At 43.6% G+C, this 288,358-nt stretch overlaps 1 protein-coding gene across 1 annotated transcript; it reads left to right on the top strand.

Annotated features, from left to right (window-relative positions):
* Positions 1-164,711: 164,711 nt before the first annotated feature.
* Positions 164,712-283,305, top strand: LOC124776486 (sodium-coupled monocarboxylate transporter 1-like). The gene is made up of 15 exons (XM_047251502.1): positions 164,712-165,144; positions 191,893-192,066; positions 197,648-197,982; positions 202,626-202,785; positions 208,211-208,328; positions 217,068-217,135; positions 220,829-220,983; positions 222,617-222,757; positions 231,911-232,019; positions 233,851-233,960; positions 237,766-237,952; positions 240,208-240,294; positions 248,581-248,801; positions 269,211-269,409; positions 281,358-283,305. The coding sequence occupies exons 2-15, from the start codon at positions 192,007-192,009 to the stop codon at positions 281,622-281,624; spliced, it is 2,217 nt and encodes a 738-aa protein (XP_047107458.1). The 5' UTR covers positions 164,712-165,144; positions 191,893-192,006; the 3' UTR covers positions 281,625-283,305.
* The last annotated feature ends 5,053 nt before the right edge of the window (positions 283,306-288,358 follow it).

Below are 288,358 nucleotides of genomic sequence, written 5' to 3'. Positions count from 1 at the left end.
ACATTTGACACTGTGGGTCTCAAAATAACGAATTCCCAAAAGATTTCCGAAATGGAATGTCCAACGCATATAGCTCGAACCACCAATCGCCATCAAAGTTTTTTAATTCCCACCGTGTGGTCATAACCACATCAGGTATCTTTTCACATCAATCGTCCGAGTACAAATGACGGCGCCGCCAATGCACTGCCCTTTTACACCGTGTGCAAACAATACCATCGTCTGTATATGTCCATATTGCAATCCCAAACTTTTGTCACCTCCGTCTACTTGGTAACTGCACGAACGGCTTAAGGCTCCATAAAAAATATATCCCCCCCATGAACCATGGACCTTGCCATTGGTGGGGAGGCTTGCGTGCCTCAACGATACAAATAGCCGTACCGTAGGTGCAACCACAACAGAGGGGTGTCTGTTGAGAGGCCAGACAAACGTGTGGTTCCTGAAGAGGGGCAGCAGGCTTTTCAGTAGTTGCAGGGGCAACAGTCTGGATGATTGACTGATCTGGCCTTGTAACACTAACCAAAATGGCTTTGCTGTTCTGGTACTGTGAACGGCTGAAAGCAAGGGGAAACTACAGCCGTAATTTTTCCCAGAGGGCATGCAGCTTTACTGTATGATTAAATGATGATGGCGTCCTCTTGGGTAAAATATTCCGGAGGTAAAATAGTCCCCCATTCGGATCTCCGGGCGGGGACTATTCAAGAGGACGTCGTTATCAGGAGAAAGAAAACTGGCGTTCTACGGATCGGAGCATGGAATGTCAGATCCCTTAATCGGGCAGGTAGGTTAGAAAATATGAAAAGGGAAATAGATAGGTTAAAGTTAGATATAGTGGGAATTAGTGAAGTTCGGCGGCAGGAGGTACAAGACTTTTGGTCAGGTGAATACAGGGTAATAGATACAAAATCAAATAGGGGTAATGCAGGAGCATGTTTAATAATGAATAAAAAAATAGGAGTATGGGTAAGCTACTACAAACAGAATTGTGAACGCATTATTGTGGCCAAGATAGACACGAAGCCCATGCCTACTACAGTAGTCCAAGTTTATATGCCAACTAGCTCTGCAGATGACGAAGAAATTGATGAAATGTATGATGAGATAAAAGAAATTTTTCAGGTAGTGAAGGGAGACGAAAATTTAATAGTCATGGGTGACTGGAATTCGAGAGTAGGAAAAGGAAGAGAAGGAAACGTAGTAGGTGAATATGGACTGCGGCTAAGAAATGAAAGAGGAAGCTGCCTGGTAGAATTTTGCGCAGAGCATAACTTAATCATAGCTAACACTTGGTTCAAGAATCATGGAAGAAGGTTGTATACGTGGAGGAACCCTGGAGATACTAAAAGATATCAGATAGATTATATAATGGTAAGACAGAGATTTAGGAACCAGGTTTTAAATTGTAAGACATTTCCGGGGGCAGATGTGGACTCTGACCACAATCTATTGGTTATGAACTGTAGATTAAAACTGAATAAACTGCAAAAAGGTGGGAACTTAAGGAGATGGGACCTGCATAAACTGAAAGAACCAGAGTTTGGACAGAGTTTCAGGGAGAGCATAAGGGAACAATTGACGGGAAAGGGGGAAAGAATTACAATAGAAGAAGAATGGGTAGCTTTGAGGAATGAAATAGTGAAGGCAGCAGAGGATCAAATAGGTAAAAAGACGAGGGCTAGTAGAAACCCTTGGGTAATAGAAGAAATATTGAATTTAATTGATGAAAGGAGAAAATATACAAATGCAGTAAATGAAGCAGGCAAAAAGGAATACAAACGTCTCAAAAATGATATCGACAGGAAATGCAAAATGGCTAAGCAGGGATGGCTGAGGACAAAAGTAAGGATGTAGAGGCTAGGGGTAAGATAGATATTGCCTACAGGAAAATTAAAGAGACCTTTGGAGAAAGGAGAACCACTTGCATGAATATTAAGAGCTTTAATGGAAACCCAGTTCTAAGCAAAGAAGGAAAAGCAGAAAGGTGGAAGGAGTATATAAACGGTCTATACAAGGGCGATGTACTTGAGGACAATATTATGGAAATGGAGGAGGATGTAGATGAAGATGAAATGGGAGATATGATACTGCGTGAACAGTTTGACAGAGCACTGAAAGACCTGAGTCGAAACATGGCCCCCAGAGTAGACAACATTCCATTAGAACTACTGACAGCCGTGGGAGAGCCAGTCCTGACAAAACTCTACCATCTGGTGAGCAGGATGTATGACACAGGCGAAATACCCTCAGACTTCAAGAAGAATATAATAATTCCAATCCCAAAGAAAGCAGGTGTTGACAGACGTGAAAATTACCGAACTATCAGTTTAATAAGTCACAGCTGCAAAATACTAACGCGAATTCTTTACAGACGAATGGAGAAACTGGTAGAAGCTGACCCCGGGGACGATCAGTTTGGATTCCACGGAAATGTTGGAACACGTGAGGCAATACTGACCCTACGACTTATCTTAGAAGAAAGATTAAGGAAAGGCAAACCTACGTTTCTAGCATTTGTAGACTTAGAGAAAGCTTTTGACAATGTTGATTGGAATACTCTCTTTCAAATTCTGAAGGTGGCAGGGGTAAAATACAGGGAGCGAAAGGCTATTTACAATTTGTACAGAAAGCAGATGGCAGTTATAAGAGTCGAAGGGTATGACAGGGAAGCAGTGGTTGGGAAGGGAGTGAGACCGGGTTGTAGCCTATCCCCGATATTATTCAATCTGTATATCGAGCAAGCAGTAAAGGAAACAAAAGAAAAGTTCGGAGTAGGTATTAACATCCATGGAGAAGAAATAAAAACTTCGAGGTTTGCCGATGACATCGTAATCCTGTCAGAGATAGCAAAGGACCTTGAAGAGCAGTTGAATGGAATGGACAGTGTCTTGAAAGGGGGGTATAAGATGAACATCAACAAAAGCAAAACGAGGACAATGGAATGTAGTCGAATTAAGTCGGGTGATGCTGAGGGAATTAGATTAGGAAATGATACACTTAAAGTAGTAAATGAGTTTAGCTATTTGGGGAGCAAAATAACTGATGGTGGTCGAAGTAGAGAGGATATAAAATGTAGACTTCCAATGGCAAGGAAAGCGTTTCTGAAGAAGAAAAATTTGTTAACATCGAGTATAGATTTAAATGTCAGGAAGTCGTTTCTGAAAGTATTTGTATGGAGTGTAGCCATGTATGGAAGTGAAACGTGGACAATAAATAGTTTAGACAAGAAGAGAATAGAAGCTTTCGAAATGTGGTGCTATAGAAGAATGCTGAAGATTAGATGGGTAGATCACATAACTAATGAGGAGGTATTGAATTGAATTGGGGAGAACAGGAGCTTGTGGCACAACTTGACTAGAAGAAGGGATCGGTTGGTAGGACATGTACTGAGACATCGAGAGATCAGCAATTTAGTATTGGAGGGCAGCGTGGAGGGTAAACATCGTAGAGGGAGACCAAGAGATGAATACACTAAGCAGATTCCGAAGGATGTAGGCTGCAGTAGGTACTGGCAGATGAAGAAGCTTGCACAGGATAGAGAAGCATGGAGAGCTGCATCAAACCAGTCCCAGGACTGAAGACCACAACAACAACAAGAAATATATTTCACGGCGAAGCCTAAAGTAATTTGAAGTTTTAAGGAGCAACAGTACAAGCAGTTGACAAAGACTCTCACATCAAGATCAATCAAAAAATTATTTTTAGTGTCTGCATAAATGTCTTAAGGCCCAACGGTAAGTGTCTTCTAGCAAGAAGCCAAAATAGTTTGAAGTTTTAAGCAGCTGCTGCACTACTGGTTAACAAGTGGTTACAGGTCAAGACTGTTATGATCTGACGAAATTACAATCGTCAGGTCATAACTGTGAGTTCCTTGATTGTTTTGGGAGATGGCTCATCGGAAGTCCAACATATGAAACGTTATTTCACTGTATTACAAGAATGATTAAATGATTTGCTGAACGTTTTACATCCCATTGCTACAGGAATGAGTCGTTGTTTACAGCTGTGTTTGAACAGAAAATCATTTCTTGCTGCACACAATTACAAAATCTTCTCTTGAAGTACAAGTCTGACAAAAAAATGCTCAAATGTGTGAGAATTCCTAAGGGACCAAACTGCTGAGGTCATCGGTCCCTAGACTTACACACTACTTAGCCCAACTTAAACTAACTTATGCTAAGAACAACACACACGCACCTACGCCCGAGGGAGGACTCGAACTTCCGGCGGGAGGGGCCGCGCAATCTGTGATATGGCGCCTCAAACCGCGCGACCGCTCCGAGTAGCAAAAGTTCAACATTTACAAAAGTACAGTCCTATATGCGACTTGAGTAGCATTGGTGCCATAACTAGATGATGTTGACTGCATCATTGGAGGTCTCCAGCTGGGGCTGAGCGAGACCACGCTTGGCTCAACCTCGACCTCCGTGTGATGGTGCTGCTGCGGTGCTGGAAGAGAGTGTGTGGCTTTAGGAGTGCCTCCAATTCGTCATTGTGGACTGCAGCGATACAACGCTAATATCTGTGACAGTGATGCACGTTTTCGACTTTGGCGTGGCACCACCATCTTTGGACGATACCAATCAAATAATTATTCTTACCAAATGTACAAATGGCTTAAGCACTCCGTCTTCAGGCCACAAGTGGCCCATCGGGACAATCCGACCGCCGGGTCATCCTCAGTTGGAGATAGGAGGGGCGTGTGGTCAGCACACCGCTCTCCCGGTCGTTATGATGGTTTTCTTTGACCGGAGCTGCTACTATTCGGTCGAGTAGCTCCTCACTTGGCATCACGAGGCTGAGTGCACCCCAAAAAATGGCAACAGGGCATGGGGGCTGGACGGTCACCCATCCAAGTGCCGGCCACGCCCGACAGCGCTTAACTTCGGTGATCTCACGGGAACCGGTTTATCCACTGCGACAAGGCCGTTGCCACAGATGGTTTGAGGCCCAGTGATAAATATCTACCACAGGAAAACCATTCCAAGTAATACAATTTTGCGTAAAATTTTCATTAAGGGATATGATGCCTTGGCCATAAAGTCCAGTTTGCCAGCAACTCCGACCAAACTTACGTGGACACAATTACACTACAAGAAACTTTAAGTTGTACCTCCAGACTATTACACATTAGAAACGACAGAATACGAAAAATTATACGAGAAAGGACACTATTCTCGCTGCGATAGATAGCAAAATACAAACTTGGTATGACCATCTCCAAGGAATGGGCGATAACCACCGTTTAAAAAGAGTCTATGAACGGACACTATCTGAGCGAAGAAATGTGAAAGACCGCCTAGAAGAGGGATGAAAGGGGTTTACGATACACTGAACTGTCGGGGTGAGGTGGCCGAGAGGTTCTAGGCGCTACAGTCTGGAACCACGCGACCGCTACGGCCGCAGGTTCGAATCCTGCCTCGGGCATGGATGTGTGCGATGTCCTTAGGTTAGTTAGGTTTAAGTAGTTCTATGTTCTAGGGGACTGATGACCTCAGATGTTGACTCCCATAGTGCTCAGAGCCATTTGAACCATTTGAACTGACGGGGCTTTCAGGAGAAAGATTGGGCAGATATTAAACTATGAAAGTTCAGAAGCGGGATACAACGACCGTCGTAAAAAATCCACTCATAAACATACTTCAAACAACATAAACGTTACCAGTGAATTGGTTTAAATAGGCAGTAGGAGTAAGCTCAAGAAACCAACTGCAACATTCGCTATGATGGTCCGTCTACATTCGTAAGCGGAAGAATGACAAGGGTGTCTTACTGGGTGAAAACACAGACCTACCTTCTGGTTCTGGGCACTCATAGTTCATTTGCCGTCCTCCAGTTGTCATTACCTGACTGCCCTTACCTGTCCTACAGTCGTTCTCACACTGCACTCCAACTAGTGTACGGAGTTACTCTTTATCATAATACAACCCAGGAAGTGGTCCATACAACATCAAATAAATAACATGCTACTCTGGTAAAACACAATTTATTGTTGAGGCCCTATGTCTTACAAGTATTTTAGTGTACAGTAGTAACAAAATAAACCAAATAAACCAGAGCCTACACGGTAGCCTTTACTTTTCCAGTTTTTTCCCTTTATTGTTTTTTTGACACCTTAGACAAGAGTAGGCCGGCAGCGGCAATATTACGCCGCTCTTCTGCCACAGATAATACATTTATTTCAAGCTGAGACATCGAAAAACGAAACAACGCGGTAGATAGACAACAGTAGACACACAAACTTAAAATACATGAAGTCGTTCACAGGTGTAGCGTCCACAGAAATACGTGCAGCACTCGGACACTAAGAGAGACGACAGAAACGGCACACGTTAACGAAGGAGCACAAATGACGAAACACGGAATCACTAACACGATGGCACACACTGGCGACGATCTCCAGCACGCGAATGTTCACTTTATGCGTACGAGTCCGGGGACCTGCCAAAAGGTGAAAGGTGGGGGAGGAGGGAGAGGGGAGGGTTCAAATGGTTCAAATGGCTCTGAGCATTATGGGACTTAACATCTATGGTCATCAGTCCCCTAGAACTTAGAACTACTTAAACCTAACTGACCTAAGGACATCACACAACACCCAGTCATCACGAGGCAGAGAAAATCCCTGACCCCACCGGGAATCGAACCCGGGAACCCGGGCGCGGGAAGCGAAAACGCTACCGCACGACCACGAGCTGCGGACAGAGAGGAGGGTGTAGATGCAGAGGAGATGGGAGGGGGAGGAAAGAAGGTAGGGTGGCAGGGGAAGCCCAGGGGAGAGGAGGAAGGGAGGAGGGAGAGAAGGGAGAGAGGGTGCCCTCGGGAAATAACACAGGGCGTGGATGGGGAGGATCGAAGTTGGTAGGAGGGGTAGATGGAGGGGAGGAGGGCATCATCAGCGAAGGGGAGTTGGTGGGAGCCACCTTGGGCGAGGGTATGGAGAGTGGAGAGATGGAGAGCAGGTGGGATGTGGGAATGCGGGCGTGGCAGCAGACCGAGGTGGGAGAGGATGGGAGAGACAAACAAGTGAGGGGGATCAAGTTTGCGGGAGGTGTAGAGGATCCATATCTGCTTTCCAGTTGAGAAGAGACACTTTTAAATTTAACATCCTAGCGACTTCTGTCTGAGATCACAATAATACTGCTGCCGCACAGGACTTGGTTAATGAAACACCAGGACAGTTCGGATTGTTCTTGGCAACAAGGCATATGACATTCTCCAAGCTGAATAAAACTGCCCCACACAGTCGTGACCAAAGAGTGAACAGCGACGATTTAATACGAGGGCTATTCAGAAAGTAGGGAACGTTTCCGTCTGACGCCACTAGGCGCGCGCCGATCGCGTATATTCTGATATGTGCGTGCTCGGCAGCTCAGTCGGCATCCATCCGTGACAGCGGGAACGTCTCTGTGCGTTTGGATTTTTCGATATTCGAATCTGAAATGTGCGCTGCAATCGAAAATCCCGCCAGTTGTGAGGTGCCGTCTGTGATACGGTTTTTGTTCGCAAAAAACCTAAAACCTATAGAAATTTATCGTGAATTGTGCGAGGTGTACGGAAACAACGTAATGAGTGAATATTCCGTCCGGAAATGGTGCATTCAGTTTCAAAATGGCCGAACCAACGTTCATGATGAAGGGAAGAGTGGACACCCGAGCATTGTCACTGACGATCTTGTCGCTAAAGTCGATGAAACGACTCGTGAAAACCGTCGCTTCACAATAACGGAGCTTTCGCTTTCGTTTCACAAGTTTTCTCGGACTTTGTTCTTTGAAATTGTCACTCAAAAGCTAGGCTACCACAAATATTGTGCACGATGGGTGCCCAAAATTCTTACAGAGCACCATAAAGAACAGCGAATGGGGCAACTTTGACATTTCTGGAGGCCTACCACAAACATAGTGATTCATTACTGCATCGAATCGTAACCGGTGACGAGACTTGGGTGAAAAACGTCAATTGCGAGACAAAATTACAGCCCATGGAGTGGGGGTACACAATGGCCCCTCAAAAAAACACGAAAACTTTTGCAAACCTTGTCAGCAAGGAAGTTGATGGTGACACGTTTTGGGATGGGCAAGGTGTGCTTCTTATTGATTTTCTTGAACCTGGAGCAACCATAAATTCTGCCTGGTACTACCATAGCCTTAGAAGTGCAGTTCAAAACAAACGCCGACGTCCAAAATTTTGTTTTTGCACGACAGTCCCCGACCTCACACGGCAAATCGCACTAAAGAAGTCCTTAATTCATTCAAATGGCAAATTTTCCCTCATCCGCCCTACAGCCCCGATCTTTTACCAAGCGACTTCCATTTGTTTCCTAAGATGAAGAACTGGCTTGCAACGCAGCGCTTTGATGACGACGCGGAACTCCAGGCGGGCGTGACTCATTGGCTGAAGTCTCAGGCGATAGAATTTTACGACGAAGGTCTTTCAGAGCTTGTCCACCGCTATGATAAGTGCGTCAATGTGTTTGGTGAATATGTGGAAAAGTAGTATGTCAGTTGCTCTTTCAGATGTATATAATAAAATGTATTTCTTGTACTTAGTTTTTTTTTTTTTATGCCGAAACGTTCCCTCCTTTCTGAATAGCCTTCATACAACACTTAGAAACTTAACAACAAAACAATAAGCAACCTCCTATCTCCGGCAGGAAAACGAGAGATGACACAAAATACAACATAAGCTTTGTTTACCTACATAGCCGACGTCTAAATCGGTAGGTAATTTTACAGTCAAAATTATAATTTTAAAACACCAATTAACGTCACTACCTAGGCGACTGTACATATTTTGACATCCCTAGTAGGAGATGAACGACCAAAAAGCTTATTGCGCCACTTCGTTAGAACTCCACAAAAGAGTTACAGGTACGTCCTCAGTCAACACCCGACACATTAAGCTTCGAACAGTGCCCTACCAGGGCACACAGGGTGAACACCTAAACCTTGCACCGCAGATATTACGGAAATGGAAAGTGCTATTGATGTGCGGTTTTCACAGAATGGATTGGCAGTCAGGGGCTCGTATTGTTCGCCAATAACGGATTGTTATAATACTTATAAAGTGTATTTTTTGTGAAAACCTATAATTTTTTGAATGGGACAATACCTGTCGACATTAAGAGAATAAAAGTAGAGTAAATTAGAATGTCTGTTTTGTTCGTTGCAGGAGTCTGGTACAAGCCGTTTACGAGACATCGTATTTTTAAAAGTTCTCAAATCGATACTTGGTACGGCACCTGTGGTAGAACACACTAAAGAACAATGCAACTGTATACACTAGTTATGTGGGTCCTGACCAGTAACGAGACAACTGACCATCACAAGTTGTGTTCCAAAAGACCACCGACAGCGGCAATACACGCTCCCAGTGCGGTACGGAACGACTGCTGCACGCGTGCTAGCATTTCAGATGAGATATCCGAGCAGGCTGCATTAATACGTCGTTCCATATCATCGGGTGTAGTTGGTGTGTCCTTGCAGACATCGTCTTCCCACAGAAAAAAGTTCTACGGGCGTCAGATTCGGGGAACGGACCGGCCAAGGTACGGGATCTCTGCGTCCAATCTAACGATTTGGAAACATTTCGTGAAGACACGCTGTAGTACTTCGTGCATTATGATCTGGACAGCCATTACGTTGGTACCACAGGTTCCTCCTAGTCTACAGAGGAACGTCTTCTAGCATCCGTGGAAGATGGTGTGTTAGGAGCTGCGACACTTGCGCGCCTTCAGTGTCCCGTCAATGAAAAACCGGCCTTTGAGCTGATGGTTCACTGTCCCACACCACACGTTTACACTCCATGGACGCTGACGTTCCAGCTGACGAAGCCAACTGAGATTGTCAACATATCAACAGTTCATGTTTCGGCGGCTTACCTGGCCGCGATTGGTAAATGTGGCTTCATCACTAAACAAAATGTATCATATACCTGGAGTCTCCTGTCTTAATGCCCACGTAAAGAAGTAAACACGATGCCCATAATCGTATCCATGCACCTCTTGATGCAGAGAGATTTGATAGGAATGAAACCTATGTCGATAGAGAATGCGTAGGACACTTTCCTGACTCATTCCACTTCCTCATGCGATTACACGGGAGCTCAAGTGCGGATCAATTGCAATAGCAGCAAGAAAATTAATTTCCCCCTCTTCTGTCGTCACTTTTTTCCTTCTGTTACCTCGTCTAGGCGTTACACTTCCACTTTCACCTTGATAAATCACTTCCGAAATGGTTGACGTTTATTGGGATATCTTGCCGCATACACAGTACAACAACCAACTGCGTTCTTCCAACACTCTCCATACACTGTGATCACGTCGGTCTTTTCTGCTTTTTTAAATCTCATAGTACACTCACCACTTGGAATGTCAGACACTAACAGGCTAGCATGTATGCAGAGCACCCAAGGAACACACACGCACTCTGTCAGCAAACATAACAAAATCGACCCTAGCAACTACGCAGGTTGAATGGCAACGAACAAGTGCTGGTGTGGAAACTTTTCAGAATACGATACCTCGTAAACGACTCGCACTAGTATCCTGCAACAAACACCACTGACATTCTAATTTACCCTAGTTTTAGTTTGTTAATATTGAAACCTTCCCGTCTCCTTTATATCTCTTTTGTTACGTAACCTTCCCTTCTACAATAACCTATGAAACCTTCCCTTAGGATTACTTTGAAAGTAATTCTCTTTCTCAAAAACAATAAGTGCAATCTTCGCATACAAATTTAAATGCTTCTTATTAAAAGTGATTTGCTGATTATTTCGACGAAACATAGAATGTGTCGTCGTCGTGGCCCTCAGTCGTTACCTGCAATAATCCAAAAGTGTTCCTTACCTTTTTTACTGTTACTGTATCGTCGTCTGACTGCTACATCGAACTTCGACATGAATATACTTACTTTGTTTTACTATACTCTATTAGCTGCTGGTGGGCTGTCATAATAAGTGACTGTATTTATTACCAAAGCTGACGTTATTCTTTAACAGCAAAGCTGACGTTATTCTTTAATTAATTTGACTGAAGTTACGTAATTCATAGTTAAACTTTTTCTTGACAACAATAAAATTTTGCAAAGTTTTACGTTGATGGTTTTGGGGATGGATTATAATCAGTAATGCAATATTGGTGGCAAAAATTAGTGTATTACTGTTGGTAATGAAATGATTTTACAAACGTTCAAATGGGACTTACTTTTTACAATAACCTTACAACTACCATTGCGCAAACATACCTTCAGTAGTCTTGAGTTTCTCAAAAAAAAATAATTCAATAATATTAGTTCGTCTTGTGATAATAGTTAGCTGATGTCTCTGTACATCCGTTTATATCCTCTTGTAAATCATAGCTGGTGGCTGGCAGGCACACCGCTCCTCTCAACCTCTCGCTTCAGACCTGCTACCGACTCGCTTCACATCTCGCTTACTGCTGACTTCGTACGAACGCTGAAGTGCGGTCTCTCCCGCCAACAATGCTTTCTGGTGCAGACAATCTCTGCTACCATTACAAAATGTATCAATGCGCGGTCTTTCCCGCTCTTTTCTTAAAATGTATCTATACGCGGTCTCTCCCGCCCTTTTTAAAATTATATCAATGTGCGGTCTCTTCCGCCAACAATACTTGGGTGCAGACATTCCCTGCTACCACAGTTATTTCCAAAATGACAAATACGAATTATTCCTACTTAATCCTATTAATAAAATATAAACATCTTTCATAAATTGTGGTTTGACAATTGACAATAGAAATATACACGTCTTACAGTATCACTAGGGTTTGTTACGTTTAAAGAAGTGTATTTTTTCACAAAATACACAGTTTCTAAGCATTATAGCATTAACATAATCTGCTTATTGGCTAACAATACGAGCCCCTGACTACCAGTCCACTCTGTGGAAACAGCACGTCAATGACACTTTCCATTTCCACAATATTTGTAGTGTAAGTTTTAGGTGAATCTTTCTAGCCGACTGTGCAATCAGACATGTTTTTCCTAAAATTACGATTTTGATATTACGCGTTCCAATCCATCTCCTATGTTCAACGTTAGCGAGCAATAACCACTCACAGACGACAGGTGGCACCGATAGTAGTGGAGGGTGTATAAAGCACGTCGGAGGTACGCGTAAAACAGTGCAGTCATTGTCATAATGCGGAAACGGAGCGTTTTATTTGACGTCCAAAGCTGCACGATCAGTGGCTTTCGGGCAAAGGGTGGAAGCATTTCCGAAACGGCAAAGTTCTTAAACTGTCTGGATGCCTCCGTGGTTAAAGTATATGGTGCGTGGCAAAGTGGCGCTATCCAAAACCGGCGCCGAGGAAGCTGTGGTGCAGCAAGGACCATAGGTGACAGGGATGGACGATGGCTGTGGCGATGTGTACGGGCGAATAGATGTACAACTGTTCAGCAACTACCGCCCAGATGAACCAAGTGGGTACCGACAGTGTCTCCTCAACGGCCGACCAGCGAACATTGCTCTGCATGGGCCCCCGCAACAGGCACCTGATTCGTGCACCCATACTGACTGCTGTTCATCAACGACGAATGCTGGAATTTGCACACCAATACCGCAACTGGACGTCCACTGAGTGCCGACTGGTTGCCTTTTCAGATGAATCACTTTTTATGGTCCATCGGACAGATAGGACACACCATGCAACAAACGTGGGAAGGGCCTAGGCCGGAGAAGGGAGTATTCTGTGCTGAGGAATGTTTTCGTCGCGCTTCCTGGGTGATCTCCCTCTTTCCTACAGCATTGTCAAAAATCTTCGAGAAAATAATGTACTCAAGAGTGGTTAGCTATCTCAACAGTAATGGGATACTTCTTAAATCACAGTTCGGATTTCAAAAATGCTGTTCCACTGAGACAGCAATGCACAATTTCACTGTCTTTAAATAGTAAAATGTCACCGCTATCACCACTAGGAATTTTCTATGACTTGTCCAAAGCATTTGATTTTGTGAACCATGACATTATGTGACAGAAATTACAATTATATGGTGTAAATGGAATTCCAAATGAGTGTCATACCTACAGAACAGGAAACAAAAAGTCTCTTTATATGGATTAAGTGTTTTAAATAAGTTTGCCACTTCATGTAACTGGGGTGATATTACATTAGGGGTACCACAGGGTTCAGTCATAGGTCCCCTTCTGTTCTTGATATATGTGAACGACCTCCCTTCTTATATGAAACAAGAAGCCGAACTGACACTGTTTGCTGATGATACAAGCATTATTATAAACCCCGTAAAAGAAACTCCAATTGAAAATTGGATACAAATAAGGTCTTTGGAAAAGTGATTAATCGGTTTTCTGCAAATGGGCTTCCTGTAAACTTTGAAAAAAACACAGTACATGCAATTTTGTGCTGCAAAATGTACAGTTCCTTCAATAAATATAACACATTTACAGAAGTCAGTAGACAGGGTAGAGCATACTAAGTTTTTGGGTGTACATATAGATGAGAATCTTAATTGGAAAATTCATATTTTGGATCTACTAAAGCGACTAGGTTCAGAATAATTGCCAATTTTGATGATACAGAAATTAGTAAGCTAACATACTTCGCATACTTTCACGCTCTGATGCATACGGAATAATATTTTGGGACAACTCAACACTTAGACAAAAAGTATTCACTGCTCAAAAGAAAGTGGTTAGAATACTGCGTGGGGTACATAGTCGCACGTCTTGTAGGCATCTTTTTAAAAGATTGGGAATTCTTATAACGGCCTCAGAGTACATTTACTCACTAATGAAATTAGTTCTCAATAACATGGATCAGTTTGAAAACAACAGTGACATTCGTGATTATAATACCAGAAAAAAGAAAGACTTATACTATCCCTTACTCTACCTATCTTTGGCACAGAAAGGGGTAAAATATGCTGCTATGAAAATTTTTGACAAATTTCTAGATGAAATAAAATGTCTGACAGACAGCAGTAGTAGCTTCAAAAACAAATTGAAATCATATCTCCATGACAATTCCTTCTGTACCATAGACGAATTCTTGAATAGGAATAAATAATCAAAATATTAATACAGCATATGCATGTTGTGCCATTTAAGGTAATGGGGTAAATAATAGAAATATTAATCTTTACAATTATACTGTAATATGTATATATATTTAGAAAATCTTGTATCATGCATTTCTTGTGCACTTGACACGTTCCACATAATAACGGCTTCCATACCGTGCGATTGATCAAAGGAACACGCAACCAACTAACTCTCGTCATCCTCGAAGGCACAATAGATCAACACAAGTGTGCATCTCTCTTTGGGGGCCATGTCCACCCCTACATGCACTGCGTTTTTCTTCGGCACGATGGCATCTACCATCAGGGCAATGCAACGTGTCACACAGCTCGCAGTGTACGTCCGTGTTTCGAAGAGCACCAGGATGAATTCACCGCAACCCGCAAGCCACCAGACTCCCTGGATTTAAACCCAGTCGACAGTCTGTGGGATCACTTCGATCGGGCTGTTGACGCCATGGATCGTCAATGGAGAAACTTAGGGCAGCTGGCCAGGGCACTGGAGTCGACATGGCTCCATATCACTGTCGGTGCCTTCAAGAGCCTCAATGACTCTCCTATTGCACATCTGCAGTCGTCCGTGTTGCAAAAGGTGGTTCTTAAGGCTTTTGACATGTCAATGTGACTGGACGGTGCATTAGACACCACACTGGTTCCTGCGGTGTAATCCCTCTGGTAAAACTGCTTGAAATAATTTTTCGATCGCGCTATATCTTCAAAAACGTATTTTTCCGTATGCACTATTTTTACTTCCCCCATCCTTCAGGGTTCTATGCGAATCCAACACGCTGTTGCTAAGGAGTTTCTACCCCCGCAGACAGCGTCTAATGTTTAGTTTTTTCCGTCAGTATCCCCGCGCAAAGACACCAGACCCCTCTGAATACTTCACTGCGCCCCCGCCGTGGGTGACTTGCATTTTCATTGGCCGCTCGGTAGCCCTCAGAGCTACAAAGGTCGGATGCAGCCGTCGTGCATGCCGGCGAATTCTGATACACTCGCTCAATTAAAATTAAAATAACTGACAAACCAAAACGCCGGATTAAGATGCGGTTTGCACCAATCAATATAAAATTAAACAGAATACGCGTTAAATATACGTCCACTGTCATTTCTTCCCTTATTCTGCTGATTTGATTACGTAACTTTAGTATGTAGAAGTGAATACGGTCAGTGACATAGGAAATCGCTGCCAGGCGTCATACCACCTCCAATGGTTCTAAAACTTCAAGTGTTGTGAAAATCTATAACTGTAACACAATTCTCTGTCACAAAATATTCCTTAAATTCACTCCGTTATTTCCAACTCCACATTTTTTTTCTCTGCAGTCCCTAATGACTTTATATTTATCTAATTTCTCGCTGATCGCTTATGTCAGACCATTCTCTCCACATCAACTTATTTTAGTCATATTGTTCTGCAACAGACTTAACTACTAAACACAAGCAAAATGCAAAGACAGTTGACAACTTTTTAGTACTAGCACATCTTTATGACTACTGATTCATTTTCTTTCCTTTAACTGGAATCACACTGTTTGCTACTCTCACTTTCTCTGATCACACATTCATGACACTCGTTCTCACTGCTGTGGCTACAGTCTTTGTTTTTAAGGACTGTTGTGGAGGGACAATGGTTGTTGGGGCCACTGTATGCAGTCTACCTCGCTTGCCGCATTGCCATCAAACCCTGTCGAGTCTACTCTCCTGAGTCGTGAAAAACGTAGAAGCCTTTCTCGACACTGTCACCGTATCTAACACAAACGACAGTAAATATAACCCCTTTAGTCCTTAATAAAATAGTCCTGTCTAACCTTTCAAACTTTTGGATTGAAAATGTTTGAATTAATATGTACCACAGTTCCTAGGTTCCTGCTTTCATCTGCCGTTTGTCATAAAATATATGTACATTAACAATTCACTCTTCTGCCCTTGGCCGCTGAGTCCATTTAATTTCACAACAACACGCCAAACTTATTATAGTCCACATTACCGCTCTTGGCTGCTTAATCTGTCTTCGAGATATACAGCACTTCTATTTCTCTGACTGTTACATCATTATTTGTCGATTGTGAAACACTTCATCCACCCTGCATCCAATAATGTCCGAGCGTCAGCAAGAAAGCAATCTATTAACAAAACGTGAAGCATTGTAAGATGTTATACTAAGAAATGAAAATGTTATATACAATGAATATGTACAGGGAAGGGGGGGAGGGCGGAAATGGGTATGTCTTTAGACGTCGAGAAGCATCGAAATGGGAAGATGACACTGAAACATTAGCGCCTTGCTATGTCGCAGTACTTCCTGTTCTTCACATTTTAATATCCCTCTTAGTACATACTGATTATACAAATATCGAATGACCATATAAAATTCCATTTTAAAATCAGTTTGTTTGTAATGGGACAGAAAACGATGCTTTCTATCACATTAAAGACGTAATGAGCATTATTTGTGTTCGGTCCACTCTAGTAAGAAGTTGTGAATATATACCAAAACACAATATTACTATTTTAAGAGGGTCGCCCTGTATCTATGTTCGCTAAGACAATGGTAGGTGCCTGAATGATGAGTTTTAGTGTATATTACAGCCAACATATAGATGTTTACTGTACAGGGAAAAAAAATTGGAAATTTGTGGTAAGGACTATGGGACCAAACTGCTGAGGTCGTCGTTCCCTGGCTTTCACACTACTTAAACTAACCTAAACTAACTTACGCTGAGTGCAACACACACACCCATGCCCGAGGGAGGACTCGAACCTCCGACGGGGGGAGCCGTACGGACAGTGACAAGGCGCCTCATACAGCACGGCTACCCCGCGCGGCTACTGTACAGCAGAACTTCTCTAGCATTAGTAGTATGTCAGGGTGATTGAATGTTAATAACGGTTCATATCATCGGGAATTAGAGAGACATGTATAGCCTATACGGTACCCAAGCTATGCTCAAGTTACATGCGGAAATCACATGAAAATTCTTCTAGTAGTTTTCGACATTAGCTTGTTCAAAGACAGATAGACAAGACAGTTTTACAGATTTAAAAATTAGTATAGATTTGTGTAGACTGTAGCTCCGTGCGGACGTGAAAAGTGGAAGATAAAACATTCAGACAAGAGAAGAGCAGTATTATTTGAATGCTGCAGTAGTATTCTGAAGATTAGACGTGTCCATCGGATTACTAATGAGGAATTACTGAATTGCATCTGCGAGATAAAAATTGTGACACAACTAGGGTAAGAGAAGGACTCAATTGAGAGGGTATGTCTTGAGACATCGAGGAATCATCGTTTTGGTACTGGAAGGAAAGTAAGGCGGTAAAAACTACAGGCAGAGACCTAGTCTCCAGTACAGTCATGGAGTATAAATATCCATGGAGTCAGCATTCGGATGTTCAGAACGAGACATCTGTCCGCAACATCTCCTGATGCTTAAGTCACGTGGTATTGGGACGGTACATGTTAGTCCGTATAGCGCTTAGCGTATTTTGAGTGTTATTATTTCGCTAGAACTGATAGATCACCTTCAGAAGTATCCTTTGCATATGCGTCTTATAGACATCTTAAAGCTGTGAAGAGCAAGGGTATTGTGCTTTTTCGCCACAGTATCATACCTCAGTTCCACGTTACTTACGTTTTTTCGGGTGCGGGAAAAGAAGCGACAGCCAATAATATCTTTTTCTGTTTTCTATTGCACTTATTCATGTTGTCGAATCTCCGTTCTAATTAATTACGTTACAATGACTCTATATTGGGGGCCAATGCATCGCAGGAAGGGAGGGGGACGCATTTTTAGCAATGAAATTGTTACTGTAAATAAGCAATTTTTATATTTTGACTCTCTGTTCATCTTTCGGGAAACTAGAATACAAAAATTATGTAATGTAGGAAACTCTCTCATGCAGACGTACTTAGGTACACACAAGAGTTTGAGGACCTGAATAAACTGGAGGAAATATAAAGTTTATCTCCAAATGAACATAGCACGAATAAGTAAACACTGCCTGGCAGCTTAAACGCACTTGCAAATTTATCTAGCATTTCCCTTGAAAACACATGGACAAACAAACAAACAAATTGCAGAAATTTGCTCTACAGTACAAGACATGATAATAGTGCATCTCTATATTTTTAAACATATAAAGCGCCTCACATTAATATGATATTTACTATTAGAGATTTGTTGTACGTACCTATGAAAAGTATCTGGTCCTCCTTTCACGTACTCCTCTTTACATCAGTAGCAACAACAATACTGACCAATGGCTGTTATTACCACTAAAACGAGTAGAAACGTATGTAAAAACAGGTGAATACGTGTAATATTAATGTTTCGCTGTTATCACAAATTGCAGACAAGCAGCGACGTCCCATTGCCATGTGACTAGACCGGCTTCATGTTCAGAACATGCGCAGTACACTATGCTCACTCCATAGATATTTATACTCTATGAGTACAGTAAGCAGTTTCAAATGCAGGTACTGCAGGTTGCAGTAGCCACAGAGAGACGGAGAGTCTCGCAGAAGTACGATTATCGTTCAGAGCTATATCTAGCAAGTCTTAGGACTGAAGACCATAAGAGCATAAAACACTGAGATACATAATCTGACTAGTCTAATCTCCGTTCTAATTAATTACGTCACAATGACACTGTATTGGGCGCCGATGCATCACAGGGAGGGGGAGGAGGGGAACGCATTTGTAGCAATGACATTGTTACTGTAAATAAGCAATTTTTATATTTTGACTCTCTGTTTAACAGGATGTTGGTCCACCATAGGAGCGAAATGCAGGAGCGATTCTGCGTAGCGTAAATTCGACCAGTTCTCCTTGACAGATTTATGGAGGTATGTGGCGCCAGAAATTTCGCACAGGTAATGCAATTCACGTAAGCTACGGGCCGGTGGTTTGTGCGCGTGAAGCTGGCGCCCGTTGGACTCCTATAGGTATTCACCAGGCGAATCTAGTGCGAAAGGGACCAACGTGTGCTCGTTATCGTGGCCTCCAAACCAGTGTAGACGATTCTGCCCCTGTGACACGGACAAATATCCTGCTGACGGCGCACCAGCGAACATCGGACGCAAACATTTCAGGACCGCTGGATTGATTGGGAGGTCCCCACACCTTCGGCTGCTCGTTCCCCAGACCTAAATCCCCTAGACTTTTGGTTACGGGGGCACTTGAAGGAATTGGTCTACGACACGCCAATCAGTGATGTGCGGACACTACAGGGTTGTGTCTTCAATGCGTCCCAGCAGGTACAACAACAACCTGGTATATTTCAAATCATGCGTGAACCACATTTGTATTCATTGCTGGAATGGCACGGCTTCCAGAAAGGTGTCTCATTGTCCTGCTGGAATTGCCAACGTCCGTCGGAATGCACAATGGACACGAATGGATACAGGTGATCAGACAGGATACTTACGTACGTGTTACCTGTCAAGATTCGTATCTAGACGTATCAGTTTCCCATATCACTCCAACTACGCACGCCTCACATCATTACAGAGGGTCCACCAGCTTGAACAGTCCCCTGTTGACACGCAGGATTCATGGATTCATGAAGTTATCCCCATACCCCATACCCATACAAGTCCATCCGCTCGATACAATTTGAAACGAGACTGTTCCCACCAGGTGACATGTTTTCAGTCATCAACAGGGGCCTAGGCGAGGCGTAAGGCTTTATGTCGTGCAGTCATCGAGGTCACACGAGTGGGCCTTCGGCTCCGAATGACCATATCTATCATGTTTCGTTGAATGGTTCTGACACTGACACTTTTTGATGGCGCAGCATTGAAATCTGCAGCAATTTGCGGAAGTGTTGCACTTCTGCCACGTTCAACGATTTTCTTCAGTTGTCGTTGGTCTCGTCCTTGCAGGATCTTTTTCCGGCCGCAGTGATGTCGGAAATGTAATGTTTTACCGAATTCTACTATCAGTAAATGAAATTTACGCAAAACCTAACTGCCCTAGAAATTGACTCCAAATGCCTCTTAATGTTATAGAAGAAAATCAAACTACATTTTCGTAGTATATGCTTGCTAGCCGACAAAATGTGGAAGACAGGAACAGATGAAGGTCTACATTTGTCATCCAAATGTGTTAAACATTGAGAGTAGCAAAACACTCACAGCAACAGTTCTCTCGAGTCAATGGAACCGACGTCACAGTCACAACTCAAGATCACAAAAAAAACATTGCGCAACGAAGATTCGACTAGCTCTAGAAATTTGAGAGCTCTCATAAACGCTAAATGACCCGCTAGAAACGGACTGGTCACTTGCTGTCAAAAAATTTGTATGATGAGACGTTTCGGGGGCTGCCCATCTTCAGAACGTCTGCCAAACAAAATTATAAAGTCATAAGTAGGAGCGTCATTTACAAAAGTCATTAGGAGTACAGTTACGGAAGCCATTACAAAAAAGTTCAAAAGATAAAGTAATCGTGCCAAATACAGCAGCCTTCATACAAAGAATCACATCGCATGCGTCCGCCCTCAACAACTCATTTCTACGGACCCATTTAGCATTGAAATACGCTGAAGAGCCAAAGAAACTGGTACACCTGCCTAATATCGTGTAGGGATCCCGCGAGCACGCAAAGGCGCCGCAACACGACGTCGCATGGAATGAACTAATGTCTGAAGTACTGCTGGAGGGAAATGACACCACGAATCCTGCAGGGTTGTCCAAAAATCGGTGAGAGTAGGATGGGATGGAGATTCTTCTGAACAGCACATTGCAAGGCACCCCAGACATGCTCAGTAATGTTCATGTCTGCGGAGTTTGGTAGCCAGCCGAAGTGTTTAAAGTCAGAAGATGTTCTTGGAGCCACTATGTAGCAATCCTGGACGTGTAGGGTGTCCCATTGTCCTGCTGGAATTGCCAAAGTCCGTCGGAATGCACAATGGACATGAATGGGTGTAGCTCATCAGACAGGATGCTTACGTTCGTGTCACATGTTAGAATCCTATCTACACGTATCAGGGGGCCCTTTTCGCTACAAGTGCACACGCCCCACACCATTACACTGCATCCACTAGCTTGAACAGTCCCCTGCCGAGATGCAGGGTCCACATTAACAGTCCAGTGTCGGTGTTGATGGGACCAGGCGAGGCGTAAAGCTTTGTGTCGTGCAGTCATCAAGGGTTCACGAATGGGCCTTTTGCTCCGAAAGCCCATATCGATGATATTTCGTTGAATGCTTCGCACACTGACACTAGTTGAAGGCCCAACACTGAAATCTGCAGCAATTTTCGGAAGGGTTGCGTTTCTGTCGTCGTTGGCCCTGTCCCATTTTCCGACCGCAGTGAGTCGGAGATTTGACGTTTTACCGGATTCCTGATATTCGCCGTACACTCGTGAAATACTCGTACGGGAAAATACCCACTACATCGCTACCTCGGAGATGCTGTGTCCCATCGCTCGTGCGCCGACTATAACAACACGTTCCATCACTGCTGCCGAAGCAGAATTACTAAACACAGCCTTCCGAAATTCCTTCACCAGATAAGACGAAGTAAATATTCCAGAATTCGAATCAAGAACAGCTGCCAACATGAATAACATAGAAGTAAATATCCTCGGAGTAGTGAAGCAACTTAAATCACTTAATAAAAGCAAGTCTTTTGATCGAGACTGTATACGAATTAGGTTCCTTTCAGAGTGTGCTGGTGCATTAACACCATACTTAATAATCATATTCAACCCTTCGCTCGACGAAAGTTGCGCAGGTCACACCAATATTCAGAAAAGGTAGTATGAGTAATCCACTTAATTATAGTCCTACATCATTAACGTCGATATGCAGCAGGATTTTAGAACATATATATTGTGTTCGAACATTATGTATTACCTCGAAGAAAACGGTCTATTGACACACAGGCAACGTAGATTTAGAAAACATCGTTCTTGTGTAACACAACTAGCTCTTTATTCGCATGAAGTGTTGCGTGCTATTGACAAGGGATTTCAGATGGATTCCGTATTTCTGGATTTCCGGAAGGCTTTTGACACTGTAACACACAAGCGGCTTGTAGTGAAATTGCTTGCTTATGGAATATCGTCTCAGTTATGTCATTGGATTTGTGATTTCCTGTCAGAGAGGCCACAGTTCGTAGTAATCGGCGGAAAGTCATCGAGTAAAACAGAAGTGATTTCTGGCGTTCCCCAAGGTAGTGTTACAGGCCCTTTGCTGTTCCTTATCTATATAAACGATTTGGGAGACCATCTGAGCAACCTTCTTAGGTTGTTTGCAGATGACGGTGTCGTTTATCGACTAATAAAGTCATCATAAGCTCAAAACAAATTGCAAAGCGATTTAGAAAAGATATCTGAATGGTGTGAAAATTGGCAGTTGACCCTAAATAACTAAAAATGTGAAATCATCCACACGAATGCTAAAGGGAATCCGTTAAACTTCGGTTACACGATAAATCAGTCAAATCTATAGGCCATAAATTCAACTACATACCTAGGAATTACAATTACGAACAGCTTAAATTGGAAGGAACACATAGAAAATTTTGTGGAGAAGGCTAACCAAAGACTGCGATTTATTGGCAGGACACTTAGAAAATGTAACAGATCTACGAAGGAGACTGCCTACACTAGGCTCGTCCGTCCTCTTTTAGAAAACTGCTGCGCGGTGTGGGATCCTTACCAGAGAGGACTGACGAAGTACATCGAAAAAGTTCAAAGAAGGGCAGCCCTTTTTGTATTATCGCGAAATATGAGAGAGAGTGTCACTGAAATGATGTAGGATTTGGGCTGGACATCATTAAAAGAAAGGTATTTTTCGTTGCGACGGAATTCTCTTACGAAATTCCGATCACCAACTTTCTCCTCCGAATGCGAAAATATTTTTTTGACACCGACCTACAAAGGGAGAAACGATCACTAAGTTTATTGTAATAGAGCTCGTACGGAAAGACATAGGCGTTCGTTCTGTTCGCGCGCTGTACGAGACTGGAATAATTGAGAATTGTGAAGGTGGTTCGATGAATCCTCTGCCAGGCACTTAAATGTGATTTGTAGAGCATCCATGTAGACGCAGATGTAGAAACTCACTTAAATTTAGATAACTTGCCATTGCAGCAGCAGTAACCGATCTAACAACTGCGCTAGACACTTGTTGTCTTATGTAGGCCTTGTCGACCGCAACGCCGTGTTCTGCCTGTTTACGTAACTCTGTATTTGAATACGCATGCCTATAGCAGTTTCTTTGGCGCTTCGGTGTACTTGCTAACACTTTTGTGTCTACTTTTATTGTAACACGCAAAGTGGCAGCAAGTAATTTCGTTTTCGACTGCGAAATATCTTGGTTTATTTTGCATTGTGCCGGCCGGAGTGGCCGTGCGTTTCTAGGCGCTACAGTCTGGAGCCGAGCGACCGCTACGGTCGCAGGTTCGAATCCTGCCTTGGGAATGGATGTGTGTGATGTCCTTAGGTTAGTTAGGTTTAATTAGTTCTAAGTTCTAGGCGACTGATGACCTAGAAGTTAAGTCGCATAGTGCTCAGAGCCATTATTTTGCATTGCAACGAATTTCAGCTCAGCGCTCGGTGTTCCCAAGACACAAGTAGCGGGTTGCGAATCGTCGCGGAATCGCAATTTCTTCCCGGCGTTGTCACCCGATCCGGCAGAACGGAGGGGGCCGTATCTCGCTGGTGTGGCGACCGTCATCTGAGACTCGGGTCTGTCTCAGGTAGGCCTACCTGTTCGATCCTGTGTGGAGTACTGCTACAGTAGCCCTTCCTTCAGCCAGTTCTGTGTATCGATTGAAAGTTCTGCACCCTGGATGGAGATTAGTCTACATTCACTCAACAGAGGTATCGGACGTTCCTCAGGAAACTGCAGATCACCAGCACCGCCCGTGTTACATATTATTTTACTGAGTATAGGATCCACCGAACACTTCTCGGGAGAAAGAAAAAAAATGACAGTCGTATGGTATTGTTGGCTAGGAAATCGCGATGGCTTTTATGGTCGCCTAACTGGAAAACTCTTCCTTGCTCCGTCCAATAGCCCTTTTCCTTGCGTTGAGTGGGACTTTGAAATGGATCGCCATCGGTCAAAAAGGTAGTCACCCAAGTGTGCACGAGCAGATGATTCGTTCTTCACAGCTGGCGCAGCAATCGAGTCACGTGTTCAGTCGCCAACACACTGCCTATACGTAAGCATAAGGCAGTAGCGATCGGTGAGACTTTCCTGCCGGCCGGTGTGGCCGAGCGGTTCTAGGCGCTTCAGTCTGGAACCACGCGACCGCTACGGTCGCAGGTTCGAATCCTGCCTCGGCCATGGATATGTGTGATGTCCTTAGTTTAGTTAGGTTTACTAAGTTCTAAGGGACTGATGACCTCAGATGTTAAGTCCCATAGTGCTCAGAGCCATTTGAACCATTTAGACTTATGTTTCACAGGAACACTGTACGTAAACACGGGTGAATATATGCACGCGACAGTGCGGCAAAAAGGTAACGATTCATAGCATGTAACACTATCAGAATATGAGTCATTTCTTCTTCTTTCGCTGCATCACGTGTGACTGGTTCGAACTTTTACCGAACCCTCGAACCTGATACAGCTGACTATGACTTTTAAATCAGCTCCCAATCGCCACTATTACCTTAAGTTCGGAAACACATTATAACGTAACTAATCACTACATTAAATTAGTATTATCACTGTCAAGGCAACACATTTTTAACAGACGTAACTATACACTCAGAAGGTAAAGGGAAGAACTGTCACATCTTAGCTAAGTCAAATTTCCATCTCTTGTTTCTTCCATTAAATACACTTTTCAACTTAAATTAAAGTACATTCACAACCTATTATGTATGTCATTACTGTCATTACCTAAGTTAGCAACAAGTTTAGACACAATTGCTTATGTGTGTGTATATATTATTTGGTTTTTTTTTTTTTTGTAAAATTTTCAACAAAAAAGTATTTGTACGACGGAACATGTAAAATCACACAATGTATGATCTGCTATGTAATAACAGGCAGCAGGTCTTTACTTAAGAAATAAATAAGTGCATAAATAATAGGCGTGTTTGACCCTGTCCACGGCCATAGGGCGAGTCAAGTTGCTGGATGCGTTGGTGTTTCGCGGCGGACTGTTCAACGGTCTACCAGCCAGCAGTGGTGTAACACATGTTGCCACGAAACATGACGTCAGAACTGTGGTTGGACGACGATCCTGACTGAAAGGAACCGGATGTACGTTTCACGGCTCGTAATTGAAAATCGCATCCAAACTCCACAGGAATTGCTCCAGTCAGTGACTTCATATCCATCCCAACCTGTTAGGGTGGAAAAATGCATGCAGTGAACATTTGGAGTCGGTCACCTCACAGGAAGCCATTGTTCACACTGGCAAAGTTTATCGGACAGCGAAGTTCAACGCACTGGAGGAATATGAAATTGGTTTTCTGAACACTCTTCCCACCTACTGCATCTCGATTGGCCTCTAAAATCACTTGACTTGAGACCCATCGAAAATCTATGGGACATGTAGGAACTGCGGGTAAAACGCCTCATCACCATGCGCACAATACGTTGGAATTGCGCGACCAAATCCTCAGCGAGTGGCTTAACCTGTTTGCGACGTACCCGTACTGCCTTGAGGACTGACTTCGTAACCGAATCTAGACGGCTGTCAAGTGCAGGGTCTGAATTACACGGTATTACACAATGCTTGCAATTATTTTTCCAGAGATGACAAATTTTTTGTCCGCTGAGGTCACTTAATGACTGTAGGTGACTGTACCGGCTATGGTACAGTGTCAACGTCACGCCTGTGCCGCTTGATGGGAGACAAGCGAGGAGGTAAAACCCGGAGCCCGCACACAGCCTACTGCTCTCGAACAACACCGAGGGGGTCGCCGAGCTTCACGTCCCCATTCTACGGACAGACCACCACCATCAGTGTCACGTGACCTCACTTCATAAGACAGAGCCAGAGATTTGGAATTTTGAACAAAATGTTAGCTCAAAATCTTATCCCACCATTCCTCCTGCCCTTGCCGGTTAAATACCAGCGGGTACAGTTTCACCACCATTAGGATTCGAACTGCCTTACCTCCGACTCGAACGCCATGGCACAGGAGTGCATTATTGACCTCAGCGACGGTGGCCAGTATGTAGGAAAGAGTGCTATGAGCTCAAAGAAAGTTACTGGTATCTATTAGATCTCGGCAAAATATCTGCATGGTGATAGTACTTACTACTATTCCTTCTCTTACTGGAATCTTCCATTGCTTGGTGGCAGAACAACTGCATATCTAAGGAAAAAATGCACGGAAAAAAATGCGATTGCTCTACAAATATTGGATTATTATGAACCTTATGAAACTATTTTCAGACTGTCAGGTATCTAATAATAAAATGTCGTGTGGCTAGGGCCTCCCGTCGGGTAGACCGTTCGCCTAGTGCAGGTCTTTCGAGTTGACGCCACTTCGGCGACCTGCGCGTCGATGGGGATGAGGTGATGATGATTAGGACAACACAACACCCAGTCCCTGAGCGGAGAAAATCTCCAACACAGCCGGGAATCGAACCCGGGCCCTTAGGATTGACAGTCTGTCACGCTGACCACTCAGCTACCGGGGCGGACAGGTATCTAGTGATGACCTAATTAGCAGAAAGCAACTAAAAACCGCTATTTTGTTGGTTTTCGCCCTGTAACTTGCCAGGTATGTAATAAAATATAATGTTGTGCACTACATGTAACTAAAAATTTAATATTCTTTGACTTTATGATTACGAGTAATTAGTTTCATGGGAGCAGCAATTTGTGGATATAAGACGTGGAAAATTCACCTTCACTGGGTTGCGGTTAGAAAGAATCGCAGGAACGATTTAGTGCTGGGATGACTGGATACTTCACTTTATGTACGAAATAGATTACTTGCCATGGCCCATATGTGAGTAATGCTCGAGAGTATGAAAGTCATGTTAAGTCGAATTAGCATGGTACGGTGCGAATCTTACAAATTTGAGTGGCGGGAGAGCTATGCAGACGTCCTCATAAACCCCAAATGTCTGATATTTAACAATTCGCGAAAGACTGTTTAGAAAGTCGGAAGAGGGGGTTATCAGGGAGGAACGTGTTAGACGTATTTGGTCCCCTAAGTGTTGGTTTGATAAAGATCCTAAAAACAGAATAAGACAAATCCCATCTCGAATAAAAGCTTCCCGTTCCACTCATGAATGGAATGTGAGCAAGCACGAAAATTAAAAAGTACCGTCCCGAACACGCTTCGTACTAATTCTCAGAGATTAAATATAGATCTTTTCAGTTTTTAAATTAATTTTATCACGTTCCGTTCGACCATCTGTGCTAATGCTGTTTAGTTACTATGCACATGAAATCTGATAGGAAAACAAAAACGAATGCGAAGCTTTTAAAGTACTGTGTAGGTAAGAGTATTGTATTACAAGGAGAGCCTCCAATTACTGCGAAGATATTTTTGCGCAAAGTGGAAGAAGTGTGGGACAAGGAAGCCTTAAAGTTTGAATTTTACAGGTCACACGGTTTTCACTCACAGTTTTCAGTTCTCCTGGAGATCGCCTGGAAATGGAACTTGTGAAATACTACACGCCTTCCAGCAAATGGTCAGCGAAGCGTTACGTGAGTCGAATTGTATTCCTATCTAGCGTTCAATGAACGAATACTTTTAAAGCGGCCAGTATTCTGAATCTGACTTACGGGACGGCTTCAGCAGCGGCCTACACGACGTTCCCGAGCTGACACTGCAGAACCTTCTGCTAGACCTTTTCTGGGCTGAGAATATCCTTTGACATTGCTCTAAGTCTCCCTGAAATGCAGAAACAACTACAGGTATACATCAGTGCGACGCGTGCAGTGTGACACTCCGAAGAGAATGATGTGCGACGGCGGCAGGAAATTCGAATGTCTACCGCTGCACCTACACATATAGCGCGGGTAGACACGAGCTCTTATATAACACACAGCCCCAAAATGCGAGGCGAAATGCGGTCTGTCCGGGCCGTCTCTTGCATCGACCCGTGGTGGTTGTGCAGCTGTGCCGAAGGATAACACCGAGATTCCGTCCCCGGACCCAGAGGAGATGTGGACCCTGGCCGCCCGGGCAGGTAGCTTGTGGTGAGCTGGCAATGAAGCGGTGGGCTGTGAGGAGAGAAGTTGCGGGTAGAGATTTCTTGCTCAGTGCCACATTTACACATCCACATCCAATCGCCTTACAGTCCAGCTCAACAGCACAACAAGCTGCAGTGGCTACAAGTGCTAGAGATAGGATGAGCGTCACTTGGGCAGCAACTGACACTGGCAAGGGGATAACCCAGTCCTACTCTGATATTCCTCAGTTAGGAAGAAGAATACACCGAAATAAATGCACTGCCATAATTTTACCTACTAAGGCGAACTGTAACTATTTTTTTCAAAATCCACAGTAAGAACCGCTTATAAGAGGGGTTTGCACAGCCCTTCCTGTCTAGCGCACTAATCAGGAATTAAGCGGAGGCAGCCGTGACAGGATGACGTAGCGCCGCCAAGTCCAAAGTGCACACACACCACACACACACACACACACACACACACACACACACACACACACACTAATTTTTGGCACCTAAACCATACCACAAAGTCTCAAATCGTGAATTTTTTTAGTAGCTTCCACTTCACATAGACAGCTAAACTCTTGGCGCCGGCCGCTGTGACCGAGCCGTTCTAGGCGCCACAGTCTGGAACCGAGCGACCGCTACGGTCGCAAGTTCGAATCCTGCCTCGGGGATGGATACGTGTGATGTCCTTAGGTTAGTTAGGTTTAAGTAGTTCTAAGTTTAAGGGGATTGATGACTTCAGAAGTTAAGTCCCATAGTGATCAGAGCCATTTGAACCATTTTTTGAGCTAAACTCTTGGAGCTGTGATTGTTACACAAGTGACTAGCAGAGGAAAGAAAATCGAGGCAGCGTAAGATGTTCCTTTAAGGAGGACTTCCATCAATCGGGACTTTAATTTGTTGAGATTAAATTTTTTATAACAATTCCTGCAGCCCAGTTCTTACAATATTTGAATAATGTATATTTTGCTAACAATGAAACAGTTCCTTGCTTATTCCCCGCAGTCATCACAAAAACGCGAAGTGACTAGCGGATGACGAAAACAAACATTTTTCATACACCAGGCACCCCTAATAAAAGAATTATTGCAATCAGGCTCTTCATTGTAACTGCAAGTTTTATTTAGACGTGGCTGGAATGTTGTATAAAATGGTCGCATTCGCTGTTCAGCTTACTGTGCTGCGTATCAGGCATAGTTGACCAAATTCGTAAAATGTGATGGTACAAACTGACAATACAGAAATGACTGAAGTTTAAGAATACTGTACCGACCAGGCCAACAAAAGCGATGAATTATTTTCTGCAAGAAGACCTTACTGGTGTAACAATGAACATTATTCTCTATAGATTTTCCATATTTCATTTTCTTTAATTTTTGGTCCTAATATGGTTGGTTGGTTGGTTTGGGAAAGACTAGACAGCGTGGTCATCGGTCTCATCGGATTAGGGAAGGATGGGGAAGAAAGTCGGCCGTGCCCTTTCAGAGGAACCATCCCGGCATTTGCCTGGAGTGATTTTAGGGAAATCACGGAAAACCTAAATAAGGGTGGCCGGACGCGGGATTGAACCGTCGTCCTTCCGAACGCGAGTCCAGTGTCTAACCACTGCGCCACCTCGCTCGGTCCCTAATATGCCTTGACGTTCTTGAACACAGATATAAATCTGCGGAAACAGTAATCCACTGGTATATGCCATGGTACAAGTGACTCTGCCTTCTTTTCGCTCGAAATTCGGTTGCACGACACCAACTGCCTGGCTTCATACGCGACATTTTAGGGGATAACATGAACTTTCGTCGTCATATCAGCTACGATTTTGTCAACAGGATGATTCAAAATTCATATCACCCGCTGCTAGGGGTTGTAGAGTGGACTTAGTAGATGACGTTTTGATGAGGAGCCGGCTGGCCGAGCGATTCTAGGCGCTACAGTCTGGAAACGCGCGACCGCTACGGTCGCAGGTTCAAATTCTGCCTCGGGCATGGATGTGTGTGATGTCCTTAGGTTAGTTAGGTTTAAGTAGTTCTAAGTTCTATGGGACTGATGACCTCAGCAGTTAAGTCCCATCGTGCTCAGAGCCATTGGAATCATTTTTTGATGGGGAACCCATGCCCGGAAACTTTGCGTTCGGATATGAAATAAGTTTGAAGATGGGTCACTTTCAACTCTTCCACTTGGCGGTAGGCACACGAGCAGAGAAGAGGACGGCATCGTCAGTTTCGGTGGTAGTTTTGATGTCACGCGACACCTTCATCCGACTACAGCATTGGCTGCGAGAAACTGGCGTGTCCGAAACTAGGAGGTTGGCTGTGGTGGCCCGTGCACACGCTCCACTTTCGATTGTGGACGCCCCTCGTCTCGCAGAACAGAATCCAAAGTCGAGTACTCAAAACATTGTCCGTGCCACGTGCTCCTACAGCACGCAGGTCAGAGTGCATTGTCTCCGCTGTGTGCGTATCGTGAAGCGGAGGATTTGAACACGATCCGATCCTCAAACTGATTTTACAATCAAATGATGCATTTCTGGACATAGGTTCCTCACCAAAACCGCATCTGCTAAGCCCCCTCCACAACTTAGAGGACTTTAATTAGGTTCTGAACCACCCTGTATAGCATTACCTCTTAATGGCATCTCCTCCACACATTTACTTGAAGTGCAATGCGTAATTTTGCGACTTCCTTCCTCCGTATAATTTCCTGAATCTGTTTAACCAGGCCGAAGAAGATCGGGAATCAGTGATGCTCATCTCACTTGCAATTCACAGCTCCAGCCTGGCAGATTCGCCTCGGTATCAGTGTATTGACTCTCGCGAGCAGTTCCGAATCTTTCAAATAGTTTTTTTTCACATTTCGGCGAGTTTCATTTTGATACTTATTTCGCGTGTCGTACAAATTTTCCTTCCGCTTATACAATTCATGTTGAGATTTTGCGAAACGAAACCGGGTTTGCCCACAACTAAAATTTAATTTTTTCCTCTTTCCTTCGTTTAACCAGGTCTGCACTCTTACTTTGTCACTGAAAGCTCTTACTGTACTTGTTTTCTTTGGGCTTGGGAGGTACCACATTTTTGTTCTGGACTTCAATGAGCTCAACAGTCATCTTTCGAACCACAATCCATTGAATCGTCACAGTTATTTCCCGTTTATTCTAACGTTTCCACAGTTCCTAATGGAATGTCAACATCATACAAATGAATTTCCGATACATTGATATATAACACACATGTGGGTATTCAGGAGAAGTAGGTGATTTCGACTGCATAGGACGATCTTCATATTTCATTTTGCAAAGCTGAAAACATTAACTGGATTTTACATTACTGTTAAACTCTGAAAACTGTACAAAGACATATGCTATTAGTAAGTAAATGTGAAGAAAATCACAAAGGAAGTTAAATGAATTTTATCACCATTGTTAATACTCAGGCATAACACAAAAACAACTGCTAACTATTATGGATATTAAAGGAGTTACTAAATCGAGTGAGTAGCAAGTGTCAACAATCATAGTAAATATCAAAGAAAACTGGAATTCTCTTGACAAACAACGATCGCATTGTGCCGTGCTGTCTGTTTATCCATGTGCCGTCAACCAAGGACACGTGCCCGCCGCCGGCTGGAGTGGCCGTGCGGTTCTAGGAGCTACAGTCTGGAGCCGAGCGACCGCTACGGTCGCAGGTTCGAATCCTGCCTCGGTCATGGATGTGTGTGATATCCTTGGGTTAGTTAGGTTTAATTAGTTCTAAGTTCTAGGCGACTGATGACCTCAGAAGTTAAGTCGCATAATGCTCAGAGCCATTTGAACCATTTGAACATGCCCGCCGAATTGGACACGCGCTCTCTGCTACAGCTACAGGACACGTGTACATTACTCCAGCTCCCTGGCGAGCTACGAAATTGTCAATTTTCAACATTTTTTTAAAAAAAAGGTACTTGCAGTCTGCCTTAGCAGCTAAAATTCTGTATTGTGTTTCTTTCGGTATATTCTTCTTGTATGAAAAAGTTTAGGATAGGTTTCAACATTTGTAATTGGACTATTCACTTATGAGCGCCAGGTATTGAAACATATACCTCTTCAGACCCGTCATGTGTGGGAGACATGGTCTTATAAATGGAGTGAATGCATATAACAATGCTAGATGGTGAATATTACAGAATTATTAAACGTGATTTCTGACGTTCCCCAAGGTAGTGATCATTATCTGTTCCTACTGTTCCTTATCTATGTAAACGATTTAGGAGACAATCCGAGCAGCCGTCTTAGGTTGTTTACAGATGAGCATATCGTCTAGTAAAGTCATCAGAAGATCAAAATAAATTGGAAAACAAGATAGAAAAAATATCTGTATGGAGCAAAAATTGGCAATTGACCCTAAATAACGAAAAGTGTGAGGTCATCCACATGAGTGCTAAAAGGAATCTGTTAAGCTAATGTTACGCGACAAATCAGTCAAATCTAAAGGCCGTAAATTAAACTAAATATCTACGAATTACAATTACGAACAACTTAAACTGGAAAGAACACATAGAAAATATTGTGGGGAAGGCGTACCAAAGATTGCGTTCTGTTGCGAGGACTCTTAGAAAGTGTAACGGATCTATTAAAGCAACGGCCTACACTTCGCTCGACCGTCGTCTGTTGGTATACGGCTGCGCGGTATGGCATCCTTATCAGATAGGACTAACGGAATATATCGAGAAAGTTCAAAGAAGGGTGGCACGTTTTGTATCATCGCGAAATAGGGGAGACAGTGTCACTGACATGATACAGAATTTGGGATGGACATCATTAAAACAAAGGCGTTTTTCGCTGCGGCGGAATCTCTTCACCAAATTTCAATCACCAACTTCCTCCTCCGAATGCGAAAATATTTTGTTGCCGCTGACCTACATAGGGAGAAACGATCGTCGTAATAAAGTAAGGTAAAACAAAGCTCGCAGGGAAAAACATAGGTGTTCCCGCGCGCTGTTCGACATTGAAATAACAGAATTATTGTGAAGGTGATTCGATGAAGCATCTATCAAACACTTAAGTGTGCTTTACAGAGTATCCATGCATATCTTGATGTAGATGTACCTATGCAATAGAGAATAGACCAGCACCACAAAAACACTAGTCACCCCCAGGATTCATCATGCTACCACCGTGTAATACTGCGTCTAGCATCGGTAATGGCTTCACTTCAGCAATGAAGAGAGTCCCCAAGTTCCTGCAGGTGTTTCACATCCAGCTAAATCCACCCATTAATGACACATGCTATTCCTAAATAATAGTTCCAGATACACAGAAGAGCCAAAGAAACTGGTATAGGCACCTGTATTCAAAGACAGAGATATGTAAACAGGCAGAATACGGCGCTGCGGTCGGCAACGCCTCTATAAGACAATAAGTGCCTGGCGCAGTTGTTAGATCGGTCACTGCTACTACAATGGCAGCTTATAAAGATGTAAGTGAGTTTGAACGTGGTGTTATAGTCGGCGCACGAGCGATGGGACGCAGTATCTCCGAGGTAGCAATAAAGTGGGCATATTCCCGTTCGACCATCTAGACGAGCCACAAATACATATAATAGTTTAAAAGTTATTGTTGTCTTAAAAATTGTAATTTTAAGAAATTTCAAAAGCTAATATCTCGGCACTGCTTTGGCTGATTAATATGAACAAAGCGCGTACACATGTGGCTAGTAGAGCTGCATCAAGCAATCATAGCCGATTTAGCACAGTGTGTACCATTTTTGAATGAGAGGTCGGAATATGGGATTCGACAGAGAGAAACTGTGTTCTTTTGTAATAAATAAATTTAAAGAGACGAAACTAGCGGCAGTATTCTAAAGTTTAAAGAGATAGATGAGTAATTAAGTATGTATTTTTATTTGTTTATTTATGTTTAGTATCAAACATCTGCGAAAAGCAAAATCACCCCACAAGAACATTGTTGTTGTTGTTGTGGTCTTCAGTCCTGAGACTGGTTTGATGCAGCTCTCCATGCTACTCTATCCTGTGCAAGCTTCTTCATCTCCCAGTACCTACTGCAACCTACATCCTTCTGAATCTGCTTAGTGTATTCACCTCTTGGTCTCCCCCTATGATTTTTACCCTCCACGCTGCCCTCCAAGACTAAATTGGTGATCCCTTGATGCCTCAGAACATGTCCTACCAACCGATCCCTTCTTCTGGTCAAGTTGTGCCACAAACTTCTCTTCTCCCCAATCCTATTCAATACTTCATCATTAGTTATGTGATCTACCCATCTAATCTTCAGCATTCTTCTGTAGCACCACATTTCAAAAGCTTCTATTCTCTTCTGGTCCAAACTATTTACCGTCCATGTTTCACTTCCACACATGGCTACACTCCATACAAATACTTTCAGAAATAACTTCCTGACACTTAAATCTATACTCGATGTTAACAAATTTCTCTTCTTCAGAAATGCTTTCCTTGCCATTGCCAGTCTACATTTTATATCCTCTCTACTTCGTCCATCATCAGTTATTTCGCTCCCCAAATAGCAAAACTCCTTTACTAGTTTAAGTGTCTCATTTCCTAATCTAATACCCTCAGCATCACCCGACTTAACTCGACTTCATTCCATTATCCTCGTTTTGCTTTTGTTGATGTTCATCTTATATCCTCCCTTCAACACACCATCCATTCCGTTCAACTGCTCTTCCAAGTCCTTTTCTGTCTCTGACAGAATTACAATGTCATCGGCGAACCTCAAAGTTTTTATTTCTTCTCCATGGATTTTAATACCTACTCCAAATTTTTCTTTTGTTTCCTTTACTGTTTGCTCAATATAGAGGTTGAATAACATCGGGGAGAGGCTACAACCCTGTCTTACTCCCTTCCCAACCACTGCTTCCCTTTCATGTCCCTCAACTCTTATAACTGCCATCTGGTTTCTGTACAAGTTGTAAATAGCCTTTCGCTCCCTGTATTTTACCCCTGCCACCTTTAGAATTCGAAAGAGAGTATTCCAGTCAACATTGTCAAAAGCTTTCTCTAAGTCTACAAATGCTAGAAACGTAGGTTTGCCTTTCCTTAATCTTTCTTCTAAGATAAGTCGTAAGGTCAGTATTGCCTCACGTGTTCCAGTATTTCTACGGAATCCAAACTGATCTTCCCCGAGGTCGGCTTCTACTAGTTTTTCCATTCGTCTGTAAAGAATTCGTGTTAGTGCTTTGCAGCTGTGGCTTATTAAACTGATGGTTCGGTAATTTTCACATCTGTCAACACCTGCTTTCTTTGGGATTGGAATTATTATATTCTTCTTGAAGTCTGAAGGTATTTCGCCTGTTTCGTACATCTTGCTCACCAGATGGTAGAGTTTTGTCAGGACTGGCTCTCCCAAGGCCGTCAGTAGTTCCAATGGAATTTTGTCTACTCCGGGGGCCTTGTTTCGACTCAGGTCCTTCAGTGCTCTGTCAAACTCTTCACGCAGTATCGTATCTCCCATTTCATCTTCATCTACATCCTCCTCCATTTCCATAATATTGTCCTCAAGTGCATCGCCCTTGTATAGACCCTCTATATACTCCTTCCACCTTTCTGCTTTCCCTTCTTTGCTTAGAACTGGGTTTCCATCTGAGCTCTTGATGTTCATACATGTGGTTCTCTTATCTCCAAAGGTCTCTTTAATTTTCCTGTACGCAGTATCTATCTTACCCCTAGTGAGATAAGCCTCTACATCCTTACATTTGTCCTCTAGCCATCCCTGCTTAGCCATTTTGCACTTCCTGTCGATCTCATTTTTGAGACGTTTGTGTTCCTTTTTGCCTGCTTCATTTACTGCATTTTTATATTTTCTCCTTTCATCAAATAAATTCAATATTTCTTCTGTTACCCAAGGATTTCTACTAACCCTCTTCTTTTTACCTACTTGATCGTCTGCTGCCTTCACTACTTCATCCCTCAGAGCTACCCATTCTTCTTCTACTGTATTTTTTCCCCCATTCCTTTCAATTGTTCCCTTATGCTCTCCCTGAAACTCTGTACAACCTCTGGTTCTTTCAGTTTATCCAGGTCCCATCTCCTTAAATTCCCACCTTTTTGCAGTTTCTTCAGTTTTAATCTACAGGTCATAACCAACAGATTGTGGTCAGAGTCCACATCTGCCCCTGGAAATGTCTTACAATTTAAAACCTGGTTCCTAAATCTCTGTCTTACCATTATATAATCTATCTGATACCTTTTAGTATCTCCAGGGTTCTTCCATGTATACAACCTTCTATCATGATTCTTAAATCAAGTGTTAGCTATGATTAAGTTGTGCTCTGTGCAAAATTCTATCAGTCGGCTTCCTCTTTCATTTCTTAGCCCCAATCCATATTCACCTACTACGTTTCCTTCTCTCCCTTTTCCTACACTCGAATTCCAGTCACCCATGACTATTAAATTTTCGTCTCCCTTCACTATCTGAATAATTTCTTTTATTTCATCATACATTTCTTCAATTTCTTCGTCATCTGCAGAGCTAGTTGGCATATAAACTTGTACTACTGTAGTAGGTGTGGGCTTCGTATCTATCTTGGCCACAATAATGCGTTCACTATGCTGTTTGTAGTAGCTTACCCGCACTCCTATTTTCCTATTCATTATTAAACCTACTCCTGCATTACCCCTATTTGACTTTGTGTTTATAACCCTGTAGTCACCTGACCAGAAGTCTTGTTCCTCCTGCCACCGAACTTCACTAATTCCCACTATATCTAACTTTAACCTATACATTTCCCTTTTTAAATTTTCTAACCTACCTGCCCGATTAAGGGATCTGACATTCCACGCTCCGATCCGTAGAACGCCAGTTTTCTTTCTCCTGATAACGACATCCTCTTGAGTAGTCCCCGCCCGGAGATCCGAATGGGGGACTATTTTACCTCCGGAATATTTTACCCAAGAGAACGCCATCATCATTTAATCATACAGTAAAGCTGCATGCCCTCGGGAAAAATTACGGCCGTAGTTTCCCCTTGCTTTCAGCCGTTCGCAGTACCAGCACAGCAAGGCCGTTTTGGTTATTGTTACAAGGCCAGATCAGTCAATCATCCAGACTGTTGCCCTTGCAACTACTGAAAAGGCTGCTGCCCCTCTTCAGGAACCACACGTTTGTCTGGCCTCTCAACAGATACCCCTCCGTTGTGGTTGTACCTACGGTACGGCTATCTGTATCGCTGAGGCACGCAAGCCTCCCCACCAACGGCAAGGTCCATGGTTCATGGGGGGGGGACAAGAACATTATTTGTGAAAAAACTGTGGCAGATACAAAAAATTGGACTTTAAATTGTTATCGCCTGGAAAATTTCCATATTTTTCAATATGTCATAAATGTTTTTGTGTTTAGTTTTAGAATGTTCACAATCTTAGTCAAACAATGTTTTGTGTTCGGCAGTCGTTTCGAGGGTGCATAGAGCGGACGTCTTTGTGGACAGTTGGTTCTGAACAACGCTAAGAGCAGGACGTGCCCCGAATCTGGTGGGGGTGGTAGTGGGTTGGTAGCCACGTTAGAAAGCAATCAAGTTGAGCGCAATGTAGTGGCTTAGGACAGCAGACAAGAGTGTATTTTGTGAATTGTGAACAGACTGTCGAGTGCCGTGATCGCGACATATGAATTTTATAGTGAAGTGTTGTAGCATCAGTTGTTAAAGGCCGCCCTTACGTAAAAGCCCCTCAGACTGCATTTTAAGTGTTTAGTGAGTATACTGAAGAAAAATAAACTACTTGTTCAAATTATAAATCAACCTGAGTGACTCAATATTTTAAATTTCACCGCAATACCTGCTGCATTGCTTTTTTATATATGTATTTTACTTCAGCTTAAAAATTGAGTTTACGACAGGTGTGGGCTGGCACCCTATGACGAAAAACGTAGCCAAACATTGAGACCAGCCACATCTCTGGGCCACTCAATTAAGCTGAGTGTAACAAATATGTATATTTTCGTGCCATAGCACTTAGGGGGCCAAGCAAAACTATTCAAACTGCAATGTTAGTGCCCCGTAACGTCGTAACCGTTAATTAGTTTTCTAGCCGCTGCAGACCTATCATCAGTTGCAGCTGTTACAGGAACATGATTACAAAACGAAAACATCGTTACGTTTTATGTTACTTACACGACATTACCTCGTAGTATCCAGGACAAACAGTCTGACGGTGCACATTTTGCCGGCGCGTTGCCAGCGGTGGGACTTCGGCGGCATTCACCTTGCCCGCTGGAGCAGCAAGGACGTTTCTCCAGCTCACGTGGCTCAGCTGATCTCATGGCCGCAGCTCGCCTCACACACCTGCGGCTGCGGCCAGACGCTGGCTAACGGCAACTCCAGCGCCGAAGTCCTGCGATGAAAAAGAGTACCCTCGAAACCGGCGGCAGCTACTTAGACAACGAAGACAATGCAAGCTGGAATCCCACAAGGATATGTAGCAACTGCGACTATGTACAACATTTACATCACTGATATCCCTATGCACCAAGGCGTGGAGTTTGCACAGAATGCAGAGGACGATGCATTATTCGTGCATTTATGGTATCGCGTAACAGCATCACTCCTTTTGCGCAGATTTGGTGAAGTTTATTCCGTGTCCCACAAATAATAACATACCACGAATGTGGCCCAGTTACAGAAACAAGTAAATATTATCACCACAAGGCATAGAAAAAAAGGTAACACTGAACAGTGAAATCACTGAACCTTCGTGACAATATAAAAAGTAACAATCGAAATATTCCGTCGTCACTTAATATCAAATATCTCGCTATCATGCTAAATCGTCTAATCTTCTTGAAACACAATATTAACTGACAAAGGGCAAATGGCTCCAAATAGCAAAAGCACTTCTTCATTAGCACAGAACTGGAAATTTAAACAAAACTACGGCTGTTACGGTGCCACGCCTTTTTTATATTACTATTTAACCACACAGCATCAGTAAACATTGTACTTAACACCTGGTTGACGAAGACTTTCAATCAGGTACGTACATCAGTTCGGCTTGACCGTTTCAGTGTTCCTTTCCAGAGCTGTGCGACTCTACGAATTTGAATTGCGTTAAAAAAGCAGTTACATTAACTTTCTGCACTCACGGAAGTAGAGAAAGACAAAATTTCAATCGTTTTACCTATTACCAGTTCCAAAAAAGTTCCTTGCTTTCTCAACAATTGACAACTGGTGTATTATCTCTGCCCGTGCTTTTAACTATCGATCGGCTATTCATTTTATAGCGATCCTGCTTAGTCTTATTCCACATACAGACGAAATAACAGGCTTCAGAAGACAATAATTATTTATTTTTCTGATCGCAAGTACAAGACTGAAGGTAAAACGTCAAAGTCAATAAACAAAACAATAATCGAACTTTCAAAGAATAATGTAACTGTCACAGCAGAAGCTCCGAGGAATAAACTGCCGACGTTCACTGTGTGCTTTTAACTTGCGTGACAGCTACTCCCACAACTTCAAACTTCAATGACTGCAAAATTCTCAAAAATATTTATAAATTTATAAATTACAGAGCGCAGCAACCAGTCGTCCTTCTTTTGCAGGTTTTGTTTGGCAAATACAGAACTCGACTAGTGCCTAGCCATTATCAATGCACTATTTCCTAGCCTCGATGCATGACAGAACCCTGTTGTTTGGGCGTCAGTCACAGTTCTTTGAACAATACTTGATCATTAAAAAAAATCAATCTTCTCATTATGAAATCAGATTCAGATTCAAATTACTGTTTCAGATATGCGTTAACTTTAGAAAATCTTGATGGATAAACAAATAACTTCTCACTTCCACCGATGCATTTTCAGACAGCGTAATTTTTACATGAACGTCGATGTTAGTTTATGAGGCCAAACGAGAACTAATAAGTCATCATTACATTTTCCATTTACAACACTGAACGTCCATTATTATGTTTATCACAGACAATTCATTCCATTTAATTTTATGTAAAGCAGAGGGTGAGAACAAGCCCACATAGGTCTCTTCCGCGCATTGGCCTTCACTTTGTGAACAACAGCCATCAGCTTGTTATTTAGCGGCAGCACCGAAGATGCTGCCAACGTCTGATACGGTGTCTCTCTCGACGTGAAACAGACAAAAAAGACATTTAAATACACAGTTCAGACTTTGTAGCCACACAAATAACATTGACAATAATGTTAGTAGATATTCGACGTCATAAACGTATAATACAGTGACAATTATTGAGCTGTATGAAATAAAGTCGTCATAACATCTGTACGGTTTGCATTAGGACGTCCAAACTGCACGGTTGGCCGGCGGGCATGATGGGAATTAGTACGTGCATGCATTGTTTACTTTAGCGACGATCCCCAGTTTCATTTGTATGGGTTCGCCAGTAAACAAAATTGGCTCATTCGGAGTACTGAGAATCCCCATTTCGCAATCGAGAAGTCTCTTCGCCCTCAGTGGGTGATTGTGTGGCATGCAACGTCCAGTCACGGAATAATCGGTGCGATATTTCTTGATGGCACGGTGACTGCTGAATGGTACGTGAAAGTTTTGGAAGATGATTTCATTCCCATTATTCAAAATGACCCTGGTGTCAACAAGATGTGATTTATGCAAGACACAGCTCGACCCCATCTAAGAATTAGAGTGTCTGATGTTCTGGGGACCGTATTCTGGCTCTGGGGTACCCAGACGCCATACTCTCCGGACCTGAACACATGCGACTCCCATTTGTGGGGCTATATGAAAGACAAGGTGTGCAGCAATAACCAAAAAACCATTGCTGAGCTGAATACAGCCATTCAGGAGGTCATCGGCAGCATCGATGTTCCGACGATCAGCGAGCGGGTCATGCAGAATTTCGCTATCCCTCTGCGCCACATCGGCAATGACGGCAGGCATATCGAACATGTCATAAGCTAAATCCGAATATCTGTAGTGGCGAATACATGTTGAATAAAGTGTGTGCACGCCGTAGTTTGTAATTAATTTGCGTTTTTTCATGTAGTTCAATAACTGTCACCCTGCATATGACTCCTCAGTGAGAGGCATTTCCTCGACAGCTCAACTAAATAAACAGTCTGACGAAAGAAGTGAAAAACCCAAAAGACACGGTTGGGTGTCAATGTAGCTTACACACCACTGGCAGGTAATAAAATGATTAGATTTATAATTTATTTAAAAACAGCTACCAGCCACATGTATGGTTTAAAAAGGTTTATTATCTTCAGACCATCTTTTGGTGATGTTAGTGGCGAAATTTAGAAGAATTTGTACTTACAGATAAATAACCTCTGTACAAAAGCATATCATAATCTGTGGAAGACCTATAATGTTATCTCTGTGGACTACCTGTAAGAAGATCTTTGTAACTGTTTTGTTTATATAAGATATTTTCGATGTGTAAAGTGTACAACAAGTTGTGTGTGATGTTTAGTGTGTGTGAGACTCTGCACAAATGGACTGTAAGTACAAATTCTTCTAAATTTCGCCACTAACTTCACCAAAAGAATCGATAGCCAATTAAAAAATCGCGTTACCTCTACAAAATTTTCGCTATCATAACGACGCGATTTTTGCGGTCATAGAGGGTTATGGCGAAACATAAAATGAGGCTGGTGGCAGAGAAGCTGTGTGTGCGGTGCGGCAGCAGTGCGCAGGTCTGCTCCACTGCTAGGTTGCATCTGCACGACACCAGTCGACGACTCGCAGGCAGTGTTTGGAGTGCTGCCTCTCGATCCGCTCCAAGTGTCACCGAAAGAGCCGCCATCTCGTGAGTAAAGGGAAAAAGCATGTCACGTAAAGTGCAAGACACACTCTGCTCGACAAAAAAAAGTGAAGCACCTAGAAAATGTGGAAGAAACTAAATGAATCTTTAAGGGTTCAGAGCGTGTGTGATTTCCTTCGGTAGTTACAAAATCGAGTCCATTTTAAAAAGAACTTGGCAACTGAGGCCGCTTCTCACTGCGACGTTTCAGCCCCTCTGGCCTGGACGCACGCACTGATTCGATTGGGAAGGCTGTCATGAAGCTGTTTCATACTCTGGTGACAGCTCGGCCACAGCTGCTGTAGCAGCTCGGAATTCTGTGCTTGTTACCAGCAAGCGCAGTAAGCCCGTTTCTTTCACGTGGCGGACTGGGGTTTCTGCAGTGTGGAGACCGTTTCTAAAAGCTGGCGTCTGATTTGTTTCTACTTGTCACCGGCAGGTGAATACAGGCCTAAGTGGAATGACAAGTCTTTCGGCAGTTCCTTAACAGAAAGCGCTATTTCGGATTGTCTAGCACGCAAGCAACACGCCGGACACTATGAGAAACCATTATATAAAACACAAAGAATAAGAAGACGTTCCTAATTCATACAAAATAAAAGTGAATTTGTCATTGGACGTTGTTGCAAGATGATAGGAAATAGCCTTGGTATTTTCATTGTTCCTTAGATGAAAATTTAGTAGTCTTGCTATTGCAAACGTTACTACTTCTGTAGCATGTCTGTAGGTTTTCAGATCAAGAGCTCTAGTCGTCCTTATAGTGAAAATTGGAACATGAATTTTGTAGTTAAAATGTAGTAGGTAGTGGCTGTGATTAATTGATTTCTGAAGTATATTTCGGTGTGCCCTGAGATGTCATCGTCAATTTGCCTTGTCATTGTGTTGTCGAAAGGAAAACTGTAAGTTTCTAATATTTAAATATTTATCTTGCAGCAGGCCGCAGTGGCGCTACAGTCTGGATCCGGGCGACCGCTACGGTCGCAGGTTCGAATCCTGCCTCGGGCATGGATGTGTGTGATGTCCTTAGGTTAGTTAGGTTTAATTAGTTCTAACTTCTAGGGTACTGATGACCTCAGAAGTTAAGTCGCATAGTGCTCAGAGCCATTTGAACCAGCCTTTATCTTGCAAAACATGGCATTGCTGACTACCTAAAACTGTCACACACGCGTTTATTTCATCACAAGATCCACAGAATTTTTTAACTGAAAACACTTCATTCGTCTCTCTTCTTCCTTTGGAAGATAAATCCCTGGTGAAAGAACGAAAGCCGACACTCAGTCTGTTCTAACATTCTGCGTGGTGTCTGTTGTTCTATGTCGTGTCTCCCTACCACTTTCGCGCAACGACGCTCTGAGCGTGTTTTTTAGGGAATTGACTAGTTTGAACCTGGGACCTGTTGCTGGTAAGGAGACGCCAGACCACACATGACATGTAGAGTTCAGAAGAGTTCTTGAGACTATCGATGATATAACCAAATACTTAATGATTTCAGCGTCAGCTCCACTGCACTCCCTGTAAAAGAATCTTAATACTAACTAAATTTAGTGGAAGGGGTTCAAGGCTTTCCTATTTTTAGTTAGCTGGTAAAATAACGTCGAAAAAGCAGTTAAGTTTACCACTGGAAATTTTATTCTACTCGCAAAACATTGTTTATAAATTGCACTATTGATAAAAGGAAATGTTTTAATACAGGATGATAAAAACCAACTGCGTTCAACAAAAATGTGAACGAATATTCCCTGAATGGGTTTCCAAGTTCTACAATGGATCGAAGGATGACCTATGCCATATCACATCGATAATCTAGGTTTAAATTAAGTTTCACAAAAGAGAAAACTATCAAAATGGTCTACAGTGACCCTCAATTATCTTTAATTACTTATCTAACTTGTCGTAAATTACAGTGGCTGATGTGGCTTCTCAATAATTATATAACAGAAAAATCATCGCGTTTCAGATTTTAACTTACGTAGCAAATGTGAATACCATGAGCTTTAATTGACGATCGACACTAGTATTACGCAAAACGGGGGTGTAACAGATGAGACTTCTGCAGTTCTGAGTGAAGCTTTATGCGCTGTTATGCGGCATCGCGTGCGTTCATTACCCTGTCGTTGGTTAGGCAATGTCAGGGGGCGTCGGTCGGCACAGCTCCACGCACCTCGCCGACTCGGAAGCAACTCTCTCCTAACTTCTCCTTACTACAATTTACCGAAGTGGGTTTAAAAAAAACTATCTGGCTGTGTTTTCATGTGGCCAATCAGGGTCTCAATGTTAACCTTAAGCTCCGCCTACAAAAATTCTGTCTATCCAATGAGAAACGTTATACTTTTCGTGGTGGGGCAATGTTTTTAAAGTTTGCAACGTAACAGAGACGCGAAAAAGTCTCACGCTAAAACTTGCAGCTGGTGTGGCCCTTTTAGTGTTATCGTAAGATATATACTGTTCTTCTGGAGGGCTCTATCTTTTAACATGGGCTGGGGGGTGGTCCTGGCGGTTACTTTTCGTGGTGGGGCAATATTTTTAACGTTTGCAACGTAATAGAGACGCGAAAAAGTCTCACGCTAAAACTTGCGGCTGGTGTGGCCCTTTTTGTGTTATCATAAGATCTATACTGTTCTTCTGGAGGGCTCTAGCTTTTAACAATGGCTGGGGGGTGGTCCTGGTGGTTAGCTAGCGACGTGGGTGTCCGTCCCTTATCGTAGGGCCTTCTAGCTTAATACGGTTCTGCTCTCGGCTTCTGTTCTCGTTTCTCCTCTCGGAACTGCGTCTGTCTCACGGTGGGAAGGTATGACATGCATTTAGGCATTCTTGTGTTAGTCTGGGGTATTCCATTTGCTCACTCGTTACTCGTATTACTTTGTTAATTTAATGTCACGATTTATTCGGAGCTATGTGGCATACTACTGGATTTGCTTATCATGTCAGGGTTTTCATGGAAGGTGTTGGATTTGCCTGACACCTTACACCGTCTCTTAAAAAAATCTCATGGAAACATTGCAAGACGTTTCCAAACACAATGGCACAATTGAAAACCGTGGATAAGCGGCAGCGTTGTGAGGAACAAACATTTTTTTGGTTTTACTCTGTACTACACTGAAGAGCTAAAGAAACTGATACACTTGCATAACATCGGGTCGGGCCCCAGTGAGCACGCAGAAGTACCGCAACAAGACGTGGCATGGACTCGGCTAATGTCTGAAGTAGTCGGGATTTGATGTTTTACCGGATTCTTGATATTCACGGTACACTCGTGAAATAGTCGTACGAAAAAATCTCCACTTCATCACCACCTCTAGATGCTGTGTCCCATCGCTCTTGCGCCGACTATAACACCACATTCAAACTCACTTCAATCTTGATAACCTGCCATTGTAGCAGCAGTGATCGATGTAACAACTGCGCCAGACAGTTGTTGTCTTATATAGGTGTTGCCGACTGCAGCGCCGTATTCTACTTATCTACATGTCCCTGCATTTGAACATTGCAGTTTCTTTGGCGCTTCAGTGTGTCTGGAATGGGTGATTACAGTTTTATATGGCGTAACTGGGGAGTAAGCTAAGAGGATCTTCAAAATTTCCTCTGGACAGCTAAAAGGCATGTTTGTATCATTGTACACCATCAGTTAGGTACAGTAAGAATTGACCATGCTCTTTCAGAAGCAACACGTAGCTTTGAGACATAACGAGAAGGTTGATCGAAACAGAAGTATACTGAAGAGACCTACTTCGACTATCTGCGTTTTAGCAATGCAATAGTAACCTCTTCGTGGTAATGACGAATCTGAGGTGTCAGTAAATAAAGGAAATTATATAGAACTTTTGGATTTCTTGGTAGAAGAAGAACCATACGTTAAAAATCATTTAGCATCCGATGGAGTATTTAAAGGCAATTCCTCTTGCACACAGAATGAATTAATAGACTGTATTACCGATGTCATTAAAGAACAAATTTGAGGTAAAGAGGTCTCAACTGCAACTCAAATGAGTGTAATTCTTCGGTTTGCAGCAAACCAATCAGAAGAAATACAAGAGAGATTCGTAGGGTTTTATGATGTATCCGAAGACCAGAGTGCACGCGGTATAGCCACCGTTTTCTTGGAAGTGCTAAGCAGTTGGAATATTGATAAAAACAAATTAGTGTCGCAAACATACAATGGCTGCAGTGCAATACGAGGTGCATTCAAGTTCTAAGGCCTACGATTTTTTTTCTCTGGACTGGAAAGAGATAGAAACATGCGCATTGTTTTAAAATGAGGCCGCGTTCATTGTCAATACGTCCCAGAGATGGCAGCACCGTATGGCAGATGGAATTTTACCGCCAGCGGCGAGAATGAGAACTGTTTTAAATACTTAAAATGGCAACGTTTTCCTTTCTTGAGCAGCGTGAGTTTGCGTGGTGTGAAACCAAATGAAATTCATCGACAGCTGAAGGAGACATGTGGTGATGGAGTTATGGATGTGTCGAAAGTGCGTTCGTGGGTGCGACAGTTTAATGAAGGGAGAACATCATGTGACAACAATCCGAAGCAACCTCAGGCTCACACATGCCGGTCTGACGACATGACCGAGAAAGTGGAGAGAATTGTTTTGAGGGATCGCCGAATGACTGTTGAACAGATCGCCTCCAGAGTTGGCATTTCTGTGGGTTCTGTGCACACAATCCTGCATGATGACCTGAAATTGCAAAAAGTGTCATCCAGGTGGGTGCCACGAATGCTGACGTACGACCACATGGCTGCCCGTGTGGCATGTTGCCAAGCAATGTTGACGCGCAACGACAGCATGAATAGGACTTTCTCTTCGTCGGTTGTGACAATGGATGAGACGTGGATGCCATTTTTCAATCCAGAAACAAAGCGCCAGTTAGCTCAATGGAAGCACACAGATTCACCGCCAACAAAAAACTTTTGGATAACCACCAGTGCTTAAAAAATGATGGTGTCCATGTTCTGGGACAGCGAGGGAGTAATCCTTACCCATTGCGTTCCAAAGGGCACTACGGTAACAGGTGCATCCTACGAAAATGTCTTGAAGAACAAATTCCTTCCTGCACTGCAACAAAAACGTCCGGGAAGGGCTGCACGTGTGCTGTTTCACCAAGACAACGCACCCGCACATCGAGCTAACGTTACGCAACAGTTTCTTCGTGATAACAACTTTGAAGTGATTCGTCATGCTCCCTACTCACCTGACCTGGCTCCTAGTGACTTTTGGCTTTTTCCAACAATGAAAGACACTCTCCGTGGCCGCACATTCACCAGCCGTGCTGCTATTGCCTCAGCGATTTTCCAGTGGTCAAAAGAGACTCCTAAAGGAGCCTTCGCCGCTGCCATGGAATCATGGCATCAGCGTTGTGAAAAATGTGTACGTCTGCAGGGCGATTACGTCGAGAAGTAACGCCAGTTTAATCGATTTCGGGTGAGTAGTTAATTAGAAAAAAAATCGGAGGCCTTAGAACTTGAATGCACCTCGTACCAAGGGAAAAAAAATTACACAAGTAAAAATTTTTGTGACAAATCTGTCAGGAATTCAGGTGTTTTCTAGCCGTTCCAGTAAAAGAAATGAACTTCTGAGGGAAAGAGTATTGAAACAACCAAGTCCTTGTGAAATGAGGTGGAATTTGCATTCCCGCGCATACAAATCATTATTCTTCACTACACACACTGGAGGGCAGCATTTAATGATATGATAAACAATGAATGGTGGGATGATAATTTTTTACGTCAAGCAATTGGATACTGGATGATCAAACTTTATTTTTTCTACTGCAGCTGTACAGTTCGATTTTCCAGCATATAAGTTTCTTGTTTGACATCTTGCAAAGTAAAGCTATGGACATAAGTCCCGTAACTTCGGAATTGGAAACAGCATTAAGGCTCTGAAAGATTAAGATGTGAGTACATTATTGTGAAACGCATAGTGGAAGCTAAGAGCCTTACAAATGCAGCGGGAGTATCTGAAATTAATTTTAACGGAACTCAAGGAAGTCAAGGAAGTGCTCAGAAATTGAGAATGCTAGTATTCGATATAATTGACACAACAGAAGTAAACGTGGAAACTAGAGTTCAGGATTTTCATGAAACAGATTTTACGGAAGTTGTAAATGAGAGAAATTTCTCAGGTTATAGTAAGCCAAACAATTTTCCTATACGTGAAGTTGAAAAACTACTTAGAATGTATCTTTTTTTTAACAGTGATAAACTGGAACAAGAACTTACGTTTGCTTACAGCAGCGAGGATAAACAGCCTCAGGACGTCATTAGCTCCACTATAAACCATGGATTAAAAAACGTGTTCTCTCTATGTGTGAAATTACTCTCGTTGATTTTTGCAATTCCAGCAACCACCGCGTCTTGCGAAAGAAACATGTGTATATTAAAACGCATTAAAACCAACTTTCTCAACATAATGACAGACTGTCCAATTTGGCGATTTTGGCTATAGAGGGGGGACTGTGAAAATCTTCAACCAAACGGCTGGTGTTGATATCTCGTGTTATCAATGTTACGCCTAGAAAAAGGACAAGAGGATATAAATAATTTTTAAAACGATGTAACAGTGAGTTACTATTTGTTAGTTATTAACATGTAGCTGTATAATATTTTTATGCATTTTTTATAAGTGAACGAGGTGGCGCACTGGTTAAGACACTAGATTCGCATTCGGGAGGGCGACGGTTCAAACCCGCGTCTGGCCATCCTGATATAGGTTTTCCGTGATTTCCCTAAATCGCTTCAGGCAAATGCCGGACTGGTTGCTTTGAAAGGACACGCCTAACTTTCTTCCCCATCCTTCCCTAATCCGAGGAGACCGATTATCTCGCTGTTAGGCACCCTTCCCGAATCAACCAACCAACCATATTTATAACAATTTCTGTAGTAGTTTTAGTTTTAATAGAAATATGTAACCAAGTTACTTTTGCAGCGTTTCTATTTTACAAGTTTTTGTTTTGAGACTTTTTTCTTTCTTCGAAATTCGTAATTCTCAGCGTACCCTACAAAAATGTCGAGCTTCGCTTCTGGTGGCAAGAGAGATGGGACTCCGACACAGATACATTGCTTCTCCCCATATTTCAGGGAAAGACTGTAAATGGGTCACGTTCAACCGAGCGCTGACCCAGTGCACTCTCTGACAGGACGTTGTCCATACCCATATTAACTGTAAAACATCCAGTAAAAACAGCAACCCAGTTGTGGTTGCGGAGCTAGTAGGTAAGCACTGTTCAACGAAAGCGGCGCTGTTGTAGCGACCAGAGCATCTGGCTGGGGAGGAGAATAACTGTCTTCGATTCCTAAATGCGTTTTCGTTTGTTTTGTTATAATTATTATTTCGTATTTTTCCATACCGAAATTGGTAGGAATGGAGTGGGGCGGCGGGTAATATTCAAACGGCCTGAATTTTTCGTTATGTCGTTATGAAAAGACTCTTAACTGTCTGTGCATGCTATACACCTACCTTTGTCGTCGGCCAGCGAGGAAGCGATAGAGAGCATACCGACCATAATTTACAGTCTGCAAGTCCACATTACTCTTTCTGCCCACTCGAAGAAAATGTTCGGTTCTAGGTGCTTTAGTCTGGAACCGCGCTGCCGCTACGGTCGCAGGTTCGAATCCTGCCTCGGGCATGTATGGTGTGATGTCATTAGGTTAGTTAGGTTTAAGTAGTTCTAAGTTCTAGGGGACTGATGACCTCAGAAGTTGAGTCCCATAGTGCTCAGAGGCATTTGATCCATTTGAAGAAAATGTTCCTACTTGTTATTCACACAGCGGGCTCAGGAACTATGACTATAAATGAAAGTTTTGAGTTTTAACTGGTTGAGATATTCTGTGAAAGTTCACGTGTACAAAATATGAGTCTTAGTATTGAAACTAATATGCCTACCGGAAACTGCGCTATTAACAGTTCAAAGCCGATCTCTATGGGAAGTTCCACGTAAAATGGTCTATCGCCCTGAATTCGAGTCACCAAAAGTTAATTGCTCGCCTTAAAACTGGAAAATAATCTAGCCACTTGTCACTCTTTTTAAGTGTGAACTACAACTGCTCACATCATTGCAGGTTAGTCGGACTAGCTGGCTGGACAGTGCTGTCCACGTTTAACGCGCCGATAAAGCAGTTGTACCGCATTATCGCTGAACCTGTGTGCGTGTAGCGCAGCATAAAAAGTATCTTTATGACCGTACTTGACCGTACTGGACACAGCTTGACTTCCGCTCCACGTGAAACGAAATCCAATGAGATTCAAGAAAACGCGGAAGTATACATGGCTTAGTGTTCACATCAGGTTTATTCTTACGATGAACACAGTACAGTATGGAACACCATAGCCCTCGCTCTTCTTCGATGCAAGGCAGTTGTATCGTCAACGGTGCGTCAGCAGCCGGAGAGCACAGGACGTTAGGGGAGCTTCCGCAAGGCCAGCTGCTGCTATTAGGCCAGGGGTTGCGAGGAGGCCGAACGTCAGCGCCTGGAGACGCAGCTGCGCCGGGCGAGCTGCTTGTACGCCCCGCGCGCTGCACAGCGGAGGACAGTTAGCTATCAGCTGTTACTCCGGCGCCCGTGTTTACGCATCGGCCGCCGTGTTGTGTCTGTGTGGCACGCCTGCAGCAGGAATGCCAGGCACGCGCACGTCACGTGTCACGCACCCGGGTGCGCCCTGCTCCGGACAGCACCAGTCTGCTGCGGCTGCGGCTACGGCTGTGACGTCACAGCGCCCACCTGCTGAATGAGCCAAGCGCGACGGTTATTCGGCCTGTAGTGCTACAACGATGAAAATTAATGTTACGACGATGTCGAGGCTTATTTTCTTGATTTAAAGAAGTATTCATGATATTAAAAATGTAATTATAATTTTATTATTTTCATTTTTGTGCTCAGTGTATCAAAGACTTTCTAGTGCACGGAATAAATTAGCATTGTTTGTACTACGAAACTATATATGGTTGTTGGGGGTTGAGCATGTAATAATTCGATGTAAGACATTTTGTTGAGTCTGAATTTTGTTCTCGTACTGGTCGGTAGAGAAGGAAACGTTCCTTAATCGATGTGAAGGTATAAAGGCTGTAAAAAGGAGAGAGAGAGAAGGTAAATACAAGTTATTCAAAACAAATATCTCTAAAGCGTAACGTCTTGTGATTTCCTATAACTAAAAATTGCAAGGCCTAATCTGAGCCTGTCCTGAATAACAGCGAAGAACATTTATGTTATCATATATTTTCTTCGTTTGATCACGGTTGTGATTCGCATGTTTCTGTTTGTTACGCGACGTCTTATGAATATTATCATTATACGCGCAAAAGTGCACACAGCTTTAATCGAACCTGCGTCTTTCGGAAACGATAACTTTTAATCAGCACAATTACGCGAATACCGTCTAAATCGCAACCGTGATCGCAAAAGTGTTTCCTGGACCAAATAATTCTTATAAAATGTGTATTCTCCAAAGCGAGCAGCATTGCACTATCGCTGACTCGCAACAATCCAAAGAGTAAAAACATTGCTTAAATAAAATTGCCACCTTTTAATAATTATTATTATCCCATTAAATAAATAAATAGCAATTCAGTGGCTATCCAATCAATAAACAGAGAGGGCCATTCAAGCTCAACAAGTGCGCTGCTTTCTTCCACACGTACGGAGCTATAAGGCGAAAAAGTCTCCAAAATTAATGTCGACGAAACTGTGTGTTGCTGTTGTTACTACATATTGTACCGCTATTTTTTTTATTTCGTCTACTATAAGTCGTTACTTGTATTTTTCTTGAATGCAACCCACTATTTCTTCATCTTTTCTCTGAATGGTCGCCGCGTGGAGTGACCGCACGGTTTGAGGCGCCATGTCACGGATTGCGCGGCCCCTCCTGCCGGAGGTTCGAGTCCTCCCTCTGGGGCATGGGTGTGTGTTGTTCTTAGCATAAGTTAATTTAAGTAGTGTGTAAGTCTAGGGACCAATGACCTCAGCAGTTTTATCCCTTAGGAATTCACACACATATCTGAGTGGTCTTTGTGACCGGGTAGTTCCCGTTCTCCATATTTTTTATTTTTATTTTTTATTTTATTTGAAACAAAGCACGTTGAGAAGACATTTCCTCAGAATAGCTGAGACTGTGGGAGAACGAACCACTTCCATGACAAAGCTATTCTGCTGATGTGCAACATATCTGAGCCAGACGAAATGACCTCCGACTTCAAGAAGACTGCAATAATGGCAATCCCAAAAAACACACGTGCTGACTGTGCAAATATCACCGCGCCGTGAGTTTAATACCTGTACGTCTTGACTGCGACATACTACATAGAATTACCTGGACAAGACAGGCAGCAGCCGACCCGGAGTAAGATCAATTTGTTTCCCGAATAAATGTAGGAACACGCACCGCTTTTCGCAATGATCACCAGAGAAAAACCTTTGATATTCTGAAAGTAGCGCTGATAAAATAGTGGGAGCGACATACTATTTACAAGTACTATGGAAATCGGACTACACTTCTAGGAGTCGAGGGACATGGAAGAAAAGCAGGAGCTAATAATGGAGTGAGACGGAACTGTAACCTACCCCCAAATTATTCAATCTATATTTGTATCGTGTCATGAAACCAAAAAATTTGCAAAAGTAATTAAAGTTTATGTAGAAGAAATAAAGAGTTTGAGATTTGCCAGTGACAACCTAATCCTGTCGGAAAACGCAAAGCATTTGCAAGATCAGATGAACGGAATGGATTCCTGAAAAGAAGTTGTAATATGAACGTCAACAACAGAAGAGCAAGATTAATTGAATGTAGTTGAAGAGTCGAAGTGATTCAGATGATGCTAGAGGAGTTAGATTAGGAAATGAGACACTAAAATAAGTAGACGAGTTTTGCTATTTCAGCAGCAAAATAAGCGTCGATTGTCGAAGCAGAGAGGAGTGCACGGTCCAGTCACATTAATGTGAGCACCGTCTATGTTAGACATCAAAGTGCAATAATCACTCATAGACCTCGAAAAATGGTTCAAATGGCTCTAAGCACTGTGGGACTTAACATCTGAGGTCATCAGACACCTAGAACTACTTAAACCTAACTAACCTAAGGATATCACACACATCCAGGCCCGAGGCGGGATTCGAACCTGCGACAGTAGCAGCAGCAGCGCGGTTCCTGACGGAGAGGTCTAGAACCGCTCGGCCACAGCGGCCGGCATGGATCTCGGGCGGTACCTCTAGCAGTGGGGTGCATATAAAACGTGTCTGGGGGACGCGGAAAACAATGTAGTCGTTGTCGCAAAGTGGAGTGATTTATCTGTCCTCCAAAAGGGGATGATCATTGGCTTTCGGGCTTAGTGTGGAAACATTATTGAAACGGCTAAGTCTGTAAACATTTGGCGTGCCGCCGTGGTTAAACAACACCGTGCTTGGCAAAATGGAACGATCCAAAACCGGCACTGAAGCAACTGTTGTGCACCATGGGCCAAAGATGACAGGGGTGAAAGAAGGCTGCGCAGGAGTGTATGGGCGAATAGGCGTGCAACTGTGGAGCAAGTGAGCCACCAGATGAACCAAGGGGCCACCAACAGTGTCTCCTCAACGACCGGTCAGATGATGTTGCTGTGTATGGGCCTCCACAGCAGGGCCTGGTTCATGAAGCCACGCTGATCACTGTTCATCTACGACGAAGGCTGGAATTTGCACTCCAGTACCACAGATGGAAGGCCAATAAGTCGCGACAGGTGGCATTTTAAGATGAATCACGCTTCTTTGTTCGTACGAACAGATGCTCGTTAACGGGTACAGCATGAAACACATGAAAGCAATCATCCTGTAACACACGTGGGATGGGTCCAGGCCGGGATCATTGGTCTGGGGAATGATTTCGTGGCATTCCCTGCGTGATCTCGTCATTCTGCGAGGTACAATGGATCAACACAAGTATGCATCTAGCGTCGAGGATCATTTCCACGCCTACGTGCAGTTTGTTTTTCCTCGTCAAAATAAAATCTACCAGGAGGACATTGCAACGTTTCACTCAGGTCGCAGCGTACGTGCGTAGTTCGAAGAGCAGCAGAATGAGTTTATCGTACTCCTCTGGTCACCAGACTCCCCGGTTATAAACCCAGTCGAGAGTCTCTGAGATAACCTCGATCTTGCTGTTCGCGCCACGGATGCTCAATCAAGAAATCTGGCGCAGCTGGCCACGGCAGGGGAGTCGGCGTCGTTTCACATCCCTGTCGGTACGTGCCAGAACCTCACTGAATTTCGTCCTGCACGTCTCTAACCGGTCCTCCCTGAAAAATGTGGTTTTCACGCTATGACAGGTGGTCACGTTAATATGGCTGAACAGTGTACTTTGCAGGCTGACAACAAGAAGAAAAGCTTTTCATCAAAAAGAGGGATTTGTTAACATCGAATATAAGTTTCAAGTGTTAGGAAATCTTCCCTGAAGTACTTGTGTGGGTTGTAGCGTTGTACGGAAGTGATGCTTTGACAATAGATAGTTCAGAAAAGAAAAGGTTAGACGCTTTTGGAATGTGGTGCTCTAGAAGAATACTAAAGATTAGATGGGTAGGTCGTTTAAGTAATGAGAAGGCACTGTATAGAATTGGGGAGAAAACATTGTTGCACAGCCTGAATAAACAATGTATCGGTTGATCCGACACCACCTGACATAACAAGGAAATGTCAGTTTGGAAAATGTGGAGGGTGTAGGGAAGTAAGGATTGGAGAGCGAAACTAAGGCTTGCCCATAACAAGCAGGTTCGAGCGAATGAAAGTTACAGGAGATATACAGAGATGAACAGACTCGCACAAGGATACATTACCATGTGTAGCTGCAACAAACCAATCTTCGGACTCAAGGTCGCGGCAACATTTGGCATTTGACTGTTACAACGTGAGACAACCATTCTTCCTGTACAAGACACCACCAAACGTATTATTTACAACATAAATGTGGGATGTCTATACCACATATGCAACTTACATCGAAACTACAACAACATTGTAAAATACAGTTCACATTTTAACTGCACACGTTTTTAATTTCTGATGATATTTGAACTATACGGAGTAGCATATTGAGGTTACAAATACAGTGCGACACCAAGCTCATTCGCTAAAACAACCCTGTATAATGTCTTGAATATGACCTTTCCTTTCCGAATAAGAAGCAGGCAACGCCGTATGCAAACTCGGATACTGATTTCTCTCATTTGACGAATTTATTCTTTCCCATGGTCTTCATGTTTGAAACATGCAGGGAATATACTGTCTTTCTGTCCTATGGATTCATCATTGTAGTCACACGAGTCACAACACCGATCATGGACAGACGAACTGGGAAACTGTCGTAACTGAATGCAATTTTTGTAGGAATTTTCAACATGTTGCAGCCTTGTCAGCAGCTGTAATAAATTAATATGTCAAAAACACGCCTCAGTTGCGAAATGTTACTGGTCTTTACCCAGGTTTGAGCTAGACTAATCTAGCCTTCTTCAGAAGCATGAAATAAACTAATACATACCAGAATAAGGCACGGTCAAACATTAAAAGCTAAGTTCCAACGTAGCGTTCGCGGCTAACCGATCGCTTTCCTCTAAGTGCGGCCGGGGCTGTTGCTCAGCTAAGTAACGTAGCTTGACATAGTACCACGGTACTTTAGCTTTTTATGTTTGACCGTGCCTTATTCTGGCATGTATTAGTTAATTTTATGCTTCTGAAGAAGGCTAGTTTACTCTAGCTGCAACCTGGGTAAAGACAAGTAACATTTCGCAACTGAGGCGTATTTTTGACGTATTAATTTTTGTAGATTTATTGCAAGTCGTCTCGTAATCTTGTGATCAGTGGACCAAGATTTTAGACGAGTTCTCAGCCGGGTAGTTTACCATTGACGGTAGTAGGCTTCTTATAGGTTTCTTTGCAACGTTCTCGAGCGTTAGTTTCACCCATGGTGGAAGATTGGGGTGTGGAATGTTTGTATTGCCGAGAACTGTCCGCTCTCGGTAGCTGAGTGGTCAGCGCGAAAGAATGTCAATCCTAAGGGCCCAGGTTCGATTCCCGGCTGGCTCGGAGATTTTCTCCGCTCAGGGACTTGGTGTTGTGTTGTCCTAATCGGCATCATTTCATCCCCATCAACGTGCAAGTCATCGAAGTGACGGCAAATCGAAAGACTTGCACCTGGTGAACTATCTACCCGACGGGAGGCCCTAGTCACACGACATTTACGTTTCCGAGAACTAATTTCTCTGCTATATGGAGTGATCAAAACGGTTCCATTCGAAAGTAGTACATTCCAGAGTCGGTATGCTAATTAGGCTAATCCACCGTGAGCATTGAGGTAATCATCCCTCTGACGCACCAGATTGAAGATACGCATTTGGTATAACAACTTGTCCTTCTGCGTGAAGAACATCGTAACGGCTTGCAGCACATCCTCGTCCGACGGGAATTGTCGACCCTTCAAGGCATTTTTTAAGGAACCGAAGGGGTGGTGATCGCATGGGGAGAGATAAGGATTATAGGACGAGTGCTTGAGTTGGATGAGGCTGAAATTCCAGATCGACCGGCGTCTTGAACAGCCACAACAGTTGTCTTCGGCGGACATGCTTCCCACACAAATTCCTCATTCTTCGATGAATGTCTGCCGGTATTTGTCCTTCAGCAACCAAGAAAACAATAACAGCATGTTTGTCCTGTCTGGACGCATTCTGTAAAAATGTCGCCATAGTTCACGTTTCCGCATTTACAGCACGCACGTCGGTAAGACACGAATGACACAGTGATCATTTCCTTACATGTCGGTGCTTGTAGACCAGCATCTGAGTCTTGCATCGTTGCATATACACTGCAGAAACGCCCTCAAACGGAAACTTTTGCATAGCCCCTTACATGATTTTTCCACTGTCTAGTGCAGAGTGTCCTTTATAAAAAAAAAAGTTCATTTTAATACTATTTTTTTATTTTTTACTGACTGTCCAGTATGCTCTTGGAATATTTTATGATTAATAAATTGAGATACACTATATGTCTCCAAAAATGAAAGCTTTTTCAGGGCGGTAGACTCTGGCATAAAGTAGGAAATTATTGGGAATTAAAAGTTGGCGATTCTGTTTTAATTTTGGACAAACAGCTGTACAACCATTTATGTCTGCAGATATGCTTTTAGACACATCTGCATAAATTTCAAGGCAGTATAGAGCTACCTGTCTGATCCAGATCATTCCTTGATATTTCCACTGTCAAATAATCCCAAATTTGAGTTGCAATAAAGTACTATTGTGTTGTTTAATTTCTGTTTAATCCACTAGAGATGGTAATTTGGATTACAAAAGGTAGAGAAATTTCGACTTGCATCACCTCAGTTCTGAGAGTTCCGGAACCTGTACAGAAAATTGGAACAGAGGTCAACATAAACATCATTTCCACCCTTTTGATTGCTCATGAAAACCACACATTGCATATTGTACCAGCATGAGACAGGACATGTTACCCTCTCACCTATTTTTCGTATATGGAAAATTATTAAAGATTTTATTACAACCAGATCCACCTTGATGAGACTCTAGAAAGTTAATGGCCTGAGCAGGCGTTGATGGAAGCATGCTGAAAGCATGAGGTATTTTTATTGTTCCTGGCTCGTGGAAACGGCATGTTGGGAGTTGGAAGCAATTGACAGTGAGCCCATCCCTCAGTAAAGATTGCCAGACAGGCCCACAGCCATACAGGGCAGCACCTCGTTGAGACAGGTCTCCAGCAGAACAATGCCACGATACCTGAATTGGCGCCAGCCAAAGACTGGGCTGGGCACGGCGTAGTAGAGGAACACATCTACACAGTGGAGTCATAAACTGGGCATTGTGTGTAGAGCTGTAATAAACATTCACAAGTTTTCGTGTTTGCCGATACTGCAAATAGGGCTGTGACCCACTTCCATCAGCCACCTGAGTTGTATAAGAAACTCCAGCGTCTGAGAAACGTTTAGAGATAGAATCTTTATTACACCTCATACCTAGGACTAACAAGCTCCAAGGAACAGGTGATTTAGATAAAGATCTTTAAGATTATATCTGTTCTCTTGATGTCATGGGAAGCGACATGATTTTAGAGAAAATAATCTTCCCCCTCCGTGGAAACTTAAAAAAAAGCCAGTAATTGGTGGTTCCTTTTTTTCCTGAGGCACAGGTTTCGTAACTCTTGCTGGGGGTTCGACATGAGTTTGTATTGTCGTTGTGTGAGGGGAGATTTAGCGCCTCTGGAGCCCTGTGATTGGCTCAAAATGGCGTGACGGTGGTCTCGTTTGTGCACATTGCGGGAAAATGGATTTCTTTTTCAGGAGAGGTGCGAGGCACTCAGGTGCTGGACATTGGTCTGGTAAGAAGACGACTTCTGGTCGATGAACTGGCATGTGTGGTTGGTGCTTGGGACCTGTCCTGAGACTGACTTCTCTTGTGAGTAGTTTAAACTGGGAAGCCTGTGGTGAAGTTCTTACTGTACCGACAGTATGACTTCAAACGTCTGGGACTACTTGTTTGCCGAGGGCACACTTATTCGTTTTTGGTTTACCAGTCTTGACATTTGATATCCTTGTGCTCTCTGTCGTATAAATGAGCTAAATTGGTCCTTGGTATGATCAACAAATGGGTATGTCACACACTAAAATGTACCATGATTTCAGGGCTCTGGTAGAGAGTAAATTGCGATCCATCTGCCTGATCACTAGACCGTGTCAGTTTTGCATTTCTTTCGTGGCTGCGATCGATTCACAGGTGCCGCCTCACGTCTCGCATCTGCCGCACACATCTCGCCAGCTGCAAGTTACATCGTCACACAAAGCAAACAGGGTAACATACTACCACTCCGGCCTTGTCAGGGCGTACAGATCTCAATCGTCACTTGCTCTCAGCTGCACCTATATAGAGAAACTTCCGTAGATTTGAACAATCAAAGTCTGCTCAGTGTCAGATCAATTCAGATAGCGTTATCCACATTTTTGGGGCCAGGGTAATTCACTCCCATCTGCCACCCAGAGTCCTTGTCCATTGTGGTCTTAAACCACCTGTTAGTTGTTTACGGTATTCAGTCAGTAACTTGTTGAGCATAATTTATGTCTGTTTTTTTTTCTTTTGAAAAATAAATGTTGTTAGGGCTCTACAACTTCTGCCAACATTCTCAGTTGTTTATAACAGCCCAACACGGTTAACTTTCAACCATTGAGGGAGACGTTCATAGGTAGTGGCCCAGTTTGCTGTAAACACCGGTACCTTTAATACCCAGTAGCACGTCCTCTTGAATTGATGCATGCCTGTATTTGTTGTGGCATACTATCCACAAGTTCATTAAGGGACTGTTGGTCCAGATCGTCCCACACCTCAATAGCGATTCGATGTAGATCCCTCAGAGTGGTTGGGGGGGGGGGGGGGGGAGGGGATCATGTCGTCCATAAACAGCCCTTTTCAGTCTATCCCAGGCACGTTTGATAGGGTTCATGTCTGGAGAACATACTGGCCACTCTAGTTGAGCGATGTCATTATCCTGAAGGAAGACATTCTAAGATGTGCACGATGGTAGCGCGAATAGTCGTCCATGAACACGAATGCCTCGCCAATATGCTGCCGATATGGTTGCACTATTGGTTGGAGAATGGTATTCATGTATTGTACAGCCGTTACGGCGCCTTCCATGACCAGCAGCAGTGTACGTCGGCCCCACATAATGCCACCCCAAAACAGCGGGGAACCTCCACCTTGCTGCGCTACTGGACAATGTGTATAAGGCGTTCAGCCTGACCGGGTTGCCTCCAAACACGTCTCCGACGATTGTCTGGTTGAAGGCATATGCGACACTCATCGCGGAAGAGAACGTGATGCCAATCCTGAGCAGTCCGTTCGTCATGTTGTTTGGCCCATCTGTACCGCGCTGCATGGTGTCGTGGTTGCAAAGATGGACCTCGCCATGGACGTCGGGAGTGAAGTTGCGCATTATGCAGCCTACTGCGCACATTTTGAGTCGTAACACGACGTCCTGTGGCTGCACGAAAAGCATTATTCAACATGGTGGCGTTGCTGCCAGGGTTCCTCAGTGCCGTAATCCGTAGGTAGCGGTCATCCACTACAGTAGTAGCCCTTGGGCGGCCTGAGCGAGGCATGTCATCGACAGTTCCTGTATCTCTGTATCTCCCCCATTTCCGAGTAACAACGCTTCGGTTCATTCCGAGACGCCTGGACACTTTCCTTGTTGAGAGCCCTTCCTGGCACAAAGTAACAATACGGACGCGATCGAACCGCGGTATCGACCGTCTAAGCATGGTCGAACTACAGACAACACGAGCCATGTACGTCCTTCCTGGTGGAATGACTGGAACTGATCGACTTTCGGACCCTCTCCATCTAATATGCGCTGTTCGTGCACAGTCGTTTACATCTTTAGGCGGCTTTAGATGATGATGTTGTTTGGTTTGTGGGGCTATCAACTGCGCAGTTATCAGCGCCCGTACAAATTTCCAACCTTTGCTCAGTCCAATCTCGCCACTTTCATGAGTGATGATGAAATGATGAGGACAACACAAAGACCCAATCATCTCGAGGCAGGTGAAAATCCCTGATCTCTGACCCTGCCGGGAATCGAACCCGGAACCTCCTGCTCAGGAAGCGAGCACGCGACCGCAAGACAACGAGCTGCGAGTTTAGTGACATCTCTGAACAGTCAAAGAGACTGTGTCTGTGATACAATATCCACAGTCAACGTCTATCTTCAGGAGTTCTGGGAAACGGGGTGATGCAAAAGTTTTTTTGATGTGTGTATATTGCATACAAAATGGATTATAGATATTACAATTCAGGAATAGTATTTTTGGCTGGGGATGATATTTTCAGATTCACGTCCACTTTCACTTAAGTTGTTAATGCGACATGTCTCGTTGGGTACAGGGATCAATTACAAATATTTTGTATTAATCTTGAAGGGAATTAAATCCTCTGGAAAGGAGACCGGGGGAACCGTTGCTTCGTTGAGCACTCCACATTGGGGTTTCAGCGGCCTCAGCTCACCGAGTGAAACCTCACAGAGTAACAGCAGTGCACTGACTCACCATTTCAGGTATTATTACTCGATATTAGTACTACAACTATCTATTGCAATTATACAAAAAAATGTTGATCCTGAAATGTTCTTTTCTACTAATGAACTATGGGTTTATTTTTTGAAGCCATATTGACTGTTTCAAAAATATGAAAAGTTTTTACAAATATCGCCAAAAATCAAAAAATGTCTTGACTACTTAAAATATTTAACTAGCAATGTGTTTCCAGGTTAGACTTGATCATCAGGCTATAGTACCAGTAGAAAAACACTCAACACAAGTCTACATAGATGTTAAAGTATCTTTGTATAGTCTTGGTATATGCTATGGCCATCCTGTGGTGAATCAGAAGGATAACCTAATACTGATATTACTTCGTATGTTCGTCTGCTGTCCACATCAACAGTTTCTAAATTTAGTAATCACTCACTTTGTTCTTGTTATACATTTATGTAAGGCAGAGTATATGTATACATGTGTATCCAGGACCTCCTCCCAAACCCAAGGACTAACTTCAACCAAATGTGTCACAGAAACAGCAGGTCTTGTAAGTATCAGCACTGTGCAGTTTGTAGTCTCCTAGTTCCAATAGGAGTGGAGATACAGGCAGAAACATATTTTCCACACCCCTGTCATATAGGCTGCCCTGCATAATGAGCATTATCTGTGAGAATAGTATCAGCCTACCACATCAACCTGCTTTGCAGTGCAGCACACATGTCAGGGGCAAGGAACAGTTTTCAAGGCCCTAATATGTAGGCTGCCCCACATGATGGGCTTGTTGTTTTGGTGTAGTTCCAGCCTACTGTGTGTTGTACAGGCTATGTGCGGTGATGAGCCTGGCTGGGGACAGGTTGAGATGGCTACAGTAGGGGATGGGCAGAGTGAGAGAGAGGAGGAAATGGAAAGAGAGAGGGGTGGAGGAGAGATGCAAGAGGCAGGTGGAAGGTGTAGAGCGGAAGTGAACAGGTGTAAAAGGAAGAGGGGAAGGTGGAGATGGAAAGAGAGAGGGGAGGAGGATGTAATGAAGGGGAGAGGGGAAAGAAGATATGGTCAGAAAGAGGAGATATAGGAAATGGAGAAAGAGAAGTGGAGAAGGAAATGAAGAGACAGAGAGGAAGGTAGAGGTGAGAGGTTGAGATGGACAGGAAGAGGTGAAAACAGAGAAAGAAGAAGTATGTGTGTTCATTTCATGTGTCTAATGCATACATGTGTGAAATGATGGGGAAAAGACCAGCGAATTCATACTAAGGAAAGTGAGACCGATTGTGAGGTGCTGCAAGAGCCATTGGCTGAACACAAAATGAGTTCTGAAGTCAGCAGAAGTCAAATCATGTACATTGTGTAGATGCTCGGGTTGTAGTTGCATTTGCGTAATATTAACGACACAGTACTCTGCAAAACATTCATTTTGCGTTCAACTGATGGAGCGCTGGTTGCAGGTGCCTCATCCTCTCTTACAAGCACTGTATCTCGCAAGTCGTCAGTGCGTGTAGTTCGGCCTCCCCCTTGGTTATTGTTCTGTAGTACCAATTACCCTGTTTCAAAAAAATGCGTGTGAATTCCTAAGGGACCATACTGCTGAGGTCATCGGTCCCTCGACTTACATACTACTTAAACTAAGTTATGCTAAGAACAACACACACACTCATGCCTGAGGGAGGACTCCAGCCTCCGGCGGGAGGGGCCGTGCATTCGGTGACATGGCGCCTCAAACCGCGTGACCACTCCGCCGGCCTACCCTGTTGGAGCAGTCTTATAAACACGCAGTGAGCCGGATGTCTTCTACGCTGAGCTGATATATGGACCTGTACAACCTTCCTGCTTCTCTGCTGTTTCCATTTGCTTGCCCATACAAGAAAATCATGTCAGCAGGTTCCGTCGCAGGATACGACTCGACTTTGCTAGGGCTGATCGACATTAGTACATCAGCTTGTAAACACAATGTGTGGTCTACCACAATACGAGCACTGCACACCAATATTTCAATACACAGCACACCATCTGCACTGGATTAGTTATTATACCAGTCTCCAGGCACGGATCTAGCGGAAAGGAGGGGCGGGGCAAACCAGGGCGCAAAGACTCCCCCAAACCATAAAAGCGCCTTTTTGGGGTACAAAACCTGGTTTATCAGTACTCCGTGGCTATTCATTCGGAGAGAGCTACTGGCTTTTGCGTTTAGAGTTAGAGGACACATTTTCATCTCCAGTGATCAAGCGGTCATAAAAGGTTTCTGCATTGTGGCACTGATCAATAAGTTGCATGTGGTGGATCGATTAGCTTTGCTTGTCTTTAAGAATCTGCAGTGAATGTTCTTGGATAGTCGACCAACGTTAGTTAAGAGTGTTTCAGAGTGGTTTGATCGTCCGACACGGGTATTCTTCCACATCTGCCCTTAACAGTTCATTGACAAAAGTTGTTGGTCTTCCTGATCGACACACGAGTCAAAAAGATCAAAGTTATCGGATTTGAGCTTAGAAAACCACTTTTGGCATTTACGAATATCTGATGCTCTTCGATAAACATCGCACATGTCGTTTCTAGCAACTGTTGCGTTACTACCCGTGCGAAACTCAAAAAGTATAAAATGCCACATACGAACTTCTGGTATTTGACTGGCCGTTTCATCATAAATTACAAAAAAATTATTAAGATTTAATTATTTACTAGTAAATATTCCACTCTAACCTTAAAGTGTCTTTGGTGCGACTTTGAAGTACACAATGAGCGGATAAATGACGAACGAATATCGACATGCGCAGCAACGACATTAATGTCCGGTCCCCTTAACGAATGAAATACAGTCATATTCATTCCTGATAGGTTGTCACTATTGGGATACACTCTAGGATAGAATCAACACTCCAGAACGCCAACGTAAGTATTAAACACAGTTTAACGTTCACTTTGTACCAAATTAGCATGAACAGAAATAACTGTACGATACGTATGTGGAGCTTGTTTCCAAAAGGTATCAAATCCACAAAATTTAAAAATGACTCCGATGTGGCAGCTCGTCCCTGATAGCTTGCTGAATCTACCTAGTAAATATTTTCTACCAATAAGTACCAGATCTCTTATATAGAGGTAGTAAAATCCAGCATTTTACACTAAAACATAGCATATCCCTTTGAACTTTCATAGCAAGTAGTACCAAATCGTCTTGCACTGATATGGCTGAGTGCTGTGCGTAACCAAAGAGCTAGGCCAATTTCAGTTTATTATTGTGTTATTTCATATGATATAATTGTGTTTTCTGTTGTGTTTGCTTATGGTTAACACGTAAAATGAATTCTTATGTGTCCGATGAATATGCCGATGTGCTTGAACTTACAGAAAATCCAACTAAACGTAAAAAAATCTGTAAATATGTGGAAGCATAGTGTTTTGAAACACGGGAAAACTAAATGTAAAAAAATCTGTAAATATGTGGAAGCATAGTGTTTTGAAACACGGGAAACATAATGGTTCAGCAAGTGCAAAACCTCATATCAACTGTCAACGTAAAGACAGTTTTTGTAAAGCATTACGAATATCAGAAAATGAAATGATACATGAAAAAAACGGATATTGGAACATTATAAATACTGTGAGTCAGAGAAACTTTTTAAGAGGGGATATTGACGTGAACTATCCTAAAAGAAAAAGACCTAATGGAGGTAAGAAAGAACGTTCAAGCCAAAGAAAACTATAAGCTGCAGGATACGAACTGCTCTTTAGGGGTAGGTCCCTGTTTGTAGATTTAATGTTGGGCGAAGAAAGGCTGAGCAAGCAACTAATGAGAAAATTAATAGTGGGGCTGCAGTTTCTGGAACAAGAGGTGGTGCAAGGCGTGATGATGATACGAGAAACTTACAGGCTCAAACTATAGCTCACATAAATGGAAATGAAGTCCCATTCTTCTTCATAGAGCGTAGGGGAACGATGCGGAGGCCCGCATTGCCGTACTAGGCAAGGTCCTAGTGGAGGTGGTTTGCCGGTCCCTTCCTTCGACCGTAACGGGGATGAATGAAGATGATGAAGACGACACAACAACACCCAGTGATCTCGGGGCGGTTGAAAATCCCTGATCCTGTCGGGAGTCGAACCTGGGACCCTATGCTCGGGAAGCGAGAACGCTACCGCGAGACTTTAAGTAGCGAACATAGCTCGCATAACAAGTTTTAAATGCAGAGAACAGCGCTTGTGGGGAGGGGGGTATAAAAAGGGCACAATCAAGAAAATACTTGCATCTAGAATTAACCATACGTCAGACGTAGAATTTATTTTGCGAGAAGAATGTTATTTGTTCATGAAGTATAATTTGTACAGTTTTAAAATAATTTTTATGAGAAAAAATACCAAATCCAAAATAACGTCCCTATTAACTGTAGAATAATAAATACCTGAGAGAGTGAGGATTACCTCAGATTTTTCTAAAAGACCTATCAGTGAGTCGCAGACAAACTGCGTATCAACTATGGTTTGCATAAGACAACTATCGGGGTTACAGGGAATTTTTCTGCTCTACTAAAAAATATGGCCAGTTGTATTTGGTATCTTTTGGAACCAAGCTCCACGTATACTTTTAGCTGCGATTCTGCACTTGTTCACTGTCGTAGTTTCTCATTTCGGAGAACAATCAGAAATAAGGGGCATATTGACAGCTAGGCCTCTTGCGTCTTCCAGTATTATTTCCAGGCTATTTCTTAAATGCCTCAGTATTTTGCTGCATCTACGTATAGCGAGGGCATCGTAAGTCTCCTCGCCTCATTTGTCCACAACGTAGCCTCCTAAGATACTTATATATGGTCTCGCCTGTTCTTAGTCAACTATTAGGTATGTCTGCCATCTATGCTACTATATAAGGACAAAATAGTGTTTAACGTTGTTACCAAAAACTTCGGATAGTTTTTAACCGACTTACTTCAGATCTTCCATGATGCTCTGATAAATACTCAGATGGACGTGGGTTACACACACACACACACACACACACACACACACACACACATTATATATACAGGGTGGTCCATTGTTAGTGAGCGGGCCAAATATGTAACGAAATAAGCATCAAACGAAAAAACTACAAAGAACTAAACTCGTCTAGCTTGAAGGGGGAAACCAGATGGCGCTATGGTTGGCCCGCTAGATGGCGCTGCCATAGGTCAAACGGATATCAACTGCGTTTTTTAAAATAGGAACCCCCATTTTTATTACATATTCGTGTAGTACGTAAAGAAATATGAATGTTTTACTTAGAACATTTTTTCGCTTTGTGATAGATGGTGCTGTAATAATCACAAACGTATAAGTACGTGGTATCACATAACATTCCGCCAGTGCGGACATTATTTGCTTCCTGATACATTACCTGTGTTAAAATGGACCGTTTACCAATTGTGGAAAAGGTCGATGTCGTGTTCATGTATGGCTATTGTGGTCAAAATGCGCAAAAGGCGTGTGCTATGTATGCTGCTCGGTATCCTGGACGACATCATCCAAGTGTCCGGACTGCTCGCAGGATAGTTACGTTGTTTAAGAGAACAGGAAGTGTTCAGCCACATGTGAAACGTCAGCCACGACCTGCAACAAATTATCATGCCCAAGTAGATGTTTTAGCTGCTGTCGCGGCTAATCCGCCCATCAGTAGCACACAAATTGCGCGAGAATCGGGAATCTCAAAAACGTCTGTGTTGAGAATGCTACATCAACATCGATTGCACCCGTACCATATTTCTATGCACCAGGAATTGCATGGCGACGACTTTGAACGTCGTCTACAGTTCTGCCACTGAGCACAAGAGAAATTACGGAACGATGACAGATTTTTGCACGCGTTCTATTTGGCGACGAAGCGTCATTCATCAACAGCGGTAACATAAACCGGCATAGTATGCACTATTGGGCAACGGGAAATCCACGATGGCTGTCAAATGGAACATCAGCGACCTTGGCGGGTTAATGTATGGTGCGGCATTATGGGAGGAAGGATAATTGGCCCCCATTTTATCGATGGCAATCTAAATGGTGCAATGTATGCTGATTTCCTAGGTAATGTTCTACCGATGTTACTACAACATGTTTCACTGCATGACAGATGGCTATGTACTTCCAACATGATGGATGTCCGGCACATAGCTCGCTTGCTGTTGAAGCGGTACTGAATAGCATATTTCAGGACAGGTGGATTGGTCGTCGAAGCACCATACCATGGCCCGCACGTTCACTGGATCTGACGTCCCCAGATTTCTCTCCGTGGGGAAGGTGGAAGGATGTTTGCTATTGTTATCCACCGACCACGCCTGACAACATGCGTCAGCGCATTGTCAATGCATGTGCGAACATTACGAAAGGCGAACTACTCGCTGTTGAGAGAAATGTCGTTACACGTATTGCCAAATGCATTGAGGTTGACGGACGTCATTTTGAGCATTTATTGCATTAATGTGGTATTTAACAGGTAATCACGCTGTGACAGCATGCGTTCTCAGAAATGATAAGTTCACAAAGGTACATGGCACAACCGTTCTGTATTTTAATTTAAAAAACCTACCTGTTACTAACTGTTCGTCTAAAATTGTGAGCCATATGTTTGACTATTACAGCGCCATCTACCACAAAGCGAAAAAAGTGGTCCAACTAAAACATTCATATTTCTTTACGTACTACACGAATATGTAATAAAAAATGGGGGTTCCTATTTAAAAAACGCAGTTGTTATCCGTTTGACCTATGGCAGCGCCATCTAGCGGGCCAACCATAGCGCCACCTGGTTTCCCCCTTCAAGCCAGACAAGTTTCGTTCTTTGTAGTTTTTTCCATTGACGCTTATTTCGTGAGATATTTGGCCAGGTCACGATCAATGGACCACCCTATATACGGTGTTACAAAAAGGTACGGCCAAACTTTCAGGAAACATTCCTCACACACAAATAAAAAAAAGATGTTACGTGGACATGTGTCCGGAAACGCTTGATTTCCATGTTAGAGCTCATTTTAGTTTCGTCAGTATGTACTGTGCATCCTGGATTCACCGCCATGATTTCATACGGGATACTCTACCTGTGCTGCTAGAACATGTGCCTTTACAAGTACGACACAACATTTTAGTCGAAGTGTTCGAACGCTTCTCAACAACAGATTCGATGACCGATGGATTGGTAGAGGCGGACCAATTACATGGCCTCCACGCTCTCCTGACCTTAACCCTCTTGACTTTCATTTATGGGGGCATTTGAAAGCTCTTGTCTACGCAACCCTGGTACCAAATGTAGAGACTCTTCGTGCTCGTATTGTGGACGGCTGTGATAACAATACGCCATTCTCCAGGGCTGCATCAGTGCATCAGGGATTCCATGCGACGGAGGGTGGATGCATGTATCCTCGCTAACGGAGGACATTTTGAACATTTCCTGTAACAAAGTGTTTGAAGTCACGCTGGTAGGTTCTGTTGCTGTGTGTTTCCATTCCATGATTAGTGTGATTTGAAGAGAAGTAATAAAACGAGCTCTAACATGGAAAGTAAGCGTTACCGGACACATGTCCACATACATATTTTCTTTCTTTGTGTGTGAGGAATGTTTCCTGAAAGTTTGACCGTAACTTTTTGTAACACCCTGTCTTTCTTACAGTCAGTTTTAGCTTCTATAGCAGGACATTTAAAGCGTTACACAAACTGTTTCTCCCACATTTCTTCTTTCTTCGCATACCTATTTTAAATAATAACTTATACATACCAGTGCGCTGATTTGTTTTCTTCCTCGCAGTCGGTCTTAACAGAAAATAGAGAGTTGTATTTATGGCTTGTCAGCGTATGATTAGAGTACTGTTGTGGAATCATTGTCTGAAATTTGCTAACCCTACGCATTCGCAGATTAAAATCATGCGAAATATTGTCACTGAAGCAACTATCCTCAGAGATTCAGCAGCTGGACGGGTCTCCCTCATACCCCGTATACCAATGATCCCAGTAGCTTCGCCTACTCATTTTAAGCGACGTCAGTTCCCAATCAAGGATTTATTTGCAATGACAATGAACGAGGCTCAACGACAGAGACAAGGGGGAAGAGGAGATGGACAGAAAGAGGGGAAGAAACGGACATAGAGAGGAGGGAGGACGAGATGGGCAGAGAGAGGGGCTGGAGGAGAACAGGAATGAAAGGGAGAGGAGGAGATGAACAGACAGACGGGATGGAGGAGATAGGAGTGAGAAGGAGAGGAGAAGACGAACAGGGGGAGGAAGAGAGGGAGAAGGAGAGTATGAAGTGTACCCAGTTCCAGCACGAAATCAACAATTTCTATGCATTGCCGGATTCGCTAGTACATCATACAGATAAATACTTCTAAACGCAGTTCTGTCATAGTAATTTTACATGCATTTGTTCTTTCAATCAATACTGCACATTCAACAGTGTACTTCATAACAAATTGCAATTAAAACATGGCTGTACGTAGCATCAAATTCTAATGAAAATAGAACACAATCTTTTCAAAGAACATAATTTATGAAATTTCCTGGCAGATTAAAACTGTGTGCCCGACTGAGACTCGAAAACGGGACGTTTGCCTTTCGCGGGCAAGTGCTCTACCATCTGAGCTACCGAAGCACGACTCGCGCCCGGTCCTCACAGCTTTACTTCTGCCAGTATCTCGTCTCCTACCTTCCAAATTTTGCAGAAGCTCTCCTGCGGAACTTGCACTCCTGAAAGAAAGGATATTGCGGAGACATGGCTTATTCACAGCCTGGGGGATGTTTCCAGAATGATATTTTCACTCTGCAGCGGAGTGTGCGATGATACGAATCTTCCTGGCAGATTAAAACTGTGTGCCCGACCGAGACTCGAACTCGGGACCTTTGCCTTTCGCGGGCAAGTGCACTACCATCTGAGCTACCGAAGCACGACTCACGCCCTGTCGTTACAGCTTCTGCCAGTATCTCGTCTGCTACCTTCCAAGCTAGATACTGGCATAAGTAAAGCTCGGTCGGGCAAACAGCTTTAATCTGCTAGGAAGTTTCATATCAGCGCACACTCTGCTGCAGAGTGAAAATCTCATTCTGGAAACATCTCCCAGGCTGTAGCTAAGCCATGTCTTGCGCAATATCCTTTCTTTCAGTAGTGCTAGTTCTGCAAGTTTCGCAGGAGAGCTTGTGTAAAGTTTGGAAGGTAGGAGACGAGATACTGGCAGAAGTAAAGCTGTGAGGACCGGGAGTGAGTCGTGCTTCGGTAGCTCAGATAGTAGAGCACTTGCCCGCGAAAGGCAAAGGTCCCGAGTTCGAGTCTCGGTCGGACACACAGTTTTAATCTGCCAGTAAGTTTCATATCAGCGCACACTCCGCTGCAGAGTGAAAATCTCATTCTGGAAACATCCCCCAGGCTGTGGCTAAGCCATGTCTCCGCAATATCCTTTCTTTCAGGAGTGCTAGTTCTGCAAGTTTCGCAGGAGAACTTCTGTAAAGTTTGGAAGATAGGAGACGAGATACTGGCAGAAGTATAGCTGTGAGGACCGCGCGTGAGTCGTGCTTCGGTAGCTCAGATGGTAGAGCACTTGCCCGCGAAAGGCGAAGGTCCCGAGTTCGAGTCTCGGTCGGGCACACATTTTTAATCTGCTAGGAAGTTTCATATCAGCGCACACTCCGCTGCAGAGTGAAAATCTCATTCTGGAAACATCCCCCAGGCTGTGGCTAAGCCATGTCTCCGCAATATCCTTTCTTTCAGGAGTGCTAGTTCTGCAAGTTTCGCAGGAGAGCTTCTGTAAAGTTTGGAAGGTAGGAGACGAGATACTGGCAGAAGTAAAGCTGTGAGGACCGGGCGTGAGTCCTGCTTCGGTAGCTCAGATGGTAGAGCACTTGCCGGCGAAAGGCAAAGGTCCCGAGTTCGAGTCTCGGTCGGGCACACAGTTTTAATCTGCGAGGAAGTTTCATATCAGCGCACACTCCGCTGCAGAGCGAAAATCTCATGCTGGAAACATAATTTATGAGTTAAAATACAAGTAGTTATACTAGCTGTGCTCAGATGGCATCTGCTTGGTGATGCTACTGCATTTATTCTATTTGCGTTTTAATGAAGCAGGAAAAATGAGAAACAAGTGATCAGTATAATCAATGTGTCGTTACTACGTTTGTAACACTTTATTCCTTATTACGCAATAAGTTCGTGCTCTTGGATGGTGATGACACCAGCATCCAGGAGGAGGCAGGGAGGGGAAACTTTGTCCGACCTCGAGATGAAGGGTCGCTCTTTCCGTAATCCATTTAAAATGGCTTGTGGTCCGATTCCTTGCTTAAAGATTTGTCACTTTTCCCCTAACTTAGGTGGTTCCTACAGCGTGTTGTAAAGGAACTTTTAAAATACCCTGGCACTAAACAGCAGGACACGGAGGAGCAGTTAGCGGGAGTAGCGATTGGAATATCTGAATTCTGCTCCTCAAGCTAACTGGCTCAAAGGTCTGAAAGCAGTTTTGAGGAGGTGCTTGGAGCTCGCAGGACTGTGAGTTGTTCCGTAGCCATTTACTGTGTAGGAGCCAACTGAAGCGGCAAAACTGGCTAGGTCTAACTGAAGCCAATAATTTGACAGGGTGCTGAAAAGTAATGCCTCCAAATTTTTTATGTGAAGACTCATTAAAAAAAGCTTTTTAAATAAAGTAAACTTCATTACATCTTTATTCTTCATGTTTATGTATTTACTTCTCACAATACTAATCCTGAAGACGAACACGTTTCTACCAATGAGAGACCAGTTTGTTGATACCGTCACTGTAGGATCTTCGCTTCATTGACCGAGCTACAACTCACCTCTGCTCCCACCGCTTCATCATTATCAAAGCGAAGCTCCCGAATTTGTTCTTTAAGTTTGGAAACAGCTGAAAATCGGCTGGGGCCAAGTCGGTACTGTACGGAGGATGATCGATGGTAGTGAACCCAAGGCGTCGGATTGTTGCTGATGCCGCAGCATTCATGCATGGTCTGGCATTGTTGTGCTCAAGGAGAGGGTGCGCCATGTGCGACGAACGTTTTCTGCGGTTAGATACTCTTTTATAACTCGCCGATTCTCAGGCACCGTCTTATTTATGTGACACACCGCCATGTTACGCGCTACAATTCGAATCCCTCTAGCGACAGAGGGCTGTAACTCGCGTCAACGAAGCGGAAAGTCGATCGAGTAATACGCACGACATGTAATACCTCAACGGACATTGAGAACAGAACAACAAGCTCTGAGACAAGCCCTCGTACACTTCTTTTCGTGCACATAAAAACTGGCCTGTTTTTTCTGTGTCTTTGGCTTACTGACTTGAACCGCAATCCTATTTTCTTTTTATGAAGATTATTCAGCATAAGTCTCTCTGTAGCAACCGACTAGAGGTGCTGTACTAATTTTCGTGGTGTGCGTTTATCAGTCCATTGTTCAGATCTTGCCGGCCGGGTTGGCCAAGCGGTTCTACGCGTTACAGTCTGGAACCGCGCGACCGCTACAGTCGCAGGTTCGAATCCTGCCTCGGGGATTGATGTGTGTGATGTCCTTAGGTTAGTTAGGTTTAAGTAGTTCTAAGTTCTAGGGGACGGATGACCTCAGAAGTTAAGTCCCATAGTGCTCATAGCCATTTGAACCATTTCTTGTTCAGATCTTGGAATGTTTCTGAATGCACTTGGGGCATTAATCTTTGTTATTGTGGCACTGGTAAATTTAACTCTGTCTCGCCGATGAAAACTGACCATCCTTAGTACTACAGTGTCAAGAATTAATTTAATTGACGCGACGGCGCAGCTTGGCCATGGGGCGATACGCTTATAAGCGACTTCTTCCGCTGATGAACTAAATTTCTACAGGATGCTGTCAATGAATCTTTCCCTGGAAAATTACTTCTGAATAGACTGGCTTACATTATCTAACAGTTGTGACCAGTTGCTTCTTCATGTTTTCGCGTCCGCATAATATCCGTTTCATCTTCTAATATTCATATTTGTCGACGACACGTTAGTAGTGTCGCCTCATGGTGAAGATGGTAACCCATCTGAATACAGCCCGTGGACATCGAAAAGGAGGGATGCCTTCCATTTATGGATGTTTTCGTTCGGCACAAAGATGATGGCACTTTGAGACATGTATGTAGTATATCGGAAACAGACACATACAGATCTATATTTACGTAGAAATAGCTGCCACCTTCCTTCCCATTTGATGAGTGTTCTCAGAACTTTGGTTCACAGAGTATACGTCATTGCTGACTACAGCATTCTGCAGGACGAGCTCCAACACTTAAAAAGAGTTTCTGAAACAAACAGGTATTCTCCACAGCACATAGGTAAGGAGCCACAAAGAAACCAAAGTTGAATATAAAAAATGCAGAAGAAGACACAGAAATATTTAAATCCATGGTTTTCTTGCCATATGTGGGAAGCCTAACCTCAAAAATAGGATGAATTCTCAGCAAGCACCGAAGACAGCAGCACTCTTAGGTTCCTTTAAAGATGATTTGATACTCCGGAAGATTGGAATTTACAACAACCCCCACAAGCGAGGCCTTTCATGCATCGTACAGTCGACTCTTACCGTCTATGAAAGACGCACCGAAAACCATAGGTATTCCCGGCTCCTGCAGCCCAATAAGAAGGAGGTGGCAGAGCACTGTACTGATACTGATCACTGTATGTTGTCCGACAATGTCAGATTTCTAGCGTCGACTTTGTAAGACGTCGTGGTCTCCTGACCTCCATTGCTTACATATTCCGCCCTCACAATCATATTCCGCACATCAAGACACTTCATTCGAACCCAAACTCGATAAGATAAAGTCAATGTTCTATGAATTCATGTAAACGATATGCAGATAACTAATAAATCGCAAGTGCGCACCGTGATTGAAATACTCGAGACTGATGTACACACATACATTCCAGACACGATGATCACAGGAGCTTTTAGTTCGAAAGAGGCAACCGCACGCCAGGAGGCCGGTCCCAACCCATCTACATCGGCCGGTGACCGCCCGTAGAGCAGACAGCTTTTGCCCGAGTGAAAGGACGACCCCGTGTTCAGCTTAAAAGCAAATTCCGCTACACTGTGTGGGAGCGGCCAGCCTACGCATTCTTTACACATAGCATGCAGTTTCAGAGATTTTCACAGGGAGACAGCAAACACCAAACGCCGATACTACAGATCTCGGGATTGGTCGCCTTAAACGAAACGTCATTCTCCCGTTTTAGAAGAGCAATGCTGATTGGCAAACAATATTTCTGACGCCTTGAGCTGAAGGAGTATTGGAAGAGACCGAAAAATATACCCTTTCACGTCTGGCGTGGAGAGGGGCCGTTCCGTTGTCGCTCTTGGAGCGAGAACACGTAACGAGAGCGTGCATGCTCGTACGTGTACTCAAAGAGCGAGGAACAAGTCTCTCCTCAGTACTTCACTGGTAGGGCACCTCTGTCGAGAGTGAATCGAAGTGCAACTCTATATTGAGTCCTTGCGATTAAGCGTTGTTCACTGTGTTGGCCGCCACGCTTATTGTGCGGTGTGAATGGACAGAGTTATTGTTAAACGCCGGCGAGCGAATTTTTGAGTGGCATCGCGGTGAACTGGTTATCTCACCGGTGTACCACGCCAATAGTTAGACTAGGGGCGAATAGGAGTTCTTGACTTCATCAAGGTGTAGGGAGAGTTTGATTGGCAAAGGTCAATCCAGGTAGAACAAGAGTTATCTTATTTGTCAGCAGCGAGCGGCGCAAACAGCAATCATCGCAGCTTACGGTATTGTACGCTACAGCTCTTGTGAGTCCCATATTTTCTCCGCAACAGTACACTTCACTGCATTTCACGCGCGACAGCCTCGACCGTACCTAGCAAGATTCTAACGGATAATTATTCAAGTTGAGTAGGCGCGCCTCTCAGCCATTCTGCCAAGTCAACAACAATCTTAAACTCTGTATAGAAATTTCATTAGCGAATCCTATCCTTGAGAGGTACTTCACATTCCGAAAAGAACCAGGAAATAACGTGTTCAGTTCATAACTGAAAGTGCCATTGTGATTTCTCAGAATTTTGCAAAATAAATAATAATTTTCTTTAGTTTCATGTTTATGTTTTTCTTACACTAACTAGCACTACTCCAGTACCCAAGTATCCCACTAGTTACGTAAGAAATTTTGTGAATTTTTGTGTCATTTCCTTACAGCGGACGACTCCAGAAGATATTTATTGCTGAAAGTTTGTCAGGCATTTCTCTTTAGAACGTTAGGAGCGCCTGTCTGACTTCTGTAGTAGTGTGGAGGTGGAAATTGCATCTTGCAGGAGCCACAGGGTAAAGGGTACATCTCAGATTAATCCCACGCTCATAACTTCATTGCTCTGGGACTCGGTGGTGAAAGATGCAGCTGAAATTCATTTGGCGACGAATTTAATTAATTGAGAAAGATTTCAGCATTGATAAATCATGGAATCCGGCGCTTCCTTTAATAAAGTTGCAACGACGTCGCATAGTGCAGCTCATGGTCATGCATCGTCTTCCCAGCGTGTATCGACCGCGTCGCCATGGATCTAATTTCATGCTTATGTGTACTTCATTCCCGCCGATGAATGTCTATGGCGCTTGTGTATCTGTGCCCGCTTGTGCAGTGGCACGGTCCTCGAGTTTAAAAGAACGGAACGATTACTGGCACGTCAGTCATTCAGCTCACTCTGAAGATGGTTGAACGATATACGTCCGACATATTAGAAGAAGAAGCGGTGCAATTTATGCATCTGCACGCCCGAAATTCAAAGCAACATTACTTGCGCTTGATTGCCCATGGCGTTGTCAATGAAGGTTGTCAATCTAGATTGTTTCGTTGTATGTGTTCGAGGTTAACATTGCTTCCACCGAAGTCTCCGCATTTAGAAAAACCTTGTGATAACAATCAAAACAGGTACAACCTAGCTTTCGTAAAACAAGCTACAATGGTCAGTCAAAATATAGGATGTATCAAAAATAATCATCCGATTTGGCACGTCTATAAACATATACAATGAATTTTATCTTTTGATGAAAGTGAAACTCAAAAAGTTTTTTTAGTACCTTTTCATAGGTGTTGAATATGCCCCCCTCGAGATGCACGGCATATGTCAATGCGGAATTCAAATTGTTCCCACACTGCAGCTAGGCTTCACTAACAGCTTCCACAGCTGCTGCTATGTGATATCTCACTACATTCATTGTTGTTGGTAATGGAGGCACGTAAACAGAGTCTTTTGTAAACCCCCACAAGAAATAATCACCTACGGTCAGGTCCAGTGACCTTGGAGGCCAGTAATGTAAGGTTGAATCATTTGGTCCAGTCTGACCGATCCATCGTTCAGTAATCCTTTGACGTAAAAATTCCCACACTTCCAGATGCCAATGTGGCAGTGCTCCATCCTGTTGGTAAATGAAGTCGTTCGAATCAGTCTCCAACTGGGGGAAAAGAGGTATGTGCTTCCTGTAACAGTGATCTCACCAAAGAAAATGGACATACACCTTTTCCCATGAAACTGCACAAAACACATTAAATTTTGGAAAGTCTCTCTCAATTTGTACAACTTCATGTGGTTGTTCCGTACACCATACTCTCACATTATGACTGTTCACCTTTCCATTTAAAAGGGTGTTGCTTCGTCACTAAGCACTAAACGTGGAAGAATACTATTGTCCTCCATCTTGACAAGAACGAAATTACAGAACTCCACACGCTGTTGTTTGTCACCTTCAAGAAGAGCTTGCAGTAGCTGAATTTTGTATGGTTTCACGAGTAAACGACGACACACACGCAAGAAGGACGTCGGGGGCATGTTGAGCTGACGAGCTGCACGGTGAACGGATTTCTGCGGACACCTTGTGAAACTATGGGGGACGCGTTCGACGTCTGTGTCAAACACTCGGGGACGATCCGGCGATTTGTCTTTACACAAACAACCTGTTTCTCGTAATTGTTCATGCCATCGTATATTGCACTGTGCTGTAAGAGAATCCACACCATACCTAGTACTGCACAAAACGTAGAACACAAAACACTTTCTGTTGTCCCGACACCATTTTTACTCGAACTGAAGATGCCGCGCACTACTGCTACCTAGCGGGAAGCATGGAAAACTCGAGAGTTTATTCTTTCCAACAGCACGTTGTTCAGGAACATATCTCAAACAACGTAATAGTTACGATTTTTTTAAAGTCTGATGATTCTTTTTGATACACCATGTATTACGACATCCTGATTCACACTGTGGTGGTCCATGTTTAGAACGCAGTAAAGCAGCAGTTCTGCGTGGCATGGATTCGACAAGTCCTTGACAGTTTGTAGAGGTATGTGGCACCAAATGACCATGCGCAGTCATACAATTCCCTTAAATTACCGTCCGAAGGTTTGTGGACGAGGTGCCTCATACCATAGCAGGTGTGTTCCATTGAGTTCAGGTCAGTCGAACTTTAAGCCCAATGTAAGTTCACTATCATGCTCCTCAAACCAATATAGCATCACTCTTGCCTTCTGACATGGACAACCACTCTGCTGGAAGATGTCATCATTACTGGGAAAGGCGTCAAGCATCAAGGGCTGGAGGTGGTCCGCGGTAATGTTAATTCAGCCAATGCCTGTCACGGTGCTTACGACTACTACCACAGGTCCGTTGGAACCCCAGGTGAACGTATCCCGAAGCATAATATTGCCTGCATCCGTGGGGCGGTACATTTTTCGAGGAACCTTTTGGATGAAGGCGTATCCGCACCTGACATGGTGTAACAAGAAACACGATGAATACGAAGAGGTGACACGTTTCTGTCCATCCATTGTACAATCACGATGATCCAGTGTCTACTGTAGTCGTAACTGACAATGTCGTTGGGCCAACAACGGAATACATGTGGGTCGTTTGCTGTGAGAACCAGTGTTGAGCAATATTCTCTGCGCGGTGTGCTGTGAAACGGTTGTGCACGCGCTAACACTGAACTTTGTCGGGAGATCAACCACAGATCGTCGTCTATCCTGCTTTACAGAGCGTTCGAGCCCCCGACATCCGCGTTCCATGATGATCCATAGGCACCCACCACCTGGTCACCTGTTCGTGCTTTCACCGTCCTCCAATCACTTTACCTAGATGTTCGCGACTGCGGCACGCAACAATCTGCACTTCGTCAAAGTCGGTCGTGCCATTATATTTCCTCATCGTCGAGCTGTTGTCAGTGAATTTCGCCATTTGCAGCCCATATCGTCTCTAGACTGATTCCACACTCGTCTCTACTCCGCTCACACGCTTTCCTTGCCTAGTCAAGTTCCCGCAACAGCAGCAGGTGGCATTCAGTCTCGAGGTGGACAGTCGTCATAATGCATACCGGCTCACGTGGATCTACGTAAATACACATATACATATCGAACGATCACAGGCCCTGCATACGATGCGCTGCTTCCACGAACTGCCTCTATATCTTTCGGTTTTGTGCTCGGTTCCTCCAGGCGTCTTCAACCCTCAGGGTTGCCAGGTCCTTCGCCAGGTCATCCATTCAGCGCTGTATTGGTCATCCTATGGGGGCTCGGTTGTTTGGTTTCCCGTCAAGTGCTTTCTTCACCTGTCTGCCTTTTGGAATACCGGCTACATGGCCCACCCATTGGATTCTTTTGTGCTACAGTTTCTGTAGGGTTGTTGGTTGTTGCCGCAAGAGGCGATTTCCTCATTCTTCCTCCTCCGTTCTTCCTTATCTAAAACTGGTCCCTATACGTTCCTCATTACTCTTCTTTCAAATGTTAATAGCGAAGTGAACTTTGAAACGTCTGCCAACGGACGATACCGGTATAGAGGAGGTAAAAAGTAGGGTGGGCAGTGCAAGATAGAAAGGATCGTTAGGATTTGACGTCCCTTCGACATCAAGAACATTAGAGACGGAGCATAAGCTCTGAATCGTTAAAGGATGGGGAATGAAACCGGCAGTGTTCTTTCAAAGCAACCATCCTGGCATTTGCCTGGGGCGATTTATGGAAATAACTGAAAGCCTAATTTTGATGGCCGGACGCGGGTCTGAACCGGCGTCGTCCCGAAGGCGAGTCCAGTGTGCTGCCCACTGCCCTAGCTGGCCACATCGCTCGGTGTGGGGCGTTCAGTGGTGAGGGCGACGAAGGATTGGATGGTGACAAGGGGGGGGGGGGGGGGGGGGGGAGTCCGTGATTGCTGTTACTCGATCTGTCAGCGCCTATCGATTGTCCGTGGTCGACCACAACGTGACCTCACGATTGGTGTCAAGGGCCTTTTCAGTTCGCCTCGCGGAAGAGTCGTCTGCTGACGAGCCTTCAGTTGTCTCTTTAGTACAGGAAATGCAGTTTCCCACCAACTTTTTCACGAAATTTACTACTGATCACTTTACAAATGATTGTGTATAGTGATATTACAACAAAAATTAAAATTTAGAAATAACATTTATGAATATTGCATTGTGATGTATCTAGGGTTTCTTCCAACATGTGAATGAAAGCTCATAACGTCCAAACATTTCAGTCGTAACGGACCACTGTTGTAACCCCTTTTCTTTCGTTCTTATTCTTCCTCTTTTTCCTTCTTATTCTTACCTACGGTGGTCTTATCATGTTTTCAGTCAACTGCCAAACAGTTATACATGCAGATATTTATTATGGAATCTTACTGTCTGACGTTCTAATTACATGTGTCAGTAATACCAACTGAAAACGTCAGAGCGGCTATGAATTATTTAAGTAGCCGTGTGTCTGATCGTCCAGTTGCTGCGTTGTTCCTGGGTCGTAGTGATCGCAGCTATCGCGGCCTTATCATTTCCATTATGTCAGTCCAGTTTGGAGTAGTGCGATCAATGATAGCAAGTTTCCGGATTTAAGACCAGACCTGTGGGTTAGAGTAACAATCGGACCAAATTATTTGCATATGAAAGTTGTGGTGAGGTGGATGTTGCATTACTTTTCGTTGACTGCTATTCTTTCTTTGACGATCATTTCCTTTACCTATGTTTCAGTTCCACTCCATTTCTTTATGCGTTATTCCCATAAATTACTTTTACCACTGTGGCCTCAGTTGTAATTCACTGATGCTGTACGCAATAGCTACTACGTTTTTACGTTGTGTGAAATGTCCAGCCTTGCATTATTTTGCATAAAGACTTAATTAACAATCTCCGAACCAGGTGGATAATTTCTTTCGATATAACTGTTGTTGTTGCCATGTTCAGCCCGAAGACTGCAACTCCATCCTGCGGAAGCTTCTTCATCTCTGAATAACTACTGCAACCTACATCCTTCCTAATCTGCTTACTATATTTTTCTCTTGGTCTCCCTCTACGATTTTTACTCCCCACACTTCTCTCCAATATTAACCTGGTTATTTCTGGATGTCTCAGAACGTGTACTATCCCTTCTTTTAGTTAAGTTGTGCCACATATTTCTTGTTCAAAAATGGTTCAAATGGCTCTGAGCACTATGGGACTTAACTTCTGAGGTCATCAGTCCCCTAGAACTTAGGTCTACTTAAACCTAACTAAGCTAAGGACATCACACACATCCATGCCCGAGGCACGATTCGAACCTGCGTCTGTAGCGCATATTTCTTGTCTCCCCAATTCTGTTCAGTAACTCCTCATTACTTAAGTGATCTACACAACTAATCTTCAGAATTCTTCTGTAGCGTCACATTTCAAAAGTTTCTATCCTCTTCTTGTCTAAATTATTTGTCGTCTATGTTTCACTTCCATACATGGCTACATTCCTTCGGAAAGAGCTTTCTAGCACTTAAGTCTATATTCGATGTTAACAAATTTATCTTCTTCAGAAATGCTTTTCTTGCCATTACCAGTCTACATTTTATATCCTCACTACTTCGGCCATCATTTATTTTAGTGGCCAAATAGCAAAACTCATCTACTGCTCTAAGTGTCTCGTTTCTTAATCTAATTGCCTCAGCATCACCTGATTTAATTCGATTACATTCCGTTATCCTTGTTTTGCTTTTGGTGATGTTAATCTTTATACCCTTCTTTCAGGACGCTGTCAAATCCGTTCATCTGCTCTTCCGAGACCTTGGCTGTACCTTAAAAAATTACAATGTCGTCGGCAAATCTCTTACTGTACATGCAATAACATTTGCTCGTATTTAACAGCTTTAGCTTAGAAAAATCTCATTGGTTATAAGACAATTACTCCAGGGAGTTGTTAATATCCTACCGAGCGCGTCCACAGGTGGCGGATAGGGGGATGCTCACCAGATATGGTGGGTACATGGGAAGAAAAGTACCTGTGGTGGACCAGAACTAGTACCAAGGACATGACAGTTCCATATGTCAGTGGTGGCTGATTAATTTGCTCTGTGGCTAACAACTACAGTTGTAACACGGAGCTTGGTTCACTCGAGATTGATAACGTCTGACTTTCACACATGAAAAGTTCTTTTAGAAAAAAAAATTCCATCGTCCAACCCAGTAGAAAAAATTCCACCCTCTAACCCAGTAGCCGGCCGCGGTGGTCTCGCGGTTGAGGCGCTCAGTCCAGAACCGCGCGACTGCTACGGTCGCAGGTTCGAATCCTGCCTCCGGCATGGATGCGTGTGATGTCCTTAGGTTAGTTAGGTTTAAGTAGTTCTAAGTTCTAGGGGACTGATGACCACAGATGTTAAGTCCCATAGTGCTCAGAGCCATTTGAACCATTTGAACCTAACCCAGTAGAGAAGGAGAAGGCCACATCGGATTCAGTAGGTAGCCAATTAGAAGACTCAAATGAATCGGAGCATTTGAAATCACTCAACTCTCATCAATGCATATGCCAAAATAAAACATAAACACGTTAACTACATTGCAACACATAACATAAAGTCTTTACTGAAAACTGCAAAGCTCAGTAACTTCACTCATGAATTGGACAGACAAAACGTCTTAATAGCAGGAGTCCAAGAAATGAGAAATACAACAGAAGATCCATTTGAATCTCAAGGTTATAGAATTTATAATGGAAAACCAAGACAAAGAGCTGTGAAACAGTGCCCACAATACAGGACAGAATTTATAGTAAACTTGAAAATCGTAGGCTCAATAACTTATTTTAAAGCTATTTCTCCGCGAATCTCAACTGTAACTCTGAAAACCACAAACAAGATCTGTACTATCATAAACGCCTATATCCCTAACAGTGAGAAAAATTTGCTAACAAGAACTACGGTAGAAGTAGGAAAATTCTGGGATCTTTTGGATCAGACAATAAATCAAGTCAATAAAAGTAACGTAAAGATCTTAATACAGGATTTTAATGCCCAACTGGAAAAGGAAAAGAATTACAGTTGGAAAATGGGTTCCACATAAACAAACTAATAGAAACGGACAAAGGCTTATTGAAATTTGCAGAACAAGTGCGCTCATCTATAAATCTAGATATTTTAAAAGAAAACCAAGCAAACTTATGACGTGGAAACATCCGGACTGGACAAGAGAAGAGTGGCAGCTGGACCATGTCTGCAAGGACAAATTCTTTCATAAGGAAATTCGAAATGTTAAAGTAATGAGAGGAACAGACACAAGTTCAGATCGTTATCCGGTCAAAATCAAATTCACCCCATCAAGGAAAAAACGACAGAGAACAGTTGGAGAGAAAAGAAAGTATGACCGACATAAGTTAATAAAAAATGACAAGAATCAGCAAAACACACAAAATATAATAGTAACAGATAAGCTTGAGGAACTAATACCAGTTTTAAAACAACATGCTGAAAAATCGTCCCCAGTAAATCAACGTAAAAGACACATGCATGGTGGACTACGGAATGTGACGAAATTCGTGATGAAACACATCAAGCTTGGACAAAATCAAAGTTACAAAATAAAAGAGAATGAAACTAACCTCAAAACCAATGGAAAATAATTGCCTCGAATTATCAGGAAAACAAAGCGATAATATCAAAAAGATTTATTGAATTCCATTGAAGAAAACTACTACAAACCAAGTACAGAGATTATTTTAAAGCCTCTAATCATTTTAAAGCCTCTAATCATTTTAAAGCCTCTAATAAACAGTTACGTAATTACAACCCTCCCACACTACTGCAGAGAAATAAAGATGGAAAAATAGCCCATAATAACAAGCATAACGCAGAAATCATGGCAGAAGCAATCAACAAGCTCTTGAACTGTGATGAACCTGGAAATCTTTTAACAATGGACACAGACACCCCCGTAAAAACCAAATTAGAAAATATAAACCTACCTACAGTATAAGAAATAGAAACTGCACTTAAATAAATGAGAATCTACAAAGCTTGTGGTGAAAATCAAGTATTTGCGGAAATTTGGAAATTTGCTGGTAAAAGAAATCAGACTTCTTTACATATTATTTTACAAAACATTTAGGCAACAGAAAAATTCCCAGAAGAATGAACCACAGCTATAATTAACCCACCTCATAAGAAAGGAGACAAAAGAGATCCAGACAACTACAGGGGAATCTCGCTCTTGGACTGAACCTACAAGATTTTTTTCCAAGATTTTACACAACAGGATCAAAGAACAACTGGATAAGGAACTGGGGAATACCAAGGAGGCTTCAGACCTTGGAGAAGCTGTACCAAACAAATAATTACTCTGAAATTAGTGAAGGGTTATTACCACAAACGAAATAAGCCTCTCTCAATTACATTTATAGATTTTAAGAAAGTATATGATTCTATCCATAGACCCTCACTGTTCAAAATTTTGAGAGGTTTCAGACTCCAGCCAAAATTAATTAAACTGATAGAACTTACCTTAATAAATACAAATTCGAAAATTAAGTTCACAGGGGAACTTTCTGGATCATTCTGGGTTTAAGGCAGGGAGACGGCCTGTCACCACTTCATTTTAATTGTGCCCTTGAGTACATAGTGATAGAATGGTACAAGGACAATCTGAAGAAAATTAAGTTTGGAACACAAAAATATGGCATAAAGTTGAACTGGCTCTTCTCGCCAACAACATTCAAAGAACCAAACAACAAATACAATCACTACAGAAAATAGCCAAGAGTATTGGCCTTAAAATATCATTAGAAGAAACAGAAATAATGCTAACGGAACTGCCACCGGCAAACAAAATTAGAATTGGAGAACACGACATAAAAATTGATGAAAAATTTAAATACTTGGGCAAAATAATAAGGCACAACCTGAATGAGAAACCATCATGACAGAGTAGAATAAACAAATTGATTAAAACATATCATGTTACCGAGAGCACATATAACAAAAGGTGTCTCTGAATAGCCACAAAACTGAAACACCACAGAACAGTCATTCAGCCGCAAATAGCATATGCTAGTGGAACTATATTTAAAACAACCAACACGATCTCAAAGAATGAAAAACTATTGGGCCAACGAAAGAAACAGAAACACCTTAATCATAATATTGACTGAAGTGATCCAGTGTTGGCGATAAAATAAAAAAAATAACGCTAATAACTAAACATTAACATTCTACCAGCTGGGGCACCTTTTTACTAGATTTTAGTTCTTTTTCATATTTTTATTCGTGTTTCCTTTCTTACGAATGATAAACTGTAACTAACAAAAAGGCAAGGCGCCTTAGATAATAAAAAACCACAGCAAAGACCTGTATGTTAACCAGAGACATGACGCAGAAAACGCCATAACGTCCTTAAATTGTTTCTTTTGTAGGAACATAAATGTGACGAAACAGTGTAAAATCATTCACTTCTCCTCTAGCGGTTCCTATAAAAATTGCCGTCTTTATTATTCGGATTCATGAAAGCGTATTCTAGCTGAAAATGTAATTTCAAAGGCAAGTAATACTTAGATTCGTATGCGTTTTTAGTTAAATAGCATCATCGTGAGGTCTGCGCCAAGTTAGAAGCCTAGCATCAGCTCTTACAAACTGAAATCGGGACTTATTCGACCAGATCACTATTTTTCAGTAGTCTATAGTCCAATTGATATGGTCTCGAACCCAGGAGGAGCGCTGCAGGCAATGTTGAGGTGTCAGCAAAGACACAGTTGTTTTCTTACGAGTAGAGCAGTAATTCATTTTCAGATTCCAACTCTAGCATTGCATTCCATATCACATAACATTAGTAGGGTACTTCGCTACTGAGTTTTAGTTATATGCTTTTCATGAAGCACACAGTCAGTTTCATTTGGCATTTAATGGATTCATTTTCTTTATTTCAAATTTTGCATTCCGTGAAGTTTTAAGTTTTACATCGCGACATTCTTCACGTGCACAAAACAGGGCCAACCGACACCCGGTTTCACTCAGCAATTGAATACGTTGCCTAAAGTAAACGTTACATGAGAAGAAACTTTTTGAAAACAGTATATACAGTTCTTTCTCATACAGATAATATTTTATAGAAAGCTTAATACACAATGAAATTCCAAAGAAACTGGTATAGGCATGCGTATTCAAATACAGAGATATGTTAACTGGTAGAATACGGCGCTGCGGTCGGCAACGCCTATATAAGACAACAAGTGTTTGGCGCAATTGTTAGATCGGTTGCTGTTCCTGCAATGGCAGGTCATCAAGATTTAAGCAAGTTTGAACGTGGTGTTATAGTCGGTGCACGAGGCATGGGACACAGCATCTCCGAGGTAACGATGAAGTGGGGATTTTCCCTTACGAACATTTCAAGAGTGTATCGTATCAGGAATCCGGTAAAACATCAAAACCCCAACATCGCTCCGACCGGAAAAATATCCTGCAAGAACGGGACCAAAGACGACTGAAGAGAATCGTTCAACGCTTCCGCAGATTGCTGCAGATTTCAATACTGGGCCATCGACAAGTCTCAGCGTGCGAACCATTCAACGAAGCGTAATCGATATCGGGTTTCGGAGCCGAAGACCCACTCGTGTACACTTGATGACTGCACTACACAAAGCTTTACGCCACGCCTGGGCCCTTCAACATCGACATTGGATTTTTGAGGACTGGAAACATGCTGACTGGTCGGACGAGTCTCATTTTAAATTTTATCGAGCGGATGGACATTTACGGGTGTGGAGACAACCTCATGAATCCACGGACCCTGCTTGTCAGCAGGAGACTGTTCAAGCTTGTGGAGCCTCTGTAACGGTGTGGTTCAAATGTTCAGATGTCTCTGAACATTATGGGACTTAACATCTGAGGTCATCAGTCCCCTAGAACTTAGAACTACTTAAACCTAACTAACCAAAGGACATCACACACATTCATGCCCGAGGCAGGATTCGAACCTGCGACCGTAGCGGTCGCGCGGTTCCAGACTGAAGCGCCTAGAACCGCGTAATGGTGTGGGGCGTGTGCAGTTGGAGTGGTAGGGGTCCCCTAATACGTCTATATACGACTGACAGGTGACACATACGTAAGCATCCTGTCTGAATACCTGCGTCCATTAATTTTCATTGTGCATTCCGACTGGCAATTCAAGCAGAACAATACGACACCCCACACGACCAGAATTCCTACAGAGTGGCCCGAGAAAGAAGCACCAAAGAAACTGTATAGGCATGTGTATTCAATTACAGAGACGTGTAAACAGGCAGAATATGGCGCTACGGTCGGCAAAGCTTATATAAGACAACAAGTGTCTGGCGCAGTTGTTAGATTGGTTACTGCTGCTATAATGGCAAGTTATCAGGTGTTAAGTGAGTTTGAACGTGATGCTATAATCGGTGCACAAGCTATGGGACACATCATCTCCGAGGTACACAAAGCCTTACGCCTCGCCTGGGCCCGTCAACACCGACACTGAACCGTTGATGACTGGAAACCTGTTGTCTGGTCGGACGAGTCTCGTTTCAAATTGTATCGAGCTGTTGGACGTGTATCGATAAGGAGACGATCTCGTGAATCCATGGACCCTGCATGTCAGCAGGGGACTGTATCTGACAGGTGTCACGTACGTAAGCATCCTGTCTGATCACTTGCATCCATTCATGTCCATTGTGCCTTGCGACGGACTTCGGCAATTACAGCAGGACAATGCGACACCCTACACGTCCAGAATTGCTACGGAGTGGCTCCAGGAACATTCTTCTGAGTTTAACCACTTCCGATGCCCACCAAACTCCCCAGACATGAACATTATTGAGCATATCTTGGATGCCTTGCTCCACTCCCTCGTATTCTTACGGATTTATGGACAGCCATGCAGGATTCATGGTGTCGATTCCCTCTAGTACTACTTCAGATCTTAGTTGAGTCCATGCCATATCGTGCTCGCGCTGCCCCTACACGATATTATGAAGAGCCAAAGAAACTGGTACACTTGCCTAATATAGTGTAGGGGTCCCGCGAGCACGATAAGGCATGGACTCGACTAAGGTCTGAAGTAGATACACGTAACAGCGTAAAAAAGTTGTCCTGTCGGGTAATGCTGTTAGCAGTAGTCTGCTACTGGCTGAATTCGTTTCAAGCCCTCGCCTGCTGGCAGATGCCACTCAGAAACGCTGCGCCTCCGTCCATTGGCCGGCTGTTTGACGGGGTCAAGACTGGGCGCTGCGCCGAGGCATGCGCGTCCAGGAGGCCGGCAGAAGGATGCGTGACGTCGGCTCGTTAACGGTCGCCGCATCAGGGAACAAGTGTTTCCGGACCTATCTGGATCGTTCCTCTTACGAGAGATGCGCGCCTTCCGTCCAGCGCCGCCGCAGGCGTTCCAGTTGCTGCCATTGTCCCTGTTCTGGAGGCTAAAGTAGACCGGCGTCGCTGCAGCCTCTTGTGCAGCGCCGAATCGTCAGGGGTTAAGAAGCCTCGCTTCCCACAATGAACTTAACTGTCTCTGAACATGCGTGCAATCTCGTTAACTTCGCAATCTTTGACTTCAATATATACAGTACCGTCATAATTTGGAGCACCTCCCTGTACACTCTTAGCTCTAAAAAGAGTAATCGGAACGACGAACAGTGTCAGTTCGCGAACCTCGTGCTTGCTGTTGTCCAAGAGACTCGGAATTGTGACTGATACCCCTGCACACACCGACCGTCCAAGTCTTGCGTGCACGCATTCAAATCGGGCTGCCACATTCACTCTGTCAACACTGGACAACAAATTTACTAACACCTGGAAAACACTTCTGTAAGCAATGTACTGAGTTATACAGGGTGGGCTATTGATCGTGACCGGGCCAAACATCTCACGAAATAAGCATCAAACGAAAAACTACAAAGAACGAAACTTGTCTAGCTTGAAGGGGGAAACCAGATGGCGCTATGGTTGGCCCGCTAGATGGCGATGCCATAGGTCAAACAGATATCAACTGTGTTTTTTTTAAATAGCAACCCCCATTTTTATTACGTATTCGTGTAGTACGTTAAGAAATATGAATGTTTCAGTTGGACCACTTTTTTCGCTTTGTGATAGATAACGCTGTAATAGTCAAAACGTATAAGTACGTGGTATCACATAACATTCCGCCAGTGCGGACGGATTTGCTTCGTGTTATACTACCCGTGTTAAAATGGACCGTTTACCAATTGCAGAAAAGTTCGATATCGTGTTGATGGATGGCTATTGTGATCAAAATGCCCAACGGGCGTGTGCAATGTATGCTGCTCGGTATCCTGGACGACATCATCCAAATGTCCTGACGGATCGCCGGATATTTAAGTAATTTAAGGAAACAGGAAGTGTTAAAGCCACATGTGAAACAATAACCACGACCTGCAAGAAATGATGATGCCCAAGTAGATGTTTTAGCTGCTGTCGCGGCTAATCCGCACATCAGTAGCACACAAATTGCGCGAGAATCAGGACTCTCAAAACGTCGGTGTTGAGAATGCTACATCAACATCGATTGCACCCGTACCATATTTCTATGCACCAGGAATTGCATGGAGACGACTTTGAACGTCATGTACAGTTCTGCCACTGGGCACAAGAGAAATTACGGGACGATGACAAATTTTTTGCACGCGTTCTATTTAGCGACGAAGCGTCATTCACCAAGAGCGGTAACGTAAACCGGCATAATATGCACTATTTGGAAACGGGAAATCCACGATGGCTGCGACAAGTGGAACATCAGCGACCTTGGCGGGTTAATGTATGGTGCGGCATTATAGGAGGAAGGATGATTGGCCCCCATTTTATCGATGGCAATCTAAATGGTGCAGTGTATGCTGATTTGCTACTTAATGTTCAATCGATGCTACTGCAAGATGTTTCACTGCACAGAATGGCTATGTACTTCCAACGTGATGGATGTCCGGCACATAGCTCGCGTGCGGTTGAAGCGGTATTGAATAGCATATTTCATGACAGGTGGATTGGTCTTCGAAGCTCCATACCATGGCCCGCACGTTCACCTGTTCTGACGTCCCCAGATTCCTTTCCGTGGGGAAAGTTGAAGGATATTTGCTATCGTGATCCACCGACAACGCCTGACAACATGCGTCAGCGCATTGTCAATGCATTTGCGAACATTACGGAAGGCGAACTACTGGCTGTTGAGAAGAATGTCGTTACACTTATTGCCAAATGCAGTGAGGTTGACAGACGTCATTTTGAGCATTTATTGCATTAATTTGGTATTTACAGGTAATCACGCTGTAACAGCATACGTTCTCAGAAATGATAAGTTCACAAAGGTACATGTATCACATTGGAACAACCGAAATAAAATGTTCAAACGTACCTACGTTCTGTATTTCAATTTGAAAAACCTACCTGTTACCAACTGTTCGTCTAAAATTGTGAGCCATATGTTTGTGACTATTACAGAACCATCTATCACAAAGCGAAAAAAATGTTCTAAGTAAAACATGCATATTTCTTTACGCACTACACGATTATGTAATAAAAAATGGGGGTTCCTATTTAAAAAACGCAGTTGATATCCGTTTGACCTATGGCAGCGCCATCTAGCGGGCCAGCCATAGCGCCATCTGGTTTCCCCCTTCAAGCTAGACAAGTTTCGTTCTTTGTAGTTTTTTCGTTTGACGCTTATTTCGTGAGATATTTGGCCCGGTGACGATCATTGGACCACCCCGTATACGCTGTTGTGTAAGCTCGTCCCCGCTCTGACGTGTATGTCATCTTCATTAGCGGTTGCAAGTTCCATTAAGGGAACCGAAATCTAACAACTGTACCGTCTGCCTAGAACACTTGCAATGGCCACTTTTCGATCTGAAGCTTGATTTCAATTTTGTTAGACAACAATAATGCGCACGCTTTATAGAGGTTGCTTGGAAATTCCTGTCACAAACTTATTGGACTTGTAGAGGGGGGGAGTACATAACATTTTGATTAGGAACCCAGGTCGGGAAATGTACCGTTTCCGTGATATAGCCGTTTCAAAATATGGTTTTTAGGTGGGTTCGCAACAGGGTAGTCATGGTGGTGGTGCTGTTCGCTCTGAATATCATGATGTTCGTAAATTCCCGTTACAAAATTGTAGCACTTGTAGAGGGGAGTGGGTACATAACATTTTGAATAGAAATCCATGTCCTGAAACGTAACGTTTATGTGCAACAACCGTTTGGAAACATGTTTGTTAGATAGGTTTGCACCAGGGTAATTATGGCGGGGGGAGGGGAGATGCTTACGTCGGGTTGGCCGAGTTCATCTGACGTCCCTCCTACCTCTCTCACTTGGTTTGAGCCTCATGCACATGTCTGTAACCGTTAGAGGTGTTCTGTAATGTTGGAGGTGGCATGGGTATAGTTGTTGCACATCCATAACATACCAGACGGTGCTGGGTGTGATACCCAATGCAAGTGCAATTGCTAGTGTGCACATTGACTTGTTCCCTTCAACATGATGGAGTGCGGTGTCTTCCAATTCGGATATGTGGCATCTTATTGGAGCGCCACAAAAGCTTTTCATAACGATCTTGATAAAGGCGACGAGCAGCTATACCATTGACCGTGAACTTTGCCGTTCAGAAAGATCGTGCCAGTGTGATCTGCAAACGTGTACTGAACCATGCTGCTCTAACACTCACAATGACGTGAATGAGGCTCGAGCCAGATGAGAGAGTTAGGATAGAGGTCAAATGGCATCAGCCAGGCCGACGTAAGCACCCCCCCCCCCCCCCCATAATTACCCTGTCGCAAACCTACCTAGCAAACAGGTTTTCAAACGAGTGTTGCACATAAAGGTTACGTTCCGGACATGGATTTCTATCCAAAATGTTATGTAATCACTCCTCTCTACAAGTCCTATAATTTTTAACGGTAATTTACGAACACCATGTATTCAGTCAATCAGAGCGAACAATATACGTAAATAATATTTGCTGTTTGTTCGACAAGCATTTTACCGCCAACAGTTCCAATTAGAACTCGCATTTGTCACTATTGTTACAACACCATTTTCACTATCGTCAATGTCATTTTGCATTTTCTCCCATTCAACCCACAAAAATTTAGATGAAACGTTGTGGGGGGGGGGGGGGGGGGGACAATTATTGAACTATATGAAATGAAATCGTCATGACTCCTGAACGGTTGGCGTTAGGACGTTTAAACTGCACAGTTGACCGCGGGGCGTGATGGGAATTAGTAATGTGAATATAGTTTGGTTTAGCGACGAACCCCACTTTAATTTGAATGGGTTCGTCAATAAACAAAATTGACAATGGTATGTAAAGATTTTGGTAGATGATTTCATTCCCTTTATCCAAAGCGACCCTGATTTCGACAAGATGTGATTCACGCAAGACGGAGTTCACCCACATCGAAGCAGGAGAGTGTTTGATGTCCTGGAGGACCACTTTGGGAACCGCGTTCTGTGGCTCCGGGGGAAACCAGAGGCCACTAGCAAGGGCCTGGATTGGCAACCATATTCTCCGGATCTGAACGCATGCCACTCGTTTTTGTGGGCCTATGTTAAAGACAAGGTGTACAGCAATAAGCCAATAACCATTGCTGAGCTAAAAACAGCCATTCAGGAGGTCATCAACGGCATTGATATTCATACACTTTAGCAGGTCATGAGGAATTCCGCTATTCGTCTGCGCCACATCATCGCCAATAATGGGAGGCACATCGAACATGTGATAACCTAAATTCGAATGTATGTAATGACGTTTACATGTCGAATAAAGTGTGTGCAGGCCGTAGTTTGTAACTAAATTACGTTTTCGTTCATATAGTTCAATATTCTCACCCTGTTTATGACAGCCACTATTTCACACTACTCACACGCGTTTGTTAACTTTAACCACATAAGTCGCTTTAAATCAGAACTCTACTTTTCATCTGTACTACCAGTGAATATTCCTCCTTTCATAACATTCAAAATGGTTCAAATGGCTCTGAGCACCATGGGACTTAACATCTGAGGTCAACAGTCCCCTAGAACTTAAAACTACTTAAACCTAACTAACCTAAGGACATCACGCACATCCATGCCCGAGGCAGGATTCGAACCTGCGACCGTAGGAGTCGCACGGTTCTGGACTGAAGGACGTAGAACCGCTCGGCCACCGGGGCCAGCTCATCACGTTCCCCCTGATTTACTTACCGTCTAAGTCAATTGCATACTCTGCTTTCATTAATATCTCGTGTAAACTCGTTCGTGAAGGTTCTGACCACCTCCGCGAGTTTCCAGCGACAGATTGACAATATGAAAACTCATAAGCGCTCCAATCAAAAACAAGAACGTGCAGTTCGCGTCGCCCTACCAAATTACTTGACGCCATAGATATAGTGCACTCACAAGGTTCCATTTGCAGAAGACTTGCAACATGAACCCCAGATTTTCAAATGTAAGTTGAAATTCAAGCTTGTGGCGCACTACTTCTATTCTGTATTTTCGCACAGTTCTTTACAGCCTTGCACTGTAACGTATTATTTAATCTTTTACATACCCGCATCCAGGATTCTGTGTGGTGTGCCGGCCCCGGATCCAATCAGCCCGATGGATTAACGACGAGGGTCGCTGTGCCGGCCAGCCAGTTCAAATGGCTCTGAGCACTATGGGACTTAACATCTGAGGTCATCAGTCCCCTAGAACTTAGAACTACGTAAACCTAACTAACCTAAGGACATCACACACATTCATGCCCGAGGCAGGATTCGAACCTGCGACCGTAGAGGTCACGCGGTCCCAGACTGAAGCGCCTAGAACCGCACGGCCACACCGGCCGGCTTCGGCCAGCCAGCCTGGATGTGGTTTTTAGGCGGTTTTCCACATCCCATTATGGGAATAACAGACTGATCCCCACGTCCCGCCTCTATTGCACGATTCACAAACATTTCGAATACATTCTCACACTTTCCCAAGGGATACCACTAGACGGAAATGGATAGGTTGAAGTTAGATATAGTGGGAATTAGTGAAGTTCGGTGGCAGGAGGAACAAGACTTCTGGTCAGGTGACTACAGGGTTATAAACACAAAATCAAATAGGGGTAATGCAGGAGTAGGTTTAATAATGAATAGGAAAATAGGAATGCGGGTAAGCTACTACAAACAGCATAGTGAACGCATTATTGTGGCCAAGATAGATACGAAGCCCACACCTACTACAGTAGTACAAGTTTATATGTCAACTAGCTCTGCAGATGACGAAGAAATTGAAGAAGATGCTGAGGGAATTAGATTAGGAAATGAGGCACTTAAAGTAGTAAAGGAGTTTTGCTATTTGGGGAGCAAAATAACTGATGATGGTCGAAGTAGAGAGGATATAAAATGTAGGCTGGCAATGGCAAGGAAAGCGTTTCTGAAGAAGAGAAATTTGTTAACATCCAGTATTGATTTAAGTGTCAGGAAGTCATTTCTGAAAGTATTCGTATGGAGTGTAGCCATGTATGGAAGTGAAACATGGACGATAAATAGTTTGGACAAGAAGAGAATAGAAGCTTTCGAAATGTGGTGCTACAGAAGAATGCTGAAGATTAGATGGGTAGATCACATAACTAATGAGGAAGTATTGAATAGGATTGGGGAGAAGAGAAGTTTGTGGCACAACTTGACCAGAAGAAGGGATCGGTTGGTAGGACATGTTCTGAGGCATCAAGGGATCACCAATTTGGTATTGGAGGGCAGCGTGGAGGGTAAAAATCGTAGGGGGAGACCAAGAGATGAATACACTAAGCAGATTCAGAAGGATGTAGGTTGCAGTAGGTACTGGGAGATGAAAAAGCTTGCACAGGATAGAGTAGCATGGAGAGCTGCATCAAACCAGTCTCAGGACTGAAGACCACAACAACAACAACCACTAGACGCAGACAGATGGGACACGCTCTCCATCCCAGGGGGGTGGGGTGAGAAACGAAGTGTATCCGACCATGCTGTGTCAAAACAAACATTGGCGAATCCAGAAAATAACATGCTGACCCCGTGAAGATACGGAGTAAGTCCAGGAAAAAAGGAAAAAGGAGTCTCTTGTATACTACTGTAAACCTATTCAGTGTTCTTAATTTCTATAGCCTTCTTGTTTCGGTTTTTAAATTTTTTATCTGGCATCTATGAATTACACTGCTATATAATAGTACAAACTGTCAACGGCTGTCGTTACGATCGTGTTCTGCACTGAAAATGGCATTCCGATCAACGGACAACCACGCCAGCAATATCAGGGCACTTATCAAGCGGGATGGTGTTCGCAGGTTAGTCCCACATCCACAGTCGCTGTGTACACAATCACAGGCGGTGCAGTATGGCACAGAGAAGACGCTTGCAGACTCTCTGCTGTGGAGGGTCATGGGAAGAACAGATCAAGAGAGTCGCAAAGTGATGTAACCCGATAGCTTAATGTGCATGGTTCTGTTGTTTCTCGGATGAGGCGACAGTTTATAAAGACCGAAACTGTATCTCAGAGACCAGGACAGGGCCAACCACGTTTGACATCAGAAAGAGAGGACCGCTTTTGGCTGTACGGGCGCGGCAGTGCCGCCTTAGTACTGTAGTGCAACTTGCATCTGACCTCGCAGCATCACCTGGACGTGTTCTGACGAGGCAAACGGTATGCAGAAGCCTTCAGCAGACTGGACTTTAATGTTGGAGATCTGCTGTCTGTTTACCTCTGGCGTGTCTTCACAGAAGGGAACGTCTAAAGTGAAGACGTCAACATACCACCTGGACGGTTGAACGATGGGCCAATGTTCTTATCAAGGATGGGTACCGATTTGGTCTCAAGAGAGGTTCTCGACGGAATAGCATCTGAAGGGAACGTGGAACACGATTCCGGGACCCAAGCATTGTGGAAAGAGATCGATATCGAGGAGGATCCCTAATGGTGTGAACAAGTATTATGTTGACCAGACGAACACTTCTTCATGAAATTGTGCGGGTGAATCAACAGGATTTAACTGCTGTCAGGTATCTTGAGCGGATCTTGGAATCTCAAGCGCGATTGTTCCGAGTTGCTGTAGGCCCAGACTTCGTATTGATGGACGATACAGCTCGACCTCAAACAGCAGAACATGTCTTAGATGCACTAGGGAGATAGGTTACATCACGTCAGCATCCACCAACCACTCTCCAAGACTTTTGAGCTGCTCTGCAGGAAGAATGAGCGTTATTGCCTCAACATGAGATTGGTGACATCATTTGCAGCATGTCCCGTCATTGTCAGGCCTGTATCGTTGCCAGGGATGGTTACTCCCCATGCTGAGAGCATTAACCACTTGTCGAAATGCGTTTAAATCCGTTAAGTCGGAAAAAATGAAGAACATTTTTGCCCACCATTATGCATGTTACAGTTCATAACGTTCTGTATTCTTTACGTTGTTTCCACTTTAGTACCGCCTGTTTATACTGTTCTGAGGCAAAATAAATTTCCGTTTGATGCTTTAATTTTGGACACCACTGTATGTACTGATTCGTCTCATGATTAAGTAGCTTTGGCTAACATGAACTATACTTGAGTATTGCTCATCAGTGTGGGGGTTTGGGATCCGTACCAGGTCGGGTTGACGGAGGAGATAGAGAAGATCCAAAGAAGACAGGGTTATTTGGTAAGCGTGATAGTGTTACGGAGATTTTTAGCAAAATCAAGTGGCAAAGTCTGCAAGAAAGGCGCTCTGCATCGCGTTGTAGCTTGCTGTCCAGGTTTCGAGAGGGTGCTTTTCTGGATGAGGTATCGAATATATTGCTTCCACCTACTTATACCTCCCGAGGAGATCACCAATGTAAAATTAGAGAGATTCGAGCGCGCACGGAGGCTTTCCGGCAGTCGTACTTCCCGCGAACCATACGCGACTGGAACAGGAAAGGAAGGTAATGACAGTGCACGTAAAGTGCCCTCCGCCACACACCGTTGACTGGATTGCGGAGTATAAATGTAGATGTAGATGTGGGGTACTTGACGCTCAATGAATTAAACTGAGCAGAAGAGACCCGGCAGATCTGGGCAAAGTCGTTACGTGCAGTGGTTTGTAAGCAGTTTAGGGTCTCAGTACGAAGTTCCCAGCAAATGGCCAAGTATTTGGCCATAGTTAATATAAGTAAAATTTCTGTCTGTCACGAAATAGAAGCAACTGTGGTTACTTTGAAAGGCATGATAAACGCCCTTGGGATACGCCAAATGGCACTATCTACAGTTAATGCGGTGCATGCCTTTCTATCTACATTACTATGTAAATAACGATTAACAGGGCAATAACTGTACCATTAAAACACACACACCGTTGGATTTTGTGCTAGACAACGAAAAATGGTGATGTCTGTGCACAGTGCTTCAGAAGTCTGTAAACACATGATTATTCCAAGCGATGGGATTAAAACCACCACTTCTGTTGACAGCATTGACATGTACTATAGACGGCACATTGATTAACATATCAGAAATAGTTATAGATGAGCTAATTTTTTCCCAGCGGAAGTGTTTAAACTCAGAAGAGTGTTCCTGAGCCACTCTGTACAATTCTGAAGGTGTGGGGTGTCGCATTGTCGTTATGGAATTGCCCAAGTTCGTCTGAATGCACAATGGACATCAATGGATGCATGTGATCAGACAGAATGCTTACGTACTTGTCATCTGTCAGAGTCATATCTAGGTGTATCAGTGGTCCCATGTCACTCCAACTGCACACGCCCCACGTCATTACAGAGCCTCTGCCAGCTTGAACAGTCCCCTGAAGACATGCAGGGTCCATGGTTTCACGAGGTCGTCTCCTTATCCGTACACGTCCATCCGCTCGATACAATTTGAAACGATACTCGTCCGACCAAGCAACAGGTTTCCAGTCATCAACGGTCCAGTGTCGGTGTTAACGGACCCAGGCGAGGCGTAAAGCTTTGTGTCATACAGTCATCAAAAGTACACGAGTGGGTCTTCGGCTCCGAAAGCCCAAATTCATGACGTTTCGTTGAATGGTTCGCAAGCAGCATTGAAATCTGCAGCAATTTGCGGAAGGGCTGCACTTCTGTCACGTTGAACGGTTCTCTTCAGTCGTCTTTGGTCCCGTTCTTGCGGGATTTTTTCCGGCCGCAGCGATGTCAGAGGTTTTGCTGTTTTATCGCATTCCTGATATTCACGGTACACTCGTGAAATGGTCGTACGGGAAAATCCCTACTTCATCGCTACCTCGGAGATGCTGTGTCCCATCGCTCGTGCGGCGACTATAACACCACGTTCAAACTCACCTAAATCTTGATAACCCGCCAATGCAGCAGTAGTAACCGATCTAACAATTGCGCCAGACACTCGTTCTCTTATACAGACGTAGCCGACCACGGCTCCTTATTCTACCAATTTACATATCTCTGTATTTGAATAGGTATACCTATGGCAGTTTCTATGGAGCTTCAGCGTGTATCTGGCCAACGAGATTTCTGTAGACATTGCGCTTCCGACTTACACCACTTACACGAACTGGTCAAAAATTAGTGGACATTACTATGGAGTGCGTCCAGTCTTCGCCTTTATGATTGCCTGATCCCTGCTGGAGACACTTTCAGTGGGGAGTCTGAATGTCTGGAGTGGCAGCCCATTCTTCCTCACGAACCGAATCCAGAGCAGGTAGTGATGATCTTCGATGCTGGGGTGAGTGGCGAAGTTATCGTTCTGACTCCTCCCAAAGGTGTTCCGTTGGGTTCAGGTCGGGGCTCGGGGCAGGTCAGTCCGTATTAGGCATGTTATTGTTCACAAACCATTGTCTCATGGTTGCTGCTTAATGAAAGGTGCATTGTCATCCTGATACAATCATCTTCCACCGCACACAGTACACGATGCTGGTAAATGTGTTCATATCTTTCCGACTTTATCCTTTTCTTAAGCTCAGTAAGTGGGCCACATCCTGACCACGAAACATACCCCCAATACTGTAACACCACCTCCAGCGTGTCCGCCCCCGGTAGCTGAGTGGTCAGCGCGACAGAATGTAGATCCTAGTTCGAATCTCGATGAACTCTACAATTTTTTTCGGTTTGAATACCTAGATGAGTTAAATATGAAATTCATCAAATATATGTTATTAACTGCTGCTTAACCACCATTTTTCAAGAAAACCGCACGTCTTCCAATTTCCGATTACATATCGAAGGCAAAATTTTGGTTTTCATTGCAAATATGAATTCTTAAGTATCGACATTTTATAAAAGACTGTCAAAGTTTGCTTTTGGAGAAAAGTGAAAAATCAAATGCTCGTTATTTGAATATGCCCGTTGTTTTGTAGGATGGATGTGGTCTCACACGGGCCAACCATCGTAGAAAGATAGAAAACAATTTTTATGGCTTCGAACACACTTTACAAATGCAGCATTTTTACAGTTGTCATCATACCACTGCAATCTGAACCCAATAGAAATGATCTAGAGCCAAGTTAAGGGAATTTCCGTGACAAATAATAAGATATTTAAGCTGCCAGACGTACTGGAACTAATGCACGAAGATTTGCGACACGTGACTGCTGAACGATGGCGAAATGCAGAACAGCCTACCATAAAGGAGGAGGAGGAAATGTGGATTTTTTGGTGGCTTGGGATTCTGTTGCTGATGGCCTCGTTATCAACGTAGCAGAACTGAAATATATTGCTCTGAGTCCGACATGGAAGGAGTTCAGTAGTTAACTACATGGGAAATCAGCAATATGTTTTTACGCCACACAAGCTCATGCAGAAGAATTACCCTTGCTAAAGTTAGAAATTTTCATCACTCTTGTTTTTCATTACAACAGTATGTTAGTAAAGATCGAGGACAATTTATATTTTCCGTCAGGTCACCTAAGAAGCGTATCGCCTGGTTTTTCCCACATATAATTTCCTTCTGTTTAAAAATTCACAGGTATATTATCCTCTGCTTGCACCTTTTTACGTCTTTACTGCAGCTGACCACAATACTGCATGTTAGTTGGATCACTTGCCTGGCCGGTGCTGTCCAAGTTAAATGTGCCGTAAAGCTAATGCCCCATATCTTCGTTGAGTCGATAACCGTGTAACACACAGGATAAAACGTATACTCATTATCGTACTTGAATTTACTCCAGATAGATTTGCTTCCGCTCCACGTGAAACGAAATCCAACGATGTTCTAGCAAACGCAGAAGAATACGTAGTGTTATGTTTACATGAGGTTCATTCTTATGATGAACAGAGTATAGTGTATGCGTCATCTGACAAATTTCGCTGGGGTTTCCGTTGTGTGAAACAATTTTTTCGTCAATGAAGTAGAGACGTTGTTCAGACAAGAGTAAGCACGTCGAAGCATGCTTCATCCTCGTCTTTACGTGATGAAGACATTAAAACATTGTTAAATGAAAGTGGAAATGAATGGTCTAGCGATAGCTTTCAATCAGTGGGAAAGAGAACGGTGGTGACGACTTTAATGACAGCGATACAGAAGCGTCAAATGGCGAAGCCGACGTCGAAGAAGTGCTGACTGCTGGCACTGGTTGTACTAGAGTGTGGTCTGTTAGTTGCAATGCAGGCAGGAGTACATTTGCCTTTACAGGGACACCAGATGTCGAATGAACTAGATATTTTAACATTATTTTTTGATAAACAAGTATGTTCTTAACCATGATACTAAATTATAGGAACAAATAAGCTGAACAATGAAACTGAAACATTGTTATTCCCACACGGCGTAGCTGAGAAGCCCGATTCTGAGATGTATTACTCAACGAAAGAAATTCTTGAAACACCTATTTTCTGGAAAATAATGTCAGAAAGTATACTTAGTTTGCTGTTGAAATTATTATTCGAAAGACTGTTATTCCTGCTAAATTACACAAAGTGAAACCAAAGATTGATCATCTGCAGAAAAAAATGTGAAGAGATATATATTCGCGAAATATCTGTTGACGATTTCGTTTTAATGTGGAAAGGGCAGCTTTCCATAAATCAGTATATACCTCTGAAATTTGGTCGTTTTGGGATCAAATCATTCCATTCGTGCCAAGCAAATAGTGATTACTTCTGTCGCTTTATAGTATACAAAGGAACATAGATTGCTTTTGTGCGACAATATAGTGAATATCCTGTTTCATCTAAAATTGTTTTGTCTTTGTTTAAGGATATTTTTGAAAAAGTACCGTTTTAACCGACAGACTTTTTACAAGTCCCTAATTACTTGATTGTGTTGTCTAAAAACACTGACTGCATTGGCCTCTGATTCTGAAACTACTATAGCTCTTTTCGGTTAATTGTAAATTAATTTTTCCGGCTGTTGGACTTCAGTATTCCTATAAGTAGGAACAGCTTTGTAACTGTTTTGTTTATGTAAGATATTTTCTATGTTTAAAGTCTACAGCAAGTTGTGTGTGATGTTTAGTGTGTGTGAGACTCTGCACAAATGGACCATAAGAAAACTTAAAGTGAACGAAATGAAGCAGACTCTCACACATCGACAACATCACATAGAAACGGCATAATACGCAAAAAAATGCACTTGAAAATGGAAATCATTTCCCGAAATGCGTCGTGTGAAAAGTAAATAAAGAAAATCGTGACTGGCAGCAGAAGAATTATTTACAAACAAATTGATTCACAGTTGCAGACTTTCAAAAACCATTTATAATGGATCAAATCTACATCTACATCTACATCCATACTCCGCGAGCCACCTTACGGTGTGTGGCGGAGGGTACTTATTGTACCACTATCTGATCCCCCCTTCCCTGTTCCATTCACGAATTGTGCGTGGGAAGAACGACTGCTTGTAAGTCTCCGTATTTGCTCTAATTTCTCGGATCTTTTCGTTGTGATCATTACGCGAGATATATGTGGGCGGTAGTAATATGTTGCCCATCTCTTCCCGGAATGTGCTCTCTCGTAATTTCGATAATAAACCTCTCCGTATTACGTAACGCCTTTCTTGAAGTGTCCGCCACTGGAGCTTGTTCAGCATCTCCGTAACGCTCTCGCGCTGACTAAATGTCCCCATGACGAATCGCGCTGCTTTTCGCTGGATCATGTCTATCTCTTCTATTAATCCAACCTGGTAAGGGTCCCATACTGATGAGCAATACTCAAGAATCGGACGAACAAGCGTTTTGTAAGCTACTTCTTTCGTCGATGAGTCACATTTTCTTAGAATTCTTCCTATGAATCTCAACCTGGCGCCTGCTTTTCCCACTATTTGTTTTATGTGATCATTCCACTTCAGATCGCTCCGGATAGTAACTCCTAAGTATTTTACGGTCGTTACCGCTTCCAATGATTTACCACCTATGGCATAATCGTACTGGAATGGATTTCTGCCCCTATGTATGCGCATTATATTACATTTATCTACGTTTAGGGAAAGCTGCCAGCTGTCGCACCATGCATTAATCCTCTGCAGGTCCTCCTGGAGTACGTACGAGTCTTCTGATGTTGCTACTTTCTTGTAGATAACCGTGTCATCTGCAAATAGCCTCACGGAGCTACCGATGTTGTCAACTAAGTCATTTATGTATATTGTAAACAATAAAGGTCCTATCACGCTTCCCTGCGGTACTCCCGAAATTACCTCTACATCTGCAGATTTTGAACCGTTAAGAATGACATGTTGTGTTCTTTCTTCTAGGAAATCCTGAATCCAATCACAAACCTGGTCCGATATTCCGTAAGCTCGTATTTTTTTCACTAAACGTAAGTGCGGAACCGTATCAAATGCCTTCCTGAAGTCCAGGAATACGGCATCAATCTGCTCGCCAGTGTCTACGGCACTGTGAATTTCTTGGGCAAATAGGGCAAGCTGAGTTTCACATGATCTCTGTTTGCGGAATCCATGTTGGTTATGATGAAGGAGATTTGTATTATCTAAGAACGTCATAATACGAGAACACAAAACATGTTCCATTATTCTACAACAGATTGACGTAAGCGAAATAGGCTTATAATTATTCGCATCTGATTTATGACCCTTCTTGAAAATGGGAACGACCTGCGCTTTCTTCCAGTCGCTAGGTACTTTACGTTCTTCCAGCGATCTACGATAAATTGCTGATAGAAAGGGGGCAAGTTCTTTAACATAATCACTGTAGAATCTTAAGGGTATCTCGTCTGGTCCGGATGCTTTTCCGCTACTAAGTGATAGCAGTTGTTTTTCAATTCCGATATCGTTTATTTCAATATTTTCCATTTTGGCGTCCGTGCGACGGCTGAAGTCAGGGACCGTGTTACGATTTTCCGCAGTGAAACAGTTTCGGAACACTGAATTCAGTATTTCTGCCTTTCTTCGGTCGTCCTCTGTTTCGGTGCCATCGTGGTCAACGAGTGACTGAATAGGGGATTTAGATCCGCTTACCGATTTTACATATGACCAAAACTTTTTAGGGTTCTTGTTTAGATTGTTTGCCAATGTTTTATGTTCGAATTCGTTGAATGCTTCTCTCATTGCTCTCTTTACGCTCTTTTTCGCTTCGTTCAGCTTTTCCTTATCAGCTATGATTCGACTACTCTTAAACCTATGATGAAGCTTTCTTTGTTTCCGTAGTACCTTTCGTACATGATTGTTATACCACGGTGGATCTTTCCCCTCGCTTTGGACCTTAGTCGGTACGAACTTATCTAAGGCGTACTGGACGATGTTTCTGAATTTTTTCCATTTTTGTTTCACATCCTCTTCCTCAGAAATGAACGTTTGATGGTGGTCACTCAGATATTCTGCGATTTGTGCCCTATCACTCTTGTTAAGCAAATATATTTTCCTTCCTTTCTTGGCATTTCTTATTACACTTGTAGTCATTGATGCAACCACTGACTTATGATCACTGATACCCTCTTCTACATTCACGGAGTCGAAAAGTTCCGGTCTATTTGTTGCTATGAGGTCTAAAACGTTAGCTTCACGAGTTGGTTCTCTAACTATCTGCTCGAAGTAATTCTCGGACAAGGCAGTCAGGATAATGTCACAAGAGTCTCTGTCCCTGGCTCCAGTTCTGATTGTGTGACTATCCCATTCTATACCTGGTAGATTGAAGTCTCCCCCTATTACAATAGTATGATCACGAAACTTCTTCACGACGTTCTGCAGGTTCTCTCTGAGGCGCTCAACTACTACGGTTGCTGATGCAGGTGGTCTATAGAAGCATCCGACTATCATATCTGACCCACCTTTGATACTTAACTTAACCCAGATTATTTCACATTCGCATTCGCTAATAACTTCACTGGATATTATTGAATTCTTTACTGCTATAAATACTCCTCCACCATTGGCGTTTATCCTATCCTTGCGGTATATATTCCATTCTGTGTCTAGGATTTCGTTACTGTTCACTTCCGGTTTTAACCAACTTTCCGTTCCTAATACTATATGCGCACTATTTCCTTCAATAAGAGATACTAATTCAGGAACCTTGCCCTGGATACTCCTGCAGTTTACCAATATTACGTTAACTTTTCCTGTTTTTGGTCTCTGAGGACGGACGTTCTTTATCAACGATGATAATGTCCTCTCTGGTAAGCCGTCAGGTATTTTATCGTTTCGCTTTCGCCCAAGGGGGGGTCCCTCTAACCTAAAAAACCCCCGTGTGGCGGTGTGTAGTGCACGCCTGACCTGTCTAGGGGGGCCCTACAGTTCTCCACCCAATAACGGAGGTCGATGAATTTGCAACCATTATAGTCGCAGAGTCGTCTGAGCCTCTGGTTTAGACCCTCCACACGGCTCCAAACCAGAGGACCGCGATCGACTCTGGGCACTATGCTGCAGATATTAAGCTCAGCTTGCACTCCGCGTGCGATGCTGGTTGTCTTCACCAAATCAGCCAGCCGCCGGAAGGAACCAAGGATGGCCTCAGAACCCAAGCGGCAGGCGTCATTCGTTCCGACATGTGCTACTATCTGCAGCCGGTCACACCCAGTGCGTTCAATAGCTGCCGGAAGGGCCTCCTCCACATTACGGACGAGACCCCCCGGCAAGCACACCGAGTGCACACTGGCATTCTTCCCCGACCTACCCGCTATTTTCCTGAGGGGCTCCATAACCCGCCTAACGTTGGAGCTCCCTATAACTAATAGGCCCGCCCTCTGTGACTGTCGGGACCTTGCCGGAGAATCGGCCACTGGCCCAACAGGCGAGGCATCCTGTGGTGGCTCGGAAACGATGTCATCACCACTAGGAAGCACCCCGTACCTGTTGGAAAGGGGTAAGGCAGCTGCCACGCGGCCAGATCCCACCTTTGCCTTTCGGCCAGGCACGCGCGAGCCCACCACTGTCCGCCATTCACCCTGGAGTGATGGCTGACCGGTAAGATGCTCACTGCCGGAAGATGCAGCGACATCAGGGGTTCCATGTGATTCCAAGGCCACCGAAGTAGGCATAGGTCTCACCACAGTTGCCCCAACGCCACTACGAGCCGACGCCTGCGCCTCGAGCTCGATGAGCCCAACAGACAAAGCCTCCACCTGCCCCCGAAGAGTGGCCAATTCTCCTTGCGTCCGCTCACAACAACCACAGTCCCTACACATGACTATGTTTACCCTACTGTATACGGTGACAAATTCCCAAGATAATCTTCTGATGAGCTACTCTGATAATCAAGAAACACTCACTGAAATACGAGACGCGAAAACTACGCTAGGTTTTCCCAGAAAAACTATTTAAAAGCTAAGCGCAGCAAATAAGTACAAAAACGCTTTATACAAACAGTACTCGCTGCTGCTGGTGCTCTCGCTCTGGCTGTCACAAGACAACTGCTGATTCAAGTGACTAGTGGCTAACGGCCGCGAAACAAACAAAAGACGGTTTTAGGGCGCTTTCTGTTCTAAACGATCAAGAAAACACTAAGAAATCTAACACGAAAACTACGTAAAGTTTTATCAAGAACTGTTAGTTACTATGCAGAGCAGATAAACACAAATAGAATCCCTTCCTTAGTGGAAGGTCGTAAACAAAATGCAAAATAAACGCTTTATACAAACAGTACTCGCTGCTGCTGGTGCTCTCGCTCTAGCTGTCACAAGACGTAAATTGTAAGTGATAAAATTGTTTTATACGATGTAAGGATGAAAACACAGTTGTAAACAAACAAATGTAGCTTGTACCACATATCGACCGCTGCCTAGCTGTTTAGCCCACTTGGCTTGCAATTTGTCCCTTACTAGCAGTTTGCACTTGTCTCGTGATTGAGACTGTTGACGACATACAGTGTATGTAATGAAGAGTTTTATATGATTGACATAACACTAGCAAGCTAGACAGCCATATTCTGCTCATTAGACTATGTGTCTAATGAATGACAAAATGTAGCTTTTTTCACGTCATCTGACAACAGTTTTGCGTTGTATTTTATGGCCTTTTGAAAAGGACGGAAGATCGTAACTCGTAAGGTGATTTTGGAAGTAATAAAAAGTGTGGTCAAGATATCAGAAAAGTTATTAGAGTACAATACCACTACGTCATGACCTCAAAGACAGCAGTACTCCTTACAGGTTACGAGTAACAGGAAGTAAATAACATTTGCCTTGAGATAGACAACACTAGAGAGGAAAAGTGATGGCGATGCGACGGCGAGGCAAGAAATCCGTTTGCTCTCTTTCTAGTATATTACCATGAGAGGAAGAAAAACAGTGTAAACGAAGTCAGAAAGTATCCTCAAATATGATGACAGAATGGGGGGCGGGGCGTTATCTTATAGCTAGATGACCAGCACATGACAGATTGCACAGCAGCAAGAAAATGTCTCACATAAAGCGATTTCGGTGGCCGATGTATGTTGCAGCTCTAAATTCATTCATGTTGTACAAGAAAATTTGGAAGAGTTTATTTTCAGATTCAGCTTACTGAAAGTCTACTTGAAAAATACGGTGCGTCTGTTAATTCATTCCCAGCAAAGAGAAGCGGGTCGACCTCGTCAAGTGTCAGCCCCGACACGATTGGTGCGACGACACCTGCTTAAAATATATTCCTTCTCTGGAGGAAAATCATCCACCGATGAGATACTGCCAAGTGTGCTGCAGCCAAAAAGACGTCACTGGGGACAAAATAAGGAAAGAAACCCGTGTGTACTGTGAAGAGTGCGATGTTGGGCTACATGCAGTATCTTGCCTTTATCTGAACCCTACTAAAAGTAATTTCTAAACAAATATTGTACAAGAAAGCTATGTGTGCATTAGTGTCTCCGATAAAATACTTCCTGAGATTATCAAAAGAAATCAAATGTAATGTACTTATTTTCATAGCACACATTGTTGCTGCCAAAAGCTTTGGTTTGTTGGAATATTGTAATCGCAACAAGCACGTTATCTGAGAAAAGCGCGTCGAAACGTGTCGGACTACGCCGCGCTGCAGGAAAGGGGGAATATGACTACACTGGCGGGAGCAGAACAGGCAGCTGGCGCGCGCAAATCCCCACAGCGTTGGCGCCACAGCGGCACCCGGTACATGCAGTACCGCGACCATGATGGCCGACACTCTCTCAGTGTGTCCACACATCGCTGGAATGATGGGATATTAAGGGAGTCGTCCGAACAGCAGCAATAGCGCCGCGATGTCTTGGTATTACATTTTAAAAACAACAACTATAAAGTAATTTACAGACACGCACATTTACACTCACAGGTCTAGAATAACAAGGGCAGGATAGGTGGGCGCCCGAGGCCTTAAAGCAGGAACCATTCCGGCATTTGGCTGAAATAATTTAGGGAAACTACGGAAACCTAAATCAGGATGGCTGGATGAAGTCTGGAGTCTCCACCCACCCGAATACAATGCCACTTTGTTGATAACAGTGTTACCTCATTCGGTTTACTCCTAGTGTACAATAATGTTTCACGGATAAATTATTTAATAATGACAAAAGTCTAGGGCTGTTCTGTTCATTCTTTACTCACTCCCAGTCAGTGCACACACTACACACATATTGTTTCATAACACTACCCACACCACATCGGCTGCTGCCAGGACCATATTGTGCACTGCAGGCTCCCACATGCTAGCCTCAGAAATTGAGTTAGCATCCCTCTATAAGAAGTGAGATGTTCAGAACAAAAGGAAGATAAGGTGTTATGTAAGATGTTATTACCGTTATCATTATTTCTGTTACTTTTTCGCCAATTTCCTACTCTGTGTTACCTAAGTAATCCATTAGTGTATAGAATGTTTGGGTTAACAGATGCATTACAACATATAGGTTGACTCTCACACAGAAGACTACAGCAACCAGTCACTCTTTTCAATGCTATTTATTTATTTAAACAGCGCCGTTACCGGTTTCGAATCGATAGTTTCATCTTCAGACGGTTAGTTCACGTTTTAGATTACATTTCATGTTTTGTTTCTGCACCTCACGAAACTTTCTGGGGGTGGCGATGCCCTACAACCAAAACAAGATGTGAGGCAACGTCTTTTTAATTGTAATTGTGCCTCACGACGATTTTAAGTGATGTAAACTAATTAAAAATATTGTTAAATGGAAGATGTTTCGGTTACTTACAACGAAGAATCCGGCCCATCACTTTCCAGTGCAGGTCGCTTATCATCTTGTAACATCCAAAAATTGTATAATTTCTCTCTTTTGTGTATATATATATGCTCATAATGTAACACACACTACTCACACACTTAGGAGTTTCGTCACATGGAGGTATGCGTACAAAGATGGCGATCGCATTTACAGCCGTAACAATTCCAAAGGCTTCCACTCTCAGAGATATTTCATTATGTACATGCATGTGACAGTAGAAATCTACAAGTTGCTCATGTTACGTTACTTACTATTTACACTGAGAGAACTGATTAAAATTAAGACAAACATATGAAGCAGTTAGTTAAAACGTGTGACTGTAGTAATATTACGTAAATATTATGGTATACATTGGTACAAAAGTAAATGATAAAGGCCAGATGTACAAAATAAATGTTACAACTATGGACATATTATAGCATACATTGAAAGCACAGTAAAGGGGTTGGGATGGATGTGCATATATATAAATATTACAAATATTACAAAAATGGAATTTTTATTTTTTTATTTTTTTACTTTAAATTGGAAAGCAGGTGAATGAAATTTTGGAGAAAAGCTGTATTTGCTAACTCGGTTTGTTCATTGAAGAGATTTTGTGGTGATTTGCTTTTATGCACATGTACTTCTATCTCCTCGAGGAAATTCATAAGGCTATCTTGAGACACGGTTCAAAGAACATATAGATACCATACGTTTGAACAACATTTCAAAATCCACATTTGCCATGCAAACAACTACCAACAGTAATGGAATAAAGAACATTGAAGACAATGTACAAGTATTGCACCATGCTGAGAAACGTAGCCTTATGAATTTGCTTGAGGAGACTGAAATATATGCGCATAAAAGCAAATCACCACAAAATCTCCTCAGTGAACAAATCGAGTTAGGCAATACAGCTTTTCTTCAAAATTTCATTTACCTGCTTTCCAATTTAAAGTAAAAAATAAAAAATTAAGAAAGTCCATTTTTGTAATATTTGTAATATTTATATGTATGCACATCCATCCCAACCCATTTACTGTATGCCATAATATGTCCATAGTTGCAACATTTATTTATGTACGTCTGGCCCTTATCATTTACTTTTGTTCCAATGTATACCATAATATTTATGTAATATTACTACAGTAACATTATTTAACTGACTGCTTCATTTGTTTGCCTTAATTTTAATCAGTTCTCTTTCAATGTAAATAGTAAGTAACGTAACATTAGCAATTTGTAAATTTCTACTGTCACATGCATGTACATAATGAAATATCTCTGAGGGTGGAAGTCTTTGGCAGTGTTATGGTTGTAATATCGCACTTCTAAGTGCGTGAGTGGTGTGTTTTATATATATATATATATATATATATATATATATATATATATATATATATATAAGTGCATTATACAGATTTGGATGTTGCAAGATGATAAGCAACCCGCATTGGAAAGTGATGGCGCGGATTCTTCATTATAAGTACCCGAAACATCTTCCATTTAATAATAATTTTAATTTGTTTACATCACTTAAAATCGTCGTGAGGCACAATTACAATTACAAAGACGTTGTCTCACATCTTGTTTTGGTTGTAGGGCATTGTCACCTAAAGGAATTTTCACCAGGTGGGGAAACAAAACACTAAATGTAATGTAAAACGTGAAACAGCCGTCTGTAGATGAACCTATCAGTTCGAAACCGGTAACAGCGCTCTTTAAATAATAAGTAGGATTGAAAAAATGGGTTAGTTGCTGTAATCTTCTGTGTAAGAGTCAACCTATATTTTCTACACAGCCACAGAGTCAGTATGCCAGTTTTTGACAAAATGCATTACAACTGCCTTTTTAAATAAATTTAATTCAGCAGTTACTTTAATCTCCTTTGGTACCCAATTGTACAATTTTATTTCTTAGTAGAAACCGCTGCTTTGAGTTTTATGTTTATTCTTTCTTGATAAATGTAAATTCAGTCTAGATCTTACCCCACTGTCGTGAATAGACCTGTTTGGGCAGTAATTATCAGTGTTATTATTTATGTGTGCAATTGTCTGGTAAATGTACTCACATGATGCAGTTAAAAATCCGCAGTGAGATTGACTACTGCTTTTGGTTATTATTCTAATGGCCTTTCTGCAGTTTGATAATTGTATTCATATTTTGTTCATTTGATCCCCAGAATAGATTCCGAGCTAAAAATAGAGTGTACTTATGAACAGTACGTAATAAAACGCACTGGATGTTACACATTGATGACAGGACTCTAAGGCCATAACATGCTAATGCCGTTCTGTTAGCAAGTATATTCGTGTGTTCACACGACTTCATGTGAGAATCAGTATTCATTCCTACATTTGTTACGGTCTCTACAGAGGTTTCATCCACATTTAGTTTGATAGTGTCATTTTCCCTCTTCAAACTGAAATCACAGCATTTGTCTTCTTTAGGTTCTGTGTCATTTTATTGCTCATTGACCAACTGTAAGCTTCCTTGAAGGATTTATTGGCTTTCTCTAAGAGAAGTTTTCTTGTTCTCTCAGTGACTATGATGTTACTGTCATCAGTAAAGAGAAGTTTTGGCAACGACTAACACTACCGGGAAACTCATTGACGTTTATCAGGAACCGTATTGGTCCTCTAATGCTATCGTGTGTACCTCTTATATTAATATATTTTGGCTCTGATAAGTGTTAGCAAAAATTTAGAGTTACTTGAGGTATGTGTCACCTCTACTCTCTATACCATATCTGCTAGCTATGATCGAAACCGCTATCAGTTGCCCTCTTATTCCTAATGCTTTTATCTTAGTAGAATCTGATGGTCAACATTATCCAAAGCCTTAGAAAGATCTAAAAATGTGTCTGTTACATACTCATCTGTGTCAAGATTTCTACTACAGCTGATTGCGTACTTCCACCACTTCGGAAACCAAACTGTGATTCACATAAAAGGTTGTATTTATTCAGTCAACTCATTAATCTTTATCTCATAATAGATTCAGTTATTTTTTAGAACGGTGAGAGCAGAGAAATAGGGCGGTAATTTTCTGCGTCTTCTGCATCACCTTTTTTAGCACCGGTACAGAGCTTCCTGTTTTAAATACTCTGAAAATTACTCTGATGTGAGGTTTCGTTTATTATGTTTGTATACTCAATAGTCACTGTTTCAGTAGACATAAAGGTACTTCATCTAAGTCTACAGCATTTTTATTTTTTAGTTTTTGTACAGTTTTACTGCCTTCAAGCTCTGTGGTTGGCAGCAACATCATCGTACTGCCTACATAATTATTTACAGGTGTTATGTTTGTTTTTCGGGCCTCTTCCTCTTCCCTTTTTTATGACAGCCGAGACTGCTTTGCTTTTATTCGATACATCTTATATTGAACCATTCAACGAAACGTCATGAATTTGGGCTTTCAGAGCCGAAGACCCACTCGGGTACCCTTGATGACTGCATGACACAAAGCTTTACGCCTCGCCTTGGCCCGTCAACACCGACTCTGGACCGTTGATGACTGGGAACCTGTTGCCTGGAAGGACGAGTCTCGTTTCAAATTGTATCGAGCGGATGGATAAGGAGACGATTTCGTGAATCCATGGACCCTACATGTAAGCAGAGGACTGTTAAAGCTGGCGGATGCTCTGTAATGGTGTAGGAAGTGTGCAGTTGGAATGGGACCCATGACACGTCTAGATACGACTCTGACAGGTGACAAGTACGTAAGCATCCTGTCTGATCACCTGCATCCATTCATGTGCAGTGTGCATCCCGAAGGACTTGGTCAATTTCAGCAGGACAATGCGACACCCTACAGGTCCACAATTGCTACTGAGTGGCTCCAGAAACACTCTTCTGAGTTTAAACACTTCCGATGGCCACCAAACTCCCCAGACATGAACATTATTAAGCATATCTGGGGTGCCTTACAACGTGCTGTTCAGAAGAGATCCCCACTTCCTCATACTCTTACGGATTTATAGACAGCCCTGCAGAATTCATGGTGTCAGTTCCCTCCAGCACTACCGCAGACATTATTGGAGTCTATGCCACATCGTGTTGCGGTACTTCAGCGTGCTCGCGGGGGGCCCGACACGATATTAGGCAGGTGTACCAGTTTCTTTGGTTCTTCAGTGTATATGAGAAATTCAGGACCTCATCTGGATCGAGAGAGGATAACTGTCTTATCATTCAGTATGTTCTTGACATATAGTCGTGGTCATTGTGTAGCAATACAGGTAAACGGTGGCTCAGAGGTCTGGAAACAGATACCCGGTCGGTAGTATTTATGTCTCTTACCAGTTCTGTTGTCTCTGTCTATGTCTGTTAATGTGAGAAATAGCGAGTTGCACAGTGTTTCGGAGCCGAAGTTAAACTGTAGGTCTCCCTCCTACTGGCTGGGTAAATCAGGCCACAAGTCGGAAGAAGGCACGGGTCATCACCTCCAAGACGACAAGTACTGTGGCGTCAAACCAGTCTTCGGATTCAGGAGAGCTGTACCTTAAACATAGGAGGCGTAGACGTTATTTCACTAGACAAAGTGAGTTTCCTTAGAAACGTCACCGCTGCCTTTCCAGTAAGCACACCCACGTCCATTTCCGGTGTAGACGATATTTGCGTTTCCGTCATTGCAGAGGACTCCCTGTTAATTGACTGCGTCACTTTTGCCGCTGCTCAGCTCCCGGAACTGCCCGGCAGGTTCGGTCCAGTTCGCGGCAGACGGTCGTCGTGCACAGTGGCTGCACTGACGCAGACGGGCGCTGGCTGCTGGGCAGAAGGGCCCAATAAACACAGACAGCCGGGGCGCCGCGCGTTGCCTCACCTCTGCTGCCTGCTGCCGGGGCGGAAGCGACAGCAGTCAGTCGTCCTGAAGCACTTAGCAAAGTGTGGCTATTTGTGGGGATACGAGACGCAATATTCGCATAGGTTCAGTCGTGGGTGACGCAGGTAACAGACTTCCTGTAATTTGTAGGATACTGGGAAAATACAAACACTCTACAAAGGAGACAGGCTACCAAAAAGCGGATAAAAATTCACTTGACGCCTTCCTGAGAGACAATCTCCACTCATTCCAAATTAACAATGTAAATTAGACCAGATGTGGCTTCAATACAAAGAAGTAGTATCGACATCAGTTCCGAAATTTATACCAAATAAATTAACAAATGGCGGAGTGTCAGAACACTGTTACAGAAACAACGAAAAAATCATGCCAAATTTAAACGTTCAAAAAAATTGTTCAAATGGCTCTGAGCACTATGGGACTTAACAGCTATGGTCATCAGTCCCCTAGAACTTAGAACTACTTAAACCTAACTAACCTAAGGCCATCACACACATCGATGCCCGAGGCAGGATTCGAATCTGCGACCGTAGCAGTCGCGCGGTTCCGGACTGAGCGCCTAGAACCGCGAGACCACCGCGGCCGGCAATTTAAACGTACCAAAAATCCCCAAGATTGGCGATCTTTTACAGAAGCTCGAAATGTAGCACGGACATCAATGCAAGATGCTTATAATAGTTTCCACAACGAAACTATCTTGAAATGTGGCAGAAAATCCAAAGTGATTCTGGTAGTATGTAAAGTATGCTAGCAGCAAGACACAATCGATGCCTTCTCTGCGCGATAAAATGTAAATGCTATCGACGACAGTGCTGTTACTAAACACAGTTTTTCGAAAATCCTTCACCAAAGCAGACGAAGTAAATATTCCAGAATTCTAACCAAGAACAGTTGCCAACATGAGTAACTTAGAGAGAGATTTCCATGGAGTAGTGAAGCAACTTAAATCACTTAGTAGAAACAAGTCTTCTGGTACAGAGTGGATACCAGTTAGGTTCCTTTCAGAGTACGATGATGCAATATCTTCGTACATAATAATCCTATAAAACCGCTCGCTCGATGAAAGATCCGCACCCAAAGACTGGAAAGTTGCACAGGTCACACCAATATTCGAGAAAGGTAGTAGGATTAATCCACCAAACTACAGGCCCATATCATTAACGTCCATATGCAGCAGGATTTTAGGACATTTATTGTGTTCGAATATTATGAATCACCTCGAAGAGAATGGTCCGTTGACACACAGTCAACACGGATTTAGAAAACGTAGTTATTGTGAAACACAACTAGCACTTTACTCACTCGAAGTGTTGAGTGCTATTGACAAGGGATTTCAAATTGATTCCGTATTTCCAGATTTCCAGAAGGCTTTTGACACTCTACCACACAAACGGCTTGTAGTGAAATTGCTTGCTCATGGAATATCGTCTCAGCTATGTGACTGGATTCGTGATTTTCTGTCAGAGAAAAAAAAATGGGTCAAGTGGCTCTGACCATTATTTATTATGGGACTTCACATCTGAGGTCATCAGTCCCCTAGAACTTAGAAATACTTAAACCTAACTAACCTAAGGACATCACACACATTCATGCCCGAGGCAGGATTCGAACCTGCGACCGGAGCAGCCACGTGGTTCCGGACTGAAGCACCTAGAACCGCTCGGCCACACCAATGACATAAAAACACACAATAAACTAATTATTCATTCTCAGGACATACATAGCTACTAACACTGAGAGAGGAGGGAACATATATCTACATAATGTAATTATGATATGAAATTTCAACTTGACCATTGGGTAAAGTTCACAAACGACAATCTATATTGGCGTCAAACATGTACAGTCTCATCTATTGCGTCCTGCTCAGCCTCCTCGAGGGAGTGCGAGAAACATTCAGTGAAATAAGACATGGAAGGTGTCCGTGACACATCGTCACAGGCAATAGCTTTATGGAGCGAGTCCATTGAGTCGTTTCAAGGTTCCAGCAAACGCGGATGAAAATATATTGTAAATGTTAAACGAGGTTCATTCTTATGATGAACGGAGTATAGTGAATGCTAGTCTATCCGTTTTATTACGTCTACGTTGTTCTCGACACTGCGCGGTCCCCTAGTTGTCGAGATCGCTTATCTTGTGTGCCGATGGCGATTGTCCTCGCACTTGTTTCGTCACGCAAAGGCGCCGCCGCCGCCGCAGGAGCCAGATAGCCATCAGCAGGAGATTATCCGGAGTAGAACAGCCATCGGCAGACGAGCGCGTGCCAGACCAGCCGTGAGAAAGGAGCGGTCGCCTTTCTTTGCGTCACTGCGCGTTAACCTCCGGAAATTGTTTCGACCTAGGCTCGCAGGCGTGGCGTGCGCTCTATTGCAGGACCGCGGGGAAACAAGACGCCCTGTGAGTCGTAAGCCTGTTGAAGTGGAGACGCCGAAGCTCCGGGAATCAGAGTTGACAAATATGGTGGTGTTCTCTCGCGAAACAGAACTTCCCCAGTACAAAATACAACAGGGATCGTAAGATGGCCCTAGTTTTAACTAAAGTGTTCGCAGAATATAGGTTGGAAACGTATCTAAAACTCAAGCAAGCTTAGTCCCTCACAAAAACTTATTACTCTTCGTTGCAAAAACTCTCCTTTACCCTTAATTGTAAAGGAACCCACTGATAATTCTGCTCCAACGCTTGCACACTACCGCCAGAGCCACTTCATTGAAAACAGAAATACACTACTGGCCATTAAAATTACTACACCACGAAGGTGACGTGCTACACATGCGAAATTTAGCCGACAGGAAGAAGATGCTGTGATACGCAAATGATTAGCTTTTCAGAGCATTCACACAAGGTTGGCGCCGGTGGCAAAACCTACAACGTGCTGACATGAGGAAAGTTTACAACCGATTTCTCATACACAAACAGCAGTTGACCGGCGTTGCCTGGTGAAACGTTGTTGTGATGCCTCGTGTAAGGAGGAGAAATGCGTACCATCACGTTTCCGACTTTGATAAAGGTCGGATTGTAGCCTATCGCGATTGCGGTTTATCGTATCGCGACACTGCTGTTCGCGTTGGTCGAAATCCAATGACTGTTAGCAGAATATGGACTCGGTGGGTTCAGGAGGGTAATACGGAACTCCGTGCTGGATCCCAACGGCCTCGTATCACTAGCAGTCGGCAGGCATCTTATCCGCATGGCTGTAACGGATTGTGCAGCCACGTCTCGATCCCTGACTCAACAGATGGGGACGTTTGCAAGACAACAACCATCTGTACGAACAGTTCGACGACGTTTGCAGCAGCATGGACTATCAGCTCGGAGACCATGGCTGCGGTTACCCTTGACGCTGCATCACAGACAGGAGCGCCTGCGATGGTGTACTCAACGACGAACCTGGGTCCACGAATCGCAAAACATCATTTTTTCGGATGAATCCATGTTCTGTTTACAGCATCGTGATGGTCGCATTCGTGTTTGACGACATCGCGGTGAACGCACATTGGAAGCGTGTATTCGTCATCGCCATACTGGCGGATCACCCGGCGTGATGGTATGGAGTGCCATTGGTTGCACGTCTCGGTCACCTCTTGTTCGCATTGACGGCACTTCGAACAGTGGACGTTACATTTCAGGTGTGTTATGACCCATGACTCTACCCTTCATTCGTTCCCTGCGAAACCCTACATTTCAGCAGGATAATACACGACCGCATGTTGCAGGTCCCGTACGGGCCTTTCTGGATACAGAAAATGTCCGACTGCTGCCTTGGCCAGCACATTTTCCAGATGTCTCACCTATTGAAAACGTCTGGTTCGTCACAGTACGCCAGTCACTACTCTTGATGAACTGTGGTATCGCGTTGAAGCCGCATGGGCAGGTGTACCTGTACACGCCATCCAAGCTCTGTTTGACTCAATGCCCAGGCGTATCAAGGCCGTTATTACGGCCAGAGGTGGTTGTTCTGGGTACTGATTTCTCAGGATCTATGCACACAAATTGCGTAAAAATGCAATCACGTGTCAGTTCTAGTATAATATATTTGTCCAATGAATACCCGTTTATCATCTACATTTCCTCTTGGTGTAGCAATTTTAATGGCCAGTAGTGTATAAAAACATATTTCGTCTCTAACTTAAAATAAGCTCGTAGAGGCATTAATACTCCCCATCCTTGACTGTAGGGACCTTGTAATCAAGACCTCACGACGGCTGCAACTAGGGATGAATGCTTGTTTGCGGTACATTGCTGATGTTCGCTATTTCGACCACACACTGAGGTCACAAAAGCCACTGGATACCTCCTAATATCATGTCGGACCTCGTTTTTCCTCAGCGTAGTACAGCAACTCCACGTCGCTTGGAATCAACAAGTCGTTCGAAGTCCTCTCCATAAATATTGAGCCATACCGTCCTTGTAGCCGTCCATAACTGCAAAAGTGTTGTCTGTGCAAGATTTTGTGCACAAACTGACCTCTCCGTTACATCCCATAAAAGTCGCGCGATCTGGGTGGCCAAATCATTCGCTCGCATTGTCCAAAATATTCTGACACGACGCATTGTCATCCACAAAAGTTCCATCGTCGTTTGGGAAGACGAAGTAAATTAATGGCTGCAGATGGTCTCCAAGTAGCTGAACGTAACAATATCCAGTCAACGATCGATTAGTTGGGCCAGTGGGATCCAGTCCGTTCCATGTAGACACAGCCCACATCATTATGGAGCCACCACCAGGTTGCACAGCGCCTTGTTGACAACTTGGCTCTGTGGCCTCGTGGGGTCCGCACCACACTCGAATCCCGACATCAGCTCTTACCAACTGAAATCGGGACTCACCTGACCAGGCCACGGTTTTCCAGTCGTCTGCGGTCCAACTGATATGGTCACGGTCCCAGGGGAGGCGCTTGCATACTTTGCCTACTTTCATTCCATAATGTCATATAGTATAATATTTTGGGGTAACTCTTCAAGTCAAACAAAAGTTTTCAGAGTCCAAAAGCGTGTAATACGTATTATTTGTGGAGTAAATTCACGGACGTCCTGTAGAAACCTCTTCAAAGAGCTGGGTATACTAACTATTGCCTCTCAGTATATTTACTCCTTAATGAAATTTGTCCTAAATAATATATCTATTTTTCCAACAAACACCTCAGTTCATACATACGATACCAGGAACAAAAATGATCTGCACAAGGACTTAAAAGCACTTACTTTAGTTCAAAAAGGGATCCACTACTCAGGAACACTCATCTTCAATAATTCGCCAGCAAACATAAAAAAATTTAGTTACAAACAAATATCAGTTTAAAAGGTGCCTGAAAGACTTATTAGTGGCCAACTCCTTCTACTCCATTGACGAATTTTTTAATAGAAACAAATGATGTATTGTATATACTCATACTATTAGTATTCTTGTTTCAGCTGTTTGTATATACTCATACCATTAGTATTGTTATTTCAGCTTTAAAAAAAAATTGACATGTTCCACATCCACGAGGATCTCCTCTCCACGAATCTATGGAACGAAAAACTAATCTAATCTAATCTAATCTAATATCGTGCAGTTAGCAAAGGTACTCGCACCTCTCGTCTGGTGCCATAGCCCATGAACGCCAAATTTCGCCGCACTGTCCTAACGGACGCGCTCGTTCTACAACCCACATTGATTTCTTGATTGGCGACTCCATGGAGTGTCCTGTGCACCACGACCATATAATGGGTATACTTGGAAGGAGAGACAGCATTGGTCGTATTTTTTTGTTTTATTAAACGCAAAATCGATTTTCGGTCACTTAGTGACCATCTTCAGTGCTGTAATATATAATTTAAATTGGTAGGCACTGGTGTCTTGACAAAATCGATTTTGCGTTTAATAAAACAAAAAAATACGACCAATGCTGTCTCTCCTTCCAAGTATACACATTGATTTCTGTTATTTCATTCAGTCTTGCTTCTCTGTTACAACTGACAACTCTACTCATAGACTGCTTGTCTCGCTCGCTTAAGTGAAGCTTGTCGGCCAATGTGTTGTCCGTGGTGAGAGGTAATACCTGAAATTTGGTATTCTCGGCAAGCTCTTGACACTGTAGATCTTGGATTATTCAATTCGCTATTTCCGGAATAGAAGGTCCCATGCGTCTAGACCCAACTACCATACCGCGTTCAAAGTCTGTTAACTGCGGCCATAATTATGTCGGAAACCTTTTCACATGACTCATTTGAATACAAATGACAGCTTCGCCAATGCACTGCTCTTCTATACCTTGTGTACCGGCTACTACAGCCATCCAGTGACTTTTATAACCTCAGTGTACTTAACTATAGAGAACCTACTCCACTTTCGTACGAGAGCTTACGACAGCTGTAACGTTCGCTGTTTGGACTATATCACTTCTACCGACGAACAATTATCACGAGTGCGTGTCACTATGCGCAGAGATTATCATAACATGGTTTTGCTCTATCGTCGACTCAGTCACTAGACTCTCTCTCATTTATCTTCAACTCTTACACTGCTACCTGAAGAGCACAGCAGAATGTTCTCAGAAAAGTAGGATTCTCTCTGTACCACTACACAATACAGTCATCTTCTCAAAATAACTTTCTGTATCAGGAATCCGACTTTGGAAGGACCTGCCTAAAAATGTAAGACAAATTAAAATATTTCCTATCTTCAAAAGACAGCGAAATGCCCACTTTACATCACAAGAGCTAGTTCTTCCATATACTTGTCTGCGGCTCACTCTCGTTAACCCTCCTTCCCACTCCCCCACCCCCCTCTACTTCCCGTGTTATCTACAGAGTTCTCTAATGAAACTCTGTTGCTTATTAACCGCTGTCGTCACTGTCATTTCAGCCTTCTCCTTTTTAATTATCCTTCTGTTTCTGATAATACTTAAGACGGCTTTAAATGTAGTAAACTAACCAATAAAGTGGGCAACTTTGTTACTTGAGTATCATTTCCTGATAACAGCTTGTTGTGGCTCGCTACTCCTAAATACTGTCAGGTCAACGTTGAAGACATGGTTCTGTTGCAGTTTGTTTTGGCATGATGCTGACATTAATGGTGGTAGCTGCAAGTGCATGTATCACACTTGAGCTGGCCACAGAGCCATTTTTCTCGCACGTGGAAAAACCTGTTTGTAGATTAATTGGAAACCTTCTGCTACTGCTGAACAAATTTGAAGAGCTAACGGAAGGTAAGTTGATAAAAATAAGTTATATGCGCAGACAAGTCTACATACGAGTTAAACTTAAAAAAAATTTCTTCAACCATTGGGAAGCAAAAAAATCATTTCCGTATATTATTAGGATAACTCTGTTACAGCACACATAACTGCAGAAGCAAGAGTAGCAATTCAAACTGTATAAAAAAGTCTCATTAATAAAATTAGGAACATCTGTGAATACTTTGGTAAAAACAACTAAGTTTTATTTCGTTTTATAAGTTTGTTTTCGAATGTAACGTACAGTTTCTCACAATACTGTATTAAATGTGTTATGACTTCGGTTTTCTCTTACGACTGAACTTACAAGTTACCTTCCCCACAGGATATTGTGTTAAACGTAAGTGTTGTGACCTGTTTTTCTGACGCGGTTCCGCTCAACAGGTGCGTAAATATGTCTATAAAAGTTTTATTTAACTACCTTGCTTAATGCAGTTTAGTTTTTCTCATTCTCATTTTGTTTCAGTGAAGACAGGTCTGTAATTACTTCCGTTTTAAGAAAAGTACAAAAATAAATCTCAACAAATTGGTTAAGTTTGTGACAAATGTTTTTCTGTTTATTGATAAAGCAAAACTCAGAAAACTGCCAAATGTTTAACGAAGCTATAACTCTGTGTCATAAGGGAACACTAGGTGACCCCATGGCTTTGAAGATGACCCCACTTTCAGTGTCTTGGAAGTCATGACACAATGTTGTCTTGCGCTGGGGGTAACTTTTTGACAGTCCGTATTCCATATTCCGAACACGTCACGCCTAATAATTTTATGCCATAAAAATTAAAGCATGAAGGTTATAAAATTCCGTGTCGTTGAAAGTTAAATACTGCAGTAAATATCTTATAACGTTACGTTGCAAAGAGCGCTAAAAGTATCACAATATTGAAGCTTTAAACGTGGCTGCGTTGTCAGCGACCGTAACAAGGTCAAATTAAAACAATTGCAGCCCTCGGTCGCGAAAATAAAGTCTTTTTTACTTCGGTTTCGGCTACTTCTAAGAGTGTCTTCATCAGAAACAAAACATTTAAAACTGGCATGTCACGTATAAAATAAATATGGAGCGATAACGCTTTAGTCACAAAATATTAAAATAGAAAACATAGGGCAGGCGACTAAGGGCTGCACCACATGTCAAGCTGCGGTAAGAGTCTGATGCCACCGCAGCTCGACATGGGGTGCAGCCCTTAGTGGCCTGCCTCTATGTTTTCTATTTTAATATTTTGTGACATTGAATCTAACCAAAAAATTTTTTCTATTCCTTTCTTGGGGCCCATCTCCTGTCAGATCCAACGCCTTCTTCGTAATAAATAAAACTGCAACGTTGCTTTTCTACCAATAATAATCTAAAAGAAAACTTCATTTATAATTTAAAATAGACTCGCTCTCCTTTAGAAAGTTCAGGTGTCTATAAGATTTTCTGCGACACTTGCTCTTCTTACTATATAGCACAAACAGGACGTGCCTTTACAACCAGAACTTTAGAAAGTTCTGGTGTCTATAAGATTTTCTGCGACACCTGCTCTTCTTACTATATAGCACAAACAGGACGTGCCTTTACAACCAGATATAAAGAACGCCTTTTACGAAAAAATGGCATTAACACGCAAAATTCGTCTTTTGCCGACCATCTTCTGATTACAGGTCACGCGCCTAAAGCTATTTACGATATCAAAATTTTGCACACCGAGAAGGAAGGGCGTAGATTAGATATTCTTGAAGAATTAGAGAATTTTAAGCATCTTTCTTGAAAAGATAGCCTCATTCTCAATGAGCAGCTGCAGTTCCGTAACAAAAATTTCTTCAACAGTATAAAGCCGTTACTTGACATTTAATTTCAGGTTTCCTCGTGCAGTTACCGAAATGTTTTTTTTTTCATCTAAGTTAACTCTTTTTTTTCCCCTTTACTGTCATTTCTATTCCCCATCAGGGGCGGGATGGCAGCAGCATAAGCGCTGCTCTTTAGCCGAGAGACATAAATAGACAGGAAGGCATTTAAAAACAATATAAAGGAGATAACATGGCAGAATATAGAAACAAAAAAGGCGGAACAGAAGAAAACAAGGCATACAAAGCGGTGACTGTAAATCGGAGACAAAAATCTAAAAAAGTATGTTACACAAAAAAACATTACACTACATTAAAAGGCACCAGGCAAAGTACGGCTGGAGCATGAAAGTTCGTAGAATGAGTAAAACAGCCACGTGACGGACAGTGTAGCAAGTAACTGTCATGGAGGAAAAACAGGTCGAGCACACAATTAAACCCACATCACTAGATGACACTGTATAACGGCACCAAAACACAACACTAATGCAGCACACTGATAATGAATAAAAACCTGAGAGGATCTGCAAGGGGGAGGGACTAGGGAAATGGGAAGAAGGGAATAGGAGGCGAGGAGGAGGGGAGAGAAATGGAGATGAGAGTGGCGCGCCGAAGGAGGGTTGGGGAGGGAAGGGACGAGAGAGGAACATAGCCAAGGAGGAGGTGCCGGAACTCAGGGAGGGAAAGAGGAAAATCCGCTCTGGGAGAGGAAAAAGGGGGGCCTGGGGAGGGGGGGAACAAGGCCAGGTTACAGTTGGAAGGAAGGGTAGATGTCACAGTGAAGTTCAACATCCTGGAGGGGGAGGTGCTGGAAATCGCCCTGATGAATGAGATGGAGGGTGTGGAGGTGGAGAGAGGGAGGGATACAGCGATAGAGGCGAGGCACCGGGTAGGGGTGGAGAGGAAGGAGGAAACCACAGAGTGGGGGGAATCAAGCCTGCGGACAGTGTAAAGGATGCGGAGATGTTGGAGGAAAAGGAGGAGATGGGGGAAGGGGTGAGGTCATACAGGAGTTGTGTGGGGGAAGGAAGGTGGATATGGAAGGCAAGGTGCAGTGCATGGCGTTCAAGGATTTGGAGGGCCTTGTAAAAGTGGGGGAGGGGGGGGGGGCGGAGATCCAGGCACACAGGAGTTTCAGGGGCGGATAAGTCAACTAATAATTTTTCATTTATTAAGTGGTTTATTGGCTGTATTTCATTTTATATCGTTTTCTACAGGCTGTGTCACTCAGTCCTTTTTGTATTTTCTATAGTGATGTTTTTATACTTCAAACTGTACTTCTAAACTCTGATGTAGACAAAATGTTACTTTATCTGTCACTGTTAAACAAAATATTGCCTTATACATAATGTAGCGAATAATGTCCGTCATAATATTCGCCTGTCCACATTTGAATGTTAAATAGCCAAGTTGTACTTGCGGCTACCAGATGGCACTCACGGTGCAATTTTCACTTGCCCACAGTTGTTAACGCGGGCGCCTCAGTCTGAAGCACGACATATGCGAGCAGCCGGCAGTGGCTCGCCTTCCAAACATTTTACTTTAAATTGTGACTAAAGCTGTTTATTTCATACGTGACTTTAAGTACTGCTTCTTTTGTACTGTCAATCAGATTTCAAACTGTATTTCTATGCTTTTACCATGTTACCATGTCTGCTGTTGTCATATAAAACTTTGCCTTTGAATTCAAGTACTAAGTACTGTTCATTTTAACATTCAGCTCTCCATATTTTAAATGTTAAGTAGCCTACTTATATTTACGGCTACCAGATGGAATCCTTGGTGTCATGTTCACCTGCCCGCACTTGTTAACGCGGACGCCTCAGTCCGGTGCTACCTGTGGCTTTACAAATATGAGCAGCTCATAGTGGCTCACCTACATACATTCTTTTTTTTTTTAATTGTAACTAAAGCCCTTCTGGCCTGTTATTTATTTTATACGTGACATGTAAGCAATGTCTCTGCCTTGTATTGTTAGTCAGTACCTACACTTTTATATAAAAAATGTTCTTTTCCCATAAATTTGTAATTATGTTATAGGCCACTTTATTCATTTAAATTCTGATGAAGGCACTCTTAGAAGTGTTGAAACCTGGCTAATAAGACTAAAAATTGTGACCGAGCGCTCATTTGTTTCAGCTTTAATAAAATATTATCTTTCACAGCTCACCGTGCTGCTTGAAAGGCAGTTGTCGCAGCCATGAGTTGCCGGCGAGAGGGTGATCTGTTGAGCGACAGATGCCGCAGACTGTTGGCTTGGGGGCTGCGACCGACGCTGGGATTTATCGCGCCATTGTAGCCGACAACCGGCGTGATGATTCGTAGCGGTGAGGCGGCAGCTCATGCCTTGTAGACATTCCGTATGCGTCCTTGGATTTTACCTACAAATTATGACAGCCTCGACCAATGGGACGTTCCCACTACTATTAAACGACTTATGCTTTTACACGATCTTCTTTTTCTTCAACACGGAGATGTACCTCTCTGTACGAGCTACACGTTACACTTCACACGCCATTTCTAGGTATTTAGTCGAATTTACGGGTTTTAGATATGATTGATTTATCGTGTAACGGAAGTTTAATGGATTCCTTTTAGCGCTGATGTGGATGACCTCACACTTTTCGTTATTTACTGTTAATTGCCAATTTTCGAACCATACACATATATTTTCTAAATCGTTTGGCAATTGTTGTGATCTTCTGATGACTTTACTAGACGATGAACGACAGCATCATCTGCAAACAACCTAAGACGGCTGCTCAGATTGTCTCCTACAGTGTTATATAAATTAGGAACAGCAGAGGGCCCATAACATTACCTTGGGGAACGCCAGAAATCACTTCTATTTTACTCGATGACTTTCCATCAATTACTACGAACTGCGCCCACTCTGACAGGAAATCACGAATCCAGTCAAATAGCTGAGACGATATTCCATGAGCATGCAATTTTACTACAAGCAGCTTGTGTGGTACAGTGTCAAAAGCCGTCTGGAAATCTAGAAATACGGAATCAATTTGAAATCCCTTGTCAATATCACTTCGTTTGAGTAAAGGGCTAGTTGTGTTTAACAAGAACGATATTTTCTAAATTCCAGTGTTTTCTTATCCAGGAATATATTTTTTTTACATTTTTTTACAAGAAAACAACAAAATTAAGTCCATGAGGAAGTCCATCATTATTGACTTATGCTTCTTACACAATTCCATTCCTTGGATCAAATGTGGCAAAGCTTATTATAAAATTCCTTTTGCTGTTGAATAAGTGGCAACATCATCTACAGATTTCTCTGTTTTGCAACTGATGCACACGACTGACCTTTCAAATGAAGTACGGCACAGCACACATCTGCCATTATCTTTCCTCTTTTAAATAATTGACATTTTTCGCAGGATCTCATTCACTTAGGTCACACTGATCACAGTGCCCTAGACACGCAGCAACTGTGATTTGTGATTTTACCCAATAGCATCCCACACCATAAGGCCTAGAGTTGGCGCTGAATGTCTTGTTTGAATTCAGTCACTGTGATCCAGCTCCTCCTGCCTGCAGTGAATCAAAATGCGGCCATCATTTTCAGATAAACAGAAGCCGGAATGTTGCGAAAACACTCTCTGATGCCGTTCCTGACCCCAGTGATGTCGTTCCATACACCATCGCTGCCGGCCGGGGTGGCCGAGCGGTTCTAGGCGCTACAGTCTGGAACCGCTCGACCGCTATGGTCGCAGGTTCGAATCCTGCCTCGGGCATGTATGTGTGTGATGTCCTTATGTTAGTTAGGTTTAAGTAGTTCTAAGTTCTAGGGGACTGATGACCTCAGATGTTAAGTCCCGTAGTGCTCGTCTCTATTTCCTCTGTCAGTCCTACCTGTTACGGATCCCATACTGACGAGCAGTATTCGAATATTGATCGAACAAAGATTTTTTAAGCCACTTTCTTTGTTGGTGGACTACATTTCTCGAGGATTCTTCCAGTGAATCTCAGCGTGGCATTCGCCTTTTCTGTGGTCACTTTAAAGTGGACTGAGCCGTGCATGGCTCATGTTCACGCCATCTTGTATTTTACAACCTGTTTTAACGTACTTCCACCTCACTACGTTAATTTAGATTACTACTGTCTCTGAGTTGCTGCTTTGCCTGACCGTGAGCGGCGTTAGCAGCGCGTATTGATATATCCCCTCTCATAATATCTTTGCTCGACTGCTATGACTTCCCGGTCGTTGTCTGTCGTAAACTAGTTCGGGTCGCGAGTTCCGGTCTGCCAGTCAGTTAGAATGCGTCTGGACCACAGACTGGACCTGCCCGTCGGGGAGTTGCAATGCGGCACTAAAGTGCGCATCATTTACGACGGCGGCCGAGTTTAGGTTCGTTCTGCGCATCTGACGTCACAAAACACAGTCAGCCAATGACCAGAGAACGACGTTTCCAGAGCTCCACGGCAGTGCAGAGCACGGACAAGTGTCTTCAGTTTCAGAAACGTTCAGTGTAAATAAAGTAATTGAACAAAAGCAATGTCTCGATAGCAGACTTTCTTTTATAGAAAGTTTGGAAAAAGCATTCTTCATACCAATTGCTTCATATTCTATTAATTAATTAAACCAAACGATCAATAAGCCTCCTAATATAGGCGGTAGCAAGGATAGGTGTTTGTATCATTCTCACTAACCGCTTTTTCGTAATAAAGAACAGTGGTAATTGTTTATTTCCTATTGTACTTCGACGAAACGGGAGTAACTCATGGTCATACCAACAGTGTTTGTCGGTATTTTGCGTCATATTTTAAAGTCCTCTGGGAGATCTCTTGAACGAGGAGCTGAGTTAACGTAATGGTTTAAGTGTATCGTTCGAGCGCGAACACAAGACAGACTCGCAACGGAACAACCCACCATGTACCACGTCATCCGAGAACGTACACTGCGAAGACGGGCGCTGATACATGCCATCACCACTGAGGACGGCCGTCATCACACCACACAACGCGATATTGCTGCAGCCTTCTTCGACCATTACGCACGGCTTTATTCTGCTCAATGTTCCGACCCGACGACGGTGGTAGCAGTCTCACAACTGGTTTACGGCATTGTCCTACAGGATTTACAAACTGAATTATTGAACGACATTACGGAAGACGAAGTTATCGTCGCCATCGGTAAAGGAGCGGCGAATAAGTCTCCTGGCCCCGACGGGCTCCCTGTGGAGTTTTATACACCTTTCCAGTACTTACTGGCTCACAAACCTAAAGGTGGGGCTCGAATACAAGATTACCGCCCGCTAACACTCGTCAACTGCGACATGAAGATATTCACCAGACTATTAGCAAACCGTCTACGACTGACCCTACCTTACGTCATCTCGCCAGATCAGACTTCCCTAGGGGGTATCAACAACATCCACACAGCGCTGTGTCGATACCGTGACTTAATAGCCCTAGCCAGGGCACGCCGCATCCCGGGAGTGCTGGCATCACTAGATTTTAGCCAAGCTTTTGATAGAGTGGATCACGCGTACCTAATGTCCGTTCTCCAGCACATGCAGTACCCACAGCAGTTCACAGACGTCGTGATGCGCCTCCTCCGAGGGGCGACTTCCAAAGTGCTCGTTAACGGGCGTCTCTCGCAGTCCCTCCCGATTTTCCGCTCCGTGGGTCAAGGCTGCCCCTTGTCGACGTTACTATATGCTCTGGCACTGGAACCGCTCCTCTGTGGCCTCCGTCAACGCCTCACCGGTCTTACCCTACGTGACGTCACATTTCGCTGTACAGCATATGCAGACGACCTGTTTCTCGTGTTTCGCAATCGTGACGATGTCAACAGAGCACTAGAATGGATTACCACGTACGGTGTGGCTTCCGGCAGCTGTCTCAACGTCGCCAAATCGGTCGCCATGGCCATAGGAGACGGGTTGACCCCAGCGTGTGTCGAACCCCTACAGCTTCGCGGCACTATCAAATGTCTCGGAATAGAGTTTCACGACGACATACGGCGCACTGCGGCTCTTAACTACTGCCGCTTATTACAACAAATTCGGGTCCAGATCTTCAACCTTCGTCTGCGGACCTCGACATTCTCCAAAGGACACACTTCGTCAATGTTTACCTCGCATCGCGCCTTCCACACATAGCGCGTGTTCTTCCAATACCGTTACTGATGGCTCGACGTCTATTAGCGGCATTCGGAGCCTACGTCAGTACATGCATGCTCTTCAAAGTCAGTTATGAGTCACTGACCCTTCCCCCAGGAAGGGGAGGACTTGGTCTAGTCCATGTCCACGACAGTGCTGTGGCCCTGTATGTCAGCTCACACATCAAGCTGTGGCGCCACCCCCCCGAAAGTTTGACAGGTTTGCTATTGGAGTCCTTAGCTCCGCCCTCCCTTATGCCCCCACTGACGACGCAAGACATATCCCCACCCTTCTACTACTTCGGGAACTTTTACATTGAAGACAGCTATGTCCGTATCGCAGTACCACCGACGAAACAGGCGTCGGCGCGTGATATATATCATGTCCTACAGCAGAGGCGCCCACCAAACATCGTGGAGACCAAAAGCCCTGAGGTTAATTGGAAGGTGGTGTGGAAGACGATTCACGCGGTTCCACTGGACTCGGCCGTCCGATCCACATGGTACATCACAGTCAATGGTAAACAGATCACCCGATCACGCCTCCACAAGATAAACATGGCGGAATCGCCTCTGTGTAGACTGCGGGATACCAGACACATGTGGCGCGGCAGAAGATGTATGGCGCTTGGTGCGACAAATTTTGTCGTATTTTCTACGAGTGACTCCGGAACACATTACACCTCGGTTTCTACTATTTCCGGATCAACAGTATTTCCCGCGCACCAAGACCAACGCTGTCACGTGGATCCGTGCGCATGCGGTACACTACTTATTTCACGATGGACCTAAAGAGATATTCGACTTTTGGAACTACCTACAAGAAGGTCATTGCAAGATTGTACGGAACCCAAAATACAGACAGTATTTGTCTAATTACTTAGGGAATGCCCTACGCGACCCTCCACGCAGCTGGATCATCAACAGGTAGGAGAAGATACCCACTCGGTGGAATAACATGATATACGTGAAGATGTACCTGGCTGATGAAGCGTAAGGAGAGTAGCGACACATCCTTCTGCATCCTGTATGAAGCACTTTTCTTTTCGTTTTCCCCATATACATTACCTCGGTGTAGGAACGTGCCGAGATATTGTTTTCTTTTTCTCAGAGCACGATGCGGTGCTAGGTACATTTATTTTTGTTGTGGTATAAAGTAAAACCACATTAAGAATGTATTAAAAACAGTAAATAAAAATAAATAAATAAATAATAATTCCCACAAAAGATTTCCCCTTCCCATCCCTGATTCCTTGATTCCTTGACGGACGAGTGGGACACTGAAATGTCAAGTTGAACCTAACAACGACCATACGGAAAGTATACGCTGTGGACTTTTACCTGTGCAAACTCTTCAAAATTTCGTGCAATGGTTTACTACATCTAACGCTGCACAATAACTGCGTTGAACACCAAACTAAAATTAAGTCATTTATGGGGGGAAGGTATCAGTCGCAGTCAAGAAGATGTGTAAAAATCAAATTTTTTGGGCCAAATATTTTTTGTGATATCGAATGATAAAGTGTGTCAAAGTAGTCGAAACACCATGTGTCTGCACGTGCGAGCAGTGCAATGATGACAAAATCGCGCAAATCGCGGAATGCTGGGAGCACGTCTCTGTAGCAGCGAAAGGGTTAATGCAGTCGTGGTGGCTTTACTTCATAAACTGCGCGCTTCCCCCTAAACGTAAGTTTGCGAACTATACTATGGCGCTGCTTCTCTTGGCGCGTACAACTGGCAACGTAGCAATCTCTCGCGTCTGGGTGGGCATGCGCGAACCGCCAAAGTGAAAGAATTGAGCTATAGTGCAGTCGGGTTGGAGCAGCAGTTAGGTGTGCGTCGACGTGGCTCGCCCGACCACTGCCGCCACGCATCACTTGAGCCGGGCCGCGGTCTTGGAGGATCGTCGGTCGGTCGTCCCACTGGACGACTCGTTTTGGCTCGCCGATCGTTCATGAGTCGACTGTGTGTGTGTGTGTGTGCGCGAGCGCGCGCATCGACTCCCGATTTGTCTTCGTGTGTGCTTAGTTACCGTTGTGTCTCGTTCAGAGCTTCGTGCAGGTGTTTGTCAGGTTGTGTGTATAGCTGGCGTTATTTCCACTGAAGACGATTTTACATGTTGTCGACATTCTGGAATGAGTCGGTCGGTTGCTGCAGACCAGTCCCTGCGCAGTGTCGGAGCGTGTGTGCAGCTGTCCGATCGCTACGAGCTTCGTGGTTCACCGATCCAGGATGTCAAAGTTGAGTAGTGGTTTCAACTACCCAAGCCACGTCCATTCATATTGTGGTGTTCGATTGGGTGGTTCGCTGTTGGGGAGGTTTTCCTGTGAGCAACACCGAGTGTTTCTATTGCTGAAATTTAGCCGCCATGCGGTGCAATTAACTATTTTGGTTGACTACAATTCGAGTGCACCAGCGGAATTCTGTGCCATGTGGCCGTTAGTGTTCCGGTTACCTGCCCTGGCCACTAATGTAATTTCAGGAAGTGTCCTTTCCACACCTGTTGTCGCTGTCCAACATGGTGTGTAATTTTGACAGCTATTTGGATTATCACATTCGTAACCTTTTGTGTTTGAGTTCTCATGTACTAATTGATGGCTAGCAAGCCGGTGTGCCGGTCAGTCCGTGGCTGTCCCCTGGTTGGGTTCCGACGGATCAATTATAGTTGGGCTCACCACCTGTCTCACCCAAGTGAACGAGGGCAGACCGACCTCCCTGGAGGCACTGAGTGCCGTTGTCTTTATTGTCTTTCCCACCTGTGTTCAATTATCTCTTTCCAGCTACTTAAAATTTAAGGCTTATGGTTATAATTTTTTTAAATGTTGGTAAATTAATTGTGGGCTTGCAACTTATTCTTAAAATTATCTTTCAAGCTTAAACATTACGGCCTTCTGCCTTTAAAAGATTATGGCCTTCAGCCATTGGTATTGCACCTTGCATATGTTTGTTCTGTCTACTTGCCTTGAGGCTTTCCACTTAGCTGTGATATATGTTTTTTTAATTATTTTATTTGCTATTTCAACTGAATTTTTTTTTCTTGTTAATTTTAAGATTTCTTGTTTTGAGGCATTCAGCCATGAAAGAGTTGCATTTGATAAAGGTTCGGTCATGTGCCGCTTTGGTTTAAAGGTGTTATTAAATAACAATAAATTACAATTTTGAGTGAACCTGACCGACACATTATTTGGCCCTTTCCACAATCCTAATTACCTATTCTTCCCTGCGGGTTTAGCGGGCGTCTCATGGACGCTCCACTGTAAATCGCTCAGTAGACCTGCTCCTATATATTTTATGGAAGTAACTGCTTCCAGAGATTATTCTGCAATTCTGTAATCATACACTAAAGGGTCTCTCTGTCCATGTATTCCAGATACGCTACATTTGTTCATGTTGGAGGTCAGTTGCCACTCCCTGCACCAAGCGTCGATCCTCTGATCCTCTACAGGTCTTCCTGCATTTCGCTACAATGCTATAACGTCGCGACTTCTCTGTATACAACAGCGTCATTTGCGAAAAGCCTCATGGAACTTCCGACGTTATATACTAGGTCAGTTACTGGTCCTATAGCACTTCACTGGACCACACCCGAAGTCACTTTTGTGTCTGAAAACTTCTCTCTGTGCGGAATGACATCTCGTATTGTGTTTGCTAGAAACTCTTCAACTCAGTCACAGTTGATCTGATAGTCCGTACGCTCGTATTTTGTTCGTTAAGCGGCAGTCGGGAACAACTATATCGAACGCCTTTCAGATGTCAAGCAGTGCGGTATCCGTCCAGCCGCCTGTACCTACTGCTTTTTGTGTCTCGTAGACCAGAAGAGGGAGCTGGATTCCAAACGACCGTTGTTTTAGGAACCCACGTTGGTTCCTTCACAGGACATTTTCGACCTCCAAAAATGTCATAATTCGTGAGGATTAAATAGGTTCCAAAATTTAATTTAAATTATTATACACTACTGGCCATTAAAATTGCTACACCAAGAAGAAATGCAGTTGATAAATGGGTATTCATTGGACAAATATATTATACTAGAACTGACATGTGATTACATTTTCACGCATATTGGGTGCATAGATCCTGAGAAATCAGTACCCAAAACAACCAACTCTGGCCGTAATAACGGCCTTGATACGCCTGCACATTGAGTCAAACAGAGGTTGGATGGCGTGTACAGGTACAGCTGCCCATGCAGCTTCCACACAATACCACAGTTCATCAAGAGTAGTGACTGGCGTATGGTGACGAGCTAGTTGCTCGGCCACCATTGACCAGACGTTCTCAATTGCTGAGAGATCTGGAGAATGTGCTGGCTAGGGCAGAAGTCGAACATTTTCTGTATCCAGAAAGGCCCGTACAGAACCTGCAACATGCGGTCGTGCATTATCCTGCCGAATTGTAGGGTCTCGCAGGGATCGAATGAAGGGTAGAGTCACGGGTCGTAACACATCTGAAATGTAACGTCCACTGTTCAAAGTGCCGACAATGCGAACAAGAGGTGACCAAGACGTGTAACCAATGGCACCCCATACCATCCCGCCGGATGATACGCAAGTATGGTGATGGCGAAAACACGCTTCTAGTGTGCGTTCACAGCGACGTCGCCAAACGCGGATGCGACCATCATGATGCTGTAAACAGAACCTGGATTCATCCGAAAACATGACGTTTTGCCATTCGTGCACCCAGGTTCGTCGTTGAGTGCATGGTCGAAGGCGCTCCTGTCGGTGATGCAGCGTCAAGGTTAACCGCAGTCATGGTCTCAGAGCTGATAGTCCATGCTGCTACAAACGTCGTCGAACTGTTCGTGCAGATGGTTGTTGTCTTGCAAACGTCCCCATCTGTTGACTCAGGGATCGAGACGTGGCTGCACGATCCGTTACAGCCATGCGGATAAAATGCCCGTCATCTCGACTGCTAGTGATACGAGGCCGTTGGGATCCAGCACGGCGTTCCGTATTACCCTCCTGAACCCACCGATTCCATATTCTGCTAACAGTCATTGGATCTCGACCAACGCGAGCAGCAATGTCGCGATACGATAACCCTCAATCGCGATAAGCTACAATCCGACCTTTATCAAAGTCGGAAACGTGATGGTACTCATTTCTCCACCTTACACGAGGCATCACAACAACGTTTCACCAGCCAACGCCTGTCAACTGCTGCTTGTGTATGAGAAAACGGTTGTAAACTTTCCTCATGTCAGCACGTTGTAGGTGTTGCCACCGGCGCAACCTTGTGTGAATGCTCTGAAAAGCTAATCATTTGCATACTACAGCATCTTCTTCCTGTTGGTTAAATTTCGCGTCTGTAGCAGGTCATCTTCGTGATGTAGCAATTTTAATGGCCAGTAGTGTATTACAGATATCAATATGGATACAATGACATTGTTTTTCTCTCTATCAGATTTTAACTCAACTGGGAACTTAAATTGACGATGAATCGAAAATCTTCAGTTCGCAAGGAAATATAATGCGTTTTGAGAATAACTGGCTTGGCTTCATATTTTCGCGACCGTGTAAGTTCGAAACATTTCGAGTGCAATAACTTTAATTCGCACTGGACAATCGGAGTTTTTAATTAAATGACGAGCAAGTTCTAAATAATTACTACAGTTCGTAGTTGTTTCGCTGAGATGGTCGCAATGGCAGCTGCGAAACATCATCCAAGCCGCTTATTGCGATTTGCAGAACACTCATTCAGTTTTCCACTTCTTAATCTCCTAAAAACATAAGAGAGAGATTAATGTTAAGTAATAATAAAACGATAGTCATTTCTGAGATAAAAGTGATCATTGTTTGCACATTTACAACGATGTAGACATCTTAACACAGCAAGGCCAGGAGGAGGAATATGAAGAGAGAAGTGAAAGGTGAAGGACGCCAGATAAAAGATTAATATTAATTTTACAAGGGCGGTTCTGTCACTCACTCTCTTCCTCCGAAGTTTAACTGAAGCCATTTTTATGATTTCATGTTCTAAACCCGTAAATTCTTTTCTTATTATAGGTAGCATATTCTGTAGTCAATTATAACTCTTCTAAAAAGATATAAATTTCATTTAAACAAGGAAAAAAACCACTGCTTTGTCTCTATGTCACTGGGGACGGTTTCTATACCCGAACACCTATATGGAAATTAAATATTTTATATGCAGCTCATGATATTAACAAGACGTCTTTTAACAGAAACAGAATATGACAGAAAGAAGGCCGAAATAATGAATTCCGTCTTCCGAAATACCTCACCGCAGAATACGGCTTCTCCTTTCAGTCATCTCACGAACGCCGAATAGACAGATATTGAGACAGTGATCGCGGAATAGGAAAGAGACCGCAATCACTTAATGGTGGAACGGGATCTGGACCGGTTGACTTACCTACGAGATTCTACAGAGATTATGCGAAAGAATTTGCCGCTCTAGTAGCAGTTACCGTAGGTCACGAGAGTGGCGAAGGGCACCAGGAAAAAAGCGTAGAACACCCACGTTTTCAAGAAGCGTCATAAACAGACGCACATAATTATAGGCCTATGTCGTTGACGTCAGTCTCTCCTAGGATTATGGAACATGTTTTATGATCGCATATTATGACGGCTCTTCTTCTCTGTAAACATCGACATAGACTCCAGAAACAGAGATATTCAGAAACTTATCTCGCCCTGTTCGTCCATGAGATCCAGAGTGTCACAGACAATGGCGCCCAGGTTGATACCGTGTTCCTTGATTTTAGGAAAGCATTTGATAGTAATAGACCTCTCGTCCTGACTACAATATTGATTTTGTTTCTTTCATCCTTACCCCTTTCGGTATTACGCCATTTTTAAAGGAGTAAAATCCTGCTGAAACAAAGTATTGCTTCCGATTTAATCGTATTAAGCGTAAGTGCAGAAACCCCTTACGAGTGTAAGAAATAAAATTAATACCGTGGTGAAGACGACAGTTTTATTGCGACCACTGTTCAAAGAATTCCGGAACTTTGCCCACAAAATTTTTCTATTCTTACCTTTTACTTATTGTGTATGGTCCCCTTCGAAATACTCTCCTTCACAGCTGATAACCGCTCCCAATACCGTTTCCACTTTCGAAAGCAGTCTTGGTTCACCTCTTGCTGGATCGCGCCAAGCGCCGTCTGTGAATTTTCTTTTATCTCGTCTAGCGATGCAAATCTTCGTCCTTTCAGTGGGGTTTTCAACTTTGGAAATAAAAAAATGTCCGCAGGGGCCGGGTCAGGAGAGTGCAAAGGATGAGGCAGAACAGTGATTTCGTTTTTTGTACAATAGTCACGCACTAACGGGGACGAATGCGCGAGCGGGCTATAATCGTGCAAGAGCCATGAACTGTCTCGCCACATTTCAGACCGTTTCCTTCTCACATTTTCTTGCAGGCGTCGCAACACGTTCCGATAATACCATCGATTAACAGTTTGTCCCTGTGGCACAAGTTCATGATGAACTATTCCTTCAAAATCAAAGAAAACTATCAGCATGGCTTTGGCATTTGACCTGACTTGACGATCTTTTTTTGTCTTGGAGAACCTTTCCCGGCGCATTGTGAAGATTGAAGCTTGGCCTCAACATCACAACCGTAGACCCACGTCTCATCACCAGTTATGATTCTCTTAAGGAACATCTCGTTCTTATTTACGCAGTCCAAAAGCTCTTCATAGATTGCGAGGTGAAGGTCTTTCTAGTCTTGACCCATATGTCGTGGGACGAACTTGGTAACAAAACGATGGATTCCAAGATGCTGTGTCAGGATTTTATGACGTTATCCGGCTGAAATTTTACATTCTTTCTCAATTTCTCGGAGAGTCAGTCTTCGATTGGCGCGCACAATTTTGTTGACGTTCCTGACATTACCGTCGTCGGTAGACGTCGAAGAGCAACCTGAACGAGCTTCATCTTTAACTTCCGTCTGGCCATTTTTAAACCGTGTGAACCATGCGTACTCGTAACACGGAGTACGGCTTAAGCACTCATCACCGTAGGCTTTCTGCATAATTTGGTGTGTGTCTGTAAAAGCTTTCTTGAGTGTAACACAAAATTAAATGCAGACGAATTGCTCCTCTAAGTCTGCCATTTCGAAGATAGCTAAGTGTGCGGCTCAACGTTCTACTCAATACAGCATTGAACAATAACTAACAGGACAGGCATATAACAATGAAACTTCCGGCAGCTACACATCAAACACAGTCGTGTGCAGAGATGCCAACCACATTTCGTTCCAGGACACCACTGGCGCGAAATGACGAATGTTCCGGAATTCTTTGAACGGAAGTCGTATAACTGAAGAAACGACCGCCACATTTCGTAAACCTATTATGCAATATGTATATGAATCATCTGCACACAACCAAGGCATGGAGATTAAATTTCACTTCGATGGGAGTCTCTTTAATCTGACAAGACTTCGTTCGCAAAAACGTACCAAGGTTACCCGGGTGACAGAATTATAGTATGCCGATAACAATTCATCTCCTGCTCTACCACTTGCAGGTTGAGAATTTTTTATATTTTGGAAGCATCTTCTCTACACAGTGTACCAGCGAACAGGATGTTGATAAAAGAATTGGGACTGTCCATGCAGCATTTGGACGGTTAATACACAGAGTCTTCATGAATAATTATCTAAAGTTGCACAGCAAACTCATGGTGCACAGAGCTATTGTCGTTTCTACGCCCCTGTACGACTGTGAAACTTGGACACTTTATCGCCGTGATAGCAACAAAATTGAGCGCTTCCACCAACAAAATATGAGATACATCATGAACATTAAGAGGGAGGATCATGTGATCCACGCTGCAGTTCTCGAGAAAGTGGATCTAAACAGCATTGAGACAACCATCATCGATCATCAACTGATGGCAGAAAATGCTTCCCCGCGAACCCTTTATGGTGAACTCTGCTCTGGCAGTACCTCATGGAGGCCCTCTCAGGCGCTTTAAGGAGCAGCTGAAACACATCATGAAGGCTACTGGCATAAACATATAAACATGGGAGGAGTGTGTGTGGCCGCTTACTCTGGAGGAACTCTACATCCACCGCTGAAGGAGAACGCCGCAGACAGCAACAGGCCAAGCAGAAAGCAAGAAAGCTCAGTTTCTTACAACCCTGCCCTCCTCCAACCAATCAGGCGATTTGTGTGGACGCATGTTTTGTGCCAGAATTGATAATTTCAGCCGCCGAGAACACATCCATACGTCGAGCTGAAATGCTCATTCTTTGCAGGAAGAAGCTGGCCGTACTCGGAGTCGAGCTGTAGCCGACGACGACGACGACTTCCACAGTGTCGTTCAGTGTACAAAATACGAGCTACGGGGTATCGGACCAGATATGTGTCTGGATTCAGAATTTCCTTGCAAACAGAACAACACGTAGTCTTAATGGAACAAAATTGACAAATGTAAAGGTAATGCTACAGTACCTCAAGGAAGTGTGCTTATAATACATACAATGTGTGCCGTGTCGCACTGGTACCACCTATTTTCTATCTTCCTCAATCTGTGAGGATGAGTTCTTAGTCTGTGCCACCCGATGGCGGGACGGGCTCACGTGGCGCAAGCTTGTGCTAGAGGGTGCGGTGGCGCGTCGAGGACGAAGGTGGACAGTTACGAGGTGGCAGCGAACTTGGGTGGACTGTCGACTGTGCGGTGTGCACGTACTGCCGGTCTCTGGAATCATGTGCCCAAGCTGTCTATCAGCTCCAAGAACTGAGTGTGACTGTTGTACTCGGAGGAGTGCACTAGCCCTGACCGAATTGTATTGCTTATTCGATGGGGCACTCTGTCCCCCTTCAGACTCGTCAGTTCAAAATGGCTCTGAGCTCTATGGGACTTAACATCTGAGGTCATCAGTCCCCTAGAACTTAGAACTACTTAAACCTAACCTATGGACATCACACACATCCATGCCCGAGGCACGATTCGAACCTGCGACCGTAGCGGTCACGCGGTTCCAGACTGAAGCGGCTAGAACAGCTCGGCCACACGGCCGGCAGACTTGTCAGTGGTGGACGTAAGTCATAGTGGAAACACAAGACGCGTCGGCAATTGTGTGGCTTCTGTGTGGCAAGACTGGTACGGACATGTTATGATTGTGTGGTTGTGAGATTAACTTGGCCTCTTATCACCGCACAGAGAATAAGAGAAGATAGGGCTTATCTTTTAAATCTTAGGGTACTGCTTTAGTGTACTCTTGATGTGCAATGTCTAATTCGTGAAGTACTCAAGGTGGCGATGTATTTGACAGAATCATTTTAACGCGCCTGTGTTATTTGCATGTCACGGATTCTTGAAGGCAGAGCATTTCAACGTATTGGTAGCAATGTACGAATATTTGTCTGAGGCTGATTTGCTGAGTACTTGACATGATGATTTTCCTGTCAGAGTGCTTCTAATGCATTGCTGTTAACTATTAGTTTTCCACATTGAGAATTGTTACATTTCAAAAGTTTCGTTAATCCATTTCTCATGCTTATGAGATTAATGCTGACGTGAGGAATGTGCAATGAGCCGCGCTGCGGCTCGCGTTGCTACTGTTTGTAGGTTTTCGCCCTCTGTTGGAGGCCAGATGGTATCGTTTAGTTGGCATAGTTGCGGTTGTTTGTCTTCTTCTCGTGTTGATTGGCGCCTCTCGGTTTCGCAAGCGTTGCCTGTCCGCTAGTGGCAGCAGTGGTGGTTACCGATATGTAGTAACTGTTGCCCCATCTTTGGGGCGACGTCGTTGTTTTTACGAGTCATGTGAGTGGGCCGGTTCGGTCGGGGACTCGAGGAGTCCGCGCAGTGCTAGAACACGCCGGGACCGCTGGCGTCACGCATGGACTGCCGGATGGAAGGGCTGTGGTCACGAGGGTGCACGACCTCGTCGTAAACCGGACCCAGCAAGCTTTAAGATGAGTGCATTTCAATCCAAGTAGAGAAACCCCCGCCATTGTGATATCTCGCGATTCTCCAGTGACTTGGGTTCGTGTTGCTGCTCGTAGTGTCGCTGAGGCGAAGAGCAGCGAGTGGAGTGCTTGGGGAAGGCGGATCTGATTAGCTTTCCTCGACTTCTTATTACTATTTACTGCGTTCAGCTTGTTACAATTTGTTAAGTTCAACCAGAGGTAATTTTTCTTGCCTGGTGGCCGCTAACGCCCCAGTGACCTGCCCTGGGGCCCAGTTGGTGATTCTTCTACTCTGGTGGTAGTGATTCCTTTCTCATTCCGGGCTCTCTAAGCACAGTATTCTGGAGACGTAGTGCAGACCGCCGGTTCCAGCTTTGGCGTATTGTTCCATCATTGCATTTGGTTTATCGGACGTCAGGTAGCCTCAGCAAGATTATCATTAGTCATTCGTCAGACTGCCACTAGTCTGAGTTACCATCTTGTGAAGTGAATGCAACTCTTGGCTGCCTATCTCATCGCTCGCGAAAGTGTCTGTTGCCGGACCTTCTCGGAGGTCTATTCCTGGAGTATCGTCTGTGGCCCTTTGGTACTTGTAAGACATGCGTGTTCTAAAAGGAGGTGTGATGGCCAATAGTTCAGTGTAATGCTCCTTCAGTGATGCCTTCTGCCATGTTTGTGGCGACTTACCTTAATATTTCAATACCTGTAAGTTGTAAATTGCAGCGAGTTCTTAAACAATTCTTAATTTATTGCCATTCTTGGCGTGTAAGGCCTTCAGCCGTGATTGTGGTCATTTGCCTTAAAATTCTAATTTGGTTTTTGTATTAACGCAGTAAGCCCTTAAAACCTTATTTACTGCCATTCGTGGCGTATGATGCCTTCTGCTGTGTTTGTGGCCACTTGTCCTTAATATTTCAATACCTATAATTGGTAAGATGCAGCGAATTTTAAACAATTCTTAATTTATTGCCATTCCTGGAGTGTAAGGCCTTCTGCCCATATCACAGTGGCTTGCTTTTAAGACATTATCTGCTGTATTTGTATATAATGGTGATCTGCTAAATTGTAACTCACTGAAAACACTATTATTTACACAGGTGTTTATTCCTTCATTAATAACCTGTGGTATTTTTATTTATTCTTGAGTCTGGAATTACTGGTTTAAAATAAACTGTGTGTAACTGTAAAAGGCAACCAATAGTAATTGATTTCCGCCCCGTCCAAAATCGTAACCGAATCCTGCCTTCCCTTGACTACCAGGTTTCAAGCAATTTTATGGCCTGTTGGCTAGTTTCTTGTTAATGCCAGTTAACGTTTAATTGTCTGCTGTTGCTGGCCTTACTCAGAGAGTTTATGAGTGACACAATGACAGATCGTTTGGATCTGCTATATCAGTGGTTATTACGAGGGAAAATTAGAAAGTCTGTGGCCCTATTTTGTATTAGCCGAAGTAAGGTATATGCAGCTAATGACAAATATACATCCTATTCTACGTACCTTACACTATTTTTCCACATAGTTCCCACACCGGTTCATACATTTGTCCCACTGCAGCACTATATATGAGATGCCGCCGAAGTAGAACTCGTCCGGCTGACCATGGAAACACCATCGGACTGCTGTCTTGGCTTCATAGTTGCTAAGAAGTGGCGCCATTAAGTTAGTAGACTGTTCTTTATGGCGCCACTAGCTCAAAGGTAATATCAACTATCTCTCTTGCGGCCCCTTTGCCAATATCTATGAGGAAGAGTTGGTATCTGTGGGTTGTGTCCTCATAGGCTCTTTGCTCATATATAAAGTGGTCCAACTAAAACATTCATATTTCTTTACGTACTACACGAATATGTAATAAAAAATGGGGGTTCCTATTTAAAAAAAACGCAGTTAATATCCATTTGACCTATAGCAGCGCCATCTAGCGGGTCAACCATGGCGCCATCTGGTTTCTCCCTTCAAGTTCTTTGTAGTTTTTTCGTTTGATGCTTATTTCGTGAGATATTTGGCCCGGTCACGATAAATGGACCACCCTATATATATATATATATATATATATATATATATATATATATATATATATATATATATATATATATATATATATATATATATATATATACGGGATGGCTGGCCTGAAGGAGGAAGTACCAAGTTGTTTGGGGATTGGCGGTAGCGTCGCGACAAGAGGCAGTCATGAAGTCCGAGAGAGCGAAACCACGAGCTACGCAAGGAGGGCCTTTGGAGAGGAAGGATACCGGAGTACTTCACCGGGGTCAGCGTCGACCACAGGCAGCAGGCCGACATCCCGTCTGTTAGTTGACAACATTTGTGTCGGACGACCGCTCGTGGCTGGCTGCCCCCTTCTACCTGGTTGTCATCGGCACCACTCAGCAACCGCCCCGACGCACCGTGGACCCATGGAACTGATGGCTAATAAAAGGGAGTAACACTCTGTAATCCTCGTGGTAATTGGTGTCATTGTTTACCCGACATCCTAATTATTTTCTAGTTTGTACCCGACCCTCAGAGTTTTACTCGGCCGGCTCTTTGGTCGTAAATATACACCGTAGTATTGTACTAGACGCTATTTGTCGTTTGAAAATTTGTTCTGATATTATATTGCCCTTCCTTTATAGTTCATACCCGATCATTAATGTTTTAATAAATCAGCTCCTGGTCGGGAATACAGTCGGAACAATTGTACCAAGGTACAGGTTGCCGTTAAACAAACAAGTGTCTTGTGGTTAGATTTAGATGTTAACCGGTTCAATTCCTTGATTGTAATTGTATTTGAGCTAATCTGAACTACCTGTTGTACTAAGCTGTGCGTTCCTGCCTTTGAAATACTGGGTCATTTTTAACTGAATCTTGTGGTTCCGCCGAGTGAGTTCTCTTGTAATAAGTGCTCATACGTAACTTTTTAAAACGTTCCTTCAGAGCGGCCTTCATAACCGAGAAGCAATTTAACTTTTGACATATTAACAGCCAACTGTCACCAGGGCTTTAGTCAAAAGGAACGGGTTGGGATCCATTAGCGCTGTGTTGCTGATTGAAATGAAAAGGTTGCTTGCTTTGAAGCAAGCCTTATCATTGTCATAAGTGTTTCCTAATTTGTTTAATCTTCAAGCATAGGAGCACATCTTAACCCCGAACCTTTCGACATAGAGTTTCTAAATGAAAAAAATTTACGTCATTTGTTTGAGTAACTGAAACACTCTTGTCATCAAGATTACTAGTATGATTTCATGTGTTACAGAAGGGCATTTAATAAGAGAAACTGTGGCCATTAACATCACTTTCCCACCTGATGACACTGAATTTTTATTTATTTATTTATTTATTTATTTATTTTTTGTCAAAGATTAACCTGGATGTTTCGACACCACGCTCTGCTGCTTGGATTCCCGGGTGAAATTCAGACTCCACGTTTCACCACCAGTAACAATGCGGTCCAGGAAGCCTTCACCCTCCTTGGAGAACAATTCGAGTTGATTCAGTGAAGACATCATTCGCTTGCCTTCCATCACGTCATCCAACTGCTTAGGGACCCAGTGACATGAAAGTTTGCGGTGCCATAAGGACCTGTGAACGATGTCGTAAGCACTCCCATGCCATATGGCAAGTTCCGGGAAATGGCCGTGATGTGCACTGACGGATCTGCTTTCATCATTGCATCCACGCGGGAAATGTCAGTCAGCGACGAACACTCCCCGATCGCTCATTGTCATGCAAGACTTCATGTCGTTGGTCGAACTCACAATACCAAAACCTCACAGTTCTCAAAGCCAGACAGTTTTCTCCATATGAGTGCTGCATTTCCCTGTAGATCTCGATGTGCTTTCGTCCCGTGCTCCTTAGGAAACTAATCAAACTTCGTTGCTCTAACGCCATGGAAGTGTGAAGCGCAACCGCCGTCTTTAACAACTGACAGCACCGCCGTGTGGCGGAGCTACCGGAAGATACGGCCAGAACGAACCAAGAAACTCCAACGCTGGGAATGGATAAAATGGTTCAAATGGCTCTGAGCACTATGGGACTTAACTTCTGAGGTCATCAGTCCCCTAGAACTTAGAACTACTTAAACCTAACTAACCTAAGGACATCACACACGTCCATGCCCGAGGCAGGATTCGAACCTGCGACCGTAGCAGTCGCGCGGCTCCAGGCTGTAGCTCCTAGAACCGCTCGGCCACTTGGGCCGGCGGGAATGGATATGTTGACTTCGCATTTACAGACATAATTCGGCTAAAAAATTAGGGGCAAATACATTGTAATTTGCCTTCGAAGTTTCTTATATCGACTCGGGTATTCATTCTGATGCATTAGTCTTTTCGGGTCTATTCTGTTTTCATAAAATGTAATTTTATTGGTGTTTTCTTAAGGTTGTCTCAGCTTGGTATATCAAATAAATTTAGTTCAAAATTGTATTCCACCTCAATCAATCACCCCGCGCCTTTACATCCACCTTCCTGTTACAAAATGATCCAGTGGATCACGTCCGAAGCTCCATGAGGGTGTCCACAGATGATGCACTTGTCTACAAGGCCCCACAAGATTGTAGCGAACTCCAGAAAGACTTGAAGAGGATCGATTATTCGCGCGCCGACTGGCATTATACCTTGGCAGCAAATAAGTGTAACGTTCTGCATATAAATAGGTGAAGAGTATATAAATGTTAGACTGCACACAGTATTTACCGTAAAATACCCAGGAGTAACCATTTGCAACTAACTAAACTGAACTGAAAGCAGAAAAAGCAGATTTCAAAAATGGATCTGAGCACTATGGGACTCAACTGCTGTGGTTATCAGTCCCCTAGAACTCAGAACTACTTAAACCTAACTAACCTAAGGACATCACACACATCCATGCCCGAGGCAGGATTCAAACCTGCGACCGTAGCAGTCGCACGGTTCCGGACTGCGCGCCTAGAACCGCGAGACCACCGCGGCCGGCAAAAAAAGCAGATTTGATGTTCGTTGTAGGAATCTAAATGAACTATAACTCATCCTCGACAGAAGAGTCTTACAAAACACTTGCTCGATTGATTCTCGAGTGTGGCCGAGGAGCGGTACCTCTTGTCACTGGTTCGTTTAGTTGAAGTGAAAACGTTAAGGGATGATCAACAAAATCCACTGTCAGATGCTACGTTAGAGCCGTTGAGTATCACGGAGAGGTTTACTCTTCAAATTACCAAAAAGCATGTTCCGGAAAAAGTCGGTCAATATATTAACTTCCTGCCACACATGTCTCGGGATGATTACGACGAGGAATTAAAATACGGAGGTTTACCGACGCGCCATTCGTGAAAGGAGCAAGGTAGGAAGAGCAGTGTTCAATGTTCCGTCAACATCGAGGTCATTAGAGACGGTGCACAAGCTATGAACATTTCAGAGACAAGGAACGAAATCCACCGTGCCCTTTCAAAGGAAGCACCCCCGCAGTTGCGTGGAGTGATTTAGAAAATGGCTCTGAGCACTATGGGACTTAACATCCATGGTCATCAGTCCCCTAGAACTTAGAACTACTTAAACCTAACTAACCTAAGGACATCACACACCTCCATGCCCGATGCAGGATTCGAACCTGAGACCGTAGCAGTCGCGCGGTTCCGGACTGATTCGCCTAGAACCGCTCGGCTACTGCGGCTCACGGAATGGATTGGTAGTCAGGGGCTCGTATTGTTAACCATTACACAGATTGTAATAATACTTAGAAAGTGTATTTTCTGTGCAAACATACACTTTTAAATGGAAGAACGTCTATTGACGTAGGAAATGTCCGTGGTTTTTGTCACAGGATTCTAGTGCGAGTCGTTCACGAAATAAGGTATTTTGAGAAGTTCCTACACAGACACTTGTACATTACGTGTGTAGCACATACAAAAGAGCAACACAAATGCATCACCAGTTATGTGGAATCTGACCAGTAACGAGACATCTAATCATCACAAGTTGTATTCAAAACGACCACCGGCTGCGACAATACATGCTTCTAGTATATTATGGAACGACTTGTGCACACGTGGTAGTATTTGATGGGAGGTGTGCGAGCAGGCTGCAGTAATACGTCGTTGCATATCGTCGGGTGTAGTTGGTATCTCCTTGTAGACAGCGCCTTTCAACTTTGCCCTCGGAGAAAACGTCTACAGGGGTCAAATCCAGGGAACGGGCCGGCCGACGTACAGGTTCCCTGCGTCGAATCAGATGATTTCGAAACGATTCGTGAAAACATGCTATAGTACTTCCTACACTATCTTATCACAGGTTCCTCATAGTCTGCAGAGAACGTCTTCTAGCATATGTGGAAGCCGGTCTGTTAGAAGGCTGCGATACTTGTGCGCATTCAGTGTTCCGTCTATGAAATACGCGCCTTTGAGCTGATGGTACACTATCCCATACCACACGTTTACACTCCATGGACGCTGACGTTCCACCTGACGACGCCAACTGGGATTGTCAGCGGACCAATATCGGATGTTTCGGCGGTTTACCTGGCCAGGATTGGTAAATGTGGCTTCATTACTAAATAAAATGTATGATACATCTGGAGTATCCTGTCTTAATGCCCACGTAAAGCAGTAAACACGATGCCCATAATCGTATCCATGCACCTTTTGATGGAGAGAGATGTGATAGGGCTGGAACCTATTTCGAAGTATGATGCATAGGACACTTGCCTGACTCACGCAACTTCCTCATGCCATTGCACGGGAGCTAACGTGCGGATAAACTGCAACAGCAACAATAACATTAATTTCCTCCTCTTCTGTGGTCACTCGTTTCCTTCTGTTACGTTGTCTTGATACTACACTACCACTTGTTCCGGGCGGGAAGGAGCGCCTGGTCCCCGGCACGAATCCGCCCGGCGGATTTGTGTCGAGGTCCGGAGAACCGGCCGGTCTGTGGTCTTTGGTTTTCCATCTGCCTCGGCGAATGCGGGCTGGTTCCCCTTATTCCGCCTCAGTTACACTATGTCGGCGATTGCTGCGCAAACAAGTTCTCCACGTACGCGTACACCACCATTACTCTGCCACGCAAACATAGGGGTTACACAGGTCTGGTGTGAGACGTTCCCTGGGGGGTCCACCGGGGGCCGAACCGCACAATAACCCTGGGTTCGGTGTGGGGCGGCGGAGGGGTGAAATGGACAGCGGTAGTCGTCGTGGGGTTGTGGACCACTGCGGCTGCGGCGGGGACGGAGCCTCTCCGTCGTTTCTAGGTCCCCGGTTAACATACAATACAATACAATACCACTTTCACGTACTGGTTAAAGTGGATGATAAATAATCGTCAAGATGGCTGACGTTTATTGGGATATGTTGCCGTATGCACCGTACAAGAAAGCACTGCATTCTTCCCATGCTCTCCATACAGCATGAGCATGTCAGCTTTTTTTCTGCATTGGTAAACCCCATCTGTAGCGTTTCTCAATAAAAAATAAGATATATTATATTATTAATCGTTACATAGATATGAATTAATTAATTAAAATGGAATGTTAATAGATTTTATCTCTGCTAATAAACATGACATTTAAGAAAGCATTGAATAATTCGTAAGTACTGGTTGAGAATTTCTACATGAATGTTTCTCGCTTTGCTGGAGGCAGTACTGTTGAAATAATAAAACGTGTCACAGAAAAATTTTTACTCCCTTTTATAATTAAGCTGAACTCTGCCTCCAGCATCGTCATTACGTAAGACCGGCGAGTGCGTTGGCAGACGATGTTATTTGGACAATGACCCTCGAATCATGAAACGACGCGACGCAGTCATGTTTCGATTCATGAGGGTCAGCAACTGATAAAAAAAAAGGGGCCCCCTGGGTCCCAAGGTCGCGATGGCGGCGTCACTGTCCCGCCGAGATAATTTGTCCTTTTAGGACAATTATCTGAGCAAGCACCCACGCCAGCTAATTCAAGTGATACAGAACTTGCAACATTAAATCAAAATAAGAATATGATTACAAGTGTAATCTGAATATTACATGGTTCATGTAGTAACATTACCCGGATTTTGAGAGCAAAAGATCGGTAAAAATTATCTCAGGGATGCATGAATTATAACCTGATGGATTACAGTGTTCGGCCGTGGCCGCCAAACAATGCGCCAGCAACTTCTCTTCGGTGCAGCCTGAAAGTGCACTATAACAATGCGCAATGAAATAGCATATAATATGAATAGCAAGGGAAGGAATCTTCAAATGAAACACGGCTACTTAACATCAAATTAACATAATTATTCAAGAAAAGCGTACAAGTGACACACAGCTTATCTCGATAGCGGAGGACGAAAGAGAGGGGGGGCGAACGAGTCGCGTTACGTTTTTTATAACGTTAGACAAACGAATGTACCTACAACATTTTGTTTCACAGTCTCCTTTACACTCTTTACTCCAAAGATACTTCTTTACAAAGTAAGTCAAGAATAATTAAAAATACATCATGTCATTGGTAGATCGTTTCTTTCAATTAATATAGAAATTTATTTAAGTATGTGTAAAATGATTTATAATATTTTCAAGCATTAATACAAATTGGGGCTACTTTTTTGTACATTTATAATGTAACATTTCACATCGACCACTTATGATGTAGCTTACTGCTTGGATTGTCGCGCAGTAACGAACTGCAAGTCGCAATGCACTCAAGGAACACATACGTGCACTTTAAGCAAACATAAAAACATCGTACCTAGCAATTACGCATGTTGAATGGCACAAACAAGTTTCGGTGTGGAAACTTTTCAAAATGGGGTGTGTCGTAAATGTCTCACAATAGAATCCTGCAACAAACACCGCAGAAATTCTAATTTACCCTACTTTTAATTTCTTAGTGTCAATAGGCATTTTTCCATTTCAAAAATATGTTTACACAAAAAATACACTTTCTAAGCGTTATTATAATCTGTTTATCGGCTGACAGTACGAGCCCCTGACTAGCAATCCATTCTGTGAAAACCGCACTTCAATAACACTTTCCATTTGCGCAATATTTTCGCTGAAAGCTTCAGGTGGTTCACTCTGTATATATTTGGTGTTAGCGTGCGGTGAGTGTTATAATGACTCAAAACTCATTCGTAGGATTCAACATACAGTCCTCCAGCTTCGATTATCGGTAAGATTTCGATACAGATCTGCAAAAGGCTCCTAGTAATTAAAAAAATAGTTTACAGAAATTCGAAACAGGTAAGCAATTGATCTGAGGACTTCATATACAACAGAATACAGCTCTTTATGAAGAGACATCATCAGAAGCAAACATAACGTCCAGTATAAATCAAGCAATGTCACAGGACTGTTACTGCTAACCATTATACAGCATGTACAGTAAAAGCATTGCCCAATCTAGCTGCTTCCGTAATGCTGGCAGAATCAATTATCACTCCGCAGCATAGTGCGCACCGATTTGGAATTTCCTGACTGATTAAAACTGTGTGCCGCCTCGGGATTCTAAGATGGGACCTTCGTCTTTCAGAGGCAAGTGCCCTGCCGGCTGAGTTATCCATGCACGTCTCACGACCCGCCATCCAAACGTCCCAGGTTAGAGTCCTGGCCCGCCACACGATTGTAATCAGCCAGAAAGTTTCACTAAAACTATTTATTAGGGCGGAGAATAAAACGATAAAACAAAATAAATACCTCATAAATGACCAGACCAAACTGGCAAATCACACGAATACGCACGCATACAAGCACACACACACACACACACACACACACACACACACACACATACACACATACACACGAGTACGAAAGTATACTTAAAACATTTCATCGCGAGGTTGGCAGCACTCTGAACCCACACGAAAAAGAAATGAACAGACAAAAATATAGTGCTGAGTACAAAGCAGATCAAGTCGCTGCGAAATTTGAGCGAAGATAACTCAGGTGTGAAGTTTTACGTAAGAGTAGTGAAACGCAGAGAACAAAAAATGGGGCAAAAGAAAAAGCGGGTGTCTAAGAACCAAAAAACGACGAAGGATTAAAGTTCAACCAAGTTTCTTCGAAAATCGGATGAGAAGTTCCGCCTTATACAAGACACCTTTTTTCTTCTTTTGTTTCACCCATACATGTTTCAGCACTTTTGTGCTATCGTCAGTGGGTTCTATTTTTATTTTTAACTGTAAAACAGTATGGGTGAAACAAAAGAAGAAAAAAGGTGTCTTGCATAAGGCGGAACTTCTCATCCCATTTTATTAGCAATCACGGAGACAACAAGAAGAACTGCGCCACAAGATGATTACAAGTTTCTTCGATTTTAACTTCTGCTAACAAGTAGAAAAACCTGGCAACCTCAGAAAACCCAAAAAGGAATATTAAATACCATTTGTAAACTCAAAAGGAAAATCAGTTTTAACGTATACGTAGCAAATTGTAGAAACGTTTTGTGTGTGCTATCATGTATATTTACAAAGGCACTACTGATGATGCTTTGAAAATAAAAGCGAGACGCGTCTGGTATAAAACTCTCAAACTGCAGAGCGCTGGAGGGGATTTGGAATGCCTATGTCAACCATGTTAAATTTTGTTAATTTATGCCTGTATTTCAGAAACCAGTGTAGCAATGGACATAAAAGTTTTACTGGACGTCACATGTTGTGTTCTTAGTGCGCTGTACCAAAATTGTAACATTTCAAGCTCTGAGTTGGAAAACAAACTTTTTTAACTACACAGTTAAAATTTTGTATAATTCAACGCACTTTCTCCAAAATAAGTTTAGTTATACTTTACATTACGTTTTTATTTAAGTATAGAAGACTCTGCAAATGTATGTTGCAACTTCCTAAAAAATATGAATACTCTCCTCTAAGTAGTTTCTAAAATCTGGGGAAAAGTACTATTGAAAACGTATATTTTCAGAAACAGCTACCAATATTTGAATGGCTAATACTTTCTTAATGTATGTTTCATTTTCTATTTTCTCTCATTCAGAAATCACCCTACATCATACTCTGTATCATCCTGTTGATCATTTTCCAGGGATCTCTTTTCTCCCACCCGGACTCGTTAGTGGCTATTTCTGCTGGGTATTGTGCTCTATTACATTTGTCCATCCGTTGAAGTTCACTGACGCATTTTGCTCCAGTATTAATTCTCATATCAGTGTTGCTCTACCAATTTTGCTATAATTAAAAGCAATAACATCACAGCAGACCAACATTTTAGTGTCTTCATCCAAAAAAAAAATCGAGTAGATTAGAGACTGCTGAAAGACCTATTTGGATTCTAAGGCTGTCCATGTAGACACTTCCTCAACAAGTCAGAATGTGTCATGTCTCAGTACATGGCCTTTCTGAGTTTTATGGCTACTGTTGGGACTGAATGTTTATGACTGTATGAATTTGCTATACTTGTACCATGAATCTGATCTGGGAGGGCAAAGTTGACGTGTTACTTTGACATCTGTTGAAGGTTTGTGGGAGAAGGTAGCCCATACTGCCTACGTCATTCTGAACATATCATCAGCGTTGTTTCTAATGGCCATCTCAAGCGTTGTTGTGTACGCCTCCGTAGCGTAGCGGTAACGTTATCGCCTATCACTCAGGGGGCCCGGGTTCGATTCCCGGCAGGGGACTGGGTGTTGCGTGTCCATCATCATTGACTCGCAAGTTGCAGATGTGTCGTCACCTAAAAAGGACTTGCAGTACGGCAGCCGAACTCCCCCGAGTGGGGCCTCCCGGCCAACAATGCCGTACGATCATTTCATTGCAGCGTTGTTGTAATTCATTAATAATTTCGTCTGTCAGCTTGCCTCTTATGGTTTTACCATCAGACAGATCTTCAATCTGGTGTCTATCTTCTGGACAAGGCCCATAAATTACAGATTTGTGATAATCGTATCACCATAATGTCCAACAGCTACTATGCTGTTTTATGCTTTCGAGTCCCCATCACCTAAGAACTCAGTGCAGAACCAAAAAATTCCAACAGCTTCAGAGGCCTCCATTCCAACACTTCTTGCTTCATACTTCATACCCCAGGTATGTTATGCTTTGTTTTTTAACATATCTATGTACGTGTGTTTATACTGTGAAACTCTACGATGTTGTTTTCGACAGTGGTACCAACAGAAACAAGGAAATTTCGTCTTTGAAATACTGCTATCGACAAACGTCTTTATACAAAGTTGCCGACTTTATTTGATCTTAAAGTGATGCATGTAAAGTACTTAACATTTGACACTCATGCAGACAATGTTTTTAGAAATTCAGTACTAATTCATAAATGATTTACATACTGTTTTATTAAGAAAACTGCACGTTTTATAATGGGATAAAATGCAAGTGCAAAAAATTCTTTGTTTAACTCCCTGTAAAACTGAAAAATACAAAAAGCAACTAGAAAGGGCAGTCAAATGAAAACCGCACACCCGTCGCAAAAGGACCATGGAATGGTTCCATTCAAAACTAATCATCACACGTGTTAAGACACTTATCCCACTGAGAAACGAGACGATCAATTTCTGTATCGCAGAAAGTGGTCGGCTGCTGACGGACCTACACTTGCTCTTCCTCATCTGACTGAAATCGAGGTTCACGCATGTCTTTCTTCAGGTCGCCAAGAAGCAAAAATAGCACGTTGAAAGATCCAGGATAAAGGGAGGCTGTAGCAATGTTTCCCAACCAAATCGCTGAAGCGTAGCCTTCGTCCGATCGACAGTGTGGGGGCGGTCGTTATTGTGCAACACGTCGATTCCAACCAACGGCATTTCGACACCCCGAGGGCAGACGGCAAACCCAACACTGGTGTAAGATGGCAAGAACTATGCCCCATACATGAAGTCATTAAAGATCACCTAACTCACGTTGAGCGAACAGTAGGGCTGAACAAAATGACTGACAAGGCACGATGCATCTTGTACAGGGTATAGTATGGACGTATTGGAATAATTAATATCGGTTGATGGTTTTAAAGTAATTCACATGACACGAAAACTTTGTGGAAACGACTCGATTTACTGGGCGCTAGTTTACCCCAGGGAAGTATTTAGAGTTGACCGTGGGCGGTTGGGGAATGCCGAAGGGAAGCGACAATAGGCAGCTTAGGGCGGCTCAAGCTCTGAGAAAGTGGTAACATGACACGGCCTCCAGCCACCTTAAGATGAGTGACAGTGAGTGAGTGGTTAACCCCAACTCCATGCTGGTGTACCGGGAAACAGACGGAAAACTTGTACGCCTGTTGATAAATGTCCGTCATCCCGTTTTCTGTGAAACATGCTAGAAAGCCACGCAAAGCTACGGTGGAGCAGTCAACAGAGATCAAAATATGCATGTTCATGACTATAGCAACTTCATGCTGAATTCACGGTCGGCAGAGTCTGAAGTAAATCAGGAGAAGAGCGACAGAATAAAATACGCCGGCCTCCGATTGGAACGTAGGACCAAGAAACTTGAAGTACTCTCCTGGGAGTCAGAATTCCGGAAAACTTGGTGTTTGTGCAGACGCTAACCGTGATGTGTGGCCTGGGGGGAGCTAAATAGAAGAAGTTGAGAGGAAGGGAAATTTTGTTGGAATTTGTTCACTTCCCAGAGCAGGCATTGGTCGGCGCTGGGAAGCGACGCATAATTAACGCAACTTGCGCTGCAATTGGCATAAGTGATTTTGCTGGAGGGGAAACCGAGGCAAAGATCAGACTGGCAGAAGTCTCCGTAGAGGTCTTCCATTCCCAGCTTGCCTAGAGTGCAGAAGTGGCGTTCTTGACTCAGCTTACCTGAGAAAGAGTGAGCATCTCTGCAGTTAGGACTTAGCAAAGGGAACGATTGAGTTAAGAGATAGGAGGTTTTGGTTCAGCTATGTACTGAGCAAGATAGCTAGGAGTGAATAGACGAACACAGCCTTTCAGCACCACGAGGTCGGACGACGTCCACACAACGACGCCGCTCCACCATGCTGAATTCGGTGATATTGCACCCGCTCCAGCCACTGGATTTGGATCACGTCGGTAAAGTTTCCATGAGGGTTTCATGGGCCGTGTATTGTAAAATTCTTCTCGCACTTCGCATTGCGCCTGGGTCAGTCGATAGGAATTACTTTTGATTTATCGCGCTTTACTCCACGCAAACGCAATTTATTACCACTGCCTGTTAGGAGAGTCATGTAATGTGATGACTGAATGTCGTGAGTTAAAATAAATCTGTGCTAATCAACGGCATCTGTTTTCAATCAAGTAGTTGAAATCCCAAGTCACTTTCTTAATTAATTTTATGTTCAACAATAGCTGGTGTTCAATAGCTGAATATAACATCAATGTGCACCCCTTTTTAATTAAAAGGGATCAATTCTGAATCAATTAATGTCAACACTGCTACCGCAGTTCAATCAGGAGTCACAGGGCCTTATTACTTTCTTTGCATTATCCGATGTTGCGGCAGTTTTGCACTCTCTGTTGATCTGTTAGTCAATTACCTGGGATGAACACACACCAAAACCAGATAAGTGACGGGTTGGGTGTTACACTGGAAACACCCAATCTCTCCCGCCAAAGAAATCCGAAGCTGCTCATATAAGCTCCAGTAACATCGTGATGACCTCCTTCTTCGACTGCAAGGGCTCTCTGCTCGTCGAGTTCCTCGAGAGCGGAACCACAATCAATGCGCAGGGCTGTGAAGGCACTTTGCAGAAACTGCGACGCTCAGGAATCCTGTCGGAAGGAATCATTTGTCACACGATAATGCCCACCTCCACATTGCCAGTCAGACGAAGGCTATGCTTCAGCGATTTGGTTGGGAAACACTGCTACATCCTCCTTACGGCTCGGATATTTCACCGTTTGATTTTCACATCCTTGACGACCTGATGAAAGAAATGTGTGGACGTCGGTTTCAGTCGGTCGAGGAAGTGTGCGAGAGTAGTGGGTCTGTCAGCAGTCTGCCGCGTGCTACGAAACAGGAACTGACCGTCTCGTCTCCCAGTGGGATTAACGTCTTAACGTGTGTGGTGATTACTTTCAAATGGAACCATTCCACGGTCCCGTGGTGGCGGGTGTTAGGTTTTCAGTTGCCTACCCACCATAGGTATGACTGTTTATTCATATTTATTAATATTTTATCCTCAGTCCCCTGTGGTTATTGTTTTTGAGCGTTTGTAATTGATTTCAGACCGCAAAGACTTCATCTCCAGACACATCGCGTAATGATCGATGTTTTATTCATTATAAAGTTCACTTGGTATGGCCATGCTGCGACTCAATATCAGTTAAAAGATTAACTAAAGCCGTGGAGTAGCCATGCCGTAAGATGGTATCTCAATATGACCTGATGCACTTATTGATGGGTAAGACATCAACTATCAGCCTAGAGTCATCGTATGTTTTTGACAGAAAGGAAATACTGAACTCTGGTTAAGTGTTCAAAACTCCTGTCATATATGCAGTAAATTTTTCAAAACCACACAATACTACAGTTCACACAGGACAATATAACAACGGCAGAAAATATACTTCGCCGTAAATACACACAACAGTGTTGAAAAAATTCCAAGACGAAAATTCGGTACCTGCTTGTAACTTTCAGATCTGCTTCAGTTGCTGCGGATGTCGCATGGTGTGCTGTATTTATTGTTAGGAAAACCTTCGACTTTTAGTTGAGCAGCACCTGAGCTGTTAAAGTCAACTTAGCCCTACGGAAACAGTATTTCGTTAGTCGTGTACTTGCGGATCTCGTAACGCTGTCGAGAACGGTACTGCACTGGTACACAACGCAACTACAATACTGGCCATTAAAATTGCTCCCCCACGAAGATGACGTGCTACAGACGTGAAATTTAACCGACAGGAAGAACCTGCTGTGATATGCAAATGATTAGCTTTTCAGAGCATTCACACAAGGTTGGCGCCGGTGGCGACACCTACAACGTGCTGACATGAGGAAAGTTTCCAACCGATTTCTCATACACAAGCAGCAATTGACCGGCGTTGCCTGGTGAAACGTTGTTGTGATGCCTCGTGTAAGGAGGAGAAATTCTTACCATCACGTTACCGACTTTGATAAAGGTCGGTTTATAGCCTATCGCGATTGCGGTTTATCGTATCGCGACATTGCTGCTCGCGTTGGTCGAGATCCAATTACTGTTAGCAGAATATGGATTCGGTGGGTTCAAGAGGGTAATACGGAACGCCGTGCTGGAGCCCAACGGCCTTGTATCACTAGCAGTCGAGACGACAGGCATCTTATCTGCATGGCTATAACGGCTCGTGCAGCTACGTCTCTATCCCTGATCAACAGATGGGGACGTTTGCAAGACAACAACCACCTGCACGAACAGTTCGACGACGTTTGCAGCAGCATGGACAATCAGCTAGGAGACCATGGCTGCGGTTACCCTTGACGCTGCATCACAGACAGGAGCACCTGCGATGGTGTACTCAACGACGAACCTGGGTGCACGAATGGCAAAACGTCGTTTTTTAGGATGAATCCAGGTTCTGTTTACAGCATCATGATGGTCGCATCCGTGTTTGGCGACATCGCAGTGAATGCACATTGAAAGCGTGTATTCGTCATCGCGATACCGGCGTATCACCCAGCGTGATGGTGTGGGGTGCCATTGGTTACACGTCTCGGTCACCTCTTGTTCGCATTGACGGCACTTTGAACAGTGGACGTTACATTTCAGATGTGTTACGACCCGTGGCTCAACCCTTCATTCGATTCCTGCGAAACCCTACATTTCAGCAGGATAATGCACGACCGCATGTTGCAGGTCCTGTACGGGCCTTTCTGGATACAGAAAATGTTCGACTGCTGCCCTGTCCAGCACATTCTCCAGATCTCTCACTAATTGAAAACGTCTGGTCTATGGCGGCCGAGCAACTGGCTCGTCACAATACGCCAGTCACTACTCTTGATGAACTGTGGTATCGTGTTGAAGCCGCATGGGCAGCTGTACCTGTACACGCCACCCAAGCTCTGTTTGACTCAATGCCTAGGCGTATCAAGGCCGCTATCACGGCCAGAGGTGGTTGTTCTGGGTACTGATTTCTCAGGGTCTATGCACCCAAACTGCGTGAAAATGTAATCACATGTCAGTTCTAGTATAATATATTTGTCCAATGAATACCCGTTTATCATCTGCATTTCTTCTTGGTGTAGCAATTTTAATGGCCAGCAGTGTATCAAATAATGGCGAGAATAAGCGACTTTCTGTAGCCGTAGCACATTCCAAGGAATGCGGAAGTGCTGCCTGTGTCTCTTCCTTGCGCTGGCGGCTGATGGACTGCATTACTGTTGTATTTATGGTACCAAGCACAATCCGAAGAAACACTAACGCCACAGCTCGTAAGTGCCGACACGCGGCAGCGCCTGAAATATGCATTTCCAGATAAAAATTCCTTCTCGGAAACTGGCAAATTTGCATCCCGCACAACATAGTTAGCGTGGTTTTTAATACGCCCTATATGTAAATGATCTAGTAACGACTGCTTCGGATGACCTATTGGTATACTGGGAGGTCGCGTGGTTAAGAAATACAAAAAGAAACTTTATGACCACGTCTTAGTGCAAACATTGGTACCTAGTTCTTAATATGAGTACAATTAACCTACGAGCTTAAGAAGTGAGAAGGAGTCATATTGTTTGATTACACAATCAGCGATTAGCAGCTAGAGTCAATCCCAGTCGTCAAGGAGTTTCTGTCCGCAGCGATTTAAAATGGAACGACCACATAGATGTAGGGGCAACGGCTTTGCCGCAATGGATACACCGGTTCCCGTCAGATCACCAAAGTTAAGCGCTGTCGGGCGTGGCCGCCATGCACTGTTGCCATTTTTCGGGGTGCACTCAGCCCCGTGATGCCAATTGAGGAGCTACTCAATCGAATAGTAGCGGCTCCGGTCAAAGAAAACCATCACAACGACCGGGAGAGCGGTGTGCTGACCTCACGCCCCTCCTATCCGCATCCTCATCTGAGGATGATACGGCGGTTGGATGGTCCCGATGGGCCACTTATGGCCTGAAGACGGAGTGCTTGCTTGTTACATAGATGTAGCCGTGAGCAAGGGCTTTATGCCAGCATGGGATTTATCGGGGAAAAGAAATATTGCATCAAAACGGCTAAATGTTTTGCAAAATAATTCTTCTAGAAGTAAGAAAGAAAATACATAAGAGAAACATACACTCCTGGAAATTGAAATAAGAACACCGTGAATTCATTGTCCCAGGAAGGGGAAACTTTATTGACACATTCCTGGGGTCAGATACATCACATGATCACACTGACAGAACCACAGGCACATACACACAGGCAACAGAGCATGCACAATGTCGGCACTAGTACAGTGTATATCCACCTTTCGCAGCAATGCAGGCTGCTATTCTCCCATGGAGACGATCGTAGAGATGCTGGATGTAGTCCTGTGGAACGGCTTGCCATGCCATTTCCACCTGGCGCCTCAGTTGGACCAGCGTTCGTACTGGACGTGCAGACCGCGTGAGACGACGCTTCATCCAGTGCCAAACATGCTCAATGGGGGACAGATCCGGAGATCTTGCTGGCCAGGGTAGTTGACTTACACCTTCTAGAGCACGTTGGGTGGCACGGGATACATGCGGACGTGCATTGTCCTGTTGGAACAGAAAGTTCCCTTGCCGGTCTAGGAATGGTAGAACGATGGGTTCGATGACGGTTTGGATGTACCGTGCACTATTCAGTGTCCCCTCGACGATCACCAGTGGTGTACGGCCAGTGTAGGAGATCGCTCCCCACACCATGATGCCGGGTGTTGGCCCTGTGTGCCTCGGTCGTATGCAGTCCTGATTGTGGCGCTCACCTGCACGGCGCCAAACACGCATACGACCATCATTGGCACCAAGGCAGAAGCGACTCTCATCGCTGAAGACGACACGTCTCTATTCGTCCCTCCATTCACGCCTGTCGCGACACCACTGGAGGCGGGCTGCACGATGTTGGGGCGTGAGCGGAAGACGGCCTAACGGTGTGCGGGACCGTAGCCCAGCTTCATGGAGACGGTTGCGAATGGTCCTCGCCGATACCCCAGGAGCAACAGTGTCCCTAATTTGCTGGGAAGTGGCGGTGCGGTCCCCTACGGCACTGCGTAGGATCCTACGGTCTTGGCGTGCATCCGTGCGTCGCTGCGGTCCGGTCCCAGGTCGACGGGCACGTGCACCTTCCGCCGACCACTGGCGACAACATCGATGTACTGTGGAGACCTCACGCCCCACGTGTTGAGCAATTCGGCAGTACGTCCACCCGGCCTCCCGCATGCCCACTATACGCCCTCGCTCAAAGTCCGTCAACTGCACATACGGTTCACGTCCACGCTGTCGCGGCATGCTACCAGTGTTAAAGACTGCGATGGAGCTCCGTATGCCACGGCAAACTGGCTGACACTGACGGCGGCGGTGCACAAATGCTGCGCAGCTAGCGCCATTCGACGGCCAACACCGCGGTTCCTGGTGTGTCCGCTGTGCCGTGCGTGTGATCATTGCTTGTACAGCCCTCTCGCAGTGTCCGGAGCAAGTATGGTGGGTCTGACACACCGGTGTCAATGTGTTCTTTTTTCCATTTCCAGGAGTGTATGATGTGACTTTCAATGATGCTCGAAATCATGTACAGCAAATATGGTGCACCTAACGTTTCCCTATTTTATTTCTTACTTTTAGACGAATCACTTCAAAAAGTATTTGACTGGATTTCCCGAATTTTTATTTCATTTTCAAGTTCTTCTCAGAAAGCATAAAATGCAATATATTTAGGTATCGATCGGTATTTATCATTATTAAGAATATACAGATCAAGAGGAAGCAGAGAAGTTTCAGTTTATTCTGTAATTTAATATCTATTTCATTTTTTCTAGTTCAAATAAAAATTTCATAGTTTCTAACCAATGAAAATTTTTCCGCGCAAAATACTTTGGCCTTTAAAGAGATGAACGTTTTGATACTTCATTTACATAGTGTTGTTTAATATATAAACTTCCCCCCAATCGCTAAATAAGATTTTCCTTATTACTTGTTTTCGAGCAGTTACATGTTTCTTTGCAAAACTAGAACACGCGCTGGTCAATTTCATACTTCATTTATCCATTTACCACTCTGCGTTTGGCTATTAAAATTCGGAGAAAAATCCATTATGTAATTCCTGGGCAGTCTTGTTTGAGCACAGCGACTATAAACAAGAATGTGCAATTCACACAAGAAGTAAGCAATACGCGAAACCACCGTTAGAGCAGTTACTTAATATTATATCTTTGGTACACTTACCAACTCATATTAGTTTAAGACATAGAGAAGGCTCAAAGAAGAACCAGCACAAGTTGTTAAGAGTTTTTAGTCGGCGCGAGAACGTCTTACAAATGCTCAAAAATTTACGCTGAGAGACGTTGTGTTGCGTTAACGCACAAAATTCCCACAGATCATCACGTTCAGATGCTATGGATGGAACATATCCCTTTCTCTAACTTACATGTCACGTACTGAACATGAAGAAAGACGTATGTAGCGGGTTACCGACTATGGGGAGAAAATAATCCTGGTGCACCATGCACCCTCTTTTCCAATCTGCACAATTCCTTGGATATTACAAATGTGACACACATTTCCATAACATCTCTTGCTTCTAAACGCATTCCTGGCATGGACTCAACCAATGTCTGAAGTAGTACTGGAGGGAATTGACACCATGAATCCTGCAGGGCTGACCATAAATCCGTAACAATAGGAGGGAGTGGAGATTTCTTCTGAACAGCACGTTTAAGGCATCCCAGATATGCTCAATAATGTTCATGACTGGGGAGTTTGGTGGCCAGCGGAAGTGTCTAAACCCAGAAGATTGTTCCTGGAGGCACTCTGTGGGAATTCTGGATGTGTGGTTCAAATGGCTCTGAGCACTATGGGACTTAACTTCTGAGGTCATCAGTCCCCTAGAACTTAGAACTACTTAAACTACTTCCAGACTGTAGCGCCTATAACCGCTCGGCCACCCCGGAAGGCTCTGGATGTGTGTGGTGTCGCATTTTCCTGCTGGAATCGCCTAGGTCCGTCGGAATGCATAATGGACACGAATGGGTGCAGGTAATCAGACAGGATGCTTACATACGTGTCACGTGTCAGAGTCGTATCTAGACGTATCAGGGGTCCCATATCGCCCTACACCATTACAGAGGCTCCACCAGCTGACATGCGGGGTCCATGAATTCATGGGATTGTCTCATGACACGTTCATCCGCTCGATACAATTTCAAGCGAGACTCGTCCGACCAGGCAACATGGTTCCAGTCATCAACAGTCCAATGTCGGTGTTCACGGTCCGAGGCGAGGCGTAAAGCTTTGTGTCGTGCAGTCATCGGGGGTACAGGAGAGGGCCTTCGACTCCGAAAGCTCATATCGATGATGTTTCGGTGAATGGTTCGCACGCTGACACTTGTCGATGGCCCAGCATGTAGCAATTTGAGGAAATGTTGGGCTTCTGTCACGTTGAACGATTCTCTTCAGTCATCGTTGATCCCGTTCTTGCAGGATCTTTTTCCGGCCACAGCGATGTCGAAGATTTTATTTTACCGGATTCCTGATATTCACTGTGTATTCGTCAAATCATCGTACGGGAAAATCGCTACTTCATCACTACCTCGGAGATTCTGTGCCGCGTCGCTCGTGCGCCGACTATAACACCAAGTTCAGACTCACTTAAATCTTGATAACCTGCCATTGTAGCAGCAGTAGTAACCAGTCTAACAACTGCACCAGACATTTGTTGTCTTGTATAGACGTTGCCGACAGCAGCGTCGTATTCTGCCTGTTTACCTATCTCTGTATTTGAATACGGATGCCTATACCAGATTCTTGGGCGCTTCAGTATATAATCACTCCACTTTAAATCGCTGCGTACTCATACTGCTAGATATTTTGTGGAAATAGCTTCTTCCAATGATCGTCCTACAATCGTGTAACCATACGATAATCACTCTTTCTGTCTATTTACGCGCAATATGTTACATGTGTTTGTGTTGAGGGTCAACTGCCACTCCTTGTACGATAAACCGATCCTCTGCAAGTCCTCCTGCATTTCGCTACAATTTTCTGCATCTACATCTATACTCCGCAAGCCACCCAACGGTGTGTGGCGGAGGGCACTTTACGTGCCACTGTCATTACCTCCCTTTCCTGTTCCACTCGCGTATGGTTCGCGGGAAGAACGACTGCCGGAAAGCCTCCGTGCGCTCTCGAATCTCTCTAATTTTACATTCGTGATTTCCTCGGGAGGTATAAGTAGGGGGAAGCAATATATTCGATACCTCATCCAGAAACGCACCCTCTCGAAACCTGGACAGCAAGCTACACCGCGATGCAGAGCGCCTCTCTTGCAGAGTCTGCCACTTGAGTTTGCTAAACATCTCCGTAACGCTATCACGCTTACCAAATAACCCTGTGACGTCACGCGCCGCTCTTCTTTGAATCTTCTCTATCTGCTCTGTCAACCCGACCTGGTACGGATCCCACACTGATGAGCAATACTCAAGTATAGGTCGAACGAGTGTTTTGTAAGCCACCTCCTTTGTTGATGGACTACATTTTCTATGGACTTTCCCAATGAATCTCAACCTGGCACCCGCTTTACCAATAATTAATTTTATATGATCATTCCACTTCAAATCGTTCCGAACGCATACTCCCAGATATTTTACAAAAGTAACTGCTACCGGTGTTTGTTCCGCTATCATATAATCATACAATAAAGGATCTTTCTTTCTATGTATTCGCAGTACATTACATTTGTCTATGTTAAAGGTCAGTTGCCACTCCCTGCACCAAGTGCCTATCCGCTGCAGATCTTCCTGCATTTCGCTACAATTTTCTAATGCTGCAACTTCTCTGTATATTACAGCATCAACCGCGAAAAGCCGCATGGAACTTCAGACACTATCTACTAGGTCATTTATATATATTGTGAAAAGCAATGGTCCCATAACACTCCCCTGTGGCACGCCAGAGGTTACTTTAACGTCTGTAGACGTCTCTCCATTGATAACAACATGCTGTGTTCTGTTTGCTAAAAACTCTTCAATCCAGCCACACAGCTGGTCCGATATTCCGTAGGCTCTTACTTTGTTTATCAGGCGACAGTGCGGAACTGTGTCGAACGCCTTCCGGAAGTCAAGAAAAATAGCATCTACCTGGGAGCCTGTATCTAATATTTTCTGGGTCTCATGAACAAATAAAGCGAGTTGGATCTCACACGATCGCTGTTCCTGAAATCCATGTTGATTCCTACAGAGTAGATTCTGGGTTTCCAGAAATGACATGATACGCAAGCAAAAAACACGTTCTAAAATTCTACAACAGATCGATGTCAGAGATATAGGCCTATAGTTTTGTGCATCTGCTCGACGACCCTTCTTGAAAACTGGGACTACCTGTGCTCTTTTCCAATGATTTGGAACCTTCCGTTCCTCTAGAGACTTGCGGTACACGGCTGTTAGAAGGGGGGCAAGTTCTTTCGCGTACTCTGTGTAGAATCGAATTGGTATCCCGTCAGGTCCAGTGGACTTTCCTCTGTTGAGTGATTTCAGTTGCTTTTCTATTCCTTGGACACTTATTTCGATGTCAGCCATTTTTTTCGTTCGTGCGAGGATTTAGGGAAGGAATTGCAGTGCGATCTCCCTCTGTGAAACAGTTTTGGAAAAAGGTTTTTAGTATTTCAACTTTACGTGTGTCATCCTCTGTTTCAATGCCATCATCATCCCAGAGTGACTGGATATGCTGTTTCGATCCATTTACTGATTTAACGTAAGACCAGAACTTCCTAGGATTTTCTGCCAAGTCGGTACATAGAATTTTACTTTCGAATTCACTGAACGCTTCACGCATAACCCTCCTTACGCTAACTTTGTCATCGTTTAGCTTCTGTTTGTCTGAGAGGTTTTGGTTGCGTTTTAACTTGCAGTGAAGCTCTCTCTGCTTTCGCAGTAGTTTCCTAACTTTGTTGTTGAACCACGGTGGGTTTTTCCCGTCCCTCACAGTTTTACTCGGCACCTACCTGTCTAAAACGCATTTTACGATTGCCTTGAACTTTTTCCATAAACACTCAACATTGTCAGTGTCGGAACAGAAATTTTCGTTTTGATCTGTTAGGTAGTCTGAGTCCGCTGCTCGTGGTCTTGCGGTAGCGTTCTCGCTTCCCGAGCACGGGGTCACGTGTTCGATTCCTGGCGGGGTCAGGGATATTTCCTGCCTCGAGATGGGTGTTGTTGTGTCGTCTTCATCATCATCATTCATCCCCATTACGGTCGGAGGAAGGCAATGGCAAACCACCTCCACCAGGACCCTGCCTAGTATGGCGGTGCGGGTCCACCGCTTCGTTCCCCTACGCTCCATCACGGAGTATGGGACTTCATCATCATCATCAGGTAGTCTGAAATCTGCCTCCTATTACTCTTGCTAAACAGATAAAAATTCCTCCCTTTTTTTATAGTCCTATTTACTTCCATGTTCAGGGATGCTGCAACGGCCTTATGATCGCTGATTCCCTGTTCTGCGCTTACAGAGTCGAAAAGTTCGGGTCTGTCTTTTATCAGTAGGTCCAAGATGTTATCTCCACGAGTCGGTTCTCTGTTTAATTGCGCGAGGTAATTTTCGGATAGTGCGACTTCTCTGTAGACAACAGCGTCATCGGCGAAAAGCCTCGCGAACTTCGGATGTTGTCTGCTATGGTCAAAAGTAATGGTCCTATAACACTCCCTTGAGGTACGTCTGAAGTCATTTTTACGTGTGTAGACTTTTCTCCTTTGAGCATGACATGCTGTCTTTTGTTTGCTACAAACTCTTCACTTCAATCACGCAGTTGGGCTGATATTCTGCACGCTCGTGTTATGTGTTGTGCTCTTACTGCTGTTACATGGTTCCATGTTTTCAATGTTTTCTGCTTGCTTAAGCCGGTATTATGGCGTTGAGTATCTATTTTCTGACGTTTGCAAATCACCCATATCGTTTCTTTTCAGGTTAAATAACATGTATGATATGTGAAGTTGTCACAATAGATACTTTTAAACTGTAAAGATGATCAATGAACGGAACCGGTTGTGAATAAATACATTGTAAGACAGCGCATAGTGTACCATGCATTTCTCCAAATGTACCGATGCTGCTGTTAATCGCCTGAAAAACAGTTTGATACTACAGCATGACCAGGAAACTGACATGAAATGTCCTCCAAGTTTCTCCTCAAATGTTCCGCCGCTACTACACCCGAGGCAGAGGCTAAAAGTATCCGTTAACCATATACGATCTACCTTTAACTAGCAGTGTTTTTAGCAATTTCACATCTGCAGCAATATTTACACTATGTTTACATTTTACTACTAATAATTCTTGTAAGCACGTAAAAAACTGTTCTCTTTCGAAATATGAACCTTGTCAAATTTTCTGTACGCACTAAATTCGTGAAATTTGTCTTATATTGTAGAAAATAACTCGAAAGATGACTCCCCGGAACGTTTAGCTCGGAAATAAGAAATCAGTACTCATAAGACAAAAGAAAGGAGTTCCGTGATCCATCATCCACCAAACTAACAGTAGCGGAAGGAATGAATATAAATGAAATGCAAAATCTGTGTGGATAGGATTTCGTTGCAACGTGTTTACCAAATACTCGTATTTAGGATTTAACATCGAATTTTAACCATACCCTCAAGGCGCGCAGTAGTTCAATTAAGTAAACAAATGTGAGGTCACTGTTGTATTAAAATAGTCGCTTTTACTCCGTTGTACCAGTTCGCAACTTGTGTACATCCCTTGTTAGAGTACGCCTGCCCGTGTGCGCTGCAATCGCTTTCATTAAACAAAAGGACATAAACGTCCTTCCGGTAACATAAACGCAATCGGTTCGTACAGGTTGCGTGCGAGATGGATCCGCTTAATGCTGCCCGCGGATTACGCCGTGGTGTTTGGTTAACTACGGTGCGGATAGCGGCATTAAACCACGCCAGAAGCCAACAGCCGGGACAATAAACGAAGGTTGCAACTAGGAGAGGGGTGACGGAAAAGAGCGAAAAAGGACGAAGCCGGCTGGTCGCCGCTGACCGGTCCGTCTTCCCCCACCACCGCGGCGGCGTCGCGGAAGGGGAGGGGGGGGGGGGTGTCGCAAAGACGGGAGATACTTAATGCCCGAACCTGTCCGGATGCTACACAGTTCTGCGTGCCCCATCGCCGACGACTAGTTGCGAAACCGACGCACGCGTGACGTCTCTGTGAAGAAGCGGCCCAGAGGCTTTGCTCTCTCTCCTCAGCTGTCTGCGCCTCCAGCGTGTGTCGCGCCCACCCCCGCTGGTCATTACCTCGGTCCGTTTTTCTTGCGTGTTTCCTTACGAAGGAGTAACAAAAGAGGCGGGTTATCGCGCCCTATTTTTTAAATATATTGTCTTTACTCTCCTTTCAGTTAAAAACATAATTTCGGCTAGCCCTTTTTGAGACAAGCACGTGAATGATCGTGTTTCAAGTTCCCTGACATAAGTTTAGTTTTAGAAAGTTATAGACACCAGTTTTTCGTCTCTCAAGAGGTTACCCGTCCAAGACCTACGTGAATGCATTATAAAGAGTTTGCCAGCTGCAAAGAGACGACTGACAAGATCCTGTGGTAAGTTTCGACTGTTTTTCACTCATTTTAAGTTAACAAAGTTTTATAAATCTTTTGTTCTTATTTTTAACATGAAACCATATTTATAAATCTTTTGTTCTTATTTTTAACATGAAACCATATTAACTTCCATTTGGTTATTTAACCACGCCTCGGTGTGGTGTTTTGAACGGTAGAGTAGAGTTGACCATTCGCTAAAATCTTCGAAAATCAGGACGGTGCGAAGTAAAAACTAAACGGATGAGACTGCTCATGTATTTCAGGACTCGAACGTACGAATTAACTAGCATTCCAGCCAATCTGCTTTTTTCGAAATTTTGTGTGCGGTCTACATTCTACATCGTATTTACATCAACACGTATCATTCTGAAGTGAGTGGCTACGTCGTTGTTTATTGTAACATGAATTTAAGATTCTCATCGATCGGTTCACGGAAGAAGTATGAAGAAAAACAGTACGTGCCTCTGTGACACTTGCTACTGGTCTAATTTTACTAACACGAGTTGTACGTATAGAAAAAGTAGTAGATTCTTCGCTAAAACTCGGTCTTTCAGCTTTGTGAGTAGGTGTCCGGAGATATTAGACAATCCTCGAATATCTGCTAGCTGCGATTTCTCTGAACTGTCGTTTCGCTTTCCCGTGAAGCAAACGACCAGATGGGAGATCGTACCTCCGAAAGTCTTACGTGGTCAAAGCCCCGTGTAAGTCCTGCCTGCAGTGTGAACAAACACACTAGAGCGCAAACCAAGTATACAACGTGCAGGTAACATCATTCGAACACAAAACGCAAGTTTTTTCAGTGTGCTACAATAGACTGGATTCTGCTGTTTCCTTTACCTACAGCCTAGTACAGGTGATCGATACACTTCACATCGTACTGTTAATCCTTAATAATTTGCGCGACACCGTTAACTCCTATTGGGGCTGTTTAAGCACGCATTTTGTTTAGAAAACATGTATCAGGGATGTATTTTTTTTAAGTCATTAAACGGTGCATTCACTCGCACACCGAAATCTACAACTTCATCAGACTCGTGAACAAAACTAGATTAACACTGCAGTCAGGGTCTACTACAGTTAATATTTCCTCCGAACTCATAATGCGTCTAGATCCGACAGCATGTTACTACTGTTTAAACGGATGAAACTTTCTCATGAATTATTTGCAAATCTCAATAATTACACCTAATACTGTCGTCCAAGTCATTTTGACAATCCCGCTCCGGCTCCGGTGGGCTATTTACATCTACATCCTTATTCGCTGCAAGCCACTTTGAAATGCAAGGCAGTGGGTACTTCCCACTGAACTTCTTAGAGTTCCTTCCGGTTCCATAGTAAGTAGGATCCCGCGGGACAATTCATGTATTTCTCTGCCAGATAAGGTCTTGCAGGACGTCAGTGATGCTTACCATGGGTCAGACAGACCTGCAAGCATTCGTGATGCCATCCTTCGTATGCCTTCGATATCGCCTGTCTGTCCAATTTGGTATGAGTCCCACAAGCTGTACTATGTTCTAGGATGTGTCGCACTAGTGCTTTGTAAGCAGTTTGCTTTGTCGACTGTGTTTCTGCGCTGTCTACCACTGAGACGAATCAGCCATCTATGTTATCTACGACTGAGCCTATGTGGTCATTTTATTTCATATCCGTACATATTGTGCGACGCAGTTACAGTACTTCTACGAGCCGACAACAATTGCAACTCAGTGATATTGTGATTGTAGGATACGAAGATTTTAGTTTTGTGAAGTCCAAAAAAAAGTTATGAACGCTGAAATCAAGTTGTCAGTCTTTACACCACTCTCAAATCGTAAGAACATATACCTTAATTTTTTGCAGCTTTTTTAGACACTACTTCTAGGTTATTAATAGTTGCACCTCCAAACCGTCTGAGGTTACTGTTAACATGGTGCCCAGGTCACTGATATAAGTGTGAACAACAAGGATCTGAACACATTTCCCTGGGGCACACGTGAAATTACCTATAAATTTGTCGTTCCTCTCCAACCAAAATAATAAGCTGCGTCCTTCTCAGTCAAATCACGAATTTCGCTTGTTGCCCCGTGTGATCATGCTTTCAACATTAAGTTAAAGTGTGGCACTTTAGAGTCAAATGTTTTCCGGAAGTTGAGAAATTCTGCATACACCTGATCGGCTTTGTCTGTAGGTTTCAGCGTATCATACGAGAAAAGCGCGAGTTATGTTTCGTACGGTCGATGTTTTCAGAATCCTTGCTGGTCGGTACGAGGACGTCATTTTGTGTGAGATACCTCATTACGTTTGAGCTCAGAAAATGTTTTAATATTCTACAACAAACGCATTTCAAGGATATTGGACTGTAGTTTTGTGGATCAGTTCTGCTACTCTTCTTGAACACTGTGTGAAATGTGGTTTCCGCCAACCACTGCCCACCGGTTTTTGTTCGGTGGATCTATGGTACGTTACTTTTGAAAGAGGACCTAACTCAGCCGCGAATTCTGTGTAATATCTGACAGGTATTCCGTCGGGTCGTGGATCTTTACTTATTTTAGTGACATTATATGTTTTTCAACGCTGCTGAGACTAATATCGTTATCACTCACTTTTGCACGGGAGCGAGAATTAAGCCGGGACGACTCAGAAGAAATCAAGTAGATTCGTTTTTTCTAGATTTTATAAAAGTTGTCACCGGAAATATGTGCTGAAACTGAGATACAGTGCCGATGGATCCCGCTGCTGTGGAGCAAACACCAGCCGGTGGTGCTGTCACGTTTGTGTTCATCGTGGTGTGAAGCCTTCCGTCTGTTTACGCCTACGTTCTGCAAAAAAATGGTTCAAATGGCTCTAAGCACTATGGGACTTAACATCTGAGGTCATCAGTCCCCTAGACTTAGAACTACTTAAACCTAACTCTCCGGGCAGACGTGCACAACAAGAACGAGAAGTTAAGTATGCTACTTGCGTAAAATAGTTGTCAGAGAAATTATGTCAGAAGAGTACCACGGTGTCCAGCGCTCCAGGCAACTGCACGCACTATCAGGACACTAGTGTGACGTGCTGCATGACGTCAGAGGACGAGCAAGACGACTGCAACAGACACGGCACACGGAGGACATGTTGTGTCTGCGTCGCTTATCGATGCGCACTGTGGCTCGAGACGTTTCGCCGAGGAATGTGGGATGAGCTAGCATCTACATCTACAATCCACCAGCCACCACTAGTGTGTGGCTGAGGATACTTTGTGCAGCTCCCTACTTCGTTGCTTTCCTGTTCCAGTCGCTACTTGTGCGCGGAAAGAACTCTAGCAGGTAGCCTCTTTACCGGCCCGAACCTCTCCTAATCTCGCCTCCATGGTATTATCGCGACATATATATGTAGTTGGAAGCTATATATCGGTTGACTCCTTTAAGAACGTACGCTGTCGGAATTTTAACAGGAACAGCGCCGTCATGCATAAATCTTCTGCTGAAGCGTCTGGCGGTAAGGTCCCTTCAGTATCTTCGTGCAGCTTTGACGCTTGCCAAAAGAATTCGTAACAAAACACGCTGCTATTCTTTGAATCTTCTCTGTTTTATCTATTAATTCAAACTGGTAAGGATCCCATAGTGACGAGCCTCGTTCAAGTATCGGTCTAGCAAGAGTTTTTTTTTTTTTTTTTTTTTTTTTTTTTAGTAACCTTCTTCGCGAGTAGACTACAATTCCTGAAAATTTTTCCAGTGAATCTCAGTCTCTATATGGTCCTCCTATTTTAAATCGTTCGGTGCGCATAGTCCCAGATATTTAATTACGGTAGGAGCTTAAAAGTGAGTGGCAACGGCCTTGCCGCAGTGCATACACCGGTTCCCGTCAGATCACCGAAGTTAAGCGCTGTCGGCCGTGGCCGGCATTTGGATGGGTGACCATCCGGGCCGCCATGAGCTGGTGCCATTTTTCGGGGTGCACTCAGTCTCGTGATGCCAACTGAGGAGATACTCGACCGAATAGTAACGGCACCGGTCAAAGAAAACCATCATAATGACCGGGAGAGCGGTGTGCTGACCACATGCCCCTCCGATCCGCATCCTTATTGAGGATGACACGGCTGTCGGATGGTCCCAATGGGCCACTTGTGGCCTGAAGACGGAGTGCTTTTTTTAAAAGTAACTGATCGGCAACTGCTTAATCATACAGTACGGGTCACTTTGCCTGTTTATGCACAATACGCTGCGTTTGATTACGTATGGGATCAGCGGTCTGTCTCTGTACCTACTGTGGACCTTCTACAGTTCTTCCCAGAATTCGCTATAATTTTTTATCGTTGTAGTTTGTCTGTATACAACAGCAACGTCTGCGAAGAGCTTCAAGGGACTTCCGACGTTATCTACGACGTTATTTATATAGGGTGTCCCAGAAATGTTGTGACAAACCTCTGGGGGAGGTGCAGCACATCATAAGGATTGAGAAATGCACAGCAACCTATGGCCGCAAACTTGAGAGGTCGAAGATCCGAAAGGAAACGGGAGAGTGATTCATTTGAAACATATCTTTGGACATACAGAGTACACATGGTGTGCGACATGAATATAGCTCCAACGTTACAACGGATGCTCGAAGTCCGCACCACCAGACGCCACTCAATGGCTGTCACCGACGAAGCATTGACTGACGGAAACGCTCGTACGCTCCGGGAGGTTCTTCGATTATAGCAGCTGCAGCTGCGCAGACGATTCTTGCCACGAGATCCGTTCCAGACTCGACTCGAGAGATTTCATGACTCCCCACAGAAACAAATCAGGGTACGGTAAACCGATTAGTGAGGACGCGTCTCCCTCTAGAACTCTCGTGTACAGCACCACCCGACGGCGCACGTCGTCGTTTCCGCTCATGGATTGCTATGCAGTTCTAATCCTTATGACGTACCCCACCTTCCCTAGAAGTTTGTCACAACATCCGGCCATGGGTTTCTATGCAATTCTCATCCTTATGACGTACCCCACCTTCCCTAGACGTTTGTCACAACATTTCTGGGACAATCTGTATACAGGGTGTAAATTTTAAGTTGATAAACCAGAATAACCCAAAAAATTAGCTTCGAACGAAAAAAAGTGTAGAATCCAAAGTTGATTATTTTCTAGGGGGACATCTACTAAAATTAGCCCGCCAACCCAGCCCCCTTGGGGTGGGACGGGAGCAACTTTAAAATTTCAAATGGGAACCCCCATTTTTTATTGCAGAATCAGATTCTACGTAAAAAATTACGTACATTTTGTCTTAAAAATTGTTTTGATTCTTGGTAGTTGGCGCTGTAATTCAATAAAATCCATGTTCTTATTTTTGCTTGTAAAATGGTTACGGATAAATAAAAAATGAGTTCACTCGTTAGTAAGTAGGATGTCTGGATAGTTAGCTAGTCAGATAATTTGTTTGATAATTAAAAGTGGTGTGGCCTCATCACCATGAAACAAACAAAACTTATCCGAATCTACGGAGCCGGCCGGAGTGGCCGAGCGGTTCTAGGCGCTACAGTCTGGAACCGCGCGACTGCTACGGTCGCAGGTTCGAATCCTGCCTCGGGCATGGATGTGTGTGATGTCCTTGGTTAGTTAGGTTTAAGTAGTTCTAAGTTCTAGGGGACTGATGACCTCAGAAGTTAAGTCCCTTAGTGCTCAGAGCCATTTGAACCTTTTTTTTTTTTTAATCTGCGGAAAAAAATAATACAGTATTTGGGTCAACATTTGTAAAACTCTGATTCCTCTCTCTCAAACCCCACCCCATGGGGAGAGAGGGAGAGTTTTAGTTTTAGCGAATCAAAATTTACGAAGTAAATAAGTATTTTTTATTTATCCGTAACCATTTTCCACGCAAGAAAGAGAACATGGATTTTCTTGAATTAAGCGCCATCTACCAAGAATCAAAACAATTTTTTAAGACAAAATGTACATAGCTTTTTATGTATAATCTGATTCTTCAATAAAAAATGGGTGTTCTCATTTGAAATTTTTAAGTTGCCTCCCACCCCAACCCCGGGGGCCTGGGGTGGCAGCCTAAATTTAGCACCAGCAGATGTCCCCCTCGAAAATAATCAACTTTCGATTCTACACATTTTTTCGTGTGAAGCTTATTTTTCGAGTTATTCTGGTTTGTCAACTTAAAATTTACACTCTGTGTATTGTAAACTGTATGAGTTCTATTACACTTCCTTGAGGTACGCCCGAAGTCACTTTTACGTCTGATTGGACACATTCCTCCATTTCATCTGTTAATGCACCAGGTTTCCAATATGCTCTGTGACGCTTAAGAACCGGCACTACATTTTTTATGCGTGAGCTCTTTACTGATGAAGCAATACTGACGAACCGCGCTAATGTAAATTTACGCAAACTGCGTTACTGGCTATGTAACTAACCCCTCGTCAAGTACACCGCGAACGGTCCTGGAGAATAAACTTAGGGTGAGTTACCGAAGAAACTTTCGTTGTGGAACCTTCCATTATCCCAGGAATGTTAAATTTACATACGCACGCTGACAGTCGTACAAATATTTCACTGGGATGTAACCGGATCAGATCTTGCAGCGCATTTCACAGATAATTTTGTGAAAATTTCATCACCAGAATTAACATGTGTTAAATCACTACTTTTGAACAATTTTCGAATGCTGTTACATTAGCTGTAGAGTTATATTTTTCTTAAACGCGTCAGTGGCTTTAATATCTGCGTCGTTATAAGATTTAAGAGTATTATAAGATACATCATACGGAGTGTATTCGGAAATACGTAAGTGCCTCAATGAATGTTAGACTAATGGACTCCAATACGTTATACAGGAGGGCGCACGTTCCGCAGAAACGAAACTAATATCGGGTGTGGCGCAAATAAGTATATCAGGATCTCTGATGTTCTCATTATATATACATATCAGAGAGGTTCAGCAGCACTGCGACATTGTTCGCTGACGATCCCGTTCTATTCACGAAAGTATCTCGTACTTGGACCATCGTAAGGAATGTGCGCAAAATTTCCCCGTCATAATGAATAGCCATTCTGTTTAAATATGGATATATACTGCATAAGGTAATGCCTAAAACATAAAAAACAGTACGGCATCTGATTACAAGATTAGCAGTGAACACTTGAAGTGCGTCACGGCGTATAAGTATTTAGGAATGTCAAGAAGCGACATGAAACAGGGCAATCGCGCAAAATCACTACTATGGACAGCGATCGGAAGACTTCGATTTGGGCCTGCCGGAATGGCCGAGCGGTTCTAGGCGCTACAGTCTGGAACCGCGCGACCGCTACGGTCGCAGGTTCGAATCCTGCCTCGGGCATGGATGTGTGTGATGTCCTTAGGTTAGTTAGGTTTAAGTAGTTCTAAGTTCTAGGGGACTGATGACCACAGCAGTTAAGTCCCATAGTGCTCAGAGCCATTTGAACCATTTGAACTTCGATTTGTCAGAACGGTTCTGCGAAAATTCAATGCGTCTGCTAAGCAAGAAGCACAGACGATCCCAGAGCGACAAATCGTAGAGTATTTTTCCTGTGTCTCGAGTCTTTACCAGGTAACCATGACAACAAACATCGAGGGAATTCCGAGACGCGCTGGTAGAATCGTAACAGCTCCTAATGGACCATCCGAATGTGTAGCAGAAATGCTCGGGTAACTTAAATGGGATCCTTGGAAGAAAGACGGCGTAGTTCTTGCTGAACCGTGTTGACTAAATTTCGCGGAACTCTTTTGGAGTACGGCTCTGTGACCACTCTGCTTCCATGACCGTATACAATGCATAGCGATCACGAGAATAAGAAACATCTCACTGCGTAGACAGACATACAGTCAGTCATTTTTTCCTCGCCTAACACACGAACGGAGTAGGACATGAAATCAATAATATTGATACGATAAACCATCCGCAATGCACTGTACAATGGTTTGCGGAACAGATGTGGAGAACCATAAAACAAAATTGTGTGCCCCACTCGAAATGATTCAATTGGCTCTTAGCACTATGGGACTTAACATCTGAGGTCATCACTCCCCTAGAACTCAGAACAGCTTAAACCTAACTAACCTAAGGTCATCACACACATCCATGCCCGAGGCAGGATTCGAACCTGCCACCGTTGCAGCAGCGCGGTTCCAGACCGAAGCGCCTAGAACCGATCGGCCACAGCGTCCGGCAAGATTTGTTTCACACTATCGAAGTTCAATAACTGCTCATAGCTCTTAAGCTACGCGGTTTAGAGCCCATGTTTACTTGATTTTTGTTTTGTTTCGAATGATCATTCCTTTCATATCACTGAATATTGACCATCACTTCTAAATACGCTGTATAACATCTATTTAGGTTAATTATTTGATGAATGCGTGGTGTCCGAAAGAGCAGACACCATGCATTCGTACAACTGATTCACATCGATGGACAATGAATGCAGACCCTTCAATGCGGATGTACAATGTCGTTCGACTTCCAGCCGGAATCTAAAATTAGCAAGCATGGAGAACATGGCCGGGGAGTGCGGATAGGTGGCGCTGGATCGGGAACGTGGGTCAGCAGGGGAGAGTGCCTAGATTGTCCGCGCATTTGAGGTAAACACTGTGTCTAGTGTCTCGATGGCACAGTGGTTAACGCAACTGCCTAGGAAGCAGGAGATCCCGCGTTCATTTTTCACCCCCCCCCCCTCTTCATATTTACAGGATACAACATGTTGTTCGCAATGGAGAGACGCCTACGGGTCCATAGCTATTCACAATATACCGGGTGATCAAAAAGTCAGTATCAATTTGAAAACGTAATAAACCACGGAATAATGTAGATAGAGAGGTAAAAATTGACACACATGCTTGGAATGACATGGGGTTTTATTAGAACCAAAAATAAAACAAAATATTGCTAGACGCGTGAAAAATCTCTTGAGCGCGTCGTTTGGTGATGATCGTGTGCTCAGCCGCCACTTTCGTCATGCTTGGCGTCCCAGGTCCCCAGACCTCAGTCCGTGCGATTATTTGCTATGGGGTTACTTGAAGTCGCAAGTGTATCGTGATCGACCGACATCTCTAGGGATGCTGAAAGACAACATCCGATGCCAATGCCTCATCATAACTCCGGACATGCTTTACAGTGCTGTTCACAACATTATTCCTCGACTACAGCCATTGTTGAGGAATGATGGTGGACATATTGAGCATTTCCTGTAAAGAACATCATCTTTGCTTTGTCTTACTTTGTTATGCTAATTAATGCTATTCTGATCAGATGAAGTGCCATCTGTCAGACATTTTTTGAACGTTTGTATTTTTTTGGTTCTAATAAAACCCCATGTCATTCCAAGCATGTGTGTCAATTTGCACCTCTCTATCTACATTATTCCGTGATTTATTCAAATTTACACTGACATTTTGATCACCTGGTATATAAATGACCTAGTAAATAGTGTCGGAAGTTCCATGCGGATTTTCGAGGATGATGCTGTAGTATACAGAGAAGTTGCAGCATTAGAAAATTGCAGCGAATTGCAGGAAGATCTGCAGAGGATAGGTACTTGGTGCAGGGAGTAGCAACTGACCCTTAACAAAGACAAATTTAATGTACTGCGAATACATAGAAAGAAAGAACCTTTATTTTATTGTTATATGATAGCGGAACAAACACTGGTAGCAGTTACTTCTGTAAAATATCTGGGAGTGTGCGTGCGGAACGATTTGAAGTGGAATGAGCATATAAAATTAGTTGTTGGTAAGGCGGGTGCCAGGTTGAGATTCATTGGGAGAGTCCTCAGAAAATGTAGTCCATCAACAAAGGAGGTGGCTTACAAAACACTCGTTCGACCTATACTTGAGTATTGCTCATCAGTGTGGGATCCGTACCAGATCGGGTTGACAGAGCAGATAGAGAAGATCCAAAGAAGATCGGCGCGTTTCGTCACAGGGTTATTTGGTAAGCGTGATAGCGTTACGGAGATGTTTAGCAAACTCAAGTGGCAGACTCTGCAAGAGAGGCGCTCTGCATCGCGGTGTAGCTTGCTGTCCAGGTTTCGAGAGGGTGCGTTTCTGGATGAGGTATCGAATATATTGCATCCCCCTACTTATACCTCCCGAGGAGATCACGAATGTCAAATTAGGGAGATTCGAGCGCGCACTGAAGCTTTCCGGCAGTCGTTCGTCCCGCGAATCAGACGCGACTGGAACAGGAGAGGGAGGTAATGACAGTGGCACGTAAAGTGCCCTCCGCCACACACCGTTGGGTGGCTTGCGGAGTATAAATGTAGATGTAGATTACATAAGGGGTGATTTTTGCCGACCGTTCTGTCTTCTATCGCACGAACCCACTTACTCATTATTTTCCCTTGCTTTTTGGAGAGCGGTCAGTGTTTGTAGAAAACCACCCGCGATGTTCAAAACTGGATTGTAGTGTTCTGCGTACAGTTGACGCCCACAGCATTTCGCTGATGGAGGCGCTTGCTCTACTCGCGGCACTGTATACAGCCGTAGAGATGCGATGCGCCGCACCTGCTCGCTAGTCGCTACCTGCCGGGCCGCGTTCCGGCGCGCTCTTGAACTGGCCTCGACTCCTCACGCAGGCGCTTGCCTGGTGCGTGCGCCAGCTGTTGGGAACGTGTGCCCAGCTGTCAGCAGCGCCTATGCACGACCTCGCCTCACCTTTACTCAGCCTGCCAGCACAGATTAACGTACTCCAAACGTCCCATTCGTGCTCAAGTGAATGATCACACACATCTTCAAAACGCTTTAGCCCGTTTTACACGAGCGCCTTCCTGGTCAAAATCGCCTACTCGAAGTGCGTGCGACTTTCGTGCCCGTGTGTAAACCAGCAACCAGCAGCGACGCGAGTGTGTTAGTAACGTCAATGATCCGTGCATCGTGCCGAGTGCGGAGTTCTAACATTCCTTTGTTATTTTGTTTGCTTTGTTTTCGTTGCATATTAAAAAGTTACACAAGGTCCTCAAATTTTTTCCTACCTACTAGTGTTCTGCTACGAGAGAGCCGAAATATCTGGAAGCAAAAAGCATTTGCGTTTTACAGAGAAAAACACCTAAACTATGCGCGAATAAGAACGTAAATATATAAACGTGTTTTATTGAAAATTATTTCAACTGCGAAAAGGTCAGAAATAGTAAACGAGAAAAATAATTTTCGTTGTTATTTGGTACTTAGCAAGAAAACAAGATACAAATGATAAACCAAAAGGGCGCTATTTACAGCGTACTACATATAGTATGACATGTTTGTAAGTGGACATTTTCTCGAGAAAATACATCTACATCTACATTTATACTCCGCAAGCCACCGAATGGTATGTGGCGGAGGGCACTTTACGTGCCACTGTCATTACCTCCCTTTCCTGTTCCAGTCGCGTATGGTTCGCGGGAAGAACGACTGCCGGAAAGCCTCCGTGCACGCCCGAATCTCTCTAATTTTACATTCGTGATCTCCTCGGTAGGTATAAGTAGGGGGATGCAATATATTCGATACCTCATCCAGAAACGCACCCTCTCGAAACCTGGACAGCAGGCTACACCGCGATGCAGAGCGCCTCTCTTGCAGTCTGCCACTTGAGTTTGCTAAACATCTCCGTAACGCTATCACGCTTACCAAATAACCCTGTGGTGAAACGCGCCGCTCTTCTTTGGATCTTCTCTATCTCCTCTGTCAACCTGACCTAGTACGGATCCCACACTGATGAGCAATACTCAAGTATAGGTCGAATAAGTGTTTTGTAAGCCACCTCTTTTGTTGATGTACTTCATTTTCTAAGGACTCTCCCAATAAATCTCAACCTGGCACCCGCCTTACCAAAAATTATTTTTATATGATCATTCCACTTCAAATCGTTCCGTGCGCATACTCCCAGATATTTTACAGAAGTAACTGCTACCAGCGTTTGTTCCGCTATCTTATAATCATACAATAAAGGATACTTCTTTCTGCAGTTACAATAGTAGAACCATTTAAAGAACTAACATTAGTGGTCTCGAAATTTTCTCTCTACTAAGAAAGCAACAACTTTTATTATACTATTAAACCACAACTAATACCAATACCACCAGAACTTCACACAATTTCATAGCTAAAACCAAAAATTCAAGCGGTGACTGGAACACTCAACGACTACAACGCACAAACAACTCAAAAAACATAGTGGTCGAAAGTTTCCAAAAGTTTATTAAATAGTTATTTTGTCAGAAATAGCACGAGACACCGTTGAGCTACGGTCGCAGGTTCGAATCCTGCCTCGGGAATGGATGTGTGTGATGTCCTTAGGTTAGTTCGGTTTAAGTAGTTCTAAGTTCTAGGGGACTGATGACCACAGATGTTAAGTCCCATAGTGCTCAGAGCCACCGTTGAATTTAATAACTGTACAAGAGTGCACAAACAACTTTGTCAGAACTTAAAGTAAGAACCGCTACAGCTGCAACTGCATGCGCGAAATGTAAACACACTGCTAATATTTGAAAGAACTATTGAAAACTACTAAATTTAATATTCAAATTCAGCGCACAAAGAGATTTGTCTGTACTTAGCTTTATAACCGCCACCGCTGCAACCGCACGCCGCGAAATGTAAACACACTACTGAGGAACATGTAACACGTCAGCCTCAGTTGCAAATAGAAACCAAACTTTACCCAGGTTTCAGCCAAAATAATTTGGCCTTCTTCAGAAGCGATTGACACCAAACTACTGCAAGCTAAAGTTTGGCCATGTCAAGTATAAAACTTTAGCACCGTAGTAACTAGTCATAATCTACATGTATATTTTCTAAAATGGTGACACTTTTCCTATTCTTTCAGTTCTCAGGAGTGTACAAAAATTGTAGAAACGAAATGGACGTGTGGTTTTTTTCGGCCGGGAGGCCCCAACCGGGGAAGTTCTGCCGCCAGGTTGCAAGTCTTATTTCAGTCGACGTCACATTGGACGACTTGCGTGTCGGTGATGATGACGAAAGGATGACGAGGACAACACAACACCCAGTCCACGAGCGGAGAAAATTTCCAACCCAGCCAGAAATCGAACCAGCGCCCGTTGTAATGTAGGCAAACATGTTACCACGAAGCTAAGCAGGCGGGGAAGGGGATAGAGAATTTACCACACGACCTTCACCACGAACTTCCTCTATGAATTCTGCTTTGCTCATTAATAAACTCTATTGTCGTTGTTCATTCCTACGTTTTGTCACTATATTTTGATTTTTCCGTCCAAAATATAGCCTCTCGTAACCTCACTTTCACCATTCAAAGCTCTCACAATTTTGACGCTAACATGTAAACGGAAATGACCACTCAAAACAGACTAGAGTCGGTACGGAAACAAAACGCCAGGGGCGCTGCAGTAGACGCTCTTGTCTTGAGCAGTCAGTCGGGACAAGAAAGTCGATCGTGTAAAAGGAGCTTTAATGCAGCTAATGACCCGTGCACTCGTATGGATTGCCGCTGTACGTTACTCAAGCATCGCCAGGCTCGGAACATCTCCTCCCCCTTCTCACGCGTAATGCGTGCGCGGCGCGAACGACACGCATCTCGAGACGTAAACAAAGCAATTGAGGCCAGACACGCTGGAGCAGGGCACACGCATTTCCACACGCGCTCTGTCCGGTTGGCGCCCTGTGTACGTCAGACCCACATCTCGCTTCCTGCGTCCACCACGTCAGCCGTATTCGGATCCTTCTCACATGCGACAGCAGTCTCCCCCACAGCATTTCGTCACAAAAGCTCAGACTATGTCTCGATCTACATCTATACTCCGCAAGACACCTTACGGTGTGTGACGGAGGGTACTTTGTGTAGTAGTGTCGCCTTCCCCCTTTTCGTTTTCCATTCGTTAAAGGTGCGTGGAAGTAAGTCACCGCATGAGTTTTAACTTTTACGAATTTCTCGTCGTGGGCATTCCGATAGCTGTATGTACAACAATGCAATGTGTAGCCCTACTCTTCTTGCGATGTGTGGAATTCTAACAATAAACGTCTCTGCAATGCACAACTCTCTTGTAGCGTGTCACATTGCAGTTCGTTGAGCATTTCTGTAAAGCTCTCCCGGTAACCGGTAACGAAATGATTCCGAGAGGAGACGCACCGCTCTTTTCTCTCTCTCTCTCTCTCTCTCTCTCTCTCTCCCTCTTCCATTAATCTAATCTGGAAGAATCACAGATCGAAAAGTAAAAATCAGAAATCGGCCGAACGATTGTTTTCTAAGCCACTTCTTTCATCAATGTATTAAATACAATTCTTCTTATCCCAGCATATCTCAGTCTGACACCTATAGCGAGAAACAGAACTCCTCCAACAAAATTTCAGAAGTTGTTGAGGTATATTTGCTCAATATTTTCGTGTAAGGGGCCTATCGTTTACCGTGGTTCTTTACAGAGTAATTTTGTAATTACGATTTATTCGACTTTGTTACCATAATTATCTTTATTTCTGAGAAAATACTTTACAACAGCGACAAAGCCTTTAGGCAGCCATCGAAACGTAGTTACACGAAAGGGTATGGTTATTCATGGGCGCCTATGTACAGACGCAAAATTACTGTGACGTGATTGCCTGCGATAACAACTGAACTTAGCACCACTGCATTCAGTGCATTGATAGATGAATGCGTATCGGCAGATTCTTTATAGGTAAACCGACCCGTTCAGCTGTGTATCACTGTTAACGTGTAACTAACACTGTCGGAAAATCAAACCCGTGACGGGACCGAGCCGTAACGAATGCGGAATTAACGACCAAGACTAAAGCAGGCCTCACAGTTATGAAGAGCAAGTACCGTGACTGAATGTAACAAGTTTCTCTCCGAACAAACGCACAGCGAGTACCGTCTACATTTGCACTTCTGTGCAGATACAATATTTTCAATGCAATACCGCTGCAAGCGGGAAGAATCAAACTAAATTCAATCCCTCTGTGAGAAGCCATAAGAAAACACGGGTCCCTTGAACCAAAATACTCAGAAAATTTCCCACGCCCGGGTTCCCGGGTTCGATTCCCGCCGGGGTCAGGGATTTTCTCTGCCTCGTGATGGCTGGGTGTTGTGTGCTGTCCTTAGGTTAGTTAGGTTTAAGTAGTTCTAAGTTCTAGGGGACTGATGACCATAGATGTTAAGTCCCATAGTGCTCAGAGCCAGCCACTCAGAAAATATCCCAAAGCAACCTTCACATTTTGCCAATGGAGTTCTTGTTCAGCCCGCATTTTCCTTATGATTAGTTTTATATGATCATTCCATCTGACGTCACTTCGGACACTTACATCTGCGTGTTTTGCTATAGTTTCTATTTCCAGTGATTTACCATCGACAGCGTAATCGAACAGTAGCGGATCTCTTCGCCTATCTATGCGCAGTTCGTTACTTTTATTCAGGTTCGGTGTCAGCTTGCAGTCCGTGCAACAGTGGTCGACCCTGCAGACAACAGCAGCGTCTGTGGAAACCCTCGCGGAGCTTACCACGTTGTATATAATATACCCTCTCGTTACGAAGGACGTGTTGAGTCCCATCTCCATCTGATAGGAAGTTCTCAATCCACTTCTGCTTCTACACTCGGTAAGCTCGTGTTTTGTTCGCCAAACAGCAGTGCACCTCCATGTATAGAATGCCTTCCGAAATTAAAGGAACACGGTATGAATACAGAACTGATGGGGCAGCTAACAGATGATTTACACTGCTGGCCATTAAAATTGCTACACCAAGAAGAAATGCAGATGATAAACTGGTATTCATTGGACAAATATATTATACTAGGACTGACATGTGATTACATATTCACGCAATTTAGGTGCATAGATCCTGAGATATCAGTACCCAGAAAAAACACCTCTGGCCGTAATAACGGCCTTGATACGCCTGGGCATTGAGTCAAACGGAGCTTGGATGGCGTGTACAGGTACAGCTGCCCATGCAATTTCAACACGATACAACACTTCAGCAAGAGGAGTGACTGGCGTATTTTGACGAGCCAGTTGCTCGGCCACCATTGACCAGATGTTTTCAATTGGTGAGAGATCTGGAGAATGTGCTGCCCAGAGCAGCAGTTGAACATTTTCTGTATCCCGAAAGGCCCTTCAGGACCAGCAACATGCGGTCATGAATTATCCTGCTGAAATTTTGGGTTTCGCAGGGATCGAATGAAGAGTAGAGCCACGTTCGTAACACATCTGAAATGTAACGTCCACTGTTCAAAGTGCCGACAATGCGAACAAGAGGTGACCGAGACGTGTAACCAATGGCACCGCATAACATCATGCCGGGTGATACGCCAGTATGGCGATGCCGAATACATGCTTCCAATGTGCATTCACCGCGATGACGCCAAACACGGATACGACCATCAGGATGCTGCAAACAGAATCAGGATTCATCCGAAAAAATGACGTTTTGCCATTCGTGCACCCAGGTTCGTCGTTGAGTACACCATCGCAGGCGCTCCTGTCTGTGATGCAGCGTCAAGGGTAACCGCAGCCATGGTCTTCTAGCTGATAGTCCATGCTGCTGGAAACGCCATCGAACTGTCCGTGCAGATAGTTGTTGTCTTGCAAACATCCCCATCCGTTGACTCAGGGATCGAGACGTCGCTGCACGATACGTTACAGCCATGCGGATAAGATGCATGTCATATCGACTGCTAGTAATATGAGGCTCTTGGGATCCAGCACGGCTTTCCGTATTACCCTCCTGAAACCACCGATTCCATATTCTGCTAACAGTCATTGGATCTCGACCAACGCGAGCAGCAATGTCCTGATTCGATAAACCGCAATCGCGATAGACTACAATCCGACCTTTATCAAAGTCGAAAACGTGATGGTACGCATTTCTCCTCCTTACACGAGGCATCACAACAACGTTTCATCAGGCAACGCTGGTCAACTGCTGTTTGTTTATGAGAAATCGGTTGGAAGCTTTCCTCATGTCAGCACGTTGTAGGTGTCTCCACGGGCGCCAACCTTGTGTGAATGCTCTGAAAAGCTAATCATTTGCATATCACAGCATCTTCCTCCTGTCCTTTAAATTTTGAGTCTTTAGCATGTCATCTTCGTGGTGTAGCAATTTTAATGGCCAGTAGTGTACTTCACACTTACATGGCGACCATCAGACTTGTTAATCACGGGTTTTGATGAGTCTTAGGAATGTTGTAGAGGAACCTGCCCCGAGTACCTGGCTAGCGGCTCTTCATGCGACGCCATCTACTTTTCGAGAAAATCGAGGTTGAATTTTTATGCATGTCTCGTATACCCATAAGTTAATAATGCACTGTGGTGACAAAAGTCATGGGATGGCGGTACGCACATATACAGATGGCGGTAGTACCGCGTACACAGGGTATAAAATGGCAATGTATTGCCGGAGCTGTCATTTGTACTCAGGCGATTCATGTCAAAAGGTTTACGACGTGATTATAACCGGTCGACGGGAATTATCAGACTTTGAAGGCGGAATGTTAGTTGGAGCTAGAAGCCTGGGACATTCCATTTCGGAAATCGTTAGAGAATTCGATATTCCGAGACCCACAGTGTCAAGAATGTGCCGAGAACACCAAATTTCAGGCACTACCTCTCACCACGGACAACGCTTGTGACAGTATTTACCCTACGCCAAACCCTGCACGGTATTTGTGGAATGCAGATGTAGACGCAGATGCGGAAAGTTCTGTAAATGAGATGTTATATACACCTGTGAGGTGCTATACATAGCTATACACGTTTACCCCCGGATGGAGTGTGGTGGAGGGTACGTAGAGCAGCAGAGTCATGCGTCCCTGCACCCCAGCGCCACAACCCCCCCCCCCCCCCCCCACCGCCCCCGCTCCCACCCGCTCCCACCTCTTTTCCTCTCCCTTTCCTATTGCGATCGCGGATTCCTTGCACGAAACAATATTGCTCTTACGTCTCCGAGTCCCTTTACTGTTACCGTGCTGGTCATCAAGTCAGATGACATGTTTGGCGCAGGAAGTAATGTGCTTGTTGGCAAGTCTCGTAACAAACGCTCTCAGAACGTTAAGTGTAACCCTCACGAGTTTGTTCCCACGCTCTCCGTTATGTGCAGAAGTCCGCTGCCAGAACCGAAGCGCTCCAGCGACGTGCGATACGCCAGACAAATTACACGACGTGTTGCACAGTTGCGAAAACGCATCCTTGCAGACATGAATCAATTCTCGACACCGCGAGGCTCCTTGATTATCGTCCTTAAGGCTAGCCGGCATCGACTTGACCTGCAACGCAGGATTAAGGCAGCCACCGTTCCTCGCCAGTGATATCCACCCTGCAGCTACGTAATCGATCTTAGAAAGACTCCAGCGTCTGATCACCGAAACGGAAAACGTACATCGCCAGCGCTCAGCACAGCGCCTGCAATTACATCCCTGCAGAAATCTCGGCAACGGCAAAAGAAGCTAACAGTTCAAAACTACGTAGGTCAATAATTTCACTGAAATAAACCTCCCTTAATACGAAAACCAATGTAGTTTATTTAATTTATCAGTTAAACCTCACACAGTGTATCTCTTTCGTCAACACCCAGAGACACTGATGTGATTGCGAGTATACTGCAGGGAAGTATAAGAGACAGTCAAATGAAAACGATACAGGCGGAAACAAAGCAAGTAAAATGTTTGTTATTTCAAAAGTAATCGCCATAACGCCGGGGCACAATCATAGTTCACTAGGCAACTGCAGAAATTTTACTATGACAGCACTGAGCGTCTTGCCGCACAGCGGAATAATTGTAGAAACAGTTAAAATGATTTCTTTTGATATAGTAAACAGTTCGCTTGCTTTCTCCCAGCTGTCTCTTTTTCATTTGACTTCCCCTTATAGATTAAGCTGGTCAATGAGTTTCCGGATAGAGTTAGTTGCCGACATTTTTAGCACGTTTTCGTTCAATATAAGATACCTTCCCTACTCCAAAACTTTCTTTCTTCATAACCATTGTTAAATTATTTCTTCTTGGACTGGTGTATTCATACTTTCATAAATTAGATACTGCAGATAGCAAGGTTTCACATGCCATGTAAAAGCTGCAAAAGGAACGACTGACTCTGCGAATGAAATTTCGAGTAGCTGGAAAGCAGTAATGTTAACTGAAGCGATAACATTTTGAAACTCTGAAGAAAATGGTTTAAATGGCTCTAAGAACTATGGGACTTAACATCTGAGGTCATCAGTCCCCTAGACTTAGAACTACTTAAACCTAACCTAACCTAAGGACATCACACACATCCATGCCCGGGGCATGGTTCGAACTGCGACCGTAGCAGCAGCGCGGTTCCGGACTGAAGCGCCCAGAACCGCTCGGCCACAGTGGCAGGCTCTGAAGAAAAGGCCGGCACGTGGGAAAAGCAACTGGACGATCCGTACAACGGAGCAAAAGGGCTGTGAATCGTAATTAGGGAGGGGGGGGGCTGATGTCCATCAAGGAGGAGTAGGTCTCCCAGTAACACGCACGCTGGTTAACAGGGCACCCAATGATTTGAGGCTACCCACTCAATTACGGTTAGCCCGAGTCGACGAAATGCTTTCGGATTATATAAAAGTACTAGGGCGTATAGTAACTATAGGTTACTTCCAGTTGCTGAACAAAATCTGCTGAACACAGAAAACCTACAATCAGATTGCCCACTAAGTATTGTCAACACAGGTGTGCCTCCCTAACTGAATGGTCAACGTGTCTAATTGCCAAGAAGAGGACCCGGGTTCCGTTCCCGGTACTTCCAAGCTGGAAGGACTGAACGCGGTCCACTCAGCGTCGAGACAGCAGAAACGCAGCTCCTGCGTCTGCAAAACTTACGACGGCCGGGAGAGCTCTGTGTTAACGCCGTGCACCTCCAAACCACAAGCGAATGACGCCACGTGGCAGAGGAGTGCCACCGAAACACCATTCTGATATCTCAAGCTTGTAAACTGCCGACAATATTTATATTCGGATGTAATAGTAGGACACAAGAGCAGTTCTGACCATGAGCACAGGACTATGAGGCAGAGTACAGAGGAGGTACGCAACCTGCTATACCATTTGTGGAGCTTGTGAAAACTATAGCCTGCGTGATGTGGTCTAAACTGTTTGAAATCAGTTGGAGATATGCGGTGCAGTACAAGACGAGTGATTTTTAAGTCCCAGACGAGAAGAATAGGAGTCCCTGTTGTGAAATATGTGAAGCTGGCTCAGTGTACCAACACAAGTCACAGAGGTCGCTGAAGTATTTACGAGAGCTGCGCGATGCTTTAGTGTTCGGCTGATGTGCGTTAGTTTGTTAGTTAGGTTCATGTACTATGGATCATTTGCACGATAAATAGTTAATAATGTGGAACGAGACATTTTACATTCACATCGCACTAATCTGTAACTGTGGCTACATGCTGAAGATTTATAAGTATTTTATTATTATTATTATTATTAAATGTCCAGATGGGAGTTAGTAATTCCTACCCACCGCCTTTTACACATCGTAATAACAGATATCGTCGAATGAAAAAAAGAGCTGTCAAGGAGAAACTTTTTCAGTTTCTTTTCAAATTTTGCGTTCCTGCCTGTCAGACGTTTTATGTATTATCAAATATTTTACTTGCGGCATTTTGAACCCCTTTTTGTGCTGAAGACAACCTTAATGTGAAGCAATGAATGTCGTTTTCTCTTCTGGCACTGTATTTACGTATATCTCAATTCCTTTTGAACTGTAGTGGATTATTTACAACCAACTTCATGCGGGAATAAGTACACTGTGAAGCAGCAGTCAGAATACCCACTCCTTAAACAGGTCTACAAGACGGTCGTGAGTGAGCACCACGTGTTATTCTTACAACACGTCTCTGGGCACTTAAGACTTTCTTTTTCAAAAATGGGTACAGCAAAACGTTATTCCATATGACATTATTGAATGATAAACTCATGATTACAGACGTGATTAGCCAGCTCAGAGGTATAATAAGTAAAAAAAAGCCAGGATTCGACACTTTTTTGCCAGTCGACACAGTGCAAAACGCTCCTCATATACTCAGAGCCACATTTGAGCGTAACCAGGTGCATACGACTTCTGTAAAGTTGTGGCAAACCTTCGTTTCCGTAGCACATTAACATCTGATAAAGAAAGTACGTTCTCGTTTAATTTGTGCTGTACAATGAACAAGGTAGATAAACGTGTATGTTACGTTTTCAAAATATCGCGGATGCTTTCCGTTATCTGTTACAAACTGTCCTCCAGTATGAGACAGAGCAAGGCGACATGGGGCAGTGGTTCGCACGCTGGACTCGCTACGGGAGGACGATGGTTTAAAACCCCGTTCGGCCACCTAGATTTAGGATTTCCGTGATTTCCCTACATCCGTCCTGGCAAATGCCGGGATTGTTCCGTCGAAAGGGCACGGCCGATTTCCTTCTCCATCTTTTCGTTATCTTAGCTGGTGCTCCGTCTGTAATGCCCGCGCTGACGACGGTACGTTAAATTAATCTCCCTTCCTTCCTTTAAAATTGTAGCACTACCAAAGTCGACATCTACAAAATATGGTTTGGTACGAAAGTGGAAAAGTTTGATGCAGCGAAACCCAAGCTGAGTTTAGGTTGCACCTCCTTGACTTTTCAGCAGAAAGGTATACAGTATTCTGCTGCATTTCAATCGGCTAACCTTAGCAGTTCTCCTTGTACATCCACGTCCAAACTGAAGAATTTCCTCATGGCTCACTCTTTCAATTCTGCCAGAGACTTCCTGGGCAAAAAAAGCTAATTCCTGCCTCATATTTTTGATTATCCTAGTATATACTCAGCATCATGTCGTCTGTATTGGATTCGTGTTCATTTTATTTTATCTAGTATTAACTTTTCAGGTGTTAATTTCATGTACTGACTTGTTGCATGACGATGGACATTTCCTACTCAGTTCTCTCCTACAGAAATAGACATGTAAAATAAAATAAAATATCCCCAGAGGGGTCACCGGGGTTAACGTCCCCATCCAACGGACGGATCACCATCGCCAGTGTCACATGCTCTTACACCCCGAGACACTGAGAACAGGTTGGGAATAATTTAATGAAAAATGTTGAGTCAGACTCTGGTCATCAGGGACTTTATGCCCCCAGCTCTCCTCCCTTCGCCGGGCAAATACTGGCGATGAAAAATTTTTTGTTCTGCCAAGATTCGAACTGGCCGCCACCGACTCGAATGCAACGGCACAAGGGTGCGTTACAGACTTAGGCTGCGGCTTGGGGTGATATTAGACCAGCAGCACTGGCGTGTAACCATTCACTCTTCTCATAATTCAGACGAAAGTGGAAAATTACGGAATACACTATTACTGGGACAAGAACAAGTATCATGTGCCACGCCCTTGAGAGTAACTAGTGAAGTAATACTCGACAGTAATTAGCAGAATAATTGTAGATATATGAGAGCTACAAGCGATACGTCCAGTACGGAGACCGTATAAAGATAACATCAAAATAAGAAAATATAACAAATAACTAACTTTTCACTTAGCCCCTGTTCTAGCTGCAGTTCCATACCTGGGCTGTTGGTACCTAACTGCACAAGCACAGGTCTCCCAAGATGCAGCAAGAGGGCACTCTTGGCCCCTGCCGCACGCTTGGAATATGGAATCCAGAGTTTTTATTCATTACTGAATCTACTACCTACAATGCTAATGACTCTCCGCCAGCAGCCGAGGATCTACGGAAATTTCCGTTTCTCACGCAACGGCGAAAAGCTGGTGTGTTTGTTGTTGACAGTGTATGGACAAGGTGAGGACGTCCGGCGACGCGGAAGCTCCAGCCAGACATCTTGTTTACAGTGTGTGTCACAGCAGAGTTGCGCAAGGTGGCGCCTGTCGCTCAGCTCAAAGGCAGGGCAGGTACCAAAGAACGATCTGACTACAGTGTGCCAGGGCAAAACCGCTGAAGAAATTCAGGTTAAACTCAATAAAGACCTTGATACTCTGTAGAAATATTACACTGCATGGACACACCATCCTAATCCAATTACGACACTCAAAGCTGCCTGCAATTGGGCAGTGCCTAAGGCAGATGTCTGACAATAATGCTGGACCGAATGCTCTTGCAGAGATCTCGCCTTGAATGGGCGAAGTGGAATCTGGAGAGCCGTAATTCTATTTTGTCCAAACTGGTAAGTACGTGATGATGCTGCGACACAGACGCGTTGGGGACTTCGGCTGTGGTATTGCTGTGAAATGTGACAGAATATTGTTCATCAGTTTGGTATAACAGGCCCCTGCAGCTAGTGGAGTGGCTGTCTCACTAAGGGAGTTAGTGAGAATAATGTGGCCTACACACTGCACATGGCTTCCTGGCTAAGGACACGTCGAACCTGCTGAAGTTTTGAGAGCCTTACAAGCAGCTAAAGTATACACTCATCAGTCAGAACATTATGGCCACCGACCTACTATCGATATAAACACGTCCAGGCGATAGCAGCGTCACGTGACAAGAAATGATTGCTAGTCAGACTCAGGCACGGTGCAAGTAGTATCAGTGGGAGTGGTGTCCGTGTGTAGAATGGGGAAGGTCCGCGATCTATCTGAGTTTGCCCGAGAGCAGATTGTGATACCCCGGAGGCTCAGCAAGAGCATTTCGAAAACTGCACGACTTGTGGGGTGTCTTCAACGTGGCGAAACCAAGGTGACTCCACGTCTAGGCGATTTTGACGACGTAGCTCGGGCGGCCACCCCTCCTTACAGATTTCGGACGTCTAGGCTGGGCACACTGATAAAATAGGACAGGCAGCGAACTGTGGCGGAACTAAAATCGGACTTTAATGCTAGACAGAGTACGAGTGTGTCTGAACACACAGTGAACCGAACACTCCTAACGATGGGCATACGCAACACGCGACACATGCAAGTGCCAATGTTAACACCACGACATCGGCCACTACGACTGAAATGGGGACGCGACCACCGCCACTAAACGTTGGCGCAGTGGCAGAGCGTTGCATGGTCTGCTGAATCCCGATAACTACTTCATCGTGACGATGGGAGGGCGCGAATCCACCCTCTTCCAGGGGAACAGCTCCCTGACACTTTACTGCGGCACGGAGACAAGCTGGCGGCGGCTCCATTATGCTCTGAGGAATATTCACATGCGTATCACATGGGTCCAGTGGAGCTCGTGAATGACACCGTGACGGCCAAGGATTATCGTACACTGGTTGCAGGCCACATACACCCCTTCATGACGATCATGAATGGGATTGGTTCCCAAATATGTGGGTGGCTCGAAGACTTCTTAAGTAATAGAACCCAGTACGTTGTCCTCGGTGGTGAGTGTTCATCGGAGGTGAGGGTATCATCTGGAGTGCCCCAGGGAAGTGTGGTAGGTCCGCTGTTGTTTTCTGTCTACATAAATGATCTTTTGGATAGGGTGGATAGCAATATGCGGCTGTTTGCTGATGATGCTGTGGTGTACGGGAAGGTGTCGTCGTTGAGTGACTGTAGGAGGATACAAGATGACTTGGACAGGATTTGTGATTGGTGTAAAGAATGGCAGCTAACTCTAAATATAGATAAATGTAAATTAATGCAGATGAATAGGAATAAGAATCCTGTAATGTTGGAATACTCCATTAGTAGTGTAGCGCTTGACACAGTCACCTCGATTAAACATTTGGGCGTGACATTGCAGAGCGATATGAAGTGGGACAAGCATGTAATGGCAGTTGTGCGGAAGGCGGATAGTCGTCTTCGGTTCATTGGTAGAATTTTGGGAAGATGTGGTTCATCTGTAAAGGAGACTGCTTATAAAACACTAATACTACCTATTCTTGAGTACTGCTCGAGCGTCTGGGATCCCTATCAGGTCGGATTGAGGAAGGACATAGAAACAACCCAAAGGCGGGCTGCTAGATTTCTTCCTGGTAGCTTTGATCATCACGCGAGTGTTACGGTAATGCTTCAGGAACTCGGGTGGGAGTCTCTGGAGGAAAGGCGGCGTTCTTTTCGTGAATCGCTACTGAGGAAATTTAGAGAACCAGCATTTGAGGCTGACTGCAGTACAATTTTACTGCCGCCGACTTATATTTCGCGGAAAGACCACAAGGATAAGAGGGATTAGTTCTCGTACAGAGGCATATACGCAGTCATTTTTCCCTCGTTCTGTTTGGGAGTGGAACAGGGAGAGAAGATGCTAGTTGTGATACGAGGTACCCTCCTCAACGCACCGCATGGTGGATTGCGGAGTATGTATGTAGATGTAGATAATGTTTCCCGACTGCAGTGGCATTTTTCAACCAAATAATGCGCCATGTCGCAAGGTCAACAGCGTGATGGAGTGGTCCGAAGAACACAGTGGAAGTTGCAATTGACGTGCTGGCCCCACATCTCGCCAGATCTGAACCCAATCGAACACATCGGGGATGTGATTGAACGTGGCGTCAGAGCTCATCGCCCCGCAATTTACTGGAATTAGGTGACTTTTCACTGCAGATGTGGTGCAAACTCCTTCCAGTGACCTACCACGGCTCCATTGGTTGAATGCCACGACTCATCGCCGCTGTTATCTGTGCCAAAGGTCGACACACCGGCTATTAGCTAAGTGGATCTCTCAGGCACCACCCGCTTCAAATCTAGGTCCACTGAGCGGTGGACATGTAAACAATAGAGAACTTGCAGTCTCCTGTTCCCTTCGCAGAAACACTACTTGTGTGAGATTATTCTTCTAAATGCACATTTGTCGAGTCCTCATTGCGCCTCTTCGTGCTACTGAATCATGCCTCTGTGGCCATGCAATGAAGAGTGACGCAGACACTTTAGGCAAACAGAAATAGCGCCCAAGCACACCGATATGGTCACCTTTCAAACTTTGATGCAAGAGTGAGATGAAACATGATCTGAGGCATAGTCAAACATTGGACTAATATGCTGGTCTGTCCAACTTGTAAGACGGAAGGCTTCAACCTCACTGTAAAGCTATGGGTGGCATTGAATGGAGGACGCCCATTTTATTCAGCTTTTTAAATTTTTATTTTGTACTTTGTGAACTATATGGAGGGTTTTGTGATACTACGCGACTAGATAAATAACAATGCAAAATATAGCCATACTGGCGGCCAGTGTACTAGGTAGGAGAAAATAACAGCAACATTCAGCCATTGTATGAAAGCACGATACAGGTGCAACAAAAAAGAGTTATCCACCAAGAAAACAGTTGCGTGACCCTAATACCGTACAGAGTACGAGAAAAACACCGGAAAAATCCACCTAAAGTGCACAGAAGTCGTCGTCATGTTATACAGTGTGTGTTAAAGTAATAGCAACATCGAAATAATGGACTACAGGAAAGCATATAGGCCACATCGCAATAACATGCTAATTCGAGGTGATAGGACACGTTCCTCTGCACATTCCGTTGCCCTGCACTATGTGACCGTGTTTCCAGCGTTTCAAAATGCACACGACGTAATTTTTCTACATAAACTTTTGTCTGGAATCTGGATGAGGTACCGCATAACCCTAAAAGGCCTCTTTTTTCCGACAGTTTTTCTGTAATGTTAAGATTTCAGTTATTTCAGTGATAGATAAATAGCAGCTACCAAATGGAGGTGAAAAAGCAGCTTCTTTATTCCAAGGTACTGATTTTCAGACTTTATTTTTGTGTTTGTTCGCCTCATGTCACGTGCGTGCGTGTGTGTGCGGGGGGGGGGGGGGGGGGGCATGATGGTTTGTGTGTGTGAGCGCCGCTGTATACGCCTGCGAGCGTCAGCGCAGGCAGCGGTGCGAAGCGCAGCAGTGGTGTTGGTTGCCTATCGCCGAGGCGCTGAGCAGTGGTGCTTATGTGTGTGGCGTGTTGCAGGAAGCCGGAGAGCGTGGCCCCGCAGCTGAGCGCGCCGTCGCCCGCGCTCTTCACCTCGTGGCGCATCTCCTCATCTGACCGACAGCGGCGGAGAGACTGCCAGGGCCGCTAGGCATGCTGGGAGCCGAGCAGTCCACCATGTCCAGCTCTGAGGCGGGAGCTTCCGCCATGCACGTAATGTCGCACGCACTTCACTGCCCTGCAACTAGACCATGAGCGCGCTTGCCTGCGACGTGGTTTCCGTGATACTGTTACCTGTCTTCAACAATCTCCTCTAAAAATGTTTTGCTTGTGTGGCTTAGACAGGTGGGGGGGAATAAGTCTTAAAAATAACTATACTCTGAGATAAAAAAAAAAAAAACAATTTTAAGCAAGTACGATGTGGAAACTGTTTTCAGACCCACCACGAAAACAAAAGAATGTTTAAGATCCGCAAAAGACAAACGACATCCTCTAGCTACACCAGGTGTCTATAAAATTCCGTGCAGTTGTGGAAACGTCTATATAGGCACAACAAAAAGAAGCGTCAACAGCCGTCTGGGTGAACATAAAAGGAACTGCCACCTCGGACAGATCGATAAATCGGCTGTAGCGGAACATGTTTTTCGGGAAGATGATCATGAAATAAAGTTTAGTGAGACGACCGTCATAGCAAAGACGTCGCATTATTATGCGCGAATGTACAGAGAGGCCATTGAGATTGCCCAACACCGCAATAATTTTAATAGAAAGTATGAAGGCATTAAGCTGGATAAGATATGGCTATCAACATTGCAGCAACAGCGTGACAATCGATTAATTTCAACTGAGAAAGTTGGCAATATCAGAGATCATAGCACAGCCGACGTCACGTGATTTACAGCGGCGTCCTCTGGATGGCATATATATACAGCGCTCACTCTTGCTCTCGTTGCAGTTCGCCGATTGTCCTCGGAGGATGGCTTCCGCAGTCGAAGGCGAAACGTCAGGGGCGAGACTTATGTATGTACCACAGCATCTCAGCCCGGAAGTGTTAAGTGATGACAACACCTGCCGTAAAAGCCTTCATTCTATGATGAAACAATAACCAGAATAAAAGCAGTCTGTTCGAAGAAGCACGCCCTTCATCATATGTGGAATTAAACTCTGTTACTGGTTAACATTCAGCACTGTTTTCCCCTGCTCCATGCGTTGCAACATGTTTTGGTCCTCCTTGGCATACCGTCCAGAAGCTGTTCAAGGTGTTTCTGGTCAAATCCATCCCATTCTCCTGAAGTCATCCACTGTGTGAAGAACGTTCCTGCTACGATGTACAGCAACTTTCAACAGGTCGCAGACATTTATTCGCATCAGCAGATGCCGGAGACCATGCCATTTGGTTGACTGATGCCTCCTGGACGCAGATATTCACAAAGTGGGCGTAGTAAATCCATCCTTATCATCTTGAAAGAAAAAATATAAGCCAAAATGTTCGGTATCGGCTGGACAATAGGCCTGAGGATGCTGTCCCATATTCAACAGCTCTTAAATAACGCTCGACAGAGATTTTGTGCTGTTAGGCATAATGGAGGCTTAGAAGAGCAGTTGTTCGTTTGGAGACTGTTACACATTATCTGGTCGACACACATCTCCTAGTTGCCTCCAAAAAGGCAGCACGCAGTTCTGTTACATTCTATTGTGGGTGCCTATGAGCCACAATTTGTAGGTTTCAGTCGTCAGCTGGTGTTTTTAACGGCAAGTCAGCCTTCCAATGCTATGTGTCTCACAACGGTGGTCAAATGTACGAATGACGTCACTGTGGTGTCCACCCAATTACGAGACAACATCACTTCCTGACCACGGTCCTTGTTTTGGCAAGCCGAGCAGAACACAAACCGCAATGTCCCGTTCACGATTGAATATAGTCTGCTACACAGAATTACATTGATAATGCACGTTCATTCATTGTCACTACTCAGGTGGCTGCATGTAGCAGTTTCATGTAGTCAGTGAAGTACTCAGAAAGGGATTTCTGATCAAAAGCATACGGCCTATGTAAATTATGAGGCTGACAAGAAATATTTTTAGTTCGTTATATTTTCCATATGAGAAGCAGAGGTACTTGCAGCAACATACATGGAAATCATAATCATACCTAAATTACACTAATCAACAACTGCAATCGCTGTTTCGGTTGTATATTGAGAACTCAACTCCGTTTTGCGAAAACTATATCGCCTCTCTTCCAAGTAACACTATTTAAGTTCCCTGAGCACCTCTGTTCCACTTTCAGATGGATCATAACGTCCTGTTACGTTCCTAACAGCGTATCTCTCATTTCATAAGGGCTTCGAATGCTTGAACAGTGATCTTTAATTGGTCACATTGGGTCTTTTGCATGCTATTTCCTTTACAGATCTATAACACTTTCCCAGAACCCTTCCAACAATCTTACATCTCACATTCACCTATCCTAAACATACTTTCAGTGATCATCTCATTTCAGATGGCTCTTTGGCATTATACTTAAATACTTGCATGATGTTACATGCTCACACTATTCAAACTAATCTTGTAATCAGATACTACTGTGCTAGCATTCTTAGTAATGTAAACAGTATTTTAGTGTCTTGTACTTCTTTTTGCCTGAAAATGAGCGCCAAAGGATCAGAATGCATCGCAATTAAATTAATGTAATAAAATTAGCAGTCCATAAAAATGACTTCTTGTGGTATTACGGAGGGGCTTTAGATAGTACGTTTCACATGCTATCCCTCACTAAGAACATTGCGCAACAGCAGTGACGTATTGTCAGATGATAGTACATGTTCCCAGTTTCCTACAGACACAGTTCTCCTGCGGTATGGATAACAGAACAGGTACATCGTAGTGTGGCCTGGCAACTGGAAACGTGCTCCAGAGTTGAAGTGAGCGGTATAGTACGATTCTCGTGGGCAAAACGTTTAAATTGTACACAGATTCGCTATGAAACTGTAGCGGTGAATGGAACAAGTAAGCTGTCGTGACCAGCAGTAGTGAAATGGTGCCAACAATTTCACCAAGGCCGAGGGTGATGGACGTCGGGAAGCCCAAATCTTGCACATAAGCTTTCTATCTTTTTGGCAATCTAAATGAACATCTTGAGAGAGAGAGAGAGAGAGAGAGAGAAAGATTTTCCACCGACGAGAATGTTAATACAGCTATTGTCGATGCTCGTGATAAAGAAGAGAATTTTTATAGTAGAGATATTAAACGATTATAGAACGTCCCGACCGATGCTTGCGGAGACTTGGTGACAATGCTGAAAAGTAGTGTCACTATCTGTGTCATTTTGAAGAGTACTTCAGCATTCAATAAAAGCTACTTGGCGTGCCATAGTAATGTGTAACTCACTTTTAGTAGTGCCTTCTTACGAGTGGGGTGTTTCAAAGAAGTGTCACATATATCTTTTGAGGTAATATTGGTCAAAATTACAACAAAAATTCATATAGTGTTAAGCCCTGAATAAGCTTCATTTGTTTGTATTATAAATTTATTCTAAAATTCAATTGCGTATTGTTTTTGTTGGTTTAACTTCTGTCAAACCCATTACTGCTTAGTACGAAGTCTATTTTTTTTCAGTCTCTGATCGGTCACGAAATTAAAACCACAGTGAAAATTCGGAGAAGCTTTGCGCAGATGTGTTGCAGAGTCTTTAGTCTGCCCATCTATTACGTCACGTCCCAGTTTTCAGTTCTGAGTGCAAAGTGAGCAGGTAAAGATGCCTACGACAATAGTGTCTCCCACCAAGTATAAAGTGTGTGCTGAGGGGTTCCGCCTGGTTGCATGCAGCCCACATAACGTTACTGTCATACGTTTCCTTGGGGTTGGGTTGTTTGGGGAAGGAGACCGGACAGCGAGGTCATCGGTCTCATCGGATTAGGGAAGGAAGTCGGCCGTGCCCTTTCAAAGGAACCATCCTGGCATTTGCCTGAAGCGATTTAGGGAAATCACAGAAAACCTAAATCAGGATGGCCGGACGCGGGATACATTGCTTTATTCGTGAAAATTCTCATCCGAACTTGCAGGTGCAGGAATGACACTCCTGCACTGTTTTCCATGGGAAGTATTTGATCACCCACCATACGGCCTGGACTTGGCTCTCTCTGATTTTTACCTCTTTGCGCTAGAAATTAGGTAGCATTTTGGCACATAAAAAAGGCTGCAGACCAGTGTAGGGAAGCATTCTATGATGGCCTCATGATAAATTTGCAAAAATCATACCTTTACACAAAAAATATGAGTGTATAGTAAATTATATTTCAAGTACAGTTTCTTAATCGTAACAATCGGTCGAAAGTGAGGAATAAGGCGAAAGAAATCCGCAAAATTTTAAAAATCGGAAAATATTAAATGTTGTGGGGTTTAAAAAGCTCTATGGATTGATTTTTTTAGAAGTGTCGACTAATTCGTTACGTTTCGAGATATGCTGCAAAAACTGTTAAAAATCTCGTTAGCGTTCAGCATCCCATACTTGCTATTTACTGTAAGTATAGGCCACAGTAAGTCAAAAACGATCCTGTTTGAAAAATTAAAAATTAATTATTTTTTGCGATACATAGATTTTTTTTTAAAAAAATGCGCTGTCGATAACTGGCTAGACCTTCTCGACAAATGTCCCTACAGTGGCTATTTTAAGCTTATTTTCTTCATGCCATTTCCCCCTATTCTGCCGCCCGCTCCAGGTGGCGTAATCCGCGCTTGCACGCTTTGCTTTATTACTGAATTATTTATATTAAAGATCAGCTAAACATCATAGTGCTTTTTGCTTGAAAATATAAAGCATTCAATATTAACCGGTTTCAAGCATCTCGCTGTAAAATGTTGACTATGTTCATCAGATATTTTGAAAAAAAAAAGTTATCTTGGCTCCAGAATATCATAGAATTTTTTTTAATATGTGAAAGAACGTCAGCAATTTCTTTCTTTCTTCAAAAATAATTTCCATAAAAACAAAAGTGCAATTTTTCCGAAGTCTTTTTTGACCCTTACAATTAATGAAATGGTAAAAGTTATTTATTAGCGCGGTACCATAACTCTTTGCGAAGAAAAAAGACTAAAACCACTACTGTAAGGCCATCTGCTGAGATCTTTTAGTTTTCCAAACAGCTTCCTCTCTTGACTTACCACGGGCTATACTTAAAGTAAACAGCAAGTATGGCAACGTGAACGTTAACAAGATTATTAAGGTGAACGTTAACGAGATTTTTAACTGTTTTTTCGGTATACGTCGAAACGTCACAAATCAATCGATACTTCTAATAAGTCAGTCAATAGGTCTTTTTTAACGCTTCAGTATTCTCATTTAACATTTTTCGGCTGTAGCTATAGTAGATTAAGTATCTGAGAAAAACAGTTTTCTACAACTTTGGTGATTTTTTTGGCCATGTTGGCCATCTTGCATCGAGTTTCATAAAACAGGAACTCTATTTAAAATTTAATTTCCTATACGCTCATATTTATTTTTATTTACTGTTCAGGTAATAAGTTTTGCAATCACTTCTCCGTAATGCTTGGACTAAGAGGCGGCTGCTTTCTATGACGAGGGTTCTGGGAAGTTGGTACAAAGCTACGATAAATGTCTAAGTCGGAGCGATGGCTATGTAGAGAGGTAGCTGGGAGGAGTAGCTAAGTATTGTAAAAAAATATTTTTGATTTTGACTGTGGTTTCCAATACGTGATCGATCGGAGGTTGAAGCCTTATTGTGCAGAGCCTTCTCGGAGCGCACAGCCGGCTTACGCTCCATCGTGTCCCCAGGTGCCGGCCGGCCACGAAGGCCTGGGAGACTGGCCGGGCCCCGGGGGCGGCAGTTGCGGGGGCGACGAGGGCGACGCACTCTTCTCGTGGCAGGACTACAGCGTGCTGGCCACCGTGCTGCTCGTGTCCTGCGCCGTCGGCATCTTCTACGGCGTGCGCGAGTGGCTGCGCGGCCGCCGTGAGCAGGCGGTGTCGGATGCGGGGGCGAGCGCCGGCGAGAAGGGGGCGGCGGGGGCGGAGGCGGGCGCGGGCGACGCGGGGCAGGCGGCCGCCGACTTCCTGCTGGGCGGCTCCTCCATGCCGCCGCTGCCCATGGCCATCTCGCTCGCCGCCAGGTCCGTGTGCAACACGACAACTTCTCTGTCCGACAACACGATGCCTCGGTTAAGGACCATTCACCTCATCACACATTTACTCTGTCCAGTCACATTACACCTGTCAAAAGCCGGCGCAACCACCTTTTTCACTGCGGACCGCTTTGAGATATGCAGGTAGATAGTCAGTGAGGTTCTGGAAGGTACCAACAGCGATGTGGAACCATGTCGACTCCAGCGCCGTGGCCAGCTGCGCTAGGTTTATCGGTTGAGGATTCATGGCACGAACAGTTCGATCGAGGCGGTCCCGTAGATTTTCGATTAGGTTTAAATCTGACGATGTTACTTGTCAGGAGAGTGCGGTAAACTCATCATGGTGCATCTACAGTGCAAGCTGTGTGACACGTTGCATTGTCCTACTGGTAGACGCCGTCGTGACAGGGAGAAACAGACTACATGTAGATGTGGACATGCTCCCCAAGGATAGATGCATACTTCTGTTGATCCTTTGTGCCTTTCAGAACGACGACACTTGCCAGGGAATGCCACGAAACATTCCCAAAACCCACCAACCCCCCCCCCCCCACCCCGCCTTCCCCCGGCTTGGGTATTTGTATTCCTGCCGGAACGTGTCTGGAGTCTTCTGACCCGCCAGTCATTTCAAAAGCGCGTTTTCTATAGACCAGTCGCAAAATAAGTGTTGCTTACAAATATTTACGAACCTAAAAGCCTTCGCTATCTTACTACACTTTCGTCACAAATGAATCCCCATGGATACACGTCAAACAAAATCTGAATATGATAATTTACAACAAATTAAACTTTCGTGTGTTAATTATTTACATTAACGGCCAAGGCAAGGCACCACGGTATTCTCAAGTAGCGCATATGCACAGTTAATACAGCAACCCGTAATTCGTAAAAAAACAAAAAAATAATATCTACCTGTATAGCCTTAGTATTACATTATTGACAAACATCCAGACGATAGTCAAAGTCGTTCCATACTTTTGAGAGCACGTCTGGAGTCAGAGCCTTTGCCATGCGGTGCCCCAGCTAAGCCAAAGTTGTTCCAAGGTGGAGCCAGGTAGACGGTTTCGTCCACTCACAGTGGACCTTGGACGCAACTGGTTAAAAGCGAGATCCATACACCCCTTACGGCCGCTCAGTAGCTGAGGCATAGAGAAAGGCAGTGCAGTACTCTCGGCAAAAATCACGCCGCACAGTTCTAACTGAATTGCATCTATTGAAATGAAGAATGCAGGACGCATGTTGTTGCTGTTTTATCGTCGTTCTGAACCTTCGCAAGTTGGGTAATAAACGAGTGAGGGAGTGAGATGTGCTAGTTACAATGGAACCTGCAATCACATGAACCGGGAGCTTAACAATGGGTGTTGGTTTAGATGCGCAAGTCAATATTCATCCCAAATGACTGTCTTCGTTCATGTAGAAGACACCCTTGTGAAATTGGATGGGTCTTTATGAACCACTGTGTATTTTTGCAGGGCAATGACACGCTTTATCGTCAGAACTACAGCACGTAGAGCCTAAAATTTCGTTCGACTGACTCTCGCACTGGTGGCAGATAGGATCAACCACCCAAGTCACTTTCAGAATCAACATTCACATAATTTCATCCGCAACCAGAATAATACTGTGACGTCTAACGTAGCATTAAGGAAACTTTCATGTGCAAGGACGTACGACACACTCCATTCACGTGACAGCAACACATATTCAGGCAACGCTCTTAAAACAATTACGATTTAAATCACCGGTTCTATGAAATGAAACTGGCAACAAAAAAGAAGAATCCATATACTCACGCAATTGTGTGAGTACAGTTACTCATCATTCATAGTCACACAAAACACCAACATATAGAAGCAGTACTCATGAAACTTCATAATTTCAATCAATTTCCTTAAAGAATGGTGGTTGGCAGAGATGGTGTATTGCTACTGTTTCATTTATTATCGAAATAGCTACTAAGTACAACGCAATAAATAATAGTTTTAGAGACATCATAAATTTTACAACGGATTTTACACTCAAAGGCGAAAAACATGATGCACCGCGAAAGAATTATCCGAATAGGATGGAAATCAGTGGATGTGACGTACATGTACAGACAAACAAATGATTACAATTTCAGAAATGTTAGATGATTTATTCAAGAGAAAGAGCTTCCTAAATTGAGCAAGTCAGCCGCGCGGAGTGGCCGCGTGATTAGAGACGCCATGTCACTAATAGTGTGGCCCCTCCCGCTCGAGGTTCGAATCCCCCCTCGGGCATGGGTGCGAGTGTTGTCCTTAGCGTTAAGTTAGTTTAAGTAGTGTGTAAATCTAGGGACCGATGACCTCAGCAGTTTGGTCCCTTAGGAATTCACACACAATTGAATATTTTTTGAGCAAGTCAATAACGCGTTAGTCACCTCTGGCCCTTATGCAAGCAGTTATTCGGCTTGGCATTGATTGAATGACTTGTTAGATGTCCTCCACAGGGGAATCCTGCCAAATTCTGTCCCGTTGGCGCGTTAGATAGTCAAAACACCTAGATGGTAGGAGGCCCTGCCCATAATGCTCCGAACATTCTCAAATCGGGAGAGATCCAACGACCCTGCTGGCCAATGTGGGTTTGGCAAGCAGGAAGACAAGCAGTAGAAGTTCATGCCGTGTGCGGGCAGGCATTATCTTGCTGAAATGCAAGCCCAACATGACTTCCCATAAAGGGCATCAAAGTAGAATATTGTTGACGTACCGCTGTGCTGTAAGGGCGCCGCAGATAATCTAAGGATAGAAATAATACCCCAGATCTTCACTCCTGGTTGTCGGTCCGTATGGAGGCGACAATCAGGTTAGTATCCCAGCGCTGTTCGTTCGTGATCAGGACTCAGTTCGAAGCAGGATTCATTACTGAAGACAGTTCTACTCCTGCCAATGAGATTCCAGGCCGAAGACGTGTCTGGAGATGCCCCAGACAGCAATGGGATACCAACCCGACTGTCGCCCTCTATACGACCCAATAACAAAGAGTGATGGTCTGGGGTGCCATTTCTTTCCACAGAAGGACCCTTTTGGTTGTCATTCGCCACACTCTTACAGCACAACGGTACGGCGACGATGTTCTCCTCCCCGATCTGTTGCCCTTCATGGCAAGCTGTCCTGGGCTCACCTTTCAGCAAAATAACGGCCCCCTGCTCACGGCGAGCGTTTCTACTGCTTGTCTTCGCGCTTGAAAAACCCTACCTTGGACACCAAGGTCGCCGGATATCTCCCAAATTGAGGACATTTGGAGTGTTATGGTCATGGTCCTCCAACCAACTCTGGATTTTGAAAATGTAATGCGCCAATTTGACAGAACGACATTCTCCTCCCCGATCTGTTGCCCTTCATGACAAGCCGTCCTGGGCTCACATTTCAGCAAGGCAATGGCCACCCGCTCACGGCGAGCGTTTACACTGCTTGTCTTCGCGCTTGAAAAACCCTACTGTTGTGTATATAGTTCCGCGTAGTCAGCGCGTACACAACTTTCCCACTAGAGCGCAACAGCGCAGGCACAGCGCTTGTCCATCTCCGCACTACGAGATGGCGCTGCCTTAGAGACGGACCAAATTCTGCTTCCGCCGATCCGCGTATTAATACGTAACGCAGCCAATGAGATTGCTGCTAACGTAGAACCTTTTCTCCTCGCGGATCACACTCGTGCAGTGATACCTGAACGTGCAAGGTATTATAACGAGTGTACAGACCTCCGATTAGTCAGTCTGCATTTAGTCTGTATCAGTCTACATTAGTATGTACCAGTCTATAGTCAAGTTTCAGTCTGCGCCGAATAAGATTACCATATTCCTGTACATAGCCATGAAGAGAAATGTACAGACACTTTGTCAAGTATCAGAGATATGTGAGAATAAGATTAAAGTTCCAAGACCAAAGGAACTTCAGATAGTCAATTGTAAATAGCATCCAGAATCAAGTTACGTAAGGTTTATGCTTGTTACTATTTTAATAAATGTGTGCGAAAATTAATCAAGTTCTGTTTAAAGTTGGTCACCGACGATCTACTACTCTAAGCGTGCAAGTGGCATTTCTATCGTCTGACCTAACGGCAGAAGATAAACACACGATAAGACCACGAGACATATTGCTGACACTCGCCTACTTCGTTAGAGTGACAAGTCAAATATTCTGATGGTGTGTGTACCGAAGGTCTTACAGTACGCACACCACACCTACCTTGGTCACCAAGGTCGTCGGATCTCTCCTAGATTGAGGACATTTGGAGTGTTATGGTCATGGTCCTCCAACCAACTCTGGATTTTTGAGAATGTAACTCGCCAGTTGGACGAAATTTGGCACGATATCCTTCACGAGGATAGCCAACAACTCTAGTGATTAATGCCAAACCGAATAAGACCCAGACGTGGACCAATGCTCAATATGTGAACCTCTTTCTGTTGAATAAATCATCCAGTTTTTGAAATTGCAATCGTCTGTTTGTCTGAACATGTGCAGCATACCTACATATTTCCATCTCATTCGGATAATTCCTTCGTAGTGCGCCTTTTTTTTCTCTTTGATTGTTATAGTGTATTTGTACAAGTGTAAGCGTAAGCTGTGCGGAGTGTGAGCGTTTGTCGTGTGGCCGGCTGGCCGTCGCAGCTTCGTGACGGCGGTGGAGCTGCTGGGCAACACCTCCGAGATGTACCTGCACGGCACGCAGTTCTGGATGTCGTGCCTCGCCTTCCTCATCGTCGTGCCGCTCACCTCGCAGCTCTACCTGCCCGTCTACCGCGCTGTCGAGGTCACCTCCGCCTACGAGGTTCGTACTTTGCATCTCCAGCTACCTGTATCTACACTGACCGAACCAGTTAGAGTGATGTTGCCTAGAATCTCAAAAAAGGCTTTAGATCAGTCTGCATGTTAGCCACACCGAACACGCGGCTGAGGGTATGTAAAAGCTATCATAACACTGCGGAAAAAAATTCTGTGACAATTCGAATTTCGTGATCTTAAGGGGAAATAACTGTGAGAGGTCTTGCGATAAGATTTTGTTACGATACTCTTTTCATTGCCAGACTCGTTTCATTCAGCATCTTACTATAATCTGTATGCGGAATACGGTTGGCGAACACGCGCTGTGTTGATGACCGGTGTCTGCAATGTTCACATACCTCATCTGCTGCGACACGCTCAGCCACGTACTCCTCTTCCACCTACAGCGTGTTGTTGTTGTTGTTGTTGTTGTTGTTGTCTTCATTCCGAAAGTTGGTTTCATGCACCTCTCCATGCTACTCTATCCTGTGCAAGCTTCTTCATCTCCGAATAACTACTGCAACCTTCATCCTTCTGAAAGTGGTTACTGTACTCATCTCTTGGTCTCCCTCTATGATTATTATCCCTCACGCTTCCCTTCTCTTAATAATCCCTTGATGTCTCAGAATGTGTCTTATCAACCGACCCTTCTTTTGGTCAAGTTGTGTCACAAATTATTTGCCTCCCCAATTCTATTCAACGCCTCCTCATTAGTTACATGATAGACCCATCTAATCTTCAACATTTTTCTGCGTCACCACATTTCGAAAGCTTCTATTCTCTTTTTTTCGAAACTGCTTATCGTGCATTTTTCACTTTCATACGTGGCTACACTCAGTGCAAACACCTTCAATAAGGACTTCCTAACACATAAATCTATATTCGAGTTAACAAATTTCTCTTCTTCACGAACACTTTTCTTGCCATTGCCGCTCTACATTTTATATCCTCTGTAATTCGGTCACCATGAGATATTTTGTTGCCCAAATAGCATAACTCTTCTGCTGCTTAAAATGTTTCGTTTCCTAATCTAATTCCCTTAGCATCACCTGATTTAATTCGACTACATTCCATTATCCTTATTTTGATTTTGTTGATATTCATCTCATATCCTCCTTTCAAGACACTGTCCATTTCGTGCATCTGCTCTTCCAAGTCCTTTGCTGTCTCTGGCAGAATTACAGTGCCATCTGCAAATCTGGAAGTTTTTATTTCTTATTCATGGACTTAAGTTCTCAGTCCAAATTTTTCTTTGGTTGCCTTTACTGCTTGTTCAATGTACACACTGAATAACATCAGGCACAGGCTACAGTTCTGCTTCACTTCCTTCAGCATAATTTCCTATAATTAATTATCGTATACAAGTCTGGCGGAAGCCCTTACTACAGAATGAATCACATGAACCGCTAGTAAAATTCCACGTCTTAAAATACACGGAAAGGAGGCCTGGACAGTTCACACTCTAGTGTCATTTGTTAGTTGGCCTTAACCATCGGCGTTTCCTAATAACAATTGATAGCCAGTAGCCATGTCTCCTGATGTATGGAGTTCGCAGTGAATATGATTATTTTTCGTCGAGTTGGACACCGTTCACAATAGTTTTGTTCACAAGAACGTACGTGGCCGGCGCGACGGGGATGAATGTAGGCTCCACCACACGATTATGAAGTAAACGTGCAACCAACCGCAAAATGTTATCATTTAGCGTACACTTTGTCTTACATCGAAATTTCGCATGGAAGTATCACGACCTTATGTGCTCTTATCTCCCACGGGCGACACAATCTCGACGACATGGCACACGTACTCGAAAGTCAATAATATTTCTCATTAATAAAAAACAGAGTGAGGTTTGTGTAGTATTCTACATCATTTATTATTTAACTAAGCACTTTTCAGCTGTCACGCCAAAGTAGGGTTGAAAGATAAATATATATAGTTGTAAATTTTGTGAGAACAAAAATTTTAAACTAGATGCATCTAAAGAGTCTGCCAATTGTTTGTCAGAGATAACGGTTATTAACGTTAAATGTAAGACTGAAAGAAGAAGAATTACTTCCATGATACACAATCTGGTACTGAAAGATCAAACACGCTTCCCATACACATCATTTCTAACCGCGGTTCAAAATTATCCTTTCTAGTTATATGGCCCATAGTTTACTTTATCTGAGTTACTGTGATTTCACTTCCCCTGTAATTTTACTTTCCAGAGTTAACACTGTTTTATTTACCAACTTAGTTTCATCAAGTGCCTCGCCTGTAATATCCTTTCTTAACTTACTGTTATCTTGAGCAGTCATATCCTTAAAACACGTCACTGAAGTTTGCCCTGTTTTGCTCGATTTATCAATTTATTTTTCTTCTCTGAACAAATGTTGCAGTTTGTTGCATCCACTGTCTGACAAAAGAAGGCAAGCAAGCAGAAGTAGAGGTGGAAACTAAATGAAATTTCACGGGTTTACAGGGAATGTGAACTTCTTTCAGTGATTAGAAAATCGAGTCAAATTACGAAGTTATTGGCTGTATGACCGTACTGATCATTAGACGTTGCACGCCCTCTGGCCGTTTCGAATGAGTGCCGAAACGCCATTCTATCTTCTCCTGAGGCCCGCAACTGTTGTAACTGGTCCTCCTCGATATGCTGGCTACTTGCACTGACGTCCGATCTGGTCCCTCGCGTGTTCTCTCAGGGACAGTCAGGGGATCTTACTGGCCACCGGAGTACCTCGACAACAAGTAGACAGTTCATACAGATACAAACCATGTGCGGACGAGCATTGCCCTGTTGAAAAATGGCACCACGGTACTGTCGCATGAAAGGATGGCCGTGACGCCCGAGTTAGTCACTACCAGCCGCGACCTGACCTCATACCCAATGGGCCCCTACACCATGACGCAATAAGTAACAACGCTCTGCCTCTACAAAACACTGGAAGAATGTACAGGGTCGCCGTCATACTCACCGACGCTGATCATCCAGGGTAGTGCAGAACTGTGACTCACCGCTGAATACCGTGGGCGGCACTCATCAGGAGTCCATGCTTCACGCTCGGGGCACCACTCCATACGTAGCCGTGTGTGTCGTGTTATTGGCAGCCGTCACATGGGACGATAATTCCCTAGTCCGGCTGCTGTTCTTCTCCGACGACTGGTGCGGGGTAACACAGAATGTCGCTGAGTGCCCATCAGGCCCATTCTCAGACGGCAGGCGCAGCTGAGAAGACGTCGTGATGTGCTTGGTGCACTGTGCAGCGATCGTCCCTTGTGTGTTTCTCAGACGTGGTCGAACAGAACCTTGGCGATGAGTACGCCTGCCCTAATGCTCCCAGGCAGTCCAGAATTGGGATACTATGGCGACTGTATGCCCCACAAATCTGGATGTTGTACGATTCGACCAGCTGGGCAAATGGAGACCTGCAATGAGCCCCATTTGAAGCTGAGTGAAATTCTGATAATGCTGTCTCACACGAGTACCGGGCACCTTTGTGTCCTTCACAGTGGTCACTCAAAATCTGACGCTGTTCAGTTCTTTTACATTCTCTACCAGGCCTAGTGACAGCACTAAAGACGAACCACATGGAACGTTATTTCTATTTTGAACTGCAATTTCCTTACCCTTTAATATAAAGGGAGTGGAAGGACTTGACCCATACAGTGACCATTTCATTTCAACATATTTATTTGCATCATAGATAAATCATTAAGAGAATTACAATCATAAATCAAATAATAATTTCATTAAGAAACGCCATTCAGGCAAACTTTACAAACTGCTTGTTATAAAAAACCACAAATGAATTAATCTCTTTGCAAACACTTAATAAGAGGCATGAAATATTACATCACAGTCCCTGCAACGCTTTGCTGCCGCAAGAGCAACCATAATTATATTTCACTAATCGTTGGTAGGACTTGAATTACTTAACTTGGCCGGCCGAAGTGGCCGTGCGGTTAAAGGCGCTGCAGTCTGGAACCGCAAGACCGCTACGGTCACAGGTTCGAATCCTGCCTCGGGCATGGATGTTTGTGATGTCCTTAGGTTAGTTAGGTTTAACTAGTTCTAAGTTCTAGGGGACTAATGACCTCAGCAGTTGAGTCCCATAGTGCTCAGAGCCATTTGAACCATTTGAACTTCAGTTGATGCCAGCTGCTGGATCGATGTGGCGAAGACACCAGACGCTGCTTAGTCCGATAGTAACAGCGTGTTCCTTCACGGAAGCGAGTACATGCATAGCTTCACGAGGTTGCCAAGAAGCCACAGCGCCGGCCCGCCGTTACTGACCCCAGTACGATCAAGCCCTAACTGCCGCCTGTACTCAGGCTCACCGTGCTCGCTGTCGTCTCTCCAACGTCTCGCTGATACGCGCACTTCACTGTGCCGTGCCCAACGTTGTTCTCCCTTTTCCACCCCGTACTGCCCGCTATATCCTGAGCCGGCCCAGCCTCCAAAGACAAACTTCTGCCAGAGGGAATCGATAGTGCCTAACCAAAGATAGCCTTGGCACCAGTCCCGCTACGGCTCACCACACTAATCTACTGTGAAGGCAGCCCTACCTGTCACAGAGAACTGCAATTCTAATCACTCAAACACCCGTCGATGGTGTGTACTTGTATGAAGTTACATTGACATCGATGTCCAGTGCGAGCTTCACTTTTGTCAACTTCCACGGCCGCTATCTGCGATATTGCTGATATTTGATTTACGGGCATAAGGCAAAATTCTCTGCCTAACGTTTTAATTCCGTAACTGTTTTCTGAGCCGTTAAAGCCTCTGATGAAGTCTCCAGTAGCGGATGGCAGAGAATTATGGCTTGGACCACGGCCTTGTGTCATAAATCAGATATTAGAAATACAGTTTTACTTTTTTTGTCCCGCGATGTATTTAAGTAACAGTTCACGCATTTATTTCAGACGGAGCACGCACATCCAGTAATTGAATGTGACATCCCTTAGCAACGATTCGATCGTTTGGAACAGATCGCAGCCGGCCAGTGTGGCCCAGCGGTTCTAGGCGCTTCAGTCTGGAACCGCGTGACCGATACGGTCGCAGGTTCGAATCCTGCCTCGGGCATGGATGTGTGTGCTGTCCTTAGGTTAGTTAGGTTTAAGTAGTTCTAAGTTCTAGGGGAGTGATTATCTCAGATGTTAAGTCCCATAGTGCTCAGAGCCATTTGAACCATTTGGAACAGATCGCACTGGACATAGCACATGAGGCGTTATCACGTCCGGTCGCTGTCATACCCTAATACTCATTACTTTATAACCATAACTGTTGCTTTCAACAATTCAGTTCGCGGTTGCAGAGGGAGTACGGTACCTACACGGACGTCGGGCGCCGATATGACTGTATGCTTGTAAGCCCTATGTTGTTTTACACGTGTGTCTTTCCAAGTTTGCTTCCAGAGACTGTAAAGTGGGGCGTGTTGCAGTACCTGGAGATGCGGTTCGGGCGCGGCGTGCGCAGCCTGGCGGCCGCCATGTACGTCGTCCAGATGACGCTCTACACCTCCGTCGCCGTCTACGCACCCGCCCTGGCCCTCAGCGCAGGTGAGATACTCTTTACAAGTCGCGCACAAGGCACTGAGCGGTTATAAGAGTCGAAGGACGTGTAGGAGAAGCAGTGTTTGAGAAGGGAGCGAGGAAGCGTTGTAGCCTACCTCCTGTGTTATTCAGTCTGTACATTGAGCAAGCAGGAAACGAAACCAAGGAGAAATTTACAAAGCGAATCATAGTTCAGGGAGAACAAATTAAAACTTTAAGGATTTTCGAAGACATTGTTAGTCCGTCAAGAGAGGGCAAAGGTCTTGGTAGATCAGTAGATCGGGATGGATAGTGTCTTGAAATCGACAAAGGTAAAACTGTATTTGTCCTGTAGTTGAATTAAATCATACGATGCTGAAGGATTAGATTAGAAAATGAGACGCTATAAGTAGCAGACGAGTTTCGTTATTTGGACGCCAAAATAACTGACGATGACAATGGGCAAAGTAAAATGGATATAAAATGCAGACTGGCAAGAGCAAGAAAAGCATTTCTGGAAAACAGGAATTTGTTAACATCAAATATAGTTATAAATTCAGGAAGTATCTGTCTGGAAGTATCTCTCTGGGGAGTAACTTTATAAGGAACTGAAATGTGGACGATAAACGATTCAGACAGAAGATCGTACAATTATTTTAAATGTTCTGTTGCAGAAGACTCTTCAACATTAGATGGGCAGATTGAAAAATAAGAAGATACTGAATTAAACTGCAGAAACCAAAACATTATGACACAATTTGACTGAAAGTTAGGGCTGGTTGATATGACACATAGTGAATTCGGTAATGGCGTGGTGTGGGGAGTGGGGGGGGAGGGGGGGGGGTGAGGTGTAAAATTTGTAGAGAGAGACCGAGTCTTGCATGCGGTAAGCAGACTCAAATAGATGTAGGTAGCAGTAGTTATGCTTAGATGAAGAGACTTGCACAGGACAGATTAGATAGACTAGCTAGGAGAGCGCTGTCAGACCAGACTGACACGACGACATCTAGATGCGTCATGTGTCTTTCTTGTGCATTGTGCATATCTCACAAATAAAACAGTGGAGCAAAACGTTCTCTGAGTTTGTAATAAACACGTTTTGTCGACCTAGAAAATGCGTTCGGTAGCGTAAAATGATGCTAGATGTTTGTATCTCAAAAAAAAAATACAGATAGCTATAAGAGCCAAGAGGGAGAAATGACAATGGAAGACCAAGTAATTTGTGCAAATAAGAAACAACGAAGTAAATAAAAGAAACGTTTAGAAGTGCGACTGCAACTCAGGATGGAACGGTACTATAGATAAGATTCACTGATGACATCTACATCTACATCATACTCCCAAAGCCACCGAATGATGTATGGCGGAGGGCGCTTTTTGTACCACTAACTGAACCCTCCAACTCTATTCCACTCGCGAATAGTGCATGGGAAGAAGGATTGTCGGTAAGCCTCTGTATTGCGTCTTATTTCTCTAATTTTCTCCTCATGGTCTTTATGCGAGACGAATGTCTCGAAAATTCAATAGCAAATCTCTCCTTGATGCACAACGCCTCTCTTGTAACGTCCGCCAGTGGAGTTTGTTTACCATCTCCGTAACGCTCTCTCGCCAGCTAAACGATCCCGTCATGAAACGCGCTGCTCTTCGTTGGATCTTCTCTATCTCCTTTATCAGTCCTACCTGATATGGATCCCAGGTAGATGAACAATACTCAAGAATCTGGCGAACAAGCGCCGTATAAGCCACCTCTTTCGTGAATCAGTTACATTTCCTTAACATCCTTCCTATGAATCTGAGTCTGGCCTCTGCTTTTCCCACTATCTGTTTCATATGGTCATTCCACATAAGGTCGCTCTGGATAGTTACGCCTAGACACTTTACGACAGACGCTGTCTCCAGCTGAATGGTATAGCTGTACAGCAGCGGATTTCTTTTCCTTTGTATGCGCAATACTTTACTTTATTTACGTTCAGAGTCTACTGCCAGAGCCTGCACCATTCATCAATTCTTCGCAGGCCGATCTGCAAATTCTTACTGTCTTCTGGCGTTGCTACTTTGGTATACACAACTGCATCATCTACGAATAGCCTTAAAGAGCATCCGACGCTTTCTACTAGATCATTTATATATACTGTAAACAGCAACGGTCCTATCACACTTCCATGTGGTACTCCGGATATTACCTTTACATTTATCTATTTTCTTCCGTTATCATTGCTATCCTCGGCGAAAGCGAAGAAAAATTAAAGGGCCGGCTGAATGGGATGAACAGTCTAACGCGCACAGAGTACAGATTGAGAGCAAACCGTAAGGAGACCTAAGTCGTGAGGAGCATCAGCAATCAGACCTGCGACAAGCTTAGCATTAAAATTCCGGACGCCGTAGTACACGAAATGAATAATTTTGTTACCTTGAAAGTAAAATTACACTTACGCGGTCGAGGCAAGGGGCGACATAAAGAGCAGACTAACATAGGCAGAAAAGACATTCCTGGCCAAAACAGGCCATTAGTAACATACATCGGCCTTAATTTGAGGACGATATTTTTCGGAATCTTGGTTTGGAGCAAAGCATTTTATGCAAGTGAATCATGGGCTGTTAGAAATGGAAATGCCGTGTGGCTAAGGCCTCCCGTCGGGTAGACCGTTCGCCTGGTGCAAGTCTTTCGAGTTGACGCCACTTCGGCGACTTGATGATGATGATAATTACAACACAACACCCCGTCCCCGAGCGGAGAAAATCTCCGACCCAGCTTTTTTAAAAAAAGGCCGTTTTGAAGCTAGAAGTACAAAAATTGGTATTTGGTTCCTCGGTCACAAAAAATATGTTTCTGAATTTTTGGAAAATCAACTCCTAAAGCGCAAAAGCCTTGCCGCAGTGGTAACACCGGTTCCCGTCAGATCACCGAAGTTAAGCGCTGTCGGGCTGAGCTAACACTTGGATGGGTGACCATCCGGTCTGTCGAGCGCTGTTGGCAAGCGGGGTGCACTCAGCCCTTGTAAGGCAAACTGAGGAGCTACTTGACTGAGAAGTAGCAGGTCCGATCTCGGAAACTGACATACGGCCGGGAGAGCAGTGTGCTGACCACATGCCCCTCCATATCCACATCCAGTGACACCTGTGGGCTGAGGATGACACGGAGGCCGGTCTTTACCGTTGGGCCTCCTAAGGCCTGTTCGGACGGAGTTCAACTCCTAAGGCCGTCAAATAGCGACTGAAAGTTTTTTTAAAAAATAAAGCTTTACTAAAGAACTACTAAAACGTTTTTAAGCTACATCTATGAACATTATTATTGTCTTTTCGACTAAAAAAAATACGTGTTTTAGCGTTTTTGGAAATTCAATCCCTATGAGGGATGAATAGGGGATGAAATGTATGATAATATTTCATTTTGAAAGCATTTTTAAAGCAAAATCTAAGAAAATTTTTATTTGGCTTCTCTGTTACAAGTACAAAAATTCGTGTTTCATTGTTTTTGCAAAGTTGCTTCCTGAAGGTTTTTTTTTTAATTCCACATCTAAGGGGGTGAAATAGGGGATGAAAGTTATTTGAAAAATTAATCATTATTAAAGTAATGATAAAGCATTTTTAAGCTACATGCATGAAAACTGGTTTTTAATTTCTCAGCTAGAAACAAAAAGATACGTGTTTCAGTGTTTTTGGGAATTTAACCCAAAGAGAGTGAAATAGGAGATGAAAATTTTTATGATACGATTTCATTATCTCGGTTAGAAATGTAGAGCTATTACGAGGGTTGACGGGAAAGTAATGCCTCCACCCTCGTAACTCTTCAACAGTTGGCAGCATTGGTATGCGGCAGGTACTGGCTTGTTCCGTAGCCTCTTCTCTACAGCTCCAGTTGGTGGGAAGCCTTAGCACTGAACGGTTATGTTGTTACAGCATAAGGTACGGAATCCTGCACAGACGGTCGGTCAATGCGATTTAAGCAACGTGCAGTCACTGAATTCTTAACAGCAGAAGGTGTCACCCCAAAGGAGATTCATCAGAGAATGAAAGCAGTTTATGGTGATTGTGTTGATGTGAGTACTGTGCATCGTTGGGCAAGTAAGCTTAGAGATGTTGAGGCGGGAACATCTGACCTGCATGACAAACAAAGACTTGGACGTCATGTGACAGCAACCACCGAGTTTCACAAGCAAAATGTTGACAGACTGATTCAGAACGATCGTCGTATCACTCAGAGAGAAACTGCAAGGACATTTGACATTTCACAAGAACGTGTGGGTCACATTATTGCTTTGCTTGGCTATCGGAAGATCTGTGCCACCACAGCAGAACTTCAGAGACTGAATCTCACCACCTTACGCATCCTCCATACAGTCCAGATTTAGCACCGTCTGACTTCCATCTTTTCCCGATAGTGAAAGACGATCTGCGGAGACATCATTATGCTTCTGATGAAGACGTTGAGAGAACTGTGAGACTGTGGTTGCGGGAACAGAGTGTCTACTTCTTCCGTTGCGGCTTCAGAAAACTTTTTCATCGTTGGCAGAAACGTAACAAATTGGCTGGTGATTATGTGGAAAAGTGAATATTGGTAACTAAAGATCACATTATTTCTGCGTTTGATTTATTAAAATATTCCCTCCAAACCCAATTAACGAAGGTGGAGGCATTACTTTTCATTCAGCCCTTGTATATTGTAGGCATCGTTTAAGGAGGGATTTTCCGAAATTAAACACGTATGGGGTGAACAAGGGGACGAAAGTTTTTTTTAATATGTCGCTGGGTACGCAATTTGGAATTAGGAACTACGAAGACTGGTATTTGATTTCTTGGTCAGAAAAAAATACGTATTTCAGCATTTTTGGAAATTCAACCACTGAGGGGGCGAAATAGGGATGAAAATTTTCATGAAAAGATTTCGTTATCTCGCTTAAAGATAAATAAATATGTGTTGGGTGATGAATGTTTCAATGAAAATATCACCAAATGATCTCAAAAGGCAGGATTAACGAAGACCTCACACTCCACCTACCAGAATCGCTTTTTGGTGAAAAGTGCATTCGGTAAAGATAATGCTTCAGTGGCCTTAATTAGACCATAAAGTGTACGCGGCGCTAAGCTAGTAACAAATGAAAGAATAAGTTGCACAAGCTACACACATGGGAACAGAACAAACTCATTACAAGCTGCGGGCCTTTGAATAGAGTGCACTATAACTGTTTTGTTTCCAGACGATATATCTATTCGGAATACGCCGTGATTGAATGCAGCTTCCCTTTAAATAGCAATGGCTAGCACACTGGACTCACATTCGGGAGGACGACGGTTCAATCCCGCTTCGGCCATCCTGATTTAGGTTTTCCGTGATTTCTCTAAATCGCTCAGGCAAATGCCGGGATGGTTCTTTTGAAGGGGCACGGCCGACTTCCTTCCCCGTCCTTACCTAATCCGATGTGACCGATGACCTCGCCGTCTGGTCTCCTCCCCCAAACAACCCAACACCAACCCAGCCCATCTCAACCTACCCTTTACAAAATTTAGTCTCGCACAATTCATAGCTTTCAGTCACACACTCCAGTTTATAAGAAAGGAAAGAATAATACGCCCATTGTAAAAACGCGAATCTTAGTGTAACTTTCCAGAGTTTTATTTATTACTTTGAGAGAAGGAGTAGATTGCTAGACAGACCTTTATTGGAGTCCGTAAGTGCATAGCATTAATAGGCGTGACAATTCATCTGTCAGCGGCACGGTCATCGTGCTATGTTTCTCATTGTGGCCATGAGAGAGGAGCGTCTGTCAGCAGTTTTGCGCTGGCTGCTGTCATATTCGGCAGTCACGGATTACACGCACCATCAGGGTCTTGCTCGGCCTCCCTGAAAACACAAAAGTGGCTTACATCAGGCCTAGCAGCAAAATGACGCCTAGCATCTCTCGCCTACCGTTCTGCAAAATTTTGCTATTTGCATGTCCGTGAGTCTGGTGGGCCAACGGCCTTGCCGCAGTGGTAACACCGGTTCCCGTCAGATCACCGAAGTTAAGCGCTGTTGGGTGACCATCCGGTCTGCCGATCACTGTTGGCAAGCGGGGTGCACTCAGCCCTTGTAAGCAAACTAAGGAGCTGCTTGATTGAGAAGCAGCGGCTCCGGTCTCGGAAAATGACATACGGCCGGGAGAGCGGTATGCTGAGCACATGCCCCTCCATATCCGCATCCAATGACGCCTGTGGACTGAGGATGACACGGTGGCCGGTCGGTACCTTTGGGCCTTCATGGCCAGTGCGGGGAGGAGTGAGTCTGGTAGGTCAGCTGTGATTCTTCTTCTCGCCAAATGTATTATTTGTTAGAAACTTTTGTTGCTTTTGCGTGAAATTCTCTTCTCCCACGCTAAAAGATCCACACTTGCCCATAAATATCTTCTCCAAAAGCATTCCAATGTAATATTGTTTGTGTTTACTTTCTGCGACACCTAGAAAAGAACAATTCCTGGCTGGGACTTCAACTTGTCAGGTCCCATCAACAATCTCCATTGTACAGACGTCGCCAACAGGACAACAAGCCCCGTGTCGGCTCCCTCACACCTGCATCTACAGTGACCTAACCAAACAGCATTACTGTCTAGCGAGGGGAGTCTGTTTGGGACGGTATTAATCTGTCAAGAAGCTTCCTCTCCTAGTGCCTTGGTGGCACAACTAAATTTTGTAAAGAGAAGCTGCATCCAATCTAGGCGTATTCCGAGCAGATATATCGGCTGGAAATAAAACAATTATAATGCCCTCTATTGATACTGCAAACTATCGATTGAACAAAAGTTGTTCAGACATATTAAAAAAAGGTAATGAGAAGCCATTTATGCGGCTCTAAAACAAATGATTATCCCTATTCAAGAAATCCTCTGTCATACGTAATGAAGTTCTAAAAGCAGAGCAAAAAGAGATTTCATTTGAAAATATTTTTTGCTGATTGTCGAATAATTTATTTCCATGAGTAGTTTCTTAAATTGTTTTACGGATGTGTAAATCACTCCTTTCTGGGTAAAGGCTACGTCCGTTGGAGGACAAGAATCTTTTTTTTCGATCAGCTACTGTATTTGAGAAAAAATTTTATAATCTTAAAATTGAATCAGTTGTTGCCAACAAATTTCATTAGTTAATAAAAGTATCATGAGATTGTGACAGATATTCCAGACTGTTGGCAAACAGATGTTTTCACAGTCAACTTGTGTAATCTGACTACTTTGTTTCCAGCAATGACTACTATTTCCCGACGTATGTGCCATCTAGAAATATTGTCTTTTTAAAATCAGTGAATCAAATAGTACAACTACATTAACTTGGTACTGGTTCCTACGACCACAAATTTTAAGAGTTAGTCTAATGACACAATCACTTGAATTTAAACGTTTTGGCAGGTTTGCTACACCGTTCTTCCAAATTTTCTTCAATAAACGCGTCAGCAGCGGCACTGGTAAGTCGTCGTAAAAATCATTAAGCAAACGTCGGCCGGAAATCTCAAAACGAAAGCCAATAAGGGGCCACGAACCCCTCAACAATTTGTGATGCACAAATAACTTAGAAATCTGATGCCCAAGTAACTTAGACATCCCTACCTTATTTGCTCTTTATTGCTGGAATACTACATTAATCGAGATTGTTAAATTTTTGCCAGAACAAAACTTCACGAGCTGGTCATTTTAAAGCCTAAAACAAGACAATTTTCTTAAAACTAGTTGGTGACTTTCACAAAAAGAGAAAAAGAGAACTTACTACTTTTCTCTGTAGATGTTTGTTTTCTCAGTCTGACGACGTATGTTCGAATCTGCTCTTTGGGGTGCTCTGGCGGCTATATTGAATGACATGTCTAAGGGCCGGGTCTCAATCTGGCAAACAGTTTTTACTCGTCCTAAATTATCCATATCGAGAGTTGTTTAGTGACCTCGTTGGGAATCCTAATATCGAGCTCCTCAGTTTTTCAAAATTCTTGCAAAGACCAGCGATCTATTGCCTATCATGTACTTATTCAGTCTACTGTGTCTTTTAGAGCAGGCGTAAGAGAAAAAAAGAGAAGGAGGCAGATGAGCAAAAAGATTCGAATAATAGAAAACTACCTCATTAGAAGTATGGACAGACGAAAAAGGGATGGTGTAGAAGTAAGGTAAGGGTCACGAAAAGCAAGAGGAGGAGAATGGAAGAAAAGAACAGGAAAGGAAGCGTTGAAAGAGAACAGGTATGGAGAGAAAGAAGAAATGGACGGATATAGGGAGCAGGCATCGATGTAAGAGAAGAAAAGACAGTAGGAGAAGCAGTGGGGTAACTAAGAGTCGAAGAAAAGAAGAAGAAAAAGGATTAGCTGTCAGGTAATGAGGTGTAACAGAAGACTTGTGAGGAACGATGAGGGAGAAGGACAGATAGAAGATGAGAATAAAAAATAGTAGAAATAGAGAGGAACTAAGAGTGAGAATTAGGAACAACAACGTAATGTGAGACTTGCATTCTCGGAGGCTGCAAATGTTGGTCCCCTCAGGATAGACTCAAAGCTCCCATTTGATGTTCATGGTTTGTTGGTTGTGATGAACTGGGAGGATCACTTGACGCACCCCATATTGCGCCTACACGGTAGCTCTGAAGTGATCCTGTTCCAAAGTACACCATGTAGCAGTAATTAAGAGAACTTTACATTTTGTGGAAAACTGCTGCTTGATGTGTAACAACGCAAGAGTAGATAATTTTTAGTTTTATGCTATGTTACAAGTGTGGTAGGGCACACTTCCTTACTAACATGACGGTGTCCACATGTTCCAGTGACTGGACTTAACGTCTACCTGGCCGTTACCTGTGTCTACGCAGTATGCATCATCTACTCATCTCAGGTCAGTCTATGTATTAATGTATTTGGGCTGTAAGTGCAACAAAATCAGTTTGCTCCTTTTCTTTTCTCATTTTCTTCCTCATGTACTCATTCTGTTCTCTTATTCTTCCCCTTCAACCTGCTTCTCTATCCTTCTCGTCTTCCACCTCTCCTTACTACTATTTTTCTCCACTACTTTCTCTTTGTCTTCAGCTCTTACCTCGTTTCTTCTCATCATCTATAGACTATTCCATCTCCTTTATTTTTTCTTCGAATCAACACCCTGCTTGCCTTCTTACACTTTCCCACCAACTGTTTCGTCAGAAACGACCAAGCTGATTTTGAACTGTTTGCAGATACCACATAAATTATCACTACATCATGTTACTCTTACAAATTACTGCCTGAAGATAGGCTAGTTTCTTTAATTAAAATTTATCCGCATGCTGGTTTACATTAACAGGATAACATTCAGTCGGATTTTGCATGCAGGTGCATTCGTTGCTTGTTGCTAACTTCTTTTGAGTTGAACTGAAAATCTATCTTTCATATCAACAACGCTACATACGCTTCTTGAACGTTATTAATACCTTCAAAGCAAATCTTGTTTGTTTTAACAGTCATATGTATTTTGTTACTCTGAAACAAAGAATTTTTTCTAAGCGTCTTTCCGCAATGAAATAAACAGCGTTTTTTAATTTATGGCCATTCACTAACGACAAACTTCATAAAGAAGTAAATTTATTTTGTAGCTCTTGCTATATGTCTAGTTACCTTCAGGAGATCAAGTATAATTATCACATTTTTTGTCCAATTAATATTTTTATTTAAAGACAGTATTGTCACAGAATTTGTTCTCTGTAATGTTAATAAATGAAAGTATGTAAACTATACTTACGTTCTGACATAGTTATTGTTAAATTTAGTAACTCCAAAAATGGACACCTTCATTGGACCTAAGAATGTACAGTTTTAAATTCCAGTCCTTATCGTAATATATACTATGAAATTTTGAATATGCATTTCTTTTTCCACTGTGTTACAGTTATTTTTTAAAAAAGCAATTATAATTGTGGTTTTTTCTGTGATATTAAGAACTATAAAACTGACGCGGTGCACCACGTATATTGACAATATTTTTCTAAACTGATGATTTTCAGAGACGAAAATGTATGTTTCATAGAGAATTAGCCGCGAGGAAGTTAATAAACAATAGAGATTCGGATACGTATAAAATCCTACGAAATGAAAACAGACCTCAACGTGAATCTACAGATTAATTATTCATGTCAGAAAAGGAGCATGTTTGTAATGTTGTTCAATTTACATCATGTAACTGTATTTCTCTTCAGTAATTAATTACTCGGTAATGTGACTTGCTTTGGATATATCCGCCGTCATAACAACTAAAATTCGTAATAAGTTTTTCGTAGGACTACTGAAACTCGCGATTGGCCGTCCAACCAGATGGAGAACCTCCACTGTTCTTCACAGTTGAAAGACTTTGTTCATGTTATTATATCCAACATCGGTATTTCGTGATGCGCTGTTGACTGCCAAATCGGCAGAGAAGAGCGAAAGAAACTGACACATCTATCTAATATCGTGTAGGACCCCCGTGAGCTCGCGAAAGTGCCACAACAAGACGTGGTATGGGCTCTACTAATGTCTGAAGTAGTGTTGGAGGGAACTGACACCATGAATCCTGCAGGGCTCTCCATAAGTCTGTAAGAGTACGAAGGGGTGGAGATCTCTTCTGAACAGCACGTTGCAAGACATCCCAGGTATGCTCTATAATGTTCATGTCTGGTGGGATTGGTGGCCAGCGGGAGTGTTTAAAGCCAGGAGTGTTCCTGGAGCCACTCTGTAGCAATTCTGGGCGTGTGGAGTGTCGCATTGTCCTGCTGGAATTGTCCAGATACATCTGAATGCACAATAGACATGAATGGATGCAGGTGATCAGACAGGATGCTCACGTACTTGTCACTTGTCAGAGTCGTATCTAGACGTAACAGGTGTCCTACATCACTCCAGCTGCACACACCCCACACCATAACAGAGCCTCCACCAGCTTGAACAGTCGTCTGCTGACATGCAAGGTCCATGGGTTCATGATGGAAACAAGACTCGTCCTACCAGGCAACATGTTTCCAGTCATGAACAGTCCAATGTCGGTGCTGACAGGCCCAGGCAATTCATAAAGCTTTGTGTCGTGCTGTCATGAAGGGTACACGAGTGGGTCTTAGGCTCTGAAAGCCCATATTGATGAAGTTTCGTTTAATGGTTCGCACGCTGACACTTGTTGATGGCCGTGCATTGAAATCTGCGGCAATTTGCGGAAGGGTTGCACTTCTGTCACGTTCAACGATTCTGTTCAGTCGTCGTTGGTCCCATTCTTGCAGGAACTTTTTCCAGCCGTAGCGATGTCGGAGATTTGATGTTTTACCGGATTCCTGATACAGTATATTCGTGAAATAATCGTACGGGAAAATCCGTACTTCATCGCTACCTCGGAGATGCTGCGTCCCTTCGCTCATGCGCCGACTATAACACCACATTCAAACTCACTTAAATCTTGATAACCTGTCATTGTAGCAGCAGTAACCGATCTAACAACTGCGCCAGACACTTGTTGTCTTGTATAGGCGATGTCGACCGCATTGCGATGTTCTGCCTGTTTACATATGTCTGTATTTGAATACGCATGCCTATACCAGTTTCTTTGGGGCTTCAGTGTAAAAGACTTCGAAATGGCACACGAGCTAACTTCCGCCGCATTTTCATACCAGTAGTGGAAATATCTTTGGCGTAACTCATGATAAGAGATAAGTGTGATGGGCCTCTAGAGAACGTAGAGTTGTGTTGCAGTTGCTGCAACGGTGCACACTTGACAAGGGACAGGATGGAACCACGACATAGCCTTCTCCTCGGGGTTGGAAGGGGAATTCGTATGGCATCGTTCGTTGAGAGACACCAAGTAGCAGGACCAGCCACCTAGTTGGTTAGCGTTCCTACCACGGCACAGGATGGCCTCACTCCTCGTGCTGTGTGAGAGTTGTGTTTTAGGTGCATTTGTTGAGTGAAGGTGACAGCAATGGAAGTATTTACAGTATGGTGATCTGTTTATGTTGTTTGATGATGATGAGAGAAGGGAGAGCAGCACATAACCCTCTCCTCTAGAGCGACATCAAGGAAGGCGCGGGCTTACCGCTCTCATCCAACGGACGGATCACTATCAACAGTAGCACATGCCCTCACGCCAAGAGACATTATGGAGAGGTTTGGAATTTCTTCCCTGACTTTGGCACAGACTCTCATTATAAGGAACTGTACGCGACCATCTGTCCTCTTTCCGGCGGAATACTGTAGGTGAAAAGTTCTTCCACCTCCAGTACTAAAACCCGCTGTATCCGAGTAGGGCGCCACCACACAGGCGTCTATTAACGAGCTCAGCTGCGGGGGCAGATTCCTCCTTTAGCAGAACCTCCAAACGGTAGCGGGCCAATCAGGGGAGAGTTTGGTTAGATCTTGAAACAAAGCGGAGAGGGTCAGCAATTACTGCCCGACACTGGAAAAACAGTGTCGCAGTCAGGAGGCAAAACTCGCTAGGGTTACTAATGCACCGGACAAAATCTACTTGTCGAGATTTCAGATTTACAAGCAGCTCCTCCAGAGCCTTGGCTACCGTGTGGTGACGCAGCGCTCTGTGTTGCAGGGCGGGATGCGCGCCGTCATCATCACGGACACGTTCCAGGCGGCCGTGCTGATGGGCTCCATCTTCGTGGTGCTGGCGCTGGGCAACGACCGCGTGGGCGGACTCTCCGTCGTCTGGCAGCGCAGCTCCGTCACCGAGCGCCTCGAGTTCTTCAAGTGAGTCCTGATCGCGTGCGCCGTGTCGCCTTAGCTGCTCTTTACTAGCAATTGTAACCCACCGAAATTTGAACTGTGTCTTGTCCTCTTTCTTTAACATCTTCCTCCTTCTCAGCAACTCTCTAGAGGAACGGAAGGTTCCAAATGATTGGAAAAGAGCACAGGTAGTTCCAGTTTTCAACAAGGGTCGTCGAGCAGATGCGCAGAACTAGAGGCCTATAGCTCTGACATCGATCTGTTGTAGAATTTTAGAATATGCTTTTTGCTCGCGTATCATATCATTTCTGGAAACCCAGAATCTACTCTGTAGGAATCAACATGGATTCCGGAAACTGCGATCGTGTGAGACCCAACTCGCTTTATTTGTTCATGAGACCCAGAAAATATTAGATACAGGCTCCCAGGTAGATGCTATTTTCCTTGACTTCCGGAAGACGTTCGATACAGTTCCGCACTGTCGCCTGATAAACTAAGTAAGAGCCTACGGAATATCAGACCAGCTGTGTGCCTGGATTGAAGACTTTTTAGCAAACAGAACACAACATGTTGTTCTCAATGGACAAACGTCTACAGACGTTAAAGTTACCTCTGGCGTACCACAGGGGAGTGTTATCGGACCATTGCTTTTCACAATATATATAAATGACCTAGTAGATAGTGTCGGAAGTTCCATGCGGCTTTTCGCGGATGATGCTGCAGTATACAGAGAAGTTCCAGCATTAGAAAATTGCAGTGAAATGCAGGAAGATTTGCAGCGGATAGGCACTTGGTGCAGGGAGTGGCAACTGACCTTTAACATAGACAAATGTAATGTACTGCGAATACATAGAAAGAAAGATCCGTTATTGTATGATTATATGATAGCGGAACAAACACCGGTAGCAGTTACTTCTGTAAAATGTCTGGGAGTATGTGTACGGAACGATTTGAAGTGGAATGATCATATAAAAATAATTGTTGGTAAGGTGGGTGCCAGGTTGAGATTCATTGGGAGAGTCCTTAGAAAATGTAGTCCATCAACAAACGAGGTAGCTTACAAAACAGTCGTTCTACCTATACTTGAATATTGCTCATTAGTGTGGGATCCGTACCAGGTCGGGTTGACAGAGGAGATAGAGAAGATCCAAAGAAGAGCGGCGCGTTTCGTCACAGGGTTATTTGGTAAGAGTGATAGCGTTACGGAGATGTTCAGCAAACTCAAGTAGCAGACTGTGCAAGAGAGGCGCTCTGCATCGCGGTGTAACTTGCTGTCCAGGTTTCGAGAGGGTCTGTTTCTGAATGAGGTATCGAATATATTGCTTCCCCCTACTTATACCTACCGAGGAGATCACGAATGTAAAATTAGAGAGATTCGAGCGCGCACGGAGGCTTTCCGGCAGTCGTTCTTCCCGCGAACCATACGCGAGTGGAACAGGAAAGGGAGGTAATGACAGTGGCACGTAAAGTGCCCTCCGCCACACACCGTTGGGTGGCTTGCGGAGTATAAATGTAGATGTAGATGTAGACTTCCCTTCTCCTTCCCCTTGGGTTCCACCTCCACCACATTCTCCTCTACCTCCGTCATTTTCTCCTCCACTTCTACCTCCACTGTGTCTACCGCCAGTACTGAAACACGACATCACTCTGCCGGCAGCCTGAACCCGGACCCGACGGTGCGCCACAGCTTCTGGTCCGTGGTGGTGGGCGGCAGCTTCTACTGGGCCACCATGTTCTGCTCCAACCAGGCCTCCGTCCAGAAGTACATGTCTGTGGCCACCATCAAGCAGGCCAGGACGTGAGTACAAGCTTCTGCATTTAATCGACTTCTTCATTGCGGTCACCTCCTAGCGCAGCAAGTGTCTTGTGATGCAGTGCTCAATAGGGAACCACATACAGTACTACAAGTAAATGTATTACTCAATTGTAGTTCCAATAAAACAAGGAAATAAAGGGGATTGAAAATTGTTTTATGGGTGAAAAATTCGATCTCTTGTTTCTGCTTACAATTATAATATAAAATCTGCTCTTTAATTTTGCATGCGGTTTACTACTTTCGCTGAGCTAGAACTACGTGTAATCAGTCGTTTATTATTATGATGCACAATGACATTTCTTGATGGAAAATCACCTTTGCTCACTTAAAACGTTTTGTCTCTGGTGCCACGTAATATACAAGGCTGTACTTTCGCATGCACATGTTGGCGCCCATTTAAGTGGTTGTTTGTCTTCTGTTGATGCGAATATTGGCGGGTTCTGAGTGCCGCCATTTCCTCAAAACTTTGTACAACGCATATTACTTTTTTCTTCCTCAGTAATGGAAATTAACTGCATTTTCATTGCAAGACCGCTATGACCAAGATATTAAGAACAGCCAAACCAGACAGGCTGCAACCTGGATCCACGTCCCACGGTGTGTCACACCAAATGGTCCGTGGTACTCGAGTTTTGTAGATGACATGCTTGCACAAAACGTCTACTGCTCAGAATCCTCTTCACAACTTGTAACCCACAGATGCTGGCTTGGAGATAATGAAGCCCGCTTATAGAGCAGATCCTGATCCTTTTAAAAATGCCAGCCAGGAAAAATTCACAAGGTAGTTGTTTCTTTCAAGAACGTTACTTAGTCACGACTTCCAAGAGCGTACTTGTTTGATATCAGACACTCAAAAATGAAGTACATAATACTACCATCGCGTTTAACGAGACAAATGGATGAGAAAAAAGGTGATGGAACAACTACGAGCAAAGGTTGCCTGGAATACAGAAATACTTCTTGACGATTGGGAAACAGCAATCAATAAAAGGATCAAAGCTACAGAACTATAAAATATGACCTAGTGGGCGCCGGCCGTGGTGGCCGAGCGGTTCTAGGCGCTTCAGTCCGGAACCACGTTGCTGCTACGGTCGCAGGTTCGAATCCTGCCTCGGGCATGGATGTGTGTGATGTCCTTAGGTTAGTTAGGTTTAAGTAGTTCTAAGTTCTAGGGGACTGATGACCTCAGATGTTAAGTCCCACAGTGCTCAGCGCTATTTGAACCATTTTTGAGCGAGAGCATTATGCCCACTGCCCGCCGCGATAGCGAATGGCGGCTGGTGGTGCTGCTAGCATGTGACGTGGTAAGCGAAGAATCGAGGTCTACGAGAACAGGCCGCGGTCACGAAGGTAGGCCTGATCTCTCTCGCTCGCTCAACTCAACAAATTACGTTTCTGCACCTGTTAACTCGTTACTACGTACGTACGTACAAACGAGAATTGCATCTTCTACTGGAATCCGCTATTATGGAGTCTGATTATTATTAGTCCTACAATTATCGGAAGTCCATAGGCCTACTTAAAATTTGTCATGGCTGTGCTGGGGTACAATAAAATTAAAATCATGCCAAAATGATTAGCAGTCGCGTAAGGCACTACTTCTTGTATCAAATGAAGAGTGTTAAGCAGAAGAGACTAAATGCTATAAACAAGCTGTTATACCATTAATATCGAGTATTGATCTCAAATTAAATTTTGTTACAGAGCCGTTAATCAATAAGACTTCATATTATCAGATTCCAGTAGGAGATTCAATATTCGTTAGTATGTACACGCCCAGCTGTGTGTTAACAGGTGCAGAACGTAGTTTGTCTGCTGAGCTGAACGAGCGAGCGAGCTCAGGCCTACCTTCATGGTAGGCCTGTCTTTCTTGTAGGCCTCGGCGAGGAATATAAGTGGAGCAGAGACGAGTGGGGGACTCATTGTAGCGACGATACGGCCAGCTGTTACGAACCGGCGCCTGGGAACGACCAATGAGGAAACAGCGAACATTGCCGGTTGTTCGCGAGCTGCTGTCGTGGACATCTATGGCAATGATTGATGTACGGCGAAATCACGAACAGACGACAAGGTTTCGGAAGCCAGCGCCTCATCACAGAGCCTGGAACGCAGAGGCTTGCCCACACTGACAGGCAGCGATATGTGGCGCATCCGATGACCGACTACAGTGCTGGTAGAGACACAATTGCTTTGGGGCACACAGATCAGTGCACACTGTGCAGCAGACAGCCATATTTTTGCCATGGTGTCCCAACGACATAGTCAGTTACGATCTCAGTGGGCACGGGATCACGGAGACTGAACTGTGCTTCAGTGGAAACGTATCGCTTGGTCGGCTTTTGGTAACATCAGATGGATGGCCGTGTCCGGGTATGCCATCCTCCAGGCTAACGGCTGCTAAAAACATGCACCACAAATATACACCACGCCACGGGCACAGGCCGGTAGTTTCAGTAGTATGTTATGAGAGGCATCCACATGGCATTCCACGCGACCTGTGCTAGTAACCGAAAGTACCATGAGATCTGTGCGTTATTTCGACGTCAGTTCGGTCTCTTCGTGCTTGATGTGTTTCCGACGGTGATGGCATCGTCAACCAGGGTACCTGTTGGCGTCACAAGGCCAGAATTGTGCTACAGTGGTTCCAGGAGGATGACAGTGAACTCAAGTTGACCTCATGCCCACCTGATTTCAACCCAATGGAAGACATATGAAATCCTATTGGGCACCAGCTCCGCGCCCACAGACCACCTTCACGGAATTAACGGGAATTTTGTGGTCTGTACAGAGATAGACATCTGCTGCCACATACCTCCGAAAACCTACCGCTAAGTAGATACTACGCTGTGTTCTGTTGCAAAGGGGCACCAACACTTTGTTAATCATGGTTTATCGGCGTACATTTGATTTAGCTCCTTTGAACGAAACAAAAAGTTACAACGGGGATAAAAAATAGTTTAGAAATTCATCTCATTTTCTACTATGTAAATGTTTAGAAAAGTAATTCAATAACAATAAGAAGCTTAAATGTACACCATGCACAACTTTCAAGCCTCTACTTTTAACAGATCCTGAAGTAATGGGTGAGGAATATTGCTTTTTAACAGTGTCTCTAAAGGTTATTTACACTGCCCTTAACAATTACCCGGTACATCTCAGAGTAACTTGCCCTATGTAGGTTATGAAATTGTATATTAATTATTGCATGAGAGCTCCTACATAGCTACGTGGTACACAACTTATGTATGAAACGCAGATGAGAGTGGTGTCACCGCCGGTGAAAACCCATTGTAGTATCAACAGCTACCCTTCATTGCCCGCCACATTGCTAGGTGTGTGTGTGTGTGTGTGTGTGTGTGTGTGTGTGTGTGTGTGTGTGTGTGTGTGAGTTGCGTTTATGGCGCTCAACAGCAAGGTAGTCACAGACCGTATGAAAATTGTTAGGAACGAATGTGCTTAAAATGTCCAAAGCTTCATAAAACAAGTAAGAGTAAGTCCGACACTATTACACTTACTCGCCCCCAACCTCACCCACTGTTACCCGTACAAACAAATTATGTAACATATTTTAAAAACCGTAAAAATGGGCAGATGTTCTAAAACTGGCAATGGAAAGACATGTAACACAAGTGGAAAACTGAAATAATGAAAGAGGAAAATTTGACTGGCTTATCACTTATAGAAAATCATGAATGTGTGAGTCACCGTGATAACACATTAAAAACTCCTCCCTTAAATGTTTGGGAACAAATTGGACATTTCACAAAACATTAAAATACTACCACATATGCAGGCCGCTGTGGCCGAGCGGTTCTAGGTTCTTCAGTCCGGAACCGCGTTGCTGCTACGGTCGCAGGTTCGAATTCTGCCTCGGGCATGGATGTGTGTGATGACCTTAGGTTAGTTAGGTTTAAGGAGTTCTAAGTCTAGGGGACTGATGACCTCAGATGTTAAGTCCCATAGTGCTTAGAGCCATTTTACTACCACATATGTTTAATTTTCATTTAAATCAGTGGGCAGGTCTATCCGTAAATTAGCTCCTCCTCTCTTGTGGTTAAACGAAAGACGTGACGCACTATAATTCATACGTGCCATACAGTGGTTTGCCTTCCCCCCGGAACAAGAAACCATACATCATAGGGCTGTGTCCAGTTCGAACACGGGTCAGAAGCGCCTCATTCAGTCTGCGCAGCTGGAAGGAGGCACTTGTGGACTTCACTAGGCGCAACTTCTTGTCTGTCACTTCGAGCCACTCTTCTTCTTCCCGTCTACCGATGTTGCTGCACCTCAACAGTGAGGCCATATCATGGAGGGGGGATTATCGCAACACGCCGTCTTAGCTGCTACATCCGCCAGTTCGTTTCCCTTAAGACACATGTGTCCTGGTACCCAGCAGAAAGACACCTCCTTCTCCAGACTATATGGGTGGGGGAAGGGTCCTGGATATCCTGGACTACTTTACCTGCTGGCTACAGACGTCACAGAGAGTTCCGTGCACTCAGGGAGCCAGAAAAGACGAGAAACTTGGCAGTCGCCACACACCTCATCTGCTGCAGTGCGCTCAGGATCCCGTACAATTCGCTATCGAAAATACTGAATTGTTGATGGAATCGGATCTTGAGGACCTCATCAGCGAAAACAGAGAAACCAACGGAGTCCCCTCCTGTGTAGAATCATCGTGGATACAGCTGTACAGCTCTAGTGTTCATTTAAAATATCATGAAATATTGTATTGGACGCAGATGCAGGAGTTCAGCGTCCGCTGTCTAAATATATCGTGCGCCTCTGCAGCAACTTGGGTGGCAGTTGGTGTTGAACTCGTCCCCCACCAAGTGACTCCAGCACACACACACTGCAGGCGGATCCCAAATGGTTTTTTCCTCGTGAATGACTGGAGAAAAGGCGTCCCATAGGTGGATGGACAACAGTACGGTATGCTGCTGAACTGGAAGCAGCGAGGACTTGACGTACCGTGAGGGTTTGCCGCCGGTTGGTGAGCGACGGTTTCCCAGCCATAGCACAAACACTGGGTATGGGGCTGGTCCTGTAACCACCCGCGTGACGGTAGATACCATCAATGGTCTTCAAGTGAGAGTGTCTTGCTGATCTGTATACCGTACACCCACCTCCAGCCGCGATCTCACGTCTGCTCTATGCAGCTGGAGCAGACGTGCCCTGTTCACTCCCTAACACCTATGGCACTTTCTGTGTCCAGTGCTTTCTCGATCCTCATCTTCAGGTCCTTCAGGTATTGTAACCACGATAGTTTGGAATCAAATATCAGGCTCAACAGCCGCATCGAGTCTTTCAAATAAAGAACGATGTCGCTCATATGCAAGTGAGATAAAAATAAGACAGCAACGATTAAAATCAAAACACACACACATACACACCTAACTGCAGGGAGTTAAGTCCCGTCTTTGGAGCCCACTTCTCCAACCTCTTCACTGTAATTTGCAACTGACGAGCTGTTGCAGTGGTGGAGGAGGAACAGAGAACTGAAAAATCTTCCACAAATAAGAAGCACTGGACAGGACGCCTTACCGTAGATGTTATGGCGTTACTGGCTGCGGCAAAGAGGGTGACGCTTAAAGCACTCCCCTGGGGAACACCACTCTCCTGGTGAAAACTGTCTGACACGTCGTGGGAATCAGCCACGATGTCGTAAAGCCGTCAGGCCGCGGATCGCCCATCGCTCTGTCTCTCCACGATTTGTATGTCCACAGAGCATGACAGAGTAGCAGCACGCAAAGAACTGCTCATTGGTGATGATGCATGTAGCCATGTTAGATGACTGTTAAGATTACGGATGAGTCATGTCAGACACGTCATTTCATTACGATCTCTCTTCTTGTGTATGTAAAGCCTCTTAATTATTCAGTTTTCCATGTTGTGCACTTTCTGGGCCTCCACTATTCATCGTTTTTCTGCCATTGGTCAGAAACAGTACGTTATCAGACATAAATGGTGCAAGTTTTAACTGGCGTAATTTATCAGCGAATCTCTTTCTCAGCCCCCCACCCCCTTCGACAGAGTATGAGTCTGTTAGTTTTCACATAGATAACAAAAATCACTCTAGTCGGTTTCCCAGTCTAGTAGGTTTGCATACGTTCCCAGCGTCAGTTGACTTGTTTTACATGAAATATGGCCTGGTCCATAACAGGTCTTTCATCGCATCTCGTGACATCTGACGTCCATTCTGGTGCTTACTGCAGTTTTAAAGGGATGAGGGACGCGTTACTTTGAAAAGTTTCAGTTTGAGTTTGTGGATAGCTTTGTGAGCAAGAGCTGCTGACACTCTAGCCTGAAGTACTAAATGGCCCGACGATTTTCTCGCACTTCTTTCCAAAGCCGCTCCTAACACGTAGAGTTGGGTTAAAACAGGTGCGCCACTTGCCACAGTCCCAAGAATGGGCCAAAGCGCGGCTGACAGCGGGAGCCTGCCAGCCTCTTCCTCCCTGGTATTGACTCATGCGTAACACCAGCGCTGTGCTTGCAAAACACATGAAACACTCCATATCTAAAGAGGGAGTAAATTCTTACGTTCTGTATTTATTATTACTAGCTCACAAACCCAGCATTGCCGGGTACTCATTTTGCCAATTTCCTATTAGAATCGAAAACAAAAAAATGGACTGTTTTTTAGCATAAAATCGAAAAAAATTCATTTACATGTATTCTTGAAAATCTCTTTGAAATTATGGAACAATCGTAAAAAGAAATATGCATAACGTACAAATGTATAGGTCCAGTATATACATCAAGAAACACTGCATGCAAAATATAAATTCTCTATAACGTTTATTTGACTCAGAACTTGATTATACACGATACTTGTAGTTACACGTCCAGGGGCTACGATGAGTAGAGTTAGTAGATAGAAGTAATAAATGTAAACGTAATGCATAATGCAACAGTTTTTTACTCATTATTTATGACGTCATATTTCCTGAACTCTGATAAGTAGATGGTTCTTACCCCGACATAAATTGTTGTCGTCTGGCACATCTGACGACATCGTTGAGCGAGTGAGACAACGTTTTGTCAACAGCACTACGAAATCGACCCAGCGTGCATCTCGCGATCTTCAAATCTCACAAGCGACAGTTTGGCCTGTGTCGAAAAAAACGTTTGCATTTGAAACCATACAGACTGACTATCGTACAAGCAATAAAAGACACTGATAAAATTGCTCGCAATAACTTCTGTGCGGATATGTTAAACAGATTACATGAGGATGAACATTTCTTGGACAAAATAATCTTTTCTGACGAGTCGACTTGTCACTTAAGTGGCAAGGTTAGCACACATAGCCGGCCGGAGTGGCCGTGCGGTTCTAGGCGCTACAGTCTGGAGCCGAGCGACCGCTACGGTCGCAGGTTCGAATCCTGCCTCGGGCATGGATGCGTGTGATATCCTTAGGTTAGTTACGTTTAATTAGTTCTAAGTTCAAGGCGACTGATGACCTCAGAAGTTAAGTCGCATACTGCTCAGAGCCATTTGAACCATTTTTGGCACACATAACTGTGGGATTTGGGGCAGTGAAAATCCATATCAAACATTGCAACATGTTCGTGATAGCCCTAAACTGGACGTTTTTTGGGCATTGAGCAAAAATAAAGTGTACAGCCCCTTTCTTTTCCGTGAGAGAACCATCAACGGGATAATGTATTATGATATGTTACAACAATTTTTGATACCACAGATCGATGAGGATGACCAAGAACGAAATGTTTACTTCATGCAAGATGGTGACCACCCACTACTTAGCTGACGTCCGGGATTTTCTCAGTGACCGCTTTCCAGGTCAATGGATTGGCCGTGATGCGCCAACTGCATGCCCCCACGTTCCCCAGACCTGACACCACTCGATTTTGTTTTAATGGGGATTTATCACGATATCGTGTTTGTATCTCCTGTGCCGGCTTCTCTACCTGAACTTAGAGCAAGAATTTACACCGCCACTGAGCAAGTAACGCCTGCAATCCTACAGCGAGTTTGGGAAGAAATCGACTTTAGATGGGATGTATGCAGGATAACCAACGGAAGCCACATAAAACATCCTTAGTTTAAGGTAAAAAAACTTGATGTGCTTCGCTACAAAATAACACTAAATCCAGTTCTATATCTTCTGTCAATAAATTTATATGAATTTCTAAAGTTGTAAAGTTCTTTCTGAAACACTCTGTATATGGTTTTGTCGCCCAAAGAGTGTCGAATAATACAGCGTATTGGAATCCTGAATAAAACCAACCTGCTTTCAGAAAAGGGAAATACGGAAGCGTCCGATCCCACCCGTCTGCTTTGACCCATGACGTCACAAATATGGCGGAAACAAAAACAAACACACACACTTTCCACAAGAAGCCTAATGACACTAACGGGACAAGCGCGGGAAATGGGGTGTTTTGGGTGGGGGGCAAACTAAATATAAGCAAATTTAGACGCCTTGCGTAGCTACAACGTGTAAGTGAAGACAGCCATGCATGAATACCCACCCACCTCCCCAGGGGTCGTAACCCCTGCAACCCATAGAAGATAAAGATGCTTCAGTAGCTGATTAGTGTTTTTTGTCTTTTTTAAAAAAAAAATCTCACGGGATAGAACGAACAGATCAGAAAAATAAATATAATAAACTAAAACAGAAATTCGAGGAAACAGATAATTAAAATAAGTAATAAGTGTTTTTAAATTTTAATAAAATCTCACGAGATAGAACGAACAGATCAGAAAAGTAAATAAAATAAGATAAAACAGAACTGGAGACAGCCACACTCAAACCAAACTCCGCGCCGTCATGACGTCACACACAACACCCTTACGTCACGGGTCAAAGCTGACGCGTTGGATCGGACGCTTCTGTCGACCCCAGAAAAGAATGTGTTTAATTACTTATTGAACGCCCCCCGTATTACTACTACTACTGCTACTACTGCTATTGCTGTTGTAGTTACTTACGTATTTTTATAGTTCAACGTTGCGTCACTCAATTCTGGACGTATAATGACTGTTTCTATTGTACTGTGTCATCGATTCCAAAACGTAGTAACAAATAAACAACTACGTGACACTAAGATGCATGAGATTTAACGAACCATTACTGAGAATGTTACTCTTGGCTCTTTGTTTTGTCAGGGCTTTATGGGTGAGCTGTGCCGCCTTGGCCATCATTTTCACGGCCAACTTCTACACTGGTATGGTCATCTATGCTGACTACCACGGATGCGATCCCATCAAAACTGAGGTGAGTCTCTTCTGAATCCGGAATACAGACTTTCTCCTGCTTCCAGCTTAATAAGCACATGAGAGTGTACAAGGGACTGTGCTATCAAAGGTCAGTGCCATTCTAAGCGATCCACTCTAGACTGGTTAACAGAAACGGCATGCTGTGTTGCTGTTGTCCTCTAACTCTGGACAAAAGTTCAGCAAGCCACACTTGGAGACAATTTTTATCTGATCACAGTAAGTGTTAGTATTTCATGCGTGCTAAGAAATTTAGAAGCAACCCACCCACAGACAGAAGTGCTCGATATGTATAAATCTGGGACACTCATCCTGAAGCTATCAAGAAGTATTGCATGTATATTGGTCCATTCCTCCCCAGCGTCATTTGTATACCTCAAAGCCTCAGAGATGATGTACTTTTCAACTCAACTCGCCTCCCACGCATGGCTCAGGGAAATAGTCTCTGTTCTGTTTCAGTAGTTCTGGTGGTACTGTGAAGATGACCGTTAATGCCCATGAAAATAATACAGGTCCCCAGGTTCCATTGGTTCATGGAAACTTCGGCTATGTCGTTCCATTATCTCTGAACCTTTAGTTGTGAAGATATGTCTAGATATTCTTCCACTGCATAGATACCCAGTTAGACCATTCCTCTGTGTTGATCTCAGCTGTCTTGTTGCAGACCATTTTGGGCAAGGTCAAATATCCCACATTCTGTTGACAACATCTGATGATGAGATAACCGTACATGGACTTCTGAGCTCACATCAGTCCTATACGGTGCAGTGCCCACCAAAGAGTTATGCTGAAGATGCGTTTGCCTGACGCATCACATTTTCCCTGATACGTGAGCTCTGTCAGCAATGTTGCATGCACCGTTGCCAGTCGCTCCGTGCACACATTTCACGGCAGAGTGAAACATGGTGTGTCAGTCTCTTTGTCCCCAGTATCTGTAGCTCTAGTATGCCTTGCTGACAAACTTTAATACGAGGGCTATCCACAAAGTACATTACGTTTTGGAATTAAAAATAAATAAAGTATTGGAAATTTTTTTATTATATACAGATGAAAGCCACACTTAAATACTACTTTTCTACATAGTTGCCATTTAAATTAAGGCACTTACCGTTGCGATGGACGAGCTAGGAAATTCCTTCGTCGTAAAATTCGGCCGCCTGCGCCTTCAACCACGTGGTTACCTCTTCTTGAAGCTGTGCGTCGTCATCAAAACGCTGCATAGCCAACCACTTCTTCATTGCTGGGAATAAGTGGAAGTCGCTCGGTGCCAGGTCGGGACTGTACGGCGGATGAGGAAACAACTCACACTTAAAAGATTCGAGAACTTCAGGAGTGGCCCGGGCGTTGTCGCGAATCAGCAAGATCTTTGAGCCCAACTTTCCCCTGCGCTTGTTTTGTATTTCTCTTCTGAGGTTGTGCAGAGTTTGGCAATACCTTTGAGAGTTTATTGTAGTGCCTCTTTCCAGGAAATCCACAAAAATCACACCTTTGCTGTCCCAAAAGACAGTCGCCACGTGGTTGAAGGCGCAGGCGGCCGAATTTTACGACGAAGGAATTTCCAAGCTCGTCCATCGCTACGATAAGTGCCCTAATTTAAATGGCAACTATGTAGAAAAGTAGTATTTACGTGTGGCTTTCATCTGTATATAATAAAAAAAATTTCCAATACTTTATTTATTTTTAATTCCAAAACGTAATGTACTTTGTGGATAGCCCTCGCACATTTATTTTTTAATTATATATATATATATATATATATATATATATATATATATATATATATATATATATATATATACGTTTATCACTGACGGATCCCTCTTCCGCCGCAGGCCATCACTGCCAGCGACCAGTTGTTACCGTACTACGTGATGCAGCACATGGCACATCTCAAGGGCGTGGCCGGCTTCTTCGTCGCAGGGATATTCAGTGCCTCTCTCGGGTAAGTTTCCCATCAATGTCACATCAGCACATCAGCTGGAATGGATGGAATGGCGCAAGGAAACAAGAAAATTTCATTTGATAATTTGTTGGGTGACTCGTATAGTGGTCCTATATTCTTACTTAAAGAGCCATAACTGTTCGTCACCCATGCAAAAAAGGAACAAAAAGTTAGGACATTTTTATTTGAAATATTTAGTAACCCACAAATATACAACACAAGCAGTGATTGGTAATGATTTCGTGCACTCACAAGTGCGTTAACTTACGAGAGAACGCTGACTATGTAAACATAACAAACTGCGTGAAATGTAAATAATACAGCAAAACACAGATCCACCAATGTAAAGTTTGAATACTGTGCTTGCGCAGCCCTCACAGTCAGACAATGATGAGTATCACAGATTTTGTTACGCTAGGGTGCACGACGTATAATGGCGGGCAGAAACAATAGAAATATTTACTATGTTAAAAATTTCAACATGACGATTTTGTAATTTGCACTGAGTAAGATTTAGTGGGTGTGGCTACTATTACAAAAACTATTAGAACAATTCTATAAAACGCAAGAGTGAGAACATTAAGTTTGTGAAGGGCTTTGTTGGTGAGCCCGCAACAAATAGTGACAATAAACGACATCAGTTAATTAGTATCAGTTTGGTCCCTGATTGCGACACTATATTATTTTTAAATAATGTTTCATACAAATTGACTTTAATGACAAGCGTTTAACGATCTGTACTACTGATGGAATTACGCTCACATATTCGCAGAGTTATTACTTGTCAATTTTGAACTACGAAAAGAATTAATTTTAAGACTCAATGCTGAACTAATTAAGTTTCAGTTGATAACGATAAATGGAATGTTATTAATTACGAAATCAGCAATGCTCACACACACCATTATCGATTTATTACAAAAGAAACATTGTCTATGTTTAAACAGAGAACAGTTACTACACAATTTGCGTATATCAGAGCTTGCTTTCCATAACAATATGCCACACCAGTTTGGCTGCGCTTTACCTCGTGGTTGGATTCCAGTGTTTCGTAGCCACAATGATTGCCGATTCGGCCATCTTGAATTTGAAGATAGCGGGTCGAAATTCTTTACACATCCGCCCGTTTCAGGTAATGTTGCAACTATTGTCCCATTGTTATTCAAACTTCAATATTATAGGCTTCTGCTTTCAAGGCATGCTCAGCGTGACCATAAATTAGGCCTTGTAGTTAATTATGGAGCCTGATTGTGCGTATATTCCCACTCCGTAACACTCACGAAACTATTCGTCTATTTCTGTAACACAGTTCACAGCAGATTCAGTTACAGTATTCGACTGGAAGCATACTATCGCTGGCCACAGTTCTCGCGAAGGCGTCCTAAATAATATCCTAGTGGAGCAACGCTGTACAGTCGAAGCAATATTTTTTTTTTCCAAAACGATTGTGTGGCAACGAAACCAACAGGCAGCACTGCTACTGGACACATGATGGCCTCGTTTTCCCAGTAGCTTTCCTGACAAGGGAAATAGGCAGCTACTTCCTCTTCAACTCCTATCTCTCCCCCTGAAGGCTCCAAAAAAGGCGTCAGGAGGCTAACCTTGGCTTTAAACCGCCACCTTCAGCCTTCGTTGACTCTATCTGCCCTTCTACATTCAGCAGTTAAAATTGGTCACTTAAAACACGCATAACAGTCACCTATTTGCCCTCTAAACTGGTTCGATTCATGAGGATACTACTTAAAATTTACAATGCGACTCGTATTTAAATAATTTAGCGAGAAGCTAAACATATTCACAGTTCAATTAAAATGGCTGTTACATTATGGAGTAATGAGGTAAATCCGTCTAGGCTTGATGCACGTTGGCGTTACTGTATTAGCATACAGAGATAATACTACGTGATATCAGTGTTCTACATTATATGACATATCTCGTACAAGCCATTATTTGCTATACACAGTTCGTCCAAAAAGTTCTGAGACTGATTTTATTCACGGCGTACAAGCGACGTCAACGCAGTAACTGCCGTGGCAGGTTGAGCCACCAACTGTGAACAAGAGATGCGTGTTCGACCAGTCAGCTTGTGGGGAGTGCTAAGTAATCGAAGTGCAGCTGAGGTGTGTCAATGTTTTTGTGACACAAATCACAATGGAGCAACATCTCTAAATCAAGTGTTCCGGATATTCTCAGGAATATTTTGAAAAATAGAAAGCTGTGCCCAGAGTTTGTCCCACACACCTTGACACCCAAACAAAAACGAGACGTGGACGCCTGCCGTGACTTGATTGAAATTCAAATGCAGAGAATTATTATCTGGATAGAATCATCAGGGGTGACGAGACTTGGTGTTATCAATACAAACCTATCACAAGACGACAATGTAGAAAATCATATGAGAGGTCAATATTTTGACGACATAACTGACGTTCGACCCAGTGTGACACGTGAGTTGAGCAGCATCCCAAATAAGTACCTTTCTGACAGTTTCACTTTGTTGCATGAACGTTCTGCGCATTGTACACAAGTGGGAGGGGGAGGGAGTGGAGAGAATCTGTAGAACACCTGAAGCAGTAAAATCATCATCTTAACTTTTCTCTATTCTTTATTAATCCAGTCCCGCCACTTTTTAAACTGATGAGGTATACTTCCAAGCTGTGAAGTTCGAGATGTACAGGGAAATATACAATGGAGACTTTACCTTGTACTGGCAGCCCTTTCGTCTACATCCATAGATGGTGTCAGCATCATTGGCATCCCCTGTGCCAGCCAGCACCACACCACAACATACCACACCACACCACACCCTACCACATCACATCACACCACACTACACTGCACCACACCACATCACACCACACCACACCCTACCACATCACAACACACCACACTACACTGCACCACACCACATCACACCACACCACACCCTACCACATCACAACACACCACACTACACTGCATATCACACTGCACCTCAGCACACTGCACCACAGTGCACCACACCACATCACACCACACCACACCACATCACACTGCACCTCACCACACTGCACCACACGACACCACGCCACACCACATGACACCACACCACACCACACCACATCTCACCACACCACACCACATCACAGTGCACCACATCAGACTTGTATTGGGGAGGACGGAGATTTAAATCCCAACCCAACCATCCTGATTTAGGTTTTCCGTGATTTTCCTAAATCATTTAAGGTAAATACCAGGATGGTGCTTTTCAAAGATCTTAGCTGATTTCACTATCCATTCTTCCTCAGTCTGAGCTTCTGCCTATCTCTAACGACCTCCTCATCCACAGGACATTAAACCCCATATCTGTGTCTCCTCAGCCAACATCACAACTCCATAGCACCACTAACACCGTGACACAATAACCCCACGACACAAAGCCAATATCACGACCCCATGTCCGTGTGTTCCCAGCCAATGTATCTGTGTCCCCACCTGACACGACAGCTCCATGACCCCATGTTCATGCCTAACAACATGACTCCATATCTGTTTTCTCCGGCCACCACCACGACGACATCCCTTTTGTCCCCAAGCAACACAACGATAAGATGTCTTTGTACATCCCGCAAACACCACAATTCCGTATCCCCATGTTTCCACCTAATAACACGAGGCCATACTCTCACGCCAAAGCCGACAACAAGACGCGACACCTCTGCGTGCCCAATCAACACCGTCGTGGGTTCCCAGCTAACATCACGACACGTCATTCCCTGCCAGTGGGACGGCAGAGCCCCAGCACTGCAATGCGGGTGTCTTGCAGCACAGTGGCGGCGGCGCTCAACTCGCTGGCGGCGGTCACGGTGAGCGACTTCATGCTGGGCGCCTTCCCCGCCATCAGCATCGCGCCAGAGAAGGCCGGCACCGCCGCCAAGTGGGCGTCGGCCATCTTCGGCGCCATTAGCTTCGCCCTCGTCTTCGTCGTCGAGCGCCTCGGCGGAGTTCTCCAGGTGAGTCCAGTCCTAGCGCTGCTCGCCGAGTCTAACTCGGACTTCCCGCTGGTCTCCACTTGCAAATACATTTCGAAACCCACTGTACCTGCGTGGGACGGAGAGTACTTCGTATCAATATAAGCTTCTTCCATTCCCATATCGAGCTAGGGAAATATGATTCGCCAAGTGCGTTGTCTCTCTTTTCTCATGATCGAGACTTCAGATAAACGAGGATTGTGGGAGCTCAATGTTGCACAGCCTTCCTCAAATACGGATACCCTAAATCTGTCCAACATGGTTTGGTGACAACTATGTCGCCTTTTACAATGTTCCCTTTCCTGCAATTTAGTGCAGTATACACACCTTTCTAAATATTCAGTTAAAAACATGTACCTTTTAACAAAAGACACGTCTTCTACAGTACATTTATACTATCATCGGAAAGATGGACATTACTAACAGTTCATAATACAGTTTCTACGAAAGAATGTTGTTTCACTCATCTGTATAACAGCTCCAGATACGAGGCTCAATTCTTCGATGTCTAAGAGCGATGGATAAGTCCAGGTTTTGATGGTCCATGGCATAGAAGCTTTTCTTCGATCTGAAGATTTACTGATTTATTTCACGTATCTGATTCTTACTACCATTCCTGCCTTTCTGACAAAAAGTTCTGTTTAACGCCTTAATATCCGTTCACAAAATCACGCATATAAACATGAGAAGAAATCTTTTCACATACATCTTTCCAGAGAACTACGTGAGACAAAGAGAAAACACTTCGCGCATTAGTCACATGCCTCAACAACGACTGCCGATTGTGGCGCGCAGTTTATTTTGTATCTTAGATCATTTCTTTTTGGAGTGTTACAGAAACGGTAATGCTTCAAATTACAGTATATTTCCATTTCCTGTTTTTCAGTAGTGAGTAATTTATTGAAGTTTATTAAAATGCAACGATAAATTTAGTGACACAATTTGCTTTAAATTAACTAAAAACAAATTTTAAGAATTCGAAATATGTCACGTGCTTAAGACAATGAATGTTTGCCTTTTCCTGCCGTGTTATTGTATTTATGAGAAGTCAAGTCCGTTTCGAGTATATCATAACAATTTTATACTTAATGAATAAACATTTTCATGAACAGCTACATGTGTGTCCATTGTCAGTTATCTGAAATAATGCAAGTGCCTTTTGGTATCTCTTGTGAAGTAGAATTTATAGGATAGCTAATTTTCTTAGCCCGAGATTAGTTCACGGAAATATGCAAAATTATCCTTATGTTGTGTGCCAATTTGGAAGAATGGGAAGTCTCATCAGATGTACCAATATATAACGTAAAGATTTGCAAAATGTGAGTCACATAATTTGTAGCTGAATTGTAGTTAAAGTATTACTACAAAAGAAGGTGGTATAGTAAATTTCGGTTATCTTTAGATGTCCTGTAAATGTTTATGTGTTGTACGTTCCCTAAAGAATTCACATTCCAGTTTCTCAATAATTTCTGTTATACTTTCGTATGGGCGGTATCGGCCAGTTACGACTCTAGACCCGCAACTCAGAATTCGTTCGATTTCACCTCTCTGCCTACTTGACAAGGAATCCAAACGCTGAAACAGCACTGGAGAATTGTCGAGCTAGCATTTTGCAGACGATTACTTTCATAGATGTACTGCACGTTGTCAGGAACCTCCCAACAAATCCAAGTCTGGAATTTGTCTTCCCGTAGTACAGTTTTTATCTGCTCATCCATTCATATGACTTCTTAGTATTAGTTCTCAACACTGAAACGATGTGACGTGCTCCAGGTACTCTCCACATGTGCTGTAGTCGTGTAATGGCGATTCGTTCTTTTAGTTATCGACATTATTTTGCAGTTAAACCACGTTTAAACGGAGGTGTTAGTCATTACAATGTTGTCCTTAGGTTAGTTAGGTTTAAGTAGCTCTAAGTTCTAGGGGACTGATGGCCACAGATGTTAAGTCCCATAGTGCTCAGAGCCATTTGAGCCATTTGGACTGAAGCTTTAGCCGGCAGGGAAGAGGCACATCATTACTCCAGGCTCGACCATTGTCTGGTCACGTCACTCGTCACTGGAAGCCAATAAGATCACTGTGTGCTCTTGCCAGCTGGGACAATAAATGTGAAACACCTTCTTTTGTCCAAACGTGAGCGAATTCTGACACGTAAAAGTGATATTCTGCAGCCTTGTACAAAATTGGTACTGTTTTGCAGCTTACTGACAACGCCTGTTCTCCGTCTGTTGTGACAGGTGGCGCTGAGCTTCAACGGCATGGTGGGCGGAGTGACGCTCGGCATGTTCTCGCTGGGGATGTTCTTCCCGTGGGCCAACAACAAGGTAAAGACCCCCTGAGACCATTTATCTAGTTTTTATTAAAAATGAAACTCCTCCAGCTGTACTTTTCATACTTATTTGGCTACTAGTTTCGACGTTGCGTCAACGCCATCTTCAGGCCCTATATAACACACCATACATAAAACAAGCAATGTGAGGCATCAGTAGTCTGTGAACTATTGTACAAAATAAATATACAGTATTATAAACATTTCATTCATTTTCATTAAGATGCAATTTACCTTGACATTAGCAATTTATATGGTACAAACAAGTACAAATAAGGTTATATATACACGGTTATTTCCATTACAGATCAATACCAGACATTTGAATGAAATGGGGGTATATGTAAGACTAGGTGACAAACCATTACTCTTAGAGGTAATAATATAGGCATGAAACGTTACTAAAATTGTGTTAAAAGCGAATAAATAAACCCTTCTTTGTGTGCACAATTTAACTAACAGGAAGGAAAATATGCATTGCCAATCAGACTATGTAAGGTATGATTCCATTGTTTATAAATAGCAAAGGGTGGGAAACGTGGAAAGGAGAAACGTTTGCATAACACTGTATCGTCATCACTATAAAGTAACAAAGTGAAATAGGTTACTTAAACATCATCATTCATAACGATACGAAACAAAAGAGAGGAGGAACTGGAAGAACGATATGGAACCAAAATGTACCATTTCAATTTTGGTGGCATGTTAGCTTACATTTATCTTGACATGCGGAACAATCGGGTGTTGGAGGATCTTGTCCAGTATTTATGCCCAGAGGGCGCTGGGTGCTCTCTTTGCCGTCCGCGCCCGCCTGGCGCTGCTTGTAATGTGTTGTCTCTTCCCCGGTGTTCCCTTGGACCTCCGCGTCCACGAGTACAATAGGGCCAGCAATGCAGCCAGGAAACCTAACTGTGTCAACGAAGGCTGTAACTGGCACCCCCCCCCCTGGCAGCGCCCCCCCTCTCCGCTCCGGACATGGCAAATAACACAGCAAATAATGCCACCCTACACAGAACACCAACCACCTCATACATCGTCAGTACTTGTAATCCCACCCCTCCCTCCCCTCTCCTAAGTCCGCTCCTGCTTGCTAACGCCACCAACAACCTTTCCACATACATTGCTTCCCTGAACAAAAGCAAGCAGACGTCCCGTCAGCCGATCGCAATCCTCCCCAAACCCACCACCTCGACCCAGCCCTCAACCAGATCCAAATACTTAAAATCCCCCACACACAAGTCCACCTCATCCAAGCAGCGACGTGCAAGGAAGGACTGCAAGGAGAGGCACACAAAGAGCAAGAAGCACTCCACCACCCCTGCTCCAACCACTCCCTCACCCTCTGAGGAACCTGCGCCCCCGACAGCACCTGTTGTCGCTCTGGGAGGGGGCCAGGAACCAACTGACCTGGAAGGGAACCGCGTAACCGGACAGGACTCGGACGGTTTCGTGCTGGCGAAAAAGACCTTTCGCCAGCCGAGGCTACCGGCGGCCTGGGGAGTGGAACCCACCCCGAACAGATTTCAGGCGGTGGCTGATGAACCGGAGACAACACACGACACAACAGACACACAAAAACACGCCATCCACCACCTCCCCCCGATTGTCGCAGAGTTTCCTCAAAACTACGAGGAGCTGTTCGAGTTGCTCAAGACAGAAATCGGGGGAGGCAGTTTCCAGGCAAAACCCACCGGTGGAGACAAAAGTCACAGTACACACACTCGAACACTACAACACAGTCAAGACACTATTCAACACAAAAAACATACCTCACTACACATTCTCCACAACAAAGACACGAAACAGAAACATAGTTATTAGAGACCTTCCAAGACGACTGTCCCCCCAGGCAATCAAAACAGACTTGACTGCCCAGGGGTACGTTGTCATGGTGGTCCAGCAAATGGGCAGCATAGACAGCAAGTGGCCGCTGTACCAGGTAACACTCCCTGACATACCTCAAAACAAGAGGGGGATTAAGATGGTCCTGGCTGTGCCTGTCACCACGGAGCCGCTGCGACGTAAAAACAAGACGGTGCAGTGCTTCAGGTGTCAAGGCCTGAACCACATCGCTGCACACTGCATGCCAGTGAGATGCAGGAAGTGCGCCAAGGCCCATGACACTAGGACATGCACACTAAAACACACGGACCCACAAATAAGGTGCGCGCTATGTGGCAAAAACCACACAACGGGTTACCAAGGTTGTGATGTCCACAAAAGACACTCACAGCAGGCAAAGGGCGCAAAGGCCGCCCCCACGCACGTAAACAAAACACGACAAACCCAACCAGTCACACAAGAAAACAAAATACAACAACACACACAGACAAGGCCTGGGTAAAACCAAGACCGGACACACCCAGGGCAACATACGCAGAAGTGGTTTCTCCTCCGAGAAACCATGAAAACATGGCCTTGTCACCACAACACCAATCACAGTCACAAGAACAACACCGGGAAACACACAACAACAACGACCAGGTCCACCAAGACAGAGGAAGCTCTAGGGAACCCCATACACAGTCCCCCCCCCCACGGATCAGTTGTTAGGCGTTATGGTGCAGACGATGAACCTTGTCATAGAAATGATGAAGGAATTCCGGGAAGCTCAGAAGCAGAACACACAGATCCTCGTTGCCCTTCGGGCAGCAGTCCAGCAGTCGCTGCCCTCTGCGACTTCCTCAGTAGTTTCAAAACCCCATAGACGACCAAACATCCAAGGCCTGACAATGTGCGTCTTTAACGCAGACGGCATTGTTAATCAAGAGGTCGAGTTCATAGAACTCATGTAGGAGTTCTCCATCGACATATGCATGATGGGGGAAACCCACCTAAAACCGGGAATAAAAGCGACAGTTCCCAACTACGTTAGCTACCGCAAAGACAGGCCAACCAAAGGCGGAGGAGTGGCCATATACATAAAAAGAGGGATCCCCCACCACCAGGTATTCTTACCAGCTACCAACAAAATCGAAGCAGTGGTGGTGGAAGTAGCCACTGCCACTGGACCCCTAACAATCGTTGCAATCTACCGACCCCCACAAGATCAGATAGATGAGGGAGATATAGCTACTCTAGGGCAAATTGAAGGCAAACTCATAATAGGGGGCGACTTCAATGCCAAACATCCTGATTGGAATTCTAGAGTAACCTCCAGAGCAGGCGCCAGATTGCAACAACTAGCGCTTAACCACCATTTCGAAACATGGGGTCCAGTCGAGCCCACACATTTTCCAAAAAATGGAGGCAGGCCCGACCTGTTGGACATAGCTCTCACCAGGAGGATTACGGGGTTTGTGACCGCGAGGACAATCAGCAGAATGTCCTCCGACCAAAACCCAGTGATTCTAGAGGTCGACGTGGGAGAATGGGTAGCACCCCCACGGTACCAGACGTCTTACAAACGCACAAACTGGGAGCGATACCGAGAAACTGTCGCCTCTTATATCGCTCGCGTTCCGCCACCTATTGCCGAAACAGTAGAGCAAGCGCTAGAAGACCTAGCAGGTACCATCCTGCAGGCAGCAGAAGAGGCCACCCCTCCACAAAGGGATGGCCCGCCGCCGCAAATACAGCTCCCGGAACACTTGCTAGCTCAAATTCGACATAAGAACAGAGTGGCAAAAGAGTGGAAGATCACCAGAAACCAGGCCACAAGGAGGCTGCTCAATCGTCTACAGAGAGAGTTGAAGGTGGTGCTCAATGAGCACAGAAACCAGCAATGGCAAAACTGCCTCACAGCCCTCAAAGTAGACGATCACACACTTTGGCAAGCAACCAAACAATTCACAAAAAGACGCGCTAGGATGCCGCCACTGCACGGCGAGCGGGGTCTGGCCTACAGCCATGCTGAAAAGGCCAATGCCCTCGCCGACACTTTCGAGAAGCAGTTCCAAGCGGCAGAACCCCAGGATGATGAGCATGAAAGAGTGGTACGTCGTCAACTGGCTGTCTTCCTCAATGCTGAGGAGGACCCAGAGGACGAACCCACAGTTTTTGCCCCTGAAGGCGTGGCAAAAGTAATTAGGTCTCTCCCCTCCAAAAAGGCGCCAGGACATGACAGTGTCACCAACCAGTTGGTCAAAAACCTCCAACCCACGGCGATCGAACACCTCGCGAACGTCTTCAACGAGATTACTCGTACCCATTAGTTCCCAGCTTGCTGGAAACACGCGGAAGTGGTCGTGATACACAAACCAGGGAAAGACTCTCTATTCCCGCAGCACTACAGGCCGATTAGCCTCTTGCCAACTCTCAGCAAGATCTATGAGCGCCTCCTGCTAAGACCCATACAGGAACATATTACCAGAGAGCAACTTCTGCCGGATTTCCAATTCGGATTCCGGCAGAACCACTCTGCCCCACAACAGATCATGAGAGTGGTTGAAGCAGCCACAGAGGGCTTCAACCACAGAGGCTACTGTGGGGTAGTGCTACTAGACGTAGCCAAAGCCTTTGACTCAGTATGGCATAAAGGGCTACTCTACAAGTTGTACACACAAGAGTTCCCAGGGAGCATAGTTAAGCAGATCAAAAGCTCTCCCGAACAGAACTTTCTCTGTCAAAGTAGAAACAGCCACCTCCACCCAGGCGTATTCGTGCTGGGGTGCCACAGGGATCGGTCCTGGGGCCCGTTTTGTACAGTCTGTACATTGCGGACACACCAACGGCCCCCCTGGTGCACACCGCTCAGTACGCTGACGATACAGCCTTCTACACAAGAAACGCGAACAAGGACCTGGTCATCCGTAGGCTTCAAAGGGTTTTAGATGACACAGAAACTTGGGCCCGTTGCTGGCGAATCACCATCAACTCCGAAAAGACGCAGGCTATGCTGATTATCCGTAGGCTCGGAAGGCGCGAACCTCCTCAACGCCCCCCCCCCCCCTTCCACCTTCACCTAAACGGAACCTAACTCCCCTGGCGCAGAACCGCCAAGTATCTTGGCGTAACCTTGGACTCTCGTCTTACGTGGAAACCCCACATAGACGAGGTCCATAGGAAGGTCTGCGCCAGAATGTCCATCCTGTACCCAATCCTCAACTCATCCAGCTCCCTTCCCTGCTCAGTAGGAGTGAACGTATACCAGGCCACGATCCGACCAGTCATGGAATACGCGTGTCCTGTCTGGGGATACGCAGCGAAGCAGCACCTGGACAAACTCCAGAGGCTGCAGAACCGCGCCCTCAGGAGGGTACTGCGTTTACCTCTTGGATTCCCCATTGACGATTTGCATGCCGCTGCTGAAATGCCACTCCTGAGAGAGCGTTTTCAAGACCTGGCAAGGGCCTTCTATGAAGGTTCTTCCAGGTCGTGAAATGCCCTCATCCACTCCCTAGGTCGGTATGACATGTCCCGCGATAAACACAATCGCCCCATGACGATCTTTGACGACTAAGTCGAAGAGAAAATCCCAATATCCATTCCCAAATCCTGCTCCTACCCAAATTACTACAATTATCTCGCCAAACCTCAGGCAAGTACCAGACACACACAGAACAATCATCACATTTCACAGACACCAAAAAGTACAGAAATAATCACACAGGGGAGTAAAAGCCGAAAGGCTACAAACTCCCCCTCACACTTCCCCAAAGAGGGGAAAGCAATAGATGAGCGCAGCCAGTCCAATACGGCAGTCTCAGGTAGCACCTGAAGAAGGCAACGAGTTACGTAGCCGAAATATTGTGCCAGAGCGACACAAACATCCGGTAGTTGACCCGATTGTTCGGCATGTCAAGATCTCGCCGGGAAAGCGTGAAGAGTTACATTTATCTTGTTGGAATGAGTAGATACATGAATTGACTCATGTGTATTTATTGTACACCATTGACTACCTTTTAATATATTAACTGGGTTCCACACCACTTTTCCATGTCGAGAACATTATCCGGCTGTGCTCACAGAACTTACTTGAAGCTCAAATAGTGACTAATACTTTAGTTGTAGCGCCCAAAGTATAATTTAGACACGCGGTTTAGTTCAGCGCAAAACTTTGGTACAGTGATTTTTTTAACCGTATTCGATGTTCCACTATGTCTATGTAGGTCTTTAATCTTCAACAGTTCCACATTTCTGATTGCCATATAGTGTTTGACCATGGTCCATAAAATACTATATCCACAATAATAACCACAATGGTTTAAAAATTTAGAACACTGCGAGGATTGGTCACAATATCTTTGGAAGAACGTTATTCCCGGTACAGCTAGGAATATATCTCCTCACGAAGACAGAAACTGCGACCCTGCTCACCTATGCACATCAGCTACACATATGACCTGATTGTGGCATTGTTCAACTACTGGAACTCTGCGAGACCTCTGTATTTGGAGCTGGTGTTCACTGCGGTATGAGTAATGGCGAAAAATTCTCAACAATGTGTTTTACCGGAATTTGTGCCACTCTTAGCCCATCTGTCAACGTCTGAGGGGTGTCTCAAAGTGTAGTTCAGTGACCCGGGATGGGCGCCAAACAATGGGATTGTGGCCGTTCAAGTGTATCTACATCCTTTCCGAGTAGACTGTATCCATTTCGCTTCAAGAACCACGGGTTAGTCTGGCATCTGCGTTGTGGCTACACACACGGTATGGTTATCCGTATCGCTGAGGCACGCAAGCCTCCACACTTAGCCGGCCGCGGTGGTCTAGCGGTTCTAGGCGCTCAAACCGGAACCGCGCGACTGCTACGGCCGCAGGTTCGAATCCTGCCTCGGGCATGGATGTGTGTGATGTCCTTAGGTTAGTTATGTTTAAGTAGTTCTAAGTTCTAGGGGACTGATGACCACAGATGTTAAGTCCCATAGTGCTCAGAGCCTCCACACTTCGACAAGGTGCGTTATTCGTGGAGAGGAAACGGTCTGTTAAGCTGTAAGAAAGAAAATGTATGGCTCTGAAACTCGAATTTGTACCACATACCTTGCGAATGTAGCCTGTCGTATTTTGGAAAGACAACAAGAACTGTTTAACGACAGTTACACCCTTCTCGAACGGCTGACTAAATCAGCTGTTTGAAAAAAGAGTCGTATTTCAGAACAACGAAGAAGTACTGATGAAATAAACATTCATCCAGTACCAATTTTGATCAACGAATCCTCATCACGTGGCATAAAATTAGTTACAGAGACTGCGCGGGACCGTTCTTACCGTGGCATCAAAAATAAAATAACGAAGGATTATTTCATCAGTGGTTCTGAAGTATGAGTTTTCCAAATGATTTACAGTTGTGGAGCTTTAATCAGCTTTCGCCCCCCCCCCCCCCCAAGATCATGAAATAAAATACTAAGATTCCAACTTCGTGATGCAGGCACCAAACTGCTGGGTCAATGTAATCAAGGGAGGCAATGAATGTTAGACAGGGGGATAATTTAATTGATACCAGACAACATATTAATGCCAAGAATATACTCAGGCGACTCATACCACTTTCACACTGAAAGACAAAACAGGTTTGAGGTTTCACAACAAATGGCACTGGGTACACTTACTACTGGTCGGTAGCCTTCATATGTCCTATGTTTCTCCAGACTGATACTGAATTGATACGTCTGCCTGTCTGACAGGGCAGAATGTAAGTTCGGATTGAGAAGATTTTTATTGGGACGGGGGGGGGGGGGGTGGAGCAGGGTGCGGGAGCATCACTGATACTCTTGATCAAAGCTCTCTCCCTACTCGTAGATAGTCGCATATTAAGCCCTTTTTGTTGAGGGACATTTTCTTTACTTGTAACTTATTACAGTTCGGCACAGGCTTTCTGTTAGTTTTGGATTTCTGTTGAATGTTTTACTGTTTAATGGCCCCAACAAAAAGTCACTATAATGGTGCGCAACGTATCCTGTCCACAGTTTGGTTGGTGTCCAAGCTGCGAGCAGTGGAAGATTTGTTCTACTGCTAATGATGACAGCCAGGAGCGATGTATAAAATAAAAATGTCGTGTGACTAGGGCCTCCCGTCGGGTAGACCGTTCGCCAGGTGCAACTCTTTCGATTTGACGCCACTTCGGCGACTTGCGCCTCGATGGGGATGAAATGATGATGGTTAGGACAACACAACACCCAGTCCCTGAGCGGAGAAAACCTCCGATCCAGCCGGGAATCGAACCCGGGCCCTTAGGATTCACATTCTGTCGCGCTGACCACTCAGCTACCTGGGGCGGACGGCGTTATATAAATACCGTGTAAAGAGAAATGGCAACATGAATTTTGCTGCCTGCTGCAGACGCAGATTTATGGGAGGGTGTGAGTGAGCGTTTCGCTGCATGTTGTGGTGGCCGTCCTCAGGGCGCGCTGCTCGGGGCGCTGACGGCGAGCGCGCTGGTCGCCTGGATCGGCGTGGGGGCGCAGGTGTCTGGCGCCAACCAGGCGGGCGACGCCACCAAGTTCACCTCGGCCGACCTCTGCCCCGCCTGCAACCTCACCGGCGACGCGGCGCTCGACTTCACCACCGCCTCCAGTATCACCACCGCCGCCAGCACGATGTCGCCCACAGCGCCAGAAGAGCCGTAAGTGAAACTGCATGCTGAACAGCGGCATACCCACGCCTCGAATACAGCGTGTCCATACTATTTCCCTATCATTTCAAAACTATTAGAGGCAGAGAGCGTCGTGATTTCTTGAAAAAGTTTAGCAACTCTCAATGCGTTTTTTTTCTGTTCTGCCACACTTTCAATATGTGCCTCCCCTCCCCCGCCCCTCTCTCTCTCTCTTTTCGTTCTACATGTCTAAAGGAACAGATGGTGTAAAAAAACATTACAGTCTCGTACATGGACGAAGCGATAAAAGTAACATCGAAAACGCAGTTTTTAATTTTTTTATTTATTTATATCATGCTCCAATACATTGCTCCATTACATATTTGCAATACTACATGTATGTATTGTGTGTTTGTGTGTGTGTGTGTGTGTGTGTGTGTGTGTGTGTGTGTGTGTGTGTGTGTAGTGGTGTGTAATGATGATCATCATGATGACATCAGTGATAGTAGTGGCAGTGATGGTGGTGGTGGTGGTGGTGGTGGTGATAAGAGGAGGGAGAAGGTGAAATCTGGTGCCAGCACATAGCCTACTCCTCAAGAATAGCACCAAGGGGGCCACCAAGCTTAACATCCCCATCCGACAGATGAAGCACCATCAACACTGTCACATGTATTCACTTCATGAGACAATGTGGACGTGTTTGGTATTTAAACCAGGACATTGGCGCAAAGTCTGATGATCATGAACTTTACGCCATCACCTTTCCTCACATTGCCGGCCAGATACTGGCAGTGAAAGTTTTTCCAGCGCCAGGATTCGAACCTGCTGAACCCCAGGCGGAGTATCACCACTCAAGCGTGCGTTAACGTCTTCGGCAAGGAAGACGAGTGTTAAACACGTAGTCTCATTCTCCCTATTGCTGGAATACAGTGTAATGTTGCAAGCATTAAGGGATGTAGGCTGTATGGCATATGGAAGTCTGGATCGGTCTGAGGAGCATGCAAGGAGAGCCGAAGTGGTCGAGGCATCCACATATGGTAAGCGGGAAATACAGGTTCGAGTCCGACTGCGGCATAAATTTTCATGTGTCACGAACAAGTAATAGGGCTATATCTATACCTAATGAAGTTGATGTCAAAGTATTTGAGGTAAGCGAATTAATACTGTAATGCCCTCCATTTGTTGCTCACATAATGGCCACCAAAAAGTTTCTATTCAAAGGCCGTACAGTACAGAATCGGTATGCCAATCAGGTAAAACTGCCATGAGGACTGATGCAATCACCCCACTGACCCACCAGGTTGAAGATAACCATTTGATGAAACACCGTATCCTGCTGCATGAAGAAGTCTGTAACTGCTAGCTGCACATCCTTTTCCGATTTGAACTGTCGATCCTGCAAGACCTTCTTTAAGGTACTGAAGGCGTGATAATTGCATGGGAAGAGACCAAGACTATGGGCACCGGTTCGAGTGTTCCCATTTTAGTTTGCATAGCTTGACCATTATGACATTTGCAGTATGGGGACCTGTGTTATCATGAAGCAGTAGCACTGCTTGTCGGAGTTTTCCCGGACGTTTCGCCTAGATTGCAAGTATGTTTCACTCTCTACATACAGGTGTTCATCGGCAGCCAAGAAAAGAATAACAGCAAGTTGGTCCAGTTCGGACGCATCTGGTAATAATATAGCCACAGTTCACATTTCCGTATTTACCACACACACAAACACACACACACACACAAATCGGAAATATGCGAATGCCACAGTTTCCTTATCTGCATGTCACTGCTTTTACAACCGCATCGGACTCGCGCTACACTGCATATACGCTGCAGCAGTTCCCTCAACAGAAACATTTTGATCGCCCATCATAGAAAATCAAGGCGATGTTCGAGTTCTGCCAGTGAACTGGTCAGCATTGCTTCACTGATTCGTGGACAAAGAGTGGCAATATCACTGACAGGTGCTGTGTGGACGTGATCCTTGTCGTAACGTCACAAAAAGATGTCTAATGGTGTGACATCAGGAGAGAGCGCGGGCCATGCGATGGGACCCAGCCACTTCTCAGGAAATGTGTCACTCAGCACATCCTGCACGCTCATTCTCCAATGTAGTGGAGCAATGTCATGCTGGAAGATGATGCACGGCTGCAGTTCTTCGATCTGTGGTAGCAGGAACTGTGCAAACGTATTCAGGTAAATATTTCCCGTTATTTCTCTGCGAAGAAAAATAGGTCTGTCACCACATCGTGCACTGGGCCACAGCAAACATCAGGCTTGCGACGGCCTCACCACAGTGGTAACACTGGTTTACATCAAATCGCCGAAGTTAAGCGCTATCGGGTCTGGCTAGCACTTGGGTGGGTCACTGTCCGGGCTTGCTGAGCGCTATTGCAAGCGGTGAGCAGTCCTCTCAAGGCCAATGGAGGAGCTACTTGACTGAGAAGTAGCGACTCTGGTCACGGAAACTGACAACGGTCGGGAGAGCAGTGTGCCGAACACATGCTCTTCGATATCCGTACCCAATGACGTGTAAAGACAGAGGATTACACGGTGGTCGGTAGGTACCGTTGGGCCTTACGAGGCCTGTTCGTACGGAGAGAGAGAGCTTAGTCTTCAGAGCTGTGTCTGAGATACTGCGTTGACGATCAACAGCCGTATTCAACTAGGAACGAACTCCCAAACTGCGATTATGGTTCTACATCAGCTGTCGAATATTTCAGAACAAGTTAAAGTTTGTGCTGCGCTCGATTCTCGGTCCAGCATAAAGTTTCATTTGTTCCGAAATATTCTAGTGCTGATGCAGAACCACAGTCGCAATTTGCAAGTTCATTCTTAATAGTGCCAAAGTTTATCATAGACCTGTTCCCATGTATTCTGTGGGTTTTCAGTGCCCCAAATCCTAAAACTGTGGCAATTCACATGTCCAGAAATATGGAACGCTGCTTAATATGAAGACAGGCACTTTTTCAGGCAATCATTGTCAGCATCTATGGAGGCCAACGTGGAATACACGAATGCATACCATAGAGTACGATCGTTTGGCTGCAATGCTTGGAATATTTGCACTTTGTGCGCAGAAATGCGTAACCGCTTGCGTAACACTTTGTCGATCCTGCTTCGAGTAATTTGCGTGATGCACAACGAACTGACTTCTGAGTGCTGCGCAGAAAAGCAGCTTGCACTCTGTTAACACGTGCTTGAGACACAGTGGACTTCCGCTACGAAGAAGGTCTTTGATATTGTCTGTCTCTTTAAAGTTTAGAACCACCTCATTATGGTTGCTTTTGCCGGTGTTGTCCTCCGGTACTGGTGTCGGTAATTCCGTTGTGACGTTGTCGCAGATTTGGAATCCACAAATATCAGATGACACATTGAGCCTTCTCCTTGTCCGTGGCTATTCTGGTACATTCCAAGTCAAATCTGCAATAAAAGTTAAAGAAAAAAACTTTGAGAGCTGCTAAACGTTGTACAATAAACCGTGAGTCTCTGTCTCTAATAGTTTCCAAGCTATTTTTTTTTCCTTTGAGTGACAGTGGTCCTTTATTGACACCCTGTGCTGTTTACAGCACTTTGACTTACGCTACAGCATATCAAAATACCCCCATACCCCCAATGTAATTGGGGATTCACGTTTTGTTACTTTTTCACATCCATAAACCTAACTGTTCTTTTTGTATATGTCTTGGTGCCCCCATTTGAAGTCTCAGTTTTTAGATTTAGTTACCTGCTCTGTATCAGAGGAAAGCGTTGTGTGTCTGCTACTCTGTTTAACCTCGACTTTTCTTTCCAAAGCTTAGCTGGGGACCCTAGTGCTCCCACTTCCGAAACTTTCAAGGCACCTCTAAGCCATAACATACACTGACACAAATTGTAAATGTAACGTATGTTAAAACTATTACAATCTTCTTGAGTCTCCATTTTTTTAGAGAAAATTATTATGGATCCGTAGCTGACAACAATATTTCAGGAGATAAATCTTCCATAATTATGGCTGACTTGTATCTTTGTTTATCCTGGCATAATCACTTTCGAGACTAATGCCTCTCTACCAAACGCTCATCAACATCATATTGTCTTACCAGATGTAAAGGGGCAACAACACTTGGAGGCAAAAATTACATCTGCTATGGCATGATGTTGAGCGTTTGATAACGAAGCTGCAGCCTCGAAACCAGTTATGACAGAGTAAGTAAAGGAGTCAACCGTAACAGGGTCTTCTCGTCCTAAAGAAAAATTTAAGCCTTTTGACTCAAAAGTTAAATTCAAAAATTTATTAAGAGACAGTTGATGAAGATTAATTATCTGAAACATATCATGCACTTAAACGTAAAAAAAATCAGGAAAGCGCAGACGACACCAACACTGTTAACACAGCGTCAATAGCTTTCAAACGGCCCACCCTCACCACAATTGTTTACTGAGATGTGTTGTTGTTACTGGCATTTTCTTGCTGCTGCTGCGAGGTTCTCCTGTGAGCGCCGTTAAGCACACAGGCCAAACTAGACGCTAAAGCAAAATACAAGTAGATTTTAAGCTGTTTCGACTATCCCAGAATACTTATCAGTTGCGGACCACGGCGTACTAGGATATTTAAGTCATTTCATAAGCGTTATGTAATCCAACAATGTGACGTGACCTTACTTGGAGCATCACGTGGGAATGTGGCTCAAAGACGAAAGTGCCACTGCATATATGTCAAAACTTTGTGCCTGCACCAGATCTGCGTAACAAATGGCTACATCTCCAAGAGTATCTAACAACAGATAGAACAAACTAAATCTTGACTTCGGAACTCCTAAGAAATTAATTGGCAACAATTGACAAACTGTAAGGCGTGAGTTCCACTGCAGCAGTCATTAACAGGGAATCCTCTTCGGTTCCGTGGCTATTCTGGTGCGGAGCGTATCCGATGACGTATGACGTAGGTGTGTAATGCTCAAGGAGCGCTTCTGTCCTTTTTGACTGAGACCATTACGTTTAGTCGATTGTAAACTGAAAGTATGTGCTTATCACAATGTTTTAAACAATACCATTGTTGCCAATGTGTTCGGTACCGCTTTGCAACTGATCTTGTTCACAAAACAGGGACTCTTGCACCATGATTGGAATGAAATCGTGTTGACTTATTGGACCAGTCTGACTACAGACCAGCTGGGGATTATTTGTGAAGAACCAAAGCCTCAACAGCGTCCTAGGCCAGTTCCGCCTAAAATCCCTGCATGAACTATTGACAAGTCTTTACGAATAATGGAACAATTCTCGCCTTCATGCTTCAAAAGGCAGTGGGCTGCACTCGTCTCGGGTTGAATGCTGCTATAGCAGCCTGGGCGCTCCCCAGACGTTACTAATTTTGTGGCAGCTGTGTTTGCGACAAACACCACTGGCTGTCGGGACATTCTTGGCCATACCGCACAGCGTTTTAGATGTGTTGCTGCAGAAAGGCATTGGAAATTTAGGTCAATAGTAATGAGGAAATCCTCTGCAGTCGGTGAAGAAAATGGTTCAAATGGCTCTAAGCACTATGGGACTTAACAGCTGAGGTCATCGGTCCCCTAGACTTAGAACTACTTAAACCTAACTAACCTAAGGACAACACACACACATCCATGCCCGAGGCAGGATTCGAACCTGCGACCATACCAGCGGCGCGGTTCCGGACTGAAGCGCCTAGAACCGCTCAGCCACAGCGACCGGCGCTGACTAGAAGAAGAGACAAGATGATAGGACATGTGTTAACATATCAGGGAACATGACACTAGAGGACAAAAATTGTAGACTGGAATATATCCTCTGGTCTACAGTGTCGCACTGTCAAGTAACGTGATAGTGAGGTGATGAATGCGCCGTTTCTCTTAGTTCTCAATATATAGATTAAAAATAAACATATTGTACACATTAATCGCTGTCCTGTTACAGCTGTCATTTAATAGATCGATACGGTTATAGTAAACACCGAGTATGAAGTCAAACGTGTTCGATGCTTTGTCTGTGAACAGCTGTGGCTGATCTATCATATACGAAGTAACCCAAGAAATATCGACACTTGACTTTGAAATTACCAGTGCTGTACAAAAACAGAACAGAAATGATCTGTTTCTCATAAGAAAACTATCAGCTAACATCCATGACCAAAGCCCCGACTTTGTCACTAAAGTTCACATTCCACTGAGCACACTCCCAAATATCCACTTGCAGCTCGCTACGGTCAGCTCAGTGATTCATATCATCAGTTTTCAGTCTAAGGTAACGGCGGCAACACCCGTTAGTAATAATTCAGTACCACCCAGGTACTTGCAACAAAGTCATCCCTCCGCTGTGGGGAAGGTTTTAAAGTCAAATTTATTATTTACCACACGTATTCTGTACCATATCCACAGACAGCAACAGTGTGAAAACCAGCACCGTTCCTAGCTTTAACACCTCATCGACTTCCGCTGCTGTGTTTGCCACCTGCGTCACCAATACAAGCTTGTAAGAGATGCTTGTGTTGTTCCTTGTCATGAAGCCATTTCCACCTAGTAAGCTTTGTTAATCACACTTTGGGAAGTAATTTATATGGCGAATGATGTATTAAACCATGCAGCTTGAGAAACTAACACATATAATTTACGTTAATTCCATAAGCAATCCAACTGAGTGTATCATTTGTAATCACCTAAACTTAATAGGATTTAGGGAGTAGGAACGTAAGTAGGCCTAAAATATAGGATAATTGTAATTAAACAGGCGTTGTTCCTAGTGCTGCAGCGCGGGCGTGTATATATCGCAGCACGCTGAAACATCGTATGTGTGTTCATTAATCGATGCACTCTAGGAGTGTGCTGAAAATAAAATAATAGTTCAATTTACTGCCAATAGGTGAAAATATGACGCTGTAAGCAGTCAGAATGTGAAATGTTTCTCGACTTGGCGTCAGTATAGTGATTGCCGCCGGCCGGAGTGGCCGTGCGGTTCTAGGCGCTACAGTCTGGAACCGAGCGATCCCCACGGTCGCAGGTTCGAATCCTGCCTCGGGCATGGATGCGTGTGATGTCCTTAGGTTAGTTAGGTTTAATTAGTTTTAAGTTCTAGGCGACTGATGACCTCAGAAGTTAAGTCGCATAGTGCTCAGAGCCATTTGAGCCAGTGATTGCCTCTTAGCGATGAGTGTTGATTTTTTTCGTGAAGTGTCTTTTGGTGTAAAGAATTAATAATGGTGAAGTGTCCCATACGAAATCCAAAGACTATTGAGACGGAAGACGGTGCACTGCTGGTACAGCTGTGTTATCAGAACCGCAGCAACACCAGCGTTACGTGCATTGCGGGAATATCGCCGGCAGAAACAGCTGCAAAGGGGTCCCATGTTAATAAAGAGGTAAAGAATATGATCAAGAAATTTGAAGAAGCAGGTGAATCAGGCAATGCAGCAGCGAGGGGCAAGTTTTTGATGAAGTTGATGAAGTTGTAGCCAGCCATGCAGCACATGTCTCACATTCTGCAGCCAGTGCCTGAGCTGTGTCACGGGAATTTTCTCCCCCCTGCTCAACAGTTCAAAAGATTTTACGGCATATTCTACACTGGTATCCCCACAAGCTTCAGAATGTCCACCAAATGAAGCCCCAAAATGGCTACAACGCCGAGAACGCCGCGACTTTGTCCTTCATTTTTTGCAATGCGTGGAAGTGGATGACATCTAGGCGCGCAGTCCGGAACCGCGCGACTGCTACGGTCGCAGGTTCGAATCCTGCCTCGGGCATGGATGTGTGTGATGTCCTTAGCTTAGTTAGGTTTAAGTAGTTCAAAGTCTAGGGGACTGATGACCTCAGATGTGAAGTCCCATAGTGCTCAGAGCCATTTGAACCATTTTTGAATTTGAATCATCAGCACCCATACAAAGTCCCAAGTTTTACTCAGTCCATTTTTTTACACAATCCAATCTAGCCACTGTCACGAATGATTATGATGATGATGATGATGATGATGATGATGATGATGAAACGATGAGGACCACACAAACACCCAGTTACCAGGCAGAGGAAATCCCAAACCCTGCCGAGAATCGAACCCGGGACCCCGAGATCCAAAGGCAGCAACGCTAGCCACTAGATCACGAGCTGCAGACAAGGAGTAGCGACAGCACATGTCGTTTGCCAGGTGAAAGATTTTCTTCGAGAAACCTGCGGTAATGATCGCATCATCTCTAAGCCATTTCATGGTGTGTCCCATTCCAGATCCTCTGACCTAAATAATATGTGATTTCTGAATGTGGGGATAACTGAAATATTGTGTCCATCAGGGAGATATCCGGATTCTTATTTATCTGATGGGTGGCATATGATGACATTTAGCTGTGATTACACCAGATACGCTGCCAAACTGTCAACCATGCCGTGTTACGGTTGTAGCGTATTACTGAGTCAGGAGACCATATTCAACACATGCTGTAAATTGTGACCATATATGGCAGAACCGTCATTATCATGCGTTTGGTCAATCCACCCCTTTTCCTGCACTCGCACTAAATTCTGACTGTTTACAGCACCATATTTTAACCTGGTGGTAGACAGTGCAAAATACCTACGATTTTTCAGCGCCCTGCGATGTATACAGCCAGCGCTACAGCACTCGGAACACCGTCAATTTGATTATAACCACCCTGTATATCGTAGTTAATCCTATTTCCATGCAGTTGTCAAGCTGATGCCTTGGCCAAATTGATTTTAGTTACCATTTATGAAGTTTCGTATTAATTTAGCTCTGATGTGCTTCAACCAAAATAGTTACATCTGCCCATGACGCATCAAAGGTAATAAAAAACAAAAATGTTTTCATGTGATTGCTGAGAATCTCAGGGTTGCTTTCCTGGTTGTTACTTTTACTTTGAGACAAACAGAGCATAGGCACGCATCATTTTACTTGACTATGTTAGCGCATTTCATTACCAAGTGGCGAGTGGCCAATGTGGCCACACTGAGGACTCGTAGCTTTTACTCTCTGCCTAAGAGACGACAGGCAGCGGTTATCATATGCGTGGCTGCATCCCGGCGGAAAAGAAGCAGCCGTTTAATAGCAACAGGTACGGTGTCACCATTTACGCCCACAACCAAATTGTTGAGCGACTTTTCTGCATAAATTGTTGTGTGTCACAAAGGACGTAGCAGTCAAGTGTCTCACAATACAAGTTTATCAGAACCTCTCTCTCCCCTGGAATTCTGCAGAATTCGCTGTGGACATTTCATTGCATTTATTTGTTCCGCGAGTCGAATTTTTTGTAAACAACTATCTTGTAAGAGGGACAACCACAGCCGTAAGTAGACATCTTGAATACTAACCGCTTGTCTGCTCTTGAAAATAATTTATTTAATGACCGGCTTCTTAGCTAAGTCCTTAGCCGGGCACTCTCTCGCCTGTATCTCCACGCATCGCGGTCCGCTGCATTTATGGCACTTTTGATGGACTGTGACCCTCCATCTAATAATTAACCGATTATGTTAGGCCTACTGTCGTCCTTTACGGATTTATGTTTTTAAAAAATTTCTTAGGCAAGCTTGAGGAATCGTGGAGCCATGCCTTCTACTTGCTTGAGGAATCGTGGAGCCATGCCTTCTACTTACCTGACGAATCGCTAATGCGTCATTTATTCATAGACAAGAAATGTTCTGTCCTGTCCGTGTCGCAACTCTAATATCATGATTTAACATGTCTAACCTGGTGATGTCGCTTCTAAGCTACGAAACCGGTCGTTAAATAAATTATTTACAAGAGCAGCCAAGCGGTTATTAACCAAAACTTTTATTGATCCTGAGTAATACCCACATTTCCCATCCTAACACAAACACCTGCCAACAACTATTCTAGTCAAAGTACTCCAGAGTGAAGCTCATATCGCTCCCAGAATGTGCAAATTCCACGCTGAGTCGTCGATCTTCTTCTCTTCAGGCTTGCGTGGGGCAGCGCTGTCTGGCGATATGCATTGTCTTCTCATTAGCAGACCTGCCTCTGTATAGACGTACTACACTCCTTCCCCTTCCCCTCCCCCTCCCCATCATCCGCTGCCTCCTCCTCTTTCTCCTATAACTACCACTACAACTACCAATAATAATAACAATAATAATAATAATAATTTCTATAAACAAAAATATAAATGTTCGTGTGTTCAAAGTTATTCCCCGATTTTTGAAATTTTGACACGACATTGCAATCGAATACGCGCGGGTTTTTGTATACCACTAGACCGGCACATGTAATATATAAACATGTATGAACTAATTATAAGGAGATCTACATAAAAATGTAAATGTTCGTTTGTTCAAAATGCTAAATCTCGGAAAGTTCTTGGCTAATTGCTTCAAAACTATGACACAATGCAGCGTTCTAATACGTGCGTGTTTTATATACTTATTATATATATATATATATATATATATATATATATATATATATATATATATATATATATATATATATTACCCCGGGCCCCAGTCAATAGACTGGGATTGTCGTGAGCATCGGATTCCGGGGGCTCACGGACATCATGAAAAGAATCGGAGCTTCTCAAACTCCCTCAAGACCAAACGCAAACACTACATCGGCACACTCAACGTGAACACACTGATGAAGACAGGAAAGATGAAACAACTGACAGACACTCTCGAAAAATTTCAAATCAAAATATGTGCACTGCAAGAAACACGATTCACAGACGAAGACCATTTCAACACGGAGAATTTCAGAATATACAAAGGAAAACCATCGAGACAACTGAAAAACCTAAGGCTTTTTGGCACAGGATTTGCAGTACACAGGTCCATCACGGACAGCATAATCGACTTTTCGTCACCAAACGAAAGAATCAGCACCATCACAGAGAAATCAGCCAATAAATCCTACACAATAATCAACGCACATGCACCGACTAATGACTACAACAGGAAAAACCCGGACGAAATTGATGATTTCTGGACGACAATGGAAGAAACTATCAGAAAAATTCCTGCACATAGAGTCAAAATAATACTCGGAGACTTCAACGCCAAACTCGGAAAAGAAAAGATATACAGACATATCACAGGAAAACATACTCCACACAAGGACACCAACAAAAACGGAAAACATCTGATAGACTTTTGCAAAAGCCACGACCTCGCTATTATGTCAACAAAATTCAAGAAACCAACACGAAAACTTACCACATGGAAATTCCCCAGCGGAAAGCAAGAACTAAAAATCGACCACGTAATAGTGCAGAAAGACTCACAAAAAGAAATTTTGAACATAGACACCCGTAAAGGCTACTTCGACTCAGACCACCACCTACTACAGATCAGGATTCGTCTTTTGCCCAAAAAAAAGCTCCAGAAGAACAAAATTGTTAGACCAGATCCAGAATACGTTACTTTAAACCAGACACAAATATTACACAAAATTAAAATGGAGAAAACGACAGACTGCACACAACTTTCACGAAGAATCCGAGAGGCCATGAAACTAGCACAAGCACCACGCACAAGGAAACACCGATGGTGGAACCACACATGTGACCAAGCTATTGACCAACGAATCAGTGCATGGAAAAAATTTAGTAGCCATAAATCCCAAGAGAATTGGATGAACTTCTTGAAAACACAGAAGCAATCAAGCAAAATCATTCGCAGTGAAAATCGACAGTATGACAAACGGCGACTGACAGAGATCGAATCGGACTTCATGAAGAACAATACAAGAAACTTCTACAGAACGTTCAGAGAAAATATGACTGAATATCGACCACCCAACTTGTGCTTCAGAAGACCGGATGGAACCCTAGAAACCAATACCAAAAACAATTGTGACATTCTGGCAAAGTACTTTGAAAAACTGCTCAACACGGACCCCCCCATGGAAGAAATGATGACAGAAACGAGCACATACAATCCAGTTAGTGAACCTCCAACTCTAGAAGAAGTTAAAGAAATAATAAAGTCACTCAAGAATCGTAGAGCACCGGGAGAAGATGGCATCATCACGGAAATCTGGAAGTTACAAGAGCCAGAACTCACAAAAGACATCCACAGGATCTTGGAAGACATCTGGAAGACCATGAAAATCCCTGACGACTGGAAAACTGCCCTGATACACCCACTACACAAAAAAGGTGACAAGACTGACCCGAACAACTACAGAGGAATATCCCTACTACCGGTCACATACAAGATCCTCTCTAAAGCTTTACTGAACAGACTAGAATGCCAGACCGACCACTTGATTGGGGAATACCAAGCAGGCTTCCGTAAAGGGCGGTCTTGTGCGGAACAAATTTGGAACCTGAAAATGATTTTACAATACAAACAGAACCTGATCATTACCTTTGTTGCCTTCAAAAAGGCGTACGACTCTATCGACCGGAAAACTCTCTTCAAAATTCTAGCAGAATACAAAGTAGACAACAAAACACGGGCTATCATAGAGCAAACTTTAACCAACACGACCTCCAAAGTAAAGTTCTGTGGGGAACTATCAGAGCCCTTTGAAATTCGCACAGGTGTCCGACAAGGCGATGGCCTCTCACCTCTGCTTTTCAATCTGGTGTTAGATAAGGTCATAAAAGAATGGGAAACATCACAACAGGGGATAACCTTAGGAAACCTACAGATTAAATGCCTGGCTTTTGCAGACGATTTGGCGATTGTCACGAAAGGTATAAAGGAAACAAAAGACGCTATTGAAAAACTGCACGAAATCGCTTCCAAAACTGGACTACAGATCTCTTACGAAAAGACACAGTTTATGAGCACAAAGAAACTCTCATCTCTGAACACAAAGTATGGCACGATTTACAAAACGGCAAACTTCAAATACTTCGGTGAAACACTACAAATGAGTGGACATAACAGAGACTCAAACGAAGAAAGAAAGACTAAACTGGACAAGGCATACAAAGTAGTGTGGAATCATTACAACAAGAAGTCTATCTCACAAAAAGCCAAATTACGCCATTACGACACGGTGGTGCTCCCCGAGGCACTATATGTAGCAGAGACCACACTAATCTTAGGGCATACACGTATCAGACAATTAGAAAAAGTAGAACGGAAAATACACTGCTGGCCACCGTAAATGCAACACCCTGAAGGAAGCATCCGAATCAAGTGAAATTTACACCATGGGTTTGCAGCGATGAGATATGCAACTGATTTAGAATTTCAGCGCAGACGCACATCACGCGCGCCTGTGGCGCCACCTCATAGCGCCATTTAAGGCTTGGCGATTTCGACGAGTGTACGTTCGGCACGTGTGTTTACCTTGTGGTTGTTTCACAAGACGATCAGTTATGCCTCGTAGACAACAGCGAACATCGTTTGATCAAGTATCCGAGTTCGACAGAGGAAGGATAGTGGCTTACCGAGATTGTGGATTATCATACAGAGAAATCGCTAGTCGTGTTGGACGAAACCAAACAACTGTAATGTGGATATGTGACCGTTGGATGCAGGAGGGTACGACGGACCGACGTGGTCGATCGCATTCACCTCGGTGCACCCCTGCACGTGCTGATAGGCAAATTGTGCGCATGGCAGTGACGGATCGCTCAGTGACATCCCGAACCATAGCACAGCACATTGCGTCTGTAACGCATCATCCAGTGTCTGCGCGTACCATTCGACGCCGTTTACAGCAGAGTGGTCTGTCCGCAAGCTGTCCCCAGCTGCCACACCAGATGATCTTTGGCAACGTGTGGAAGCTGCTTGGGCTGCTGTACCCCAGGAACACATCCAACGTCTCTTTGACTCAATGCCGAGACGTGTGGCAGCGGTGATCTCCAACAATGGCGGCTACTCTGGCTACTGATTCTGGCAGGAACCACATGTCACAGACGTCTGTAAACGTAATCATTTGATACTTGGTCAACATGTTATCTACAAAATAAATTTTGTTGTGCTACCTCTTGTCTTTCTTGGTGTTGCATTTACGGTGGCCAGCAGTGTACTTAGGAAAATATTTGGCGCAACTAACAACAATGGAATATGGATCAAGAAACCTACAGAGGAACTGTACAAACATACGGAGACAATCACAGAAAAGATTAGAAAACGCAGACTACAATTCTATGGACACCTGTACAGACTGCCATCACACAGGCTGACCAAACAGATCTTTGACTGGGTAACCACTAGAAACAACAAATGGGTGGCAGAGGTAGAAAACGACCTGAACCAACTCAACATAACAGCAGACACAATAAACGACAGAATAAAGTTCAGAAACATCATTAAGAAAAGTAAACTACATGAGATACAATGTGACAAACGAACAGGCATAAAATGGACCGAAGAACGCAAGCAAGATAACAGCCAGAAGATGAAAGAAATATGGGCAACCAAAAAGGCAATCAAGATGAAGCCGAAGACACAAAGCCGACAAGAAGCATGGACAGAGGACCGGAAACAGAAACACAGCGAGCGAATGAGGGAAGTTTGGGCAGCAAGGAAGGCAGCAAAAGGAACTGGCCATGTAGTTTAGTCCAAATGCGCTCTTTAAGGGCAAAACACCAATAATAATAATATATATATAATGATAAAAAAGGTTTACAAGCTGACGTGGCACATCGGCATATAATATACAGGACGATAAAAAAGGTTTACAAACTGACGTGGCACATCGGGCATACCACAAAGATCAATAATCACATGGGAATCCACGGTCGAACGCCACGAGAGGGCGCTATGGTTACGTGTGGAGTGGTATCGTCGGAGACTGTTTAATTGGACCATACATTTTCCTGGACTGACGTGGACCATACATTCTCCTGGACCGACTTTATGGTCGCACTTGTCTCGTATTGCTGCGAGGGGTTCTGCCGGACATGCTGCATGATGTTCCCGTGCTTGTTCATCGCCGAATTCGATTTCAGGACGACGGAGCCCTCGCGCCTTTCAGCAGACAAGTGAGGGAACATCTGCAGGCAACTTCTCTCGGCTGCTGGATTGGTCGCAGTGGGCCATTCGAACGGCTAACACGATCACCTGATCTGTCCCTACTCGATTTTTTCCTGTGGGGGTACTTGAAGGGCCTTGAGCATGGAACACCTGTTACATCGCCGGAGGACCTAGTGGGCAGGATTGTTGCGGCAGCAGGATGTCTTCAAGATACACTAGGTCGCTTTGAGATGGTGCGCCATTCAATTCAGCGTCAGTGTCTCGATACATCTGGACAAAACTCTGAGCATCACTTGCAGTAGGCGTCCATTTGTATCATGTCACTAAATAACTGCAATACCATTTAATACCCCCGGATGGCCTTTGCGAACCCAGGTTCCTATGTCATTACTGATCCTTGCTGTATGCCCTATGTGCCATGTCAGTTTGTAAACGTTTTTTCTGTAATCATTCTGTATAAGTAAACGTGTAATATAGACAGGGTGATTCACGAAGATATGCAAATATTTTAATATGCTATTCTACACGTAAAAAACTAAAGAAAAAAGTTCATGTAAATACAGGTTCGCAAATGTTTAGTTACGGAGTTACGGCTAATAGAAGATTTTGCCTGAAGTTTAGCAGCTTCGCTAATATGAAGCGATCGCAAAACTGTACGAGGTTAAAGTAAAGCACGATTAACACGTCCCAGACGTGTATCTGCAGTAGTTTTCCAGAACATCCAGAGAAGCTAAAATAATTACACAAGTAAATTTGTTTACTTTCCATTAATAATATAGAAACGTTTAAGTCATATTGGCAACCGTTACCGAGTTGTTTCAGTCGTTTCGTAACCTTGAAACGAGTTAGTTTTCTGCATTTAGTGAAAGAACATAATAACAGTGTATTTAAGTGAAACCACATATTAAATGTTGTAGTTTGTAGATTATTTATGAAATAGGGATGCCTTTCATATTTACGACTGAGGAATACGCCGATATGGTGTTTATTTATGGCAAATATGATGGTAATGCTACGGCTGCAGTTAACGAATATCGCGTACGTTATCCAACTCGGGGGATTCCGAATGCACGAACCATTAGTGGAGTATTATGAATGTTAACGGGAGACAGGTTCTCTACCTAGCGTTCATAATCAATACGAGCGCTCGATACGTGACAACGATGATGAGGATATTATGAATGCTGTTCAACGCATCCCAGGTACCTATACACGAAGTATCTCTCAACGATTAGGCATTTCACAATCTAAGGTATGTAGGATACAGATTATTGTGCTTCAGTGTACGCCATCCATACCTTTGATCGTGATGAGGCACAGTTTACTCGAGATGGTATAACCAATTTACATAACGAGCATGTATGGTCTGAAGCAAACCCACATGCAACACTGCAACGCAATTTCCAGCAGCAATTTAGCATAAATGTGTGGTTGGTACAATCAACACACGCTTTATTGGACCATTTCATTTTCCCAGGACGTCTAATTGGCGGAACATACTTACAATTCCTTCAAGAAGAAATGCCCCGCTTGCTCGAAGATGTTCCAGTTGCTACGCGACTGAAAATGTATTTTCAACATGACGGCGCACCTCCACAGTTCACCAACGGCATTACTAAACATTTAAATGCACATTTTCCCCAGAAATGGATCGGTCGTGGTGCTACACGTCTGTGGCCGCACAGATTTAGCACCAATGGATTTTTGGGAATGGATGAAAGACATAGTTTATGAGGACCAAGTCGATACATGTGAGGCATTACTTGTTCGTATTATGAATGCAATAAGAACAACCCCGTAAAACTGAAACGAGCAACAAAATCTGCTCATACAGATGGAGACATTTTTGAACAATTATTGTGAATGTATTGTGAAATTGTATGTATACCGTACAACTTCCTTACACTGAGCTTTGTTTTTTCGGTTTAACATGAATTCCCGTATGTTATGGTATTAATAAAAGCATATTATCTGACACAACCATACAGTTTCAGTTAACGTTATTACCATCATTTTTCCAAAATTAAATTCTCTAGAACTTCTGTTGAAAACTTAGTGCAATTGTCTGGAATTTAAAAAAACAAACAGGGCAAAGTAGTTAATAAATAAAATATTTTACGAAATTACTTCTTTGCTTCTCTGGATGTTCTGCAAAACTACTGCAGATACACGTCTGGGACATGTTTTATTAGATTCACCAGATCAATAATAACAAAATAAATGGAAATCGTGCTCTACTTTAACCTCTTACGGTTTTCCGATGGCTTCATATTAGCGAAGTTGCAAAATTTCAGGCAAACTCGTTTATTAGCCGTTTTTCCGTAACTAAACATTTGCAGACCTATGTTTGGATGAACTTTTTTCTTTAGTTTTACTTGTAGAATAACAGATTAAAATATTTGTATATCTTCGTGAATCATCCTGTATACAGAAACGTATTACCAAAAATCGCAAAACGTTCTTGTCTGATTTACTTTAAATTTTTACACGATACTCTAAGAGCCGTTTGGATGGACATAAGCTACATATTTTAATATATAATATAAAAATGCTGTATATAGGTAAAATATACAACAGTGAACGTTGTTAGTGAACAGGAAAGTTGTATATATGGCTTATCGGCTTATGATTAGTACACTATTACAGAACCTGAATATGTAATAACAATTAAGAACGTTTGAAGTCCGAGGAATGGGAGGGATAGCAGGGGAGGAGTTGGACACAGAGGTGGGAGGAAATGTGAGAGAGAGAGAGAGAGAGAGAGAGAGAGAGAGAGAGAGAGAGAGAGAGAGAGGAGGGAGGAGAAGATGGACAGAGATAGGGGGGAGAAGGTGACGAGGAGAGAGAGGGGATAGGAGCAGGAGATTGACAAATAACGGGGGATGAGGTGATGGACAGAAAACGGGGGGGGGGGGGGGGGAGGGGGGAGATTACAACGTATGTCTAATATTCCCATACATGTTTGAAACGTATGATTTCTAGAATGAGATTTTCACTCTGCAGCGGAGTGTGCGCTGATATGAAACTTCCTGGCAGATTAAAACGGTGTGCCGGACCGAGACTCGAAAGGCAAAGGTCCCGAGTTCGAGTCTCGGTCCGGCACACCATTTTAATCTGCCAGAAAGTTTCGTATGATTTCTGTCTCTTTTCTTTTCCATTTAACCAGATTGAGCCATAGCAATCCATGGCTGGGAATATCTAGCAGTAGTCGTAGTATTAGTAGTAGTAATATACTTCGCTATTGACAGGACCACCATCACCACTAGAGTTAACGTAACCCATTAAACCAATAACTTCTCCTACATCAACAATTACAACACCATTAATACTACCATAACTCCTACAAATACCTATGAGTCATCTACACAAAAATTGTACAGCAATTTCCCTTTTATCCAGGTTAGTGCAGACCCGAGAATGCACAGATAACCATAAAACTTGGGTACTCCAAAAAAGCACATTTTTACTCGGACCTGTTGTCTACTGGGTTTACAAAATATGCTAGATGCCACATTTGAAAGCCCACTGCAATACTTAACGCACTGGTTGCCGGAAATTGAGAACTTACTCACGAAATTAATCTTACAGCATGCTTTGTCTCGTTTCACGTGCTGCTAGTTCATTTTCGGGAATTTACTCTGTTATTCGTTCACTTCTTTTTTCTTCCATCGACGGTTCTCATTTTTTCTGGAGAGTCAAAATATCTGTAGCTTCACATGAACTTTGTCCTGCACACTCTGAGAATGGATCGACGCTTTTCAGGGGCTCGGTGTGCGTGGTAACGGGTCCCTCGATGACCTAGTCTTCACTTTCTTCCTCTACCGAACACAATGTGTTCACCATATGTGCACTTAGTTACTCAAATCCCCCTTCATAGGCATCACTATTCAACCATTCGCAAGTATTTTCGTCATTTACGTCTTCACGACCAGAAGATTGGATTCTGCATGGAAGTATTCAGTCGAATTATAACAGAGTAGTTCAGGCCTGGATTCTTTTAATTTCTTTTTTAATCCTCAAAGTATGTGCGGATAATCAATCACCTGGACAATCCAGAAGCTGGATAACCTGTACATCGATAGTCTGGGGCGTGGTGTATTGTTGTTTCTGCTTTCAGTGTGTGAAATTTTGTTTCTCAGCTAAAAATGTACGGTATTTCTCCTCCGAAAAAGCGCCTGTACCAGAGTCTGTTATTTTGAAAATATCAAACGATATATTTCGGAATGAGTTTCCACTCTGCAACGTAATCTGCGCTGATTTGAAACTTCCAGGTAGATTAAAATTGTGTGCGGAACCCGAACTTGAACCTAGGATCTGAGTGAAATTTCTTCTGGAACAGCTCCCTGGTCTGTGTCTAAGGCTCTTCTTCGTAACATCCTTTCTTCTTAGAACATTAGTCCTCCAAGGTATGAGGGGGCACCCAAAAATAACGAGAATTTTTGTTATTTTTCATATTTATTGAATTGTACATTCATAGTATTTTAGTCCTCTTTAAAGTATTGTCCACGTGCATTATTGCCCTTGTCCCAACGCTTTTGTCACTACTGAAAACTGTTCTGGAAATCCTGAGGCAGATACTGTTCAAATCTGGTACTATGTTTTCTTTGATGTTATCCAAATCACTGACCTACTTTCTTTTCAAAACTTGCTTCAATCGTAATCCGTGAAAATAAAAAAGTCAGATGGAGCCAGATCGGATGAGTAAGACGGATGATGCACAAGCACATGTTGTTTTCCGCCATGAACTGTCGGACCATTAGAGCTGTGTGGGGAGCATTGTCGTGATGGAGCAACCAGTTCCCAATTCTCTACGTTATGGTCGTTTTCGTCACCCACTCTCTCGTAACCTTCGTAAACCATTCAGATAAAAATATTGGTTCACAGTCTGTCCTGGAGGGAATAACTCCTTGTGGACAATGTCAATGACATATAAAAAACAAATCAACATTGTTTTCACATTCAATCATACTTGATGTGTTTTCTTGTGTCGTGGTGACGTTTGAGTTTTCCACTGGCTCGACAGTTGCTTCTACTCTGGAGCACCCGTAGCACCAATTCTCATTGCAATTTCTTTAAAAAAATTTGGATTGTTCTATAATTCACTGTGCAAGTGGCGGCAAACATTCACGTGGTTTTCTCTTGGATCATCTGCGAGCAAGTGAGGCACAAATTTCGCCAACACCCACCTCATGTGCATATCTTCGGTTAAAATTGGCTGGACCGTGCTCCATGACACTCACGTTTCCCCAGAAATTAGGTCAATGGTTCTTCGACGATCTTCCTCAGTTGTTCGTTTTATTGTGGCAATGTTTTCGTCATTTCTGCCTATCTAATGACGATTGGGGCGTGGCATGTCTTTAGTTGTCATGTTACCAGATTTGAAACGGGAAAGCCATTCGAAGACCTGTGATTTCCCCAAAGTGTCATCATTAAAGGCTTGTCGAAGCATCCCAATGGTCTCGGCTGCAGTTTTCTCTAACAGAAAACAAAATTTCACACAGACCCTTTGCTCCTTGTCATTAATTACCTATGTTGTTTGCAGAGTGTTCGTGCTGTACCGGCTGTCCTACCTGTGGTACTCGGCCATCGGCTGTGTGACGACGGTGGTGGTGGGCCTGGTGGTGAGCCTGGTGACGGGTCCGCGTGACCCCACCACGGTGGACCCGGCACTGCTGTCACCGCCGGTGCGCGTCCTGCTCGACAACCTGCCCAAGAGCCTGCGCAACCGCCTCAGTCTCAGGGTGAGTAGCCTTCTCCTGAGGGCGCCAACACGGGCACACCAGGCGAGGGATTAGTCACCCTAGGAGATAGCCCCCTAATACTGCCTCTAGTCCTGATAATGACCTAGCGAGAGGAAGAGACGCCAAAATTCCTTCAGGTATGCCAGGTCCAGATGAGACCCCTCATTGATGAGTGAGTTCTGTGAAGCTACCAAGTTGTTGAGATGTTGATTGCTAAGTGAAACACGCTGCCCCGAATACAATTTCAGAGAAAATTGCAACATAAAAAATAATTAATGTAGAGTGACAAAATTGCAGCAATACATTTGTCTACACTACTTATTCAACTGATTAACACTGCGACATCACTGTTTAATGTAAGTGCAAGGTAAGCCATTGCAAATGTGAAATAGTGTTACATTAATAACAAAAGTAAAGGCTAGAATATTGAATACAGGCAAGCAAACATGCATGCATTGTGTTGTACTGTTGGCAGATGTCAGTTTCTGGGATGAAGTTCCATGCTTATTACATTGATCAGTCAATACAGGGACGGTTAATGCTGGTTGTGGATGATGCTGGGTTTGTCATCCGATGCTGTCCCTTATGTGCTCGACTGGAGATGGATCTGGTGATCGACCAGGCCAAGGTAATATGCCAATATTCTGTAGAGCATGTTGAGCTACAACAGCGGTATGTAGGCGAGCGTTATCCTGTTGGAAAACACCCACTGGAATGCTGTTTATGAATGTCAGCACAACATTTCGAATCACCAGATTGATGTACAAATTTGCAGTCAGGATGCATGGGGTAACCACGAGAGTGCTCCTGTTGTGATGCCAAATTGCACCCCAGACCATAACTCCAAGTGTACGTCCAGTGTGTCCAGCACACAGACAAGTTGTTTGCAGGCCGTCAACTGGCCTCCTTCTGACCAACACACAGCCATCGCTGGCACCGAGGTAGAACTAGCTTTCATCAGAGAACACAACAGATTTCCACCTTGCCCTCCAATGAGCTCTCGCTTCACATCACTAAAAAGTCGCAAATGGTGATGGTTTTCGGTCACTGGGATGCACATTACAGGGTGCCTGGCTTAGAGCTGTCCTAGAAGCAAACGATTCCTAACAGTTTGTTGTGTCACTGTGGCACCAAGTGCTGCTAAATTTGATGCTTCAGATGCCTGACTTAGACTGGAATATTCATAGTTATAATTATGTTGAGTCTATATGACTGCTTCTAGTGTACTAATGATAGCTGCACTATCAGTTGAAATCTAGATCTGCAATGCAATAAAAAAGGCAGGCGAAATTACGACTGATGCTGACGTTTCTGTCCTGGACTACATCATGATCGTGCGGTACAATCATTCCTGTAGAATTGAACATGACATTGCTAAAATATTTTCATCATTGGTTGTTGGGATACATTACACAGGATTGTTATAGCGAGATTGAATATTGTAAGCCCCAAATCCTCGAAAAATATACCTATTCAAAAAACCAGATAAAAATTCACTTGACGCCTTCCTAAGAGATAATCTCCACTCATTCCAAATTAATAATATAAGTGTAGACCAGATGTGGCTTAAATTCAAAGAAATAGTATCGGCAGCAATTGAGAGGTTTATACCAAATAAACTAACAAACGACAGAGCTGATCCTCCTTGATACACAAAACGGGTTAGAACACTGTTGCAGAAACAACAAAACAAACAAGCAAAATTTAAACAGACGCAAAATCCCCAAGATTGGCGATCCTTTACAGAAGCTCGAAATTTAGCGCGGAGTTCAATGCGAGACGCCTATAACAGTTTCCACAACGAAACTTTGTCTCGAAACCTGGCAGAAAATCCAAAGAAATCCTGGTCGTATGTGAAGTATATTAGCGGCAAGAAACAATCAATGCCTTCTCTGCGCGATAACATTGGAGATACTATCGAAGACAGTTCTGCAAAGCAGAGTTACTAAACACAACCTTCCGAAATGCCTTCACAAAAGAAGACGAAATAAATATTCCAGAATCGAATCGAAAACAGCTGCCAACATGAGTAACGTAGAAGCAAATATCCTCGGAGTAGTGAAGCAACTTAAATCACTTAATAAAAGCAAGTCTTCTGGTCCAAACTGTATACCAATTAGCTTCCTTTCAGAGTATGCTGATGCATTAGCTCCATACTTAACAATCATATACAACCGTTCGCTCGACGGAAGATCCGTACCCAAAGACAGGAAAGTTGCACAGGTCACACCAATAATAAAGAAAGGTAGTAGGCGTAATCCACTAAATTACAGGCCCATATCGTTATCGTCGATATGCAGCAGGATTTTAGAACCTATATTGTGTTCGAACATTATGAATTACCTCGAAGGAAACGGTCTATTGACGCACAGTCAACATGGGTTCAGAGGACATCGTTCCTGTGAAACACAACTAGCTCTTATATGAAGTCTTCACGGGTTGTCAGCCGAGTAGCATCGTCGTCTCGTAGCTACTCGGCTGACAACCCGTGAAGACTTCATATTTGAAATTCGCCGAGAAAGCTTGCACTCGCATACAACCAGCTCTTTATTCACATGAAGTGCTGAGTGCTATTAACAAGGGATTCCAGATCGATTCCGTATTCCTGGGTTTCCGGAAGGCTTTTGACACTGTACCACATAAGCGGCTCGTAGTAAAATTGCGTGCTTATGGAATATCGTCTCAGTTGTGTGACTGGATTTGCGATTTCCTGTCGGAGAGGTCACAGTTCGTAGTAACTGACGGAAAGTCATCGAGTAAAACAGAAGTGATTTCAGGCGTTCCCCACGGTAGTGTTATAGGCCCTTTGCTGTTCCTTATCTATATAAATGATTTGGGAGACAATCTGAGCAGCCGTCTTCGGTTGTTTGCAGATGACGCTGTCGTTTATCGACTAATAAAGTCATCAGAAGATCAAAACAAACTGCAAAACGATTTGCCATCCGGAGTGGCCGAGCGGTTCTAGGCGCTCCAGTCTGGAGCCGCGCGACCGCTACGGTCGCGGGTTCGAATTCTGCTTCGGGCATGGATGTGTGTGATGTCCTTAGGTTAGTTAGGTTTAAGTAGTTCTAAGTTCTAGGGGACTGATGACTTCAGAAGTTAAGTCCCATACTGCTCAGAGCCATTTTTTTGCAAAACGATTTAGAAAAAATATCTGAATAGTGCAAACAGTGGCAGTTGACCCTAAATAACGAAAATTGTGAGGTCATGAGTACTAAATGGAACTCGTTAAACTTTGGTTACACGATAAATCAGTCTAATCTAAAAGCTGTAAATTCAACTAAATACCTAGGTATTACAATTACGAACAACTTAAATTGGAAAGAACACATAGAAAATGTTGTGGGAAAGGCTAACCAAAGGCTGCGTTTTATTGTCAGAACACTTAGAAAATGTAACAGACCTACTAAGGAGGCTGCCTACACTACGCTTGTCCGTCCTCTTTTAGAATACTGCTGCACGGTGTGGGATCCTTACCAGGTAGTACTGACGGAGTACATCGAGAGAGTTCAAAGAAAGGCAGCACGTTTTGTATTATCGCAAAATATGGGAGAGTGTGTCACAGAAATGATACGGGATATGGGCTGGAAATCATTAAAACAAAGGCGTTTTTCGTTGCGAGGGTATCTTCTCACGAAATTCCAATCAGCAACTTTCTCCTCCGAATGCGAAAATATTGTGTTGACACCGACCTACATAGGGCGGAACGATCACCACGATAAAATAAGGGAAATCAGAGCTCGTACGGAAAGATACAAGTGTTCATTCTTTCCGCGCGCTATACGAGATTGGAATAATAGAGAATTGTGAAGGTGGTTCAATGAACCCTCTTCCAGGCACTTAAATGTGATTTGCAGAGTATCGATGTAGATGTACTTATTCATGTACCTTTTTCGCCTACTTTATCAAGAAGTTGGTAATCATGTATATGTTTACATATGAACGATGGCAACAAAATCTCAAATTCCTGATAATTTGTAATTAGTGTAGTCTTGAGACTAATGAGCTAGCTCATGAACTCCTGATAGCCAAAGGACTGTAATAAGTAATAAAATTAGTTTTGATAAGCTGTGGATCAATAATTGAGATTTTTAGGTATTGTGAACATGCCATTTAATGAAAATACTGAAGAGTTTTTGGAATGTAGGGTCTAAATGATTTTGTTCTGTTATTGGCAGTGATAATGGCAAGATTCCAAGACTTGCAAGAATGTTTTAATTTCAGGTTTGAAGTAGAATAACAAAGGACAACAGAAATATTTTTTTCATGTAGAATAATCACAAATACACAGCCTTTTGCTTATGCTGTGAAACTTTTCTTCTTGCCCAATTTTGTGATTCTAAACTGATGGGAATACCCTACAGGTTTTGATGAGTGACTGTTCCAAAAAAGAGTATGCAGATGCCATCTGAACTGTACTGTACAAAACCCTGAGATGTGAGAGGTTAGAGAGAAGCACAGAAAGTAGGACAGCTCTTGTTCTCAGTACTTGGTATAACAAAAACAGCTTTATAAACTCTAGGCTGCATTCCTCACAGTAACAAAAGAGAAAAAGCCCATGTAAACAAATACCAGAAAATGCATGATTTTTTTAAGTATGAATGAAAGATCACTTTTCTGAAGGTTCTGAATTTAATTAATGAGAGGAGAAAAATATAAAAATGCTGTAAATCAAGCAGGCAGACATCTAAAATACGAGACTGACAGAGAGGGCAAAATGACAAACAATGAATGGCTAGAAGGGATGTGCGAGGCTGCAGAAACATATTTGATTGTAGGAAAGATAGATGCTGTTTGTAGGCAAATAAGAGAGGGGGAGCTTTGGAGGAAAGAGGAGCAGCTGTATGAACATCAAGAGCTTAGATAGCAGGGCAGTATTAAGCCAAGAAGGGAACAATGAAAGTTAGGAGGATTATATAAAATGTCTGTATATAGGAACGAACTTGAAGATGATATTATGGAATGAGAAGAGGATTAATATGAGATGGGGATATGACACTGGGAAAAGAATCTGAGAGATCACTAAAGCATCTATGTCAAAATAAGCTACCTGGAGTAGATGAGATCCCCTTGCAATTATAAAGATCTTATGGAGAACCAGCCATAACAAAACTATTCCTCCCAGTGTGTAAGATACATGATACATGCAAAATACCCCCAGATTTCAAGTACAATGTAACAATGCCAGTTCCACAGAAGGTATCTGCTAACAGGTGTGAATATTACCAAACAATTAATTTATCATTGTAGCAAAATACACTCCTGGAAATGGAAAAAAGAACACATTGACACTGGTGTGTCAGACCCACCATACTTGCTCCGGACACTGCGAGAGGGCTGTACAAGCAATAATCACACGCACGGCACAGCGGACACACCAGGAACCGCGGTGTTGGCCGTCGAATGGCGCTAGCTGTGCAGCATTTGTGCACCGCCGCCGTCAGTGTCAGCCAGTTTGCCGTGGCATACGGAGCTCCATCGCAGTCTTTAACACTGGTAGCATGCCGTGACAGCGTGGACGTCAACCGTATGTGCAGTTGACGGACTTTGAGCGAGGGCGTATAGTGGGCATGAGGGAGGCCGGGTGGACATACCGCCGAATTGCTCAACACGTGGGGCGTGAGGTCTCCACAGTACATCGATGTTGTCGCCAGTGGTCGGCGGAAGGTGCACGTGCCCGTCGACCTGGGACCGGACCGCAGCGACGCACGGATGCACGCCAAGACCGTAGGATCCTACGCAGTGCCGTAGGGGACCGCACCGCCACTTCCCAGCAAATTAGGGACACTGTTGCTCCTGGGGTATCGGCGAGGATCATTCGCAACCGTCTCCATGAAGCTGTCCGCTCATGCCCCAACATCGTGCAGCCCGCCTCCAGTGGTGTCGCGACAGGCGTGAATGGAGGGACGAATGGAGACGAGTCGTCGTCAGCGATGAGAGTCGCTTCTGCCTTGGTGCCAATGATGGTCGTATGCGTGTTTGGCGCCGTGCAGGTGAGCGCCACAATCAGGACTGCATACGACCGAGGCACACAGGGCCAACACCCGGCATCATGGTGTGGGGAGCGATCTCCTACACTGGCCGTACACCACTGGTGATCGTCGAGGGGACACTGAATAGTGCACGGTACATCCAAACCGTCATCGAACCCATCGTTCTACCATTCCTAGACCGGCAAGGGAACTTGCTGTTCCAACAGGACAATGCACGTCCGCATGTATCCCGTGCCACCCAACGTGCTCTAGAAGGTGTAAGTCAACTACCCTGGCCAGCAAGATCTCCGGATCTGTCCCCCATTGAGCATGTTTGGGACTGGATGAAGCGTCGTCTCACGCGGTCTGCACGTCCAGCACGAACGCTGGTCCAACTGAGGCGCCAGGTGGAAATGGCATGGCAAGCCGTTCTACAGGACTACATCCAGCATCTCTACGATCGTCTCCATGGGAGAATAGCAGCCTGCATTGCTGCGAAAGGTGGATATACACTGTACTAGTGCCGACATTGTGCATGCTCTGTTGCCTGTGTCTATGTGCCTGTGGTTCTGTCAGTGTGATCATGTGATGTATCTGACCCCAGGAATGTGTCAATAAAGTTTCCCCTTCCTGGGACAATGAATTCACGGTGCTCTTATTTCAATTTCCAGGAGTGTATTTACAGAAGAATATGAAGGGTAGAAGAAGTCAACCTCAGAGAAGACTATTTTGGGTTCTGGAGAAATGTAGGACAACAAAAAAGTGAGACTGACAGAAAGTGCAAAATTACAAAGCATGGATGGTTAGTAGAAGCCAACCTCAGGGAAGATTACTTTGGGTTCTGGAGAAATGTGGGACAACATGAGGCAATAGTGACCTACAAGTTATATTAGATGTTTGACTGAAGGAAAGCAAACCTACATTTATTCCACTTGCAGTTTCCCTTACAAAAAGCATTTGACAATTTCAGCTGGACTAAAGTCTTTCAAAATTCTGAATGTATCAGGGAAAAAGTATAGGGAGCAAAACATTGTTACATGATTTTTATTGAATCGAGACCCCTGTTATGAAAGTCGAAGAACCTGAAAGGGAAGCAACAGTTGAGAGCATAGTGAGACAGGGTTGTAACCTATCCCTGAAGTTATTTGGTCTGTATATTGAGCAACAGTGAAGGAAATGAGGCAGATATTTGGAGATGGAATTATGGATCAGGGAGAAGGAATAAAAACATTGTGATTTGCTGCTGACACTGCAGTTCTCTAGGAAAAGACTACATATTTGGAATATCAGTTGTACGGACTATATACTGTCTTGAGAGGAGTTTATGTGATGACCGTTAACAAATATAAAACAAGGGCAACTAAATTAAATCAGATGATGCTGATCAATTGGATTATAAAATGAGCCACTAACAGTAGTAGATGAGTTTTGTTATTTGGGAAGCAAAATAACTGTGGCTGGTGAAGACACTAAGTGCAGACTGGCTATAACAAGAAAAATACTTCTGAAAAAGTGAAGTGTTTCAATACCGAATATAAATTTAAGTGTTTAGAAGTCTTTTCTAAAGGTGTTTGCCTAGAGTGTAGCCTTGTACAAAAATGAAATGGGAATGGTTAACAGTCCAGACAAGAGGAGGATGGAATCTCTTGAAATTCAGTTTTACAGAAGAATGTTGAAAATCAGGTGGGTAAATTGGCTAACTAATGAAGAGGTAGTGAATTGAATTTGGGAGAAAAAAAGTTTATGACACAACTTTGCTGACAGAAGGGATTGGCTGATAGGACATACACTGACACTTTAATGAATCATCAATTTGGTGAGGAAAGTGTGGCAGGTAAAAACTGCAGAGGAAGACATGACTACAGTAAGCAAGTTCCAGTGGAAGTAGGTTACAGTGGTTATGCAGAGGTGAAGAGAGTTGCCCAGTATACACTGGTGTGGAGAACTGCATCAAACCAGACTTCAGACTGATGACCATAACAACAATAGAACATGTTAGGTGGTTAAGTCAGAAACTAGCAACAAATATTTCAGCTGTCCTCTGTGTACTTAACCCTTGCATACGCAACAGGATCATGGACTGTCACACCCCTCAGTCACCAATGGATGCGGCTGACTGATTTTGCAGTCTTCCACGAGATATCGAAGAAGTGTAACTGCATAGGACTGTCTACTGAAAAAACCAATTGTTTACCTACGGAAGTAACAACAAAAATAGTTACAGTCTGTGGAACATGCACACCACAGAACAGGTGGTGCCCTCCATACGTATCATTACAACAGGTAACATATAGTGCATTTCAAACAGTGCTGGAGTAACATCAGACATGAATCGCATGCTTCATGTTATTTGCAGGGGCACATCCTTTTGTGGGATGCAAGCTTGTGCAGATGCTGAGAAGGGCATATTGAACATTTGTTATCAATTTCTAACTTGAGAATTTAGTAAAATATTCACTCATTAGGAAGTTGCAAATCAGGTACCAGTACCTCCAGAGATTGTTTATATAGTTGTTTTCCTTGTTTTGGAAAGAGTAAAATCATACTTCTGATACAACCTGTATACTACATCCTACATAGTGTGCACAAAAACTCAGATCATTTGATGACAGTTGAACTGCATGCACAAAATTCATATTTTTAACAAGGTGTTTTTTTTTTATTTAGCTGTGAGTGCATTGGAGACACTTTATGCAGAATGTTCAGTCAGTAAAATAACGAGCAATTTACCTTGTAGAGCATCACACCATGACAATAAGCCCAGTGCCAGTGCGCATAAATATTCTGTGATATGTTCAGTTATATGTGTTGTGTTATTCTCTGATTTTTCAAGTTAGTTTAGTATTCTATGCTTCATGTATTAAGAAATTTGACATACCTATGCATTAATATAATGTAATATGTGAAATTAAATTATTAACTCTCAGATGTTAAACACACATTTTGGTGAACCCAACATGATCTTACGTCATTACGCTGGCTCCAACACACCGTATCACATCACAACAAGTCAACTGCATCACATTTATTTTCACACTCAAAATGCCAGACTCAACAATAAATGTAGCACCAGCTGCAAGCAGTGGGATCAGCAGAATTGTGATCAAACCCCCATGATTCTGGCAAAATAACCCCTTATTACAGTTCGCACAACTGGAAGGCCAGTTCACGTTAGCACAGATGTTGTTGTTGTTGTGGTCTTCAGTCCTGAGATTGGTTTGATGCAGCCCTCCATGATACTCTATCCTGTTCAAGCCTCTTCATCTCCCAGTACCTACTTCAGCCTACATCCTTCTGAATCTGTTTAGTGTATTTATCTCCTGGTCTCCCTCTATGATTTTTACCCTCCACACTGCCCTCCAGTACTAAATTGATGATCCGTTGATGCCTCAGAACATGTCCTATGAACCGATCCCTTCTTCTAGTCAAGTTGTGCCACAAACTCCTCTTCTCCTCAATTCTATTCAATACCTCCTCATTAGTTATGTGATCTACCCACCTAATCTTCAGCATTCTTCTGTAGCACCACATTTCAAAAGCTTCTATTCTCTTCTTGTCCAAACTATTTATTGTCCATGTTTCACTTCCATACATGGCTACACTCCATACAAATACTTTCAGAAATGACTTCCTGACACTTAAATCTATACTCGATGTTAACAAATTTCTCTTCTTCAGAAACGCTTTCCTTGCCATTGCCAGTCTACATTTTATATCCTCTCTACTTCGACCATCATCAGTTATTTTGTTCCCCAAATAGCAAAACTCCTTTACTACTTTAAGTGTCTCATTTCCTTATCTAATTCCCGCAGCATCACCTGACTTAATTTGATTACATTCCATTATCCTCATTTTGCTTTTGTTGATGCTCATCTTATACCCTCCTTTCAAGACACTGTCCATTCCGTTCAACTGCTCTTCCAAGTCCTTTGCAGACAGAATTACAATGTCATTGGCGAACCTCAAAGTTTTTATTTCTTCTCCATGGATTTTAATACCTACTTCAAATTTTTATTTTATTTCCTTTACTGCTTGCTCAATATACAGATTGAATAACATTGGAGAGAGGCTACAACCCTGTCTCACTCCCTTCCCAACCACCGCTTCCCTTTCATGTCCCTCGACTCTTATAACTGCCATCTGCTTTCTGTACAAATTGTAAATAGCCTTTCGCTCCCTGTATTTTACCCCTGCCACCTTCAGAATTTGAAAGAGAGTATTCCAGTCAACATTGTCAAAAGCTTTCTCTAAGTCTACAAATGCTAGAAATGTGGGTGTGCTTTTCCTTAATCTTTCTTCTAAGATAAGTCTTAGGGTCAGTATTGCCTCACGTGTTCCAACATTTCTACGGAATCCAAACTGATCTTCCCCGAGGTTGGCTTCTACGAGTTTTTCCATTTGTCTGTAAAGAATTCACGTTAGTATTTTGCAGCTGTGACTTATTAAACTGATAGTTCGGTAATTTTCACATCTGTCAACACCTGCTTTCTTAGCACAGATATCATCAGATAAAACCAAATACAGCTATGTAATCACACCACAAAATGAAGATCTAGCTGTGGAAGTGCAAGACATCCTCACTCCACCCCTGAACACTGAACTATTCGTGTCTGATAAAAATGCTTTAGTGACATGGATATCTCAATCAGCAGTGAAGTAACTGTAAAAACTTTTGCGAAGGAAGAACTCGGTGATCATGCCCATTGCAGCTCCTATGACACCTATGTACACTGCCGAGTAATACAGTCAGTGACGACATACTATAATACATCTAGTTGTCCTTACTGTCTTCTGACACACAGAAAATTTTAACAGTTTGCACTGTTGATTTGAATGTGCTAGCACAGACAGCAGACAGCAGTGGAAATGTATCCATCTGCAAGCATGTCAGCATTAGTTTCACAATAAGATAACATGCTTGCACTGACTCTTTCATCCCTGCAGTTGCAATTAGCTGAACTGACTACACAAATCCCTACACTGCAAGTGACACACACTCATCATCGGCTATGTCATCGATCATCATGAAGCTGCAATCAATCACCTGTCATGCCAAATATCTGCCAGTACCATAAGAAGTTTGGCAACAACGCTCAGAAATGTATGCCACCGTGCAAATGGAAACATGACAGAGAGCATATCTGCAACAGCTGCATCTGACAGTAGCAGACACTGCCTTTTTGTCATGGACCGTGACACAAAAATACATTATTTGGTAGACACAGTGGTGGAATTGTCAGTGCACATTCCAACCCAACTACCACACTGTAACTGCTATGATTACTGCCTATTCACCGCCAACAACTCCAAGATCAGGACATATTAGGGAATCTGACATATCTATACATGCCAACATTCATGTAATGTAATACGTGGAAATAAATCATTAACTCTCAGGAGTTAACCACAACCTCATATGTGGATGAATACGAGATAATCCAAATGACATAAGCAAAAACTCCTTAGCTTTTGAGTATAGCATTAGTAATATGAATTTGGACTCCAACACATCTGTTGCACATGTAAAAGTACAAATCAGTAAGAAGTGAGACAAGGATATAAAATCAGTTTTATGGGCAAAGGGGCACAAATAGATGACTTACATTTACTAGAGCACTATTGTGAAGCAGTGCACATACAGAGGAAACTGTGTACCAGGACCAGTCAATTCTTTAGTGTTGCTCAAATACTTGGGGTCTTAACCAATTTCTGGTCCCTTTAATCCCCCAAACCAACCAACCAAGGTATACTTGGCCAGCATTGCCCAGTGGCTCCAGAGTGTGTATGTAGAGAAAATCACGTTTTGAAAAAGATATATATTCTGATCACCAAAACTCCACAATTATCATCACCCATATTATATGGTGCACTGCCTATAATCACAACTTATTAAACTCTGATTTTGTCACACTCCTTCTAGTCACATTATTGTATATCTTTATTTCTTGATTTTGACAATGTAACTTTCTCTTATAGGACATGTCCAAGCGCAGATTCTCCACTGTGCGACCGCCTTGCGTCTCGTCCATATACCGTGGTGGCATCATCAATGCTGGTATCTCTCTGGATGATGAAAAGCCAGTGGTGCCACCCTCAGCGACTGTAACTTCCTCACAAGCACCACCACCAGCTTCAATGGGAGGTGGCAGTCTGAATGGAATGCCACAGCAAATGCCAGATGGTTCGCCACAAAAAAAAGTATCTTCCAATGACAACAATGGGATGTACTTTGCTAAACTTTAGCACCAAAGTAAAATGATGGATGGAATCATATACCCCAAGTATTAGAGGGCTAACTGAAAATCCACTATCTGTCATGCTAACCATGTATATAATTGTTGTCTGAGGAATCTCTGCCAATGAGAAGAGAATGCACTCTCTCTTGACATATAAAAGACTTACGACCACTGAGAGGGAGAGGACACACTGAACAGGGCACTGGCTTTATTGTGAGCACACTTGTAAAGTGATAATTAACAAAACTCATTAATTTCTACTAGGTAGCAATTCCATTGTACCATCCTAATCCTAGTTACACTTAGCATTTGGCTCTCCCTCTACAGTTCTTGTTCGTTCTCATCAGTGCCAGTGGTAATGGTTCATAGGACAATTTTTGTACTTTCTTATCCAAATTAGAATGTTTGAGAGCAATTTATTTGTATTCATTCATTAAAAGGTACTGCCTTAAGTATATCATCGCTCTCTGCACGTGAGAAATGTCAAATAGCTTCTTCTACCAAATGTGCCACAACTGTTTTGTTTTCAACACATCTTTTTTCATAAGAATGTTTCTGTAAGCATAAAAAAATGCTTTCAAGATATATTCTGCATGGGTCACCTGTCTTACATTCATATACATATTCAAGTAACTTACATATTTCTTTAAGAATAATATGAGTCATTTTCTGTAGTTCTTCAATTTTCTCTCGTGTGGCCATGAACAAAAACTGAATTTCTAAACATGTGTAATGCTTGACTATTTGACAATTTTATACATTGAAATAAGTGTGATTTGATCATAATCCATAACTAAATATCGTTTTCTTGTAATTATTCCTTTACTTAAAACTATAATTGGAACACACATTCATAGTAGGTTTTATTCTGCAAGTTCTGTTTCACTGGGAAAGAATTATTTTTGTTGTAATTATTTTCTCATCAAGAGGTAGACCAATTGTCTATTTCAGATTCAACTCTGTGCCTCTCAGATCTATTTCCTATTTTGAGTACCAGCAATTCATTTTCCTCATGAATGGTAATGGAGGATTGTTTTAGGTTACCTTCCATTGGGCATCTATCGTTTTGTTTATAATCCATCACTTAAGTTTATAATCACTTTTGTTTATAATGTTAGATGCCAAGCTCTATATGTTGAGCTGTTCCCTTTCACTATATTTCTCATACTAATGCTTCTCTTGACCACTAGAATCTCTGCTTGTGCCCTTCTTTATTAGTACCCATTGTTCACTGCCATATGGATAGCACAATGAAGTGATAGTTTCATATCAATCATTATTTTTGCTACTTCCCTTTACTTTTTTAATTTCTAAGATTATTTTAAGATTCTCATAGATATAACTGAAATTTCCTAGCTTACAGTCGATATAGATGGATGATTTCTAACAACCAAGAAACTTGGTCAGTGGTACTGGTTCCTAGCATTTTGTAGTAATAGAGTTAGGCAAGTTCATCAGTGGGTGACACTGCTAGCTCCACTGTTGTTACTCATATGAACTGCTATGTAAAAGAGGGTGGATGCATGTCAATGATAACTGCAAATAGAATGTCAAAGAGATTCATTATAAAGTTGAAAGTTACCATTTCATGTCTTTACAAAAAAAATAAATACAAATGTCTCTTGAGTATACAAATGGAAGAAACTGAACTTACTATAACTTACAAAATCAGACATACTAAACAATTTGAGAGGGTAAAATTAATTCATTGTCTATATCAGTACATAGGCACTTTACATTTAGACAACAGTTCTACTTATTTCCTTGTCCTCACTCATATAGCTGCCCAATTCCAAATCGTGAGCATCTTTTGTAAAGTGAGCAAAACAGTTCCAAAAGAAATGAAACATAAACTCATCAAAACAATTTCTGTTCTTTTTCTATGGAATATTTCATTAGTTTGTTAAAAATATTATTGCAGAATAGACCAAAGAACTATCTCTACAAATACACTTACCGCTCATCTACGTTACCATATGTGTATCTTTGTGAAGTACTGCCTTTTTTTAATACAAAATGTAAGTAACTATCAGCTGTACAGTTTGTAAATTTTCTGAAATTTTGTATCACACCTGAGCTTTCAGTAATTTTTTTATTTTTTTTTTTTTTTTTTTTTTTTTTTTTTTTTTTTTTTTTTTTTGTCCAGACCATGTTCATTCATCATTAACAATTCCTCAAATATATGCATATATTACCAAAGAATGTTAGCCATGTTATAAAAACAAAGTAACACAACATAATAAATTGTTCAGGATATTAATTTATAAAAAGATTATGTTTATCTGTGTGTCTCTTCCAAGACAAACACAGTGAGAAATTTTATAAATACTATAATATTTTCTTTCTTTGTTTGTGAAAGAAGAAGTTAAGTATGACACTGACTAGTTACAGAAACATATATACTGTACTTTACGTATTGATGTCGAGACCTATATGTCTCCATAAACAAAGGGAACAAAATGGAAGGTATTAAGTTACATGTAATTATATCTAGAAGATTTGGAAGTGATTTTTGCATTTACTAGACTGCTTGCATTTCAACATATGTAGCATGTAGCTGTTACACTAGAACATTCACTATGTCTAGAAAGACTATACCCACTGCATAGTTTAGATAGCCAAGAGTACAAAGCAAATAGAAATAATATTATAGAAATGTAAACAGTAATAGACAGTGAACTTAAAGTTTACACACTCTTTTATTGTCTTGCCATTTAGTATCAATATATGTATGCATGAAACTATATAAGACAATGTACAATCATAAAAATATGTAACAAAAATTAATTAATAAAATTAATTTAGAGAGCATCCGTAAACACTGTTCATTTAATTGTGATTCCCAGTAAAAAAATTCTCTGCTGCTCTTTTATTGTTATGATACTCCCTACACTATTCAGTAGTGCTGGTATGATAATCACAGAGGGATGACACTTTCCTGTAGCCAATGGCATTAATGGCAAATAGTCTAAGTGTGTTGCCAACTATATTTTATTAAACATTTATACACGATGTCCTTCATAAGAGTCATCAGGCTTATTTTCTCTGGTGTTTCATTAGATATTTGCAATTTATCTTTTGCAGTGTGTAGCTGTAGTCAGCCCACACAAATACTGGTTATCACGCCCTTCATACAATGCCCTGTGTCATCAGAGAGCATCAGTTTGTTTTCCGTTACAAACAAAATAATTTTCAAAGTGGAATTTAATGTGCCCATTCAATAGAGTGGCCTGAAATTAATCTAGTGTCATATTCATTTTGTCATTGTGAATTAACAAGAACAGTAAAACATGAAAAATAACCAGCACTCCAGCAGCGAACAAACAGAGTGCTGTTGCATATCAGTAGCAGTCGGTGGGGAGAGGGAAAGGGGGGAGCGGGGACGGCAAGGCAATGCTGTCACTGATCAGTACTGGGTATGTGTCTGACAACTTAGGAAAGAGACCCTGTATATATTGAGAAAATTATTAATAATAAAGGTTATGCAGTCAAATACTTGTATAAATCCTTTAGTGGCTAAGAATGTTTCAGCTGATAAGTCACTTTCAACAGCCGATAGATATTTCTTATCCAGTCCCTTCTATCAGAACATGCAGAGAGTTGCCTTTCATGTGAGGCTACCACATACAACTTTTAACTTCTTTCTGAGAACCACAACCCAGTCACACTGGCCGTCCTATCTTGCTGCCTTCAAAGTACCCACTGAACAGATCTCTGCTTTAGTTGATCAACACCTGCAACATCTAGTACAAAGATAACCCTCCTACATTAAAAACACCAACCATTTCTTAGATCGTCTGAAATCTGTGTCTGTCCCACTTTCACCACACACCTTGCTGTCACAACTGATGCCACCTCCATCTATACTAACATTTCCCATACACACAGTCTGTCTGCTGTTAAACATTACCTCAACCAGCACCTAACTGATTATAAACATAGACATACTTCCTGCTCAACTTACTCAACTTTATACTTACAACTACTTTATCTTTGACAGGTAGTCATACAAAGAGATCATCGGCACAGCCATGGCAACCAAGATGGCTCCTTTGAATGCCAACCATCTCATGGGTTGCCTGGAGAGGGCTTAATTAGGATCCAAAAGCATTCAGCCTCTGGTTTGATTTAGATACATTGATGACATCTCTGCAATATGGATTCATAATGAGGCTGATCTGTTAAAATTTTTGGAATCTAAATATATTCTCCCATTATATTTTGCATGGTCCTATTACGAATTTCATCTAACTTTCCTTTATGTTGACCTCTTCCTCACTATCGGCTACACACTCCTACTCACATCAGACTTACAAATAAACAACAGTACTTACACTTTGACAGGTGCCATTCTTTCCATATAGAACATTCCAATATAGCCTTAGCATTCAAAATAAACATATTTGTTCAGATGCAGATTCATTACAGTAATATACCACCATTCTCACCTCAGCCCTCACTTTATGTAACTATCCCACTAGCCTGGTTCAAAAGCAGATTTCCTGGGCCATCACAGCTAATCATGGTACTGTTGATATGTCTCCAAAAATAACTTATGAGTACACTTCTTATAACTCAGTACTGTCCTGGTAATGAATGTACTAATCAGCTGCTTCGACAAGCCTGTGACTTCTAAAATCATGCCCTGATATGAGGTCCATTCTGTCTGACATTTTGCCCACTGCAGCAGGAATAGCTTTTTCCTAAACCAGGCAGAATCTGTCATTAATTAATTCAGTTGGCAATCAAGATTTTGAATAATTTAGAATCAATAAAGATTTATTTCAGGGTATCTCAGATGAAGCACAAAAGTAATATTCCATATACTTTTGTGGATTATTAACCTGAAACATTTTTCATAAATCAAACAACCTAACAGAATTTCATAGCATTATTTATTTCAGAAAATTCACATCATTTCTTGATACAACCACACTTACCCCAAAGTCAGCAGCCTGTGAGTGGCTGACACATCGCTAGCAGCTGTATGTCGGATTGCATCAGAGCTCGTGGTCAGTCAGCATTAGTAAAGTATGTGCCTGGAGTTTATGCCATTAACATCTGTATGTCTGACCTTGTTGCTTGATTAACATCAGTGTGTTATTTTGTATGGGATCATACATAGTGCTATCATTTTGTTCACATTTCTGCTTCAGCCAAAGTGAAATACTAGATCTCAGTGTAATACATGTAACAAGTGTATCTGCCAAGATCATGAGACTGTGTAGTTAGCTTTTGTGTTTAAAGAATCTTGTGTGAGCCAATGCATTATCCAACCTGAAGGTGTTAATGGTCTGCAAACTAAATTTATTGGACAGCATTATATATGCTGGTAACAATACTGTAAGTCCTTTATGAGCACTGATACAATAATAATTCTGTCATCATTTATTCTGCCACTCTGAACCTTAACCAAAACTGTGACATTGCCTAGTAGTTTAGTGATTCTTCTTCCTTATGGGTTTACAAAGAAGGAGGTGTGCTTCCTTTTACCTGTGTATACTGTGAATTGTGGAACCAGAACTAGCCACTGACAGTGTGCCTATCAATGACTCAACACTTCTTCATTTCAGTGGGTAGTCTCACAAAAATAAAACTGGAAAAGATATTATGAAGAGGAAAGATTGCTACTCACCATGTAGCAGAGATATTGAGTTGTAGACAAGCGCCGGCTGAAGTGGCCGTGCGGTTCTAGGTGCTGCAGTCTGGAATCGCGAGACCGCTATGGTCGCAGGTTCGAATCCTGCCCCGGGCATCAATGAGTGTGGTGTCCTTAGGTTAGTTAGGTTTAACTAGTTCTAAGTTCTAGGGGACTAATGACCTCAGATGTCGAGTCCCATAGTGCTCAGAGCCATTTGAACCATTTGTAGACAAGCACAACAAAAAGAATATGTCAAAAATCTGCCTCAGTTGCGAAATGTTACTGGTCTTTACCCAGGTTTCAGCTAGAGTAATCTAGTCTTCTTTGGAAGCATATAATAAACTAATACATGCCAGAATAAGGCACAGTCAAACATAAAAGCTAAAGTACCATAGTACCATGTCAAATTATGTTACTTAGCTGAGGAACAGCCCCAGCCCCACTTCGTGGAATGCACTCGGTTGGCTGCAGACACTACGTTGGAACTGACAGTGGCACGCGGATATGTACCAAGCAAGACTGCGGGTCACACGCATGCACACACAGAAAGTCAAAGGTGCCTGCCATTGGCTGTCTTTATGTTATGTACTGGGAAATTACCTATAATGTTAAACCGTAAATTTGTGAGAGAACAAGGCACTAATTAGATAGAATCCCGATGAGCGTTAATTGTAAACCGAGACCTTATTAACTGATAAGAAATTTACTTAGATGTTAAATTCAGCTTGTTAGATTAAAAACCACATATGATCACTGCTATGTTGTATGGTTCTGCATGATCTGATGCGGAGGATGAACAAGGTCATATGTCCATAGTGCGAGAACTTCTCAGGGTTAGGAGAAGGTGGAAATAAAATAATTTCCATTATACATGGAGTGATACATCAATTTGTTAACACAAAATTTGACTAAAGTTGTTATGTTATGGCACGACATTACTCAGCATTTATGACTGACTGGGTGCATAAAGCTTAGGTCATCATTTATGACTTTATGCACAGATGGTCAACGTTGTGTTTTAGGAAACCTGTAATAACTTAACCAAACATACACTAACTACAAATATAATATGAATGACCGACCACTATATTTAGTCACAA

The sequence above is a fragment of the Schistocerca piceifrons genome, chromosome 2 (assembly GCF_021461385.2).
Source record: "Schistocerca piceifrons isolate TAMUIC-IGC-003096 chromosome 2, iqSchPice1.1, whole genome shotgun sequence".
Lineage (NCBI taxonomy): Eukaryota > Metazoa > Arthropoda > Insecta > Orthoptera > Acrididae > Schistocerca > Schistocerca piceifrons.
This window is presented reverse-complemented; position numbering and strand designations above follow the sequence as displayed.

What these genes read in the sequence shown, in the direction of transcription:
- LOC124776486 (XM_047251502.1), top strand. Translation starts at nt 192,007, where the DNA reads ATGCTGGGAGCCGAGCAGTCCACCATGTCCAGCTCTGAGGCGGGAGCT. An exon ending in ACCATCAAGCAGGCCAGGAC is followed by an intron (nt 222,758 to 231,910) that starts GTGAGTACAAGC and finishes TTGTTTTGTCAG; the next exon opens with GGCTTTATGGGTGAGCTGTG. An exon ending in GCGATCCCATCAAAACTGAG is followed by an intron (nt 232,020 to 233,850) that starts GTGAGTCTCTTC and finishes CTTCCGCCGCAG; the next exon opens with GCCATCACTGCCAGCGACCA.